The sequence below is a fragment of the Giraffa tippelskirchi genome, chromosome 4 (assembly GCF_054371585.1).
Source record: "Giraffa tippelskirchi isolate mGirTip1 chromosome 4, T2T-mGirTip1v1.2.pri, whole genome shotgun sequence".
NCBI classification, from domain to species: domain Eukaryota; kingdom Metazoa; phylum Chordata; class Mammalia; order Artiodactyla; family Giraffidae; genus Giraffa; species Giraffa tippelskirchi.
Window position 1 is genome coordinate 19,113,008 of NC_137278.1, and position 288,358 is coordinate 19,401,365.

Genomic DNA, 288,358 nt, shown 5'->3' on the forward strand with positions numbered 1-288,358 from the left:
CGAGGGGACTTCCCTCAGGGTCTAGTGGCGGGGCCTCCACACTCCCAATGTAGGGGGCTCAGGGTTTGATCCTTGGTCAGGGAACTATTAATAAATCCCACATGCCACAAAGAGAGATCCCACATTCTGCAACTGAGATCTGATGCAGCCAAATAAATAAAATAGAAATCATCTCACTTGAGCCTCACAACAACTATTGTCCACTCTGAAGATGGGGACTCTGAGGCATCCAAAAGGCCAAGCACTAGGTACCCAAGATAACAGCAGAGAGAGAACTGAACCCAGGCTTTCTTATTCCTCATTTCACTATACGGGATGGGTCCCACAGAGGGGTTGTTTTACAGCGAGATGAGCTGCTAGCTCCCTGATGGAGCCTGACCTTGGCCAGGCCATGGCCACACTGCTCTCCGACAAGCACAGGGGCTTGTCCCACCAAGACTCAGACCCGTGTGGAGACAAGCGTACAGAGAGACCGGCCCTTGGGCAGACCTGCTCGCATCATCCGAGGCACAGGGGCCAGCTCGGAGGCCAGGTTTGCTTCTTTGGCGGCAGCACCTCCGGCGCCTGGGTTCCCAACCTGGCCGTCAAAGTCAAATTTCAGCTCTAAGTAAAAATGTGTCTGTGTTATAAACCTTTGAAGATACCGGTTCTTAATGAAAATGCCGAGAGAAGCCAATTAGAGTGGCATGAACAGTAATCACTATAATAAGGGTAATTGAGTTGGATTTATTATAGCTGACGATGGGCTTTTTTTTTTAAGTAGAGAAAGAAAATAATTTACCAATATTAAAACATGATTCAAGTTTTCCTTCAACCCCTAAAAATTAGTTCAGTTTCTGGAACCTCATCTCAAATGTGAGGCTGGCAGAAAACAAGAAGATAAAGTCACCACTAGTGAACTTGACTTTCTTAGGTAGAGTTCTTCTTTTCAGAAGCAAAATCAAATGTATCCAGGAGAACTTAGCAGTACGAGAGAGTGAGAACAGAAATTGGGAAGTCAGACTCTGTCATTGTCTGTGTGATTTAGACAAGTTCCTCAGCTTCTCTGAACCTATATAATACTAACTCTGCAGGTTTCTTGGGAAAATTAAATTAAGCTAAATTACATTCAACTTAATTGAAGAAGGTATATAATATGCCTGGCGACATCAATAAATGTTAACAACATTCCCTAAGACCAGGGAACTATCTACGAAGAGGGCCCAGGGCTCCAAAAGTCTTGCCACTACTTTTTTTTTTAAAGCAAGATAGTAATGTCTCTCTCATGTAAAATTCTATAGGTAAGTAGTCCCAGTCTGGCAGGGTGATTTCACAACCTTCAGGGACCCAGGCCCCTTCTCTCTTGCTGTTCTGCCATCCTCAGCAAGAAGTTTTCACCTCAAAGTCCAACATGGCTGCCAAGCTCCAGCCATCATGCCCTGTTTCTAGTTAGCAAGAAGGAGTAAGGAGCACAGAGGGGCTCTCTGACTCTCTCTGAAGGACACTTCCAGGAAGCCACACACACTTTAGCTTACAAACCTTTGGACAGAATTTGTCACATGTCTCACTTGGCAGCAAAGGATTCTGTGGAGCGTCATCTTGATTGCAGCAACCGTGTGTCCAGATAAAATTAGGATCCTTATTCCTAAAAATAGTGAAGGACAGGGAAGCCTGATGTGCTGCAGCCCATGGGGTCAGAAAGAGTACCGAACGACAGCAACAATGCTAAGGAAGAAGGGGGACAAACAGTGGGGAAAATAGGCCATCTCTGACCTGTTGCCCCACATGACAGGCTGGCTGTGTGGGTTGATGGGATAATGCACACGTACCCCTAAATCAGTGTCTGCAGCCCTCCCTCATTACACAAGAGCCTCCAAATCTCTCATGTCTGACTTCCTTGGCCCCAGTCAGAGCCTGAGATCAGCCAGCTTTCAGAGGCAGCAGTTGTGGAATGCAGGGACCAAGTGGCATTTTTATGTAGGTATTTATTTGGCAGTGGGAATTTACCATGTGCCAGGAACCACAGGTATCATAACCTTTCCAAAAATTTAGGATTTTTTTTAAAAGTGAATGTTGCTTTTAGATAATGTTTATTGATGTGGGAAAATCCACAGAATAGTATATTCAGTTACCAAAAAAAAAAAAAAACAAAACCCAGCATAAAAAACAGTAGGCAATGTGATTTCAATATGAATATTTTTTCCTCTTTCTTTTTAATTTTTAAGTTATGAGAGTATGATAACACATTTACAAGAGACTTGGAAAATGCAGCATAAGTTTACATAGAATTTTACTATATATTACAATTATTTTTAAGTAGATAAATTAAGATTTTTAGTTGGAGTTTCAGTATCAAACTCTCAAAAATTAATAGAATGAATATACAGTAAAGCAGAAGGATATGACATACTTAAAAAGCACCATGAACCAATTCAGCATGATTAAGATTTATACAAATTTTACACAACAGCAGGATACAAATTCTATTCAAGTTCCCATAGACTATAAACTAGGAGACACGTATCCAGGGACACAAAACAAGGCGCAAAAATTTCATGGTCCAAAGGTATTGAAATCATAGAGTCTATTCTCTTATCACTGTGGAATTATGTCAGAAATCAATATCAGAAGTTATCTGAAAATAACCCAAATATTTTCAAGTGCAATGTGACATTTACCAAGAGATGATTTTTTTAAAAGTGAAAAACACTGAAAAACACACTGAAAAACAAAGAAACTAGAGGTAGACCCCACACCTCTACTGTGATTGCTCACATGTGCAATTATGAGTGATTTTTGTCTCCTTCATTCGGTTTCTCTATTTTCTAAGTTTCTCATGAGCACGGATAACACTCATAACCATAAAAAGCACCTGAATTATAAACTTAGAGTGGTGCTCAGAGAATGGTACCCAGGAGATGGCCCAACAGGGCAGGTAGAGGCAGAAAGAGGAGGGGGGAGACCTGTGCTTCTTTGCCCCGGGCTGACTTCTGGGTTTGGGACAAACCCCTGGGGACACAACTACACCTCCTGCCAGTTGGAAGATGAGCACAGCGGCTGCAGGTCACAGGAGGCCACAGCCGGAAGGACATCTCGCTGCCAGGTTCTCATAAGAGTCTAGCACTTTGGGCTGTGTTGCCCGTAAGCTAACTGAACCTCAGATCAGATGTTTAGTGAGTTCTGCGTTGCTGCAATTCCTCCATTTTTCGAGAGCTCCCACCGAGGGCTGTGCTCTGCTTTCTCCCTTGGGTGCAGGCCTTCTGATTTATTTTTTGCACAGAGGGCTTAGTGGTGGCTCAGATGGTAAAGAATCTGCCTGCAATGCTGCCTGCAATGCTGCCTGCAATGCAGGAGACCCAGGTTTGATCTGGGGCTCGGGAAGATTTCCTGGAGAAGGATATGGCAACCCACTCCAGTATTCTTGCCTGGAGAATTCCATGGACAGTGGAGCCTGGCTACAGTCTACGAGGTGGCAAAGAGTCAGACATGACTGAGCGACTAGCACTGCGGCTGCAGTGAAGGATGCAGGCTCCAAGGGCAGTCTGAAACCCCAGGGGTGGGAGGTAAAAGTGCCCAGAAAGGTCAGCGAGGCCGAGAAGATGGGCCAGGTTTAGGTCCCAGCTCTGGCCTCAGTGTGTCCACCTGTGCAGTGGGAGCACAGGGCTATGCTTCCCAAGTTCTTCCTGCTGGACCAGTGTGGACTCAGGCTGGCCCGTCCCTGGATTCAGAATGCCTGGACTCAGAAACAGATCCACTGGAGGGTTCACTCTGGGGTGACCCCTGGCCTAATCAGAGCCGTTTCCTACATTCTCGCCTCGCTCCTTCCCCTTCTGGGTCTCCTCCCACCATGTTCCCGGTGTGTGGGTGGGCCATGCTCTCCCCTAGGCCTCGGGGCACAGGGAAGCTGGAGAGAGCGTGTGGGGTGGTCTGGGGGGGAGTGGAGTTGGGGTGCATACAGGTCAGAGGACCTCGAGTGTGGCCGAGGTGGCCACCCAGTCTGGAAATGAGGAGAAAGAACTCCTGGGACAGGGCCACCTCTCACCTGCTCAGCAATGGAGGACACCTTTGCCCCCAGTGAAGAAAGATGTCCTTCTCTGGCGAGCATAGCTGGGGGACCACTCGCCCCAGGAACTGCTCCCGGCACTACTGCTGTGGCCTCTGATGCAGAGATTTTTTTTTTTTTTTAAAGGGACTGAAACGGGCAAAAGGCACTTTAGACAAACGAGCAGAAGGGCGTGAGCCCCGCTGTGGAGCTCCGAAAACAGCAGCTGCGGGGAGAGAAACCACATGACAGCTCTATGCTCTAGAGTTGGCTCCAAAGCATCTTTGACCTGCCAGTGCCTGGTCCTGTGAGATGATGTCGCGTCCTGAGGGATCCTGGCCAATGGATGGGAGGGCCTGGTGAGGACAGACCTGCTCATGCCATCTCCTCCCCACTCTGTCTGGTGCCGCCTCCCCTTCCCCTGCAGATTCCCCGATCCCACACATGGAATTCCCTTCTCTCCCCTTGGCCCAGATCGCTGGGGCCGCCACCGGCCTCTGCCTCCCCTCCCCACCCTCCCTCCCCTCCTACCCCTCGGGTATAATGGCTGCATTCTACCACCTGGGCCGGTGTCATCTCCTCATCATGCCAGGGCCGCCGGGAGCCAGCCTCTCTGACTTCCTGCCTCACTGCGGCGCTTTCCCTTTAATTTACTCACAGAGTTCCTGCCAGAATCATTTTCTCCTGTAATCACTCCGGCGGGCTGGCTCCCTCAGACCCGAGGCCCCCAGATCCGCCGGCCCTTTCTGGCTCTCTCCTCCCCTCCCTGAGGGACAGGTGAGTACCCAAGAGGGTCCAGCACCTCCGGGTGGTACCTGCGTGCACACACACACACACACACACACACACACCAGCCCCTCTGCAGGCCTTCTCCGGGTCTTGTGGTCCCAGATGCCCTCCCCTGCCCCAGGGGTTGCTCCCTCAGTGTTCCGAGGGCTGCTGGTTGGAACTGACTTCTCCTCACAGTTCTCTCTCCAGCTGCGTTTCCCCCAGGGCTTCCTCCACTTTCCAGAACAAAGCCCGCAATTTTGGACTCACTGTTGTGTGTTAAACTTTTTCTCAAGCAGGGCTTCCCAGATTGAGTATGCTTCAAACCCCACGAAACCTGGATCCTGCCCATCTCCTGTGTGTGCAGCTACCAAGGAGCAAGGCCTGGAGTAGATGGGTCTGTTGACCAATATTTCCACTGGAATTCATGGCCGTTCATCGGCTAAGACACCAAGGCTCGGAGAGGTTTGGAGAACCAGGCCAGCTCTAAACCCTATGTTTTCTCTCTCTTCCTCTCTCTCTGCAAATAGATGGCTTGGGTGAAAACAGGGCCGCCAATGTACAAATTGGCCCACAGACTGTTGTCCCCTTGGCCCCTTCTCCCTTACCTCCCCTATGATCCTCCTGCTGGCATCAGCTCCCCTTAGGAAGCTCTTAGATGCATCTTTATTTATTTGTTTTTCCTGATCTCCAAAGGAGTACTTGTATCATGGGGCTCTTTGTCGCCGTAACACTGATTCTTCTTGCTAGCTCAAACACAAAGGTATTTATCACAGGGCATTGGCTAGTACACCAGGTTTCTGGACGACCAGGGAACCAGGCTCGGATGGGTCTGGCCTCACTGTTGACAAAGACTGCCTGGTGTGCTGCTCAGCCTCCCTGCAGATGGGGTCCCCTGCCATCAGGGCTCTGCCCACGGAAGTCTACAGTGCCAAAGACTCTACTCTGGCAAGTGCTGGCATTAGCCGGTCAGGCCGAGCCATCCTTAAACCAGGCTCAGACATCCCCTCTCAGTCCACTGGTGTCCTGGGCTGAATAGTGTCCGCCCTCAAAAGGATACTTTGAAGTCCTAACCTTCAGAACCTCAGAATATGACTTGTCTAGAAATAAGCTAATTACCCACCTATTTAGTTTTGTTGTTGTCACTAAGTTGTGCCCAATTCTTATGCAAACCCATGGACTGTGCCCACCAGGCTCCTCTGTCCATGGGATTTCCCAGGCAAGAATACTGGAGTGGGTAGCCATTTCCTTCCCCAGGGAGCCTTCCTGACCCAGGGATCGAACCTGTGTCTCTTGCTTGGCAGGCAGATTCTTTACCACTGAGCCACCAGGGAAGCCCGTCTTTAGTTTAGGTGAGATTGTATTGGAAAAAGGTGGCCCCTCCTCCAGTAATGACTGGGGTCCTTAAAGAGGAGGGGGACACAGACACAGGAGGGGACCACAGAGGCAGATGTTGGAGTGATGCTGACAGATGTTGGAGGCAGAGGTTGCCACCTCCAAGCCAAGGAAGGATGAGGATTGCCGAGCACCACCAGCAGCTGGAGGAGACAAGGGAGGATTCTCCTCCGCAGTTTCAGATGGAGCACCTTGATTTCAGACTTCTGGCCTCCAGATCTGTGGGACAACGATGTCTGTTGTTTGGAGTCTCCTAGTGTGTGGTTTCTTTGTTACAGCCTCCCTGGGAAAGGAACACGACTGGCCACGGGGACTCCCCAGTGGGACATGGGATGGGCCTGGGGTGAGGCAGTAATGCTGCAGGAGCTGGTGCACTGGGAGGGTAGCCACCTGCCCATTCAACTTACCTGCGCCTCTGGGATCTTCTCAAGCCCGGTCACGTACAGCCACATCCCTGATGATTAATTACTGCTGGGCATGCCCAACCTATAGCTCGATGGCTCAGGCCATACTCAGTTCAAGATGCCTCGTGCTGGCTCATGGTTACTTGGCATCTCCAGTGGCTGACATTCAGCCTAGGACCTGTTTCTCAAACGGAGAACAGTTACTTGCTGATGACAGATGAGAGCATTGCTTGGCTCTGAAATACTGGGTATCTGTGCTGTTGTTCCTCCATCAGGGCTGGTCCAGGACCTTCATCACCTTCTGGTGTCACACGGACACTTGGGCATCCCTGACTCTGCTGGACCATCAGGGCCAAATGGCAGAATTCCCTGCCTGGAGGCCTGAATCATCCGGGAAGCCTTGTTTTACTCTGGCCGCAACACTGAAAGCCTGTGGTTAAGGCTATTCAGTAAGTTGGATGGAGTAGCCCTTGGAAATGGAATATATATTGTCTCCAAAATCCATAGGGATTCCCCATGCTTTGTGCCTCTTTCTCGGTGTGGAGTGGATGTGCCTACCAGTTCCAGAAACTTCGCTCAGATGGGAGGGGTTTGTCAAATCCTCTAGCACACACGTGTTTTCCTAAAGCGTCTAGATGACACCTGATCCTTCCTGCTCACCAGGTCCCATCAATGTAATGGTCCAGCCTGATGATTTCTGGAACAATTCAAAATCTAAAACTGAGCAGGACTCTGTGAAGCCTTCCCAGGGACAGGCTCCGCTTCGCTCCCCCCTCATCTCTGGCCTCTTATTTGTAAAAAAGCTTTAGCCTTCTAGGTCTTCCCCAAATTCCAAACAGCAAGGTTAATCAGAGAAATGAGAAAATGTAGAGACGAAGGAAAACAGTCAAGCAGGACAAAAGAACAATAGTTTAGCCATTAAGAAAAAGGCAAGGATCCTTAGCTCCTCCTCAAAGGTTGTAGATAATATCCTGAGCCATAGTCTTGAGCTGTTTTACAGATACGAACTCCCCTGGTGGCTCAGTGGTAAAGAATCCACCTGCCATTGCAGGAGACGGGGATTCAATCCTTGGGTTGGGGAGATGCTGTGGAGAAGGAAATGGCAACCCACTCCAGTATTCTTGCCTGGGGAGTCCCATGGACAGAGAAGCCTGGCGGGCTATAGTCCACAGAATTGAACAGAGTCAAACATGACTTAGTGACCAAACAACCACCCGCCCATCAAGTGGAGAAATTAGCTAGATGCTGACCATCAACACGTAGCTCCAGATGGGTTGGAACCAGAAGGTTAATGATTGAGGGTCCCTAAACATCACCCAGTTATCTCATCACCAACCAATCAAAGAATGTCCATGAGCTCTGGGACCCTCTCCCTTACCTGGACTCTGCAAACCCTTCCCCAGAAGTCATCAGGGAGCTCAGGTCTCTTGTGTGTGAGTTGCCCATTCTCCTCACTTGGCCCCACCCTGAGCACCTTACCATCAACACTGTACTTTCCTTCACAACCCCGTGTCAGCAGGTTGGTTTTACTGTGTGTTGGATGAGCAGACCCAAGTTTGGTTTGGTAACAGTCCCTGTGACCATATCATGCAAGGACTCAGAGAGCAGTCTCATGGCAAAAGAACACTGTAGACCTTGCAGGTAACAGACCACCTCTGGTGCCCTCTGCACATGTAAACAGAGAAAGGGCCTTTCCCATGTCAATAACTGCCCACAGATGCCATAGTTGGAGAAGTTTGCTTCATCAGAAACAGCACAGTGAGAACAAAAGCTGTAGTTTAAGTAATCTGATTAAACTTCAAAAATCCACTGTCATCCTTCAGGATCCTGAGATCTCTTGAGTTCAGTTCAGTTCAGTCACTCAGTCATGTGCAACTCTTTGAGACCCCATGGACTACAGCACACCAGGCCTCCCTGTCCATCACCAACTCCTGGAGTTTACCCAAACTCATGTCCATTGAGTCGGTGATGCCATCCAACCATCTCATCCTCTGTCGTCCCCTTCTCTTCCCACCTTCAAACTTTCCCAGCATCAGGGTCTTTTCCAATGAGTCAGTTCTTTGCATCAGGTGGCCAAAGTATTAAAGTCTCAGCTTCAGCATCAGTCCTTCCAATGAATATTCAAAACTGATTTTCTTTAGGATGGACTGTTTGGATCTCCTTGCAGTCCAAGTGTCTTCTCCAACACCATACACAGTTCAAAAGCATCAATTCTTCAGCACTCAGCTTTCTTTGTAGTCCAACTCTCACATCCATACATGACTACTGGAAAAACCATAGCTTTGACTAGATGGACCTCGGTGGACAAAGTAATGTCTCTGCTTTTTAATATGCTGTCTAGGTTGGTCATAGCTTTTCTTCCAAGGAGCAAGCGTCTTTTGATTTCATGGCTGCAGTGATTTTGGAGCCCAAGAAAATAAATTCTGTCACTGTTTCCATTGTTTCTCTATCTATTTGCCGTGGAGTGATGGGACCAGATGTCATGATCTTAGTTTTCTGAATATTGAATTTTAAGCCAACTTTTTCACTCTCTTCTTTCACTTTCATAAAGAGGCTCTTTAGTTCCTCTTCACTTTCTTCCATAAGGGTGGTGTCATCTGCATATCTGAGGTTATTGATATTTCTCCCAGCAATCTTGATTTCAGCTTGTGCTTCATCTAGTCCAGCATTTAGCTTGATGTACTCTGCATATAAATTAAATAAACAGGGTGACAATATACAACCTTGATGTACTCCTTTCCCGATTTGGAACCAGTCTGTTGTTCCATGTCCAGTTCTAACTGTTGCTTCTTGACCTGCAAACAGATTTCTCAGGAGGCAGGTCAGGTGGTCTGGATTCCCATCTCTTGAAGAATTTTTCAATTTGTTGTGATTGACACAGTCAAAGTCTTTGGCGTAATCAATAAAGCAGAAGTAGATGTTTTTCTGGAACTCTCTTGCTTTTGCTATGATCCAACAGATGTTGGCAATTTGATGAGGTCTCTACAGGGCCCAACTTAATAGAATTAATCTGCATCATTTGAGTCTTGGATGGTGAAAATGACTTCTCTGACTTGACCAGGGATGCAGTCTTGCTTTGATACTTTTTGTAAGAAGAGGGAGCTTCAGCGACACGCACTTAGCTGGTTCCTACTGTGACCATCCTCATCCTGGGAGGCAGGAAGCCAGGGGGGATTCCAACTGTCCATCCATGGGGTGAGATCCCAGATCCACAATTCCACTGATGGAATCAGTCAAAAACCTGCTTTGTTACTTGACCCCCAGAAGCCAGTACTCTGACTGGTGGGCCATAGTCACCAGACCCTACTAACTTGTCCTTAGTCCTGAAAGCTCAGAACTAGTGTTGGATAAACCCCTAGAGTCTTGGTTCCATTCGCTCCCTCCACAGTCCCCTGTTAATGGCCATGGCCTCTTGGGAGATATTTAGGCAGGTTTGCAGAACTACCTGCAGTGTTACCTCAAGGAGCTTCCTCTCTGTAATTTCAGGGCTTCTGTGGTATGGGAGGCTGGTGAAGCACTGTGAGTTTGCATTTTGATGACTCAACTCCGGTCTCCACCTGTCAGGCTCTATACGTCCTCGGTCACACAAACCAAGGAGGGCTTCAGGGGTTGCTCATCTATTTGGGTCCCAGGTGTCCCATGATGGCCAGAAGTCAGGTGTTGCTACTTGGTATCCCATAATTCCCTTTGAAATCAGAGAGCTCATCTCAGCAACAGCAAATCCTGTGGCTGCCCAGACAGCTGGGGGAAGGCATTCATGACATCTCTCTTCAGGACGCTGACACTGCCCAGACAGCAGGTAAAGGGAGGCTCCTCTATGTCCTCAGAGGGGACAGTGAGGGGTGGGGTTGGGGGCCTCACAAGGCAGATTGCCCACCGGGTATTCTCACATTAGTGCAAAGAATCTCCAAATGCTTATCTCAGGCCAACAATGGGTCCAGTTCCTAGTCAACAACCCAGCCAACAGCATTGTTCCCAGCGCCCAGGCTAGCCTAGGGACTCCAGAATTTTGCTCAGTGAAACCACGTTAATAAAAATCAGCCAGTCTAAAATTCTATTTCTTTCTTCCTAGTCTAATTTTCTCAAGTCCATTCTCATATATATCCCCCAAGTTTTTAACAAAACAAACTGACAGAGGTTTTTGGTAGAAGAGGATGATGCTCTATTTCCAGAAGACCATGCTCATCTTCCTATATCTTGCTGGGTAAATGGTCTAAAGGGATGGTGGGTGGGGTGAGAGAAGAAGGGTTTTTTCCAGCACAAGCCTTCTCTGACCTCTAAGGAACTTTTTTGTGCATGTGTAGTTGAGGATGGGGGTGAGGTGTCTCCTTGACCTGAAGAATGAGAAATACATGGTCTCTTTATATTTCATGTAAGCAGGATTCAGCTCCTCCTTGCTCCTGCTATGGGTGTATCCATCTATAGGGGACAGATTCCAGCTGCTCAGCCTGGGCCCCATCTATCTCCTGTCTCACCTTGACCTGACCCCAGCCACCCAGTCAGTGTTGAGGTCCTAGCTCTGGACCCCTCAGCCCTAAGGACAGCCCCAACACTCACACCCCTCTGGGGAGCCACTCAGGAGCGCAGTCTGGAGGGACGTGGCCTGGAGGACCAAAGGGTGGGGGGGCTTCCTATGGCCACTGGAGACTTGGCCCCTGGGCTGTTCCCCTCTTGAACATCTGTGCCTAAAGTTTCGGTTTGCAACATTCAGAGGGTGACACCAGTGACATCTTTCCTAGGGATCCAGGCATTGTCATCTATTGCTCCTTAGACTCACCTGATCTCTTTTTGGCATCCTATGTGATGTCTAACTTTCTGGTCCTGAAAAATGGAACTGACACCCCCTAGATACTGGGGGCATGATGAGACGGTGGGTATGAAACTGTCTTCCACAAGAAGGAATGGCAATGGGGTGATGAGGAGGCTACCAAACCCTTTCCCAACAATTCAGACAGAAGGCCAGAACTTGGACCAACCCAGCACTGGGGGCAAACACAAGATGCCTCTGTCATCTCTGACTCTGGATTTTGGTCCAAGACCAACCTCAGTTCAGCTCTTGGCTTTTAGCTCAGTCATTGTGTGGCTTCAGAAAGTCCTCCATCCCCTCTGAGCTTCCACCTCTTGTCAGTAGAACTGGGACAAGAATCTCTAGTTCAGAGGTTATTGCAAAGAGCAGACCAGACAGAGGGTCTACAGTGCCTGAAAAATTCAACTCAGAGGCCACTGCCTCTGGCTTAAGGCTGTATGAGCGCTGCCTGTAGTACCATCTGTCAGTTCTGAGGAGCTGCCTCTCCAGGAACCTTTGCTCTTTGCAGAAGGTAACTATCATCCAACCAGTCAATCCTACTGGAAATCAGTCCAGAATACTCACTGGAAGGACTGATGCTGAAGCTGAAGCTCCAATACTTTGGCTACCTGCTGCCAAGAGCTGACTTATTGGAAAAGACCCTGATGGTGGGAAAGATTGAGGGCAGGAGGAGAAGGGGATGACAACAGAGGATGAGATGGTTGGATGGCATCACCGACTCAATGGACATGAGTTTGAGTAAACTCTAGGAGTTGGTGATGGATAGGGAAGACTGGCGTGCTGCAGTCCACGGGGTCGCAAAGAGTTGGACACGACTGAGTGACTGAAAAACAACAACAACAACTTTCAAGTGGGAATATCCACACGGAGTCTGGTGAGGACACAGGGGTTTGCACCGGGGAGTGTCCAGATCTGGGGGCCTGCAGGGGTGAGAATGATTCTCTCGAGGGGCCGTACACTGCCCCTGGAAGGTGAAGGGTGAGAAAATGATTCCGGGCCATGCTCCGTCAGAGTGTGTGTCCAGGGGCAGCGTAACATGTCTGTGCGGGAGACAGAGCGTTGCCCATGAGACAGGGTGAGGGCCTCTCAGGCGGGACTCGTCCCCTTCTCCTGCTCCCAGGCTCCCTCCCCAGGGTGCATGCCAGTGAATGAGTGAGGGAAGGGCCCAGGGAACTTCACGGAGACCCCCCCCAGGGAACTTCATGGAGACCCCACGAGTAAACTGACTCTTGACAGTTTTCTCTGTGCCTAAAGGCCCTAATGGTTGGCAAGACACCAACCTGCTCCCAAGGAGAGTGGGACCAGGTCCTGGAAAGACACCAGGCACCATCACTGAGTCTGGGCCTCAAAGAAATGAAAACACACATCAGCACAAAATCCTGTACACGGAAGTTCATGGCAGCATCACACCTAACAATCAAAAAATGTGGCTTCCTTGTCCCTCATTGTTTAAAATGATGTTTCTCTTAGTATTGAAAGCACTTCCATCTGCAACGAACAAAATTCCCTCCAGGGTTTATTTCTACGATTGCCCACAGAATGCTCTGTAAGTTAGTGGCATGAGAATCCAGATAAGCAGATAAGAAAATTCTGAGACTGCTGCCTTATTTTAGAAGAGTTTTTATTCAAGGATTCAAAAGAGGCTATCTCCGAGTGGTGTCCTCAGCTGCTGCATGTACAGAGGTGCAGGAGCTTTAGAATTATTTCCAGGGGTCCTTGCTTAGAGGAAAGAGCAAACCAAGGCATGTGAGTGGGGCCCTGGGCATCCACCCATCGGGACTCTGGGTAAGGGAGGGAGCCCATCAATGCGGTCTCAGGAGGAGGTCATTGCCAGGATTCTGGACTGGAAGGAGTCAGAGAGCAAGGGAGAGTGGAGAACCCTGATGTGGCGTCAGGGACCTGGTCAGGCCCCTTGCCCTTGGGACCCCATCTCCTCACCTGTGCAGTGATGGGGCTGGGCCAACTCAGGGGGCCCGCCCTCTGATACGTAGTGATAGAAACCTTTCTTCCATTGCACTCATCCCTGGCAGGAAGCAAAGCAGGGGTGGGGGCCAGAGCCTCTTTCTGACCCTGTCCCAGGCTCCCAGATCTTTCAGGCAGCACTGCCTTGGGGCTCTCTCTCAGAGGGCCACAGGCTCTGGAGCCAGGAGGTCCTGAGAGCTTCAGGGGTTCCTGGGAGGCAGATTTAGCGCTCTGAGCTGTGCAGAACTGATGGGAAATATGTTTGGGGACTAAGAAGGAAAATCAGGATAGGAGATGGGGGAAGAGAAGGGTCTTGAAGGAAGGCCACAGTCCAGGTCCTCTGGGGGCCCAGCAAGGCTTCAGGGCTGCAAACAACCGTCCCCGTGTCTGCCCACCTGAGTGTGTTCTGACATCCACACCTCCTTCTCAACTGTCCTGGGCCCTGGTGGCTCTGCTGGTACATCTGGTCTCCTGGGAATGTGGCGAGAGCCCTGAACAGACCCAAGTGCCAGGGTGTCCTCCTGTCTGGGGCAACTGGGCAGCCTTCCTTTAGGCCATCTCTGCTTCTCTCCCTGGCAAGTGATGAAAGCTTAGGTTCTGCTCTTACAAAGAAGGTCAGAAAAAAGCTTGTTTGTGCCGAGGATGGGTGATGGGCTGAGCAGCAGCCTCAAGAGGAGAATGGGAGGTTTAGTGGACCCGACCTGTTCAGTGGACAGAGGTCACTTCTCTGCCTACAGGTTGCTACAGCAGGCAGGCTGCCCATCCCATCCAGCCAAAGGAGCCCGACCTCTGCCCTCCAAGCAGGACATCGACAAGCCAGAGGGCATCCTTGATGAGTGGCCAGGATGGGTGCCCTGTGATCCTGCTCTGGTTTAACGCTCTGTTCCTGCCATCTGGTAGCTCAGATGGTAAAGAATCTGCCTGCAATGCAAGAGACCCAGGTTCCATCCCTGAGTCAGGAAGATCACCCCTGGAGAAGCAAATGACAACCCACTCCAGTATTCTTGCCTGGAGAATTGCATGGACAGACCATGGGGTTGCAAAGCGTCTGACATGACTGAGCAGCTTGAGAGAGTCATTTCCTAGGCAGGTTGATAAGAAGTCTAGGGGTCCCCAAGGAGAGAGGGTTCTGGAATTCTCAAGGAGGAAGAAAGGACAAACTTTTTTTCTTTTCTCTCTGCATTCCTTAGGATTATATAACAATAATGTATCCTGCCTGAGGACAGTCTCTGGATTAAACTTTCTGGCTAATTCTGTTATCTTAAAATGTAAATTATGGGAGTAGATCTGTCTTTACAAGGATTATAATAATGTATCCTGCCTGAAGGACAGTCTCTGGATTAAACCTTCTGGCTAATCCTATTACCTTAGAGTATATAACTCCACTGCTAACACTAGCAAGGGGGTACTCTTTCTGCCCCCTTCTGATGCCTATGTCAGAAGCTTTCTCTACCCCTTTTATACTTTAATAAACTCTATTGCACAAAAGCTCTGAGCGATCAAGCCTCGTCTCTGGCCCCAGATTGAATTCCTCTCCTCCGGAGGCCAAGAATCCCGGCTGTCTTTTTGTGATTCAGCAAACAACCTTTCAAGTTAACACCTTCACTTTCACTTTCCTGCCATCCCGAAATTTGTAATAGTTTTTGAATAAGGGCTTTACCTCTTTTTTTTTTGGACTGGTGTGAGAGAGCAGGAAATATATATACTGGTCTCTGCCCTGGTCCCTGGCACAGAGCTCCTGAGACCTTTGAGATGGTGATAAGAGCTTCTGGAGAGTTTTTTGTTCCAGTATTTGCCCTTTGATCCCACTTTCCTGACATGACTTCTTAAATAGCTTGGAACGTCCTGGATGATAGCAGGTGTGTTTTGGTATAAGGAGATGACTCTTGGCTGGTCAACCCTCATCCAGAAATGAATGAACAAGCCATGATTAGATGCTTGAATTTTCAGCCCCGCCTCCCCAGCTCCTTCTCAAGAGAGGAAAGAGGCACTGGAGATGTTGTTAATGATCAATCATGCCTGCATGATAAAAACTTCCATAAACATCTCAAAAGTACAGAGTTCAGAGGGCTTTCGGGTTGAAGGGCTGGTGGGGGTGCAGGGGGGAGGGGTGGCTTCCCACCAACCCCCCGACACTCCTCGCCCTAAACAGCTCCTGTGTCTGGATGCTCCTCTGCGTCTTTGATCCCATCCCTTCATCATAAACCAGCAAACGGCAGGTGAACTAGTTCCTTGGGTTCTGCGAGCCATGCAGGTAAATTAATCAGAGGAGGGGGTCCGTCAGAAGCACTAACGATGCCCTGAACTCACAACTGGAGTCCAGGTGGGGAGGATGAGTCTGTCCTAAATTCTGAAATCTAACTGCAGATTTGGTAGCTGGGCCTGAGCATGGTGGCGAGGAGCAGCCTGGTCCAAGGTGAACCCACCCCCGCCCCCACCCCCAACCCAGGGGCAGGCCTGTCACCTCCCAGCACAGCTGTCAGAGGAAGGAAGGGACCAGCTTCTGCAGAGCAACCCTGGGGGATGGAGCTGGCAGTTGGAGCCAAGGGAGGGGGCTGCAGAGCTCCAAGCTGCAGGGGCTTCACCCCAGAAACGGGACACCTGGCGGACTGATACAGGGGATGTTGTGCACAGAACTGGGTCCTGGAATGGACACCTGGAACAGCCTTCTGGGACCTTGAACTCCAGTCAAAGGCCAGGAGCCACCCGGAGATCAAGAGACCGTCACCAGAACCCAGAGGCAGGGATGGCAGTGATGAGGAACCTCAGCACGTGCAGAGAGAGCCACCGGCCCTGGCCTGCTTCACAGGCAGGAGGCCTGGTCTTTCCCAGGCACCCTTCCTCACATAGGAAGCTGGCAAGCTCCCAGACCCGGCGTGGGCTGAGCAGAGCTGGGCTGCAGTGGCCAGGCCTCCCAACACACCCTCCAGTCTTGTCATCGGCAGCCAGGCTGCTGTTTCAGATTTGGCATTGCTCCTTCCTGGGACTTAGATATACAGGTGCCTCCCGTCTGATGGCTCCTCTGCTATTAAAAACGAGGCCAGCTTTCCCCTCACCTCCCCAGTCGAGCCCCAGCCGTGGCTCACCAAACAGTCCTCGTGTGCTGGCCACAGCCGCTTTCTGCTATTTGCTTAGCTCTGTTACGACCGATGGGCCAGCAAGAAAAGAAAGGGCTTTTCCTATCAGGACCTTCAAGATGTGAAAACCATCAGGCCTGGTGGTTTGGAAACTCCTTTCCTTGGAACCTAATATTCTTTTGGCATCTTGTCTTTGATCTTGTTTCTGGAAAACCTTTCTTTCTTGAACTGGTGAAGATGATTCTAGCATGTTTAGAGAAGGGAGGCTCTGCAGACTACCTGGAGTTGGGGGTCGGTGATTTCCAGAATGGGAGCAGACTCTTTCCTTCATTTCCAGGGGGTGAGGTGATGCTGACATAGGGGCAAGACATCCAGGTTTGCCCAGGACTGTCCTAGCATGATATGCAGATGACACCACCCTTATGGCAGAAAGTGAAGAAGAACTAAAAAGCCTCTTGACGAAAGTGAGAGAGGAGAGTGAAAAAGTTGACTTAAAGCTCAACATTCAGAAAACTAAGATCATGGCTTCTGGTCCCATCATTTCATGGGAAATAGAGGGGGAAACAGTGGAAACAGTGTCAGACTTTATGTTTTTGGGCTCCAAAATCACTGCAGATGGTGATTGCAGCCATGAAATTAAAAGACGCTTACTCCTTAGAAGGAAAGTTATGACCAACCTAGATAGCATATTAAAAAGCAGAGACATTACTTTGCCAACAAAGGTCCATCTAGTCAAGGCTATGGTTTTTCCAGTAGTCATGTATGGATGTGAGAGTTGGACTGTAAAGAAAGCTGAGCACTGAAGAATTGATGCTTTTGAAGTGTGGTGTTGGAGAAGACTCTTGAGAGTCCCTTGGACTGCAAGGAGATCCAACTGGTCCATCCTAAAGGAGATCAGCCCTGGGTGTTCATTGGAAGGACTGATGTTGAAGCTGAAACTCCAATACTTTGGCCACCTGATGCGAAGAGCTGACTCATTTGAAAAGACCCTGATGCTGGAAGGATTGGGGGCAGGAGGAGAAGGGGATGATAGAGGATGAGATGGCTGGATGGCATCGCCAACTCGATGGACATGAGTTTGAGTAAACTCCAGGAGTTGGTGATGGACAGGGAGGCCTGGCATGCTGCGATTCATGGGGTCGCAAAGAGTCGGACATGAGTGAGCGACTGAACTGAACTGAACTGTCCTAGCATGAACAGCCCCACAGTCACCCCAGGCCTCTGGCCTGGAGAGAGGATCTGGGGGCCCTCAGAAGAGGTGGCAGGGAAGAGGGTACCTTGAGGACAGGGCTCAGCATCCTTGCCCCTCTCCCTCCCACCCCACCCCTCCCCCATCACTGCAAGGCCATGCTGGGCAAAGCTGGCTTGGAGAAACTGGCCCCCAGAGCCAGTGATGGGTGAACAAAAACAGATTCTGCTTCCCCAGCCGCCACCCTCCACTGCCCCCCTCCCTTCTCTCTTCTCACTGATGCCCGCCCAGCAGCCTTTCCACCACCATCACTCAGAAACCTCCCTCCAGTATTTCCTGTATCCCATTCTTCCCACCAGGTCTTGTGTCTGCCCCGGGGGAAAGAATGCTGAAATCCTTGGGATTTCCCACGTGCCAGGGTGTCTTGTTATTCACGATGGGCCCCTTGGACCACTCTGATGGTTTATGCAGACCGATGGCTCAGGACAGGGGCTGGTCACAGGAAGACCAACCACCGTGTGACTCGGGGCTTGTGACTTGAGCCACAAGATACCAGATTCAAGTGGGGGCATGGTGGTGGGAGGGGGGTGCGGAGACTGAGTCGACCACACACCCATGGGTCAATGGTGCCTGAGGAGTGGAATCCCCCCGAAATGCTGGACTGTGAAGCTCGGGTGAGCATCGGAGTACTTTCCGACAATTGTCATAATCGGCTGCTGGAGGAATGCCATGACCTGAAGATAAAGGAAGCTCTAGGCTCAGAGCCCTTCTGACCTCACACCCACATGCCTCTTCCTCTGGGCAGCTCTAATTCATATCTTGCTGTCATAAAACTATAACCATAGAGTCTAGCAGTTTCCTGAGTTCACTCAGCTACTCTGGGGATTATCAGACCTGAAGGAGTCTATGGGAACCCCCGGGTTTATAGCCAGCTGGTCTGAGCTTGCAGTTGGTCTAAAATGAGGTCTGTCTCGTGGAGTTGGGGCACTTAACCTTGAGTGTGGCTGACCCCAGGGAGCACAAGCCTTCCTGAGGTTTGCTCTTTTCCACAGCACCCCTCCAGTTAGAGCACCCCTCTCACTGGCTCCCTGACTCCTGTCTCATCTTTGCTCTGTGTCATCTTTCAACCTACTTCCAGAAACTCAAATCTTGGGACTTTCCTCGTGGTCCAGTGGCTAAGACTCAGTGCTCCCAATGCAGAGGGTCCCAGTTCAATCCCTGGTCAGAGAACTAGGTCCCACATGCTGCAACTAAAGATCCTGCATGCCGAAAGTAAGACCTGGTGCAGCCAAATAAATCAATAAAACATTTTTAAAAGGAGAAGAGGCCTCAAATTAAAAACACATAAAAAAAAAAATGAAAACCTCAGTTCTTACCTGGCCCCTCCCTTCTTCTGCCCCTCATCGACCCCTGTTACCTTCTAGGTAAGGTCAAAACTCCTCAGCCTTGGCTCTTGCTGACTTCTCTTCTGCCCAGCTCAGTCCCAGGAAACTTCCCTCTGGTTTCACTGCATTCCTTGCAGTTTTCTGAATCTTAATTGCCATGACAGACACCATAACTTCAGCCAGAACCTCACCTCCTCCTGGAAGTTTATCTTCGACTCTTTTCTCATGACTCATAACTGATGTAGGTGCCCCCTTGTACGGGTTCCAGCACTCGTCATCAGCCAGTGGTACTTACACTGACAGCGGGACTGTCTGTCCTTGTGGACTGATGGCTGCACCATGCACTTCTCAAAGGTGAGGACAATGCCGTTCAGCCTCGTGGCTTCAGCCCATTCCCAGCATCTGGAACTCAGGAGCTCCTAGCACATGCCTGTGGGATGAATGGGTGAATGAGTCACTCAACCTTGAGAACCTCCACTGACTCGATCATCCGAAGAAAGTAAGATGTACAAATATTTATTGCTCTAGTTGACACTGGTCCCACACGGCCTGCATGTCAGAAGGTTGTCCTGCACAAAATGTACAGGGAGCTCTCACCCACGTTCTGTCCCATATTTTGTCCCTTTTTAGCATCATGCGACATTTGCAGATCCCTGGTACCCAGGGAATTCGTATGGATATCTGGATTACATTATCTGATATTCACTAAAGTAACTGTATTAAAATGCAGAAGTGGTTTTAAATATCCCAGAAAATAACCAAAAGAAAAAAAACCACCAAAACCAAAACCCCCTGAAAAACCTCAAAGTGGAAATAATCCTAATATACGGATCCAAGTGAATAGATACGGTATGAAAAAATAAAGATTTGGTCTCTGTCCCAAGTTCCTGGCATGGAACTCCAAAATCCTTGTCTGGTATGACACATATTTTGTATGTAAATGTGATGACTCTTAAAGGGCCCGCTAGATCATTTCAGGATGGAGGTTGGTCACCAGAAAGACTAAGCCATGATTAGGGAGTTGGAACTTTCAGCCCCAATCCCTGATACAAGCAGGGGAGAGGACTGGAGACTGAGTTCACCAATTGGCCTCCAATGGTCAATGGTTTAATCAATTGTGCCTATGTAGTGGGCAGAAAGTGAAGAAGAACTAAAGAGCCTCTTGATGAAAGTGAAAGAGGAGAGTGAAAAAGTTGGCTTAAAGCTCAATGTTCAGAAAACTAAGATCATGGCATCTGGTCCCATCACTTCATGGGAAATAGATGGGGAAACAGTGGAAACAGTGTCAGACTTTATTTTGGGGGGCTCCAAAATCACTGCTGATGGTGATTGCAGCCATGAAGTTAAAAGATGCTTACTCCTTGGAAGGAAGGTTATGGCCAACCTAGATAGCATATTTAAAAGCAGAGACATTACTTTGCCAACAAAAGTCTGTCTAGTCAAGGCTATGGTTTTTCCAGTAGTCATGTATGGATGTGAGAGTTGGACAGTGGAGAAAGCTGAGTGCCGCAGAATTGATGCTTTTGAACTGCGGTGTTGGAGAAGACTCTTGAGAGTCCCTTGGACTGCAAGGAGATCCAATCAATCCATCCTAAAGGAGATCAATCCTGGGTGTTCATTGGAAGGACTGATGTTGAAGCTGAAACTCCATTACTTTGGCTACCTCATGCGAAGAATTGACTCATTGGAAAAGACCCTAACGCTGGGTAGGATTGGGGGCAGGAGGAGAAGGGGACGACAGAGGATGAGATGGTTGGATGGCATCACCGACTTGATGGACATGGGTTTGGGTAGACCCTGGGAGTTTGTGATGGACAGAGAGGCCTGGCGTGCTACAATTCATGGGGTCACAGAGTCAGACACAACTGAGCAACTGAACTGAACAGTGGGACCCCCATTACAAACCCCTAACCAATGGAGTTTGGCAAACACATCCCTGTACCAGTGGGCGATGGACCCCCATTCCACAGGGAGGAGGCCCCTGTGTTCAGGCTATTCCAGACCTGGTCTATGCTGTCCATTTGTGCCCGTTACAATGAACTGTGAGAGTAAGTAAAGCATTTCCTGAGTGCTGAGTTTCATTATCAACCCCAGGGGCTGTGGAGTTGGGGAGGGGTTTGTGGGAAACACCTGAATTTATATAGACACTGCAGCCAATTCGTGGGCCACCTGAGGTCCCCATGTGTGACTGGCATCTGAAATGGGGCCCATCTAGGAATTCCCTGGTGGTCCAGTGGTTAGGACTCCACGCTTTCACTGCTGAGGGTGTAGGTTCAAGCCTTTGTTGGGGAACTAAGATCCTGGAAGCCGTTCGGCTTGGCCAAAAAAAAAAAGTACATCATGCCAAAATTGGACTGAACTGTTAGTCCCTCGTACCCTGTCTCTCCACTGGCACCAGAGAATTGGAGAATTAGTTATTGGTATGGAAAAAAGCAGCCTTCTGCCATCATTTGCCACAAATGATGGCAAAAAAACACTGCATAATAGGCACAGAGCTGACAGACATCCAGCAAAAACAGTGCAGACCTCGTGGTCTGTGACAGGAAGTCAGCCATTCTTTAAAAACCATCGAGACCATTTGAAATGTGGATTCATATTGATCGCTCTTGCTGACAAGAAGCCTCCTTCCAAGTTCACGGTTATTGTGGGACACTTCTGCAAGTAGCAGCCCATTTGAAAACTAAGCCCCCAGAGCCCAAGACACATCTCAAACGTTTCTCTACAAACTTCTCTTTACTCAACCCAGTTCTTTGCAAACTCTTGCAAATGTAATGAAAAAAGTCTAGAAGCTCCTTTTGAGTTTTATTTTAGTAGAAAAAGCCTAAGAGACATTGCTGTTTAGTTGCTCAGTCGTGTCCTACTCTTTGCTACCCCATGGACTGCAGCTTACCAGGCTCCTCGGTCCATGGGATTTCCCAGATAAGAATACTGGAGTGGGTAGCCATTTCCTCCTCCAGGGGATCTTCCTGTCCCAGGCATGGAACCTGCGTCTCTTGCATTGGCAGGTGGATTGTTTACCACTGAGCCACCAGGGAAGCCCCTAGGAGGAATTACCAGTGTGCAAAATGCTTAAATGGCTAAAATAATGGAATAAGAGATGGTAACAAACCAAAATACATTCCTTTGTCAACAAATACCATTGGAAAATGCCTAGAAAACATGAGTGGAAATTTGAACAGACAATCATTAGAACAAATTACTCAGTGGTAAGCTTGCTGTATACAATTGGATAAAACTATGAATATTGCTTATGTTTCTGGAAAAGGTCATGTTTCAAGAACGAGGTGCACAAACAGCTGCTATTTTCTCCTGAGCCTTCAAAGGAAAGACTACCCGGGAAGGTATTTTCACAACTCTAAATGACCTCTTCAAAACAATGTGCTATTGAAAAACTCTGTGAGCAACTGGAGCTGCATTTTACTCAGGATTAAAAAAAAAAAAATTCAGAATCAGGTTACAAAGATAGCAAAGCAGGGAACTCACTGCCTCTATCATTGATGAAGGAGAGAGTGGCACCAAAGAGCAAGGCAGCCAGAAGTGGTTAATTTTACAAAAAACAAGACTTTTAAACATAGTAGGAGATTTTCAATAATTTGCAATGAGATAAGAGTGAACAAAATCTTCCATTCCACAGACATCCAAAAGTGATCAGGTGACAGAGCGCTTAAAAAACCCACTGAACTGAGAACAAACAAAAAGCAAGTGTCCAAAACGTAGAGAGACTTTCTCTGATCACAGGACCGTCACTTAGCAGATACTTCAAGCCTAGACACGTGGGTGCACACAATGTGTCCCTTCAGAACAAAACGTGCTGTCCTGATAATTCTAAGAAAGGACTTGCTTTAGTTTGTGCAGTTGAGCATTTGAAAATTGAAAATGTTCCCATTGCTTTGTGATTTTTGAGAGATAACTGATGTTCAAGTTGTCAATAAAAAAACTCCCATATCTGCACACTCCAAAAAGTGGAGTTGGGAACAACAGCAAAGACACTTGGGAACATAATTCTCTGTTTTAAAACCATCCCTATAAAGAGCCCTGGTGGGTTTTGAATATATTTATTAAAAGTGTAACAAAAAGCCTCTGGTTAGTTTGCCACAACAACGGATACACAACAGGGAAGATGGAAAACTGTTCACTAGTTTTTAATGACAAAAAAAGGATCTTCGTGTAATTGGTGGATTTATTTACTTATTATTTGGCCTCACTGCACAGCCTGTGGGATCTTAGTTCCACGACCAGGGATTGAACCCATGTCCTTGGCAGTGAAATCGCAGAGTCCTGACCAATGGACCACCAAGGAAGTCCTTGTAACTGGTGGATTTAGAAGAGAAGCATGAATTTAGAAAAATGAAGCCCTTATTTGTTTGTTTGTACTATACTATTATTTATTTATTTCACTTAGCATAATGTCTTCGAGGTTCATCCTCATTGTACCAGGTGTCAGAACCGAAACTTTCAAACTTATCTCCCTCTAGACACCGCCACACCCTTGACTGTTACAGCCAGGCTAACCTATTGCTGCCCAAAATGCCTTTCACGTATCTGCCTCTGACCCACTGCTCATCCTATTTCTCCCTTCTGGAATGTTCTTCCCTTGTTCTCACCAACTTAAGCCCTGCTCATGCTTGGAGCTCAGCTCAAACCTTCCCTTCAGGAAGCATTCTTGGATTACACCCCAGAGGAGGCTTTCTCTCTCCTGGGGTCCCTCAGCACTTGTAATCTGCACCCAGAACACTGGGCTGTCCCCTCCGTGTGCACCCTGCTTCTCAGTCTCCAGGGCCAGCTCTTGAAGGAAGACTTGGCCTTGTGTGTCCCTGAAACCCCTGTGAGCTCCACCCGAGACCACCTGCACAGCGGGGGCCTGAAAAGAAAATGCAGAAATGCATAAACAGGGACTTCCCTGGTGGTCCAGTGGCTAAGACTTCACTCTCCCAATTCAGGAGGCCTGGGTTTGATCCCTGGTCAGGGAACTAAGATCCTACATGCCACAGTTAAGATCCAGAGCGGAAAAAAACAAAAAATGCATGCACCATGGTACATTTCCTAAGTACCCCTGCCTCTGTATGTCGATTAAGGAGACACTTTCTGTGTCTGTCACCCCAGTCAGCAGTCAGGACCTCCCAGGCCTGGAGCAGACACATCTCAGCCTTGAAGACCGGGAAGCCCCAGTTCACACTCCAGCTGGGCCCCTCCGTGGCTGTGACCTTGGTGGGTCAGCCTCGATTTCTTCATCTACAAAATGGGCAGACGCTGTAGGCTTTCTGGGGTCATTGTGTACAGCAGTTGGACACCACGTGTGAAGCGTGCCCCATGGTCTCCAGCGCTTAAAGGCGCGAAGTCCACAGTGGGTGGGGGGCTGGACACAGTCCGCAGTGACGGAGCGCCTCCCCTGCCCACACAACCCGGGGCTCTGGCCATGATGCTCACCCCAGAGCTCCACTGTCCTGGCTTTCTGTGACGGGAGCCCCTCAGTGGCTGCAGGAATGAACTGAGTGTGGAAAACAAGAAAGAGATTCTGTGGGGTCCTTCTCCGTGGACTCCATGTGACGGTCATAAGACCCTGGCCTCACCCCAACCCAAGCCACATGCCCACCACTGCTGACTGGCTCTTTTTGTCTCAGGAAGAAAAGAACTGGAAAAAAACTGAAGTGTGAGGCTGAGCTCCAGCTCAAGGGACTACAGGGAGGTGCTGGGCCCTGGAGCCCTCTGGTGCCCAGAGGCAGGGACGTCAACGTCCCTGCGGTCTGAGCCTGCGGCTTCCACTCTGACCTTTCGCCCCAAAGCCAAGTTCTTGTAGCAACTGGAATTCCCAAAGCTCTTCTCACCAGTGACCGTTTGTCTAGTTGACCCCACGGTTGGAAACAAGCCTCATTATCAGAGAAGCCTGCGAGAGATGGTCCTGGGGTTTTCTAATCGTTAAAGGATTCTTATTTATCTATTTATTTTTATTGAAGTATAGTTGATTTACAATGTTGTGTTAATTTCTACTGCACAACAAATTGACTCAGTTATGCATTTATATATTCTTTTTTATGTTCTTTCCCTTATGGTTTATCCCAGGTTATAGAATATAATTCCCTGTGCTAGTACTGTAGGACCTTGTTGTTTATCCATTCTATATATAATAGGTTTATTTATTTATTTTTATTGAAAAATAGTTGATTTATAAGGTTGTGTTAATTTCTGCTGTACAGCAAAGTGACTCAGCTATACACATATATACGCTTTTTTTTAAATATTCTTTTCCATCAGGGTTTATCACAGGATATTGAAAACAACAGTTTCTTTTTTAAAAATCTATCTAAAATGTTTCCTTCTCAATGGCAGAAGTAGGCAAACGGGCTTTGAAGAACTAGAAACAATAAGAATGTGTACAGAGGAAAGTATAAAATTCTTCCCCTCCGCCCACCCCAAGCCAGAAGGATTGCCTGTGTTAAAAAGAGCGGCTGCCTTTCCCTGCAAAGGCAGCTGGCCTTGCGGCCCTGACGCCCTGCCCTCTTTTAAGCCTACAGGAGACTTTTCCTCCCCTAGGCTGGTAGCGGCCTGGTCTGGCCCTCCAGCTCCAGCTCCTCCCCTGTGTTGGCAGCGTGTGCTCCTTCACCCGGTGGCCCCTGTCTCCCTGTCCCCAGGGCACCGCAGGCGCCGCACCAGGAGGCCTGCCCAGGCTCGGACAGCTGACCCCAGACCTTCCTTCCTGGAGGCCCTTCCTCTCCGGGATGCTGACCCGCACATGGCCTAGGCCAAAGGCTTCACTCAGCAGCCGCTGGAGGAAACTCGCCATCTGGAAAGGCTAGTGCTAAGAAGTGAGGTCATCCGGATCTGCCATCGGCAGAAACTGGGTCAAAAGTGAGCTTGACATCCCTCAAAAGGCCTGTCTGGAACTTAAAATAGGGAGCTTTCAGAATGAAAAAAAGAGAAGAGTTATGGGACACAGCAGGAAGTCACGGTATAGATTTTGTTACTTCCTAAGGAACAGGGTGTTAAAAGGTTGGATGAAATAAAGTTAAAACGCTGTTACATATTAAGAACAGATACCATTTACAATAGCATAAAAAATATATAATGTGATAAATATTGCTACAATACATAAATGTGCCAAAGTAGCATGTTGTACACCTTAAATTTGCAGTTATTTGTCAAATATATTAAATAATCTTTTTTAAAAATATGAAACCCTTAGGGATATTTCTGACAAAAGCTATAAAAAAAAAAATCCTAATATCTACAAAAAATCGTGAAAGAAACGAAAGATAATCTACATAAATGGAGAATTATATTATGGTAAAAAAAACAAAACACTTATTATGTGCTCGATGGATTGCCCAAGTGGCACAGGTGGTAAAGAACCCAAGCGCCAGTGCAGGAGACATAAGAGATACGGGTTCAGTCTCTGTCAGGAAGATCTCCTGGAGGAAGTCATGGCAACCCACTCCAGGTACTTCTTGATGTCATATTCCTTGTCTAGAACTTAGTGACATGGTTACACCTAGCTCCAGGAAGTCTGGGAAGGGTAGTCTTTATTCCAGAAGGGCATGTGCTAGCATTTGGGATTTCTGTTGGCCAACGGGAAGAGGCAGTCTTGGGGCTGTTGTTACTATGTTGTGATAGTAGAAGGAAGTGCGAAGTTCTGGGAGGACTGTGACCTTGCAGAGAAGCTGGGCTGTCAGGCCCCTTGACACCATGCCTAGTGCACACAGACCACGGTGTGCTCCAGTTAGTTATACAGATTCTGAGACTGTCAGGCTGAAAGGCCTGGAGGACACTTGTTCCCTGAGACCCTCAGGCTGAAAGGCCTGGAGGACACTTGTTCTCACTTCAGACCTCCTAGTGACATCGGTGACCCCTCACGTGGCTGCCCCTCTTCTGTTTGAGCAGACCTGTGACATGTCATCATCTCCTCCCAAGGCAGTTCTCACTTCTTTGACTTCAGTGGTCCTTCTGTAGCTTGAACTTAAGCAGGCCCACAATTTCTCAGTTCAGTTCAGTCGCTCAGTCATGTCTGACTCTCTGCTACCCCATGGACTGCAGCACACCAGGCCTCCCTGTCCATCACCAACTCCCAGAGTTTACTCAAGTTCATGTCCATTGAGTCGGTGATGCCATCCTACCATCTCATCCTCTGCCATCCCCTTCTCCTCCTGCCGTCAATCTTTCCCAGCATCAAGAGCTTTTCCAATTTCTACCCAGGAATAATTAGGTTAAATTAAGACCCGAATGGGAGTATGGGTGTCATGCCAGGTGGGGGACAAAGAGCCCACGAGAGGGGACTCCTCGGTGTGCACAGAGACCTCCAAGCACTCAGGGCATAGTGTGTGTCCGTGGGTGGTCAGGAAGGGACTCCCCTCCCACCCAGAAGTGAGAGGAGGCAAGGAGGGGACTGCCTCAGATGAGTGGGAGAGACAGGCTTGGGGTGGGCTTTACTCCAGGGTCGCTGGTCTGTGAGCATCTTTAGTAATGGGGGACACCTGAGTGCAAGCCCCAGGTGGCGGCTCCACTGAGGTGAGCCGGATGGGCGGGGTGTCCTCTGCCCAGCTTCCCAGATCCCCACATTGCTGCAGGCAGTGGGGAGCCCCCGAGCACCCCTGAAATGATGCTGCCCTTGTCCCGTCAGACCCAGCAGCCCTACAGGTCATCTGACAAAAGGCTCAGAGTCGGGAGACAGCCCAGCCCTACGGCCACTTCCTGGGAGGCCAGCCAGGCCTCAGGGGTCAGGCGGCTGCCTGCACAGGCCAGCTTTTTCCACATTGACCCCTGAGAGTTCCTCTGCACAACTGAGAGGAAATACTCTCAACGCCAGCTGTCCGGGATACACGTGTCTGCAGCCTTTTTCCAGGGAGGGAGCTACGGCTCACGGGAAGGAAGTCCAGCCCGCAGGAAGCAATACTATGGCATCTCTGATTTCTCAGTGGCTGAGTCCTCCAGTCTGTGAAAGGTACTTCACAGCGTATCTGTCCCCAAACATGGGCTTCGCAGTGGTCCCCAGGGGACCGTCGCCCTGCTCCGCCAGCAAACAAGATGCAACGGAGATCTGTGGGCTGGCCACACGTGTCTCCCCTCCTGCATACACACATCCTTGCTGCAGCCCTCTCTCACCCAGGGACCCTACCGTCTGACCAGAATTACAAGGCAAGCTCCGTCAGCCACACATGGTCTTTCTGTCTGCTCTCCCTGAGGACCACAGGAAACATCACGAATACCACCTGACCCTGCAGTGCATCCTGTTAAGGCCTGGGCCCGGGAGGGCGAGGGAGATGGGTCCAACCCCCTGCCCAGGCCCCCCCTAGCTGCACTTTTGCAAGCCAACTGACTCTGTGTCGGCTGTTTGGTTGCCTAGGGGCTACCGTAACAAAGCACCACAAACTGAGTGCCTTCAATGACAGAAATTCATCAGCTCATGACTCTGGGGCTGGAAGACCAAGATCAGTGTGTCAGCAAGTTCCTTTCGAGGCTGTGAGGGAGCATTGTTCCAGGCCTCCCAACCCCCTGCTGCTGGTGGCTTGCTGGCAATTTCTGGCATTCCTTGACTGGGAGAAGCAACACTGGGATTCTGCCTTCATCTTCTCACGGCCTCTCCTTGGGTCTGCATGTGTCCGAAGTTCACTCTCTGTAAGAACACAGTCATCTCGGATTAGGGTCCACCCTAAGGACCCCATTTTAACTTGATCATCTGGACGACCCCGTCTCCAAGTAAGGTCACACTCATGGGTCTTGCAGGTTAGAACTTAAACATGTGGATTTTGGGGGAGAGGGGGCACAATTTAACCCATAATAGTAGATAAACTGGGCTTCTCTGGTGACTCAGAGGGGAAAGAATCTGCCTGCCATGCAGGAGATGTAAGAGATGCCAGTTCGATCTCTGGGTCGAGGAGATCCCCTGGAGGAAGACATGGCAACCCACTCCAGTATTCTTGCCTGGAAAATCCCACAGACAGAGCAGCCTTGTGGGCTACAGTACATGGGGTTGCAAAGAGTTGGACACAACTGAGGGATTCAGCACACATAGCAGATAAGCTCTAGGCCCCCTAGTCACTTAGACTATCAGGCCCACCAGGGTGCAGGCTGCAATTTCAGTCCTGGGCTACAGGCAGTTATCCAGGAAGAACAAGAGGGAGACAAAAGTGAACTCCATGGCCAGGTGACAATGGGGAGCCCAAGGGACACAGAGAGTCAGGTAAGTAAGTGCAGGGGAGGTGCTGAAGTCCCTACATCCAACCTGGGCCTGGGTCCCTTCAGGGAAGTGAACCCCTCCGTCCTCAAGGTGAGAGGCTGGTGTGGGAGGCTGGTGGGCTGGAGCCTCCCTTCACTCGAGGGGCACTCGCAGGTCCCCCCAGCCCTGGCCACACAGCCAGCTACCCTGTCTTGAAGATGCAGGCTTCCTGGCCATGGGCCACCAGCATTCGGAGCTTTGTCCACTCAGTGAAAACTGGAGCACACCACTCTATCCAGGGTTCTAGAAATACAGATTTTCCACTGTGGCGAGTGGCTCCCCAGGGATGATGGCAGGAAAGTTGTTCAAACAGATGACATCAGTTGTGGTTCGAATTCCTTCAAGTTCTGTACCGAGGGGCTGAGCTCCACCGTAGCTGAGGAGATGGTGAATCATGATGTGATTATATAAGGGGCAGTTATTACAGCCAAGCAGAAGCTTTGGGAGACCGGGGTCCTCGCATCTCTGCCCAGTGGCTCAGGGCTTGCTCAGCCCCATCCTGGTGGCACAGGCAGGCTGAGCAGAGGGACAGAGCTGGCACTCACTCCTGGCAGCCACAGAGGCCCCAGCAGCCCCTTGAGCAGCACGAAGCACCTGGTTCCGGTCCAGGACCTGGATCCATCATGTCTGGCTTGCATCTTCCCTTGGACGTGCTGCTCACTGCTGCTTCACAGTTTCTGCAGAGTCTATAAGGTGTTCACTCCTGGAAAACCCCAAGTGGCGACAAGGAGTCTAATCTATAGAGCCTGACTGTGGGTGACAAACACTCATGAGATGAAGAATTGGGATGTCTGCACAGTTGGAGGAATCTGACAAATAGATGGGGTGTGGCTCAGATGGGAAGGTCTACCATGTCCCTCAAATATACCACACCTTGTGTAATAACATTGGCATGGGTTTTGCTCTCTTTTTCCATAACTGGTATTTAACATCCACACTTATTGTTTCCCTGAATGAAACTGGATCCACAGAGATCCATCAAGCACTGCAGACAAAATTCCTCCCAGAGAGGGGGGATGGGTGCTGGTGGGTGCAGGGAGGCACACGCAGTGCAGGAAGGGAAGGAGGCGATTTGGGTCTGCAGGGAGGCAGGGGGGCTGAGGGGGTTCATGAGACACACATGTGTGGTGGGCAGAGCAAAGCAGGAGCACAGTGTCCTGGGCCGGAGGGGCCACGGTGGCCCCCGCTCATCCCACCTCAGCAATCTGACAACAGCTCACGTCCTTCAGTCAAGCCAACAAAGTGAGGTCAACTTCAAGTCCGCGAGACTGAGGACATTGGCCCCAAGTTATCAGAGCTTCCAGATAACAGGAATTGGGCTTCTGCCCTCAGTTATTGGGAGAAAACGGTCCAGAACAACTAGGAGAGCCTCCACGCTTTCACTTCTGCAAAACGGTGGAATCTGACCCTGGGGTTTCCACAAGTGGAAAAGCACTGGCACCATGTCTGGAATATTCTAGGTGCCCTGCCAGCAACAGGTCTTGTTATCAAGTTTGCTATTTATGCTCCCAACCTCCCAAATGATCTGGTCAGTGGCACTGAATTATGATAGTTCAGTTCAGTTCAGTTGCACAGTCGTGTCTGACTCTTTGCAGCCCCATGGACTGCAGCACGCCAGGCTTCCCTGTCTATCACCAACTCCCGGAGTTTATTCAAACTCATGTCCATTGAGTCAGTGATGCCATCCAACCGTCTCATCCTCTGTCATCCCCTTCTCCTCCTGCCTTCCATCTTTCCCAGCATCAGGGTTTTTTCAAATGAGTCAACTCTTCACGTCACGTGGCCAAAGTATTGGAGTTTGAGCTTCAGCATCAGTCCTTCCAATGAACATTCAGGACTGATCTCCTTTAGGATGGACTGGTTGGATCTCCTTGCAGTCCAAGGGACTCTCAAGAGTCTTCTCCAACAGTTCAGTTCAGTTCAGTTGCTCAGTCGTATCCTACTCTTTGCAACCCCATAAACCACAGCACGCCAGGCCTCTCTGTCCATCACCAACTCCTGGAGTTTACCCAAACTCATGTCCATTGAGTCAGTGATGCCATCCAACCATCTCATCCTCTGTCGTCCCCTTCTCCTCCTGCCTTCCATCTTTCCCAGCATCAGGGTCTTTTCAGTGGGTCAGCTCTTCACATCAGGTGGCCAAAGTATTGGAGTTTCAGCTTCAACATCAGTCCTTCCAATGAATACCCAGGGCTGATCTCCTTTGGGATGGACTGGTTGGATCTCCTTGCAGTCCAAGGGACTCTCAAGACTCTTCTCCAACACCACAGTTCAAAAGCATCAATTCTTCGGTGCTCAGCTTTCTTTATAGTCCAACTCTCACATCCATACATGACTGCTGGAAAAACCATAGCCTTGACTAGATGGACCTTTGTTGGCAAAGTAATGTCTCTGCTTTTTAATATGCCATCTAGGTTGATAAGATATGCTGCATGCATATTATTGCATAATGACAGTGGTGCTTGGAATCTGAGGATCATTTTCAAGCCCGCAACAGCTAGAAAGACGACTGTGGAAGCAAGCAGACAGATCTGTGGCCATGTGGCTACAAGTTCCTTTACACACTGTGGTGCATGGACTCTCTAGTCACTGTTCACCCTGTGTTCTCCTCTTTTAGGAGAAGGAAACAGGCTCCCATTTGAGGGGACTCTCTCCACCCTGAGAACTGTGGTCCCCTTCACTTAGAAGACTCGGTCCTGTGGTATGAAACGCCACCGTAGCCTCAGCCCGTGCACAGGGGCATGGAGCAGAGGGCAGGATTCTGCCTGGAGCCAGCCTGAGGCCACAGTAGGAGAGGTGGGCTTCCTACTTACTGGGATGCCTCTGTTTTTTACAATCAAGTCTTTTGATTTAACTGGGGTAACAAGAAAGGGGCTCTGGTGGCTCAGACAGTAGAGAATCTGCCTCAAATGCAGAAAACCCAGGTTCAATCTGTGGGTCGGGAAGATCCCCTGGAGGAGGGCACGGCAACCCACTCCAGTATGCATGCTTGCCTGGGAAATCCCATGGACAGAGGAGCCTGTCAGACTAACAAGAAAAGCCCTGTGAGTAGAGTTCCCTTGGCTGGTGTGAAGGGTGTCGAGACCAGACTGCCCAAGGATGTATTGGTTTTACCGGACGTGCAGTTATCTTCAGCAGGACTGGGGTGGAGGGGGCTGTGGTCATGGTATTGCATGGGATCCACTCCAAGTGCAGAATCACAGACTCATCTGTGTGTGAAGAGTCTTCCAGATACTGCTATGCAGAGATAGGCGATTGGAGGCTGGAGCTGTAACCACACTGGATGGAGATCCCCCAGCTCTGGTCTCCAGTTGTCTCTCCTTTCTGCCCATTCCAAGTTTGGCACCGTGAGACACCTGGGTAACCCAGATCCTCTTTCCCAGAGCATGATGCCTAAGAATAACCCTTCCTAGTCAGCAGAGGTATGTGCACACCTTGAATTTCTTCTCCCAGGCATGTGTGTACAGACAGATACAAATCAAATAGAACAAGGGGTAGATATCCAGTATATTAGGGACTTCCCAGGTGGTGCTAGTGGTAAAGAATCCACTTGCAGTGCAGGAGATGTAAGAGATGCAGGTTCAATCCCTGGGTTGGGAAGATCTCCTGGAGGAGGGCATGGCAATTCACTCCAGTGTTCTTGCCTGGAGAATCCCATGGACAGAGGAGTGTGGGGTCAGAAAGAGTCAGAAATAACCGAAGCAACTTAGCATTCACACATGCATCAAGTATATATAAAGAACTGCTACAACTTAACAACAACAACAAAAAACCCCAAACAACCCAATTTAAAAATGGGCAAAAGACCACAATGAGAAGCCTACACAGCAACAAAGAGTAGCCCCTGCTTGTTGAAACTAGAGAAAACTCACAGAAATGAAGACCCAGCACAACCAAATAAATAAACATTTTTTTTTTTAAATGGACAAAGGACTTAAATAGATATTTCTCCAAAGAAGATATACAAATGGCCAGCAGGCACATGAAGAGATGGCCAACACTTTCAGTTATCAGGGGAATCCAGACTGAAACCGCAGGGAGATAACACTTCACATCTACTATGATGGCTGTTATAACAGAAATTAATACATTTTAAAAAATTAGAAAGAAAAACAGAAAATAGCAAGTATTGGCAAAGATCTTGAGAAATTGGAACCTTAGTGCATTGCTGCTAAGAATGAAAAAGTATATAGCCACTGAGGAAAATAGTTTGGAAGTTCCTCAAAAAGTTAAACATAGAATTACTCAGTAATCCCACTCCAAGGTATCTACCCAAAGGAATTGAAAGCAGGGACTCAAAAAGATACTTGTACACCAAGGTTCACAGCAGCATCATTCATAGCAACAAAAAGGTGGAAGCAAACCCGTGCCCATCAACAGATGAATGGATAAGCCAAATGCAGTATATACATACAATGGAATATTATTTAGCCACAGAAAGGAATAAAACTTGGATTCTTGCTACTACCATGAAGATGAATCTTAAAGACATATTGTGTGTGTGCCTGCTTAGTTGCTCAGTCGTGTCCGACTCTTTGCAACCCCATGGACTGTAGCCTACCAGGCTCCTCCATTCATGGGATTCTCCATGCAAGGATGCTGGAGTGGGTAGCCATTCCCTTCTCCAGAGGAACTTCCTGACCCAGGGGTTGAACCTGGGTCTCCTGTATTGCAGGCAGATTCTTTACCATCTCTGTGTGTTAATCACTCAGTTGTGTCTGACACTTGCGACTCCATGGACTGTAGCTCTCCAGCCTCCTCTGTCCATGGAATTTTCCAGGCAAGAATACTGGAGTGGGTTGCCATTCCCTTCTCTGGGAGATCTTCCCAACCCAGAGATTGAACCCGGGTCTCCTGCACTGCAGCAAGATTCTTTACCATCTAAGCCACAAGCAAAACACACAGTTATTGAAATAAGCCAGACATAAAAGAACAAGTATTGTATGATTCCACTTATATGAGATACCTACAATTGGGATTCATAGAGATGGAAAGTTACCAGGTCAGTGGGTACAGAGTTTCTGTCTGGGATGATGAAAAATTCTGGAGATGGCTGACAGTGATGCTTGAACAACCATGTGAATGCACGTAATGCCACGGAGCTGTTCTCTTATAAGCGGTTAACACAGCAGAGTAATTCTCCCCGTGAACAGCACAGGATGCTGTCGCTTGTACTAAGAATGGCATCTTCAAGTGAGCAGATTCTTCAGTGAGCAGATGCTGCAGTTAGCAGAGCGAGGCTCACTGGGCACCAGGGCCTGAGCCTGGCCCGGGAAAGAGGGGGTGCGGTGACAGAGTAGGAGGCTGGGCCATGGGCTCCCTCAGGTCCTGGCTCCGCTAGTGCAGTCCAGAAGCTCGGAGGACAGAGGGGAGACTCGAGGTGAGTCATCAGCAGGATGCACACAGATCCGGGGAGGGCCTCCAAACTTGGCAGCTGCCGAGGAAATGATTTTCAGCTTTTTTTTTTGGACTCTCATCTCACCTAGACACTCAGCTGGGACCCTGCTTCCTATTTCAAGATGTTTCCATGCAGTTGCGTTTGCAGAGACCTTCATAAACACACGTCCAGGGGAAGGAACCAGAAAGCAGGCTTTCTCCAGGCCTGCTGGTCAATTCCCTTGGCCCCAACGTGACTTGAGTGTTTTAACAGGAACACGGTGGCGGAGGCCAACCGAGGGGGTCAGGAAGCCGAGAAACTCTTTGCGCCGCTTTCTGGACTTGACCTCTGGCCATGAAATGACCATAAACAGGAACAGGAATCAGAAGACTTACTGAGCATATATTTACCAGCACCTGCAGGGCTTCCCCGCGAGGCTGGCAGAGGAGGAAGGAAGGCCAGCCTTCCCCCGCTGATGCCAGTTAATCGTCCCCGTTCTCATGTGGCATTTCCAGGTTTTCAGGGGAGGCTGAGGACCGGTGTCTGGATGGGGCCTCTGATTACTCTCTCACGGACCATCCGACTCGCTTCCCCCCGGCCTCGCCCTTCCCCACGTGGCTGGGAGGTGGTCCCTGAGTGAGAGCCCTTGGTGCTTCCAGCCTGCAGAACCGAAATTCTTGAGCTTCTTCCACCTCAAAAACCATTCACCACTTCGCCTGTTCTATGGCTTTGTTTTATTTTTGTTTGTTTGTTTTTAAATACACTTAATGTTTTCTAACAGTTTCAGTGTTTACCAAAAAATTGAGAATATGGTACAGGGTGTTCCTGTACCGGTTTCTGCTCTTGGAAGCATCTTAGATCCACGTGGCACATTTGTTAGAGTTCACACCCCAATGTGAGTACGTTATCTTTAAGTCCAGAGTTTACTCGGATTTCCTTGGTTTTATTTATCTATTTATTGGCCCTGAGGCACGAGGGATCTTAGATTCCCGACCAGAGATTGAACCCAACCCCCATGCAGTGAAGGCGAGGAGTCTTAACCACTGGAACACCCTGGAAGTCCCAGATTTCCTTGGTTTCAAAATGAAGTCCTTTCTCTGTTCCAGGACCCCAGCCAGGTCACCGCATTGCCTTTAGTGTCATATCTCCTTAGGTTCCTCTTGGCCTAAATTTCACCTGGATTTTTGTCTCCCTCTTTAGACTGAAAGCTCCTTACTGGCAAAAAGTGCCTCCCAATCCCTCACAGTGCCCCTAAACGTGCTTTGCCTTTCAAGAGGCCCAGAGACATGGAAGGTCTGGGCCTGGAGCCTTGGCTGTAGGTTGTGGCTGTTTCCTCCCAGCAAACGTCCAGACGATAAGATCAAGTGAGTAACAATAACAGTCGTTCCTGGAGAACCGGGGTTCTGGGGGAATTTCAGTTTCCTTGTTATATTTCTATAATATTTTGTTGTTGTTCAATCGCTAAGTCGTGTCCAACACTTTGAGACCCCATGGACTGCAGCACACCAGGCTTCCCTGTCCTTCACCATCTCTAGGAGTTTGCTCAAAAACTCATGTCCACTGAGTTGGTGATGCCATCCAGCCATCTCATCCTCTGTAGTCCCCTTCTCCTGCCTTCCATCTTTCCCAGCATCAGGATCTTTTCCAATGAGTCAACTCTTCAAATCAGGTGGCCAAAGTATTGGAGCTTCAGCTTGAACATCAGTTCTTCCAATGAATATTCAGGGTTGATTTCCTTTAGGATTGACTGGTTTGATCTCCTTGCAGTCCAAAGGACTCTCAAGAGTCTTCTCCAGCACCGCAGTTGAAAAGCATCAATTCTTTGACACAGCCTTCTTTCTAATGTTTAAAGCACTTTAAATAATCAGCACGCATTTCTCTTCTAATTAGAAAGAGTAAGGTAAAGTCAGGTTGCAAGTTGGGGCCTGACGGTTTAAGAACACAGCCTGGGCAGGTTCTCTCAGCACTGGAGGTGCCCAGATGTCACCTCCTTAACACACGAAGAGTCTGGTGCCCCCAGATATGGAGCAGCTGCCTGGGGTGACCAGCGGGTCCAAGATGAGCCCAGAGCACAGTGGGCTGGCTCCTTCCAGTCCTCACCCAACCAAGGCGCCAGGAAAGACAAAGACTTCATAACTTCCTGGTTATGAATGAAATCTGACACATGCCCACGACCCCCAGTTTCCTCCTGAAGCGTTCCAGGTCCTCAGATTCCACTTCTGAAAAGAAACCCTTGTTGTGCTGAGCAAGGCAAGGTGGTGATGGAGGAAGTTGTGCTCAAGATGGCCAAGTCACACTTGGGCTCAAGATGCTGCCGGGCCGCCCTAGCTCCAGAATTGAGACACCCCCCACCCCCACCCCACCATGCCCCCCATGAGCCCTTTCATCTTCTGGCACAGCTGCTGCCTGTCACTCATGTCTGTGCCTGGAGATTTCAGACTCTATTCCCCACTCTCCAGGGTGCCCTGACACTCCTCACCCTTACCCTGCCCAGCATTGCCTAGCCCTGTCCTGCTTTTCTTGGTTCACTTGTGTCCCCACGGAGGGAAGGACCTTGCGTTATCTGTCTCTTACATGTCCCCCGTCTCCCATCCACTGTCTGGGGCAATGCCAGGCACACACTGAGGGCTCGAACACATCTTGCCTATAGAGTTCGAAAAGTAAACTGATGGAACAAGTATTTTCAAGTATAATTGACAGAAGCTCTGAAGCCTCAAGCCCTGTTTAGAGACCACATCCTAATAAAGGAAGTGGGCAAAATAAGCCAGGTCTCCAGGGCCTGATTGCCCTCAGCTTTGGGGGCTTCTCCTCCAACCCATCACAGCCACGCCCACCTGGCTGCCACCCGCCATTAGCCCTGACCTGGTTACCATCTGCCCCGCCAGGGCCCTCAGGGAGAAGTGGGTGAACAACGAGGTTTTTCCACCAGACATTCTGCAGCCTAGAAATGATGGAAATATTTTTGAAAATTGCTGAGCTAGAAGTCAGATTTTTTGATAAATATTGTGTGTTGTTCTTTAAACTGCAAATATGCTTTTAAAAAGAAATTGGGATTCTGAAATCAAAGTGAGAAAGAACAGAGATGAATGTGTGCAGGAAAATTTTTGAAATCCACCCAAAGCTCAAGCTGTATTCTCATCAAGAAAACCACACAGAAAGGAACAGAAGGGATTTTCCTATTAGGGGTCTTGGTAACAACCCAAGCAAGGGAAGGGGGACCCCAGTGACCACCCGGCAGGGGGAGCAAGGAGATGCAGGAAGTGAGTTCTTGGGTCTTTATTCACAGCCTTCTCTGAGATGGTCCTTCAAAAATGGAGGCGGTGGCACTGGTGGCAAAGAACCCACCTATCAATGCTGAAGACGCCAGAGAGGTGGATTCAATCCTCAGATTGGGAAGATCCCCTAGAGGAGAAAATGGCAACCCACTCCAGTGTTCTTGCCTGGGAAATCCCATGGACAGAGCAGCCTGGCAGTCTACAGCCCATGCGGCCGCAATGAGTCGGACACGACTGAGCACACGTGGGACTCATGAGGAAGAGGGAGTGAGCATCTGGTGAAGATTTGGCTCCTGCTGATGAAACAGTGGTGGCACAAATGGGGTCAGGCAGTGGGGAGCGAAGCCTAGGACTCCATCAACTGTTTCCGTGGTAATGGAGCCTGTGACCCAAGCGTGGAACCCACTTCACTCACAGGGGGTCTAGGATCCCATTTGAGGCCGAGTCTCCACCGTAGTACCACCTTGTCACACAGTCAGGTGACTGTCCTGTGGGCAGAACCCACCGGAAGGTTGCTCCTGCCGTGTTGCTCCTACATGGTCACCTACCTGGTCCACACTGGGCCAACTGTGTTGGCCAGACTGGGCAGGGAAGTGGGGAGGGTGTTTGTTGTTGTTTAGTCACTAAGCTGTGTCTGACTGTTCACAACCCCATGGACTGTACCCTGCCAGGCTCCTCTGTCCACGGAATTCTCTAGGCAAGAATACTGGAGTAGGATGACATTTCCTTCTCCAGGGGATCTTCCCAACCCAGGGATTGAACCTGCATCTCCTGCATTGGCAGGTGGATTCTTTACCACTGAGCCACCAAGGAAACCCTGTGGATGTTTAAAATCCACCAGATCCTATCATTTTCTAGGCAGTGTCTAGTTCTTTGGGCTTCCCTTGTGGCTCAGTTGCTAAAGAATCCACCTGCAATGTGGGAGACCTGGGTTCTATCCCTGGGTTGGGAAGATCCCCTGGAGAAGGGAAAGGCTACCCAGTCCAGTATTCTGGTCTGGAGAATTCCATGGACTGTATAGTCCATGGGGTCACAACAGAAATCTGGTTCTTTATGCACTTTATCTCATTAAATGGACTTGGGAGGTAGAAACATGCATGTCCATTTGACAGAGAAAGAAATCCAGCACGTTTCTAGATGTGGTAACCCGCAAACCTGGCTGTTTCCTCTGAGCCGGTAGTACCCGGGGACCCAAAGGTGGGAGGCACCACTATGGGCAAAGTCCATGCCCAGGAAGGTGTTGCTATGGTTAACAGTGGCAGGAAGGAACTCTACCCACGTGTTTGATAAAGCTTGCAAATGTGCAGGCCAATGTGCTGGCCTTTTTGCACAGGTGTCCTAGGCCCCACATTCGTGGCCTTATCTGATGTCACCGCTGTCTCTAGAGGGTCCAAAAGGAGCCAGAACAGGGGGGAGACGTGCAGTGTGTTCTGTCCAGCTCCTTTTCCCTTTATCAGCACCAGTTAAGACAGGGCTGCTCGGGGTGGACACAGCCCATCTCCTGGGCTGCCAGGGCTGGGCGAGTTAATTGAAGGGTTTAGGGTGGAGACAATGGGTGGCCCTGTGAAGGGACATGCTAAGGTTTAGACTTCCCTGGTGGTCCAGTGGTTAGGACTCTGTGCTTCCAATGCTAAGTGTTTGGGTTCGATCCCTGGTCAGGGAACTAAGATACCACACCCCATGCTGCAGGGCCAAAAAAAAAAAATGAAAATTTTAAAAAGGATACTGCCAAACTTATAACACAACCAAAAAGAAGAAGAAAAGTCATAATAAAAGCTGAGGAAGAACAGAAAGTGAGGAGACATGAACAGAAGCCTCAGACGGTGTGGCCCCTGGGGACTTACCCTGAGGGTGAGCGGGTGGGTCTGAGCCCCTCGACCTGAGGCTTTTCATGTAGTTTCACGGAGGGTCTGTTACTCAGCTCTCCTTGAAGAAAGGAGAACATGCTGGTTTTCCTTCATGTGGGGCTACATTTGACTACATGAAAGGCAAAGACCCTACTTCCAGGCCAAACCCTCAGGGGAAATAATTATTTTCCAGCAGACGTTTCTTAAATGATTCTTCAAAGATCCATGCCCCGTCTCCCCCTGGCAGCAGGAATGGCCCCCCCACCCCTGCTGCCCTGGTGGCTGAAGAGAGAGGCCCACGGATCTGGAACCATCTACCATTACCAAGGGCCACCACGTCTGCCCAGCCTGCCAATCGAGAGCTCTAATTAGGGAGGAGGGCTGACTGTCAACTTGGCTGGGCCACGGGTACCAACCTTTGGTCAGGTGTGCACGTGAGGTTGTCTCTGGTTGAGATGCGCGTTCGAATGGGGTAGACCGGGCGAAGCAGATGGCCCTCCCCAGGGCGAGTGGGCCTTGTCCAGTCATCTGGAGCCTGAACGTAACCAGAAGACAGAACTAGAGGGAACTCCTCATGCCTGACCGTGAGCTCGGACATTGGTCTTTTTCTGGCCTTTGGACTCAGACCAAAAAACTGGCTCTTCTTGGGAAAGACCCAAGCCAGCTTGCTGGCTGCATGGCTTGGGACTTGTCAGCCTCCATCATCACATGGGCCAATTAATTGCTAATAGTAAATCTCTTTATGTAGATGTAAAATCTCCTATTGGTTCTGTTCTCTGGGGAGCCCTGACTAACAGAGTCAGCGTGGTTAATAGCTTGACCATGTCTCCAGTTTATGTAGCCCAACAAACACCCAGAGCCTGTGGAGCTCATTAACTCAGAATCATTAATTAAGTGCCTGCTGTGTGCACAGGAGAATAACCACACAGGTCTCACCACAGATGCAGAAGTTAACAGTCACAGGGGTGGCTGGCTGTCCACAGAAGACCACTAAGACAACTAAGGAGTAGGGAGCTTCTTAGTTACAACAGAAACCAGCGAAATAGAGTTCACTTATTATTGTGAGAGCTAAAGCCACGCCTCTTCTACGTGTGTTTTTCAAACAAACTTGTTGTCATGGTAACTCTCTTAAAACAAGATGCAACAAGGTTTAAAGAGCCTGAGAGCTAATTACAATAGTGCTTTATATTTAGTTACACCTTTCTTCTGAGGAGTTTAATGGACCTCATTCATTAAGCTCCATCCTCTGAAGTCTTTAGGGGACAGATATTATTAAACCATTTTACAGACGTAGACACCAAGGCACGGATGGGTTAAGTGACTTGGCCACTGACGGGGAGCTTAACCAGGAGCAAGCCTGGGCCAGACCCGCGTCTCCTCTTGTTTCCTTCTGTTTTCTCTACTCATCCATCTCCAATGCGGGTTTTGTAAGCCCTTCATCATGAAAGGCTTAGTTTCCCACAGCGTGGTTGGGAGACCCCAGATTCTGCCACCATCCCTGTGAAGGAAAAGCTGCCCGGCCCAGGAAACTCAAGGATGGCAGGGATGGGGAGTGGGGGGAGGAGAGGCAGGGCTGTCGGGGGTCTGCGGGCTGGAGGTGCTGCTGCCCAGACTCTCAGCCTGTGGAGCCAACATCCACGGGCATGGGTGGCTCACACACTTGGGCAGGGGTTCCCAGGGGCACTGAGGCCTCAGGGCACACCTGACACCAAGCAGCTCCTGCACCTCAATCACAAGAGGCTGACACTCAGTGCCAGCCACGCTGGCCAATAGGCTGTACTGTCAACATCCCAGAGAAACCCTGTGCTGGGACCTCTGCTCAGCAGCTCTTGGAGGGGGCCCAGATCAGAGCAGCAGCTATGATGTCAGAAACCAAGGGGTTCAACCCCATCTCAGAGCCGCTGAAAGACAATCTCTGATTTTCTTTCTTTCTTTTTTTTTTTTTTGACAATCTCTGATTTTCAAGCTCTCCCAGGGCTTCTCCAGCCTCTCTGCCTGGAATGTTCCTCCCCTCCTTCAAGCCTTTTTCAGATCTCACCTTCTCAACAGAGGCTATCCTGACGGAGCCTCGTCAGCCAAGTGACGGCCCCTTCCCACCTCCTGCCTCTCCCTGACCTGGCCCTCACGGCTCTCATCACCTTCACAAAGTCTGTGAGGTATCGTCTGTCCACCCCCATGAAAATGCAAGTTCTGCAAGAAGGTGATCCTTGCGCAGCGTCATCAATAAATACTGATAGGAACCATGATTTTTGACTCAGGCTATTGGATGAGCAAGAAGGGGGAGGAACACGGGGCCAGGGGTCCCCACCATGTTTTGGGCGTGTTGACTTGCGACCCCAGCAGGCACACGGATGAAGGGTGTGAGGCTGTTGGGAGGGGAAGTGGTCCTGAGAGAGAAGGAGGAAACCTGGGCGCGCCTACACCTGCACAGGTGGGTGAAGATGAGCCAAGGACCAGACAACGCCCAACATGCAAAGGAGCCGAGCAGCGGGGAGGAGAGGGTCTCAGATGCGGAAAACTGAGAGATGAGCCCCCGTGGCCTATAGGGCTTCAGTACAGGAGTGGGGCAGGGCGTCAGGGGAAGGGAGGCGGGGTGGGAGGGTCTGGGGGACCTTCAACTCGCCCTTCAGAAAGCCAGGCTGGGTAAGAGGAAAAGGGGGGGGGAGGTTTCCACTCCAATTTTAACTCACAATTGGAGCATCTGATACGGGAGGAAGGCCCTTGGTCAGCCGGGTGTGTCGGTAGAAGCTGGACTGTGAGTTCAAAGGGACAGGACGGGGGAAATCCAATCAGGCAGGTGTGAGGGCCTACTGAACGTGAAGGTCGGTCCAGTCAAATCCCAAGAGCCTAGGATTCGTGATGCTGCCCTGAGTCTGAAAGAAATCCAAGGCTACTAGGAAAATACAGTTGGCCTTCCTCCCACCCAACAGGAAAGTGTATGGCCCTCCAACTTTGAAGTGCCATCTGGGTTTCCATAATAGGCTCGGGTCTGGATTCCAACACCGTCAGAAAATAACAACTTCCTCCCCAATTAAGATGTGTGTATGGCGGGGCAGGGGGGCGGTTTGGGGGGCAGGGGGGGTGGTAGGCAGGAAGGCCTGGAGCCTATGGGTGATTTCCAGCCCCTGCAGGAGGTCTGAGCAGCAGGACACCCCACAAACACCCTGAGATGTGTCCCTCCCAAAATCTGGCTCCAGGACATTGTATCTTCAAGGGCAACAACAGAATGTTTTCTAACAAATTTCCATTCACCCAGGATATGCTCATGATGAAGGTTAAGAGTCTTAAGTAGGAGGCAGCACCCTAATTCCCAAAAGAATTCTTTCAAATCTGTTAGACTTTTATTGCACTAATTTTGGAAAATTTACATGGGGATAAAAAAATGAATTTCAACAATAAAAACTATTAGGAATGGGGACTTCCCTGGTGGTCCAGTGATCAGGAATTTGCCTTCCAATGCGGGAGATGCAGGTTTGATCCCTGGTTGGGGAACTAAGATCCCACATGCTAGAGAAAACTGCACGCTGCAACAGAGACCCAGTGCAGCCAAAAAAAAAAAAAAAAATCAAAACTTTTAAGACTGGAATTTTCCTTACATGTACAAAAAGGTGTGTAGTATTTGTGCTTCTGAGGTGTGGTAAAGAAGCTGCCTGCCAATGCAGGAGACACAAGAGATGTGGGTTTCGAGAAGATCCCCTGGAGGAGGGCATGGCAATCCACTGCAGTGTTCTTGCCTGGAGAATCTCATGGACAGAGGAGCCTGGGGCTACAGTCCATGGGGTCACAGAGTAGGACACGACTGTGGGGCTGAGCAGATTCTAAATCAAGCCAATGTACAGGCCTAGTTAAAAGGCAACTCCAAATACAAGGCAGCACCGTACTTTGCCAAGGAGAAGAAAAAAAAAAATTCTGCCCATTTGGACAGGGATGTTAAGGAAACAATCAAGGGTCAACTTATAGTATTTATACATATTTGCTATTGTTGAGTCACTAAATCATCTTAGACTCTTGCAACCCCATGGACTGTTGCCTGCCAGTCTCCTCTGTCCATGGGATTCTCCAGGCAAGAAAACTGTCCATTTCCTTCTCCAGGGTCAAATGTATTTCTTACAATGGGACACAGTGAAAAAAACATTTGAAAAACACTGAGGTAGAATTATGGAAACTCAGAGGGGTAATAAAATCAGAGGAAAAGCAAAAGCCCAGGATTCTTAACTCAAGTCGATGTCCTGTGTTTTATTACTCCGAACAAGTGATGAGTGTTCTCCAAAGGTGCTCATGGGGGTGGAGGGGTAGGAAGGAGAGAGAAGGAAACCGATGGACAGTTCCTGGGGATTAAGAGATTCAAGGAGAACAAAGGCTCTGAAATCAAGGGTGAGCTTGGTCGTAAGCACGGAAGTTCAGGGCACGGTCAGCAGGGGAAGAAACTCACCTCAGCCCAGTGAGAAAACAGAAGCAATTAGAACACCCACCTGTTTCCCTGCCGCCTGCTGATCTGAACTGCCTGCATCCTCTGCCCCATGTTGTCTAGGTGAGGTCCACGCCTCTGTGCACTCCAACCCATCCCTCTTTGGCTAGTGAGGTCATGCTAAAATATGTCTATAGATGCTTCCTAGGGTGGCCAAACCTAGCAGATAAAAATATAGGCCACCCATTATATCTGATTTTCAGGTTGTAACCTTTTTTTAAGGTTAAGGTAAATATGCCCCATGCAATATTTGGGACATATCTATACCAATGTTATGTTTGTCTGTAATTTAAATGTAACTGTATTTTATCTGGCAACCCTACTTAATACTCCCTCCACTCAAAAGATGGTACCTAATTTCTCTTTAACTGTGCATGGACTGTACTTAGTGACTCACCAGCGACGGATCAGAGAAAAGGTAAGTGATGACATGCGAGCCCTAAACCGAATCAAAAAAGCACTATGGCCTCGGTCTTGGTCTCTGTTGCTGTCTTGGATCCCTGGCTCTGGGTGAAGGGAGGACACCCGTGCAGCCCTATGGAGAGGCCCGTGTAGCACAGAGCTGAGGCCTTCTGCCCATTGCCACGTGTGTGAACTTGGAAAGGGGCTCCCCTGGCCCCAGTCAAGCCTTTAGCTATTGTGGAGACCGGGAGTCAGAACCATCTGGCAAAGCTGCTCCTGAGTTCCTGATCCGCTGATGCTGTTGGACAGCTGTTACTTTAAGCTACTATGTTTTGAGATAATCTGTTACACAGCAACAGGAACTGCTGTACCTACTAATGGATCTCACACCAATAACCATCCCCTGTCTGACACCAAGTCTCCCTTTAATGGATTACTCCCAGAGGTGTGTAGTCATGCTGGAATTTCTTTTTCAAAAACTCTTGATGTCACATTTTTTTATTCTTCTGTACACTGAAATTCCTACTAACAGTTCTATAGCCACTATTTCTGATTCCCTTTTTCCTCTTTTTTCCTGAGCTATTCAAATAGGCATTTCAGCTCTGAAAAAGCTTTTGTCAAGTAAGAATCACCCCTCTTATTTAATCCAACATCCAACCTACAGTCCTCATCTAACTTGACACAACTATTCATTTGATAAATATCTATCAAGTAGCTACTGTGTAACAGGCATTGTACTAGATGATTGATGTATAGCAGTAAGCAAAACAGACCAGAAAAGGGGAAAAAAAAACCACTCCTATCCTTCCTTATGGAGTTTACATTCTGGTGTGTATGTGGTTGGGGGGGGCGGTGGGGGGAATGGGACAAACAATAAGTTAGTAAAACATTATGCATATTTCTGGTAAAACAACATGATGTCTGGGATAAAACAGTTCACAATAAAAGGCCAATGGATGGGAGCAAAGAGGAAAATAGATGAGCTTGTGTCATTGTCATTAATCATTTTTTAAATTAAAAAAAAATTGTTTTTATTTACTTGTTTTTGGTTGCATTGGGTCTTTGTTGCTGTGAGCCAGCTTTCTCTATTTTTGGCAAGCAGGGGCTACTCTTTGTTGCGGTGGCTGGGTTTCTCATTGCGGTGACTTCTCTTGCTGCAGAGCCCGGGCTCTAGCTGCAGTACGGGGGCTCCGTAATTGTGGCGTGTGGGCTTAATTGCTCTGTGGCATGTGGAATCTTCCTGAGCCAGGGCTCAAACCCGTGTCTCTGTGTCCCCTACATTGGCAGGTGGATTCCTATCCACTGTACCACCAGGGAAGTCTACGTTGTTAATTATTGAAGCTGGACAGTGAATAGGTACACGGAAGCTCATTAAGCTCTCCTTGGCTTTGGTTTGGGTTTGAAATTTTCCATAAGGAGAAGGGGGCGACAGAGGATGAGATGGTTGGATGGCATCACTAACTCAGTGACATAAGTTTGAGCAAGCTCCAGGAGATAGTGAAGGACAGGGAAGCCTGGCGTGCTGCAGTCCACGGGGTCGCAGATTCCGACATGACTGAGCGACTGAACAACCCCAGGATGGTCCTGAAGGTAAAACCCAGGCCCCCAGCTTCAGGCTGGGCCTCTCCCACTGGCTTGTGAATGCCCTGCTGGCACCTTCCAGGTGGAAGCCCAGGAGAAGCACGGTCATGTTCTCAGACTTGCGAGGAAGTGATCAGAAATCATGTAGCATGAAACTCGTGAAATTTTAAAAACACAAGGTACTTCGAAGATAACGTGGGGTTTATAGCAGGTGCTCCAGGAACAGCCACCCTGAAGAGGAGGGGCTGTTTCAAGGGGTCCCTAGGGGAACAGTAGGGCCCTGAGGATGCGTTCTTCAGCTTTCTATCTACTCGGCAAGTTGTCTTAAACGTCCCTCTCAGGAATCCTGGACGGGCCCGCACTGTCCCCCAGGACCTGCTGAGGCTCCAGACTTAGACGAGCCCTCACTTCACAGGCGAGCAAGGCCCCTCGGCCAGAAGCAGCGTTGCTTCTGGAAACTCCCTACAAGGTGTACTGGCTCCCCAAACCACAGGGAGGAACCCAAAGAAAGAAGGAAAGAGGGGTGGGGAGGGAAGGCCAGGTATAGGTGCAGAAGAGCCTGACCCCAGGACACAGGTCTGGAAATAGGTCCCTCAACCCCGTGGAAACAAGCAAGCTGGCAGTGTCCTTCTTTACCTTCTTCTCAAACAGTGTGGGAGACACAAGAGTCACAGGAACCTGGAGCCCCGAGAACAGACCAGGGGACGGGCCGAGAAAGGAAAGGTGGGGGCCCTCCGGTACCACAAGTCGTGTTGGCTGCCCAGGTAACAGGAGGCTCTTTCTGGTGACGTGTCTGTGTGCATGCGCACACACGCGCGCACACACACACACACACACAGCCCAGGTAACAAGAGTCTCTTTCTGGGGATGTATCTGTGTACACACACACACACACACACACATACACACACGCTGCCCAGGTAACAAGAGTCTCTTTCTGGTGACGTGTCTTACACACACACGTATACCATACACTCGACCTCACCCCACCCCACCCCACCCCACCACACACAGACACACACACTCTGTCTCTCCTTTTTTTTTTTTCTGGAAACACCTTTCCCTCTCAGACCACAGAGGGCCCTCCAGGTAACAAGAGTCTCTTTCTGGTGATGTGTCTGTACACATACACACTTTCTCTCTCTCCTTTTTTTTTTTCCTGGAAAGATCCTCTCCCTTTCAGACCACAGAGGTCACAGCCTGACCTGTGCTGTTCCCAGTCTGCAGGGCAGCAGGGACACACGGTGTGGCGGGGCTGCAGGAAGACAGGAGGGGAGACCGAGGAGATGGAAGCAAGGTCCCAACAAGAGGGAGACAAGAAAGGAGGAGGCCGGCCTGAGTGAGGAGGCCTGGATCCCGGTGGCCTGAGGCGGTTACTCTCCAGCCTGGCTGTGTTGATTAACGTTGCTCTTGCTCGTGACATCTCAACTTAGATTTCTATCATTTACAACCCCAAGAGTCACTATCTCAGGGACTCTTCACACATTCGCATACAAAGAAACCAAAGTCATTTTTCAAATTAACTCAAGGAATGGGTCTCTCTCCAAGAAGCTGTTCAAATGAAAGCATTTATTTTTATAAACATTGTCTCCAGCCAGTATATTTCTAATTACATTTAAGACACTGGGAAAAAAAAAAATTGTATTTAATCCTGTGCCAAGTTAAAAGAATATCCAGTAGCTTCCACTTTCTGTTTCAGATGGCTATTGCCATTTAATTTACACTCTCTTGATATAAAAATATGTTTTAAAAAATCCCAGACCAACACATAAACACGCTTACCGGCACATTCTTTTTTTTTTTTTTTTTTATAAAATTTATTTATTTTAGTTGGGGGCTAATTACCCGGCACATTCTTAAAAACACAAACGTGACCAAAGCCCACAGTAGGGCGAGACGAGAGTGGCCTCTCGGGGCGGGGGGGGGGGTGTGTGTGTGTGTGTGTGCTGAGTGGAGTCATGAGCGGCAGTGGGCAGGACAGACAGTTCCAGAAGACCCCAGGCCCCGGTCTGCAGCCCAGGAGACCTTCTCAGCTGACGGGGCACATCTCACAGTATTAGAAGACAACCACCTCTCACACTGGATTAAAACCAGGGGGAAGGAACAATGTTCTCGGGGAGCCACAGGGCAAAGAAGTGCCCCGGGGCGCCACATGGCCAGCGGGCCCAGCCCCAAAGTCTGACCAGAGGCCTGGGGACCACAGCCCGGTCTGGACTTCTCTCTGCAGACGCGAGGGTTCCCTGGGACTTGAGGGCCGCCTGACCCTGGCCATGGCTAACACGCCCAAATGAACGACGATCCATTGGGGAGATGCACTGAGCGCCTCGGGGTCACGCGAGGGGCCAGCTCCGGACTCAGTGGAACGGCCGCCCCCGCCTGGGCCGGGACCTGAGATGACCCGCCGAGCGGCGCACGGCCTTCCTCTCCTGCCGGTGCAGTTTCTCAGCCTCCTGCTGCTGCTTCTGCTGTTCCGACTAAGAGAGAAGAGTAAATGAGGGGAGCGAAAGAGAAAGGACATGCCAACAGCCCTTTCTGGGGGGTCACTGGAATGCCAATGGCATGACCACCACCCTTAGCCCGGTTCTGGCAGGGACAGCAGGACCAGTGCCAACCACCATGGTCACTGTGAGACCCGAAGCCCTAAATCCCCTGGGCCGGAGAGCGGCCTGGACACGCCGGACTGAACCACACAACCTGAGGCTGGTTCCTCAGCCCACACGCCACACAGTCCCCCACGGGAGAGCCAGCCTGAAGAAGACGCGATGGCTTTCCAAATGCCCACTACTTCTCTTGAGGAACTGTCCTTCACTGACAAGCCAGAGCCATTCATCAGTTTACTCACATTGTCTTAAAGACAAAAACAGTCCTTCTGTGTCCCAAAACTGTGTAATAACCCACCCACGGTTAATCATGCAGTCCCCCGGAGCTGGTTCCAAAGAGAATCAAACTCCCTTGAAAGGCAGACAGCTACCACTAAACGCTGATAAAGGCTCGGCAGACATGTCAGTCAATCCCAAGTTCATGGCCGGAAGGGGCACATGGGTTCTGGGATGGCTGCTTTGAAGCACCGTTCTCAACACTCAGGTGAGAGAACCAGACCGCCTCCGAACAGTGTCACTAGTTTCACAGAAGAGAGCTACATCAGGGCAGAATCTGCGCTGAAGGGAAGAGAAGCTTCGGAGTTCTAAGAATACAGCTCTGTTCCACCGAGTCTGGTTTGGAGAATACAAACCTCTAACGGTGAAGCTCAAAAAAAACATCTTAGCTGGTGGAACTGACAGAAGGTCCAACTTTGACAGCAGTGGTGGGGCAACCACTTTCAAAGTTGCAAAACGCTGCCTTAGAGACACCTGCACGGCCTGCTGGCCTGTGAACCGCCAGCTCCAGGCACCTGGGGTGCTCATTCATATGTCCGCCTTGAAGAACAAGTCTGTGTTCACTTACTGCCGGGATTATCCCACTTCTGTAAACTGAAAGGTGACGGAATCATGAGAAAAGAACACGATTTGTAAGACTAAAAACTGATGACTCTTTCCTATCCGAGGAAACCCTTGGACTGAGATTCTGAGGAATCAAGCTCTTTTCCTGACTATGTGCCATTTCTTAGAGTGACCCTGCCCCGTGTGCTCCTCTGCAGGCCCCTCCCCGACCCCACCCAGCCCAGGGCGTGGTCCTTCTTGCCTGAAGCTGGCCCTGACCTCTCACTACCGGTGAGGAACCCCTGTTAGCCCCCTTCAGCCCGCCTCCTCCTGCAATGGGCCACAGCGACTTTTTAAAAATAGAAACGGTATGCCGGTCTTCTGTTAACTAGACCTTTTCAACCGCTTCCCACGGTTCTTAGGACCGGGGTAAAAATTTAACCTCGAACAGGCCCTGCTGGACAGCTCTACGTGCCTTTCTAGCTACGTGTGAGGCCACAGTTGGCGGCCCCGTGACGGCTGTGCTTCACACACGCAGGCTCACTCCCACCCCTCAGCGAGGCTGGAGGCTGGAGCCCTGCCCGCCCTTCGGGGCTTGGCCTGCCCCTCACCCAGCCGTCCCTCACTCCTCTGGCTAGGCCAGGCCCCTGACACTCCCAGCCCTGAGCCTCCTGGAAGCACATCCCACATTACGATGAGGTGACTGTACGTGATCACTCTCCATCCATGGGACTGCGGCACCCACGGCCACGTCTGTCTGTGTGTCCCTAGCACGTGGCAGAGAACAGGCTGAGGCTCCTTTGTGAATGGAGAACTCAGAAACCCGAGGGAAACTGTACCAGATCAGATAATGGTGTGTCAGCAAGCCCCCGAACACTGCTTATTTAATATTCTGTTTCTTCATATTAAGAAAAGTGAAGTTGTTCAGTCGTGTCCAACTCTTTGCAACCCTGTGGACTGTAGCCTACCAGGCTCCTCCATCCATGGGATTCTCCAGGCAAGAATACTGGAGTGGGTTGCCATTTCCTTCTCCAGGGGATCTTCCCAACCCAGGGATCAAACCCAGGTCTCCTACATTGCAGGCAGACACTTTACCTTCTGAGCCACCAGGGAAGCTCTCATATTAAGAAACATCCCTTTAAAAATGCCTCTGGTCCAAGTAACTTTGGGAAATGAGGTACTAAATAAAGATAAACAGGGCGTGCTGGGGCTTTTTAAGTCAGGAGCTGCTCTGTGTCTTTGATACGGACATCTGTTGTGGATTTCCCTTGGGGGCGTGGTGGCAAAGCCGGCTTCCAGGAGCCCCCCCTCCGTCTTCTGGAGCACACTCCACGAGGCCCTGCCTGTGGAGTCCCCACAAAGGCAGGTGTTTACACGTGAGCTCAGAGGTAACAATCCCTGCAGAAAAACTTCTGCCCAGAAACGTATGTGTGCTCAGTCGTGTCTGACTCTTTTGTGACTCCATGGGCGGCAGCCCGCCAGGCTTTTCTGTCCATGGGATTCTCCAGGCAAGAATACTGGAGTGGGTTGCCATTCCCTACTCCAGGGGATCTTCCTGACCCAGGAATCAAACCCGGGGCTCTTGCATCTCCTGCAGTGGTAGGCTTTACCAGTTTACCACTGCACCACATGGGAAGCCCTTGTCCCGAAAAAAACTCTCCTTATCCCCAATCTAGAGAAGAGCTGTATTTGCAAGATGATGCCACTGTGTGACCGATTCGTTACAAGTTAAGAGCCAACCAGCCCACTCTCCTCCCTGTTCCCGTCCTGACTCCTTCCCCACATCCATGGCAGTCCTATCTAGGGACGGGGGAGGCTAAATGTAAAGCCCACACCTGCACCAGTACCCGGCCGGCCTAGGGCCCCTGCGGGAATGAACTAAAGGGTATTTAAAAGTAGAATCTGGGACCTAATCCTAGTTTTGCCACCACACAATTTTAAATAATATTAAAGCATAGGTTTTTCTCCTTCAATTTGATTAACATTTTAGAAAGTACATATGAAAATATTTGGAAAACTCGAGATTTTACCTGAATATATCACACACCTAGTATAAAAGGATTTGTATTAAAGAAAACAAACCCAACAATAATTCCATAAAAATTCTTAAATAAAACTAAGATTTAATAGTTGAATTCTATTAGTCAAAGGATGAAACAAGCATAAGCCAAACACCAACTGATGCTTTCCCCAAACTAGTTTCAAAGCCTCTGCTAGACTCAACCAGGAGGCTGTTTTACGTATTTTCACTTAAATGTTTCGTTTTTGTGTTGCAGTTTAGTCACTACGTCGTGTCTGACTCTTTGCGACCCCATTAACTGTAGCCCACCAGGCTTGTCTGTCCAAGGAGTTTCCCAGGCAAGAATACTGGAGTGGGTTGCCAATTCCTCCTCCAGGGGATCTTCCAGGCCAAGGGATTGAACCCATGTCTCCTGCATTGCAGGCAGATTCTTTACTGCTGAGCCATCAGGGTAGCCCTCTTTTGTATTTTTGGGGGGGAAAAAAAATCAGAGCCATCTTATTTTCAGTTTACCACAAATCATAAACTGATACTGAACTCAGTACCTTCCAGCTGGGGAAACGTGGGGAAGGCATGTGCTCGGATCCTCCCAGCTCACCCCGTGCGGCAGAGGGAGCCCTGGGCTGGGCATCTGGGAGCCTGTGAGGTCTTCCCACAGGCGACCTTTGCCTGCTGCCCCTCAGCATTGTGAACTGCAGAGCAATTAGGAAACGTTCGAGGGTACACAGAGAATCTCTAACAAATTAGCCACAGCGAGTTAGTCTGAACACACAGCCAGTTTTGGCTTATTTAAATGAGAAATGTAAGATGCAAGTTTGCTGTAAATGGAGACAGATTTAACTGAAAAGCTTCTTACACATAGAATAAAAAAGTTCTAATGGGGAGAGTGGGAACAGGGAATTGGGAAAAGGTGATCAAAAGTACAAACTTCAGTCACAAGATAAAGGAGTATTAGGGGTGTGATGTACAGTGTGATGACTACAGTCAAAACTGCTGTATTACATACAGGAAAGCTGCTCAGAGGGTAAATCCTTAGAGTTCTCATCACAAAGAAAAAACAATATTTTTCTTTTTCTGCTCTCTCTTTTTTTTAATTGTATCTATATAAGATAATGAATGGTAACTAAGTAAAAAATGTCCTTATCATTTCGCAGATCTTCTGACGACATCAGAAAGAACTGTCAACAACCAGAGATGAATGAGCGGAGGTTGTGAACACGTTTCTCCAAAGGAAACGTATGAATGGCCAACAGGCATATGAAAAAAATGCTCTACCATTGTTAAAAAAACAAACAACCCTAATGTCCACCCTCAGATTAAGGGATAAGCAAATTGTGGTATGGGCTTCCCAGGTAGTTCAGTGGTAAAGAATCCGCTGGCCAATGAAGGTGACATGGATTTGACCCCTGGGTCTGGAAGATCCCCTGGAGAAGGAAATGGCAACCCGCTCCAGTATCCTTGCCCGGAGAATCCCATGGACAGAGGAACCTGGTGGACTATAGTCTATAATATTGCAAAAGAGCCGGACTCAACTTAGTAACTAAACAACAACAAACTGTGGCATCTCCACAGAATGAAATATTACTCAGTCATAAAGACGAATAAAGCTCTTATACATGCTAAAACGTGGATTAGCCTTTAAAAACATGCTAAGGTGAAAGAGGCTAGTCACAAAAGAAAACACGTTGTGTGATTCTATATATATACACAATGTCCAGAACAGGCAAACACATAGGCTGGGACATTCGAGGGTGGGGTTTCCTTTTGGAGTGACGAGGATGGTCCAGATTTAGATGGTGATAATGAGCACAGCATTTGGTGACTACTAAAAACCCTGAACTGTATATTTTTAAAAGGGTGGATTTTTAGATAGTTGTACTTTATCTCAATTTAAGAAAAGGATCAGAAGCGAAGTCTTTGTCATTCTTTCCCTCTTTGTGACAACACATATTAAGCGAGAGTGACTAAATGAGAAAAAAATTTTTTTGAAAAATAAAACCATGGCGCTTCTTCACTCATCAGTTCATAAGCAACTATTTAAAGCAGCTTATTCCTCCTTCATTGTATGCCAGGTGTCATCAAAGGGGGCTTAGAAATGACTGTTGTTAAGTCAGTTTAGAATGGGACCTACTGCAGATAGAGTAATTCGTCTCCTGAAACTATCCACGCTGGGCAAGCTGATTGCACTGTCATCAACGCATTAGAAATTATCAGTTCTTGATCATCTTCAAGTCCATGTGAGCCTCAACTATTCTTTCACAGCCATGGATGGTCAGGACTTTCGTTTTACAAGCTCCCACCTCAGGTGGCCCAGCGACCCCAAAACCATGCTGCGGCTCTTCACCAATAGTACCGAGCCTGGGGTCACTGGGGGCCTGCCTCCCTCGGGACACCAGACACACGCCTGGCTCTGCCAAGGCTCTGCCATGCAGTGTGCCTGCAACCCAGGAAGGGCTCCGGCTGCAGGGAAAAAAATGCCCGAACAGTACACGCTCCCTCAACAGGGGGAAGCTTGGAAGGCAGCTCTGAGGTCAAACACACACAACACTGCTGGAAGCCTCGTCTTCCTTCTGTGAATTGAAAAAGAACACGAGAAAGCAACTTACCTTCTTTAATGTAAATGTCAGTTGTTTGCTGCCAACCGTGGTGTCAGATACACTCAATGTTCCGTTTTTCGCTTCAAGTTTCAACCGGTCTTCAAGGGTTTTACTGCAGGAAATTTAAGAGAATGACACATTAATTAGGGTTGTGTTTGGATTTCCCATTAGAAACAAGCTTTAATTAGAATCGATCACACGAAGAATGACCTTTTACACATGTGGTAAAGACAGAAAATGGTATTTGTTTAACACAATCAATGGACAGAATTGCAGCCACTCAAACAGTCATTACTCAGACTCAGCAAATATGCAGTAGAAACAATGGCTGTCCCGAACACCCACTAATTAAGTGTTTTAAGTGGTGGTTCCACATATTTCAATGCTTGCTATTTATGTTACTAAATCACATTTCTGAAGCCAAAATGCAAAGGAGCCGTATTTCTGAAGCATGTAATTTACTGTAACGGTCAGTGGCACTTAAGCTGCTAAGGCATTTTATATTAAATCCAGGCACCAGTTAGGTATGTGAGCATCTATCTCAGCAACTCATTCACCTTCTACACAGCAGTGAACACAAACAAAGCCTTCTGGGTCAAGCTACAGCAGAGAAGTGCTATGAGAACTCTGACTTTTCCTTCACTAAGTCTTAGCTTGTTGACCACACTCATTACCCACAGTACAAGCAACTTGACACATGAGGTTGTCTGATGACACGGAGAAAACAAAAGCAATCACACTGGGGATAAGTTCTGACTTAGCCTGATTCAGGGCTACCTCTCCTTTCAACTTCTTACTTGACTTTACTTTCTGACACAATTTACCCCCAATTCAAATTTCATTTCTTGATCATGTTTCTGAAGTCTCTTTCTATAATCTTTGTCCTTGTTATGGTTTGCTGTGCCTGGCAACTCACTGCATCTGTAACAGTCAAGATGTTGTTTCTGAATTTGAATTTAGTACCAGTTATATCACACTTCATTACATGTTCTTGTAATAATGCTTTATTATAAAAGCAGATCAGTGTTAACTTGCTTTAGAGAGAAAAAACATAACTAAGCCTAAAGATAGATATTTTCAGTAAGTTTTAATGTCGGTTCTAGCCCCTCTGCATGTGTGCGTGCGCATTCATTCTCTGCGACCCCATGGACTGGAGCCTGCCAGCCTCCTCTGTCCATGGGATTCTCCAGGTTAAGAATACTGGAGTGCTATGATTCATGTTGACGTATGGCAGAAACCAACACAATACTGTAAAGCAATTATTCTTCAATTAAAAAGAAATTAATTTAAAAAGAAAAAAAAAATATTGGAGTAGGTTGCCATTTCCTCCTCCAGGGAATTTTCCTGACCCGGGGATCGAACCTGCATCTCCTTTGGCAGGCGAATTTGGGAAGCCCTTTAGAAAAGGTTAAAGCAATACCTTCACATCCCTGGGATGAAACTGGGAGAGGAGAGGAGAGGGAACCAAAAAGAATAAGGTAGTCTCTTCTATTCAAATAAAAAAGTAAAAACACTTCCCTTTTCAATACTCCTTGCACCAACTTAAAACTGAATGCACCCTTTTTAAATTTAAAAGCTTGGCTGAATTTTAAAGAGAGTGGTAGTGGTGGTGGTACATTGTATGAAAGGGTCGTCTTTTTCCTGAAATATGATCTTTGGGACTAATTACTGAGAACACAGCTCCACGAGACAAAGTGATGCTCCTTTGAAATTGTGAAAGCCAGCGTTTGATGTTCACAGCTTTGAAAGCTCTACCTCTAGTTTACGACTACTAGTTAGTACTAAATATACCTTCCTTATATAATTTGAGACATAAAGTGGTTAGCATAAAAGTGGCAACTCTTTTCCAAGCAATAATGCTATTAAGAAGCACTTTTAAAGTACTTTTCATCTTCAAAGTTCTTAACAGACTAACTAATTAATCCTTTCAACATCCCTGAGACAGAATATAGATGGCAAAAAGGGAGGTAAGATACTCTATGACTTGCCCCAGGCAAGGATTCGAGTCTAAAACCAGGATTCCAATTTAAGAATTTCTGGTTTCCAGGCGTGTGTCAGACCATATTTGATTTATAAAGTTTTGTTCAGGAAATGTGTCCATTAAGTATTCTAAATGACAAGCTTCCACATGACAATCTGAGTGAAATGAAGGTTTGGTTTCGCCTTTTCTTTTTTTTTTTTAAACCAGAATTCAAAAGTAAAGTGTAAACCGACTCCAGCATACGTGTGACTCATGTCAGCCTCAGCAAATGCCTTTGGTTGTTCATTTCATTTTTGTTCTTTCTTTTCAGGGCTATAAATGCTGAAATTTTAAAGGTAACAGGAATTCTGAATAACTATGGAGCCACTGAGACAAGGTGGTACACACAGAACACTAATTTGGGAAGAAAAAGACTTTTCAAGTAAATTGTGGGAAATTACTACTCTTCTCAGGATGACCTAGCTCCTCCATGACAGGGCAGAGCAGCTTTGGTCTCCTCTCCGGGTACCTGGCCGTGCGCTTGTAGAGACTTGTCCTGTCTCGGCTCCCTGGAGAGACCTGAGCTTTGTCCTGTCTCGACTCCCTGGAGAGACCTGAGCTTTGGAAGGAGCCGTGGCAGAGGATCAGACGCGGGGACCAAGGGCAGAGGCTTCGGCAGTAAAGCAGATCCCACTTTCCTCCCTTCAAAGTCGGCCTGCGGAACGTGGCTGCAAACCAGCAGTCCCCGAGCCTGCTACCCGAGTGTGAATTTGCTCAGAGACAATGGAAGACGCGGCCAGACACCTGCAAACTGTCCATTGTGAACAAAGAAGAAAACGCAGGAGCCTCGGTGCTTGTCCTTCTCACACTCGCCCAGGACGGTTGGCCCTCCTAGTCCTGCTCCCCTCCCTGTCTAGGCTTTAGGTTGGCTGGCCTCTGGCTACTTTGTAATTGATGGTCAAGTTAAGAATTCCAGGAGGAAAAAAAAAAAAGCTTTTTTCATGAGATGACTGCGGGGACTGCTAAGAAGACAGATACGACACGGGCTACAGAAGGTGGAAAGTGAGAGAAGTACTCAGCACAGGATGGAGAGGACATGAGGTCAAGAACCTACATGATCAGTAAGGCTGTATTAGAAGAAAGAAGAGTGGGCATAAACTCCAGGGGGAAATACCTAGGTATTTATTAGATGCTCCAGGATAGCTGAATGATTTCTTTAAGGTTCTAAAGCACACATGCGCTGATATTTCTTTAATTAAGAATAATGCTCCTTCTTGGGGTTTTTAAAATCATTTTGTAAGGAAAGGGATGGAGAGAGTGGAAGACATCCATAAAGGCACAGAGAAGAGGTAAACCGATGGAAAATAAAGGAATCACCCCTTCATAGTCTGCATTAAAGGGGATAGGAAGAGAGTGGAGAAATGAATCCACAGATAAATGGTGAATTTTAAGTACTTTGTTTTAAACGTGCAACTTTGTAACACATAAAGGTTACTGAAAACTCTTGAGTGCTTCTAGTTTGCACACATTGCTTCAAAGCCTCTACTGCAGCAGATGTAAGTTCAGGCAACCACAACATGCACGACGTGTAGCTCAACCTTCAGCTCAGTTAAAATCTGAGAAGGTTCCACTGTTGCTGCCAGTGTGGGGGGGACAGGCACACGCGGACTTTCTGGAGGACGACCTGGCCACACTGATCACACACACCTATTCTGACCCAGCAAACTCCATTGTCAGGTAATATGGTCTAAAGAAATTCTTGCACGTGGGTACACATTTATAACTGTGAAAATGGAAGAGAAAACCAAGAAACAACCTAAACACTCAAAATTAGGTATTATGGCCCATCTACCTTATGAAATACTTATGCAGCCATAAGGCAAACCTCCATGCACTTACAAAGAAAACATTTCAAAACTTGTTTTTCAATGAAAAGAACATGTGACTGGGCAATGAGATTAGTGCGATCCACAACTGTACACATGAGTGTGTGCATACCTGGGAGTGACCAGAAGGTCACTCAGGACCTCAGGGAGGGAGTGTCGGGGGAGAGAAGACTGTTACCTTTCATCCTACGTTTGTATTTCGGTGATAGCATGCTTGTGATAATAAAGTCATACATACAGCGATGATAACATGCTTGTGTATCAGTGGAGTACAGATTACTGGAGTAATAAAAGATTCTCTTTTAAAAAAAGAGGAAGTTTGAAATGAAACTTCTTTCAGAATTAGACTTTTAGTTCTTATCTACTATCAGTGAGAAGGAAATTAGCTGAGGAAACGCTGGCTACAGTTGTTTAATTCAAAGAGGATAAAGTTGCAGACATGATAAGCAGCTCACCACGAGGTACCAAAGTACCTGATAAAGATGAGTTCCTTGAAGGCAGAAAATCTCTTCCCAGAGAGTTGGACACAATTTAGTGACTGAACAACAACAACTACAATGACCACAGGGTAGGTGCTTCAAAGAATGTTTTCATGAATTGAGCTGAAAGGGCCTCCCGACATGTAGTATTTATCACCTAAGAAGAGGAGCTATCCTCTGCTACTGAAATCTGGAAAGCTATCCTAAGGACTCTTTCAGGAGAAGGCAATGGCACCCCACTCCAGGACTCTTGCCTGGAAAATCCCATGGACAGAGGAGGCTGGTAGGCTGCAGACCATGGGGTTGCTAAGAGTCGGAAACGACTGAGCGACTTCACTTTCCCTTTTCACTTTCATACATTGGAGAAGGAAATGGCAACCCACTCCAGTGTTCTTGCCTGGAGAATCCCAGGGACGGGGGAGCCTGGTGGGCTGCCGTCTATGGGGTCGCACAGAGTCGGACGCAATTGAAGTTATTTAGCAGCAAGGACTCTTTCTCCCAGGTTTACCTACAGACACCTTCAGCACGTACATCCGGTGCCCCAGACCGAGGCTACCCCAGTAACTGAAGGGGGTCACGTGCCCCGATTCCCAACAGAGGCCAGCGTGAACATCCTCTCTTTCTACCTAGAAACAGAGTCTTTCCCAACCATCCTGACTTCACTCCCTGGTTTCTGAAGATGGACCATCTCTAACTGGTGGCTCCTGGCCCCATTCACTCCTGACTGCTCACCCAGTACAGCCCTGCCAATTCAGTCATTTCTTCACTCCGCCCTTTCCACGGTTAATTCCTCTCTGCATACTAATAAGACACCTCTCAAGCCTAAAAACCCTTTCCTGTCAAGCTGTTGGCCTTGATTCCTTCTTTTTACTCCCAGTATCTTGAAGGAACCATCTGCGCTAATTGTTCACAGTGTTCTTTTTTCTCCCATTCCTTCCTGATCTTGACACTCTTCCCATGGCCACGCCTCCACGTTGGGGACCCCCCTCCACCCGACATCGGTACCACGCCCTTCTCTGTGACATCCTCTCCATGCTCGGCTCTTTCCAGTTTCCCCCACACCTTTTGGGCAACTCCTTAGTACTGTTTATTGCCCACCTTCTCCTTCACCAGCCCTCTAAATCAGACCTCTTAGCCCCAGGGTAGCAATATATTCCTGACACCTCTAAAACCGTATGTATTACTTGCATGCACTTGTATGCTTTTAGAGAAGTGCATGGTTTTCACCAGACTTAAGAAAAACATTTGTTGTTCCCAAGGGCTTTATTCTGAGCCCTCGTTTCCCTGTACACACTTCTGCAAAGTCTTGTTAGGCCAGGGTCTCAACCCCACAGGAAGGCTGGTATCTCTTAAACCAGTGTCTCTGGCCTGCCTCCTACATTCCCATTTGTCAGCTGAACATGACCAGGAGGACACGTGGGTCTTGGGGACTCAGTGTGCTCAACACCCAGCTCAATACGCTGAGCCTTAAATTTGTTTTTCATTCTATCCTTTATCTCAGTGGCAACACTGCTAGACATTTCAACATCGCCCCGACCCCCTTGATATTAAATTAGTAATCAAATGGTGTTGTAGTGTGAGTCTTATCCTTAGACACACTCAGGAATAATCTGGTTCCATGTCTGTCTGCTCCTCCACCCCGTGTCAGGCTTTCATCACTTGCTCCTGGGACTGCTTTTTTACAGTTGGCTAGCTGATCTCACGGGCCCAGTTTCTCCCTGCATTTTCTCTCTAAAACCACAGTATTTCACTAACAGTTTCTGGGAAATAGGGCCTTGTCACACCTATGCTTTTATTTTCTACAACAAACATGTACTGCTTTTACTGTGTTAAATATTTACATAATTGGGAGGAGGGACCGAGCAGATCTGATCATGATAATCTTAGCCCCAACCTCCCCTGGCTTGCCCGCGCCTCAGCCAGGGCCAGGGCCTCATGCGCCTGCCTCCCCGGCTCCCGGGCTGTGCTCCCTGCCGTGCACTTTGTGCTCTCGCACGACCACAGCTCTTCCCTCACCTCCAAACAGCAGTCCTGTTCATATGGCCCCTTTGGCCAAGAAAGCCAGCTTTCCCACCCTGCTCTGTGTTCAGCCTTTTTCTTTCAAAAGACCAGTTTCAATATGACCTCTAATTAAGACGTCAGTGAACCTCTAAAAATCCTTTCTTCCTCATACACGTTCTCAGGGCCTCCGACGGCTCACAGAGCCCCGGCGAGAACGGCGGTGCTTCCGGCCTGTGAGCCAGGCCCTTCCTTCCCACCCCTGGGGCCCAGGACGGCCCTCTGCTCACCAGAGGCACCAGAAGACTGTCTGACTGATGGATGGGTGGGTGGAGAGGCTGACAGGTGAATGAATAAACTCAGAAGGAAAGCACAGCGCACTGGAAGGCACATAAGAATGTGCTGACAGATGTATGTTATTTATCTGAAGCTCTTGTTACCAGGCTAAGTGACGGAGAGAACTCGCACTAGCACCTGAAATGGTTTTAAAGCTGAGCAAGTCCAAGTGAACTTTCAAACACAATCCACTTGACTCTGATGCTGCGTTTTGCTGATTGCCTTGCGGTAACACTCCAAGAATAAACATAAGGAGTCACTTTAGCTCTCTGAAGGATAATGGTGCAATGCTTCATTAAATAATATTAGAACATTACAAGTTCGGGATTTGCCAAAATAATCCAGTCAAGACTAGAATTCAACAAGCAGTGTGCGCCCAAACGCCAGCAAACTGCGGGCTAGTCCTACCAAAGGGTGGTTACTTTAAGCAACAGGACTTTTAAGCCTGTGTAAGGATTATCACTCATACAGCTCCTCTTCTCAAAACAACCGTCTAACTTACTGATGCTTAACTTAGTAAGAATGTGTAACTGCAGTGTATTAGCTTGGCTACCATTTATCGTTAAATACTAAATGTACATCCCTTTTGTTTTCTACATGAATATCCTACCAGAGCCCACGGGCAAAACAACAGTGTCAGACAGTTTGGTCACGTCTCCCACCCTCAAATCATAGCTTCCTGTTACCATGGTTACACTGAAAACAACTGCTCCCAGACTGTCCTGGTCAGTGGTTTTCAGGTAAATGAGTTCTTTTTCAGCAGATTTTGGAAGAGTAACTTCCAGGGCTACCTGACAAGGAGTCAATGCATAGAAGATCCACACCCTCACAAGGATTTATCAAGTGCCTACTTGGGTCCAGATACAGATTCAAGAGCTAGAGGTAAAGTAAACAATGCAAGACATTCAAAACAGCAGATAATGTAACAAAGAAATTCACGCCATAGAAACAGAGTACTGAAAACAAGCAGTCTTCCCTCTGCTTCTGACTAGGACTCCAGGTAAAAATCTAAGAATGACAGCTACATAAAAAATGGGGTTGCACACACTGCTGATGGAGACATAAAGTCAAGTAGTCTTTTTGGAAAGAAGTTTGGCAGTTTCTCAGAAGGTTACACATAACGTTACCATGTGACCAGCAGTCCCACTCCTAGGTGTGCAGCCAGGAGAAATGAAAGCATATGTCCATGCAAACACATATACAAATGTTCACAGCAGCATTGAAAAGTGGAAACACCACGCATACCCATCAACTGATATATGGATAAACAAAATGCGGTATTATCCATACCCTGGAATAAAACTGAATGGAATACTGACACATGCTACAACATGGATGAACATGAAAAACATCATTCCAAGTAAAAGCAGTGGGACAAAATGCCACATACATGATTACATTCACATGAAATGTCACAACAGACAAACCTATAGAGCTAGAGAACAGATCAGTGGTTGCCTGGGGGTGAGATGAGGTGGAGTATATGGGAGTGAATACTGACGGACGTGGTAAGGAACTCTGCTTGCGGGGCTGTGATGAAAATGCTCTAAAACTGACTCTGGTGGTGGCTGCCCAACTCTGTGACTGTACAAAAAACCAATGAACTATTTACTTTAAGTAAGTGACTGTTATGTAAATCATATTTAAAGAAACTGTTACCAAAAAAAAGTGAGGTTAGTAGGTAAAGAAAATCTCTTCATGAGATATTAAACCTATTACTAGATTGTTTGTCTACTGATGTATCTTCTGTTAGGCAGAGCCAGAATTTCTAGATGCTCCTGGATCTAAGTTGAAGGATTCCCTCAACATTTCGTGTCTGACATTTGCTAGAAACTGGAAAAATAAAGATGAACAGGAATCTCACCATTTCAGAAACAATTCAGTCTATCTATCAATGCCCTCCCCACCTTGCCCCTCTGCTTCTGTCTGAAAAAGCACAATTTTCAAACCAGGCTGGGGGTTAGAAAAGCACAGGGTACAGAACTGGTACAGCCCCCATCTGACGCCTCATCTGCCTTGCTTGGCTCCCCCAACCTTTTCCCCTTGGCCCCCCAGACCTTTAGGCTCTTCTTACAAGACTGTCTACTCTATCACATCCAGACCCTATATATCAACACTCAGCCGAGAAATTCTCAAAGCAGAGAATTTCACGTGACTCTCATGTGACTTAGAGCTTATAAACACTGGGGGCTTAAGTACCTAACTCCTTACTTAGACACCTGACAACTGAGACTGTTCAAATAATGCCATTTCTTTCTAAGGATGACTTTTATTTATTTATTTTTACTGTGGTAAAATATTTAACCACAAAACTTACCATTTTAATCATTCTTCAGTGAACATTTACACTGTTGTGCAACCATTATCACTATCCATTTCTAGAACGTTCTCATCATTCCAAATGGAAACCCCGTAGCTCATTAAGCGGTGTCTCCCCAGCCCCCAACCCTGGCAACCACCATTTCACTTTGTGTCCCTGTGTACTCACTTATTCCAGAATACCACTCTTTCTGATCTCTTTGTTTTCCTATATAAAGCTAAAAAAATTCCTGGCAAATTTTCCAAGTGACCTTTTAAATACTCAGATAAACTATGATGAGAGTAAATGTAACTGAAATATTTTAAAAATAACTTTTTGTCAAAGAAGCTGTTACCTCTTTAATTGCCACCATCATTTTTAAGAGTGCAGGTTTTGCAGAATCAAAGTGCTCTAATGTACTTATTTACCAATACTCCTGGGGCCACACCCTGCATCTTACTCTATGTAAACTATGCCTCAAAAAGTTGTTCAGAATCACCACAGTAAGGACCAGTGTATGTCCCTTCTGGCCTCGAGCTGCTACTGTCACATGAACTCCAAAGATCAATATGACCCCTTGAGGGCACAGGGACAGCCAGGAAGAGCAAGGCTGGACATCAAGCAAGCCAGCACCGGGGGCAGTATTACTCACTTCATCAGCTTCTGCTTTGTGGCCGAATCTTTGAAGCTTCTGAATTCCTCGCCAGCTTTGATCTCATAGAACTGCGGCTTGAGGACCGTCTGCTGATCCTCCCGGAGCTGTTCCTGCCTCTTCACTTTTTCCTCCTGTTGGAGAAGCCGGCGCTGTTTCCTGACCTCTGCGACCCAGTCTTTTTCATCATCTGAACTCTCAGAGCTTTCTGCATCACTTGGTTTTCCTTCCGGTTCTTCCTCCTCTTCCTGAAAATAAAAATAGTAAGAAGCAGCTCCTTTCCCTCTGCCAAAAATACTGACCCGTTATCTCCTTTTAAATAGCATTAACCTATCAGTCTGTGACATTGCGTGCATTGGAAAAAATGTCTTTAATAAAAGAAGGTATATTCCTAAGCTGAAGGTCAAACAAATTATGGCTTTATTCAATGACTCTTCTGACTTACACAGAAAACTAAATATTACACAAATTCTAAATGATAAACAGTACATTACTTTTCCATGAAGTTCCTGTTGCTCTAAGAGTCTCAGTTTCTTCTTCCTTTTTTCACTAATTTTGGAAACAAGTGGATTCAAAAGCCTAAATTCTTCACTCTCTTCATCTACTTGGAAGTCAGGGTTCTCAAACATAACTTTAAATCGATCATCGGTGAGAATATTAGGAAGGCTCTGTAAGAAAAAGTATGTCAAAATTTAAAGTTAATATTAGAATAAAATCTGCCCAGAAAGATGGCTTAAAAACATCTTACTCAACAATTTACTAAAAAGCTACATAAGGCATAATTTACTAAATTATTATGAAATTGTTAAAGAACCAGTTTCCAGGCCTTCCTTTTTGCTTATTTTTGACCCACAATCAAATCCTATTAAACCTATTTCACAGCAAACATGTATTACTTGGCTGCTGCACACAATGAGCTGAGTCTTTTGGGCTAACTTAATGAGTAATACGTTGGAAAGAATTTTCTTTAGTTAACATTTTTTGATGTTAACTAAAGAAAAAACATTTCTCAAGGAAATACGTGATTTTGAAACATCTTTTTAAGCATGGCTTTTTAAGCATGGCTACTATGCTGAATGAGAATTAGTGTCTGTCAACTTCAGATTCCAAAACTGGGAGAGGAAGCACGTACCAATAATAAGTTAAGAATTAACACGGGGGAGAAGCTGATGGTGTAAGTTTACTGACTCTGAGTTACTTGGAAACGTAACGGATACTTCCTTCCCTTATAGGATAGCCTCATCAATTTTCCCGTAGGCCATTGCATTGTTCTCAAAGGATACAGTGGACAACTGAGATTTCAACATAATAAAGCTTTATGATTGAAACCCATTTGGATAGCTCAGGACTGACACTGAATTCCTTTTTATTTGTATAACTTCTGAACAGAACATTTTCTAGAAATGTGCTATAAACTTAGTGAAGTGAAAGTCGCTCAGTCGTGTCCGACTCCTTGCGACGCCATGGACTGTACAGCCTGTGGAATTCTCCAGGCCAGAATACTGGAGGAGGTAGCCTTTCCCTTCTCCAGGGGATCTTCCCAACCCAAGGATCAAACCCAGGTCTCTCACACTGCAGGCAGATTCTTTACCAGCTGAGCCACAAGGGAAGCCCAAGAATACTGGAGTGGGTAGCCTATCCCTTCTTCAGCGGATCTTCCCGATCCAGGAATCGAACCAGGGTCTCCTGCATTGCAGGTGGATTCTTTACCAATTGAGCTACCATGGTAGCCCAACTATAAACTTAAACAGATGATAATTGTATACACTCAGTGCTTCCTACTGTCCTAATCTGCCATAGGCTTGGAAACAAGATAAACTAAACTACTTGACATGGTTTGTAAAGTAGACAGCCTAAGGAACAGGCTGGAAAAAATGAACCTGTCTGTGGTGGCCCCTGGCTCTACCTAACAGACTTTATCTTACTGCCTGCTTCTCTACTACTGAGAGTAAATATGGCTCTAAGTTGTTGAGTTCAGAATGCTGTTTTTGTATAACAGCTACACAAAAAATTGCCAACAAAGGTCCGTCTAGTCAAAGCTATGGTTTTTCTAGTAGTCACGTATGGACATGAGAGTTGGACTATAAAGAAAGCTGAACGATGAAGAATTGATGCTTTTGAACTGTGGTGTTGGAGAAGACTCTTGAGAGTCTCTTGGACTGCAAAGAGATCAAACCAGTCAATCCTAAAGGAAATTAGTCCTGAATATTCACTGATGCTGAAGCTGAAGCTCCAGTATTTTGTCCACCTGATGTGAAGAACTGACTCACTGGAAAAGACCCTGGTGCTGGGAAAGACTGAAAGCAGGAGGAAAAGGGGATAAGAGAGGATGAGATGGTTGGATGGCCTCACCGACACGATGAACATGAGTTTGGGTACATTTTGGAGTTATCTGTAAACACAGGGCAAGTGATACTGCCCAAGACCAGAAGAACAGCTATTTGCTAAGTATATATTTTCAGGTTTTATAGTTACATATTGTCATTTGTACATTTGTATAATGTATAATTTGTATACATTTGTATAATATATAAATGTCATATGTACATTTATAGTACATATTGTCAGGTTTTATATATTTAGATATAAAATGTAATGTATATTTATATAAAATGTATACTTAGATATAAAATGTATAACGTATATGTATGGGAAGTTGCTCAGTCATGTACGACTCTTTGTGATCCCACTGACTGTAGCCTACCAGGCACCTCCGTCAATGGAATTTTCCAGGCAACAGTACTAGAGTGGGTTGCCATTTCCTTCTCCTGGGGATCTTCCTGATCCAGAGATCAAACCCAGGTCTCCCACATTGCAGGCAGACAGATGCTTTATCATCTGAGCCACCAGGGAAGCCAATGTACATGTATATACATATGTAAATATACAAATCCCAAGGGAAATCTTTTCTTTTTCCATCTTACTGTATTATCACATTTAATAAATAACAGAGAAACATGTTAAAAAAAAGAGTAAGTTGGCTAGTATTCTCTTTTTTCCCTTAATTTAAAACAAATTGCATTGCCCAAAGACAAGTATGCCTTGGATGAACAAATATAAAGTAAAAACTCTTACAACCAAGCTGTAAAAATATTTCCCCCAGAGAGTTTTCCTAGTCTAATTGTTTGTTTTCACAGCTGCCTCAAAAAAAAAAGTAAGATGAGATGTAATTAGTGATGTCCTGTAGTAGGTTACACACATCTGGTTAGCAGTCTGCCCTATAAATACACGTGTATGTATGCCAAACACGTGCCACTGGAATCTGGGAAACATCATAAGGTACTGTCACACTGTAGCCCTGCCTCAGAGAAGGGTGTTCTGGGTAGATCTGAGTGGCGATGCTCATTATCCACACTGTGTCCCAACACAGCAACATACATGAGGAATACTCCACATTTAAAATGGATCAACACTTGCAATGCAATGGTACCTATGAAATTAAGGTGATGCCGACTTCTGAGTAAAGATGGTGGTTTGAACAGGAATATCTCCTTCCAATCTCTGCTAAAACACCACTAAAACAATAGAAGAGGGGCTTTAAAAGGACACGAATCCCTAAGGACGAGGAGGCCAGGAAAGGAGACGGGAGCAACGAGGCTGCAGAAGCAAGAGAGGAAGGTCTAGCACCCGGCGTCCACAAGCAGAGGCCCTTCTGGAGGGGGACGCGTCTGGCAAAGGCCACAGTGCGCTAAGGATGCACCTGGCACCAAGGGGAGGCAGGCAAGGGGGAGATGCCGCCTCACCCCACGCCCCCGCCCTCCTGCTGACAGCGCCCAGTCCTCGAAATGCTGGCAGCCAGGCCGTCACCCTCTGAGCAACAGAGTCTGACCAGAAGAGAGAGGCTGAAAGACACTGCAGTTACGTGCGTTCCCAAACAGACAGATTGGCCAGGTCAGCACACAGGACTGAGGTGCCCTGTCTCACCTCAGGGCCTCCACTCAGCTTTTTATATCTTCCACCCTTTTAAATCTGAACCAACGACTATGCATCACAGCAGGCAAAAACTACATACATTTTTTTACCCAAGACTGTTTCCCAGCACCTGAGTTCCTAGACTGAGGGGGCCCCCGAGGTGGCCAGCACTGCGGCTGGATCTCTGGTGGAAGATGGCCCCCAGCATAGCCCTGGGCCGGCCCGGAGACCTCCTTGAACTTTTTCTCCTTCTTGCCTTAGTCTCACATTGGAGGACAAAACCTTAAGGAACTTCCTGAGGAAAAGCTGCATGTAAGAGTGATTTGCTGTTGTTGCTATTGAGAACTGTGGGTGTGAGGATCTCTTTACTACACCTTATACTGACTGCTTGTCTGTCTGGGCTGGAAACAACATTCCTTAAGAAAACTGAAGGTCCTTATGATTCTGGGTCCATCAGGGGGGTGAGGTGGAGTGAACCACCAGGATGCTGGCTGTGAACCAGGATTTGAAGGGGACCATTCCAGAATGGAGCTGAGCAGAATGATGTAGAAGAGACTTCTTCAGGGAAGTCAAGTTTATATAACAATTGGTGATCTTCATGTAACTATGAAGAGACGAGATTTAGATAAGTGGCAAAGAACTGAGTGTTGACTACTGATAAGTACATGGAAAACTAACAAAAAGTCAATTACTAAGTCCAGGGACGACTAAGGTTGTGCAGGAAATAAGACTAAATAAGGCCATGTAGGAGATGTGGTGAAGAATCCACCTGCCGATCCCTGGGTAAGGAAGGTCCCCTGGAGAAGGAAATGGCAACCCATTCCAGTATTCTTGCCTGGAAAATTCCATGGACAGAAGAGCCTGGCAGGCTACAGTCCAGAGGGTTGCAAAGAGTCAAACACAAGAGAGCACTCAGGGAGAGGAGGAGGAGATGTAAAGAGTATCTGCATATTTGTAACAAAGTAAATGCTGAATAGTCATGTATGGATGTGAGAGTTGGACTATAAAGAAAGCTGAACGCTGAAGAATTGATGCTTTTGAACTGTGGTGTTGGAGAAGACTCTTCAGAGTCCCTTGGGCTGCAAAGAGATCCAACCAGTCCATCCTAAAGGAAATCAGTCCTGAATATTCACTGGAAGGACTGATGTTGAAGCTGAGACTCCAATACTTTGGCCACCTGATGTGAAGAACTGACTCATTTGAAAAGACCCTGATGCTGGGAAAGATTGAAGGCAGGAGAAGAAGGGGATGACAGAGGATGAGATGGTTGGATGGCCTCACTGATGCAATGAACATGAGTTTGGGTAAACTCCAGGAGTTGGTGATAGACAGGGAAGCCTGGCGTGCTGCAGTCCATGGGGTCGCAAAGAGTCAGACATGACTGAGCAACTGAACTGAACTGACTGAAATGCTGAATACTGACTTACCCAAAATTACAAGCGAGGAAAGGTATCAAAAGACAACGCCTCCATATTCCCAGACAACTGAGAGCTACGTTACTGAAGAATTCTTGTGAGGTGATCAAGTTTATTGCTTAAATAAATTTTTAAAGACAAAAAAAAGAAAAGAAAAGACAATGCCTGACATTTGAAAATCAAGAAGTAGCACCATAGGCCAACAGTAAGAGACAGAGTTTTAGACCAAAATAATGAACTAAAAAGGCAAGAGTGTCAGGGAAGCCGAAAATGGAAGAGAGGAAAGAAGAGGGTGAACAGAAGGATGGAAGGGCAGGCAACACCCCTAACAAACCTTGGAGAAATACTTAGTTTTCAAAACTCTGTGTACAGAACTGTAACAACAACAGAAGAAACCATACAATCTTTAATTGGTACTGAAAAGTTTTAAAACATAACATTTTGGATGTTTAAACTGATCTGATCCAACCCAGGGTCTATGCATAATTATGTCTTTCCCCTAGGGGAGATAAATAATTACTTAACATCTAAGCTGATGCTGGTATGGAAGAATCCTTAGGGCTGGTAGGACACTCCTCCCACGGTCTCTGAGCCACAGAACATACCTAGCCTACGGATATCATGCATGACAGTACCTGGCTGGGTTGCTGCAAAATTCGAGAGAAGTACCTTCATACAAGACTTTAAGGCAATGGTGGAAATTTGGCAGAAAAGGCTAACGGGCAAGAAACGGCACTTGTAAGAAAAGTGGCTTAGCTACAACGCATACCCTTATAGACCAAATGGATCATCATTTGCTTGCCTCTCCCAAACGCTTGTACCTACTGGGAGCTCAATATATATTAGCTGAAAGAATAAATGAATTGATTCTTAATTAGAATTAACACCACCACATCTCTTAAGTTTGGATAAGGTCCAGATAATTGCTTCCTGACACTATGTGGTGGGTCACTTGCCACTGCAGATCCAACATGAAGTGAATGGTAAACATCTTATTAGAATTTAATTATGTTATCAGTGGGAACAATATCTGGGAACATATTTCATTGTCTGCCTCCATGAAATTTCAGCTGCAGTCAAAGCAAACCATAACTGCACCGTACTGACTTTTAAATCAGAAGTTACCAGAGCTATTAAGGCTCTTGAGGGTTTGAAGGGCTGAGTTCAAAGACAAGACTAATGAAGTGCTGATGGATTTAACAATTCTTTCAAGTATTTTTACAATTATAATGAAGGACTTTTTTCTTAATTCAGGAACAGTTTTTAAGGTCTTTGGTTTGTTGTTTTTTTTTTTGCCTCACCTTGCAGGATCTTAATTCCTTGGGATGCAATCTAGGTGCCAGCAGTGAAAGCACCAAGTCCTAACCACTGGACCACCAGGGAAGTCCCAAGGTCATTTGAATTAGATAAAACTGTTAAACAACAAATCAGACAAGCTCTCTAACAACAGACTTTTTCTTGTTGCTGTTGTTTAGTCGCTAAGTGGTGTCTGACTCTTTGCGATCCCGTGGACTGTCGTCCGCTAAGCTATTCTGTCCATGTGATTTCCCAGGCAAGAATAGTGGAGTGGGTTGCTATTTCCTTCTCTGGGGGATCTTCCTATATTTAAGTATTTCTGGAAAGAAACTGAACTCTGATAATGAGGCCTGACTTGGGTCAGCAAGCCACTGAAAAGTAAATGACCAATACCCCTTTCTAGCAGTATTCTAGAGTTCACACCACTACAAACACCATGCTTCCAGCTTCCAACAGCTGAAGGGAAATTGATGGAAGAAGAGAGGGATTTCTCAGGTTCTTCCTCTTTGCACTTGCAGTATGAACAGCACGTCTTTGGATGCTTTTTTATAGGCTAACCCTATAAACTGTTTTAAAGGCACAGACAACCATGACTTTTCTATGGACTCTGCAGGTCACTCTGCATGTTTTCAGCTCTCAGGGTTGTTGCTACCATCCCGCACCCCTGGGCACGGCAAACGCCAACTATGTTCTCCATCTCCTCCAGCCATCCCTAACCTCAGCAAGAGTGAGAAGAAGTGGGGGCAGAAAGAAAGGGGGCTTCCCCAGCATCTTCATAATCATAAGACCTTTAAGAAAGGCTCCTGTACACTGTGTAAACCATGCTGCACAAAGTATCAAAATTAAACATTAATTTGTGTCATATTCTCTGTAACACTGAATGTCATACAGACTCAGATGCACAAACTGTAGACAGAAAAGAAGACCTCTGTAGCGTAAACCAGCTCCGCTCCCTTCCCACTGCAGCTTCAGGGCATGTAAATCCAAAGATCGTATCCGTGAAGCTTGGGGAATGACCTATATAAAGCTGACAGTTACCTCCCTAACCATCCTGGGGCTGGGCTAACAAGAAAATCACTGGGAGCGTGCCAAAGAGAACATCAAGGGAGCCGGAAGCACTTACATTTTGAACGCTTTAAGCTCTATGCATACATGTGATACACTGATGAAATTAGGAAGGTACATAGCCACAAACACAATCACAGCACCAAGAAGGCTCCCCCGTCCCCACCTCAGTCCTACTCTTCATCTTAGAGAAGAACAAGCTATGACCCAGTGAAGCTCAGGGTCACTCACGATGACATAAATGGTAAGCAAGGGGGACCAGACATGAGACCCTTCAGTGGCAGCCCCCTGACACTCTTGAAGAGAGTGGTACAAATATAAACACACGAAGAGCTCACTTGTCTCCATTCACTTAACTGGTTAAAAAACTAGAGAGAGAACAGAGAACGAATAAACACTAACAAAACTCTCCGGACAGCTTGACACAGCTGGCCCAGATACAAAGTTTGGCCATCTACTCAGGCAGGTCCTGCAGGCTCTTAGGAGAGATGGGATCTTTACAACTCATTCCAGAGAAGAGTCTGGCCCACTTATCTGCCTGCCTGATCTAAGCGGATGGGGAAACAGCACGGGGAGGAATGAGGAAGCTCTCACTTCTCTGGGAAAATGAGAAAAAATCCGCCTCCTGTCTCGACACCACCAGCTGACCCTTATTTAGTTTATGACCGACCTTTGTCCATTTTACATCAGGGATGGAAGGTAGAGAAGCAGTTACTCCTTAGAGTGCATGTGCCCAGTAATGCCAAGTCTAAACGAAAGCTGGTTACTTTTTCAGTTATAAATAAACGTAGTGACTACAAAGAAAAACAATAAACTAAATATTTAACAATAAAAGGGTTATTTAAAATACATCCACATGATAAAATATGCAGCTCTCAAAATATTTATAAAGATTGTTCAGTAAAATGGGAAGCCACATGTGTTATTTTACAGAGCCAAGATAAATATTTTATATATATATATATATATAGTAGTATCCTATTACAGTTTATAATTTTAAGAGAAATAAGGAAATTCACTAAACTATTAGTGATACCTTTCTCTGGATAGAAGTACATGAGTGACTTTATACTCTTACTGGTTTTACAAACTTTCCATACTGAGCATATACTATCTAATAAGCAGAGAGAACAAGGAAAACTAAATACATTTTTAAAGTAAAAGGATACAATTTACTATCAAGAAAACAAAGAAATAATTTATCAATATTTTCTTTGCCTCCTAAAATCTTACCTTAACTTTCTTTTTCCAGGTAGATTTTTGCTTCTCCTCCTCTTCCTCAATTAATTTAAGTGCCAGCTCTTTGTTAACTTTTGGCAATTTCTAGTGGAGGAGGAAAAAAAAAAAAAAGTTGTACTGCAATACCTACAATTGAGCTTTGAAGGTTAAAGCAAAGAGTAGGGACAAAGGGACTCCAGGTCCTAGACTGCCTTGGCCAATATACACACACATATTCACTGCTTTTAACTAATAATCTGGAAAAAGGAAAAGCTTGCTACTAGTCTCTGCACTGAAAGTATGTGCGTGTGTTTCACAAAATGTCCAGTTAGTAACGTTCATATCCCTTGGTGGTCGATCTTGATCAGGCCGGGAAGGCAGGAGGAGACGGGGTTTCCACTTCCCCTCTACTGGCTGCAGAGCTGGTGTCATGCGTCAATAGTTCTGTCTCCTGGCAGCAACAACGTGGCTCCAGCAGGGCAAGGGAGTCCAGTTTGCGGCTTCCCCACACTCCTGGGAACAGCCTCATCCTACCTCGAGGGCCCCACCGTCAGCTGTCAGCCCTCCTCCAAGGTCCGAGTCTCTAGGCCCACCTGTCTCCCACTGCCCAGTGCTGGCAAGTTAGCTGCTCCCTGTAGCCACTGCCTCCTTCATCAGTACCGCAGTGTTTTTGCCTCTTCACCTCTCTAATACCCAGGTAACAATTCTTTTACATTAAATTCTCTCTGATAATAGAACTAGTATGGCCTGATTCCTGTCTGGGCCCAGGCATAGTCTGATGACCGTTTCCCATGATCCAAGCAGCTAGCCTAAGAGAGTCCCACGTGTCACCAAGAAATGGGGATTAGCAAAGCCCTAGCACTCCAAGGTCTAAACACCTGTTTGAAAACAGCACCATATTTTCTTGGTGGGACTGACAGTATCAGCTCACCTGGTACTACTTGCCACCACACTGTTACCTTTACCATAAGGATGAAACTAGAACATCCACCCTCATGACAAATAAAACATGTCAAAAATATTAGTGAATGATGTAAACTAAGGATGGGAAAAGTAAGAAATGGATGGCAAGCTTCTCCGAATAATAAACAAAATAAAAATGAAGACCCTTCCTCTAGTAGATCCAATGCTGGCTGTAATATTTACCTTTAATTGCACTCTTTGTGCTCGCGTTTCCTCTATCTTCTGCCGGATCTTATCCTTCCTATATTCTTCATAAGCAAATGGATTTACCATCAATTTCACCTTTGTGAAGTAGAAGAAAATTAAAAACAAGAGAACTATATTTAGCAGCATGTCTCATATACAGCATGAATATTATGCCAAAGGATAGATCTTTTACAAATCTTAAGTATGTTTGATAAAAATATACATAAGTAGAGAAGAAATGGCCACAAAGTGATTGTCAGTCACCTTAAATAACTGTAGCTTTGTACTTACCTTGTGGTAGAGCCTTATATCCATGAAAAATCCATGCATATATGCCCGAAGAAAAGGTGATCCAATGAGATGTGTGAGCCCTGGGGGAAGTTAACCAGAAGAGGGCAGATCTTTATGAAATCCTGATTAAAATTCAGCAATTTTTCATGGACGACAATTTGATTATAATTTCACTTCTAAGTAAAAATTTAAGGATTAGAACCACTAATCTTCTTTAATAACTGCAACGAAAATTTTAATCTACTTCAGCAACATTATCTTACTTATTTTTAATGTAATATTGTACTAAGCATAAAAATGATGGAAAGGTATTCATGAGCTATAACGGACTAGTAAAGAAGGGCTCCCCATACTACTGGTTCTCAGGTTTTTTTCATTCCATGAAAGTGAAGTCACTCAGTCATGTCCCTCTTTGCAACCCCATGGACTGTAGCCTACCAGGCTCCTCCGTCCATGGGATTTTCCAGGCAAGAATACTGGAGTGGGTTGCCATTTCCTTCTCCAGGGGATCTTCCTGACCCAGGGATCAAACTCAGGTCTCCTGCATTGCAGGCAGACGCTTTACCCTCTGAGCCACCAGGGAAGCCCTTTATTCCATAAGCCAGTTTTAAATCTAAAAATAATACTGAGATTCAACACTAGGTTGTCAACTTTCATATTGCCAAGTAAGAACAGGGCTGGCGTAGGGGCGGGAGTGAGGTGGGGGAGGGGAATGGCCTGTAATTTCCAAAAATGAAAGAAAAACTGTTTCACAACAATAAAGTAGAAAGGGTATGTGTTCCCCCAATATACCAACACATATACCATATACACACATACTGCATTATGGATGAATGAAAAGTCCAATGCCAATGAGTGTCTAGCAGCCCTGCTTTAAAGAGTATCTTTCACCGGGATCCCAAGATTTAGTAGATTTCATTTACGATTAGTGGTGCTGGGGGTCACATAAGGATGCCCTACCTATGTCATAGAAATGATTAACTGCAAATATTTACACAGAGAAAGGTTACGAGAATATTCATCTTCAGAATAAGATCGCCTATGAAGTAATTCACGTGAACAGCAGCTTTAGTTGGTATAATACTAAGTGACTAAGCTTCCAAGGAAAGCATTACTCTGATTTCCAAATTTTAGAAAAAAATAACCGTCCAGGGCTACAAATAATGTCTAGGTAAAATCACATAGGTGTACAAAACCTAAACAGAACAACATCAAAAGGCAAACCTAAATTTAGGATAATTTCATAAGGTAATTATAAGTCTTGGTCAGAAAAGTACTTTCCTAGAATGTTAGGTCAATAAAACTCCATTGTTTGAATCTGCACAGTGGAAACTTAAAAGGGCAGTGAGGCAGGCTGAACCTTAATGAAATGTCCAAATGCACAACAATCTGCATTGAGGTACCTGCACATGTGTTTTTATAATTTTTTATTTCCTCTATTAAGTATATAGAACTTATATTTGTGGCCCAGAATTATTCCCATTCCAAGTTAGGTCATGAATAAAATCCAACAGGAAGTTTTTCATATTAAAACAATTCTAAGGAGAGATCTGGCATCAGGTTTTCTCCTTAGCTCCAGAGAACACTAGCCCCAACAGATCTTGGAGGAAGACGAGGTTCTGTCATTAAGTAAGTTTCCTCCCTCCTGGCGATTTACAGTGTATAATGACATTAAAGGCTCAAAGTCCACAGTAGAGAAACTGATTTAACTTGGTTAACCTGAACATTTCTCAAACTTATTTGCCACAAATCTCTTAAAATGACAGGTAACACTGGATTGTTTAAATACGGTACTGAGTAATTTTCAGGCATGATCTGATTCATTCTCTAAGCAACTCGATGGGTAGGTGCTATTATTATTATTTTATAGATGAGGAAACCAAGGCACAATGTAGTTAAGTAAACTGGTCAAGTCACAGAGCTATTACACTGTAGAGGTGGGATGTGAGCCCATGTCAGCCTCTCTAAAGCCTGTATTAGCCACTATGCTGCCCACCTAGCACTTCTTACAGAAGCAGGGGTCCATGAAACACATTTTGGGAAATGGCATGGTACAGGACCTGCTAAAGGCCATAGCTAGGAAATGACAGAACTTGCAAGTTTTCAAATGCTATAATCTTAAGAAACAAGGGAAGTCAGTTACATGGCCTTATTTTTACTTTAACATAAGCTACTTTTTCGATAAATGGTTTATACTGATGGTAAAATCTATTGAAAAATATAACCAATGGCTAATTTATATTAAAAGATAATAATCTACATGAAAATGACTTCTAGTATAATTTATTTTGTTGAATATTATATCTATTTCCATAGTCTTAAAAATAGGCAGTGTGGGGACTTCCCTGATGGTCCAGTGGCTAAGACTCCGTGCTCCCAACGCAGGGGACCCAGGTTTGAACCCTGGTTGGGGAACAAGATCCCACATGCTGCAACTAAGAGTTCACATGCCACAACTAAAGATCCTGTGTGCTGCAACTAAGACCTTGTGCACCCAAATCAGTAAATAAAAAAATAAGCATCTGAAGAAAAAAATTGGCAGCACGAATGTATTTTGACAAAATGTATTTAAACCTTTATAACTGCCTTCCTCACCCAAAATAAACATAGTCAAGAGACTGAAAAAGCACCAAAATATACTAAACACAGTAGTTTTTAAAAACCCACAAAGTAAAAATGTCTTTTTATTCTCCAGTGTAAGAATGTAGGTGAGTGTCACACAACCACACACACACTGGAGATATTTAAGAAGGCATTTCCATAGAAAGATCTATTTTACCTTATTTCATCCATAAGTCACTTTTCAAAAGGCTAAGCACAACTCTTTTCTTTTTAAAGCCATTAAAATTTAAGGAATTATTTTGGTGGCAGCTGGCAGAAAGTAATTTTGCCTGAATTAACTGTGCTAAAAGATACGGTTTAAATATAAAGTTTAAGATTCTCCTCTAATCTGTTACATAATTCTATTTCCTTTTAACGTTCAACTGCTATTGTATATCTCTCTGTTCTAAAGACAACTAAGCTGCCTAGGCTTGCAGAGAATGGATCCTGTTTTCCTATTCTCAACAATTTGCTATACAGCCTTTTCCCAAGAGAACAAGATTAACAAAACCTACTCTCATCCTGCAAACTAGTGCTAGTCAACTAAGACAAATATGTTCTTCAGGGTGTCAGTATGGCTGAGGTTAGTTAAGAGCACGGACTCTAGCTTTAATTTCTAACCCTCACATTTACCACCACTGAAGCCTTTGGGAAGTTACTTTAATCTTTCCATACTTCAGTTTCTTTACCTATAAAATGAAATCATAATAGCATCCACTCCACAGGTGTGAGGATTAAATAAAATGTATATAAAACATTCAGAATACTGCCTGGGCACATGTAAGCCCTATTTTAATGTTGGCCATTATTAAGAAGCATTGTTGGTTTGTATTCTTTAAACCCAAATAACAGTTAAGGTTCTACATATTTGAGGATTCAACCCATGGTTTCTAAGTTGTGGATTAGGTCTATTAACAAGCAAACCTACAAGGGAGACAAAAGTCATTTACGTGCAGTCTCTGAGATTTCTCACAATCTTATTATATTCAAATACTACTTGAAAGAAAGTCACTGCTTCCTGGACTGGTATTTTCCTATACACAGGTGGTAGGCTAAAAAAATTGTTCCTCACTTAACATACAAAAACACTTCAGTAGATTGAACTTCTCTGAATCTTCTAAGCAGACACTATATGTACTATGTTTAATACCTGATTTGTCAGAAAGAGAAGATTTGCAACATCAGATAAATGTGACTCCACCACTTTTGATGTTCAAAATTCAAAACAAGTACAAATAATTTTATAAACATTTCATCATAATTTTCTTTTACCTAGATTTTCAAGGTCTTTCTTGGTGACAAATTTGTAATCATCATAAACTGTGCTTTCTGGGTTCTCTTCTAATTCTTCTGTCAAGTTGTCCAAGAAGGAACACCACCTGGGAGCAGGACCCAAAACCTACCGGGGTGATGAAAGGTTAGCAAGTGTATACCCTCATCATATCAACTAAGAGTCAGTCATTTTACAACCAGTTTCCATAAATATACTTTTAAAATCCTTGACTCCATCAGAAGTACTGAGAAATAACTGCAAAATGCATCATCAAGTCTATAATGGAAGAGAATAAACAAAGTAAGAAGAAGCTTAGGCTTACAAGGGAAAAAAAATCTCAGTCTGGGATATAATGATATTAATGAATATTCTTACATGAGAACTATGAAAAATAAATAATAATTCAGGTACTAAGAATAACATCCATCTATATAGTTCCAACACCTCTCTCATTCAAAACATAAACAGAATTTACAAAGGCATACACTTGGCATAGCAGATTTTTTAAGTTTGTCATGCATGACAAACAAAAGTCTAAACAAAAGGAGAATCACCCTTTCTTAAGAGTTTTCAACTAATGACTTGATAATTACATTCTATCTTGTATGGTCCATTTCATTTAATTGATGAAAAAATTAAAATTCTATGTATAGAATTTTTCAGATTTAACCTAAAAGGGGTGGCCATGATCCACAATTAGTCCCAACGAAAGGCTGAGGAACAAAGGATTAAAGAGAATTCATAACCAAGTAATAAAATATGAATACTTCAATTTGTAACCCAATTACTTCCATAAAATAATGATTGTTTTTCACTTTTTTGCCCTTGATAGAAATCTTTCCCACCAGATGCCTCACCCACCGAGGTCAACATTTATCCCAAAGGAAATAACACTCAGCGGGAAAGCCAAGCTCATGGTAGAGGCTTTCAGAAGACAGAACTCTGGGCTCTTACAAAATGGATCTATCTGTCTGTGTATTCTGATAGTAATCAATTAAACAGAGGGAAAAAAAAACAAAACTCATAGTGGAAATTATTAAATCTAAAACGCTTTGGAGAAGGGAAGGCAGGAGGAAGAGAGTTACATCAAAGAAAAATGGCCCCTAATATCCTCTTCAACCATTAAATAAAAGAAAAAAGCAGATGTTAGATATAGCCATACTAATTTAGTTTTATTATTTTGCCTGACTAGAAAGAGAGTGATCCCACCACTCCTGCCAAAGGCTATGGGGCTCATGAACAAGAAAAACAACTCTTAATGACCATTAAAAAGTACCATTGAGAATTTCTTACTAGCATAATCTATATAATTCTTAAAAACAGAAGGAAAGGTCTTGATACACTAAGTGGTTTGACTAACCATAAAAGACAAATCTTCAAGAAATGCAAGGCATTAAAGAAAAAATCAATGTAAACCACTTTAAAGAAACTGTTCTGATATTAAGCAATTTTAGGACAGTCGCTTGAAGTCAACAAATACTGATATTAATTACTACTAGATATAAAACACTGTGCTAAACCAAACTCCTCAACCATGGTCTTATGCCCCAAGGAGTTAAAAACCTAACTGGAGCAGACGGCGTGTATGTGTGTGCACACGCATGCACATGCACACACACTCAGCTGCTTAAAGCAATGGACTGAGACTGCACTGAGTCCATGTGGAAGACAAGTGGGGGTCAGATGAAACAGGCTGGGTTGGGATAAGCACACCTGAAAGGACTTCCGGTTGGAATGAACATGTGAGCAAGCTAGGAAAACCACGGGGCACCTTCTGAGAGTGAGAGTCTAGGCACCGGAACTACAAAGGAATCTGCTTTCGATCAGTCACAAATCTGCAAAAGTGAAGCTCTACCACGTGCTGCTGTACGACCTAGGACGGCAGTCTTCTCTTTCAGAGAGGAACAAGGTGTATTCACTATTAGCACTTTTCCAGGATGTAAGATCCAAGGTAGGTTCTTACAGGAGGGTCCAAACTTCACCTGTTTTAAGTGCTTAATTTCTAGTACCTAGAACACTGCCTGCCAAGTAGCAGGTGTTAAGTGTTTCATAAATAAATCTATTCATCTATAAAACACATATGAATGCATTTAAGATTTCCAATAAAGGGTCTTGTCTGGCAAAAGTATTTTTTAAATTGTCTAGGACCTCACAATAGTTTCATGTTTAAACCTTTAAATCAGTCATAAACATGGGGTTCAAAGACAATGAAAAGATACTACTCAGTGTTTACTGACTATTCTTGGGGGAAGAGATGTAGGAGTATCAAAATATCAGACCAGATCTGAACTTACTTTCACATGGTTCTTTTTTATTATGTTTCACAACACTCGTTTTGATCGTTATCTGGATTCTAATGGAATTGTTTCAGATTGCCTCTCCAGGGACAAGTCTGGCTAGGTAAATAATCTCTGCCATCAAATTCACAACCATCAAATTTTACCGGAGGAAATATTTCCATCAAAAACAAGAAAGTCTAATGGGCTGATTTTATTAATCACGTTTCCCTACTTCCTACTCAGAGAAAAAAACATCAAAATGATGATAACAAAGTTGAAATTACTGATTTAGCTGGCATTAACTAGAGGTTTTATCCACATAAGAGCTTTCCACAAAGGTCTACCCCCAATAAGTTGCAAAAACAGTGGTCGCCTTAACCAACAAAGAGGGTTTAACCACATCATGCACAGCTCTGATGTATCTGTAATGACCACAATATTAACTCATGTGTAAAAATTCCTCACCATCCTTACTCATAAAATGCTAATCCTTCAACTAAGATTTAAAAATAAATTAACTTATTCTTAAAATTTAGGCTTCACAACTTGAAGAAAACATCTTTTTCTTTTTTACAACCGACATACTATTACTACTATCTCAAAAGTTTCTAGTTTTTTTGTAGTATCATTATATTGTTATATTCTCTACTGCAGTCAAAACTGATTACTCTTTGATGATCTACATTTGTATGCACTGTAAGAGTTTTGTTTCAGAAACTTGGTGAAGATTCTTCTATTTTAAACTTCAGTGATCTGTCAATGATCTTCCACTGTTTATTTATAAAGAATTTCCTAAAGTCACAGGTCAGTAAAAGTACAGAATTGGAAACTGACTCAACAAACTGCTATAAAGGATACTGAGGGGTCTCTCGGCAACTTTAATGACAACCAATTTAAACAGAAATACCTGTCCTCCAAAAGAGGAGAGAATCTTTATCGGTATGCTATGGGACGCCCTCGACTCAAATGCAGCCAAGTATCTGCTTGCTCCAATTCATCTGGGCAAAAGAACCAATATGAAGATACATGAAAATATATGCCACGTGCCCAAGATTATCTTATCTGCTTGCTCCAATTCATCTGGGCAAAAGAACCAATATGAAGGTACATGAAAATACATGCCACGTGCCCAAGATTATCTGTCTGTATGATTACAAGCTACCTGTAAGAGCCTAAGCATATATGCCTAGTTTAAAACCTCAGAATTCTCGTATATTCTGATAATGGGCAAAAATGATGAAGAATGGGGAGGAAAGACAATGAATCTTAACATTCTCAGAGAGTTGACAGAAAACAGTACCCCTTCCCTCATTCTTCTTTTGAAAAACCACTATGCCACACCTAAAGCTGGGTTAAGGCAGAACTAAGCATTGAGGATTACTGGATGGATGGTTTTAACAGATCGAGGGTGATTAAATTAACAATTATTGACATTATTAGAGACAAAGAACCAACTGTACTAACTCAATATAGATGACATAGTTTTTTCCATTTACTTATAACAATACTGAGAGTATTTCCTACCATTAATCTAAAAGTCACTGACAATATAGAACAGCAATTACACATGAAATTGTTATCTTGAGTTGTAAACTGATTATCTAAAAAACAATTTAAAAAACTTTAGTAACTAAGAAAACTCTTAATTACTCCATTTAGTAGAACAATATCAGCATACAATAAATAACTTCTTTCTTTTTTCACAGTAACTCTGAATCAAAATGGGAAACTAACTGTATGTAAAATACCCAAGTGGTCTAATCCATATATCAGTTAAAGTTTCCCCCTACTAGAATTTTAACCCATATCTAATATGGAGTCTGTTACTCTCACTATAAGCCCAATATTCTTTATGAGAAACTGCTGGGGCCAAAAAGCATCTGAAACTCAGAACCTTAGGCATTTTCAAAAGGTAACACAGTACGTATACTGCATTTATGTAAAGTCTTCAGTGGTGTCTGGGTTAGTGGTCTATAACTAAACACATTAAAAGCTCTCTGAGGCAAAATCCATACATCTTCATGCTAGTAATCTGGATAAACAGACTAGAAAGAGTCTTACCATTACATGTCAGATTTGAGTCCTAAATGAAGCATTTCTGATTTTGCCACCAATGAGTTATAATAAAACAAAACAAAACTAAAAAACAAGTAAGGGCTTTTTGGACTTCAGAATGGCAGATCAGAGATGATGGAGTATACTGTACTGTAAATATCATTAACCACTATTAATGATAATTTTTCTAAATGGAAAGCCTGTACCTTCAGAAGGGGAATGGGATTTTGTCAACTAAGACGACCAACCCTGCGTACATAAACTCAAAGGCAAACTTCCTTTTCAAACTTTCCCTCCATTATTAGCTGAATGACACCACTAGCACCAGCATGTATTTTCAAATTCTGACAGCTGGGGATTACTAATAACCGATCATAAATAAGCCTAAGACAAGAGAGACAGCTGGGTGAGCCAAGGGAGTGACCATGAATTTGAGCATGTAATTGCATTTGCAACATAATGAGCTGCCTAATTGCATATCCAAGTTTACATGCATTTGTGTGAGTAATTATGAGTCATTTAAAGGTACCTGACTTGTAGTGCTTTGTTCTCTCATTCCTAAAAATCAGATTTGCAAAAGAGCGATTTAATTTTAACATTTAAAAATATTTATTTTAAAAAGGAGAAAAATTATTATCTGTCATGGTTTCAATTTTTATTCCGTTTTTGAAAAGTAGACACTGAAATAAAATGATAATAAAATAAAATAATTGTTGTTTAGTTGCTAGGTCGTGCCCGACTACAAACCCAGGGACTGTAGCCTGCCAGGCTCTTCTGTCCATGGGATTTCCCAGGCAAGAACACTGGAGTGGGTTGCCATTTCCTTCCCCAGGGCATCTTCCCCACCCAAGGATTAAACCCTGCATTGGCAGGTCGATTTTTTACCCCTGGGCCACCAGGGAAGCTTGATCATAAAATAAGGCCGGTGAAAAGGAAAAAGTAAGATCACTTATGCCACCCTACCACCATCAGCCGACAAACACTTAAGTGGCACACTAACTATATATTATCTCCTCTCCCTCCCAAGCCTAGTTAAAATGACAGTAAATCAATATAAAAGATATTAACCTGCAAGGACAAAAAGAACAAAAGGAAAAAATACAGTGGTTAACAGATTTAACACAGTATAAATTACAGAGGTAATAACAAAGAGGAGACTAGATTCTTTCCTTAAGAGTCCTTGAGACTCAGCACTCCCAGGCTCCATGTATCTGGGAAGACAGGCCTGAACAGAGGGGAGATGACGGAGTTGATGAAGCCCCTTAGGAAACCAGAGGACTGTTCCCTGGAGAGAGTGAAGGAAAGCGGCTCCACGTGAATGGATACCCAGCAGTGGTGACTTGAGCTGTAGGGCTGGAATCGGCAAACTAACTGGCAGCCTACACATCCAAGTATGTGGCCCTCCACTCTGTTTCCAACTCCCAGAAGGCCAGGAGCCACACGCATGCTGCTGGGCTTCCATCCCTGCCAGCCTAAACCCCCAACACTCCTGGAGAGAAACTGGGGGATTCTCTGTAGAAAACTAAGATCCCCAAAGAGAGCCTTCCCGATGTCGCTATCTGGGAATTCTCCAATACAGGCACAGACCTCATTTTATTGCACTTTGCTGATACTGTGTTCTTTAGAAATTGAAGGTTTATGACAACCCTGTGTTGTCAGATGACGGTTAGCAAGCTGTTGATCCCTGGGATCAAGAAGATCCCCTGGAGAAGGAAACGGCAACCCACTCCAGTTTTCTTGCCTGGGAAATCACATGAACAGAGGAGCCTGGCAAGGCTACAGTCCATGGGGGTCACAAAGAGTCAGACACGACTTACCAACTAAGTATGAGCGTGTGTGCTCAGTTGCTTTCTTGGTATCCCATGGACTGTAGCCTCACAAGGCTCCTCTGTCCAAGGGATTTCCTGGGCAATAAAATTGGAGTGGGTTGCCATTTCCTTCTCAAGGGGATTCTTCCTGACCCTGAGATCAAACCCTATCTCTGGCATTGGCAGGTGGATTCTTTACCACTGAGCCACCAGGAAAGGCCCCCTCTTTTTTAGCAATAAAATATTATCAAATTAAGATATGTACATTTTTTAGGCGTAATGCTCTTGCACACAATATAGTATAGCATAAACATAACTTTTATATGCACTGAAAACTAAATTCATATATCCACTGAAGATCTACTGACTTTGAGCTTGGTGATATTCAGAACATGAAAGCTTAGTGAACACCAAATAGTCTGGCTAAATTGAGGAAAAGGGATTAACAGAATTACTCTCAAGTGAACCATGGCCAATTTGAGAGAGCAAAAATCTTATTCAAAACCATGTCATTCCTTCAAAACCAAATATCTTCAAGTTCTCTTTTAAGTATTCAAAGCCCTACTATATTTAACCTAAGTATTTCTAATTTGAGTTAGAATGAAAAGCTGTTCATTTTTGCTTTTTCCAAAAATTACAGTCATTAAATAGTATGAAATAGTCCTCAGCTTCCATCTTCCTTCAATTCTCAAGAAGAAAGGGGGAATCTTAACATGTTCCTGTCTTTTTCAAAGTCCACTGTTAAACGGGGCAAACATGTTCTCGTAGGGTCTCCTCTTCATTCTTTATGTGCTGCCCTCTTCATTCTATCCTGGAGAGCCTGACTGTGGCTCTGCTGCAAATACCATTGGATATTTATCACGTTATACTTGAAATTCCATGCAGTTTCCTCAAGTTCACATCCAGAGTCTACAGCTCCAAAGACTCCAAGCAATGTTAAAATCCTCTGCTTCCAGTCTTTTCCAGTCCCAATTTCCTAACTATGCTAAAAATGCTCAACCTTGACAGCTATGTCTGCACGTAAGAATACACACAACAGCCCCATGGGTGCTAAAGGCATTCAGCCAATTTAATCATTTGAGAATGTATTTATCTTTTTGATCACACACATGGTTAACACCCACTCTCCCAAGATCTTGTTTTGTCATTTTATTCCTGCCAGGAGTTACACAGATGGTTTTAGTGTGCTATCCTGGTTACCACATCAGCAGTTTCCTGGCTCTATCCTACTTCCTTGCAGGCAAAGGAATTTATTAAAAATTTTTCAGCATATTCTGATGCTTTCTAATTCTAAAGTCCATGTAAAATCTAAGGGTATCCTGATATTTAAAAGTATCCAGGGATAGAAATTTGGCAGATACATACGAAGAGTAAAATGTTTTAAAATTAAGGTTATACTCCTCAACATTGCTATTTTTTGGGGGGGGGCGGGGAGTCCAAAAAATATTTTGCCTCACCATTTAGCAGTTAATATTTATCTACAAGGTGCCATGTGGCACTAGGAAACCCTGAAGAATGCACTTTAAATTCAAGCAAAAGAAAATTTTCCATGTATTCCTAAAGAAAGCCAAAATGGAGCATTATACTGGCAGAGCAAAAGAAGAGGGTAAAAGAACCCAAGTTCAAATCATAATTGAATAAAATGTAACCAACCATAATGCACTTAAGTAATTTTCTACAACCCAGGTGGAAAGTCTATTTCAGATTTTAAATATGCGTGTTCCCCACTATGATGATAAATAGGATTCCTACACATGACAATACAATGGCCCTACTAGGATATACAGTATGTGTGTGTATGTACAAGGTTGTGGGAAGGATGTAGTATTATATTGTATTCATCTTTTTTTAGTGAAGTCTTAGGATAGATTTCAAAAACTTGACATAAATCTAATCATTTTCAAAAAGAGAAGGGCTTTACAAGGAAAAGCATACACATAATGAAATCTTCAAACTCATAATGAAAGGAAAGCTATGTTGTTTAGTGGGGGAATTGATGAAAGGGAAAAGATCACCCCCTGCAGCAGAACCAAAAACCGGGCTCCAAAAATCGGACTCCATGGCAACCAAGGCAAAAAGTGATGTATAATAAAGTAGAGGGACATCATTTACTTGATAAAACAAGCATACTGATATGTCTGGAAAGAGAAGCTCTCTTTTGGAACTAAACTTGAGAAGCATTTCATAGATCTCTCTCTAAGGAACTCTAACTGGACAGTATTTCTTTAAAATAGGTTTACAAAAGAAACTTCATATGACTGTTAAACATCAAAGAAACACTAAACTGTAATTTATGGAGGTCCAAATAACATGATCCAAGCAACGGCTTGATGACCTAACTTGACTCTGTGTTGTCCAATAGAGTAGCCACTAGCTACATGTGGCTACTTAGACTTAACTAAGATGGAATAAAATGTAAAATTCAGTTCCTTAGGCACACTGAGCACATTTCAAATGCTCAATAATCACACATGGCAAGTTGCTGCCATGTTGGACAGAGCAGATCTTGGAACATCTCCATCAGAGAAAGTTCTTCTGAACAGCACTGGTTTAGAGAACTCAAAGAAATGAGTGGTGAATACCCATTAATAGGAAACTAGGCAAATAAATTATGACATACCTATACCTATATGATATACCATAATGAAATATTGTGGAACCATTAAAAAGAATGGGTTTACTTTATATTTATCTGATCTGATCAGAATAATACTGATATACCATTACATGACAAAAATTTCTCTCAGAACAGTATGCGTCATGAGATCCCAATTCTGCAAAATCACATGCTAGTGTGTGGGCAGGGTTTGCGGGGTAGGCATGGAGGGAAAGAGAATGTACACCATCTTGTTAACAACAGTAGTGGGAGCGGCAGTTATGAAGGACTTCTTCGGTTTATACGTTTGATTTTTTTTTAATAGAGCATTTTTCCTAAAGTAAAACAACGTTCCAAAAGGGAGAGAGGCACACGTACAGATAGAGTTACCAACTGATCAACAAGCCACACAACATCAAACTGAAACATCGATTGTTTCAGATGATCTCTGTGAAGATGCAGGGGTCCAGCCTATAATTCAGGATCGAGGCCCTTAGTGAACTTAGTGTATCTGTGATATTGACTGAGAACAGACCTTTACGAAAGACAAAAGCTCTTTTTTCCTCTCCAGAAAATTCAAGAACTTAACTCACTCACAACTTTCCTTGTGAGAAATATCAACAACCTCAGAAATGCAGATGATACCACTCTAATGGCAGGAAGCAAAGTGGTACTAAAAAGGGCCCTCTTGATGAAGGTGAAAGGGGAGAGTGAAAAAGCTGGGTTAAAACTCAGTATTCAAAAAACTAAGATCATGGCATCTGGTCCCATCACTTCATGGCTAATAGATAGGGAAACAATGGAAACAGTGGCAATTTTTATTTTCTTGGACTCTAAAACCACCGTGGACAGTGACAGCAGCCATGAAATTAGAAGACACTTGCTCCTTGGAAGGAAAGCTATGACAAGCCTAGACAGTGTATTAAAAAGCAGAGATATCACTTTGCTGACAAAGATCTGTACAGTTAAAGCTATGGTTTTTCTAGTAGTCATGTACGGATGTTGTTGGACCAGAAAGAAGGCTGAGTGCCACAGAATTAATGCTTTCGAATTGTGGTACTGGAGAAGACTCTTGAGAGTCTCTTGAACTGCAAGAAGATCCAACCAGTCAATCCCAAAGCTATGGTTTTTCCAGTAGCCATGAACGGATGTGAGAGTTAGACCATAAAGAAGGCTGAGTGTCTAAGAATTGATGCTTTTGAACTGCGGTGCTGGAGAAGACTCTTGAGAGTCCCTTGGACTGCAAGGACATCAAACCAATCAATCCTCAAGGAAATCAATCCTGAATATTCATTGGAAAGACTGATGCTGATGCTGAAGCTCCAATACTTTGGCCACCTGATGCGAAGAATTAATTAATTGGAAAAGACCCTGATGCTGGGAAAGATTGAGGGTAGGAGAAGAAGGGGGCAACAGAGGATGAGATGGCTAGATGGCATCACCAACACGATGGACATGAATCTGAGCAAACTGCAGGCGACAGTGAAAGAGAGGGAAGCCTGGAGTGCTGCAGTTCATGAGGTCGCAAAAAGTCAGACATGACTTAGTGACTGAACAACAACCTAATGATCACCAAGCCCTAAGGATGTATTAACTCCTTATTGTCCCTTCTGTGTCTTCCTTCACCACCCATTGTCAATATCTCAGATGGAGCTCACAGAACTTTTCCTGATGAATTACAATCCTAACTCCTGCTTCCCTGGTGGCTCAGATGGTAAAGAATCTGCCTGCAATGCAGGAGACCTGGGTTCCATCCCTGGGTCGGGAAGATCCCCTGGACAGAAGAGCCTGGAGGGCTGCAGTCCATGGGGTTGAAAAGAGCTGGACACGAGTGAGCAACTAAGAGGTACAACCAATGCTTCAAAGTCACCTCTTCCTACAGGCAGAATAATCTTATTCCCATATCTGATTTCAACCCCTAAATAAAACCCATCAAAAGGACACCACTCCACTTTAAACCAAAACCAAAAACACTGTACAAAATGTTTAGATATAGGCCTTTTATCCAGTTTTACTTATCTCTTGCCCCTCCCTACCCCTGGAAAACCTAGGCTTCTTCCCAGCACACTGAACAGATCTGAGGCTCTAATTTCAATTGTGCAGAAAGCTCTTCCTTTCTTTCTACCTCTTCACTGGTTAATTCCTACACATCCTTAAAGATTCAGTACAGGGACTTCCCTGGTGGTCCAGTGGTTAAGAATCTGCTGTGCAATGCAGGGAAGTCATGGGATCTTGGCTCCCCAACCAAGGAATGAACCTGGGCCCTTGGCAGTGAAAGCATGGAGTCCTAACCACTGGACCACCAGGGAATTCCCTCCATTTAGTAATTGTGGCTACGTGATGCTAAGAGCCTACTCACTGGAAAAGACCCTGATGCTGGGAAAGACTGAAGCAGGAGAAGAGGGTGGCAGAGGATGAGATGATTGGAAGGCATCACTGATTCAATGCACATGAGTTTGAGCAAACCCCGGAAGATAGTGAAGGACAGGGAAGCCTGGCACGCTGGCAGCCCATGGGGTCGCAAAGACACGACTGAGTGACTGAACAGCAACAACAACAATTTTCAAAACTACCTTCTAGAGCAATTTAAACCACTAATAACACAAGTCAATCCCACAATCACCACCCGAAAGGGCACGAGGGAAAAGCAGATGACACTGAAGCAAGGAGATGGACAGACGGAGGCTCATTCTATCCATCTTTACTCTTACGCATATTTGAAACATTTCCATAATGAAATTTTTTAAATGAAGTGTCAAATACTCACTCCTTCAAATCAGCATGTATTCAGTGAGAGCCCACCAAGTACCAGACACGGTTCTAGTCGCCAGGGATACAGCAGAAAGTAAAACACACAAGAGTCATGCCCTGAGGGTGGTGACATCTGGGCACAAGCGCACTGGAAGACAAACTCTCCTGGAATTTGAGAGGACACCAAATCAAAGTAAAAGAAAGTTCAAGTCTTAGAATTTTCTTTCTGTTTTCTGTATTAGCCTGGTCTTTTAAAAGAACGTAGCCCAAATTTCTTACCTATTTGTATAACTTGTCTTCTATTTTTAAGGTTAAAAAAGAAAACAAACAAAAAAAAACAACTCCACAGTAGGTAATGGGCATATTAGTCAAAGAAAGTGCCAGAGGATTCAGACTATCAGGCAAACTCAGAAACTAAAAACCGACCCCTGGCTGTAAGCACTACCGTTACCACCACCGCCTGGGCGACCATATCAACAGGCCCCTGGAGTACCGGAGTGACTCCCATCTCTCTCCTGCCCAAAACAAGAATGGTAAAGAGATGAACCTGGTGAGCACCAAGATGGAAGGAATCACCAGAGCTAGAAAGACATGATCTTTGGTCAATATTTGACTCAAAACTGAAAACCAGCATCTGAAGCAGACAGGCATGCCAGATGTGCAACAGTTTTAGCAAAAACAAATATCATCTAAAAACATACTAACAGAACAAAGTTAATGTCATACGTGCGTCAAATATTTCCATATGGAAATTACGTTCATTTTTACCTCGCCGGAACTGAAATTAACTTTTGAAAATGTGACAGGATGTTCAGAAAATTACTTCCTGAGTGTTACACATTAATGCTTTCTGTGCGTCTGCTATTCTGGTGACCCAATAAAATGTGATGAGAAATGGAGAGGATTTCCTTTGTTGAGAAAAATGCCAAAGATACTGTTACTGCCTGAAAGTGTTTAGATTAAAATAGGAAGTCCACATTTCCCCCTTGTAAAGACACAAACAACTTGTTTGTATTAGAACAGAATACTTTATTAGCCACCTGACACTTGTGCCTTACTTCCCTTTTCACAATTTTGAACATATAACTGAAACTTTACAAATAAAACACAACACCTTATAAAGCAACTTCATGCATAAGAGAAAATTTAGTTACAAGAGATCAGCTGTGAGCTTGGGTAAGTTAGAAAAGAAGCTCACTCTGCTTTTCATCCCTCTCCTTTTCTGTTAATTAGAAAAAGTAATGAAAATACACGGAGCTTGGAATTAACTGCCAGAAAAAAGATCTTCACCACCCAGATAATCACAATGGTGTGATCACTCACCTAGAGCCAGACATCCTGGAATGTGAAGTCAAGTGGGCCTTAGAAAGCATCACTAGGAACAAAGCTAGTGGAGGTGATGGAATTCCAGTTGAGCTATTTCAAATCCTCAAAGATGATGCTGTGAAAGTGCTGCACTTGATATGCCAGAAAATTTGGAAAACTCAGCAGTGGCCACAGGACTGGAAAAGGTCAGTTTTCGTTCCAATCCCAAAGAAAGACAATGCCAAAGAATGCTCAAACTACCACACAATTGCACTCATCTCACATGCTAGTAAAGTAATGCTCAAAATTCTCCAAGCCAGGCTTCAGCAATACGTGAACCGTGAATTACCAGATGTTCAAGCTGGTTTTAGAAAAGGCAGAGGAACCAGAGATCAAATTGCCAACATTCGCTGGATCATCGAAAAAGCAAGAGAGTTCCAGAAAAACATCTATTTCTGCTTTATTGACTATGCCAAAGCCTTTGACTGTGTGGATCACAATAAACAGTGGAAAATTCTGAAAGAGATGGGAATACCAGACCATCTGACCTGTCTCTTGAGAAACCTGTATGCAGGTCAGGAAGCAACAGTTAGAACTGGACATGGAACAACAGACTGGTACCAAATAGGAAAAGGAGTATGTCAAGGCTGTATATTGTTACCCTGCTTATTTAACTTATATGCAGAGTACATCATGAGAAACGCTGGGCTGGAAGAAACACAAGCTGGAATCAAGATTGCCGGGAGAAATATCAATAACCTCAGATATGCAGATGACACCACCCTTATAGAAGAAAGTGAAGAAGAACTAAAGAGCCTCTTGATGAAAGTGAAAGAGGAGAGTGAAAAAGTTGGCTTAAAGCTCAACGTTCAGAAAACTAAGATCATGGCATCTGGTCCCATCACTTCATGGGAAATAGATAGGGAAACAGTGGAAACAGTGTCAGACTTTATTTTTTGGGGCTCCAAGATCACTGCTGATGGTGATTGCAGCCATGAAATTAAAAGACACTTACTCCTTGGAAGGAAGGTTATGGCCAACCTAGATACCATATTTATAAAAGCAGAGACATTACTTTGCCAACAAAAGTACGTCTAGTCAAGGCTACGGTTTTTCCAGTGGTCATGTATGGATGTGAGAGTTGGATGGTGAAGAAAGCTGAGCGCCGCAGAATTGATGCTTTTGACCTGTGGTGTTGGAGAAGACTCTTGAGAGTCCCTTGGACTGCAAGGAGATCCAATCAATCCATCCTAAAGGAGATCAATCCTGGGTGTTCATTGGAAGGACTGACGTTGAAGCTGAAACTCCAGTACTTTGGCCACCTCATGCGAAGGGTTGACTCATTGGAAAAGACCCTAATGCTGGGTAGGATTGGGGGCAGGAGGAGAAGGGGACGACAGAGGATGAGTTGGTTGGATGGCATCACCAACTCGATGGACATGGGTTTGGGTAGACTCCGGGAGTTGGTGATGGACAGAGAGGCCTGGTGTGATGCAATTCATGGTGTCGCAAAGAGTCGGACACGACTGAGCGACTGAACTGAACTGAACTGAACCTGCTGTTCTGCCTATAAGTGCCTCACATATATTTCTCCATAAAGTTAGGTCTATCACCTTCCATAAGATGCCTTATCCCCGTTCATCTTTCCTATGGGCTTTGCTTTATCTTTTAAACGCTTTTCTTAGAGAACAAAATTAAATATATGTCCCATCTACATCATTATGAATCAAGACATCTAAAAAATACCCATCTTGGAACTCAGAGTTGAACTCAATTTAAAATGCATCAGGTTTTTCATTCATATTTGTCTTCTCTTTCCTTTTCCACTGCCTCCTGTATTCTGATAGCTCTTCCCACACACTCAATGATGAAAATTTTCTTCCTTAGTCTAATATGCCATCATTTTCTTTACCTCCCATGGGGTGCCTTTCTTTTATGAACTTATTCTTTTCTTAAATCCTAGAAACATGCCTTCTCTAGATGGTGCCTGATAACACAATTCCTGAACTCTTTTTCTGAGCTTTCTCTAATCCTCTATCTGTGAAATATTTCTCAATGAACAAGCATATTAACAACCCCAAGATCACCCCTTCACTGTATCTCTTGTCGTTCCCCACACCCACTCACATGTGGAATCACTGCCAACATTGTTTAGTTTATTCCTTTGACTTAGAACTGAACAAAACCCCTGACTCCTTTTTCACAGATACCATTGCAAAGCCCTATCTCACTCATTCTGAACTTGCTAACTATATTTAAATTTTTTTTCTCTTTCTTCTACTCTGACCACTGTATTTAATACTTCTGAGCTGTAATTTCATTGGTTTAACCTCTTACATAGAGACCAGGTTCTAAAGTCAAGCAGCTAAGATTAACAAGATGGTGCAAAAGAATCCGCCTGCCAATGGAGAAGACGCAAGAGACTCAGCTTTGATCCCTGGATCAGGAAGATTCCCTGGAGGAGGAAACGGCAACCCACTCTAGAATTCTTGGCTGGCGGGCTACAGCCCACAGGGTCGCAAAGAGTTGGACATAACTAAGTAGAGCAGAGAACTGCAGCATTGAAAGTCAAACCTGAAAATCCTTCAGGCTGTCCTTCAGTAAGTCTAAAAGAGCACGTATGCCTCAAGTGTCGACCAGCATCAGATACAGTGGGCAACCTGCAGCCAGGGGCCTTGTCGTGCCGAAAACTCTTATCTTAAATTACCAGAATCATCCTCAGTATGGCAATGCTATGAGAGGTATTGGGAACAAATATCTTTTGAAGAAAACACTCAAGCAGTCCCTTTCAAATCACATGCCTCATCTCAACCACATAACAGTGATCTCCAAGAGTTTATAATAACATGGGAAACCAAGAAGTGAGAAAAATGATATTAGATCAATCAAAAACAATGCAAAAAATAGAGCAAAATGTTAAAATGTGTTTGCCTTTCCCTGATAGCTCAGTTGGCAAAGAACCCACCTGCGATGCTGGAGACCCCAGTTCTATTCCTGGGTCAGGAAGATCCGCTGGAGAAGGGATAGGCTACCCACAACAGTATTCTTGGCCTTCCCTTGTGGCTTAGCTGGTAAAGAATTCGCCTGCAATGTGGGAGACCTGGGTTCAATCCCTGGGTTGGGAAGATTCCCTGGAAAAGGGAAAGGTTACCCTGCCGGGAGCCAGCTCACGAGATCCCACCCATGACGGAGTCATGAGGAGAAGGACTGATCAAGCAGAGCTTCTCAGGCCTCAGGGATTCTCGGGAGGCTGCCTCAGCGCTCACCTTAAAGGTGATACCTGTCTTTCTGATGTTTGCTATAATAAACCTCTTCTTATTTTCTGACTTAGGCAAAAGGCCTTTCCTGATTCTCTTCTAAATAGATCAATCTGAAACCTCAATCAACAAGGCCCCTGAAAACGGTAGCACCCTAATAAAATTATCTAGGATATAGAGTATTCTAATCTAAATTCCTCTTGCTAGCATATTAGTTTGTTTAATAAATGTACCTGTGCCTTTGGAGCTAATGTGCATGGCTGCTCCTTAACAATAAACAACATTGAGAGCCTCCACACAGAAAGCCCCAATGGGCACAGAGCCCTTCATAAGAAAAAAGGCTTATTAGGAAATATAAGAGATATTGCTTTATGAAAGTGTCACTTAGTCTATATTTACTATGTTTTTGCTCTTAACGTATTTAGCCTATATAATGAAAGCATAATAGTTAGAGATTTATATAAATAGAAGTTTAGCTTTAATACAAATAATAAGACGATTGTTAATTCAGCTGGTGATTTTGCTAAGCACTGACCTTGGCGCTACATTGTTTTCAGCTTGCTGTGCCATGACTTTATGGGACCACATTCTTTTCCCTTAAGCTCAAGGCATAAGATAGAGTACACAAAACAGGTTTTACCTTGAATCTCTGAGTTTATGAATTCTTTCTTTGTCATAATCTGCTGTGCCTGTATTCTTTAAAAAAATGTAACCCTGGTACGTTCTGTGCCTAATACAAAAATACTTTTAGAAAAAGTGTCCTGGCTGATCAACCCTTATCAATAAAAGAGTCACCAGATGTTAGCAGGCCTCCAGGCCAGAAGATGATGTAAACATCTTTAAACTTTTTGTAACTAAAAACACAGTGTCCTGGTTCCGATAAGGGTCAAAAACTGCTGACCCACTGATTTGATTTGGCATGACTTTACACTTTACATTTGTTTCTATACACAACTAAAAATATAAAAGCTGCCTTGAAAACAATAAAGTCAGAAGACACTTGGAAACACCAAGACTCGCTGTGTCTTCTCATTTGTATCGCCGACGCCGTCCTTCCTGAGGGAACCCTGGACCAGCTGGAGCAGGACTCCGGCATTACCCACTCCAGTATTCAGGCCTGGAGAATTCCATGGACTGTATAGTCATGGGGTCGCAAAGAGCTGGACACAACTGAGCGACTTTCACTTTCACTTTGGTTGATGGAAGAGTGAGTTTCCTACTTGTCTTTATTGGCCATTTTCTATAGTGTGCTTTTGATGACAGAAGGTGGGAAATGGACTTCAGTTTTAAAACTCAGATTTTTAATTTAAGCAACCAGATTTCATCACTGCTTTCTGTTTCGATAACTAACAGCAAAACCAATGGCATTCAGTAGTGCTCTCTCAACCTCTAGTTTACATGACCTGTAACAGACTGAACAGTATCAAATCATATTTCTCACATCATTTTCTTCACTGACACCTGTGATTTTGTCACCTTTTCAGTATATCTTTATTTTGTTCAATATCACATTCTTCCTAGCTACATAAAAGCCCACATTCATATAATGCTAAATATAAATACTCTTTGTCACTGGACCCATCAAATTATACTCAATGCAAAAACGTACAACAGCAATAATCAGCTGAACGTCTGTCAGGCATCAAGCATCATGATAAATGACTAAGTGTCTACTGCACACAGCTGCCTCACAAAATCATTCTTCCTTTGTAGCTCAAGAAACCGAGGCTCAGTCAGGCTAAGTAACTTGTTTGAGGTCACCAAATTCGTAAGTGGCAATCCAGGCATTCAAACTCAGGTCAGATAAATTTTAAAATTCCTTCCATAACCAACTCGGAATGACGAAATGCCTTCACAATCCAGCTCCGGAACCAGCTTGTCTTTTGACTTTGAACAAATGACTCGATTTCTCAGCTATCAATTAAGGGGCTGGACTAGATGACCTCAAAGCTCCTGACCTGCTCTAGTGTTCTGTGCTTCAAAAGCTTCCCCTGTTCCTTTGCAGCCTGTGGAGAAACTCTTTATTGTGGAAAACATTTCAGCATTTATCTGTCCAGTTCATGCTCTGTCTTGTATGTCCTCTGATGCTAGCAAGTTCCCCAGATACATCTGGTACTGCCTCCCTAAACCAAGAAAATATGCTGCAACTGGCACTAGAAAATAGGAATTTCTAAATTTTTTAAAAAAGAAGAAAATAGGAATTTCTAACAAAACTACTTCTGTCACTATCTCCAACATCTCTCTGTTTAAAGGAGCATCTGAGAGGAAAACGTGATCCATCACTTTTAGGATTCCATGTGAACACTAACATATTCAGGGCCATTTCAGCATATACTAGTGGGTCAAAGAGATCTCACATCTGGGGAATCTCTGGTATCAGATTAGTAAACATAAGAGCCATCAGTCTCGGCTTTGAATCGAACTGGATCAATGGTCCAGATTAGAAGCCAAATCTTAGAGAGCAGCAGGCACAGCACTGCCAGCAACTCCAGCTAAAACACAGGAAGAAAAATGATGCATTTCCAATCATTAAAATGCATAAGCCCATCCTATCCTAGATGCAAAGTCAACATTCCCACACATTTCAAAAAAGGTACAACAAAAAGCTGAATGTCCTTATTTTCATATTCTCCTTCTATATTTTTCTAGGAAAGAGTTTATCTCACAACAGCACCAGTAATACATCTTTTGGACGAGGCATTTCTTTTAGAAATCTGTCAGCATTCACAAACATAATGATTGAAAGTGAAAGTGAAGTCGCTCAGTCGTGTCCGACTCTGCAACCCCACAGACTGTAGCCTACCAGGTTCCTCCATCCATGGGATTTTCCAGGCAAGAATATCAGAGTGGGTTGCCATTTCCTTCTCCAGGAGATCTTCCCGACCCAGGGGATTGAATCTGGGTCTACCACATTGTAGGCAGATGCTTTACCATCTGAGCCACCAGGGAAGTTCAGAAATGCATAAGGACTGCAAGACCCCAAGATTCTGTGATCATGCTGATTAGAACATACTGTCAGAGCAAAGGAACTGATCCTTATCCTGCTGTATAAAAATTATAGTCTAGCACTTATAAGTCATGTTCTTAACTTTTTAACTTTACTAATGGTAGCAGAAAAAGGCAGATGCTAAATTCAAATTTGGTATAAGAACAGCTAAAAATCACTGCAAACCAGCCACTGTCAAAACATACAACCATTATCTAAGATTCTTCAAATTACAGTTATCTGATTATCTCATATATGTTTTATTAATTTTTCAGCACATATTAATAATCGAATGCCTACAGTGTAAAAGGCACCACTTTAGGTGGTGGGAATGTAACTGGGAAAAAAAAGAAACAATATCTCCGTATCCATGTTTTTTATATCATAATAAAGAAAAATACACATTTATTACATATTTATTCATGTTTATTATTTATACAAATGTATAAATAAGTAAATAAATATAAGGAAGATTTTGTGCTTCAATGGAAAGTTATGTATAATCAAGAGTAGGGGGTGTACAAACTTTTTCTTAAAGATTTTAGAGCTTGCAGACCACAGGGTCTTTCTATCGTTAACAACTCAACTCTACCTTTTTAGTCAGAAAGCTGCTGTAGACAACACATAATAAATGAATGGGTGCACTGTTCCAATAAAACTTTATTTACAGGAAAAAAAAAGGCAGTGGGCATTTAGTTAGGTGTTTAATTTGCCCAACTCCTGGTCCAACAGCATGCCTTTCAAGATTACCTGATTCTGATTCCATGGGATACATTTTACAACTCTGTAAACTGTAAGTAACTGACAGTAATGCAAGATTAATTGCTAACAGTCATGCAAAAGAATTCTGTCCAGGACAGACAACTCTCTGTACCTTTGGAAAAGGAAATCTATTCATTTGTACATTTCCAACTCAGTATCACCTTATTCCACGTAAGTCTGTGCTATTTTAGACTTTACCTTTGATGACATTTGCCTGATTCCTTTAATAAGCTAAATGAAATTTTTAACATGTTTATTTGAGATCTATGTGAAAGTTGTAACTTCCCTTTTTTCTGAAAATTATTCTTAAACAGTTTTTGCCATCTCAACCCAAGACACACAATGGACTCACCTGAAAGTGTCAGGGAGACTTCAGCACCAAGAAGAACAGCCAAGCATAGCTTGTTCCCTTGGCACCAGATGAATCCAAAGGAGACCTGCATGGACTCTGTTTTTCTAACTTTAATTTTCCTCTCTACTAATTCTGTGTTTGGGGTTAATTTACAACCTGTAAGTTATTCCCTGCTGCTGGCAGCGATGACAAGGGATTTGGTCTTTTGCTCTACCCACTTGTCAATCTCTGTAAACGGATAAACAGTTTTCAGAGATCTGTTCTCTGATGGGTGAGAGAAAATGGAGACTCTGGTGTTTCAGCCTTTTCCATTTTGTAGGGCACTCTAAGTTAACGACAGGAGCTAAGACGTTATGCTGAGCAAAATGATAAGCCCTTGTAAGCTGTCAAGGAGAAGAGTGATAGACCTTGACTGGTTGCTTTTATATTTTATCATCACTATTCTTGGCCATGTTAGGCTGCATGTGGAATTCCCTGACCAGGTGTGGAGTCTGCACCCCCTGCAGTGAAGTGTGGAGTCTTCACCATCGAACCACCAGGGAAGTCTTATTTTTATATTTTAAATCAACCTGGCTGTTGAATGAAAAACAGAATGCAAGAGAGACAAAGTGAAAGAGGAAGGACCCGGTAAGAGGCCATTAAGGTAACCCAGATGAGTGGCAGAAGCAGAAGTACTGAAAAATGGCTGGATTTGAACCAATACTGGAAAAAGAGTTGATGTGAGGTTCGGATGGACCGGACAAGGACACGCGAAGAGGACGGGCGAGGAAACACGGTGGTGCCTGTGCTGTGGGCTGAGGAACTGAGTAAGCAACGAAGTGACAAGAGGGGCGGGTGGGGAGCTGGGACCGGGAATTCTGCTGTGGACACATAACTAGAGGGCACCAATGAGACCTCTAGTGGAGAGGTCCCCACCTCCATGGCCCAGCAGACCGGTGGATGTGTGACTCTGCAGCTCCGAGGGGAAGGAAAGGCTGGAGACAGAAGTTTGGAAGTCCGTAGCACACAGGTGTCCCTACGGAGCCTGGGGGACAGGTGAGCTCCCTGAGGGGAGAACAAAGAGACAAGGACTAAGCCCCAGCACCAAAGAGAGAGAGCCAAGGCTCAATCACCAGGCCACGTGAGCAGGAAAAGCCACGAAAGCAGACCGACTGGAAGGGCTAACTGGGCGACGGGGACAACCAGGAGAATGTGGCTTCCAGAAGCCGGCACAGCCTGGTCGAGCAGGGTGAAACACTGCCTAAGTGATCTGCAGATGAGATCTGTCTTATGGGAGAAAGCACGTCTGCCTGCACAATGGACTCTGCAGGGAAAGCAGAATCTTCTGTCGGTCAAAGTTCTCTCTGCCGTCTGCCTCGTTTCCAGGGACTGTGGGAGAGACCAGTCTTTCACCGCCTTGCCCCCAGAAGTGTGCTGCAATCATAAGACAAAATAAAAGACCAAGTCCGTAGCCCCAAACTTTCAAACGAGGAAGAGAGTATCTATATAAAAAGGAGAGACAAAATACTCTGTAAGGTACTGTCAAATCTAATGCTAAACTAAAATAATGTATTTGCCAAATGGACAGCTGATAAAAATATGTTACCATCTTAAGAGGTGAAGGTAAGGAGTAACTGCTAGGAAGCACTATGTAACTATGTTCTTGAGCCTTCTGGAAAATCATGCCAAAACATCCCAAGCGGTAATGCCTTCCCTGGTGGCTCAGTGGGTAAGGAATCCTCCTGCAATGCAGGAGACACAGGAGACGCGGGTTCAATCCCTGGGTCAGGAAGATCCATCCCCTGGAGAAGGAAATGGCGATCCACTCCACAGTTTTCTGGCCTGGAGAATTCCCATGATAGAGGAGTCTGGTGGGCTACAGTCCATGAGGTCACACAGAGTCGGACACGACTGAGCACTCCCATCCCAAGCAGCAATGCCTCTGGGAGGATGTGTGCTTGTGTGTTACAACTAAGTGAAACAAGTGTCCTTGAGATTTTATGCTTATTAATACAATCATCTCTCTTTGCAAAGAGTTCTATACATTTCACACATTATGCTGGTTAAGCTCCAGTGTTATTTCTTAAAAGAAACAGAAGCACTGGTGTGAATAAATGTAACTCTTTATGTGTTTAACTCTGCCCTACATGCAGGTACTCTGGTTCCAAGAGTACTTTCCAATTTAAAAAAATGTACATGTTTTAAAAAAAAATCATATATCCTCAATCAACTGACTTTATTCTTCTAATTCAAATAGCTTTATTCTCTTTTTCTCAAGTTTACGCATTCACGTGTGTGTGTATGTGCGCTAAGTCACTTCAGTTGGGTCCACCTCTTTTTGACCCCATGGACTGTAGCCCTCCAGGCATCTCTGTCCATGGGATTCTCCAGGCAAGAATACTGGAGTGGATTGCCATGCCTTCTTCCAGGGGATCTCCCCGACCCAGGGATCGAACCTGTTTCTCTTACGTCTCCTACACTGGCAGGTGAGTCCTTTACCACTAGCGCCACCTGGGAAGCCCTTACGCATCCATACACATTATCAAGCATGCCAGCCATCATGTGTCCATCATGTGTGGTCTTGGAGCTCATTGACCCATGGGGCCTTGGAGCCCAGAAGCATTTCCAACAGGAACAGTACTCGGTATCCTGGCAGGTTTGGGCTGGGTGCCACGGGACTCAGATTCCCTCTAGAGTCCATGTAGTTGCCAAAGGTGTTAATCAGGAAGAACTAACCTACGATTAAATTATATTTCAGAGGAACCCAAACTTGAAAAACTGTTTCTGGCATTAGTCCTGAAAGCTGCAGCTGAATTAGGCCCTAGAATTTAAAAAGCAAACAAACAAACAAAAAAACAGATCCTGGTCTCTCAGAGACAGAAAAAGAGAACACTGAGAAAATGGGGAAAGAGCGACTAGCTAGCTATTGGGATAAGTAAGTGGCAGAGACTATATAAATCAGGAAGTGCATTTACTCTAAAAAGATTTCAAGTACTCAAGAAAGATGGTACAGGGTAGAGAGGCAAAAATTAACAAGCTGAAAGAACATTAAGCTGTCTTCATTTTCAGCACAGCCTCAAAGCAGTGGGGCGGGGGGGTAGTTTTCATACCTGGTTTATAAGATGTTAATACAAATCGTCATCCAAACCACCTATATTTCGCATGCACTGCATATTCAACACATACTTCTCTGGTTCTATAGGCCTCAAATAAATCTCTATAAAAAATGTCAGCCTGGTGAGTTTGATAAAATCTTAGCGAAGATGGCAGGCTTTCAGACCCCTGGGCTCTTTCGCTCTGAAGGAGTGTCACGGAGAACAGGCTCCAAGTAAAGACAAGCGGCACCATAAACCCTCACGGTGTGCGAGGCAGCAGGGCAGAAAGACAGGTTAGGGAGGAACACTTAGGTACAAGCTGCCGCACAGTGCTCAGCTGAGCAAGAACAACTCTGTGCTGACCGTCTGCATGCACTCAGCAGCCTGGGAGCAGTCTCTGGGTGGTTTTTTGACTTCGCTTGGTTACATCTGAGCTACAGAGTTGAAACTAAAAAGATCTTCTAAGATAAGCTAACACTGATCAAAAAAGCTGCTTCTCACCACCTGGCCAGCAACGGGTCCCCTCTTGTGTGAAGCTCCCAGTGCTTGGAACAAAAAAAAACCCAGCCTGAGAAACAGATCCAGACAAGCAGAAGGGAACGGGGGTCTCCGCTGGTTCTAAGTCTATCATCCCCTTTCTCCTCCTGGATTCAAGCAGTCACCTCCGTGTCCACACATTCACCAGGGAGAAAGCGGCTGTCACCTGTGGTTCTTTCCTCTCCCTTCCTCCCCACATCCAGGCAATGACCAAGCCTATCTTACAACTGTTGTCAATTGTCCCAATTCTGCCCCCACTGCCACCATCTTTGCACAAGCTGGTGAAATGGTCTTCCTGCAAAAACAGAACTGCCCCACCCTGCTCAACACAGAGGGGCGCCCGGCCGGAGGCTCCTCATCAGCTGAGCGGACTCCCGATCCGGCCTCCACACTCTACCTCAGTGCTCGTTCTCCCTTCCCACTGGGGGATTCTACACACTTCTTACACAAGGAAGGGCTCTTCGACACGAGACATCAAGACCTTGTAGGCAGATGCTGAAGATCAAAACACAGAAAGCCCTCCTGAGAGGAAGACAGAGAGAGACCTCTCCCAGGAGAAGTTCAGGGAGGGGCAGGCTGATTTAGTCTGTCTCTCCTGACGTGCCCAGATGGGCTGATGCTGTGAGAAGACTCAGCGCTGGACTGAGGGAAGACTCTTCTTGTGACAGACACAAGTCTTCATCAGCGGACGCCTCTGGACATGCTGCCTGGCTATTCAAGGAGGATAACCCCCTGGAATCACTGCCTGCCAGATCAGACTTCTCTGAAACTACCCCAGAACCTCCGAAGCCCCAGTTTCTAAAGGGGAGGTCTGGTGAAGGTAACACAGGGACCATGTCTCTCCTACAGATCACCACAGCCTGTTCTTGCTGCTTCTGGGTTAGATCTGATCGAATCCATTCTCCTGGTGGCAGCCAGAAGTTAATAATCCTTCAGAAATGCAGGTATGATCCTATCACTCTTGCACCTGCACCAGCACACCCGGCCCACAGGGCCACCGTACCCTGGCTGCGGAGCACCCCTTCAGCCTGAGCTACCCCGTCCCTCAAGGGCAAATGCCCAGCCATGTGTGTTACCTTCTTCTGGATCTTGGAAGACAATGTTCCCTTTACTTCCAAGACGCTTCTCCCACTCTGCACCCCACCCTCTTCATCCAGAACACAGAACCAGCCTTTCAGTCGCTTCTCAGAAATCAATTCCTCTGGAAGGTTTCTCCAAGTATCTGCCATACTTCCCACTAGTTTCCAGTTCCATGTTCCTTACTTCAGTTAAGAGTGTTCATCATGCTGACCGGAAATTGTCTACTTTCTTGTTTTACTTCCTAATAATGAGCTCTTGAAAGAAAGGGGTAGTACCCTATCCACTATTACACTGTCAACCTACAGCACTGGGCCTGACACAGCTGATACAATCAATAAACACTTACTGATCTAATGAAGACAAAGACACATAAACTAACAGGAAAACGGAAGCAGTATCTCTGAGAGGCCGGGGAGAAAAGGAACAAATGACAATTTAGGAAAATGGAAAAGCTGCTGTTTGAATGACCTTCATATCACCATCAACCAAAAGAAACATCCCAAAGTGCTTTCAACAACATATCAGGTTCCTGAAGCCACAGAAAGTCAATATTAACAGAATATCTTTTTTGGCGGGGGGAGGGGGGGAACGACGACACAAACACACACATGGTTGAGCTATTTCAAAAGAACATCATAAATATGAAGAATTTTCATAACTGGAGGCTAACGCTGGTCACAGAGAGTTTACTCCCCCAAACATCTGATCTTCTACACCCCCCGTGCTCTTCTCCGCAAATCTCAGAAAAGGAGATGTGTGCTGACCAGAATCTAAGGCCAACTTAGTAGTACAGGCTTTTCTGTTTAAGTATAGGTAGGGAAGTGTCTGGCATATGTAATGGAAGAATGTTTTAAGGAAGGAGGAAAAAAAAGAGACAAGATAGTAAACTGCATGTCATCACGGATTGTGGCAATCTAAGATGGTTTCTGATACACAGAACCCATTTTTAAAAGACAATGCAATGACTGAAAGAGTCCTAGACTTTTATTTTAGAGGATTAGGTCTCTTGATCACTAATAGCTGGACGTTTAAGATTCTGAAACACTCTGAAACAAAAAACAAATGTAAATCTGAAGAATAAAGATGAATTTCTACTGACGATTTTTAATGGGATGTTAAGTAGTTTCCCATAAAAGAATGGTTAAGCATTCATTATTTTAGTGGCTCCAGGAAGCACAGTGATTTGACAAGTGAGCCACTGTGTCTAATTTACACAGCCACATGCAGGCCCAAAGTCTCTTGACACAGCCAGTTTAAAAATACAGTGTCTTTCCTTGTTCTATTTTTACTGTAACTCCTTTTTGTATCACTTACCGGAATGTAATAGATGCCCATCTTGGGGGTTTCATTGGCGGTGAGAAGCATTCCTAAAAATAAACACAATGAAAAAGGTAAACATAAGGGAAAAGAAAAATACTCTTTCTACTTGCTTTATATCTTGAAATGAGTGAAATGCTCAGAACATGGTGAACGGCAGAAGAGCCAGACCAGCAGCCAGGCACCCTCAGAGTCAGGCTGTGGGCTGTGGTCCCTGACCCGCCCGGACGGGGCATCTGAAGTATCAGAAAGACCAGCTTCCCCAACTGCAAAACGCTCAGGCTGTGTCAGCTAAGTGATCAAGCGGTTTCCACAGAGAAGGGCTGTCGTTTTTAAGGAGGTAAGTTTTAAGCTTCAGACACACCGATAAAAGGTAGATTCGATGCACTATTATGTATTACGAAAGTTCAGACAGGTATCTTTCTGTTAATCAGGAATCAAAGAATCAAAGTAAAGCATTTCCCACAAAATGTCATAGCAAAGTAGTTCCTCATGTTTGAATTAAACTTTACACCTTAATAGAAAACAAAATGGCTTAAGAGGAATGCTACATGTAGCTACACTAGAAAAGACCCAGATAGACTCTGACAACCTTTACCAAAATGATTCACCTAGAGAGTGGCTGATAATTTAGTCCAGGGATCAGCGTTCTCAGAAAGTGAGAATGGAGTGAGGGACAACCTGTGACATCCAGCGATGGCTCCCCTCTAACCCCAGGAGCAACAGTAACAAATCCACTACGCTTTGGCACAGAACCAGGGCGCTCAGCTGGCTTGGCCCTGGGCTCAGGTCTCTGGCACACGTGCAACCCACTCCTCCCCACCCACCCCGCCCCCTGCAGGGGCTCTCATGGCAGCTCTGACCCTCTTTGCCCTGTTTCAGAACGATGCACCAAAGCAGAACTGAAGTCAGTCCTTTGTAATTTACAGAACACTTCTGCGTACTTTATCTTGGTGAACACATGACAACTCTCTGACGTAAGGACTATCATCCCTATTTACAGATCAAAAAATAAAGCTTCTATGTACTGAGTGACAAGTGCTGAGCAGAACATTCAGAACATTACAAGCTAGAGAACTTAAGAGCAAAATTTCAGTCAAGAGCTCTTGTTTTTAAATACTTCTACATATCAACTTACATTACCTTCATTTTAAAAATCTATTTGTAAAGTACAACAGAAAAATCCACAGAAAGCACTTGTTTGGATTACCAGACCCCCAACCCAGGGATCAAACCCAGGTCTCCTGCACGGCAAGCAGCTTCTTGACTGTCTGAGACGCCACGGACGCTCACAATCCTAATTAAGTACACCAAACGTTAAGGATGGTGATGTAATTCTGTGATATAAAAAGTACTTTTGTGCTGCTCTTCTGTTAACACAAAAGCTTGCCAAAGGGATGCTCTTCAATGCTGTTAACAGAAACACGATGCTGAGGTAGAGGAGGTTCACTGATAGCCAGAGAGCAGGAACTCAAAGCTCTTCGGGCAAAGCCATGTCATACACATCAAGTCCCAAGGGGGAGTGAGTCCTGAGCTGGAACCAACCTTCCCCAGAACACACACACACACACACCCTTCACCACAACACACACACACACAACCTTCACCACAACACACACACAGCTGAGGAAGCAAGACACACACACACACTCAAGGAAGCAAAAATGTACGTCTAAATGAAAGTCAAGTAAAAATCAGACACGTTCTCATAGCTTGTGGCCTCCACAAACTCTTTCATGTGGAAACTTTTTCTGGCCCTGGAGACAACTGCTCACTGACGTTCACCACAGAAGAAACCACCTCTACTAACCTGCGCTTCCCAAGTCTAACAGCACCATCAGAACTTTTCTGAGAACTTTAGATAGGGTTAAACAAGAAGGTCTGGAGATTGAAGAGACATCTTACAACCAAAAAGAAGGCTCCCAACAAAGACATCCCCTAAACCCGGCCTCCCTGGCTCAACCCTGAACATTCAACAGTGAATGCTCTACAAGGAAACACACCACACCTACCAAACAGACCACAGAAAAGGCTCGGCTCTAATTACACAGAAGAATCCAGGCTGGATGCAGCAGACTATTTCCTACAACGAGCAGGACCTCACTTGACCATATATGGACAACAACACAAGCTGACCTACCGAGAAACTGAAGTCGGGAAGGTCAGGACCAAAACGAGTTATAAATGAGAAAACAACCTCACACACCCCAGGGAACACGAGGAGTTTCTAACAAGAGGGAAGAAGGAAAGTCAACCTAGTGATGGAGTTAGTTCAGCAGAAATTAAGATGATCACAGGTAAAAGGCGAGAAGAGGGTGAAGTACCAGGCCAGGCATTTTACCTCCACAGGTAAGAAAGTAGCCCGGGAAAGCTAGACCATTTGCTCAAGGTCACAACAGAGCTAGCTGATACTGGACTGACTCCAAAGCCCGTGTAACACGGGACTCTAAAACTCCAACAACTAAGATAAAGTGAAAAGACTTCTTGCACGATCAAATAAACCATTAAAACACACAGACATAAACACCATACAGTAACATGACAAATGTATTTAATAACAATGTCAAACTGAAAAGCAAAACACAATTACACATGGTGACAATTTAAAACACACGAACATGTGATTTATAAGACAAGAATTTCTGGGAATTCCCTGGGGGTCCAGTGTTTAACACTCCACTCTTCCAAGGCAGGGAGTGCAGGTTCGATCCCTGGGTGGGGAACTAAGACGCCACAGGCCGCTCAGTGTGGCTCCCCAAAAAGAATCCCTCTAATGGAAGGAGTAATGACACTTGTGAGGAGATTGTGGGATTATGGCTTTTCCTTTAAATTTTCTTACAAGGGGGCGACAGAGGATGAGATGGTTGGATGGCATCACCGACTCAATGGACATGAGTTTGAGTAAACTCCGGGAGACAGTGAAGGATGGGGAAGCGAGGCATGCTGCAGTCCACTGGGTCGCAAAGAGTCGGACACGACTGGGCAGCTGAACAACAGCAACAACAATAAAAATAGGAACCTTGGAAGAGAAGGCAGAGATCGCCAGCACTGAGGAGGAGGAGCACAAAGCTCCAGTGTGGACAGTGGAGCGCAGGACACGGTGTGCTGAGTGGGGCCACGGCGTGCTCCCCAGAGACATGCAGAGAACAAATCTCATCTGTCCAGGCTTTGGGGGTGAAGGACTCAGGGAAGGTCACAGCTCGAAATCAGAAACACTGCTCAAGACAGGACGACTCAAAGCGTGCTGCCCTGGCCAGTCTGAAAACTGCTATCAAGCTGGCTGATAAGTGTAGAAACTGAAGAATTTAGAAACCTGTACAGCGACTCGACCTTGCAGCGAGTTCCAAACGTGTGACCCTTTTTCTACTAATTCATCTTTATGACACTTGACAAAAGTATCCACCTGCAATGGATTGGAAATTTAAAAACAAAGCAAAAAACATAAAAGGCTGGTCCTTCACCAGATACATCTGAGAATCACTGTCCAGAAACGGAGGGCATCAGGTCATAGCTGGAGTGGCTCAGAGCAGACAAGCTGTGTGGAACTTCCCTGTGCTGGAGGGGAAAGGACAGGACACGCCTTCTCGTGCGGTCAACTCCTGCAGAAAGCGGGGAGCCTGTGTTACTACACATGGCGCCAAGGCTAGTGATGAGCCACATCTTATTTCTAGGCAGGCTAATGGGAGGCAACTGAGAGAATAAAAGGTGACTTCAGGTCTGATGATACAGACCGCCTCCAGCAGATCTAAAAGCAGGTGAGAAACAGTCTGGATCATTTGTACAATTCTGAAGCCTGAGTAGCCTTTCTGAGTGGACATCTCCTTTTCCTTCTCCCAGTGGTTCTGGATTCCACAGGTCGGGCTGGGGCTCAGCAAGCACTGCGGACCGGGGTCGTGGAGCCACAGCCTCAGTTTCCCGACCTGCAGGGCAGCCCCCGACGTGGAGACACTGCATGAGCAACTAGAAGCTGAGGGAGCCACAAAGGCAGAACCGTTTCTCAACGTTCTGAGCAGTCTGAGTATCAGAAACGCATGACAGAACAGCAAGCAATCATGATTCGGTTTTAATTATTCCAAAATGAGTAAGTGAGAAGATAAAGAATGCTTAAACTCATAGTGATGAAGCAAAAAAACCTAACCAACAATGCTAAAGGGACAGGAAGGTAAAGCGAGGGAAAGATAGCAAAACCTGTGAACCAACCACGCTCGGTCCAAACCCCAAGACAGCCACGGAGGGACTTGCCTTTCTGGGCTTGTCAGCTCGTGAAATAAATCATCTGGCTAGTACTTGTGTTTGATTAAGCTCTTACAAGCTATTAACAGTAAAGTCACTCTGTTGACCAAAACACCGTCTTAAAGGTTCTACCTGCCAGGAAAGCATCCTGTGTAACAGAGAGGACTGCTGGCCGTCTAGGCAGAGCCATCATCATGCTTCTCCTTGCTCACTCTGGGATGACCAACAGGATGGGACATGACATGGAGAGCCCGTCAGCCCTGAGCACCATCCTTGTCCCAAATATTTAACCCACAGTGCACTGGGCTGTTAGATTTCACTTCTATTTTAGAACAACAACAACAAAAATACAGAGGCCGGAGGAACAAGTAAAGGACACCGTGAAAAATCATCACAGGAATCCAGGATGCAGAACATCTTACGAGACTACAGACCTGATGGTAGAAAACTCAGTGCCATGGAGGAAGGGGAAGAAAGGATGGGAGAGAATTCCTGATTGAAAGAAGCGGAAGACACAACAACTAAATGTAATCCACAACCTTGGTGATAGACTAGTTTCAAATAAATGGGCTTAAAAAGGCATTTGGTGGACAAGCAGGGGAATGTGAAAATGAAAGTTTAGGAAAGGATTGCTTTCTTATGTGGGGTAACGGTATTTTTGGTACCAGAAGGTTTCTACTCTGGTGAGACTACAGTCATATTCCACGCCTGCAGTTGATTCCAAACACCTTGCACATTATCAGCATTCTATACTATCAAAGCCCTCCACGTCTGGACTAGCCCTGCCCGACAGAAATACCATGCAAGCCACATAAGTGACTAAAAATCTTCTGGTAGACACATTAAAAAAATTTTTTTAAACAGGTAAAATAAATTTGAATATATTTTTTATTAACCAGTAAGTCTAAAATGTTCTCACTTTAACACGTAATCAATAAAAAAATTAATGATCTACTTCACATTCTTTTTTTTTTTTTGGTACAACCTCTGAAGTCTGGTGTGTGTTTTATGTTTAGAGCACATATTTCAGATTAGTTACTCCACAAGATCTCAGTGGCCACAGGTGAGCACAAACCAGTCAGCACACAGGTCAACAACTTTCGTCACCATCTGCACCTTTCAAACCCCCATTCCTTCAATCCAACTAACCTCTTGTTCCAACTTCAGCTTCACCCAATTTTACTCACCTTAGTACTTAGCCCAAACCCCATTTTAGACCACTCAGCATCTCGAACTAGGACCCCAGCACCTTCATTAATTTCTGAATTCATCACAATTTGACTCACCCCTATTATAAGAAAATTCTCCCAATGATCACAGATGAAAACCTAATTACAACGGTCCAGGGTTTCTCATTTTTTTCAGGAGAGTACCCTGTAACTTAAGAAAGAGCACAGGCTCCACAATCGGGGGAGGCTCACTCCAACTGAGACTCTGCCACACAATGGCTGGGTGACCAACCCTGGGCACATATCTGTTTCCTCACCTCCAAAGATATAACAGGGAAGGAAAGAGGAGGGGAAGGGAAGGGGGAAAGGAAGGAAAGGAATGGTAAGGGAGTCACTAACTCTCCTGGGTTACGACAGGATTAAGGGACAACCACTACAACATCTAGACCTGCAGCACAGGGCCTTCCTGCCCCTTCCTGCCTCCACTTCTGCGATGCTCTGCTCACTGAGCAATGCTCCGGCAATCACTTCTCTCGACTTCAACAGCTGCTGGCTCCTTCACTGTCACTCTGTCAGCCTCTCCGCTGGCTCTTCCCTCTCGTCTCCCTTCCCACGGACTCAGGTCCTGCTGTCTGCCCGTCTCTCCGCTTTCCCCGTCAGTAATTGCCTCCACTGCCACTTCTTCTGCGATGACCTCTATTTACATGTCTTAAAATTTTATGTCTGCAGATCTGCCTTCCTCGGGCCACGCTGCCTACTGGGCCCTGAATGTGGCTCCCAAGATGAGGGTGTAGGTCAAGGCGGGGCTTCACAACCACTTGGGAAGCAGGTAAAAAATAACCCATCTCGGGGCTCTCCCCCAGATGCTCTGGGTCTGCACACCTGGTATGGGGCTGAGGAACCTGTACTTCTTAAAAAGCTCCCAGGTGAGACTGGTGGGCAGCCAGGTTGGAGACCCTCTGCCAGACACCGCCACTGCCTCACTGCCTCCTCAGACTCAGCCACTCAAAGAAGACAACGCCCTTTCTCTCTGAGTCTGCCCTCTCTCCTGTGCTGCTGATCTCAGCTCTACGTATCACTTCCCACTCATTTTAGCTCAAAACTGATCTACCTTCTGCCTGGTGGACAGAACTGCCTTCTGCGAGCGTAGTCTGCATAGGTCCTGACCATGGACAGCGCCCAGCCACTCAGCGTGGTCACTCCGGGGCCCCACCCCAGGCACCACCTGCTTCCCATCCCATTCCTCCCACTGACCCCGCACTATGGTACACGGGGCTCCTCCGGCCCACCACATCTCTCACCCAGCACCCACACTCGGTGCCAACAAGAACCTCCCCTCCGCCCTCCTCTCGCTGCTCTGCCTGGAGCCCCTTGCTCTCCTGCCGTCGCAGGGCCGGTCTGCACCTCGGTAACAGAACTTCTATTTTGCCTGGTATTCCTCCATCAGAATTATCTGTGTCCGTCCTCAGGACACAACCCTGAGGGAGAATGAGAAGTGTTGTCATTTTCTCTCCTTCCCCAGAATTTTTCAGATTTGCTTTGAAGGTGTTATTAAATCTCGAAATCTGCCTGGTACTTTACAGAAGAGCCTGCAACACAGAATATACTCGATGCGTGGCTTCACCAGCCTTGTGTGTCATCAGGCAACTCCGGCCTCCTCCAAATCCCTAACCTCAACTTCTACACACAATTACTAATCCCATAAAAGAGCTATAGCGCACACTAAAATAGCACCTCGCCTGCCACCGACCCACAGACTGCCACCAGCTTCTCCTAACAGCTAGACTGGCTGAGGACTGAGTCACTGAGCGTGTCACTTTCTGAAGCATCCACATCACTTCCTCCTCTTAATTTTTCAAGTAAATATAATATCTAAAAACTGTCCTAACTGAGCCAAACCCTGCCTTAAGAAATGAAATGAGCTTAAAACCCTGTAAAGCAAAGCCTAGATTCATCTCACAAAATGGCCCGCTGCTCCGTACTGCATACCTGAGTTGGGATAGAGGCAGACATCATTAAGGTCATGTTCTGGCTCCAAGGAAGTAAATATTTTTCCCTAAAAGAGTAAGCAAAAGTGAACTGTTAAAACAGTTAAAGGAAGACAACTTTTGGCAATGTGATATACAGTAAGCTGGAGACATAACTCCATATGCCCTGCTTGTGTGAGAAAATAAAGTCACCTAACAGAAATCACAGAATTTAAGGTTAAAAAAAAAAATCTTAGAGAATTTCTTTTATCAATTTATCAAACCCTCTCATTTTAGAGAGGAAGAAACCGAGGCTCAGTAGGGAGAGGTGACTTTCTTGGGAAAATAAATACAAACTTTTAAAGATAATGTCTATACAACAGGCAAGGGTAAAGTTTAAAATAAAACTGTATGTCAACTTAAAAAAACTGTCCATAATCTGGAAGACACACCCCAGTTAAACTTGTCCTCAAAAAAACAAAGAAGAGATGGTCAACATGGTAAAATGAGGCTGATATCTGCCATCCTGTGTTACAAGGATTTGAGGAGGATCAAATAAGATAATGAATATAAGACAACAAAATGCTATAAATACATAAGGTGCTAGTTATTACACAGTGAAGGGTAAAATATTTTATTTTAAATGTGGGGAAAAATATGCTGTATTTTTAAAAATTAACAGAAATTAAGTGAAAGAAAAAAGAAGATAATAGATAGGAGTGGGAAAGGGTGATGAGAAAGATAAACAAGGAGAGCGAGTCAAGCAAAAGCAAGTAATTTGGGTGTTGGTCAAGAGGGCGTATTCAGTCATTACAACAACGCCAAGGTAAAACTTACTGTAGCAACTACAACATGACTTCAAGAACTGATGTTGAAAATGTCTGCCAGCTCTTGCATGTATTAACCCATTATTAGAGGCTCCATGGTGGCGGGGGGAAGGGGGGGTATTAAAAAACTAATTTCGTGCTCCATGAAAAGCAGCAGCAAGGTTCTAATTCAAGACAGACAGTGAAACTCACACAGTTACCTCCCTTTTGTCTCAAGTTGCCAATGAAACGAAAAGTGGAAAGAGAGGAGGAAAAAGGAAGGGGAATCGGAAAGGAAGGGGGAATCGGAATAATAATAGCACAGAACAATTCACGTTGGGGAAAACTATGTGCATTGGAGGGCTGGGAAGGGGGCATTCCGACTGGTTAGTCATCACCTTTAGGTAGGATGGGAGCCAGGCCATGGAAAACTTACTCTACCAGTGTGTTAGGAACTTTCAAAAATGAAAAGTCTGCATTTGTAGAGGTAAAAAGAAATGTACGCTAGTTTGGATTATCAGAAAAGAGTAGAGAAAAATTTAGGCCTAAGACACCATGAATCTTCAAGAAAGCCCTCAAAACCCTCCCAACTCAAAGTGGGACAGTCAGCTCCTGGGTGATGGAGCATCAGGGGAATTCTTCCAAGGACTGATGAGAGCCAGAGGCCCTTTCTTTTCTCTGTAAGGAAGTCTCAGGAGGGCCCAAGAAGGTGACGGAGCTTGAGAGACAGGACACACCCCAGGGATAACTCAGTCTCCACAAAGATCCAGAGGAAAATACAGAGGGAGCAGAGTAAGGTCAGTACTTTGAGAGCTGACATGCTGTCCCAACAGCCAGGGATTCCCATCAGCAGCTGACCTGTGATGAGGCTGCTGGTGGGCCCTCTGCCCTGTGTAGGGGAGCCCCACAGGAAGGACTGACGCTTGCCCTCCGGCAACTAATGCTGAGGCTCTCAGCCCCCCACACTCTTTACCTCAAAAATGAATCTATTTACAGTAACACTTTAAAGATGCTAAGTTTGAAATCAATAAATGCAAAGACTCTTAAAAGCAATTGCTACATTGAATGAATTTTGTCCCAGTAGATGAACTAACCTTTTACTACTCTTTCAAAACACGAGCATCAACAACATAGGATTTTGTTACTTTTTAAACGACATTTAAAAGGGCACAGAATATCAAATATTCTTAAGAAAATATTGCTTTTAATAAAAACACTATATAAGAAATTGGGCTTTCCTGGTGGCTCAGATGGTGAAGAATCCACCTGCAAAGTGGGACACCTGGGTTTGATCCCTGGTTTGGGAAGATCCCCTGGAGAAGGGAACAGCTACCCACTCCAGTATTCTTGCCTGGAGAATTCCATGGACAGAGGAACCTGATGGGCTAAAGTCCATGGGGTCACAAACAGTCGGACACGACTGAGCGACTTTCACTTTTCATGTAAGAAATTACTGTAAAGGTATTATATCTAAAATCTAGTTGTTTGACATAAGGAAAGGGTATGAAATTGAGATGCATAATAACACTGATATGGGAAGATTAGTGCGTGTGTGCTCAGCTGTGTCCCACTCTCGCAACCCCATGGACTGTAGCCCACCAGGTTCCTCTGTCCATGGTACTTTCCAAGCAAGAATACTGGAGTGGGTTGCCATTTCCATCTCCAGGGGATCTTCCCGACCCAGAAATTGAACCCACATCTCCTGTGCTGGCAGGTGGATTCTTTAACACTGAGCCACCAGGGAAGCCTGGAAAGATTAGTAGTAGCTCATAAAAAGTTTCCTAAGGTTGTAAAAGAGCCTCAAAATCTAGGGGGTTTGTCATGGATCAAGTTTTTTTTAAAATAATGATTTATATCTACCTAACTGAACATGTAAAAATGCGTGTCAGTTCTAGCAAATGAGGAAAAGTTCTTAACAGGAAGAAAAGGACCTTGAGGACCTGGAAGTAACTAACTTCCAGTGAAGGGCCTGAATGGATACTTGGTATTTTTTCTCAAGAACCCACATAACTCAAACAAGGCAACTGGAAAGAAAAGGAACATAAGGAAAATAGGCAAGTAAGTCATTTTAACAACAAAAAATACTTACTGAGTTCTTATTCCACATTTTGATAATTCGAGAGTCAGCGGACAAAATCAAATCTAAGGAATCCTGGAAATGAACTGATTTAATGGGCAGCCCATATTGGTGATCTTTAACTAGCAATGGCTTATCAGATCGAAGATCATACAGCAAAATCTAAAAGAAAAAAAAAGGTATTTCTGTTTAAATAAAATATTTCATCTAAAAAAGAAACTTTTAAACATGAACACCCTCACTCAGAGTACAAAGATGCTAAAGTAAGTTTCAGCCAGCAAAAACACTCAAGAAAAATCTCCTCAATTACCCTTCCAGGGTATGGCTCTATGTATTCAACCCTAAGAGTAATTTTTAGGCACACTAAGATTGAGAACCACCTGGACATGTTAAGGAAGGAACCAAAAGGAAAACGTGCACAAGAATTTGTGTCATTTAATAATTTAATAAATATACACGCTGAGGGCCTCGTATGTACCAGGCACTGTCCCAGTGGCTGAAAGACACAAGAACAAGAATGATCATGAAGGCAGTGGTGGTGGATTGGAGACAGATGCTGGTGGCAAGGCTATGACCTTGGGGGGGGGGGGCAGGGTTCTCTTCTGAGCTCTATCCTGATAGGCGAGGGGCCTGGGGAAGCTGGATCTCAGACCCAGGAGACAAGAGGACACAGGCACTCTGCTGGAAGCAGGGCTCCCGCCTGTGCCGACGTCTGGACGGACTTAAGTGTGTGGGCTCTGCCTTGAAGGAAAGGGGGAAAGATGAAATTAAATATCTGAAGCTATTTCATTCACACTCCTCAGACTAGTCAGCATTCGCTGAGGCATGTCCCACTGACCACTCCCTGCACAGGATGTGGGAGACAGTGCTGGGTGGAAAAAAAAAAGGCTCCTTGGACAAATACCTTTTGGAAAGACTGACTCAGCACATTTCTTGTCTACAGGGATTCTCAGAGCCTTCACTATGTATTTAAATACGCTATAAACCTCAAAGATAGGAATCTGGAGAATTCCAAATTTTTGTTTTTCCATAGAACTCTGTTCCACACACTCGAGAAAACGCTGTTCTAAACCACAGTCAAGAGAACACCTGAGGCGTAGCCCCACAACAGCTTCAGCTTGAGAATCTCTCAGACCCACCACTGGGGCCAGAAGCAGAACTTCTCAAGGTCCTGACGGAACACGGCAATCTGAGTACCCTCTCCACACTGGCCAAAACAGTAATGCCTCAGTGTCTGGTCACACAGCGAACAGACGAGTGGGTGTTTCCCGTGATACACACGCCTCTGAAACAGTAACTTAAGAGCGAAGTTTCCAACTGAAACATATTTACCTGTCCTGTGGATGTTCCTACAGCCATGGTCAAGGCACCATTAAATTTCAAAGCAGAGATCGTTGGCAAACTGTTTATTCTGAAAGGCAAAATATTTGTGTTCCATGCATATATGGTCAAATCTCCTTCCAAGTAACAAATTATTACTCTTCACTTCTAATGGAGAGGATCACATTTCTAGTCTCCTATTTAAAAGGTAATTGTATCCAAACTTTCTAAGTCAAAATGAAAAATAACCTTTACTTATAAATGTAACCTACCTGAAAAAATTTGCAGGTTATCTTCTTTTAAAACTGTAAGAAACATTCTTAAAGTAACAACAAACAATAAAAGTTACTGAAAATATAAAACCAATTAAAAAGGACCAGTATGACAGTATCTTTCATTTTGATTAAGCCAGAATGAGGTATTTACAGAAATGACCCTTTTTTGGCTTAAAAGGAAACAGTTTTATATTCAGACATGGGTATACCCATTTTCATTTGTAAAGTCAATGATGTCAAGCTGAAAAAAAAAGATTAGTCCCCAGATGAGAGTCTAGAATCTCTAAAAGCAACAGAACAATGGATGTTTACAGACTATGCTTCTCATTTGGTAACCAAGAGTAACTCTGGGGTGGGAAGGGTCCTAGATAATGAGTCAGAAGCGGGCCATAGTCCTGATTTCAACAGTTGTTGTCTCCACGACCTTGGACCAGAACCTAGAGTCCAGGCCGCTGACTGCTGGCATCCTCAGGCCTCTTATGCCACCTAAAGCCTCAGCCTGCAACTACACTGAAGCATCAGGTCCTCTCGTTAGCATCAACTTCCGTCACTGACTCTTCAAACTGAACTCTGGAACCATTTCTTGGTGAGGTGATACTGTTTGTCCTCATTTATTCAAACCTGTTTGTTTCTTAATAAAATGTTGTCCTTTTCTTCAGATAGTTACTTATCAAGCTTAACCCTCAATATTTTACAATTTTTGTTATAAATGAGAACTGGTTTTCATTGTATCTTTCTACATGGACTTTGCTGATACACATCAAAGCCACTGATTTTGTACATTTATTTTGTAACTAATTTACTTAAATTTCATACTAGTTTTTATAGTTTTTCAGTTCATTCTACTGGGTTTCTCAGGCAGACAATCACATACATCACCTGTAAACAACAAAGCCTGTCCTCCCCTAGCCAATATTTAACTCATACTTCTTTTTCTGACTGTATTGGCTTCTCCTTCCGGAAGGTCATCTATGTCTAATAACAGAGGTGACAGCTTATAACACTTGTGTCAGAAAAAAATAAAGCTAAGCATAAAAAAGTAATAAATAAAACCACCCAAAACTAAATCGACAGGTAAAGCTACTTTCAGTACTACAACATATCCAGATTTCTTCCCGGTATACATATAAGTTCACTGTTTTTCTTATGAAAATGTAATAAAACTCTATAGGTAACTGTGTGGTTTGCCTGGATTCCACCACCAGATTCTACAGAATAGGAAATATAAATTCCTGTAGCGTACACGTTTTAACTCAGTTCCACGGTAACTAAATAAACAAGGAATTCCATCTGGCTTCCCCACTTAGGGAGCTTCCATAGGAAAGGATTTTTCCATAAAACAATCACAAAACCACAACCTCAGAGAAACATGTTTTAAGAGTTTCATCCTTCAGCCGCTGTTGCTGCTGCTGCTAAGTCGCTTCAGTCATGTCCAACTCTGTGTGACCCCACAGACGGCAGCCCACCAGGCTCCCCTGTCCCTGGGATTCTCCAGGCAAGAACACTGGAGTGGGTTGCCATTTCCTTCTCCAATGCACGAAAGTGAAAAGTGAAAGTAAAGTTGCTCAGTTGGGTCCGACTCTTTGCGACCCCATGGACTGCAGCCCACCAGGCTCCTCCGTCCATGGGATTTTCCAGGCAAGAGTACTGGAGTGGGGTGCCACTGCCTTCCCCGCATTCTTCAGCAACTGCTTTTAATTTAGTATTGACACTGTTGTTGCTGTTCTTCAGTCGCTAAGTCATGATCGACTCTTGGCAACCCCATGGACTGCAGCACGCCAGGCTCCTCTGTCCTCCACGATCTCCGAGAGTTTGCTCAAACTCGTGTCCATTGAGTCAGTGGTGCTATCTAACCATCTCGTGCTCTGCCACCCCCTTCTCCTTTGGCCTTCAATCTTTCCCAACATCCCAGCACTGACAACATCTGTTTAAATCAGAAGTTGGTGAGTATTTAAACTCACTTCCACTTACTCTGAAGGACTTCCCTGGTGGCTCAGAGGTTAAAGTGTCTGCCTCCAATGCGGGAAGACCTAGGTTCGATCCCTGGGTCTGGAAGATCCCCTGGAGAAGGAAATGGCAAACCACTCCAGTATTCTTGCCTGGAGAATCCCATGGACGGAGGAGCCTGGTAGGCTAAAGTCCACGGGGTCGCAAAGAGTTGGACACGACTGAGCGACTTCCCTTCCCTTCCCTTCCCACTTACTCTGAATCAGCCGTGACGCTACTCAACGCGCAGTCTAACACACCAACTCGGCCCCGTGTCCTCGGGTCCCAACACTCCACTCGGCCCTAAACAAACAGAACAATCATTGTAAATTACAGCTGCTACTAGAAAATTTTTAGAAAGATACCCCTCAAAAAGAAAATGAAAAGCCTTACTGATTATTGTGTGCAGATTAAGAATTTAACATTTTTAACTTTTTACTTGTACCTTTTCTAGTACTGTCAACCGTTTCATCATGAACTGCATTTCTTTTATAATTTAAAAAAGGAAAAGTAAAAAAGGATGGTTAAGGAAAAAAAGGTCCAAGATGCAAAGCATGATACCTGACTGGACCTTGATTTGGTTGGTGTGGTAGCAGGGAGAGGATTTATGAAAGACATTTTGGTATAACTGGCAAATTTTAAATGTAAATATTATTGTATCAATGATAAATATTTAAAAATGTACTACAATAACTGTCACAGAAGAAATCAAAATCCAACATATAGTATCAAAATTAATGTAGAAATGAATTTTAAAGTGGTTTGACTATGCGTATCAAATATCAAACCCCCAAAGGGTCACAAAGGGTTGAATATGACTGAGCGCATACACACACACACACACACACACACACACACACACACACAGAGTAATCAAGGAACCCAAGGAATTTCAGGAACCCAGCCTTTAGGCTGGGGGGTCTGCTCTCCCTTCAACAAGTCTCATGGTTGGTCTTAAAACAGTTGGTGAAAGAGAAGCCTGCTCTAATTCACAACTTCTCTTACACAGCATGTTTCCTGATGTCTAGCCTAGCTTGCTCTATAAGGACTCTATTCAAATAAACAAATTTCTCAAGGAAGTTATTTTAAAATTTCCCCTTGGTAATCTCAAGAAAAGTAATTACCAAGATAACGCGTCACTGGCCTAATTTTGGCGTACTAGTTTTTATAACACAGTCAACATAGTTTTATATATTTCCATTAAATCAACCTCAGGCGATCCATTTCAAATCTTAATCTTTTAACCTAAAAATAATTTTGAGTAAAGAAATCTACATTTCACCCATATGAATTGGTTTAATAAACTACAGTACCTCTACACAATGGAATCTTGTCCACCAGTTTTAAACAATTACCTTAGTTTTACAAGTAATTACAAGCACGAGTGTATAAACACGTACATTATATGGCATTACATTAAAAAAAAAAAAGGCAAATGAAGAACCACAGCATAATCTCAATTTTGTGAAAAACATGTTACTAACACATATGCATACCTGCATATACACAGAAAAACAAAAACAAAAGAAGAATATTGCAAGCCATTAAAGAGTCATCTCTGGTGTAGGACTTGGTGACTGGAAGGCACAGAAGGGCATTTTTTAACAATACATTTTTGACATATTTACCTTTTTTTAATGTATTTAACAATACTGTAATTAAAAAAAGCAAATCTAGAAAAACTCCTAAGTATGAAAGACACTGAATCAAAGGTGTTACGTAGTTTAAAATGAAAATGTGCATAATTGAGTGCTACTATACAGGACGTCCAAATCACACCCTACGTCCTCTTACAGTTTATAATGCTCTCATGTAGTTCTTCCATGTGATTTTCACCAGCACAGCACCTCCACACAGCTGGCAAAGTAAGTTTTATCATCTCCATTTCACTGATGAGAAAAATAAGCCTCAGGGAAAGGAATGCAGTCATAAAACTAACAAGCAGCAGAGAACTGGTGAAGAGCAAGAGTGGTCGCCACACGAGCTGGCGACTATCAACTTCACCCCCAGTGATGACGGCCCCCCACCCCCGAGGCCAAATCCAGCCCCGAGGGGCGCAGTCTGCAGCAAGAGCACAGCTGTGTCTCCCAGGAATGTGACCCACCATTCACATAAAAAGCAAATCAAGGGCTTGTCTCGCCATCAGCACCCTGCTCTTAGGAACCAAGTAACCCTGTCTTTACATGAAACTGTTAGCAAATGCAGGGAGAATGTTTTTCAAAATGAAGTCAATGTATGCTTACCTCTATCGTTCCTGTGGCAAATAAGCCATGCACTGAATTTATGTCACAAACATTATTCTCCCTAAAACAGTAAAGTGATAAGGGAGAGAGTTTTAGCATCTGCTTTAGGGGGAGGGACACTCAAAAAACTTCCTAAACAAACAGGAAACCCACTGCTGTGGAGAAGGTGGTAGCCAGCAGATTCTCGATCATCTGCGTATGAAAAGCACTGAGACAACACAAGGTCCAGTGCTTGTTACAAGGGCCCTGAAGTTTCAGACCCCAGGGTGACACTCTACCTGCCAGGGGATGAGACATGGAAGGGCTTGCTTCAAAACCACTCTCCTACCACCACAAGAACAAACTTCTCAATAATTTTCTCCCAAAGCAAAATATCACAGGCTATCACAACACCAATCCGGAGGCTTGACCAGCCCGTTGAGTCCACTGTTTCCAGGCTCGAATTTTCTTTCTTCTGCAAAATGGTGTTCACCAACCTCATATGGTCATTATGAGGATTAAATGAAAAAACTATAAAATGCTCAGCACAGTGTCTAGAGTTTATAAGACACTCAATAAATAAAAGCTGCTATTATAAACAGGAAATTCTGGAAGTTAAGAGCAGATAACTCTTTATTATTCAAGGATCCAATTATTCAAGGATCATGGTGTTACAATTTAAGAAAATAAAATTGGTATTTCAAACCAATATAAAAAAAAGATAACAAGACTTCATCAGTTTTTATCATTACCTGTTTGTCTAACCTTTAAAAATCCCTTTCAAAGCAATAAGGAAACTCTAGCAAGCTCTTTATATACCTAGATGAGACGTAATCCAGCTTCCACTCCATACTAGCTGTGTGACCTTAAACAAGCTACTTACCCTTTCTGAGTCTCAGCTGCACTATCTGTAAAATGGAGGTAATAATAGTACCTATACTGTAAAATTTTGCTATAAGCTTCAAATAAATGAATATATATAAAATCCTGAATAAAGCTTGGCACACAGTAAGCACTGTCACTACTCTGTTGCTGTTGCTACTACTAAGTATTAATATTATGACAGATTTATTCCTAAAATATTTCTCTATGAATAAAACAAAAGTAAAGACTGTAACACATGATAAAAAGAAAACATGAAAAAATCTTAAATGTCCACTAGCAAAAACATAAAAAATAAAAATTAAACTAATGGTACTCTGAGTTAATTCAAAATTTCCCTACAAGAGAAAATTAAATCATGAATGAAAATATAAAGAACACAGCAAGAAACAATAACTGAATTTCTGGGGTGAGTTAAAACCTTTTCGGGTAGATTAAAAAAAAATTTTTTTTTTTAAATTTTAAGACATCATCAGGTCTTTTAGCGATTTTTTTGTGTGTAAGAGAAAATTTAACGTCACTTTTTTGCCTAAGCTGCCCAGAGAGCTCTGATTAAATGCAACACAGGCTATGTGACAACAAATTGGGTGTCTGGCTCCATCTCCTGGCCAAAATAAATACAGTAGGATTCTTATAACAACACTCACACAGCATCCGTCTGTAGAGGATTCAGGTACCGTCCTTGTTCCAAGTTTAATCTATAAACTTCAGAGCTGCCAAACAATAAAAGAGTTAAAAATCCAGTAAACTAAGGGAACTTTCTTCAAGTAAGTATAATTTTTAGAAACTTGTATCTGTCATAAGGCATCACTTCCCTTTGTAAAACTGATACAAAAATGTACTCTAAACCTAAAAGATAATCACCTTATTTGTAAATTTGTTCATGCATTTAAGAGTTATTTCAACCATCCATGTGCCAAGGAAATATTATGACGTTGTTAAGTAGAATATTATTAACAAATAACAGGAGAATACAAGATCCAAAATGTATCTATAAGTGTATATAAGAACAAGACTACAATGAAATAACAGTAAAATACTAATAAGGGCTTCCTCTGGATGGCGTAATTATAGGATAGGTGGGTGACTTTTTTTTCTTTATTCTTTTTCATGTTTTCTCAATTTTCTAAAATGGATAATCATAAAGAAGGTAGCATTTAAGAATAAAATGCTTTAGAACGCACGCAATGGGGCTAAGATACTGACTTCCCACCACCGTCGCCCTTCTGGGTTACCATGTCTCTAGACTTGGAGCCCCATGCCAATGAAAGTCAAGGATGTGACCCTTAAATGAGCCAGTCACTTTGGAACTACACCCTCTGAGCAACCACAAGGCAGGGAAAATGTCTTATTCTTCTTTTTATCCCTCTCCTCCATTTTAAGAATAGAAATCGTTTGGGAAGCTGGAAAGGAGAAAACAAAGGGTGATTAGACCCAATACCTTGCGCCAACAAAGTACAAGTCACAGGATGGATAATGGTAAGAGAAATCTCGCCCAAACTTTGGTATTCTGGTTTTGTAGTAGAAACCTGATTGTGAATGAAATTCGATGTATCTATCATTATGCAGGAAGACAATCTGAAAATGAAAGGAGAAAATTAGTTTGCTTAGGTTTCTAGATAAAGTGTTTATTTCATCATCACTGAAACTGGCAAAGCAAGAAAAACTCTCATCTCATCCTTTTTCTTGCTCTCTGTAAATACACGTGTATAAACACAACTCACCATCACATGGCTAAGAAATATGTTAAGAATCAACCTCTCCATTAGTTACTTAATGCCTTCCTGCATGCTAGATAGGTTTTTTGGCAAACTTTACCTTGTAACTGAAAGACTTACAAGCAAATTTATCAGCATCTAGAGAAAATATATCATAAAATTCAATGTTCCAAAACATAGAATAAATAGCTGCCACAGGCTATGGAAACTGTACTCCATAGTTGCCAGAACTGAAGACAATATATAAAACACACCAGCTCTGAAATTTCAGTTTTCCTTCACAATGACACCTGACATCACTAAAAATTTTTCATTTTGAATTTAATAAGGCATTTCTACTGACAATCCTGTAACTGCTGAAAATGACCACAGAGCTGAAAGATGCATTAATGGCACCAAAAAAGAAAATGTAAACATATAAGCTGTGTCTTGAACTGCTTCAGTATATGCCACAATCACTTACTTGCAGGGTTAAGAATATTAAACAACCTGCTATTGTACTTCTCACATATGAATAAGAAACTGAAAGCAATCTGGCAAACAATACTACTTTAAATGCTATAATGAAAATCACACATCTAGAATATAAGATGGTCTAAAAAGATGACAGCTACCAATTCGTAAAAATATAGATAACGTCTCATTCATACAAGCTACGGAAAACTTATTTTGATCTTAGACTTGCCGAAGACTCTCCATCCCTGTTGTCACATTCACAAGATAAACTAAACAGATATTAATAGCAAACAACAGGTCTTATTTTACTGCATAGCTCCTTTAAATTTAACGATGGAAATACCATAAAAACACTTATCATAAAAATAAATTCCACTCATTCATTTCTTGAGCACAGGCAGTACAAACCAATGCTATAAAACATACCTTTGAATAGTCATCAGACAAAGTTTCAAAGGTGACAACTGAAAAATAAGTAGTAAGAAAAATATAATTATCAATGTTTTTAATAAAAATATAAAATTGATGCAAAGATTCTAATTCAACACAAATATTATACACAAATGCTGGGTTTTGCTTCTTTCTTTGCCATCTACATAACACAAGAACAAAGATGTCACACTATATTGCCCTCAAAACATCAAATGGAAAAAAAAAAAAAAACCAAGTGGAAAGTTAAACGTTTTATAGTTTCTTAATACAGATCAGCTACATTTTCTATAGAAGTGAAGCAAATTAGATAATAAATTCACAAAATATAATGATTCGTAAATTTTGCTACAGTTTTTCTGAGATGTTCAAAGTAAAATAACAAACATTAGAAGCTCAAAAATGTTTGCTTGAAAAAAGGTAACAGTAACTTTTTACTCATTCACAGTATACCTGCTAAACAAAACTAAAGCGTGGAAACAGTTACTATTAGCAGCACATGGAGTTGGTATTGCTTTTTTAAAATAAAAGAGTGAAACAAGTTAGGAAAATATAAATTCCACTAACTTCTTTTCCCTCACCTCAAACATGGGGCCATCTCCATGTTGGAGATGAACTTCCCCATCTCAACCTGCCCTTGGTACCAGGGAGAATTCTAAGAACAACCCCACTGACCTTCCCCCGGGTATAGTCTCCTGCTCTGGAGAGTGTGGGTGGATCCTGTCAACATGAGGAGACACCGCTCTTGTAAGTACATCACATTTTATGGCAGAGCTGAGATTTATAATTCTCCTGAGCCCTTTAAAAACAGTGAGTGTCTTCTCCAGCTGGAGGCAGAAGAGGCAGATTCAGAGCACAAGGAACTGCTGCTGGCTTGAAGGAGGCAGAGACCAGGTGAGGAGGCACGCAGGGGCCTCCAGAAGCCAAGTGTGGCCCCCCAGCTCACAGCCAGCAGCAAGCGGGACCTCAACCCAACAACCACAACAAACTGCGTTGTGCCAACCACCTATAAGCTTGAAAAAAGATCCTGCCCAGGGCCTGTGGAAAAGTCCCATCCCGCTGACACCGTGAGGTCAGTCCTGAGCACAGAACACAGGCGAGCCTGCACAGACTTCACCTACAGAGCTATGAGTAATGAATTTTTCAAAGCTGCCACATTTACTGTAACTAATACACAACCCATGCCCAGTTTAAAAAGGAGAAAAGTACCCAAATATAAAAATTATTTTCGTGAATTCAAATATAATCTCTTACCTTCTGAATCCAAACACCTTTCAAACTTCAAGGATAATTGATAGGTGTCATAACATCGAACTCGAGGTTTATATGTTCCTATAAAAAATTTGATGGGATGTAAAACCTAAAGGACGTACTTTTTATTACCAATATCCTGAAGATATGTTGATTATACCTTTTGTTTAGAGGTTAAATAGGATAATTATAAGCTTACCAAACAAAAAGAATTTAAAAGCAGCCCTCTCCAACATCTGAAGGGAAAAATGAGGAAAGGATATAAACAAGCAAAACACAGAAAATGAAATACAAATAACTAATAAACTTCACAAATATTCTAACAAAGTAGGTTTTTTAAAAACTAGTTTTTATCTATCACATGGCCAAGATGAGAAATTGGTTAATATCTGCATTTAGGTGGATATTCAAAAAAAAACCTACTCTCATACTTTGGTAACAAGCATGAAAGTGAAAGTTTGAAAGTGTTAGTTGCTCAGTCATGTCCAACTCTGCAATCCCATGGACTGTAGCCTGCCAGGCTCCTCTGTCCATGGAATTCTCTAGGCAAGAATACTAGAGTGGGTTGCCATTCCCTTTTCCAGGGGATCTTCCCAACTCAGGGATCGAACCTGGGTCTTCTGCACTGCAGGCATATTCTTTACTGTTTGAGCCACCAGGAAAGTGCAGTGACAAGTTTAAATTGTTACAAATTCTTTGAAGGACAATCTGGCAGTATTTGTAAAATATGTGATATTCTTACATCTTAAATCTTTATTTCAGTTGATACAAATTTATTCTACAGAAACATAAGTGTACCAAAGACATGCAGAATGTTCACTGAAGCATTATTTACTAATGGCCAAAAGATGAAAGCAAATTAAATGCTCACTGAGAGGGTTATGTAAATGATGGTAAATCATTATATGACTTATAAAGAGGATAACACAGACCTGTAACCACTGACATGGAAGCTGCCAAAACACATTACGAAGTGAAACACAGAGTGAGTGCAGCGAGAGAGGTGAGCCCTGCAGGGTGGTGCTCGTAATATTAATACGATCCGGCTTCTGTAAAACTCGACTGTGACAATGCTAGTCCTCTGCACAGAAAAATGATGGAGGAATAAGCACAGTGACATCTGGTATATTTTAATACAATCTTAGGGTCTTTCACATTTTCTCCTGTGTATTTCTGTTACATTTTTTATAAGATTATCATATTTGCAATCAGGAAAAGACTGATTTTTAAAACCAGTAAGAATGTTTCTATTTTATAAAATTTCTTAGCCATGCCCTATTGCATGTGGGAAATTAGTTCCCCAAGCTGGGCTCAAACTCATGCCCCATGCAGTGGAAGCACAGAGACTTAACCACTGGACCATCAGGGAAGTTCATAAACCAATGAGGATACTTCTAAAAGAAAGCGATGTAGTCGTCCTATATTTTCTGACATGGATCAAAGCCCAACATCTCACTTAAAAATAGTACATAGTATAGCATGGGCTTCCCAGGTGGCACTAGTGGTAAAGAACCCACCTTCCAATGTAGGAGGTGTGAGAGATGAGGGTTTGATCCCTGGGTTGGGAAGATCCCCTGGAGGAGGTAGGAAATGGCAACCCACTCCAGTATTTTCACCTGGGAAATCCCATGGACCGAGGAGCCTGGTGGGGGCTCCAGTCCACAAGGTCACAAAGAGTCAGACATGACTGAGTGACTGAGCACACACGTTATAGTACAGTATATCTACACATACATACTCTCTACAGAATATATATGTTATAAATAATCTATAATTGTAGTCTATATCCTGAACACAAAACTGGAGGCTAAAAAACATGGATAGTGTTAGTAATGAGACAACCACTGATACAGAACAAAAGAGAATAGCATGTAGATGTATAAAAGTTCTGTCAAAGAAGAAAGTGGTTGGAAAAGAGATATAGATGAATGTTAAGCCAAAAACAACAATAAAAATTAAGTGGACAATATCTAGACTATATGGAGCAAAATCACAACCAAAAACGGTTGAGTAACGTTGCTGTATTTTATGGCTTTTTCATACTGATGAATCATTGCTAACATGAGGTCTTAGTAGCATAAGAAATACTAGCACATGATAGAGAAAATCATTATGATAAAAATGACCTTTCCTGGAACTCTCACTCCTTGTCGGTGGGAGTATAAAATGATCTGACTACTCTGGAAAAATACCTAGCAGGTTCCCATCAAACTAAATACACACCTACCTATGATCCAGCAACATCCTCAAAACAGACTTGTACGAGATGGTTCATAATGCTTTATCAATAACAGCCAAAAAATGAAAATAGCCCAGATGTCCATCAACTGAAGAATAAACAAAGTGTGGCATATTCCTTGAAGGAAATATCACTTGGTAACAGCAACAAAAAAAGAACTATTCACACATATAATGACATGAATGAATCTGAAATACGAAGTCCTAGGTGAAATAAGACTTACACAGAAAGAATACATAGTACATGATTGCATTTATATAAAAGAGTCTATTTAAAACAGGCTAAATTTTTCTGTGGGGAAAAAGTAAATCACAGAGAGGTGGCTGGCTACACATGAGTGGGGGCAGAGACTGACTGTGAGGAGCATAATGGAAGGTTCTGGGTGAAAGGAAAGTTCTGGATCTTGCTGGGAGTTTGGGCTACATAGGTATATACATTTGTCCAAACTCTTCAAAATTATTTACTTATGCAAATTTTAAAAAAGCCATAAACAAATACTGAACTCTGGTTAATGACATACACACTGAGGTATTTATGGGCGAAAGATACTAATATCTGCAACTTACTCTGAAAAGCATCAAAACACAGGTTGGACTGATCGATGGCAGAGAGGTGGATAGACAGACAGGTGATAAAGCAAACACGGCAAACTACTGAAGCATCAAGGTGATAGGTAAATGGCTGTTCACTGTACAATTTTTCCAGTATTTCTGTATGTTTGAAATTTTTTAATAATAAAATATTACAATAATTTCCCCTTTTCCTCCAAAGCATTTCCTGGTATGAAACATATGTTAAATTATAACAAAAATGATGCTTACCAGTTGCTAAAATATACTGCCCATCTTTTGATACCTTAATAGTGGTACAAACAGTAGGCATTTCAAAATCCTGAATAAGTTCAATTCTCCTACGGACATCTGCAAAGAAAGAAAATAAATAATTGGTTTAATGGCCATGTGCTTATTCTGTGTCACAGGAAGACCGAGCATTCAGAGCAGTCCCTATAAACGACATCAACCCAGTGCCTCCCAGCCTTGGGAAGGCACCAACACAGCCCCACTACACAGCAAGATTTTCTCTTGACTCCTGCCTTATTTTTCTAAACCATTTTATTTGTACTTTTCAAAAAGCAAAGACTATCACCGTTAATGGGGGGGGGGGATGTCTGTAATAGTGCATCAAGCATCCAGTTTCAAGCCCCGGATTAAGGGGGACAGAATGAACATTAAACCACTACTGTTATTCAATCATGGATCATGGCTAAATAATAAGCTTAAACCTTCAAAATCTTAAAAAGTTTATGTAAGAAACTGGTACCAAGCTGCCTTTTGCGTCTCCTTGGCAGCACTGATCTGTAGCCAAGACGATCCAGACTAGAGAAGCAATCTCTCTGGGTTAAAACACTAAGACGGACTCTCAAAAATGGGTTCCCTAACACAAGGGGGTGTGGCTTCTGGCTGGCTGCTGTATGTGCCCTCTGCAAGAACCGTGTATGACTGTGCAGCCCCTCACTGCCTCGGTCACTAAAGCTGAACATAAGATTCAAAGACACAGCTTGGAAGACAGGGATAGTTTTGAGATGGGTTAGAAAGTAGTCAGTGAACTACTTTTTTCCTCTAAATAATCTGAGTCTGTTTGCTTACATACTTGAACATTGGAGTGGCAAAGAGAGAAACAGAAGAAATCAGAATCAGTAAGCATTGTGAAAGCAGCAATTGCTTTTTTCCTTTGATTTAAAGTTTTAATTTTCTAATTTTTTAAAAAATTAAATGATTTATCATTTTTGTTTGCACTGGGTCTTCCTTGCTGAACACAGGCTTTCTATAGTTGTGGCGAGAGAGGGCTACTCCCTAGGTGCAGCGTGTAGGCTTCTCGTTGCTGTGACTTCCTTTGTTGCGGAGCACGGGTTCTAGGTGCACGTGCTCAAGAGTTGTGGCGAAGGGGCTTAGTTGCTCCACTGCATGTGGGATGTTCCCAAACCAGGGATCGAACTCACGTCCTTTGCATTGCAAGGCAGATTCTTAACCACTAGACCACCACGGAGGTCCTTAATTTTCTAACTTTATAGATACTATATAAAGCCTACTTTTCCAAGATGCTTGCTTTGAGGTATTTATCTCACATTCAGAAACCCCTTCATTAGCTTAGGTGTTTGATTTGTAGAAAATAACTTTGACAAAATATATGGGAAGTTAATCATTTTTCATATATGACAAGTTGTAACAGAGAAAATTTAATGAAAGTCTGTCTGAAATGATTTAAGTTAAAAACTGATCTTACAAGCCTATCTTCCCTGCTGTCATAACTTAAAGAATCAAAATCTTCTACAATGATCTTTCAGGGTTGATGTTTATATGTTCTGTATATAAAATTACTTTGTTCAGAAAGAAAAGGTTCAACGTTTCTATATCTCAAAAACTGACCGATGGATTTAACAAACAGAAAAAGATTTTAATACGCTGGAAAATAAAGAGATTATGGAATCGTTAGGACTGCTAGTCCTTCTAGGATTGCTTCAGTGGGTACGCAAGACTGTAAAGCCCTGGCCAGTCCATTACCTGAGTCATTTTTCAGCATTATTTATGCAGCTGGGGAGCTTTACAGGTGAGTCTCCTCTAGACAAAGAGCCAGCTGGCTTACTGCTTGCTTTAAAGGCGGTGGACCCCCATGTTCGGTGTTCCTCAGCTGCAGCACAAACCTACGGCAAGCAGAGCACCCATCTGGGCCACCCTGAGTGCCCCCATGGGACTCTGGGCAGGGAAGTGACGGAAGAATGCTGGTGTTCACGCTGTTTGCTGTGCCATGTGACTCATGGGGTCCTTGTCTCTGACCCAGGAGTCTTATGACTTCTGCCATCATCCATGAAACAGTAAGAGGCTAACCAACTGCCGTGTGAGTAGGTGAAAATCAAAACCCATGCCCACAGGACTGTATTTACCACAACAAAAGTTTTCTTCAGAGGGAAAGGGCAAGAATGTTTATTTCCCACTGCACGAATTCCACTGTGTTTTTGTGAACCTTCACTTAAATATAACAATAAGTAAGTAAAAGCATTATAATAGGGATCACAAATGTGGCTGAAATGAAAAAAAAAAAACTATACTCACCGACATCTTTCTTCTGAAGTGCCCTCTTCTTCCTGTCAGAAAGCCACTTAAAGAAAGTGAAGAGACTTCATTTTAAAACACATTTACTTGAACTGTCTTTCTGCTTACAAAAAATAATACATGCTCATATTTGAAAACTGAAACCTTAAAGGAATATGTAACATAGGAAAGGAAAATACTCTGTAATCTAACCCTACTGTTACATCCTGGCATACGGATTTTTTCCTAGTATGTATTTTCCTATACTAGACAATAAATTTTAAGGACTACCATATTTTTACACAAGAGAAAACTAGTTAATCTAATTAACCTAAGAGAAAGCAGTAAGCCTCAAATAGTATGGGTTATAACTAACATATGGAACCACTTGAAGTGAAATTTTAAAAAGCAAAACATCAAATGTAGAAACTGCCTCAAATAAATATATTTTTTACAAAACAAAAAACTAGATAAATAGCTGAGACTTGATGATAAAGAAATGATTTTTTTTTTTTTTTTTTTAGAAATGATACTTTAAAAAATCATATTCACAGACACCATGTTTTGTTCTGTAATTACTGTACCTTATTTTAGCTAGCAATATAATTCCATTGCATGAACAGGTCCAATGATGAAGCACTAATAAAGTACAATTACCTTAAAGCAGTGGTTTTCAACCAGGGGCAATTTTGCCTCCAAAGGGCATCTCTGGCAATTCTTAAAGCATATTTGGTTGGCACAATGGAACGGGGTGGGCACTCCTGGCATCTAGTGGGTAGAGGTCAGGGATGCTGCCAAACCTCCTACAATGCCCAGGACAGCCTGAATGCTAAGCACTGTCCAGCCCAAAATGTCAATAATCAAGAGGTTAAGAAAACATAGGCTCAAGAAATCAAAGAAAACCAAGAGAAAGATTAACAGATACCATTTCTAAAAGCACAAACCCAACGTACAGCCCATGTTAGATACCGGACATTATAATCTTTAGGGCTCTTTGGTCACGCAGACCCACCCCTAAAGACCCTCACTGTGATGTGTGATACCTGAGGAAGGGTAGACACTGGAACACGTGTCACTCTTTGAAGGGCTTGAGTCCGAGCCAGAGTTCTCCTCCTGCCTTTGTCTTCAGGGCATTGATTTGTGGGTTTATACTAGTCTTCGTGATTATATTGTTCTGATTTCATTTGAGGCAATAATGTTTCAACTAAAGGTGATATTAAACTGTATTTCTGGGCACTCGATATGTTCTTTTACATCAAACTAACACAAGCAAAGGGCTTCCCTGGTGGCTCAGTGGTAAAAAATCCACCTGCCAATGCAGGAGACTTGGGTTCGATCCCTGGCTCAGGAAGATCCCCTGGAGAAGGCAATGGCAACCCATTCCAATATTCTTGCCTGGAAAATCCCATGGACAGAGGAGACTGGTAGGCTGCAGTCCATAGGGTTGCAAAGAGTTGGAAACAACTGAGCAACTAAACAACAACAAAAGACAAGCAAAACAGAGGTATATTACCAGGGCTTCTCCTTTAATAGGACATTCAATTTCCTCTTCTCAGGAAGTTATGCTCAAGAAGAGGGCAGTTCACTCAACAGCTGGTCTCATACATCATGAAAAGTGAAAGTGAAGGTCGCTCGGGTGTGTCCGACTCTTTGCGACCCCATGGACTATACAGTCCATAATACTGGAGTGGGTAGCCTTTCCCTTCTCCAGGGGATCTTCCTGACCCAGGGATTGAACCCAGGTCTCCCGCATTGCGGGCAGCTGAGCCATCAGGGAAGCCCAAGAATATTGAAGTAGGTAGCCTATCCCTTCTCTAGCAGATCTTCCTGTCCCAGCAATTGAACAGGGGTCTCCTGCATTGCAGGCAGACTCTTTACCAACTGAGCTATGAGGGAAGCCCAGTGCTACGATTCCCATACTATGAGGAATGCTCATCCATCATGACCATGGGGCAAAGAGGAGGGGATGAAGACTGCCTTCTAAATGGGAGCCTGGGACCTTAAAGGGCCAGAAATTCTGTACCACAGTGACGACAGGAAGGAAAGACAATTCATGCTGGAGTTTCTGTACAAACTGACAGCACTCCAGGACAGCACACTAGACAGAGTCTGTCTGGTACAGGAGTGAATCAGTCTAAGTTTTAAAAGTTCACCAAAGACCTGAAAGTTGTCACTGATTCCGGGCATTCTCTTCGCATTCCATAAAGTCACCGTTAATAGAGAATGGCACTTTACCAACGCCAAATAATTTAACCTGAAACCCAGCAAAAGAGCTCCAGAGATGCTGATGACCTAAATCTTCCACTAGACAGGCACTTTGCTGTCACTGGGGGTGTGGGGTGGGGGAACCCTAGTGGATCTTACATTTAAAATAGGTAAAGCAAAATAGGTAATTTGTTGGCAAGTCAGATTTACTTTAAAAGAAGATTCAGAGATTCCCATGGCAGGATACACATACCTGTTTACTCAACATTTCCATCTGATGTTTATTAGAACATCAAAACTTCAATATCAACAAATAAAATTTTGATCTCTTTTGCCCACTACTTTCCCCCTGACCCACAATGTGCTCAATTCTCCACTTCAACTATCAGCAACACAGTGCCCCCAGTCATTCAGATCCAAACCCTAAGAGTCCTCTCTGGATTCTTTCCTTCCCTTCACCTCAACTCCCTACCGCTATTCAACCCACTAGCAAGTGCCACTAGCCTATCTCCAAAATACCTCCTTTACCCCACCAAGTCTTAGTATCTCCTTTGCTACCATCCTAGCCCGAGCACCAGTCTCTCAGCTGGACCATCTAATTCATCCCCACTCACTCTCCCCAGCTGCAGTAATCTGCCACGCAGTAGCCAGTTTGAAACCCAACAGTAGCTTCCAATAGCATTAAGAATAAAACCCTAACTTTCTACCTGGGCCTACAAGGCCCAGCTCTTCAGTCTCACCTGCCCCCACTCTCCCATCCCACGGAGCATCCCACAGCCCCCACCGCAGTGCTTCTGTGTCTCCAATGTGCCAAGTGCATTCCACTGTGAGTCACTGACACCTGTTCTCTCAGCACAAAAAAAACTCTTCCTGTCCCCTTATTGTCACAAGACTCCATCCTTTCCATTATCCAAGCGTCTGCTCAAATGTTGCCTTTTGTAGAGAAGCCTGCCCTCAAGCCTTTAGTCCAAACCACTTTCTTTGAACACTTCATCCACAAGAGCTCTCTTATAAACACTCAGCACTCAAAGCACTTATCGGTATCTGAAGTTGTTCTATTTGCCTACTTATTACCCTTTTCTCCAACAGGAAACCATATCTGACTGGTTCATCACGTATCCCAACACTTAGCTCAGGGCTGCCTGCACGTACTCACATCCCAGGAAATGCATGGAGGCAAAGAACAAACTGAGAGGGACAGTGCTGTGTGACAGCTGGAGAAGGAGTTATTTAACCTGGATTCTGAGAAGAAACTGATCGCTGGCTCCAAACCTTTTAGGGTCGGACACAAGAAAAAGCTACATTTATTCTGATTCCCAAGGGCAGAACTCAGACTAACAGCAGCATGTAGGAAGGGCCATGTTTTAAAAACAACTGTCTAACAAGTAGTCTCAAGTAGAAAAGAGCTTCTGCCAAAAGTTACTTCTCACTGGTAGTGCTTCCACAGTGGCTTGACCATCACTCTTAAGAAATAACATCGAAGCGTCAGAGCCTAGGTGTGTGACCCCTGGACAAGTCACCTTTCCCCTCCCTGGAACTTTGCTATTTCTAACATGAAAAGATTGGAAGAGAATCGCTGACTTTCCAAGCCCCTTCCAGTTTTGACGTCCAAAGACTCAACGATATCAAGTTAACTTCAGCAAGGTTCAAAAATATCGTCCATGTCATAAATTCTGCAGCTGCAAAGCGTGCATTTTCCTTCGCTGCTGTTATTTCTAGAACTTGGCATATAAAAGAAATTAAAGGAACAGCTGAAAAAAGTGAAAGTGTTAGTCGCTTAGTCCTATCCAGCTCTTTTGCGACCCCAGGGACTGTAGCCCACCAGGTTCCTCAGTCCGTGAGATTTTCCAGACAACAACACTGGAGTGGGTTGCCTTTCCCTTCTCTAGGAGATCTTCCAGACCCAGGGATCAAACCTGGATCTCCCACACTGTAGGCATATTCTTTACCGTCTGAGCCACCAGGGAGGCTGATGAGAGGCATTTAAACGGGGGAGAAATATGTCAATCAACCTGTCCACGTTTTCCTCCTTGGTTGTAGCAGCGGCTATGAACATCCATACAAGTCCAAACGGACACTTCCTCTGTCTAGAGAACTTTCCCCCAAAAGAGTTCAAGAAAAACTCATCCATCCTAATTACCCGGAGGTCCAATTTCTGGCGCGGTGACAGCACGGTCGTGGTCTCCCAGCACCGACCAGCTTCCCCAGGTACCATCCCTCGCCTTGGGGCCTCCCCGGGCCTGGGGCCGGCCCGGGCCCAGCAGAAACTGCCAGGGACGGGGCGGAGAAGAGAGGGGCCTCCCGCGAGGAGGAGGACCCGACCTGACTCACCTCGGGAAGGGACTTGCCGCAGCTGAGACTGTAAATCTTCACCTCGTTGAGGCTGGAGACCTGCATGGCGGCGCCGAGGAGGCAACAATCCCCGTTCCTGTCCGGACCCTCTTCCAGCGGAGCAAGCGAGCATCAGAAACTTAAGAAAGCCTCCCGGAGCGCCTGAACAGCGTGAGGCGCCGTCGCCGGCGCTGGGTGATTACGTACTGTCGGGTGCCGGCGGAAGGAGAAAAAAAAAAAAAAAAAGGCCGATCCCGGAAGTGACGGAATTAGGGAAGAGGATCCGGTGAGGCTTTCGGAGAGATGGCAGCGCCCTGGGAGCCATGTGAAGATGGGGAGGGCCGAAACCGCTCTCCCTCCTCACGGCAAGTAGACGCCGGAAGCTCTTAGGGTCGCTGCCCGGGCGGAAGCGGCGAGGTACCCCGGAGGGCGTGGCTGGCCGGGCTGACTGGAAGCCTTTGACGGGGGTGGGGGGAGGAAGGAGGGAGGGAATCCCAGTCAATGAAGCCAGGTAGAGAAGGAGACGTGTAAGCAAATGCGGAGTGGAAGTAAAATTCCGTTCTCACCGGTGTTTCTGCAGTCTTCCCATAGAAATAAATGCTTCTGGAGATTGATGTATTAAAAAAAAATATTCTGGGGGACTGCCCCGACGATCCTGGGCTTCCTCTGCAGGTGGTACGGGTTCAATCCTTGCTCGGGGAACTAAGGTCCCGCGTGTTGCATGGAGTGGCCAAAGATGAAAATTAAATAATTAAATGAAGATTTTTTAATCTGGATTTTTTTTTTCAGAAGTATTTATCAACTGGTTGCAATCAATCTTCTTTGCTGCATGTGATTTCTCTAGCTGTGGGGGTTAGGTGGGTGTGGCGCTCTTTTGTGATGCTTGGGCTTCACTGCGATGCTTGATGTCATTGCGGTGTCTTCTCTTGTGAAGCTCTGGGCTTGCAGGCTCAGTGGTTGCGGCCAACGGGTGGGCTTAGCTGCTCAGCAGCCTGTGGGATCTTCCCAGACCCCTGATGGAACCCTGCATTGGCAGGCGGGTTCCTATCCATCGCAGGCACCGGGAAAGCCCCTTCATCTGGATTTGACATTCATCCATAGAAGAGCAAAATTTGCCACCCCAACATGTCTCTTTGGCATGTGCATTATTTCCAACTGAAAACAATCACAGCCCAAAAGACATGGGAAGAGACTTTTGACCTTCCCCTTCTCTGTCTTGCAGAATGTAGCCAGAGGACCTGTTCTAGGAAGGAAGCTGTCACCAGAGATAACTATAGTATGAACTAGGTGTGGTGGACAGGGAGGAACCTAGCAAAGTCTGTTAAAATTCTTCTTGGTGTCCCATTATCTCTGAGGTACCCTGCAAGCATTTATTTGTTTACCAAACATTTGCTTTTTAATCTCCATGTCAGTTGCCTTCCTCGCCTTTGAAGTCTCAAACCAGCCCCCAAAACAATTTTTTGTCTTTAGCATGTCTAGTTCTAATGATTGCTTCCTGACCTGCATACAGATTTCTCAAGAGACAGGTCAGATGGTCTGTTATTCCCATCTCTTTAAGAATTTTCCACAGTCTATTGTGATCCACACAGTCAAAGGCTTTGGCATAATCAATAAAGCAGAAATAGATGTTTTTCTGGAACTCTCTTGCTTTTTCGATGATCCAGCAGATGTTGGCAATTTGATCTCTGGTTCCTCTGCCTTTTAAAAACCAGCTTGAACATCTGGAAGTTCATGGTTCACGTATTGCTAAAGCCTGGCTTGGAGAATTTTGAGCATTACTTTACTAGCGTGTGAGATGAGTGCAATTGTGCAGTAGTTCGAGCATTCTTTGGCGTTGCTTTTCTTTGGGATTGGAATGAAAACTGACCTTTTCCAGTCCTGTGGCCACTACTGAGTTTTCCAAATTTGCTGGCATATCGAGTGTAGCACTTTCACAGCATCATCTTTGAGGATTTGAAATAGCTCAACTGGAATTCCATCACCTCCACAAGCTTTGTTCATAGTAATGCTTTCTAAGGCCCACTTGACTTCACATTCCAGGATGTCTGGCTCTAGGTGAGTGATCACACCATCGTGATTTTCTGGGTCGTGAAGATCTTTTTTGTACAGGTCTTCTGTATATTCTTGCCACCTCTTCTTAATATCTTCTGCTTCTGTTAGGTCCATACCATTTCTGTCCTTCATTGAGCCCATCTTTGCATGAAATGTTCCCTTGGTATCTCTAATTTTCTTGAAGAGGTCTCTAGTCTTTCCCGTTCTGTTGTTTTCCTCTATTTCTTTGCATTGATTGCTGAGGAAGGCTTGCTGATCTCTCCTTGCTATTCTTTGGAACTCTGCATTCAGATGGGAATATCTTTCCTTTTCTCCTTTGCTTTTCGCTTCTCTTCTTTTCACAGCTATTTGTAAGGCCTCCTCAGACAGCCATTTTGCTTTTTTGCATTTCTTTTCCATGGGGATGGTCTTGATCTCTGTCTCCTGTACAATGTCACAAACCTCAGTCCATAGTTCATCAGGCACTCTATCAGATCTAGTCCCTTAAATCTATTTGTCACTTCCACTGTATAATCATAAGGGATTTGATTTAGGTCATACCTGAATGGTCTAGTGGTTTTCCCTACTTTCTTCAATTTAAGTCTGAATTTGGCAATAAGGAGTTCATGATCTGAGCCACAGTCTGCTCCCAGTTTTGTTTTTGCTGACTGTATAAAGCTTCTCCATCTTTGGCTGCAAAGAATATGATCAATGTGATTTCGGTGTTGACCATCTGGTGATGCCATGTGTAGAGTCTTCTCTTGTGTTGTTGGAAGAGGGTGTTTGCTATGACCAGTGCGTTCTCTTGGCAAAACTCTATTAGCCTTTGCCCTACTTCATTCTGTACTCCAAGGCCAAACTTGCCAGTTACTCCAGGTGTTTCCTGACTTCCTACTTTTGCATTCCAGTCCCCTATAATGAAAAGGACATCTTTTTTGGGTGTTAGTTCTAAAAGGTCTTGTAGGTCTTCATAGAACCGTTCAACTTCAGCTTCTTCAATGTTACTGGTCAGGGCATAGACTTGGATTACCGTGATATTGAATGGTTTGCCTTGGAAACGAACAGAGATCATTCTGTCGTTTTTGAGATTGCATCCAGGTTGCCTTTCGGACTCTTTTGTTGACCATGATGGCTACTCCATTTCTTCTAAGGGATTCCTGCCCACAGTAGTAGATACAATGGTCATCTGAGTTAAATTCACCCATTCCAGTCCATCTTAGTTCGCTGATTCCTAGAATGTCAACCTTCACTCTTGCCATCTGCTGTTTGACCACTTCCAATTTGCCTTGATTCATGGACCTAACATTCCAGGTTCCTATGCAATATTGCTCTTTACAGCATCGGACTTTGCTTCTATCACCAGTCACATCCACAGCTGGGTATTGTTTTTGCTTTGGCTGCATCCCATCATTCTTTCTGGAGTTATTTCTCCACTGATCTCCAGTAGCATATTGGGCACCTACTGACCTGGGGAGTTCATCTTTCAGTGTCCTATCTTTTTGCCTTTTCATACTGCTCCTGGGGTTCTCAAGGTAAGAATACTGAAGTGGTTTGCCATGCCCTTCTCCAGTGGACCACATTCTGTCAGACCTCTCCACCATGACCTGTTGGTCTTGGGTGGCCCCACATGGCATGGCTTAGTTTCATTGAGGTAGACAAGGCTGTGGTCCATGTGATCAGATTGGCTAGTTTTCTGTGATTATAGTTTCAGTGTGTCTGCCCTCTGATGCCCTCTCGCAGCACCTACCGTCTTACTTGGGTTTCTCTTACCTTGGACGTGGGGTATCTCTTCACGGCTGCTCCAGCAAAGCACAGCCACTGCTCCTTACCTTGGACAAGGGGTATCTCCTCACAGCCACCCCTCCTGACCTTGAATGTGGAGTAGCTCCTCTCGGCCCTCCTGTGCCAGCGCAGCTGCCGCTCCTTGGACATGGGGTAGCTCCTCTCGGCCAGCTTCCCAAGTGGCTCAGTGGTAAAGAATCCACCTGCCAATGCAGGAGACTTGGGTTCAGTCCCTAGGTTAGGAAGATCCTCTGGAGTAGGAAATGGCAATCCACTCCAGTGTTCTTTTTGCCTTTTCATACTATTCATGCAGGAGGAGAAGGAGGTGACAGGGAATGGAATGGTTGAATGGCACCACTGACTCAGTGGACATGAGTTTGAGCAAACTCTGGGAGGCAGTGAAGGACAGGGAGATCTGGTGTGTTGCAGTCCATGGAGTCACAGAGAGTCAGACACAACTTAGCGACTGAACAACAACAAGCAGTATTCTTGCCTGGAAAATTCCATGGACAGAGGAGCCTGGTGTGTTACAGTCCATGGAGTCCCAAAGAATTGGACAGGACTTAGCAACTAAGCAGCAGCAGCAATGATGGTATTTAAGGTGAGGGTTTCGACCATTTTGGTGCATTGAGTAACTGAGTAGTTTCCCTGAGTCTCTCGCATATACTCATGTTAGTACACTTTTATTTGATTTTTCTCATATTAACCTGTCTGATGTCAATTTAATTCTTAAACCAGCCAGAGGAACCTAGAAGGGTAGAGAAAGATTTTTTTCCTTCCTGGTAATTCCACTAAATAAGGATATTTAAAAAAAAATGTACTAAGGAAAAAAAGGAAAAGTGATCAGAAATGAAGTGGATTTGAACCTGATATCTTATGAGATGGGTGTGTGGCGGTATTGACAGTCACAGCCCCTCACTTATGTATTGTTTCCAGAAGGTTCATAACCTTTCTCTGCTGGTCATCCAGTTACTTAGAGACCTACCTTTACTGTTGCCTTGATCTGAGGACTTAAGAATTCTTGGAGTAGAATATTTTTCTCATTCTCCTATGCTTTCACTGTACTGAATAAATGCCTTTTTTAGTAGATTTTTATTACCAAAATACACAAAATCCTACGAATAATAAATAATGAACATGGATGCCATGCTATGCTAGATGCCTATTCTTGGCAGTTCCCTTTTAAGTCATAATCTCTCAAGGCTTATTAAAATGTCATTTTTTAAAATAAAGCCCATAAAACTTCTTTGTTTAATTAAACTTGGGATGGGCTCCTTTTTAAAAATTAAAAAATTAATTTCTAAACAATTTTTAAAGGTTACTATGAAATACTGACTTTTACAATTATTTGTAGTTTACAGTTATTACAAAATATTGATTATATTCCCCATGTTATAAATACATCCTTGTGCCTATCTTACACCCAATGGTTTGTACCTCCCACTCCCCCACCCCTTTATTGTCCCCCATAACTGGCACCCCACTCCAGTACTCTAGCCTGGAAAATCCCATGGATGGAGGAGGCCTGGTAGGCTATATAGTCCATGGGGTCTCTAAGAGTCGGACACAACTGAGCGACTTCACTTTCACTTTTCCCTTTCATGCACTAGAGAAGGAAATGGCAACCCACTCCAGTATTCTTGCCTGGAGAATCCCAGGGATGGTGGAGCCTAGTGGGCTGCCATCTATGGGGTCGCACAGAGTTGGACACGACTGAAGTGACTTAGCAGCAGCAGCAGCAGCATAACTGATAACCACTAGTTTGTTCTCTCTCTCTGCTTCTTTGGTTACATTCTTTTGTTACAGCTAGTTTGCTGTAGTTTTTAGAATAACCATAATACATATATAAGCAATATCATACGTATTTATCTTTCTCTCACTGATTCATTTCACTTAGCATAATGCCCCCCAAGTTCTTCCATGTTGCTGCAAATAGCAAGATTTCATTCTTTTTATGACTGAATAATATTCCACTGTACGTGTTGATGGACATACACACACACACAGAATTTGTCTGTTGATGAATGCTTAGGTTTTTTCCATGGGGTGTAGACTCCGTTTGAACATGTTCTTCACCCTGTTGTTTTCTTTCTCCCTCATTTATCATATGATAGGAATTTTGTTTTACATATTTAGAAGTATAATAGTGTATTGAACTCATATATGTAAAACCCAGTTTCAACAATCCACACATGAACTATCATGTTTCAGCTACACCCTCACCACTTCCTCATCCTTGGATTATTTTGAAAGATTTGAAGTCAGACCATGACAATTACCTTTGTGGGTTGTAACGTACTTGTCTGACCACCCCTTCCGTCTAGACGTGATGACAAGTCTGGGGCTTAATTCATCTCTGGGTTTCCTGGGCCTACCCCAGTGCCTGGCATATAGCACACTCTCAGTAAAGATTTCTTGATTAAAAAATGTATCAATTAATCACTCCTCATCTTGACTCAAAGTCCTAGTTATTTGTTACCTACATTTTGGCCTTCGGAATATTGAAAACAGCACAGCTCTCTGACAGATGACGGTTGTTTCAAACATGCCCAGTTATACACCTTGTCGCTCCAACAAGAAATGTCATAACTTAGAGTCAGGAAACACACTTGAAGGAATGCAGCGTTTTCTGCCAGATAGAACAAGGTGTTCTCGGTCCTCCGTGCCAGGATGGTGCCCTACCCGCAGTCACTGGCCTGAGGGTTCAATCCAGTGTTTTGTAGGGTTGTTTTCCCATGAGGATGGAACTGCAAAGCAGGTGCTGCTTCTCAAGTGTTTCTAGTTTCATCTCTAACACAAATATTCAGTCCTTAGACTGGGATGAACTTGAATGCGATGCTTTATTCAATACCTATCCTTGGAGCTAAGAGCACAGACTTTAAAGCCAGGCTGCCTGGATCCAAATTCTGGCCCTACCACTGGCTACCTGGATAGAGACTGGAGAGAACAAGTTTTGTAATCTCTCTGCCTCTGTTTCCTCATTTGAACAATGAGGATAATTATAGAACCTACCTCAGAGGGCTTGGCATAAAGATAAAATGATTGCATGCCATAAATCATTGAGTCCAGGATATCTATTATTTTGAAATCAGGATGTGTCTTGTGTGTCAAGCATATTTAATTGACAGTAATTTTTCTTCTAATAGTACATGGGATAATGGTGCATCTTATAGTTAATGAGCTTTTAAATTCAGTAAAATACATACAGGGCACTCAGAACAGTTCCTGACATAATAAGCACTATGCACTAGTTGTTATTATTAATGCTGGGGAACCAAAACATTAAAAACAGTTTAAGGAAAAAAAAAAAATCAAGTTGTAGACTCTAAATAACCTTAAATGCTGTGTTATTAGTTGCCATTCCAGAAACCTTCAAGCAGCTGTCAAGATCCCTTTCCCAATTCCTTACTTCCACAGCCCGTTCATCTCCAAATCCTTTTGAGTCTACCTTTCAGATGTCGAATTCATTCTTCTGTGTTCCCACTGTGAGACGAGATCAAATCTCATCCTCTTCCACCTGGCCCAGCAAAATCCTTTTGTTCTGATCTTTGTGCCTCAAATCTGTCTCTTAAAAGAGACAAAGTCATGTTTCTAATAGGCAAACCCAATCACGTTAACACTCCAACTCAAAACTTTTTAATTCTCCCCAAACCTAGAAGAATACATCTGAACAACCTGGCTGCCCGCTTCTGACTTTCCCAGCCACCACACTTGGTGCTGGCCCCTCCCCAGCACCTCTCTTATCCGTACCCTCACTCCCTAGACTCTCCGAGCTGAAATACATACAGCTTGAAAAATATGAGGCCCCCTAATGGGGTTGACACACATACACTATTGATATGATGGATAAAATAGACAGCTAACTAGAGCCTACTGTATAGCACCAGGAACTTCACTCATTGCTCTCTGGTGACCTAAATGGGAAGGAAATCCAAAAAAGAGGGAATATATGTATACGTATGGCCGATTCGATGGCATCACTGACTCAATGGAGATGAGTTTGAGTAAACTCCGGGAGTTAGTGACGGACAGGAAGGCCTGGTGTGCTGCAGTCCATGGGGTCACAAAGAGTCAGACACGACTGAGCGACTGAACTGATAGCCGATTCACTTTGTCATACAGTAGAAATTAACACTGCAAAGCAGCTAAACTCCAATAAAAAGTGAAAAAAAAAAAGTAGAAAACTGCAAGACCCTCTCTCACGCCTCCTCCAAGTCTTTGCACCTGCTCTTCTGACTACTTCCACCCACCCCAACACGACCCCCCCCTGCCGTGTACCTCAGTAACTCCCACTCAATCTCCTTCATCTCCAGGAGGCTTTAAATAACATAGATTCTCATCATACATTATATGTAACCTCACTGCAGTGTTTCTTAAACTAGGGCTTCCAGATGCATTTGTAAAATATGCATTCGGGTGTTGTTGTTTTTTCTATTTCAACAATAACATTTTAAACAGTTGATATAAACATATCTGATTCTCTGGTTGGCATCTTCTGAAAAGTACTACTGCTCATACCATCACCAAGTTTGCGTTTAAGTTTACAGTTCACTGGTTCCACGTGCCACTGCTTTTGTTGTCTCAGTTCAGTGGTTGGAAGGAGAGGTGATAGTGTGAAAAAATACAGTAGGGGCAAGTCTGAGCCTACTGAAAACCCAATGATCTCATGGCCTGCTGTGTGAAATAAGGTTTTGCAATTGATCAAATCAGTAACAGTGCTGGGAAGAAGTAAATAGGGTATGGAAAGAGAATGTGAAAGCCCTCAGGCCGTAGCAGTGCTGCATATTCATTTAGCAAAGCAGCAATTGATTTTCGTTTAAAAAAAAATCAATCTTCATAGTAAATTAATTTGAGTTATATTGGTTTTAAATTTTTTTCAATTTTGCATAAAAATAACATATCAGTTTGTTTTGGTGTACAGTAATACAACAGCTAAAAGCCTAATAAACTTATAGCTGGGTTTACATTTGTGCATCCTTAAATAAAACACTAGGAAGAATTAAGTCCTAAATGCAATATGGCGGTGTCCTGGATTCAATCCTGGAACAGAAAGATGACATTAGTGGAAAAACTGGTAAAATGTGAATGAAATCTGTAGTTTAGTTAATAAGTACTGCACCAACGTTAATATCTTCAGTTGAGTTCAGTCTCACAGTAGTGTCTGACTCTTTGCGAACCCATGCACCACAGGACAGCAGGCCTCCCTGTCCGTCACCAACTACCGGAGTTTACCCAAACTCATGTCCATCGAGTCGAGGATGCCATCCAGCCATCTCATCCTCTGTCCCCTTCTCCTCCTGCCCTCAATCTTTCCCAGCATCAGGGTCTTTTCAAATGAGTCAGCTCTTCACATCAGGTGGCCAAAGTATTGGAGTTTCATCTTCAACATCAGTCCTTCCAGTGAACACTCAGAACTGATCTCCTTTAGGATGGACTGGTTGGACCTCCTTGCCATCCAAGGGACTCTCAAGAGTCTTCTCCAGCACCACGGTTCAAAAGCATCAATTCTTCAGCGCTCAACTTTCTTTATAGTCCAACTCTCACATCCATTCATGACCACTGGTAAAACCATAGCCTTGACTAGATGGACCTTTGTTGGCAAAGTAATGTCTCTGCTTTTTAATATGCTATCTAGGTTGGTCATAACATTCCTTCCAAGGAGTATGTGTCTTTTAATTTGATGGCTGCAGTCACAATCTGCAGTGATTTTGGAACCCCAAAAAATAAAGTCAGCCACTGTTTCCACTGTTTCCCCATCTGTTTCCCATGAAGTGATGGGACCAGATGCCATGATCTTAGTTTTCTGAATGTTGAGTTTTAAGACAGCTTTTTCACTCTCCTCTTTCACTTTCATCAAGAGGCTCTTTGGTTCTTCTTCACTTCTGCCATAAGAGTGGTGTCATCTGCATATCTGAGGTTATTGATATTTCTCCCAGAAATCTTGATTCCAGCTTGTGCTTCATCCAGTCCAGCATTTCTCATGATGTACTCTGCATATAAGTTAAATGAACAGGGTGACAATATACATCCTTGACGTGCTCCTTTCCCCATTTGGAACCAGTCTGTTGTTCCATGTCCAATTCTAACTGTTGCTTCCTGACCTGCATACAGGTTTCTCAAGAGGCAGATCAGGTGGTCTGGTATTCCCATCTCTTTCAGAATTTTCCAGTTTGTTGTGATCCACACAGTCAAAAGCTTTGGCATAGTCAATAAAGCAGAATTAGATGTTTTTCTGGAACTCTCTTGCTTTTTCGATGATCCAGCGAATGTTGGCAATTTGATCTCTGGTTCCTCTGCCTTTTCTAAAACCAGCTTGAACATCTGGAAGTTCACAGTTCATGTATTGCTAAAGCCTGGCTTGGAGAATTTTGAGCATTACTTTACTAGCATGTGAGATGAGTGCAATTGTGTGCTAGTTTGAACATTCTTTGACATTGCCTTTCTTTGGGATTGGAACGAAAACTGACCTTTTCCAGTCCTGTGGCCACTGCTGAGTTTTCCAAATTTGCTGGCATATTGAGTGCAGCACTTTCACAGCATCATCTTTGAGGATTTGAAATAGCTCTACTGGAATTCCATCACCTCCACAAGCTTTGTTCGTAGTGATGCTTTCTAAGGCCCACTTGACTTCACATTCCAGGATGTCTGGCTCTAGGTGAGTGATCACACCATCGTGATTTTCTGGGTCGTGAAAATCTTTTTTGTATAGTTTTTCTGTATATTCTTGCCACCTCTTCTTAATATCTTCTGCTTCTGTTAGGTCCATACCATTTCTGTCCTTCATTGAGCCCATCTTTGCATGAAATGTTCCCTTGGTATCTCTAATTTTCTTGAAGAGATCTCTAGTCTTTCCCATTCTATTATTTTCCTCTATTTCTTTGCACTGATCACTGAGGAAGGCTTTCTTATCTCTCCTTGCTATTCTTTGGAACTCTGCATTCAAATGGGAATATCTTTCCTTCTCTTCTTTGCTTTTCACTTCTCTTCTTTTCACAGCTATTTGTAAGGCCTCCTCAGATTACCATTTTGCTTTTTCGCATTTCTTTTTCTTGGTGATGGTCTTGATCTCTGCCTCCTGTACAATGTCATGAACCTCAGTCCATAATTCATCAGGCACTCTGTCTATCAGATCTAGTCCCTTAACTCTATTTGTCACTTCCACTGTATAATCATAAGGGATTTGATTTAGGTCATACCTGAATGATCTAGTGGTTTTCCCCACTTTCTTCAATTTAAGTCTGAATTTGGCAATAAGGAGTTCATGATCTGAGCCACAGTCAGCTCCCAGTCTTGTTTTTGCTAACTGTATAGTGGTTCTCCGTCTTTGGCTGCAAAGAAAATAATCAATCTGATTTCGGTGTTGACCATCTGGTGATGTCCGTGTGTAGAGTCTTCTCTTGTGTTGTTGGAAGAGGGTGTCTGCTATGACTAGTACGTTCTCTTGGCAAAACTCTATTAGCCTTTGCCCTACTTCATTCTGTACTCCAAGGCCAAACTTGCCAGTTACTCCAGGTGTTTCTTGACCTCCTACTTTTGCATTCCAGTCCCCTGTAATGAAAAGGACATCTTTTTTGGGTGTTAGTTCTAAAAGGTCTTGTAGGTCTTCATAGAACCGTTCAACTTCAGCTTCTTCAATGTTACTGGTCAGGGCATAGACTTGGATTACCATGATATTGAATGGTTTGCCTTGGAAATGAACAGAGATCATTCTGTCGTTTTTGAGATTGCATCCAAGTACTGCATTTTGGACTCTTTCGTTTACTATGATGGCTACTCCATTTCTTCTAAGGGATTCCTGCCCACAGTAGTAGATGAAATGGCCATCTGAGTTAAATTCATCTGAAATCGCTTCAGAATAAAAGTTTTTTGTTTGCTTGCCTGCTTGTCTTTTAAGAATCAGCCGATATTGAGAGTCCTCCTGCTAGGTCCATAGAGCTTCACCGTTTCTTCTGGAGCCTGCTTCCTTGTTTTCTCTCCATGAGCATTACAGAAGGCTTGTGTATAGATTTCCCAACTATCCACTACGACCAGAACTCTTTTTTAAAAAAATTATTTTTATTGATTTATTGATTTGTGGCTGGGCTGGGTCTTTGCTGCTGCGTGAGCTTTTCTCTAGTTGCATTGAGCAGGGGCAACTCTCTAGTTATGGTGTGCAGGCTGTTTTTTTTCAATGACTCCTCTTGTGGAGCACAGGCTCTAAGGTGCGAGGGCTTCAGTAGTTGCGACCCACGAGCTTAGTTGCTCCGAGGTGTGCGGGATCTTCCATGATCCGGGATAGAACCTGTGTCTCCCACATTGGCAGGTGGATTCTTTACCACTGGGCTACCAGGGAGGCCCAAGAATGAGAACTCTTGATGCCCCTCTCCCCTGGCCTCCATGCTCTCACTCCTGACTGGACATTTGGCCCTAAGAACAACCTTTTAGAAACACCACATCAGATGATTCCCTTCTCCTTCTTAGAACCCAATGCACTCACATTTAAATCCGAGCTCCTCCCTGATGAGGACGAGATCCTCCACCGCCTGTCTTCAGCCTCCCTCTTTCTCCCCGGTGACTTGGCCACATTATTTACTTGCTTTTCTGACCTCAGGGGTTTTGCACTTGCTGTTCTCTCTGTGCAGAATGCTCTGACCTTAGCATTTTGCCGCTTTGCACCATCTGGATCTCATTTGAAATGTCCCTCCCCACCCCCAGATGCCTTCTCTGACCCACAGCAGTCCCACCCCCACCTGGCTGCCTCCATCACATTCACGTGCTTTGTTGTCTTTCTTGCATTTATTACCTGGAATGACTTTGTTCTCAGACACTGATGAAAGTTTTTTTTATCCTCTGGTTCCTCCATGCTCGCTAGCATGGAAGCCCCTTGAGAACAGGGACCTTATCCATCTGACTGCTATACATATATGTAATTACATGCAACACTGAGAATAGAACAAATACAAATTTGTTGAATGAAAGAGGAAGATATTATTCTAAGTGATTCCCAAAGATAACGCTCTGTCCTTCAGGCTCTTGCTGATGGCATGGTCTTCTTCCCACCTGTCAGACCCCGATTCAGAATACTGAACTTCCTGGTGGCTGGCCACACCTTGCCCAGCCCAGGGTGCCAAGCCCACCTATTTCCCTGTTTCTCTAAATCATTGCTCAGGCTTCCCTGTAACCTGCACAGGAATTTTCTTTCTTTTTTTTTTTTTCAATTTATTTTTTTTTTTATTTTAATTGGAGGCTAATTACTTTACAATATTGTAGTGGTTTTTGCCGTACACTGACATGAATCAGCCATGGGTGTACATGCGTTCCCCATCCTGAACCCCTCTCCCACCTCCCTCCCCGTCATCCCAGTGCACCAGCCCTGAGTACCCCGTCTCATACATCAAACCTGGACTGGCGATCTGTTTCACATATGATAATATACATGTTTCAACGCTATTCTCTCAAATCATTCCACCCTCTCCTTGTCCCACAGAGACCAAAAGTCTGTTCTTTATATCTGTGTCTCTTTTGCTGTCTTGCATATAGAGTCATCGTTACCATCTTTCTAAATTCCATATATATGCGTTAGTATACTGTATTGGTGTTTTTCTTTCTGGCTTACTTCACTCTGTATAATAGGCTCCAGTTTCATCCACCTCATTAGAACTGATTCAAATGTATTCTTTTTAATGACTGAGTAATATTCCATTGTGTATATGTACCACAGCTTTCTTATCCATTTGTCTGCTGATGAACATCTAGGTTGCTTCCATATCCTAGCTATTATAAACAGCTGCACAGGAATTTTCCACACCTTAAAAATATCATCAACAACTGGATTGGTTTTCTATTGCTAATAGCAAATTACCACACAAATGTAGTGGCTTAAAGTGAAGTGAAAGTTGCTCAGTCATGTCCAACTTTTTGTGACTCCATGGACTGTAGCCTGCCAGGCTCCTTTGTCCATGGAATTCTCCAGGCCAGAAGACTGGAGTGGGTAGCCATTCCCTTCTCCAGGGGGTGTAGTGGCTTAAAACAGTATCAATATTGACCCACAGCTCTGTATGCCAGATGACTAGTATGGCATGTCTGGTTCTCTGGCAGAAACCATGGTGTCATCCAGTCTGGCTGGTCTGGAGGCTGTGGGGAGCAAGCCACTTCCCAGATCATTCTTGCTTTTGGCAGAATTTGGTGTTGTAGAACTGAGATCCCTTACTATTTCCTTGCTGGCTGTCAGCCAGGGGCCACTCCTAGCTCCCAGAAGCTGATCACAGGTTCTTCCTCTCTGACCACCCCCCACTTCCCCCACCACGGGCAACTAACAGAATAGATGCTGTAGTCTTTCAAGCCAGCCAGAGTGGGTCTCAGACTTCCCCTCTGCATCCAGCAGAGAAGGACTCATGTGAGTGGGTGAGCCCTATCTTAAGATCAATTGATTAGTAACCTTAATTACACCTGCAGAACCTTTTTGCCATGTGATGTAACATAATATCATATTTACAGAGGAGGGAATTATGCAAAGGTGAAGGACATTGGGTCATCTGGGAATTCTGCCTAACCACGTGCAGCTTGTATGGTCATCACCATCACCATCATTGTCATCACAATCAGCATAGACAGATTGTCTTTCTCACCCGGAGAAGAAGAGAATCCCTCCTGAGATACAGCAAGGATTTGAGAAACTAAATTAAGTACACGTGTACTCAGCTATTGGATTGAAATGCCTTTAGGACTTACCTATAAAATTTTTGTATTCTTTTAATGCTTTGCTCTTGATCATGTGTCCTGTAACCATATTCACTCATATACTCATTCAGCAAATATCTATTGAGGGACATCCCTGGTGGTCCAGTGGTTAAGAATCCACCCGCCAGTGCAAGGGACAAGAGTTTGATGCCTGGTCTGGGAAGATTCCACATGGTGCAGGGCCACTAAAGCCCACGGGCCACAACTACTGAGAACTGCGTGCTCTAGAGCCCGAGCTCCTCAGCAGGAGAGTAGCCAGCACTCGCCACAACTAGAGAAAACCCACGCGCAGCAGGGAAGACCCAGTGCAGCCGAAAAAAAATGTAGCTATTGAGTTACTACTATGTGTTCAGGCATTTGTCAGTATGTCTGCTTCACAACCTAGATGTCCATCAGCAGATGAATGGATAAGGAAGCTGTGGTACATATACACAATGGAATATTACTCAGCCATTAAAAAGAATACATTTGAATCAGTTCTAATGAGGTGGATGAAACTGGAGCCTATTATTCAGAATGAAGTAAGCCAGAAAGAAAAACACCAATACAGTATACTAACGCATATATATGGAATTTAGAAAGATGGTAACAATAACCCTATATGTGAGACAGCATAAGAGACACAGATGTATAGAACAGTCTTTTGGACTTTGTGGAAGAGGGCAAGGGTGGGATGAATTGGGAGAATGGCATTGAAACATGTATATTATCATATGAGAAACAAATTGCTAGTCCAGGTTCTATGCATGAGACAGGGTACTTGGGGCTGGTGCACTGGGATGACCCAGAGGGATGGGATGGGGAGGGAGGTGGGAAGGGGGTTCAGGATGGGGAACACATGTACACCCGTGGCGGATCCATGTCAATGTATGGCAAAACCACTACAATATTGTAAAGTAATTAGCCTCCAATTAAAATAAATAAATTAAAAAAAATGTCTGCTTCAGGTTGTTGGATTCTAGAAGGCAGATTTGAAGTGACATTATACCTATGAAAATGCTTTGCAAATGACATTATTATATGAAAATAAGATATTACCATGTACGTCTTTCTCTGTGGGCTGAATTGGCACACAGATTCCAGAGTCAATAGTATGAGATAACATTGAAGTTTTCTGGAATGCACACACAGTTTGCACATTAGTGCTGCCCTGCATTTTCACATGGCCTTGTGTTATGCTTTCTGTCCATTTTATATAGCTTGGGCAAGAAAGATAGAGGAATAGACTGTTAATATTTTTGCTATTAAAAAGATTTCCTTTTTAATTATGTTAAATTCACAAATGGACAATGGTGAATTATAGAATGTTTGATCATGAAAATCTGTTCCCTAGGTAAACACATAATAAATACTCCGTGTCTGTTGAATAAATAAATGAACAACTAAATTTAAAAAGTCAAAGTTACATACATGTTATTAAGAAAATAACTTTCATAAATGTTATTGATATAAATTTATTATTGTTTCTGCTAGTTTTTTAATTTTTTGTTTTCATTAGTATTACGTATATGGGCATTTAGCTATCTCAAACCAGAATGAGTTATTATCTACATTATGGACAAACTTAAGCTGAACTTTAGATTAAATGAGGCTGTGTTTTGTTTTATTGTCTGCTCTAGGTGGTGGTTGGAGAAGGAAATGGCAACCCACTCCATTATTCTTGCCTGGAGAATCCCAGGGATGGTGGAGCCTGGTGGGCTGCCGTCTATGGGGTCGCACAGAGTCGGACATGACTGAAGTGACTTAGCAGCTAGGTGGAGGTGGTAGGGGGTAATATGAGTTATCTTATTTCCACAGGCTAATATAATCCAACCCTGAAATCTCCCCTCTGATCTTTCCCTCTTTTTTTCCTCCCTTTATGTTCCTTTCATTAGCCATTTACTGGACCTATTTCCAGACCTCATGTGTATTAGAGATAAAAGACTGCATAGAGCACAGTCCATGCTGAAAAGGAGTCCAGAGCAGGAGAAATTAAGCCAGGGGAGGTAGCAGTAAGTCAGACTGGAAGACTTCTTACACTTGACCATGAAGATTTTTGCTAGGACCTGAGAACAAACCAAATCACAGCAAGCACCCCGTACCTTGTCCCAGACTGTGGGATGCTACCTCACTGCACATTTCCCCCTTCAATCACACGCTTACACTTTGTGTAAATAACACCAAATACCAAATGCACGGGCATGTATTTCCAGTCTATTTAAGGGAGCTTTTTGGGAAAGTTTAATGTATTTGTTGTTGTTTGGTCACTAGGTCGTGTCCGTCTCTTTTGTGCCCACAGGCTGCAGCCGGCCAGGCTCCTCTGTCCGTGGGAATTTTCAGGCAAGAATATTGGAGTCTGTCGCCATTTCCTTCTCCCGGGGATTTTCCCAACCCAGGATTGAACTCGCCTCTTACATTGGCAGGCGGACTCTTTACCACCTAGCCACCTGGAAAACCTGAGTTTAATGTGTAGAATCCTTTGAATAAGAACAGATGTTTACTGAGAATGAGCACAGGCTGATTATACTACCCCAAAACTGGTGACTTCTATGCTTGAAGGTTTATCACCATCCCCACCTTTGCAGTGAGATCACTGGCTGATGACGAAACCACAGGCAAATTCATTTCATCAGAGCTCGAAATACCCTGATCACAGCAGGCCTCATCGAACGTAATTATTTGTTGACTCAGTTGTCAGAATTAAGCAGCTAGACTATAACAGTAGTCAGTGTTCTCTGTTATAAGAACATGCAAAGTGATCAGGTTATCAGAAAGGAACAAAAGCCGCTGGTTTTGGAAAAAAGCAACTCACTTCACAGATGACCTGCCCAGGCTCTTCAGAGCTCCAGGGAGGGCTTCCTGCTCCATAGAAACAGAGACAGGGACAGGCATGGGGTATGCAAAGGCCTGGTACAGTCGTGAAGAGCCCTGTGCTCACAAGAGCCTCACTCACATCTGGTTTAAAACTCTGCTGTTGCATCTTGAAATTCTTAACAATTTTTGAGCAAGAGACCCTGCATTATGTGCCCAGGCATGTACCAGGCATTGATGGGTGCATCAACAAGGGGCCCCAACTCATTCGGGGGGTGGGGAGGCTTTCAGGAAAAGGAACGGGCAGCGGATATTGGGAAATGCAGCCGAGAAGGTACAAAACAGCCAGATAGTGAACTGATATATGTCAAGTTAAGGCAACTGGAAATTCACCCTGAGCTAATGGGTGTCAAGCCAGACGGTGGGGTCAGATTTACAAAAGCAGCCTCTCTCAGGCTGATATGTGAGTTATATTTGCTGGGTCCAGCTATTAAGCAGTGATTGCAATTATCTGAGTGAGTAATGAGGAAGGCCTGCACATGATACCACTAGGGACAAAGAGAAAACTCAGCAGACCTTCATGATTGTCGTTAGGGCTAAGGGAGAGGGCAAGGTTAAAGGTGCCTCCCAGTTTCAGGGTCAGGCGTGATGGTAGATAATACAAGAGCAGGTCTTGGTGGTGGGGAAGGGGGTGGAAGGTTAGGGAGATAAATAAATCAAATGAGGTGTTCATTCTCACCACACTAATCTATAGATTCAATGCAAAACATCAGCAGACTTTTTTTTTTTGGTAGAAATTAACAAGCTGATTCTAAAATGTGTAGCAGTACAAAAATTATTTTCAAAACACTTTTAAAAAACTGCAAAGTTAGAGACTATTTAAAGGCCTACTATAAAGTCACTGTAATCAAGATGGTGTGCTTCTGGAGGAAGACTCAACAAATATATCATGGAAAAGAAGAGAGAGTCCAGAATCAGACCCCAATTTATATTGTCATCTGATTTTCATTACCACTCAAAGTTTGTAGTTTATATTAGGGTTCATTCTTGGTATTCTGTGGGTTTGGACAAAAATGTATAATGACATGTATTCATCATTGTAATACCATTGGGTTGGCTCAAATTTTCATTTCAGTTTTCCCATTAGATGTTACAAAAATATTATATGATACAAAGTAGTTTCACTATCTTAAAAATCCTCTGTATTCTATCTCCTCATCCCTTCCTCTCCACTACACTTAAATTTTTAAAAGTTATGAAGAACAAATAGTTCCTATGGAAGTGGATGAAATATCTCTGGGAAAGTGTATAGATAAGGCTTCTTAATCTGGAATCCAAGAGTCTAGGTGGGCCCGCAAACCCCTTGATGATATCATATGAAAAGAATCCTATATATGTGTAATATACACATATTTTTTCTGGGAGGAGAGATCAATAGTAATCAAAGAGTTCTGTGAGCCCTCAAAAGCCATGAACGTCCAGTGTAGCTCAAGAGAGCAGTGGATAATGAATGGAGACAACAAAAATAAAGGGAGGTCAGAGAAAAGACACAGGAAGGAGCCTGAGTGACCACATAAGACGATGGACTCATGCAAGTCCCAACAAGGGGTGATTCCAGAGGAGAGTGTTAAACGATTTCTGGTGCTAGAGAAGACTCTTGAGAGCCCCTTGGACAGCAAGAAGATCAAACCAGTCAATCCTAAAGGAAATCAACCCTGAATATTCATTGGGAGGACTGAGGCTAAAGCTGAAGCTTCAATACTTTGGCCACCTGATGCAAAGAGCTGGCTCACCGGAAAAGATCCTGATGTTTGGAAAGATTGAAGGCAGGAGGAGAAGGGGGCGACAGAGGCTGAGATGGTTGAATGGCACCGCTGACTCAATGAATTTGAGCAAACTTTGGGAGATGGTGAAGGACAGGGGAGCCTGGCGTGCTGCAGTCCCTGGGGTCACAAAGAGTCAGATATGACTTGGCAACTGAACAACAGCAACCTAGATTGGGGAGCACTAATAAACATGACCACACCTGTTCCCTGGGCTGAGAAATGTGAGGAGGATTGTTTTTGAGGAAGTGGTGAGGACAGAGCCAGCTGGGGGCGGCTTGAGGAGGGAACAGCACCCACCTACACACGCTCAGCTGGGAGATTCCTCCCACCAGGTGCGGCTCTTCCTGTCTCCATCCCTCATGAATCTGGGCCACTCTAAACTTTCAAGGCCCTGTCACTTCTCCAGGGAGACCCCTATTTGAAGTGGGTTTTCCCAGCTACTCTCAGTCTCATTCCCCCTTTCTATCTTCTTTGTAAGAACTTTTTTAAAAAAATGTGAATTTCTTATTCTTATTTACCTGTTTACTTACATGTGACCTGCCTTCCACACTAGAATGGAAGGTGCCTGAGGCTGGGGCCTTGTGTCCCCTGTGGTTACCTTAGCCATGAGCACAGGCTTGTGCACACAGTAGGTCCTCCGCAGGCAAGGGAATGCGAGTGTGCCTGGCGATCTGGATGTGAACACAGTGCTGGACATTTAGAATGAAGGAGAGAGACCCAGGGGGCAGTGGAGTAGGGCTCAGGGACCAAGGAAGGAGGTTTGAAGATAGATGATGATTAAGGGAATTCCCTGGTGGTTCAGAGGTTAGGACTCAATACTTTCACCGTGGTGACCCGGGTTCAGTCCCCAGTCAGGGAACCAAGATCCTACAAGCTGCAAGGCACAGCCAACAATTAAAACAATAATACAGAAAGCAAGAAGGCTGAGTTTGCACACTGAGGGGAAGGATCGTAGAATGACGGTGTGCTAGATGATGAAAGACAGCTAGGAGATAACTGATAGAGGAAATGGGGAGGCTTTGGTGATGAGCCGGGGACGGGGTGCCAACCTCAAAGAGGGGGACCTGTCACATCCTCTAAACAAGAAGAACAAGGCAGCAACGGGATGAAGGACTACATAAGATGGTAAATCCATAGTCTGGCAGAATTAGAAGCAACATGACATCTGAGGGTATCACTTTCCTGGGGAGTAGCAGGTGAGGTCATCTTCAGAATGAAGGCTGCAAAGCCTTCAGGAGAAACTCCAGCCGAACAGCGAGGCAGACCCGGCTGAGTCACCACAATGGTCTTGGGTCAATTAACCATGTCCCCCAGGAGAGCAGGGAGGTCTATGAGAGCAGGACCGGATGCAACTTTCACCACTCAGTCCCTGGCACCTTGACCAGTCATGGCCTGCAGTCAGCGCTCAGTGCATATCTGTTGAAAGCACGGATGGGTGAGTGACAGAGAGAAGGGACAACCGGGCAAGGAGGCCACGTGCAGAACCGGGCAGCACAGGGGCACCTCTCAGGCACAGCTGGGCTGCCCGGGGGGTGGGGGGAGACTGAGCACCAAGGGTTTGGCTCAAATGAGGTGAGGTGGATTCACGGAAAGAGTAGGACACGAGAGCATCAGAGGTGCTGATGAGAAGGCAGTTTAGACTGTCTGCCTGGCATGAAAGGAAGCCACATTGGGAGGAAGTGACTGAGCAGGGGAAAGCAGAGGTGTGTACGTGTGTGTGTGTGTGTGTGTGTGTGTGTGGGCACGCTGAGGGCAGTGCAGTGGGAGCTGGGTATGAGAGTGGGATACTGGTATTTAAGCTTTCCGAGGTGGGGCAGTTTCAGGTGATGACAAGGTGCAGGGTGCGGCCACAAGAGTGGGCAGCTGAAAAGACAAATGGAAGGTCCTTGGAGTGGAGGAACTTGGAGGCCAGGGATGGACATTGTCCGTGGGGACACTCAAGCCACCTTACTCAGGCTGGAGAGAACCACCATACCAAAGTCAGATGCTTGGGTCCTCACAGAGGAGGGGGGGAGGGGCTAGATGATGACATTTCACTCATTCATCTTCATTCATTTATTCAAGAAATACTCACTGTCAATTTGCTTTGCCTTCACAGGCAACCAGGCAGACGGGTCTTTCTCTGACCTACTCCACCATCTCCAAGGACCACGCAGGCCTCTGCTTTCTCCATCCCTTCCTGGGAGGGGGAGAGGGCGGTGCTCTGCTGGAGCCTGGGCCGCAAGGGCTTCTCCTCGGACACAGAGAACTCTAGTCTGGCCGCACCGGTTTCCCCCCAAGATGTCCTCAAGGTGAGGGATCAGCACAAAGGAGGGCAGGTTGACACGCAGCCAGTGTGTTTGTCCTGGAAGATGTCTCCAAGTTGCCTCCAGGCTCTGGGATCAGGGGGAGGACCTGGAGCACCCTGGGCAGATCGGGAGTGAGAAGAGCAAGGCACAGAGAAACAGCGAGTGCTCAAGGTGGGATGAGATGGGCTGACCGAAGACATGAGGGTCCCCAAGGGCCTCCCAAACTCAGACGCGTGGCTCGGGGCCATCCCCCAACCCAGGCCCATGGCAATCTCCCAAGGGATTTCAGCACCCAGTCTCACTAACATCTGGAAAGTCCCACTTTGTCGCTTCATCAATCTGCTTGACTCTTCAGCAGGTTTCCAAAACACAGAGACTCGTGGAAAATTCATGCTGCTCCTCACGGTGGTTGCGTGTTGGGGACCCTCGTTCCTCTGTGACATTCTTATTCAAAACTCCCTAGGAGCGCAGTGTTCATTTTCCAGATGGATACCAACCCGGTGTCACAGTCACCAGATAAACCTACGGAGAGAGAAGATAGTCAAAGGGACCTTTACAACCTCCCTTTAAAAAATGCCAGGCAGGAGCCTCCTTTGTAGAGCCAGGGAACCGCCTACGCTGTCCTCCCCACATGCCTGGCCAAGGGACGTGGACTCTCCCTTCGGCTGGCTGCAGGCTCTCAGCAGAAGGCCAGGACAAGGAGGACAGGACCAGCCACTTCCTCCATCACTGTCACCCATGCTCCGGCCTGCTGGCCAGGCGCACGTCTCCAGGATCAGTTCGGGAAGAAGAGCCCACAGCGCTAGTCTTGGTGACTCAGATACAGGGTCTAGAGGAACTAGACCATCTCCAGAGCTGGCTGCAGACTGAAGGCCGGAGAGGGGATGAGGAACCTGGGCCGGGGCGTTCCCACTCCAGCCACGAACCCAGCAACTTGCTCCCCCAAATGTTGGCTGCACAGTGCTGAGATCAAAACAAAGTTCAAGCACTCCGGGAATCTGACATACCTGACCTCTGAGATTATTAAGCTCAGCGTGCTTCTCAGAACGTCAGGTTCAGCAATGTTTATCAGATGCTGATAAAGCCAAGGTTCATGGCTGTGAATATTTATTGATCAAACTATTAGCTATCTGATGATATGTTTGTTGTGTCACAGAATGTATTAAGGTGATTATGAGAATTCATTCATTACACAGACCTTTACTGGCAGCCGTCCTTGTAAAGGTGGACATGTGGACAAGAGTGAAGGCTGCTGATCCAGTCCAGCAATGAGGACAGACAGATGGACTGCAGGCTCTCGGGCCACAGCTCTGAAAACCCTGAGAGAAGAACGGGTGGGAATCCAAACAAGGATTTAGAAAGTTTTTACTGGCAGGTCATGCTTGAGTGGCCATGTTTGTTTTTGGTTACCTTTTTGGTAAGTGGTATTTGTGGTTACTTTCTATATTTTAACAGCTTTATTGACAAATAGTTCACATACCATACAATTCACGCATTAAATTACAATTCTGTTTTTATGCAGTTGTGCAATCATCGCCACACTCAATCTCACCTTTGCATCATCCCTCAGAGAAACCCTTAGCAGCCACTTTCCGTTTTTCTCTAACTCTTCCCCACCCCCTTGCTTTCCCCCAAACCCTAGACAACTACTCATCTGCTTTCTGCCTCAATGAATTGGCCTATTTTGGATATTTCACCTAAAGTGAATCATGACAATTTATGGTCTTCATTGACTGGCTTCAGTGTTGTCGAGGTTCATCCATATTGAAGCAAGTGTCAGCACCCCACTCCTTCCTGTTCATTTGTTTTTTTGCCTGGCTATTGGTTCCCTTACCTGGGACTGAACCCTGGCCACAACTGTGAAAGCCCAGAATCCTGACGCCTAGGCCACCAGGGAACTCCCCACCCCTGCTCATTTTCATTGCCAAATAATATTCCATTGTGTGGATATGCCACATTTTATTTACCTGTTCATCAGTTGATAGACATTTGAATTGTTTCGGGATATTATGACTAATGCTGTTGTTCACATTTGTGTCCAAGTTTTTGTGTGTAGTTTTAATTTCCTCACTATATACCTGGAAGTGAAGTTGCTGGGTCATCTGGTAACTGTGTTTAACATTTAAGAAACTGCCAAACTGTTTTCCAAGGTGGCTGAGCCATTTTTTATTGCCACCAACAGTGTATGAGGGTCCCAACTCATCTTATATCCTCATCAGCACTTGTTTTCCTTTTTTAAGTTATAGCTCTCTTGGTGAGTGTGAAGTGGCATCACATAGTGGGCTCAACTTGGGTTCATGGTCATAAACTTAAAGTAGAATTGTAAGGGGGGGAAAACTCCTCAATCCTATTTGGGTCTCCAGCTGGGCCTAAGAATTAAACTGTCACAGAACAAATTAACAGGAGAAAAGCATGCAATTTTTTAAAACCAGAGCAAGAAGCTTTTACATCTTTCAGACAAATGCACAATGAATTTGTGACAAATGGACAAGACAAAGGGGCTTATATGAGGGGTAGTAAATGGTGAAGAAGTAACCTTGGAAGATAAGGGTTAGTTTAACAAGGATGTTGGTGCAGATCTTAGTCCCCAGCTCCCCCCCACCTCCTCCACCCCACCCATCTCTAGTGATAAGAAAGTCTTTCTTTCCCCTGGATCAAGGAGGACACCTTTCAGCTTTATCTCCTGCTTTCAGGAAAAAGAACAAGATCAGTGTCCTTCTTGCCCTGATGTTTCTTAAGTGCCTTTCATTCAAAATAGTCAATATGCCAAAGTGGCCTGTTTGGGGGTGAGATATTCCAGTCTCTGCTCTATCTGCATGTCTTTTTCCCCATATGTCTCTGTGTCTTCTCTTATGATAAATCCAGTATGATGTCATCCCAATATCCTTAACTAATTATGTCTGCAAAGACCCTTTTCCTAAATAATGTCAGAGGAGTTGACAGCTACAGTCCATGGGGTCTCAAAGAGTTGGACATGACTGAGCAAGCACGAAACTTCTGCACCTGAGATTTGGGGTGGATGTGAATTTCTGTTGGGGAGAATACTATTCCATCTGCTACAGGAGATGAGAGAAAAGATGATAATGACCTAGAAGAATCAAAAGAAGACAAGTAGGCAGATTCAAGATATATTTTAATTTATTTATTTATTTAAAAAATTTTTATCTGAGTATAGTTGATTTACAGTGTTGCGTTATTTCAGGTGTACAGCAAAGTGAATCAGTTATATTAATACATATACCCACTCTTTTTTTTTTTTTTTAGATTCTTTTCCCATATAGGCCATTACAGAGGACTGAGGACTGAATAGAGTTCCCTGTGCTATAGAGTAGAACATGTAAGGTATGCTTTGGATTGGCTATTAGGAAGCTACTTTAATGAAGGACTGAAGAACAGAATGGAACACAAGCAAACATTCACTTCATGTTTTTTAAAGGTTGTAAGAAAGCTAGGAAAGTCCTTTTGGGTTGCAACAGATATTTACTTATTTCCATATCTAAACATTTGAATGTTCACTATATTCCAGGCCATTTTTGGGCTTCCCTCATGGCTCAAATGGTAAAGAACCTGCCTGCAATGCCTGAGACCCAGGTTCGATCCCTGGGTCGGGAAGATCCCCTGGAGAAGGGAATGGCAACCCACTCCAGTATTGCCTGGAGAATCCCATGGACAGAGGAGCCTGGCGGGCTACAGTCCATGGAGTTGCAAAGAGTCGGACGTGACTGAGTGACTAACACACACACACACAGGCCATTTTTATTTCCATTTTTGTTGTACTTCTGGTGGTGCAATGGTAAAGAATCCACCTGCCAATGCAGGAGATGAAAGAGACGTGGGTTCCATCCCTGGATTGGGAAGATCCCCTGGAGAAGAGAATGGCAACCCACTCCAGTATTCTTGCTTGGAAAATTCCATGAACAGAGGACCCTGGTGGGCTACAGTGCAGGGGGTTGCAAAGAGTAGGGCACGACTGAGTGACGAAGCACATACACAATGCAAACAACAACAGGACCTTGGTGTCCCCATTTTATAGGTGAGGAAACCTGACTACAGGAGCTTGTACTTGGAAAGGGCACAGCTGATCCATGATAGAACTGGAGACTTGAGGTCAGATCCTCTCAAGTCCAAGGCAGAGCTTGAAATGCTGGTGGGTTCTCTTTGCTGGATCCGGGAGACTCCTCCTCAAGCACTGGCCGCTCCTTCCTTCCTCCTAGGTTAACTGCATCAAAGACATGTTAGAAGTGACTGAATGCATGAGTGACAGACGGGTCACGTGTTTACAACTGGGCAGAATCAGTATCTTCCAAAAGAACCCAGGAGGGGGGAAAAGGAACTTGGAAATGAGAAACAAAAGGAGAAAAAGAGGCCGAGGAGAGAGAGGTGCTTTTTAAGGTGACTGATACTCAGAGTACACCTTGACTGATGGCCAATAGGGACCGGTCACTGAGCCCTATTGTTTAATCTTCAGAAAAAAAGTAATAAAACAGGAACGATTATTATCCCCACTTTACAGCCCCCTGCGCCCAAGTAACTGTGCAAGTTCACTTGGCTGATGAGTGGAAGAGCCAGGAATTGAACTCCGCATAGTGTGTTAGAAGCTGCTTCTCTGGACTGGAGGAGTCGTTTAGATTCTGTGTAACACTCAGGAGAATGAAGTTCAAATCCCAGGCCTACCATTGACTGTGCTCTCAGTCCACTCACTTAATCTCCCTGGGCTTGTTTCCTCATTTGTGAAATGAGGATCATGGCACTTCTTGAATGTTTATATCATTTTTATGCATGTGCCACATCCTGCTCTGTGTTTTGTATTCATAGCTTCATGAGTAGGGACAGCTCGAAATTCTGTTTACCATGCTTGTTTTGCTCTACCACAGGTCTGAAAATTGATTTATTTTTGCAAAATCCACGGAGGCTGGAAGATACTGGGGGGGGGGGGGAACTGTGTTGAATGAAATGAACACTTATCTCTGTGTGCTTGAGTAAAGGAATCATGAGAATTCCTCGGCTTTATTTTCTTCAAGAAAAAAAATGAACACCGTCAGGACACTGTCTTTAAAATCACAAGAGTATTGGTTGGATGATAAAATGTAGATCAAAGTACTCTGAGTCCCTGGAGAAAGATGTTGGGCAATAACAAGGGATTATTATAATATGCCAAACGTAATGTGTAAACCCCTAGAGACCTTCTAAGAAAGCAGAGGGAGTGAGAGGTGAAGGGAACGTTTACTGAGCACAGCTGGTTCTCAGGCTCCGACTTTGGTGCTTCGAACACTATTTTCTCTCATCCTCAGAGCAGGCCTGAAAGGTGAGTATAATTGCCCTCCTTTTTAAAGATAGGAACCCTGTATGTAGCTCAGCGAGGTTAAGCAGCTTATCAGATTATCTGATTCCAAAGCCTAATCTCTTCCCACAACACCATGCTGATGCTCCAGGGACAATTTGGCTTGCATTTTTCTCCTCTAGAGACCTGTCCCTTCAGAAAAACTTCCCTGGGTCCTTCTCAGCAAAGTCTAAAACAACCCACCCAAGCTGATTGCAGGTGGAATCATGCATCTTTGAAAAGGGTTGTCTCCATGAAGTAAGGAAGAGGGCACCATGTGGGAGAGGCCAGTGGACAACAGACCAAAAAGTCCAGCCTTGTCCTTCTGGTTCCCAGACCTGATGGGACTGTTCCCTTCTGCACGACTTAGCTGGCTCAGTGCACAGCCAGTGACAGCTGCGGAAATATTTCTGGAATATTCAGCCAAAGCCAAATTCATAATACGCTAGAGATGATTCAAGGCTGATGGCATTTCCTCCCCAGCCTTTTTTTTTCCCGGGAAGAGATAGCACTCTTTAACCTGGGTTGTAACCTGGGTTCTTCTGGAACTGTGTCTATAAACCATTTTTTATTTTCGTAACCTGGGGGTATTTTATAAATGGTGGTCAAGGCACTTCAACTTAGTGCAGCTTTCAGAGACTTTGGGAGTGGGGGTGGAATGCTTCAGGCTAATATATGGAAGGAAACCACTTTTGTTCTATTGATGTATGGGAATGCTGTTTTGTATTCTCCTAATATTCTAAAGGGGGCTTCCGTTGTCGCTCAGCTAGTAAAGAATCTGCCTGCAACACGGGAGACCTGGGTTTGATCCCTGGGTTGGGAAGATCCCCTGGAGAAGGGAAAGGCTACCCACTCCAGTATACTGGCCTGGAGAATTCCATGAACTGTATAGTGCATGGGGTTGAAAAGAGTCGGACACGACTGAGTGACTTTCACTTCACAATATCCTAAAGGATCAGGCTCTACAACTTTTGGTTGATGTCTCTCTCTTTCTGTTAAAGAGTGATCTCACTTTATAGGGAAACAGGAGAATAACACGTCAATTCAAAATGGATAAGTACATATACTGTCTTAAAAACTGCAAATCAAAAAGCCCTGGGGCAAGACAGTTGTTTCTGTTTCTCCCAGTCTCTATCTCTCTTTTTTTTTCCTTTAAGATGTAAGTTGTTCAGCAAGATCTCTTTATTTGCCTTTTAAATCAAATGTATCTGACTCAAGTTCTGGTGTGGTAAATTAGTGATAACATAGACTGATAAATTTATTTTTATCTCTAAAAAGCAATCCATAGCAGTATGCCAAACTTTTTGTATAACATATAATCTCAGTCATGTCCTAAAGCCATTTGTATATATGAATATACATTAAAAAAAATAACAAAGGCAATTTGAATGTTAACAGTGGTTATTTTTAAATTGTGGAAATACAGCCTTTGAGCTCTAAAGCCTGTACTCTGCAACAAGACAAGCCATGGCAATGAGAAGCCCAAGCACCACAACCAAGGATAGCCCCCGCTCTCTGTAACTAGAGAAAACCTCTGCAGCAACGAAGACCCAGCACAGGCAACAATAACAAAATAATTAAGTGTTTTTTAAAAAAGAAGATGCGAAAGGCCAGAAGGATTGCAGATTCTATGTAAGATGAGCAAGACTACAGTCCTTATTCTTTTCTTAATCAGATGTCCTGGAGTTAATCTGTGTCAGACTTTTATTTCACCAAAAAAGAGGAAATCAGATTTATAAAAAGAAATGGATTCATAAGCAAAGTTGGGGACACTTCTAAACATGTTGCCCAATCTCTGAGAAGCCAGGTCTCTGAACAAGGAAGGATGGGCAAACCTGGACTGAGATGGAAAGCACAGGTTCTCACAGTGAGGACCCAGGCCTACAGGCTTTCTGGAAGCAGTCAGAAGGACATGGGATTTGGATCAGAGGCCTGAGTTCCACTCACAGCATTGCCACTTATCAGTCCTGTGACACCAACAATTCCAGCAACATCTGTGGGCATTGATGCTGTTGTTCATAAAAGAGGTCTGCTCCCAACTCTGTGTGTTAGTTGCTCAGTCATGTCCAACTCTTTGCAACCCCATGGACTGAAGGCCACCAGGCTCCTCTGTCCATGGGATTCTCCAGGCAAGAATACTGGAGTGGATTGCCATTCCCTTCTCCAGGGGGTTTTTCTGACCCAGTGAGCAAACTTGAGTCTTTTGCATTGCTGCTGCTGCTAAGTCGCTTCAGTCGTGTCCGACTCTGTGCGACCCCATAGATGGCAGCCCACCAGGCTCCGCCGTCCCTGGGATTCTCCAGGCAAGAATACTGGAGTGGGTTGCCATTTCCTTCTCCAATGCATGAAAGTGAAAAGTGAAAGTGAAGTTGCTCAGTCGTGTCCGACTCTTCGAGACCTCATAGACTGCAGCCTCCCAGGCTCCTCAGTCCATGGGATTTTCCAGGCAAGAGTACTGGAGTGGGTTGCCATTGCCTTCTCCTTTTGCATTGCAGGCAGATTCTTTACTGTCTGGGCCACCAGGGAAGCCTGACTCTAGGGATCTGTCTTCCCTGGCTGGAAAGAATGGCATTCCAGATAAAGTCCAAAATATGAGACCCCACATCAATGTCCAACCAGACCACTCCTTCCCTGGAATTGCCACTTAGCCTTCCTGTACACACTGAGTTTCCTCATCCTTGGTTTCAGGTGTCCTCCCTCAGGAGGGAATGTCGAAAGGAGTGACTAATGCGCCCGCGTGTCCCAATCACGATGATGCAGTGGACAGCTGCAGGGAGTTCCGACCTGCCGTTCTCAGCTCCACAATAGGATTGCAGGGCCATCCTGCTGTGACCTGAAAAGTCACCTTTCCATCCTGCATCTGGGGCTCTTACACCTTAGGCTTCTTTCCAGAGGTCTGAAAGCATTCCCCGTAGCAGGTGGCCAGTCTGGCTAGCTTCATGCGGCAAGGGGGAGCCCACACTCAGGGACACAACTGAAACTACTTCAACATCCTCTCCCCCCTGAAAAATAATTTAGAGATTTTAATCTTTCCCAGAAACCACTGAAAATACCATCCACGAAGAAGGATGCACTAAAGTTTCCTCCTAGCCTCCAGAGAAAATAAATTCTTAGAGGTGTTTGTTGTTGTTTTTTTTTTCTTTAAACACTCACACGTTGATTTCTGGGGGGTTCCCTCTCTTGTTTTCAAACAGCACGGATTATGAGCCCAAGTCGCGGTGCTACGCGGTAGTTTTATTGATAAATTCCTCCTATAGTCAATGCTATTACAAAGGCGGTCAAGTCCGGTGGGCGCGCCCTGAGGTGGAGAGTTTCCTTGGCAACCTAGGGCAAGCTCACGCCCACGTCCAGAGGAAGACTGTTCCGCTGCCCAGGTAAGTGTTCCAAAACATATATGAACTTGTCGTGGCGCTTTTCACAGGTCAGTTCTGTCTCTTGGTGATCCCCCTTGAGACCCGGTCCCCGGTTGCTGTCCAGGGATGGGGTAGAGGGTGGAGGGACGCGAGGAGGGCAGGTGTCCGGGTCCCCAGCGCCTCGCTTGTTTCTCTCGGTCGTCCGCTTTGCTCCGTCGCGGGGTTGGGACCCCTGTCTGATGCTCTCCAGAATCCCGCCGGTCCCCAGCCCAAGCCGATCGGGGTTCGGGGATCTGGCAAAGACGCGAAGGAAACAGATCCGCCGCCCCTTCGCGCGGCACGGTGGCCCCAGCTGACCTGCGCCCCCGGCCCCGGCGGCGGCGGGAGGCGGGCTGCCCGGTATGCAAATACCCGGCGGGGCGGGAGCCGCCTCTGGCTCGGATAAAAGCTCAGGGCTGGGAGACGCGCAGAAGCCGCTGCCTCCCGGGAGCCGGCCGTGCGCTTCGGCCCCGCGCCCGCCCGCTGCCTACCCGCGCGGCCCTCGGGCTCCCGGTAAGGACGCGCGGCGGCTGGAGGACCTGAGGCGGCGAAGGGAGAGGGTGCGCATCGCGACCCGGGGGACCAGAGCGAGCTGCCCGCGTCCCCTTGGTCCCCGCTCCTCCTCTGCCCACGCGCGCCCTCCACGAGCTTTCTCCGTGGGAACCCGGGAGCCGGTGCCTCTGCTGCGCCCTCCCAGGGGCCGGGGCAGGTGGCATCTCCTCGGGGCCAGTTTGTCCCCAGGCTATCAGCGATCAACAGCGAAAGGAACTGCGTTCGGTGTGCGCGAGGTTAGGAGGGGTGAAGAGTGTCTTGGAGTGGAGGGAGACGGGGGTCAACCAGAAGAGCTTGCACGATGGGTCTCGGGCTATTATCCTGGGGTTTTTCGTGGCCATCCGGGTAACTGCTTTGGGAGGCGATGGAAGGGAAGAACAAGCTGAGGGGAGAAAGGTGTGGGTGTGTACACGTTTGAATGAACAGAACGAATCAAATTTAGACGCTGGACAGAAACTTCCAACCAGACTCAGCATGTTACCCACCTCTGCAGAATAGACACCTAGTCTTGTGGAAAAATGACTTTAATAGTCCCCTCTCTTTCCCCCGCCCCCCAACGTTAGTTTTACAAAAACAGAGGTTTTTCTGAAGTCTTTTTTTTTTTTTTTTTCATATTTATTTGGCTGCACTGGGTCTTAGATGCAGCATGTGGGATCTAGTTCACCAAGCTCTTGCCCCCTGCACCCCTGCATTGGGAGCCAGAATCTTAGCCACTGGACCACCATAGAAGTCCCTTGAAGTCGTTTTAAACTGGCATCAATCTCAAGGTTGGTCAGTTAAGATCTGGGTTTGCCCAGGCTGCCCTTTGTAGAAGTGCCTCCTGTCTGGTTCCTGCAGCCCGGCACACACACCCCACCCCCCAATCCTGCATCCAGGAGGTGCCCAAACCCAGGCTACTGTCCCCCGCTTTGTGATATCCGGTGTGGGTTTTTCTCTGAAATAGGAGAGATAGAAACTGCAGTCCTCTTCCTCCTCCCCTCAAAACTGGTCAGAATCACCCGAGGGAAGGAGGATTTTTGGGAGTCTTTGTGAAGACCCTGAGGGCTTTGCAGGTGGAGATAAGCCTGGGGCACACGGCTGTCCTTGGAGCTATAGAATCTGAACTGGAAGGTCAGAGAATGGGAAGTGGGGGAAAGCGGAGAGGATTAATTTTGAGGGAAGGGAGTGGTGAAGAGGTAGAGATATTTGACACTTGTTTCCTCCTGTTTCTGTTTGTGTGGGTTGCTGTGGTTCTGGTTAGTAGCTGGATCAAAGAAGACTGGAAACATGTCGGAGTTTTGGTTAATTTCTGCCCCCGGAGATAAGGAAAATTTACAAGCCCTGGAGAGGATGAACACAGTAACCTCCAAGTCCCACCTGTCTTATAACACCAAATTCACAATTCCTGACTTCAAGGTACAATTTCCTGGGGAGGAGGAAGGAGGTCATGGGCTGGGGTGGGTGTCTTCTGGAAAGCCAAGGAGAAAAATGTGTCAAAGGCACCAACGCTGAGGTTCAGCCTGGGTGTGAGGCTGGACAGGGGGGTCCGGATGGGACTGGCCTGGGTGGGGGCTTCACGAATAGTCCCAAATTAACTGTGGTAACTGTGGACACAGAGCCACGGACACAATCAGCAGGGGACAAGGGTGTGGCTAGCAATGTCTTCAAAAGGTGGAAAGGGTGTCTTACACACTTGGGTCCTCAGGAGTTGTTCTCAGATCCTTTCTGTCTTCAACATCTAAGAAAACCAACATGGTTTAAATGTGCAGGCTTGGAGATGTTCATCTTTGATTGCATTCTTGGGCTGGGAGCAGGATGGGCAATCCAGCATCCCTCTGGTTCTGGTGGGGAGAGAAGGAAGGAGGTTCAGTGATAACTGCGTAGATGGCGGAAAGAGATTTTAAAATGAAACAGACATGACAGAGGAGCAAGATATGTGAAATCTTTAAAAAAAAATAAATTTGGTAATCCTTTAAAAATTTATTTATTTGGCTATGCTGTGGGATCTTTAGCAAACTCTTCAGTTCAGTTCGGTTCAGTCGCTCAGGCGTGTCCGACTCTTTGTAAACCCCATGGACTGCAGCACGCCATTCCTCCCTGTCCATCACCAACTCCCGGAGTTTACTCAAACTCAAGTCCGTTGAGTCAGTGATGACATCCAACCATCTCATCCTCTACTGTCCCCTTCTCCTCCCGCCTTCAATCTTTCCCAGCATCAGGGTCTTTTTCAAATGAGCAAACTCTTAGTTGTGGCAAATGGGATCTTAGTTCCGTGACCAAGGACTGAACCCAGGCTTTGGGAGCATGGAGTCTTAGCCACTGGACTACCAGGGAAGTCCCTGGGTAGTCTTCTTAACTTCAAAAAGAGTAGACTGTTTGCCATGCTTCCTCCAGGATAAGAAGCGTAAGGCAGTGTTTCTGCCCTACAAATATCTCTTGGGGTCTGGAGTGCATGTGTGCCAACAGTCAGTCCTGTCTGACTCTTTGCAATCCCATGAACTGTGGCCTTCCAGGCAAGAATACTGGAGTGGGTTGCCATGTCCTCCTCCAGGGTATCCTCCCAACCCAGGGATCGCACCTGCATCTCTTATGTCTCCTGCATTGGCAGGCGGGTTCTTTACCACTAGCGCCACCTGGGAAGCCCCAGGTTCTGGAGGGATGTTGCTAAGCGCTCAGAGGCAGCTCTTCTAGTGAATTGCTATATAACCCTCTTTTAAACCGCAGTTTGCCTCTCTGGCAAAAGAGCTGCATCATTGTTGATGAGGCTACTGCATTTGCTAGAGTTTATGGACCAGTACACTGGAGGCCTGAACATCGCACCTTTAAGTGCATCATCATCACTCCCACATTATAGATCAGGACAGGCTGAGGAAGGAGACCGGGGCTGTGGAACTGGTAAGCAGCAACACTGGCCTCTGAGCCCATTTCTTGCTGATTTTTCCAGCCCGCCATTGTTTGTCCACGGTTACATATGTGAAGCTTAGTAAATGAAGCATCCACTCATTGCTTACTACGTGTGAGGCATTGTATTAGTCCAAGGGTACAAAGATTTTAAAAAGACATGACTTCTGCCTAAAGTTGCTTAAAATCAAGTCCTTTGAAAAGGAATAACACTTCTAAGAATATCCAGATTTCATGGTTTCCTAATTACTTCTCGATGTCTGATGGGTGGTTGATGATGTGAGAATGAACTTTTTCCTTCTAATTCTGTGTGTAGACCTTTAAATACGATTTTGGACATGGTAGCAATTCCCACATGAAGAAACAGGTTGTCATAAGTAACCTATTCTGAAAAGAAAAGGACTTTCCTAAATGAGAGCGAGAGGAAAAGCTGGGCTTGCCCCAGAAAGGTCATTGTTAATAACAGCAGAGGGCCAGACAGAAGGCTTCGCAATACTAACTTGGAGGAGAAAGGCTTTCAGAAGTGGTAACTTCCTCGATTGGCTTTTTGTCACATCTTTTCCTCGGCTCTGAGGATGAATCCCCGAAGAGCAGACTGTCCTTCTCTTTTTCTGTCGTTTCCTTTTAAATTTTATCCCACTTGGTTATGTGGGATCTTAGTTCCTCAACCAGGGTTCAAACCTGCACCCCCAGCATTGGAAGGGTGGAGTCTTAAGCACTGGACTGCTAGGGGAGTCCCCCAGACTGCCATTCTTAGAGGAAAGTGAGCTGAGAGCCCACCAGGATACATAGTCACTCCTTCCTGTGGCTGAAATGACCGTTTATCCTCTTGGCCAAAAAATAAAATAATAGTAATGACAATAATATTCCCAAATCCACTGGTTTCCCTCGAGAGCCCTTCTCGGTTTCTAGTCTGACCGTTGACCAAGGAAAACTGAGTCAAGATGGAAGTTAGAGAATTCCCTGCCCTGGAGTTGAAAGGGCACTCCCCCACCCCCCTGCTACAAAGTCTGAGCCCCTAACTTCTCTCCCATCTTTCTAGGTGGGGACCTTGGATTCCCTTGTCGGCCTCTCTGATGAGCTGGCGAAGCTTGATATCTTTGCTGAAAGGTAAAATATTTCTTATTTACTACATACAAGTGAGAATGTGCCAGTGTTGTCAGAAGACACAGTCCTTTTGCTTTGGCTGGCCCTAAACGTCACAGGAGAGCTAGGTGGGTCTTCGTGAGGGTGCAGGAGACCTTGAGATTTGCTTGCTCAGGCAGCATGTTTTTTTAGGGGGCTGCCTTACAGAGGCAACAATAATTCTTATTCCATAGAATAAGGTGCTAAAACACTTAGAAATATATGATGTAGCTTACCCCCGCCAAAAGCTTTTCAGTTTTTTTTTTTGTTTGGTTTTGTTTTTGTAGGGACATAAGCACATCATTAAAAATTCAAATGACAAAGAAAGGCTGTCCAGTGAAATCTGCTTTCTTCTCACCTGTTTTTCAGTTTCTTGCCCCCTAGTTTTCCCTCTTTTAAGGCAACGTTATTATAATTTTTAGGAAAGCCTTCCAGAGACAGTCTGTACCTGTACCAATAAATATGAGCATATTCTTAAAAATAATTTTATACAAATGATAGCATATATCCTGCCTCTTGTTCCCCCCCCCGAATCCTGTTTCTTAGAGATAGTTTCATGTCAGCCCATAATTATAAAAACTGGCTGTATTACCTTGACTAAATGTAACCTAATTTATTTGAATTTTCCTACTGATACACATTGAAGTTTTCTAGTGTTTTGCTATTACAAACAATGCTGTAATGACTGTCCTTTTTTGTACTTCTTTGTGCCCATGTAGGAGTGGGATAATTATTTTAGAGCCTTAAAATCATTTATTTCAAAAAATTATTACAAATCTGGTACATAATCATTGGGAAACATTTATAGATCATTATTGTCGTTAATTCACTAAGTGACATCCAACTCTTTTCGACCTCGTGGGCTGTAGCCCACCAGGCTTCTCTGTCCATGGGATTCACACATTTTACATGCTTTTCCCTTCATATGTTATACTTTGGATCTCACCATTAACTAGTCCACTGTAATGTTACACCATATGGATTTGCCATAATTTATCTTTCAGGTAGATTTTAAATAATAATACTACCTTGTCTTGGTGTAGATGAAACTCTGTGGTTTAACAACTGTTTGCACTTGGTTCTAAGAAAAATACAGATGAAATAGGTGACGAAAGAGTCTTCAGGGGCCAGGGCATATACCTACCACTCTGCATGTCCAGGGGAGACCAGGTTTTGGCTGCTTGATCCTCTGTAGAGGGTTTCCTTTATTTATTTATTTATTTATTTTTGCTTGTGCTGGGTCTTCATTGCTGCGTGGGCTTTTCTCTACTTGCAGCTAGTGGGGTCTGTTCTCTAGTTGCAGTGCAAGGCCTTCTTATTGCGGTGGCTTCTCTTGTTTTGGAGCACAGGCTTCTTCAGTAGTTGCAGCAGGTAGGCTCGGTACTTGTGGCACAGGGGCTTAGTTGCTCCCAGGCATGTAGGATCTTCCTGACCCAGGGGTCGAACCCATGCCTCCAGCATTGGCAGGTGGATTCTTTACCACTGACTGAGCCACCCACGGTTGCCTATTTTCAGGGACTGTGGACATGTGCTTTTATTACCTTCTCAGGGGAATGGTGATTTGGATGCTATGGCCTTTTCTGATTCATTTTAATGGAAATTGTGGAACTAGGATTTCTAGTGATCATACTAGAGGTTTCTGATCTGCAGCTTGGTGCCATGGGCTAGAAATTACATTTTCTGTGTTCTACTTGCTGTTCAGCCACCCATCACCTAAGAATAAAAAGAAACCCTTTGTTAGTAACATCTTGCTCTGCGTGGGATGTTGGACTAACCACATAAAGGCAATCCTAATCATCAGGCAGTTGGTAGCTCACAGTCCTTGAGAAAGAAAACCTTCACCTTCCTCATCTGTAAAATAGGATAGTAGTGATCATCTCTGTGCTTTCAGGGAAGAGTAAAGGGGAGTCAAATCATGTTGAATCAAGAATGATCAAATCCCAGGACGTGTTCCAAGAATCACTGACATCCAAGAAACAAGTGGGTTGGTCCCTTAACATCAGCTCCTTTTGAAGGCTGCTCCACCCCATGGGGAGGTGGGTCTAACAGATACTGAGGAGCCTAGCCCACTATCCTGTGCTGGCGATGCCTTTTCTTGGCAGCCCTGACAAACAGCAGGAGGCTATGCAGTGAGGTGCAGCAGCATTGGCCTAAGAAGAGTAAATTGTTAAAAAAAAAAAAAAAGAAAAGAAAAGTGTGAATTGTTCCTAGGCCTGCTATAGAAATGACAGGTAGTCAACATTTTAATTTTTCTAGACCTTTCTTTGTTACCAGTTTTCTTCCTTAAAAAGATGTATGTCCTTAACCTCTTCCTTATTCATCAGAGCCCCTTCTACCTCTCATAAAATTCTGTGACCTTGAATTATTATCACTTCCACTTTCCTTTTTTGTTTGTTTTTTGGTTTGGTTTTTTTCAGTAAGCATTAGAGTTTTGTCCTGTGCCTACTGGTTACACAAATTACTTGTGTTTAAGAAAATAATGAGCAAGCCAGATTAAGGCTGTAATTGTGAAACAGCACCTGAATGAATTAAAGAGGTTTTTTTTTTTTTTAATATATAAACAGAGTGAGGTATGGTAGAATGCAAATCACTGTGCCTTGTTGTATTTTTTTTCTTGTGGGTGCATATTCCCAAGAGCCTTCCTATTAGGAGAAGAAAAGTGGTGTGGACTGAACACCCTGAAATTCTTATTTCTAGCATTCATCTAGTCTAGAGGTCAGATAACTTTTGTTTGGGGGTTAATGCTGGAGCTTGGGGTAAAATAATGGGAAACACTGGTGAAATACAGAGATCAGCTTCAGCTAGAAGGACGCAAGTGTTATTAGATAAATAAAGGCTACCTGGAAATGTAACCCAGGCAGCATGAACCCGTCAGCACTGCTTCTGGTTAGGAGAGCAGAGAAGGATCAGGAGTTTTCAAGGTGTATTGTTTCCACATCCTTTTATTATTTATTTACCTGGGGCACTAGAGTGTTTTTCCGTGTAGCTGGAAGGCAGTTTGCTTACTGGAGCCTTCCTTTTATTTTTGATTGATTGCCCCCACACCATCTTTGGTAATTTACCCTGTGTTTACATTTTGATTCATGAACATTTGAGAAACCAAATGATTTTCCCTTGAAAAGAGCCCCCCCCACCCCTTTTTTTCCTTTTATGTTTGAATTCTTCTCAGTATCTTACCTGTTTTGTGGTGCTGGTTAAAATATTACATTTCACTGGCACTGGTGCTGTCAGAGGCGCCTCGTGAGTTTCTTCGGTGCTTGGTGACTGTCACCTGCCCCTGAGTGTTACCTGGCCTGCGGAGTCGCTGGTGGATTTTCTTTAACTACGTGGTTCTGTGAAGCTGGCTGTGGGCTGGCTGATGAAAGATTCCATATCCGAGCGTGGATGTCTGTTTAGTGATGCGGGTCTTAGAGAGTCAGCTCTTCGAAGGGCATTCTAGAGAGAAACAAAATATATTACCCAAGCTTCTCTTCTCTGCCCCTGCAAGAATATCAGGTCAAGATTATCTGCACTGACGCAGCTTAGATTCACTGGACAAATATCAGCTGAATACCTGTTTATGCTTTCTGGAGTCCTCAGGGCTTGGTCATTCTGCTGCATGTGAGCCAACTTCCTGCTCCCTGGAATGACTAGCCTTCCCCACATCCTACTCTCCCTGTTACTGCCTCTTTCCCTCCTTCAGCTCCCTTAGACTCTTCTTCCAACCTCAGCCCCTACCTTCAGATTCTACTAGTATTGGGCCAGCCAAAAATTTCATTTGGGTTTTTCCGTAAGATGGTACAGAAAAACCCGAATGAGCTTTTTGGCCAACCCAGTGCCACTGAGCACACCTGTCCCCTCCTTCATAACACCCTCCATGGTGCCCTTGTGTATTTTCTTGTGGCATCATTGGAAGACTGTCTTCCCAGCTAGACTGTAAGCTTTTGAAAACCAGCTGAATGAATGAACAGATGAAAGAATCCTGGATCTAATCTAATTCTTTCATGTTCCGGATGAGGAAACATGCCCAGACAGAAGCTTCTGGAAAGAAATGGGTGGGCTGGGGGAGTAGAGGGGAATAGAGCTTTGATCCAAATTCAACAATTCACCCATTAATGGTCAGTCTGTTGATCCATGCCTTGTTGTTGTTTAGTCACTAAGTCGTGTCCAACTCTTTGTGACCCCATGGACTGTAGCCCGCCAGGCTGCTCTGACCATGGAATTTTTCAGGCAAGAATACTGGACTGGGTTGCCATTTCCTTCTCCAGGGGATCTTCCCAATTCAGGATCAAACCTGTGTCTTCTGCACTGGCAGGCAGATGCTTTACCACTGAGCCACCAGGGAAGTCCATAAAATATATTTTAAAAATTAATTTAGTTTCTTTTATTTTTTAAAATGTGGCTACTAGAAATTTTATATTATACATCTGGTTCAGTTCTGTTTCTATTGCACAGCACTGGCCTAGAGTTGTAGACATGCTAAGTCGCTTCAGTTGTGTCCAGCTGTTTGCAACCCGATGGACTGTAGGCCACCAGGCTCCTCAGTCCATGGGATTCTCCAGGCAAGAATACTGGAGTGGGTTGCCATGCCCTCCTTCAGGAAATCTTCCCAACCCAGGGATTGAACCCCCATCTCTTAGGTCTCCTGCATTGATAGCCAGCTTCTTTACCACCAGCGCCACCTGGGAAGCCCAGAGGCAGTGCTTCTCAAACAGACTTGTGAGTCCCCTGGGGATCTTGACAAAATGCAGAGTCCGACTCAGCATGTCTGGGCCGAGCCTGGGACTCAGCATTTTTCCCCAGCTTCCCAGTGATACTGGTGCTGCTGGAGACCACCCTTGGTGCAGCACGGTCAAACAGGGGCTCTCAGAGTGTCGTGTGGGTCAGAATCATATGGAAGATTTGTTAAAACATGGATTTCTAGGCTCCCCTTCCAGAATTTCTGATTCAGTAGCTGTGATGCAGGACCTCAGAACCTGCATTTCTGCAAGTTCTCAGGTGATGCTGATGCTGCTGGTCTTGGCACTGAGACTGAGAACTGCTGCTTTAAATGGTGACAGGATGATCCGTTTCTGGAAAGTTTAAAATACATCACTCTGAGGTATTGGGGCTTGCTGCACTTTGAGGAGTAGTTCTGTTCCCCCAAATTTCCAGGGTTCTCAAGTTTCCTCTTTGGGAGAAGTGTATCAATTTTGGTAAATTTCATTTTCCTCAAAAATAATCCACATTGTTGACTTTTCCAAGTTATTTGTGTAGAATCAGCTATTTTTGTGTTTTGTGATTGTCTCTGCTAATTTTTCTCTCTCTCTCTCTTTTTTTTTTTTTTTGGTGTTTTCTTTGATAAGGCTATCCAACAGTTTACCTATCTCACTCTTTAAGAGAAGCAGCTTTTTTCCCTCAATTTTTAAAAATCAATCTTACACTCTTACAATTTCTAATTTTCACATTTCTGCATTTATCTTCATTCCTTCCTCTTGCTTTGTTTGGGTTTGTTTTCTTGCTCCTTTGTGCAAACATAATTGGGTTATGTGCGGCATTCATTTGTTCTTTTTGTTTCATTCTGTGATGTTTAAGGCAATGGATTGTTCTTGGCATATTACATAACTGTTGGCATGTGGAATTTTCATTATCAATTTTTTTCTATGTGTTCTGCAAGTTTTTTAACCTTTATAAAATTTCTAGACTGTTGAGTTTTTTTGTTGTAAAAGAGAGATGTGCTATTTCTATCTTTGGAAATTTGAAGTTTTCTTTGCTGCTTTTTCTACGTGTTATACGGGTGCCTATATGGATGCCTTTATGGATGTAGTCTCTAGTTTTCCTTGTATAGAGTTGATATATATCTGTTGGTGCAACAGTATCAGTGATTTCCATATCCACTGTGTCCATGTTTCTAATCTTGATGCACTTTGCTACTCTTATTGCTGAATCACAAAAGTCTGTGAAGGTTATGACTCCCTGTGATGTTCTCTGGTGCTTCTGTTATATTGCTCTGGTCTTGAGTCCCTGGAGAAGTGTCTGGGGATGCTGCTGGTTGTCACTTCCCTGTTTTGCTAGGCACCGTGCTTTGATTGCCTGTTGTATGCCAGGCACTGTGTTAGGTGCCTTCCATTTCCCTGGTGGCTCAGTGGTAAAGGATCTGCCTGCCAATGCAGGAGATGCAGGTTCCCTCGCTGGGTTGAGAAGATGCCTTGAAGAAGGAAATGACAACCCACTCCAGTGTTCCTGCCTGGAGAATCCCACGGACAGAGAAGCCTGGTGGCCAACAGTCCATGGGGTCACGAGAGTCGGACATGACTTAGCAACTAAACCGCCACCACCATTTCTCTGTTTCCTCATGAGATCCTCACCATGTTCTAGATGAGAACCCTGATGTTCTCAGAGTTAAGCCACCTAGCTGATGAGCATCAGGCCTTCCCCTGGTCAGCCGGCTTCTCTCTCTACCGGGCAGATGGCGGTTAACTTCTTCCCTTCCTGCCCCAGCTCTGTCCCCTCCTTCAAGCCCTGCTGGGATAGTCGCTGCTTTGACAGCCCCCCAGCCAGCTCCCAGCCGCTCTGACCAAACCAGAAGTCACCTGCAGGGAAGGAAGGTTGTTGATTTCTGTGCAGGAGGCAAGTGCCAGCCTCAAGCAACACTGTGAAACTCACAGGGTGACTCTCTGCAGGGGAAATTTACCATCAGGCCCTTTCATTTTAGACCTGGGCCAGCTCCTGGGAGCCATGACGCCACTGTTCTCCAGACCTCAGCCCGGCCCTGTTCACATCACACTCTTCACGAGACTTGTTTTCAGGGGCTTCAGGGGCAGCTTTAAATGGTTCTTTTTTGGGCACTGGCTTCATGTCGATCTCTATGGACAGCTTATATGTATCCTGTCTCCTCTTCTGTGGTCTCTCCCACCTCAGTCAAAGGCTCCTGGGGTCCAGACACCTGTGTTCAAGCAAACAGTCTGGGCATCTCCTTTCTGACCATCCCCTTGAGACCCCAGCGAGGACTGAGCCCCATGGCCTATGCCTCCCAAACCTGTCCTGTATCCATCCACTCCTCTGCCTTCCTCCAGTTCACCTTCAACCCCTTCTGTATTTTTGCAACAACCCCTTGATGTGTCTCCTCCTCGCTTCTCATCACTGCTCACACAGCAGCCCCAGTTATCTTTTTTAAAAAACAATATCATGTGACTTTTTTTTTTTTTTGCTGGAAGACCCCTCGTGGTTTTCCAGTGCCCACAGTAGAAAACACACACACTTGACTCTGGCTCCCAGACCCCTAACTATCAGGTCCTAAGTGTCCCCTTCAAGGCTCACTGGCCCAGTCACCTCCCATGATGCTGGCTCCATCTGGGTCTTGCACAACCCGTTCCCCCAACCTACAAGGCCCCCACCTGCCACCCCACATTGAAGGGGGGGCCCCCTGTTCTCATCCCATCTCAGATAGAATGTCACCTCCTACAGAGGCCGAGTCCCTCTAGGTCCTTTATTTTAATTCTCTGTCTTCCACGTGTGCATGCATGCAGTCGCTTCAGTCGTGTCTGACTCTGTGCGATCCCATGGACTGTAGCCCACTAGGCTCCTCTGTCTGTGGGATTCTGCAGGCAAGAATACTGGAGCGGATTGCTGTTTCCTTCTCCAGGAGATCTTCCTGACCTGGGGATCGAACGGGCATCTCTTACATCTCCTGCATTGGCAAACAGGTTCTTTGCCACTAGCGCCACCTGGGAAGCACCACTATTTAATACTCTCCTTGTTAGTGTGTCTAATGGAGTATCTGCCCTAAGGAAACAGGGGCGGTATTTCTGTGTGCATCTCCTAGAGCGGAGCCGGTGCTGAATCAATACTTACTGGGTACACGTCTATCTCACGGTAGTGGGCCATCCCTTCTAGCACCTGTTCTATCCCCTGGGGAACCTAAAAAATTTATGGGTCCTGGGGCACTGCCTCCAGGGATGCTGATTGGGTTCCTCTGGAGTAGGACCTAGGAATCTGCATTTTAAGGAGGTGCTCAGTGTGATCCTGAGTCAGGTGGGCTTCTGACTTTGAGGACCTGTGTTATCAATAGCATTTATACGGCTATTACCCCATTGGATCCTAACGTGCTTCTAGGAAGTATTAAGGCCAGGGATTCTAAATTTATGTTTAAAAGATAAAATATCTTTTAATATAAATATGAATATTTATATTTAAAACAACCTTTATAACAAGGTTGTTTTTGTTTTCTGAACAGGTAATACATTCACATGTATCAAAGGCAAAACAATATAAAAGGTTTTACATGAGAAGTCTCCCTTACACCCTGCCCATCCAACCCCTCCCCAGCCTCTGCTTAGGAAGCCACTTGTATGAATTGCTTGGATACATTTCTAATGCTTCTTTACGCAAGTAGAGGCAAATTCAAGCATATATTTTTATTTCTTCCCTTTTCAAATACAATGGAGAAGGAAATGGCAACCCACTCCAGTATTCTTGCCTAGAGAATCCCATGGACAGAGGAGCCTGGTGGGCCTCTGGGGTCCATGGGGTTGCACAGAGTCAGACATGACTGAGTGACTAACACACTTTCAAATACAAAGTCATAATGCACATGTTTAGCATCTTGGTTCTTTTTCACTTAACAGTGTATCCTGGTTCTCCATCAGTGTATAGAGAGCCTTCTTGGTTTTAAGCTACCATGCATTCCATGTGGAGGAGGTTTATTAGTCAGCCCTAGAGGAGATCCAATCAATCCATCCTAAAGGAGATCAATCCTGGGTGTTCATTGGAAGGACTGATGTTGAAGCTGAAACTCCAATACTTTGGCCACCTCATGCGAAGAGTTGACTCATTGGAAAAGACTCTGATGCTGGGTAGGATTGGGGGCAGGAGGAGAAGGGGACAACAGAGGATGAGATGGTTGGATGGCATCACTGACTCGATGGACATGGGTTTGGGTAGACTCCGGGAGATGGTGATGGACAGAGAGGCCTGACGTGCTGCAATTCATGGGGTCGCAGAGTCGGACATGACTGAGTGACTGAACTGAACTGAACTGAGAGGTGGACACTTGGTTTATTCACTTTTATGGAGAAGGGGGCCTGTTACCAACAGTGCTGCAGGGTATAATCTTGCTCCTACATCATTCCTTTGTACATACAATTATGCCTGTGTATCTCTAGGATGAATTCTCGGAAGTAAATTGCTGGGTCCTGTGTCAGGTGCCTCCGTAATTTTAATGGATGCTATCAGATTTTTCTGACCATTTGAATTTCCACTAGCAGTGGAATTAAAAGAGTTCCCCATTTTCCTACAATTTTTCTAATCAAGTGTGCTGTCAAATTATGGGATCTTAATGAACCTGGTAGGTAAGAAATACTGCCTCAATGTACTGTGGGCTTTTTTTTTTTTAAGTGGCTTTATTTAGACATCAGTTCAGTTTAGTTCAGTCGCTCAGTCGTGTCTGACTCTTTGCGACCCCATGAATCGCAGCACGCCAGGCCTCCCTGTCCATCACCAACTCCCGGAGTTTACCCAAACCCCTGTCCATCGAGTCGGTGATGCCATCCAACCATCTCATCCTCTGTCGTCCCCTTCTCCTCCTGCCGCCAATCCTTCCCAGCATTAGGGTCTTTTCCAATGAGTCAACTCTTCGCATGAATGATTGCAATAAATGGCAAGTTTTTAAGCTGTACAGTTTGAATGATGTGTTTTGACGTATATACACCAGTGAAGCCATCACCACCGTCAAGGTAATGAACATATCTGTTACCCTTAGAAGTTCTTTGCATCATCTCCTTTAACACTAATCTGCTTTCTATCACTGTAAGAATGCACGCATATTTTAGAACTTGTGGAATAATATGGTGAGTATTCTTTTTTTGGTTTGGTTTTTCTATTCTGCCTCATTATTTGAGATTTTTCTATGCTGTGGTATGTATATTAATCTTTCTTTTTTTGTTGTTTTTTTACTGTTGAATAATATTCCATTTTATAGGTAAACCATAGTTTATTTATTCATCCATTGGAAGATTTCCAGTTTTGGACTGTTTAAGTTGTGAATACCCATGTATTATGTACTATTTTGTATTGACAAATTTTCATTTCTTTTGGTAAATACCAACACCTTGAGGCAGCTAGGATCCTGGTACCCAAACTGTGACCCTTAAACCTTTGCATCGTTTCCTGACCCTGGGGGATGGGCATGGCTTGGAGGAGGGCCAGATCAGATCATGGAGTCCCAGGGCGTGGCCCCCTTGCCATAGACTAATCTTGAAATAACAGCTGCATTGAATACTATTTTGTAGAAATAAGGAATACTGATTTTTTTTTTTTTTTTTTAGTAATACTGATTTTTATTCTAATTTTTTTTTACCATGCCAGGGCTTGCAGAATCTTAGTTCCCCAACCAGCGATTGAACCCGTTCCCCCTTATGTGGAAGTATGGAGGGAGTCCTCATCACTGGACCACCAGGGAATTCTCAAGAATACTGATTTTTTTTTTTTTTAAAGAAATGCTCATTCTTTGCAAAGATCACATTCTGGGAGATGAGGTGAAGGAGTAAAGAGGCCATCTGGATCCTAGGTAGCACATGAGTGAAGCAGGAAAGACAGGGAGCCCTGTGGCTCTGAGGAGCGCGGGACTGATGTCCTGCTTTGCATCCTCAGGCACTTGTCCAGCTGGGCGGCCAGGATCTGCTGGTCATCTATGTGTTTTCTCGGAGCCCCTGTATTTTGCAGCAGCTGATGATAGCGGGAGCAATAAACTTTCAGAGATCTCTTTGCTTAGTGGCGACCAGAGCACTTTTGCATTATGATCATTTATATGGAGGAGGGAGGTTCCTGGTGTCAACCCCATGAGGGCAGCAGCTGTGGTCTGTTTGTTCACTACTGTTTCAGTGCCTGGTGCATAGCGGATGCAGTATGTTTTTTTGCTGAGTGCAGGAAGCAACCAGTTTTGGGTGGGTGTGTTCGCCAATGCTGACTGTACTTGTTAGGGGTGCCTTGCCTTGAGGAGGCGGAACTTGGGCTGTTAGAAAGGGTGAGTAGCATCCAAGTGGCTCCAGAAGGCTGGCCCAGGAAGGGCAAGGGAGGGGAGGCGGATGGAGAAAAGGGAGGCCAGACAGGGAGGAGTGTTCCTTGTAAACTCTGCTAAGGAGTTTGAATGTCAATATTTGAACTTCTTGAGAAACCACTGATAGAGTTTAAGCAATACAATGGCATGCAAAGATGTGTATTTTTAGAGATCCCCCTGGCTGCCGTGGGAGGGATGGACAGTTGGAGGCTGGGCTGGGAGAGGCGAGGAAAGCCCAGAGTGGGGTGCTGGAGGAAATCTGGACAAAGACCTGCCTAGGATAGCGACCCAGGGCTGGGCCTGGGCTGATTTCTGGTAGCTAAAATATAGTGGTGATGGGAAAGAAGAGGGTGGAGCCAAGAATCTCTGGGGAAGGTGACAATATTCAGCATAAGGAGCCAAACCAGTCCTTGACATTCTCCAGTCTGGGTCTCTACCCTGGAAGCCAAGAAGAAGGCTGAGACTTTTTTTTTTAAATTGAGGTATAATTCACACACTGTTACATTCACTCCCTTAATGTATAAAATTCATTCATCTCTAGTGTGTTTACAAGGTAGTCCAGCCATTGCATGCATGCTTAGTCTCTTCAGTCGTGTCCCACTCTGCAACCCCATGGACTGTAGCCCACCAGGCTCCTCTGTCCATGGGAATTCTCCAGACAAGCATACCAGAGTGGGTTGCCATGCCCTCCTCCAGGGGACCTTCCCGACCCAGGGATTGAGCCATGTGTCTCCTGCATTGCAGGTGTATTCTTTACCCACTGAGTCACCTGAGAAGCCCAGTCCAGCCATTGCCACCATCACATTCCAGAATGTTGTCTCAAAGGAAACCCAGGACTGCAGTCCCCTCCCAGGGAGGATCAAGCTGTCCTAGAGGCCTTGTTTCTGTCCTGATCAGTTCCCAAGGAGCTGTGCAATCTTAGGCAAGTCCCCACTTTGCCTTGGTCCCTAAAGGCCCTTCCAGCTGTGACTCCATGCAGTGATTCTGGATGAGCAGATTATGTTATGGTCATACTTCCATGACTCTAATATTAAGGATTTTTAATGGGAGAGGAGGGCTTGTTTCATTTTATTTTTTATGGTAATCAAGCACAGATGATTCTACTATAATTACCACCCTAATTAGCATCTTGACATAAATCTCTGTCTTCATTTTTGGTTACCTCCTAAAGTTGCACTTCCAAAAGTAGAATTACTGGTTCAGGGAAAGGAGACATATTTAAAGTTGTTTGTATATGTTGCTAAATTGTTTTCCAGAGAGGTCGCAAGAACAGGCCATTTCATCAGACCCTTGTCAACTTAGTGCCTTTAGAAAACTTTGTTCATTTCCCTGGCAAAATGAAAATGATGTGAGATTGTTTGAATATGGATTTCTTGGATCACCAGCTTGAGTAGGCACACTTACAGGTGGTTCTGAATCCTCTGTGCTCCCATTTGTGATCTGCCAGTTCTGGCTGTCACCCTGGCGTCTTCTGGGAGGGCTGTGGGTTGCACCATTCTGGGGACACTCTTCACTTGTGAGTCCTGGGATCCCTGCAGTTGGGCACGGAGACCAGGCTGTTTGGTGGGTGACTTTTTAAAATAGTTTGTATTTATTTGTTTTTGGCTGTGCTGGGTCTTCGTTGCTGTGTGGGCCTTTCTCTAGTTGCTGAGAGTGGGGGCTATTTGTTGCAGTGTGGGCTTCTCATTGCAGTGGCTTCTCTTGTTGTGGAGCACAGGCTCTGGAGTGCTTGGGCTCAGCAGTTGTGACTCCCAGGCTCTAGAACACAGGTTCAGTAGTTGTGGCACTCTGGCTTAGCTGCTCCACAACATGTGGGATCTTCCCAGACCAGAGATCGAACTGGAGTCTCCTTCGTCTCTTGCTTTGGCCGGCAGATTCTTTAGCACTGAGCCACTAGCGAAGCCCTTGGTGGGTTGACTTGTGGCAAACTCTCCAGAACTTAGACATCATCAGCTAAGTATCAGCTAAGTATTAGCAGAACTGCCCAGTTACTCCTATAAGACCTCAGAGCATTTTAGCACCAATTCAGAACAAGGAGCCTTCCCCCTCCATGTTCCACTAGAGGGCAAATTTTCTCAGAGGGTAGGTTGGCTTTTTGAAGAGGACCAAGAATTTCTTGATGGCTCAGATGGTAAAGAATCTGCCTGTAATGCAGGAGACCCAGGTTCGATCCTTGGGTCAGGGAGATCTTCTGGAGAAGGGAATGGCTACCCATTCCAGTATTCTTGCCTGGAGAATTCCATGGACAGAGGAGCCTGGTGGGCTACAGTCCATGGAGTCACAAAGAGTCGAACACGACTGAGTGACTAACACACACACACACACACACACACACACACACACACAAAGATTGTCTATGCTTTGACGTGGGAGAATCAAGGTGCCCAAAGCTAGAGCCGATTCTGGTTTGAGTGATGGGGGAGGGGATGGGTGACTCTGCTGAGTGGAATTGCTCTAAAGATGGGAATATCCATCCATTATTGAAACTCCGAGTTTCTGTGAAGCAAGGACAGGATCCATGGTAAGCCATAAATGGGGCCAGAGTCCCCAGAGCAGGGACCTCCCAGAGGCCTCACGGGGGATCTTTTGTTTATAAAAAGAAAGTCACTGAATTGCTCTGCTCACATTTTCCTGATGACTTTGCTGCGGGGCATGTCCCTTGACTGAGGAGGAAGCAGAGAGACAAAGGAGGGGGGTGAGGTGCCCGGGGAAGGGGGGAGCCCTGAGTCAGCAGCGGGGCAGACTCCTCACCTGAGTGGGAGCTTCTAGGCCTCCCTCCCCAGGGCTTCAGTCTAGCTGCAGGCAGTAGCTCTGTGTGTGAGGAGGTTTGGGATGTGGGTCCTCCACAGAGGGTCCCGACAGCCCCTGGCATGGTGCCAGCAGCTGGTGTGGAGGAGGGAGACTTGCTTTAGAGGCAGGGTGCAGGGTTGGTACGGCCACCAGTGAAGGGACAAGGGTGGGGGGGCTGGAAGCAGGCAGGGGGCGGGGCAGTTGTTAGCCTCCCTGAGCCTATTTCCTCTGCTCCTGGGGCCTTCCCTTCCTTCGTCCTGTGGAGGCAGGTGAATCTGCCATGTGTCTTTTGAGTGGGCTTTAGTTTGGGACTTCAACCCATGCGGCTGGGACGCAAACCCAGCCAGAACCCACGGTACCTGGTTTCAGGACCTAATCAAGCTCAGATCCTTGATGTCTCATTGCAGAAAGAATTCAGTGAGAGACAAAGTGATAGGTACAAAGTGGATTTAATTCAGATTCAGAGAGAAGCACACTCCACAGACAGAATGTGGGCCATCGCAGAGGGCGCGTCAGTTCAGTCGCTCAGTCGTGTCTATCTCTTTGCTACCCCACGGACTGCAGCCCGCCAGGCCTCCCTGTCCATCACCAACTCCCGGAGCTTGCTCAAACTCATGTCCATTGAGTCGATAATGCCATCCAACCATCTCATCCTCTGTCGTCCCCCTCTCCTCCCGCCTTCAATCTTTCCCAGCATCAGGGTCTTTTCCAGTGAGTCGGTTCTTCGAATCAGGTGGCCAAAGTATTGGAGTTTCAGCTTCAACATCAGTCCCTCCAGTGAATATTCAGGACTGGTTCCCTTTAGCATGGACTGGTTGGATCTCCAAGGGACTCTCAAGAGTCTTCTCCAACACCACAGTTCAAAAGCATCAATTCTTTGGTGCTCAGCTTTCTTTATAGTCCAACTCTCACATCCATACATGATTACTGGGAAAACCTTGATTGAGGATCAAGGTCTAATTAAAGTTGACTTATCTGCCATCTTGGACCCATTTGGTTCTAATCGGTTTATGTTGTGTCCTTGGGCTAGGTCATTCTTTCAGAAAGTTGTGCCCTGTCCCCTTCCCTCCTGTTACATGAGGACCCAGAACAGCTCGCTAGATGGAGCTCCTGTTTTCCTCTGCTTCAGAGGCTATGGAAATGCCCTCTACCCTCCCTGTCACCCGTTGGCCCTCTCCTCCCGGGCATGGGTCACTTCTGAAAACTAGACCAACCCTAGCCTGCACTGCTCAGATTATCCAGAAAGCCCTGGAGTTAGGGGGGTACCCTCTCTTTCATGTCCCTGTAGACCTGTGCTCCTTACCTCAGAACCTGATAGCTGCGCTCTCCCTACAAGGGAAGGTATAGGAGACCCGGTCCCTCCTTCAGAGCAGGGCCGAGGCAGGTAGGTGCAGATGGCCCAGCTGAGTGCCTGGATGGAAGCGTGGCCTGCAGGGATGCTCTGCTCTGCACGGTCTGTACTGGAGATGCCATTTAGGAAGCATCCTCTGGGCTTGAGCCCCGGGGGAGGTGGGCTCGGGTGCATGGGGTCAGCGGTCTCCTCTACTTCTGTGTGGGGCCAGCCTTCTCCCACCCACAGCCCCACGCCTGGAAGAGCCCTGGGACCCTGCATGCCGGTCAGTCAGATGAGTTCCGGGTTGCAGGAGGGTTAGTCGGTGGACACAGAAATCTCAGAACACCTGCCTGGTGGTGCTCCCAGCTCTTGAGCCACCATCCACCTGAAGGGGCAGCAGGAACTCTGGGTGTCCTTGGAGCCTAGAAATCAGCGGTGCTAGGGGTGCCCCAGAGTGTTTGCAGAAAGGGAGGAAAGGACGTGTCCGTCACACACCTGGCCACAGGCAACTCCGTCTCTCCCAACTCTTATCCCTGCTGTTCCAGGTGTCCGGATTCTGCCTGCTCAGCTCCTGAAGACCCCCTCCCTTCTCTGTTCCCTCCCTGCCCTGCCTCACACCTGGAGGGAGAGGGGCTTGCAACAACACAACGTGGGGAGGTTGCAACAGGGGTGCCCACCTCTTTGTCTGCACCTCTGCGATCAGAAGCAGCAATCAGAGCACAGATTCTTCACTATTTGGAAGACAGTGTCCTTTGCCCACCCTGGCTCCCCCAAACTGTGTGCCAGTTGCTCCAGGAACACACAGCTGCCCGCCTGTGGCTGGGGGTTCCGAGGGCTTGCTGCCACTGTGCTAAGAGCTGGAAGTGACCAAGATTAACTGCAGTTTTATGGTTCAAGCTTCCCCCTGGAAGTTGCTGGCCTTCAGTAGATTCCAGAGTTTCGAAATGGCTATATCAGACAGACTCAGCTAGTGTCCCTGTTGTCTTGGTGGGGAGACAGTTTCCTGGTGCTTGCGACACCTCTGTATGCCTAGAATTCTCTCCTATTCATACCATGTTAATCATTTTTTAAATAGTTCAGTGTCATTAAGTACATTCACATTGTTGTACAACCATCATCACCACTTCAGAAGTCTTCTTACAAAACTGAAACTCTGCTAATCCATTATACACTAATTCCTTATTCTCTCCTCCTCCAACTCCTGGAAACCATCATTTTACTTACTGCTTCTATGAATTTGATGCTAGGTACCTCATATACGTGAAATCATACAGTGTTTATCTTTTTATTTCACTTAGCATAATGACTTCACGGTTCAGCCTTGCTGTACCATGTGGCAGACTTTCCTTCCTTTTAAAGCCTGCATAATATTCCACTATTGGGCTTCCCTGGTGGCTCAGCAGTAAAGAATTCACCTGCTGTGCAGGAGATGCAGGTTCTATCCCTGGGTCGGGAAGATCTCCTGGATTAGGAAATGACTACCCACTCCAGTATCCTTGCCTGGGAGATCCCATGGACAGAGGAGCCTGGTGGGCTACAGTCCATGGGGTTGCAAAGAGTTGGACATGACTTAGTGACTAAACCACAACGGCAATATTCCATTATATGAGTAATACTACATTTTATTTATATATGCATCCATTGATGAGCACTTGGACTGCTTTTTTTGGCAGTTGTAAATAATGCTGCTATGTTTGTTTATTTTTACTTATTTATTTTTTCTACTTACAAAAGTAATATACATCTTCATCACTTCAAGCATGACATTACAGAAATACATTTAAAGGGAAAGTCCCTGTTCTCATACACCTGAAAAAGAAAAGAAAGAAAGAAAGTTTAGTCGCTCAGTCATGTCCGACTGTTTGCAACCCCATGGATTGTAGCCTGCCAGGCTCCTTCGTCCATGGGATTTTCCAGGCAAGAGTACTGGAGTGGGTTGCCATTTCCTTCTCCAGAGGATCTTCCCCACCTCGGGATTGAACCTGGCTTTCCCACATTGTAGGCAGACACTTTACCATCTGAGCCACCTGAAGGGAACCAGTATTAACAGTTTCGTATTAACAGAATTGTGTCAGGATTCTCATTTAAGTATATACTGACATAATTTTTAAAAGTGGAATTAGGTACTGTACTTGCTTAAATATTGTTTAATGTTTTATTCTGAACTAATTTGCAAGATCCAGAAAAATTGCAAGACTATTCAAAGAATTTCCCTTTACCACATTTACTTTATCTTCTCTCGCTTGCTTTTTCTGAAGTCTCCTGGCAGATGTAATGTCCCTTTACTTCTAAATACTTTAATGTATATTTTCTAAAATCAAGGACTGCCACTAACATTGTCCCTTAGTACAATGATCAAAATCAGGAATACAATATTATTATAATTTACTGATTTAGTTGGATATCACCAATTAGCCAATAGTATCCTTAATAACAAAAGAAAATCTCGTATTTTTCTTAGATAATGGTAAACATTAAGTTGTCTCCCTGTTTTTCACAATTAATTGTCATGTCTTGTTTGCCTTGTTTAAACTGGAATGGTTATTCAGACTCTGACTTTTAAGTTGAGTTTCTTTGACAAGTATAAGTCAGTTATTTTGTCAAATGCTTCTTAATTTGAGCTCGTCTGATGTTTTTTCATGATGAGATACAGATTATGCAGTTTTTGCAGGAATACTCCGGAAGTGAAGGTGTGTTCTTCTCAGTACATCATATCAAGAGACACGTGCTGTTAATCTTCCCGTTACTGGTGACTTGAACAGATAGTATCTGTTGTAAATTTTCTTTCTTTTTTTTTGAAGGTTGAAGTTTAATTTAAAATGCTATGTTCATTTCAGGTGTACAGAAAAGTGATTTGGTTTACTTTCCATTATATGTTATTACAAGGTATTTAATATAGTTCCCTGTGCTATATATTAGGTCCTTGCCGTTTATCTATTTTATATATAGAGGGGTGTATATCTTAATCCCAAACTCCTAATTTATCCCTCCCCAACTCCCTCCTCCCTTTTGGTAAGCATAGGTTTGCTTTCTGTGTCTGTGGGTTGCTTTCTGTTTTATAAAGAAGTTCATTTGTATCACTTTTTTAAAAAGGTTCCACATATAAGTGATATTATATCATAGTTGTCTTTCTCTGTCTTCACTTAATATGATAATCTCTAGGTCCATCCATGTTGCTGCAAATGGCATTATTTCATTCTTTTTTATGGCTGAGTAATATTCCATTATATATATGGACCACATCTTTATCTATTCATCTTTTGATGGACATTTAGGTTGCTTCCATGTCTTGGCTATTGTAAACAGTGCAAACATTGGGGTTCGTGTCTGTGTTGAGTTAGAGTTATCTCCAGATATATGCCCAGAAGTGGGATTGCAGGATCATATGGTAACTATAATTTTGGTTTTTTATTTTATTTTTTTGCCTGTACTGGGGTCTTCATTGCTGTGTGCAGCTTTCTCTAGTCGCAAGTGGGGCGACTCTCTAATTGCAGTGCACAAGCTTCTCATTGCGGTGGCTTCTCCTGTTGTAGAACATGGACTCTAGAGTGTATGGACTTCAGTAGTGTGGTTCACAGTCTATTTATTTACTTGGCTGCGATGAGTCTTAGCTGCAGCATGTAGGATCTTTAGTTGTGACATGAAAACTCTAACAGAATTTAGTTCCCTGACCAGGGATCGAACCAGGGCCCACCACATTGGAAGCAGGGAGTCCTCGTCACTGGACCACCAGGGAAGTCCCTTGTAGACTTTATAATGATGGCCATGCTGACTGGTGTGAGATGATACCTCATTGTAGTTTTGATTTGCATTTTTCTAATAATTAGTGATATTGGGCATCTTTTCATGCTCACATGCTTCTCATGTGCCTGTTGGCAATCAAAACAATTTTTTAATCAGGTAAAATGTACATAGAGTGAAACGTGCACGTCTTAAATTAATTGGTTGATGAATTTTGTTGGGTACGTCAGTGTAACCAACACCCTAATCAAGTTATATACCGTTTGCAGTTTGTTTTTTTAATTAAAATATGATTCATACATCTTCCCTTATGGGTTAGTATAAGTTTTTGCCCAGTATTTTAGAGGAAGGAGCCAGAGTTTAGCTTTAGTTTAGTTTAGCCAGACTACCATTGAAGAGCATGGCTTTAGAGTCATGTAGATTTAGGATCAATTTCTGCTCTGACATTTATAGCTCAGTATATGGTGACTTTTAGCTCTCTAAGTATTAATTTTTTCATCTTTAAAATGGGGATGTTACCTAGCTCAAAACAGTGTCTCAAGAATTGAGTCCCTGAAACACCTAAGAGCCCTTATAAATCATTTTTTTTTTAAATGAAGAAGCCAGTAGAAAAACCAACAAAAGATATGAACACTCTATTAACAGAAGAAAATAGTCATTTGTAGAGTCAATAAACATATCAAAAGCTGTCCAGCCTCACAGATGATCAAACAGATGCAAGTCAGAGCAACAGTGAGATAGAATTTTTCAGCTGTCAGATTGGCAGGGATTGAAATGGTACATAATCTGTCATGTTGGCAAGGGTTTAAGAGGTAGGCACCTGACAGTACATTAGCTCTGTGTACTTGAAGGATAATTTGACCTTATCTGTTAACATTGTTAAGTGCTCACACCCTTTATCCCAGTAGTTATTCTTTTGCCATTTATTCTACATATGTTAGTTGCTAAGTCATGTTTGACTCTTTGCAACCCCATGGACTGCAGCACACCAGGCTTCCTTGTCCATCACTATCTCCTGGAATTTGCCCAAACTCATGTCCATTGTGTAGATGAGGCCATCCAACCATCTCATTCTCTGTCGTCCCCTTCTCCTCCTGCCCTCCATCTTTCCCAGCATCAGGGTCTTTTCCAGTGAGTCGACTCTTCATATCAGGTGGCCAAAGGATTGGAGCTTTAGCTTGCACATCATTCCTTCCAATGAATCTTCAGGACTGATTTCCTTTAGGATTGACTGGTTGGATCTCTTTGCTGTCCAAGGGACTCTAAAGAGTCTTCTCCAGCACCACAGTGCAAAAGCATCAATATGTCGGTGCTCAGCCTTCTTTATAGTCCAGCTCTCACATCCATACATGACCACTGGAAAAACCATAGCTTTGTCTATACAGACCTTTGTCAGCAGAGAGATGTCTCTGCTTATGTGCCTGTACAAATAGGCAAAGTATGTGTTTTGTTGCAAAATCCATCAAAGCATAAGCAACCCAAATGTTCAACAGAGCAAATTAGTTATGACTCATGTTTGCAATGAAATGCCATGCAGTTAATGAAAGGAATGAGGAAACTCTAGCATGACATGTAAAGTTTTCACAATAAACTGTATAATGAAAAAAAATAAATTTAAAACAGCATCTAGACTCTCAGATTCCTTTCCATGAGAAAAGTGTTCTGATTTAGCAATACTGCGATTCACTGATGCCTGTGGTTAATGATCACAGCTACGTCAGGGACATTTTTGTTAGGTGCAACAAGCAATTTTTCCAGCAGTTAAGCTTTGTTGGACCATGCTATTCTGAGATGTTCCATGGTGGTGTACACGCCTGGGGGCAGGTGTGCCACCATACTTGTTATGGTTAAACACTTCATAGAGGCTAGAACTGGAAACAGCAAATAGTCATTAACAGAATGGCAAGTGGGTTCTGCTTTTAGGTCTACTCAGGAGGCCCGTATGTTATTTAGGTGCTCGGACATTCATTTATTCATTCAACAAACATTTCCTGAACAGCTTCTATGCATCAAACATTGCTCTTTGGGCTGGAGTTACAACCCTCATGTAAGGACATTACTCAAAGTATGACCGAGGATATGATAACAAAAGACAGCAACCTGCATGTGTCACTATAAAAATGATAAAGAGGAACCCTTGACAGCATCAGAAAGAAGTTCTCTGAGAGCAGGGGCTGTATCGTTCACAGCCTCTGCATTCACAGCACTCTAGTCCATGCTTGGCACACAGCTGGTTAACATCTGGAATTTGCTAAATGAATGATTGAATGAACAAATGAATTGATAGAATCAGGGTTCTAACAAATAACAGAAGAGGGACTACCTTAGTGGTACAGTGGATAAGAATCCACCTGCTAATATAAGGGACACAGGTTCGATCCCTGGTCTGAGGAGAGTCCCCGTGCCACAGAGCAACTAAGCCCGTACACCAGGACTCCTGAACCTGTGTGCCTAGAGCCCGGGCTCCACAACAAGAGGATCGACCGCAGTGAGAAGCCTGCACTGTGCCACGAGGAGTAGCTCCCTCTTGCCGCAACTAGAGAAAACCCGCACGCAGCCACCAAGACCCACTGCAACCAAAAATAAATACATTTTAAGAAAATAATAGAAGACACACTCCAATTAGGATAATTTGAGGAAAGACTATTCATGAAGGGGCATGTGTGTGTGTGAGGACTGTTGGAGAAGCACAGAAACCCAGGTAGAAGGACGGATGTTGTCACACCTGTAGGCTGTAGGAGGCGAGAGGAATTGGGTTACTGGAACTGGGAGGGAACCGGATTCACGTCCTTCCCCCCGCTCCACCTCCATCTCCTATTGAATCTCCTGGGGAGCCAGAGGGCAGGGAGCCTGAATGTCTCCATCAGGCTGCACACATGAAGGTATTTATTACACACTCCCGGGGGCCTGGTTCTTTACATGCACTGCTCCAAACTGTGAGAGGAGGGGTGTCATCGCCATGTTGCCGAGGAAACAGGATGAGATTAGCTCGGTCCCTTGCCCCAGCTATCATTAGGAAGAGTCAGAACTACTATCCTAAGAAATGCCAACATCTGTGGAGATTTTAAACCCAGGTGGCCCAGAGCTGTGGGGCCCACAGACAGACTGGATAGTTGGAAGGCAAATTATTAATACTACAGTCTCCCCATCTGGAAAAGGGGATGATACCCGTCTTCAAGAATTCTTGTGATGATTCAATAACAGTTGTATAGAAATTGGCACGTGGTCAACAAAAGGAAAATGTTGACCTGCAAAGCGTGTGAAACATGGTTTTGGGTGGGAGAGTGTGGTTGTTCATTTTTGGTTAATTGCTTTATACTTGTATTCATCAGCTTTTTGGCCCCAAACAGATAAGAGTTAGATATGAAAGCAAGTTGCTTTCCCCTCTACTCTGTTCTTTTTTTCGCTCCCTCCCCGCTCTTTCTTCCTTCAACCTGGGACCTTTCGGTGTCCTCTGCACCAGTTTTGTATGTTGGGCCCTAGGCCCCTGGGCCATCCTCTGAGTGGCCACATGGCCAGTGCCTGCCACAGCCGGGGAGTCTGTCCTCCACTTGGAATTCAGGGACCTCTTCCTCCTCCCTGCCAATAGCCGCTCCCTCCTGGGAGCCAAGAGAACCAGGAGAGAGGGCCCGAGGCAAAGATGTGGATCATCGGAGACTTTGATGCCATTGGCCTGATTCCTCCTGCAATTCCAACTGATGGGCTTCCAGGAGCAGACACTCTTTTGCCATTTATTCTATTAATATTTATAACAATTCCTCAAAATGGATATCATCCCATTTTACAAAGAAGGGAACTATGGCTCATAGATATTAAATAAATTTGGGCAAAAATCATACATGTGGCAGAGCCACAGAAAATGTGAATGCCTCTGAATCTCCTACTTTCTTATCCTTTCTTAAACTTTCTGGAGCCTTCAGTATGTTTTCTGAAGACTTAAAGAGCTTTATTTTCTAATTATAAAAGCAATTTGTTGTTGTTGTTTCGTCAGTAAGTCGTGTTTGACTCTTTTCTGACCCTGTGGATTACAGCCCACCATACTCCTTTGTCCACAGATTTTTCCAGGCAAGAATACTGGAGTGGGTTGCCATTTTCTTCTCAAGGGGATCTTCCCGACCCAAGGATCTAACCTACCTCTCCTGCATTGGCCGGCAGGTTCTTTACTACTGAGCCACCAGGGAAGCCCTATAAAAGCAATACTGGATTATAATAGCAAATATGTAAAGTAGGAAGGACATTTTCACATAGCTACAGCCATACTGTCTGTATAAGTTTGCGGGGTGTTTTTCATGTAATGTTATAATACATGCCTTGTTCCACAGTCTTAGAAATTCTTTGTAAACCTTATTTTCAGTGGCTGCTAATAATCCCTCAGCTGGGTATACATACTATCATTTACTTAAACAATCATCTATTGTCAGACTGTCCAGTGGTTTCCAGTTCCTTGCTGTCAGCAACATTGCTGCAAAGAGCATCTTTTTATTCAGAAAGCTTTTTCCGTTTGTCCTGTTTCCTTAAGATGGTTTCTCAGAAGTGGAAATACTGGTTCAATTACCAGTTCGTGTTTTATGTCTCTTCGTGCATATTGCCAAGTTGTTTCCCAAAGGGTGGCCCCAGCAGAGTGGGAGAGCATTCTGTGGGTAGTTTTCTACTCTTAACTGGCTTTGTATTCCTTCCCAAAAGTCTCATAAGGAGAATGGCCCAGAGCGTGGTGGAAGTGATGGAAGACGCCAAGGGAAAGGTCCAGGAGAACCTTCTGGCCAACGGAGGTAGGTCCCTGAAGCGCGCTTATGTTGGTCCTTTCCCAGCTTAATCTAGTCCATTCGTGGTCCCAGCTGTGGCCACACAGGAGGGCTGAAATGACACGGCACCACAGAGGCTCCAAAATGACACACCGGGCAGAGGCTGTCCACGCCACTTAGAGCACAGTGGCACCGCTTGGAAGACTCCAAACTCCCTTATAATCCTTCTGTCTCATTTCTAAAGTACCTGGTGTTTCTTACCTGTAGCTGAACTCCTCAGTGAAATTTGAGATGAAAATGGGTTCAATGGGGTTTAGGGATTAGTTGGCCCACCCACCTTCTCTGTCAGCCTCCCTTCTATCCCCACACCGTATCGGATTTAATCCTATCCCCAAAGGAGGCTAGAATGCCTCAAACTGAATTCTTTAGCTGTGCCCAGTAATTATATGAGGGTTAGACCAAAAACACTTTGTGTAGCGGGTTTGCATTTGGAATTTCTGTCTCCTATGCTGATAGGATAAGCCTGTAGATTCCAAGGATGTTCTGGTCCATGTGTTAGGGTACAGACAATTTGAGTGCCCTTAAAATGTGCAAAACAAAAACTCTGAGGCTTTGGGAACCTTAGAATTAGGTGTTTCAATATCTGTAGAGATAATTAAACCCATGGCTCTAGCATCAGTATACTGAAAATGAAAGCATATATTCTATATTTAATATATGACATTTATTACATGTAAGTCCATGCTTTTTCCCCCCTGGAAACTTTTTTTTTTTGGTCGCCACGTGGTGTGCAGGATCTTAAATCCCCAATCAGGAACTGAACCCGTGCCCCCTGCCATGGAAAGGCAGAGTTCCATCCACTGGACCGTTAAGGAATTCCCATCTGGGAACCTTGTAAACTGTTAGATTTGCTCGACTAAATTGATAAAGGGGAATGTTTATATTCCCAAATCGGAACTTAGTTTTGTATGTTACTGCAGTCTAATGACTCCATCCTCTTACATTGCAGGTTTGAAGGAAAAAATGAAGTGTTTAAAGAGTAGGTTGTGTGTCGTTTGCTGTATGTGTGTTCAGTGTGATGCCCGCATGCCCCTGGGAAGGTGGGAATCTCAGTCTGGTTGTAGGGATAGGGTGACCAGGTGACGACGGATTTCTCAAGTGACAGCCTCGTGGCTTGGTCACAGTGTCCATATAACACAGACAGCAACTGTTTCTTCCCTTCCCCCTCTTCTTCGCGTCTCCCCTGCCTCCCCCAGCAGCACCGCATGCCTCCTGGAGTTCAGTATCGACTTTGGCATCTTTTTGCTTGTGGTTTGCGTCTTGCCTTGATGGCCGTCCCCAGCGTCGTCCTGCCTGCGAGGGCTGGCTGTGGGGTGGACCCTGACATCTTAAATGCCAGGCTTAGCTTTGTGTGGCCTTGATGGGGGTCTCTTATACACTCTTCAAGCCTCTCCTGGGAGAGCCTCTGTGCTCAAACAGGCCATTTCTGGTTTCCCCATTAGAAGGTGTCGTTTGCATTGGGTTTTCTCCAGCTTGCTCAGACTGGTGGAGTTAAAGCCAGCAAATCCCATTAGGCAGGACAAATACAAATCTTGGCAGACCAGAAGTCACCAAAATGCCTTCCCAAATGCAATCTGTTAATTACACTGAGATTTCTTGCCTGTGTGCTAATCAAAAAAATTGTTTTGTTGAGTTGATGAGCTGATCTTATTTCCCAGCAGGTAACATATAGGGCCCTAGACGGAAATGCTGACTTAGGACTACTTTTCTATCTAAAAAACCTGGTCTTGAAGATTGGAGGATTTGAGCTCACTTGACAATAATGATCAAAATGCTTACATTGTATTCAAAATTCATGTCAGTTAAAATTAGGTGTTATTATTACATTATATCCATCCCCAGTCTCCTCTGAGGAGGAGAGAATTCAGCTCTATTTGTTTCCCTGTGTTTCATTATCTCTAGGCCTCCTGAGAGTCGGGTCCCCACTAATTTCCAAACCTAGAGCTTCCAAAGCTGGTCTGGTACCCAGCCCTGTGCAAACAAAAGTCAAGGACCCTAGGGCAGCGTTCATGGCTCGCTCTTGAACATTCATCATGCATGGCAGCGTAGTAAAGTCTCTGAAAACTACTGCAGTCAAGAAACCTTTGAGACATTTTGGCTCAAGCTTTCCTGATAGTCTGCCTGCCATGCAAGAGACCCGGAGTGAAGCCCTGGGTCAGAAAGATCAGCTGGAAAAGGGAATGGCAACCCACTCCAGTATTCTTGCCTGGAGAAACCCATGGACAGAGGAGCCTGGTGGGCTACAGTCCATGGAGTCGCAAAGAATCAGACACAACTGAGCCACTAACACTTTCAACTTTCTTGATATTATTTGGATGGACGGGGAACTATTTTTCTTCTAAAGTGCACCCGGGGAGCTAGTGATAGAATTAACAGCAGGAACTCAGGGTTTCCCCAGCAGGTGGGATTTTAATTTGATCTCTCTGAGGTTACCCCCCAGGTCTTCTGGGCTGTGTTTCCTGGAGGGCCAAGAGCCCCGGCCTTGGAGCGGTCAGGCTTGGCCCTTTGCGACCTTGGCAGGTCACCTCCCTGGGTCTTAGTTTTCTCGCCTCTATGGACTTAATCCCTTTACAGTTCTCTATTTTGCCTGGGCACCTTTTGTTTCTGTCTGTTCTTTGCTTCTTACTGCACTTGAAGCAGGAAGGACACAGGCGTGTGTGATTGCAGCAGAGCTGAGCAAACATTCCCTGGTCTGGCCGGGATCCTGGAAGGTTCAGGGTTGGAACCACCTGATGGTCCATCTGGCTGGCTGTCTCCGTTAGTGTGGTCACTGGTCCTTTGTTCCACTGCTGCTGGGAATGCTTTGTTTGGGTTCTTGGATGACATCATTGTTGCTCAAGGGCAGCCATCTGAATGTTTTGAGTGTTTTGATTCGAAGTGAGCCTGCCTGGGTCATGGTCTGACCTCACAGGCCTTCCATCCAAGCACACACTTCTTCCTGGAGACCAGGCTTCCGAGATTTCAGCCAGGGGACGGGAGGGGAGGGGTGCCTGTTGTTACAAGCAGGCAGAGAGAGGGCTGTGGTTTGGGAGCACCCAGAGGGTCCCAGGGCTGCTGCTTCCTAAGGCCGAGGACCGTCTTCGGACCACATTCTCACCAAAGGTGATGGGCGAAGGGCAAGGTCCTCGTCTACGTGATCCGGGCGAGGCTCAGTGTCTGGAGCTGGTGCTCCCTACCGGGGAGAGGGGATGTCGGAGGAAGAAGTCACAGTCACAACCTGGAGGTCTCTGGAGGCTTCTGCGGGGAGCTCGTCACCGTCTCCTTATCTCACCTCCTCCTTCATCAGACACTCATGCTCGGCCATTGAGCGCCAGGCGCTGTGCTGGGTTCTGGGCATCCGGAGATGATCGCCCTCAAGGAGCTCACCGCGCGGGGATCAGACACGCAGCACCTCATGTGCTATCATGGAAACCAAGGGCTTGGAAGCCTTCACGAGGAGAGGGGCTGAGTCGTAGAGGAATTATAGGCATTCTAGTGGAAAGGAGGATGCATTCTTCTCTTTGGTCTGAATGCTGGAAAGCCCGGGGTTAGTAAAAAAAAATGCATGGAAACAAGAACTTGTCTGAAAGGTACCTCTTCTAAGCAATCTGGCTAGTGTTAGGACAGTAATCAGGGTTATTAGGAAGATTCTCGTATGAAGCTCTTGCCCATTTCTGGACACTGTCACAGAGCTCTGGGGACACAGAGATAGTCAACTGCCCTCAAGGAGCCTGAAAGAGCAGGGGAATCAACCATGGTTGTGTAGCATCATTAATGTGAAGGAGTTGGCCAGCATCCACAGACTCTGGCCGGCAAGGGAAGGGAGGATTGGGCAGGCTTTGAGGACGTGGTCTCCATCCTGATGTTTAGGACAAGGGCAGCTATGAGAGGGAGAGTGAGGGGCTGGGGGTGGCTTGGCTTGGGTGGTGTGGTGTGCCCACGGGGTCTGGAGGGGGCAGTGGTGGGGATTGTCAGAGCACACATCTGCCTGGCATCGGCCTAGGGGGATGTTCCCTGGTTTGTTGCGGGGGGGAGGTGTTGGTGGTGCTCACCAGGCAGCCAGCAACCAGCATGGGAGCTGTGTGACTGTCATGCCTGTCTAGTGCCTGGCCCACGGTAGGGTCCAGTAGCAGCATCAAGGGTGACCACTGACACAGGACAAGTCCTTTGTGACCTTCGGTTCTGTCACTGACTATGCCCCTGCCATTATCTAGACCTTAATTCAGCTCCTCGCAGGCTTGGATCCTCCCTGAAAAGTAATTTCCCTGCCCTAGTGTGGCAGTCCCCCAATCTATTTTAATACCAAATTGGTACCAAAATCCCATATGAGTCAGCTGAGGCTACCATATCAAAATACCCAGACTGGAGCTTAAACAGCAGACATTTATCTCTGGAGGCTGGAAATTCAGGGTCAGGGTGATGGCAGGTTTGGTTCCTGGTGGGAACCTAGCTCCTTCGCTGTGTTCACACGTCCCTTCCTTGGTGAGAGAACACACACAGGATGGGGTGGGGGTGGGGGCGGCTCGCTGGTGTTTCCTTCTAAGAGCGCTTAGTTCATTGGGTCAGGACCCCGCCTTTGGTGCCTCCAGGGTAGTCTCCTCAATCTCAACACCATTGGAATCTGAAAGTGAAAGTGAAAGTCGCTCAGTTGTGTCCGACTCTTTGCGACCCCATGGACTATACAGTCCCTGGAATTCTCCAGGCCACAATACTGGAGTGGGTAGCCCTTCCCTTCTCCAGAGGATCTTCCCCACCCAGGTATCGAACCCAGGTCTCCTGCATTGCAGGCGGATTCTTTACCAGCTGAGCCACGAGGGAAGCCCTTGGAATCTGAAGGACCTCTGTGAGTCCCGAGACCAGATGTATCAGCGTGTGGTTCTCAGGAAGGTGTCAACCCATGACAGCTTCCCTGTGTCCCCCCCTGCCCCCCGCCGCCTCCACCACTGCCTCATCTGCCCAAGGGCGGGGCAGAGAAGGAGCACCCCCCACCCCCAGCTCCACGTTACTCGTCTCTTTTTCTGATGGAGGTTACATGACTTACTCTGTGCCAGAGTTTCCTTATCTCTAAACTGGATATAATGATAAGACCCAATAGGGTTGAAAAGTAAATTAACTGAAATATTGGGTTGGCCAAAAAGTTCGTTCAAGCTTTTCAGTATCCTCTTATGGAAAAACTCGAATGAGCTTCTGGCCAATTCAATATTTCATGCATCCAGGCCAAGGTGAAGCACCAACCAGGGTCAGCTGGCTGTGAAGGTCTCCACCAGCATCGTCATCCTTATGTTGAGTGAGTGAGTGAAGTCGCTCAGTCGTGTCCGCCTCTTTGTGACCCCAGGGACTATAGCCTAACAGGCTCCTCTGTCCGTGGGATTTTCAAGGCAAGAGTACTGGAGTGGGTTGCCATTTCCTTCTCCAGGGGATCTTCCTGACCCAGGGATCGAATCCAGGTCTTCTGCATTGTAGGCAGACGTTTTTACCATCTGAGCCACCAGGGAAGTCATCCTTATGTTAAGACCCGTCTAACAGCTCTGCCCGCAGACCTCTTCCCTCCCCCAAGCCCCACTTCATTTCCATCTGCTCTGTGGGGACTTGTCGACACCAAGTGTCCAACTCAAGCTCATCTCGAGCTGAGCCCGTCTCCTCTCACCTCTGCTCTAGCCCAGGCTGCCACCTCCTGGCTTCCTGGCTGAGTGAATGTCCCCTTCTTCCACGCAACCACCCAACCTGTAAACCCAAGTGATCCCCCAGGCTCTGTTTTGCCCTGGAGTCACTGTCCCTGCGTCCTATTAAGCTGACCTCCTGCCTCCACTCGCAGGGCTTGGGCTCCCAGGCTTTTCCTTCTCTCTTGCAACCTGAGACGACTGCTCAGGACACGGGTGTGCTCGCCTGGCCACGTGGCCCCTGGAGGCATGTGTCCAGACCTGCTTTGCAGAGCTTTCAGCTGTTGGGGTCGGAGGGACATGTGTTGGAGTTGGAGGGACGCATGTCCAACTCCTGGCATGCACGAGGGGCTCAGTAAATGGGCTCGGAGTCTGGATCGCTGCAGGAGAAGGTGCAGACGTGAACTGACCCCACTCTGTCCACACCCCCAGCCCATCAGCTTGACCCAGGGATTCCCCGTGCCCAGAATGTGATGTTGGCCAGTCCACCTGGTCAACACCCAGCCCCCTCCTTCACTGGCCACGTGGCAAACTCTCTGGCCCCCTTAGGACCGCATGAATATGGGGTCTCCTCAAAGCCCTCCAAGCCCCCCACCCTCCCAGGGCAGGAGGCAGGTGCTGGCCCTCCCCTCCTCCCGCAGTCCTGCCCTCCTGACGTCACACATCTCACTGGGGTATCAGGTTAGACCAGCGTCTCCAGGAGACTGAGGGTGAGCAGGCTGTGGCCTGCTGACCCCAGCACGGTAGCAAGCTGGCCTTCAGTCATGGTGACTGAATGTTGAGGAACGGTGACCAGTCCCTTTTCATCTGCGTGAGAGTAGACTGGGAAAGCCTCGCATCCGCATAACCTGAGGTGAGAATCCAGGCCCTTCTTGCTGGCTTTGAGGAATTCAGGAGCCCCCTTAGCACGTCATACACTGAAGGGGTGACCAACTGGGGTGTAACCTGCAGCTGGCCCCCAGGTAGCACCTTAGAGGAATGCAGGCCCTCACCTGAGGAGAGTGGGCCCTCAAGAGACTTCCCCCTCTGTGCCCCCACTTCTCAGGTAAGGAGACTGAGGTGCAAACAGGTTGGTTACTAACATGTCTCAGTGCCCCACCACCCCCAGCACTGACCTCCAAGCCCCGTCCTCTGCCCTCGACTCGTTAGAGACAATCGCAAACACCCTGGGCATGCAAGGTTTAGTTTGCTTTTGAAGAAAGGGAGGGAAAAAAGGAAATTTGTTGAAAAGACACTGATTTGTTCTGACTATAGACTTTACATATATATGAAGAAAGCTGAGCGCCGAAGAATTGATGCTTTTGAACTGTGGTGTTGGAGAAGACTCCTGAGAGTCCCTTGGACTGCAAGGAGATCCAACCAGTCCATCCTAAAGAAGATCAGTCCTGGGTGTTGATTGGAAGTTCTGATGTTGAAGCTGAAACTCCAATACTTTGGCCACCTCATGCGAAGAGTTGACTCATTGGAAAAGACCTTGATACTGGGAAGGATTGGGGGCAGGAGGAGAAGGGGACAACAGAGGATGAGATGGCTGGATGGCATCATTGACTCAATAGACATGAGTTTGGGTAGACTCCGGGAGTTGGTGATGGACAGGGAGGCCTGGTGTGCTGCGATTCATAGGGTCCCAAAGAGTCTGAACTGAACTGATAGACTTTATACCAAGGAGATACCCTGACAAAAGCACATCTGTGCCAAGTAGTGAAAACCACATACGTGAACACTAGTATTTTGCTAATGTTGAAAACGCCTTCGTTAAAACAGACGTGTGTGGCACTGGCCTGTCTAGTGCTGGGCGTGGGAGGCAGGAAGATTACTCGTCTGCTGGGCAGCTGGCACCTGTGGCAGGCTGTGTGGTTTGTGGGAGGTGGCTTGGGGCTCTCTGGCATGTGTTTGGGGTACTTCGAGCCAATAACTCAGCAGGGGGCATGGCCGACCCTACTGGAAAAGGCGGGGAATTCTCCCAGTGTCTGAGTTTCTCCTGACTCAGGGTCCACCTCCTGGGAAGGCAGGGCCTTTCACACAGGGCTCTGGGGCAGCCGTCTGGGTTTGAGTTTGGGCACAGGAGCCCACCCTTACAGCATCCCGGGGACTGTAGTGGGCTTTTCTGAGGGGCTTAGGGGCTGCCTGCGGGCCTGGCCTGTGGCTGGCCTGGCCTCTGCTCTCCCAGAGAGGAGGGAACCCCGGGTCTGTCCTTCAGTTTCTCTAATTCCTTGGTTTAAGTGGGGACACTGGCCCAGGCATGGCACCTGGGTCTCAGGAGAGACGGGAAGCCCACTGTCTGCTGAGGTGTGTCTGTCTCTTGCAGTTGACCTAACGTCCTTTGTGACCCACTTCGAATGGGACATGGCCAAGTATCCCGCGAAGCAGCCGCTGGTGAGCGTGGTGGACACTCTGGCAAAGGTACGAGGAGGGTCTCCTCTCCAGGGGGGTCACACTTATTCGACCCTGACCGCCTGGGGACAATGGGGTGAATCTACATGGCTTTTGGACCCTGGGGAAGCAGGGAAGCACTTCCCAGGAGGCCAGAGGCAGGAGGTGGGGTGGGGCTCAGGGCACTCTGGAAACAGGTTGATGACCACCTACCCCCCATACCTCTTCCAAAGTTACTTGCTCAGTCACGTCTGACTCTTTGCGACCTCATGGACTGTTGCCCGCCAGGCTTCTCTGTCCATGGAATTCTCCAGGCAAGAATACTGGGGTGGGTTGCCATTCCTTTCTCCAGGGGATCTTCCCAACCCAGGGACTGAACCTGGATCTCCTGCATTGCAGGCAGATTCTTTACCATCTCAACCACCAGGGAAGCCATATATACCTCTTCCAAAGTGAAAAGTGAAAGTCGCTCAGTCGTGTCCGACTCTTTGTGACCCCATGGACTATATAGTCCATGGAATTCTCCAGGCCAGAATACCTCTTCCAAATGTACCACTCGACAGGGTGGCTTCATCTTACAGGACACTCCCCTCCAGGGGCACTCTGAGCCCCTCTGTGTTCTGACCCCAGACCATGGAGTCAATTCACTGTGCGCCCCTTTGAAAGATGCTGATGGAGAAGTCAGCCCCTCCCCCAGGGTGGTTGTTGACTTAACAAAAACTATCAGCTTCGGTGGAGTTGGGCTTAGGAGCCCTAACTCCTGCAAGGCATTGCCCACGTGCCACCCCTGATGACACTGGGGAGCTGGTAAGCCCTGGCCCCACGATTCAGCCCTCTTGCTGAGCCATGGCCTCCAACTTCTGCTCCATGAATGAAAGTATCAAGGCAGAGCCCTCCGGGGACATCAAGGGTGTCTCCTGGCGTGTTGACTCCTGTTGCCTCCCTGAGGGTGGGCACTGATGAACACTCTGAGATTTAGCCTGATGGTTTATGACCACTGTCCCCACCTCCCTCCATGACACACGGAGCCCCTCATATGTCTCCTGAGGGCCACCAGGTGTGGCTGGGCGGGTCGAGTGGAGGAGATGGGTCTCGGGATCCACCCCTCTGCCGGTCTCCTGCTGGCAGGCTGGTGCCCGGCCTGTGTCTCTGGGAACGAGGGCGGGGCCCACAGTCTCGGGAATCTGGGTGTGGCTCACTGGGCACCCCTTACATCACAGAAGCCCCAGCCCCTCCTGGGACAGTTAGGCAGTGATTCTAAAAGGCTCTTCGAGGAGGGGCTCTGAGAGCACCCGTGCCAGGTGTGGCAACCTGGGGGACATTGCGCATCTCCACCCCCAAGCTGGAAGCACACAGTGGTGTTTGGGGCTGGCTGCTCCCTGCCCTGCCGCTGCTGAGGCCAGGCCGAGCCAGGCAGCATGGCCAGGGCTGCGCTCGGCGTCCACTGGGGATGACGCTCGCTGGCGTGGCTGTCCTGGGGACACAGGCAGTGATGGGGGCTCCCAGAGCACATAGGGGCGTCAGCTGATTGGGGAGCTGTTGTAGAGGACAGAACCTGGCCTCTCTCTCTCCCCTGGGGGGCCCAGAGAGTGACTGTGGCAGAAAAGCAGGGTGGGGAAGCGAGCCCTGGTTTAAAAGCACTCACTGTATGCCTAGAACTTTTACTTCTCACACACCCTAGTGGGCAGGTATCATTTTCCCTGATTTAAAGTGGGAGGTTGGCTGAGAGGTGGCATGGCATCCCCTGGGCCCTGCAGGGGCTGAAGTAGTGCCCTGGGAGGGGGATGAAGGTCTCAGGGGTGTGCCTGGCATCGCTTCCCAAGGCAGCCCTGAGATGGCTCCACTGATGGGGTCAGCTCCTTGAGGCAGGCCGGGCAGAGGGTCTGGGTATTGGCTTCCTCACCCTGTGTCTGCCCCAGGAGCACTGGAGTGATGCCCTCGGCACTGATTCAGGCCTGTTCCCCCAATGGGAAATGAAAATCAGTTAACTAGAGATACCCTGGTCAGAGAAACTCCCTTCTAAAGTGACCAGTGTCTTCTGGGTGTCTAAGCCGGTCTCCCCCCACCCCGGGAGGTGCCCCATGCTGACGCAGGCAGGGCTGAGCCCCCAACCCTCCCAACAGCTGGAAACTGAGCCCACCTGCCTCCATTAATAAAAAGGAGCAAGGATGGGGACCCAGCCCATGCCTGCGTCCATCTCTGTGGGCTGGGTCACAGTGAAGTTTTTAAAGGGCCTCTAGATCTCACCGGCCGACAGTAAACAGCAAAGTTTCTTTCTTCGCTGTGTGCGTGTCCACAGTGGTTAGTGGGGGCTTGCTTCTTGTCCACTCAGTCAGGGCACTGGCCCCCGGTACCTCCACCACCTGAAGCCTCCCTATGCAGGGAGGTACATGGGGTCTCAAGGCTCTGCCTGGCACACATGCCTTCGGTGGTGGGGAGTGCATGTCATCCAGAGGCCAGAAGGAGCAAGCCTGGGAGTGTTTGGTCCTGGACACATTCTCGAAGCACTGCCAAGTGCCGGCCACTCTGTCCAGAATTACAGAGTTGACCCAGATGCAGGCCCACCCTCAAGGGGCTCAGTCTGCTGGAGAAAGGACTTGCCTTCCTGGGTAACCTGCTCCTTGGCACTGAGCTCAGAGAGGTTCAGCTGACACCAGATCATACAGCCAGAGCAGGTGGACACCTGAGGCCAGGCACCCGGGGAACTGGGTCTTGGCCTCAGTGGTCTCATTTCCCTGCCCATCAAGGAGGGGAACTCGGATGTGCTCCTGAAACTTCCAGAACAAGGGACATCTCCCTATGGTCAGACTGGTGACCTCTCTCCAAACTGAAAAGAGCCTTCTTCCCTGTGCAGAACATGAAGGGGCTACCTGGGGCACAGCTGAGCCTGGAAACCTGGGCTCTAGTCAGGGCTCAGCCACAGTGGGTACTTAGAGGGGCCAGGATGAGGGTCAGACAGAACTGACCCCCAACAGAGCCTGAGGGACACAAGCTTTTTATCCTTATCCATCAGAGGGCAGGAAGAATGAAAACCATAATCACAGAAAACTAACCAAACTGATCACGTAGATCACAGCTTTGTCTAACTCAATGAAACTATGAACCATGCCGTGTAGGGCCACCCAAGATGGATGGGTCATGGTGGAGAATTCTGACAAAACATGGTCCACTGGAGAAGGGAATGGCAAACCACTTAACTATTCTTGCCTTGAGAACCCCATGAACAGTATGAAAAGGCAAAAAGATAGGACACTGAAAGATGAACTCCCCGGGTCGATAGGTGCCGAATATGCTACTGGAGAAGAGTGGAGAAATAACTCCAGAAAAAATGAAGGGACGGAGCCAAAGCAAAAACAACACCCCGTTGTGGATGTGACTGGTGATGTAAGTAAGGTCCAATGCTATAAAGAACAATATTGCATAGGAACCTGGAATGTTAGGTCCATGAATCAAGGTATTTGGAAGTGGTCAAACAGGAGATGGCAAGAGTGAACATTGACATTTTAGGAATCAGTGAACTAAAATGGACTGGAATGGGTGAATTTAACTCAGATGACCATCATATCTACTACTGTGGGCAAGATCCCTCAGAAGAAATGAAGTAGCCCTCATAGTCAACAAGAGTCCAAAATGCAGTACTTGGGTACAATCTCAAAAATGATAGAATGATATCTGTTCGTTTCCAAGGCAAACCATTCAATATCACAGTAATCCAAGTCTATTCCCCAACCACCAATGCTGAAGAAGCTGAAATTGAATGGTTCTGTGAAGGCATATAAAACCTTTTAGAACTAATACCAAAAAAAGATGTCCTTTTCATTATAGGGGACTGGAATGCAAAAGTATGAAATCAAGAGATATCTGGAGTAACTGGCAAGTTTGGCCTTGGAGTACAAAATGAAGCAGGGCAAAGGCTAACAGAATTTTGCCAAGGGAACTCACTGGTCATAGCAAACACCCTCTTCCAACAACACAAGAGACAACTCTAAACATGTATATCACCAGATGGTCAATACCAAAATCAGATTGATTATATTCTTTGCAGCCAAAGATGGAGAAGCTCTATACAGTCAGCAAAAACAAGACTGGGAGCTGACTGTGGTTCAGATCACAAACTCCTTATTGCCAAATTCAGACTTAAATTGAAGAAAGTAGGGAAAACCACTAGACCATTCAGGTATGACCTAAATCAAATCCCTTATGATTATACAGTGGAAGTGACAAATAGATTTAAGGGACTAGATCTGATAGACAGATCAAGTTGCCAACATCTGTTAGATCATTGAAAAAGCAAGAGAGTTCCCGAAAAACATATACCTCTGCTTCATTGACTACACTGAAGCCTTTGACTGTGTGGATCACCACAAACTGTGAAAAATTCTTTAAGAGATGGGAATACCAGACCACCTTACCTGCCTCCTGAGAAACCTGTCAAGAAGTAACAGTTGGAACTGGACATGGAACAACGGACTGGTTCCATATTGGGAAAGGAGTACATCAAGGCTGTATGTTGTCACCCTGCTTGTTTAACTTACATGCAGTGTGTGTGTGTGTGTGTGTGTATGTGTGTGTGTGTGTTAGTCAATCAGTTGTGTCCAACTCTGTGCGATCCCATGGACCCCAGAGGCCCACCAGGCTCCTCTGTCCATGGGATTCTCCAGGCAAGAATACTGAAGTGGGTTGCCATTTCCTTCTCCATTGTATCTGAAAAGGGAAGAAATAAAAATATATGCTGGATGTATGTGTATGATGTACTCCTTTCCCAGTTTGGGAAAGGAGCACATCAAGGCTGTATATTGTCGCCCTGCTTATTTAATTTATATGCAGAGTACATCATGCAAAATGCCAGGCTGGTTGAAGCACAAGCTGGAATCAAGATTGCCGGGAGAAATATCAATCAACTCAGATATGCAGATGACACCGCCCTTATGGCAGAAAGCAAAGAAGAAGTAAAGAGCCTCTTGATGAAATTGAGAGGAGAGTGGAAAAGCTGTCTTAAAACTCAACATTCAGAAAACTAAGATCATGGCATCCAGTCCCATCACTTCATGGCAAATAGATGGGGAAGTAATGGAAACAGTGACAGACTTTATTTTCTTGGGCTCCAAAATCGCTGCAGATATTGACTGCAGCCATGAAATTAAAAGATGCTTACTCCTTGGAAGAAAAGCTATGACCAACCTAGACAGCATACTAAAAAGCAGAGACATTACTTTGCCAACAAAGATCTGTCTCATCAAGGCTATGGTTTTTCTAGTAGTCATATGAGAGTTGGATGTGAGAGTTGGACCTTAAAGAAAGCTGAGCGCTGAAGAATTGATGCTTTTGAACTGTGGTGTTGGAGAAGACTCTTGAGAGTCCCTTGGACTGCAAGGAGATCCAACCAGTCCATCCTAAAGGAAATCAGTCCTAAATATTCATTGGAAGGACTGTTGTTGAAGCTGAAACTCCAGTATTTTGGCCACCTGATGCAAAGAACTGACTCATTTGAAAAGACCCTGATGCTGGGAAAGATTGAAGGTGGGAGGAGAAGGGGACAACAGAGGATGAGATGGTTGGATGGCATCACCAACTTGATGGACATGAGTTTGAGTAAACTGTAGGAGTTGGTGATGGACAGGGAAGCCTGGCTTGCTGCAGTCCATGGGATTGCAGAGAGTCGGACACGACTGAGCAACTGAACTGAGAGCCTGAGGGCATGTGGAGTAGGGGCTAGGGGGGTGTGAGAGTACGAGATGGGCTCGAGTGATCCTAGAAAAGCCATTTATATCTCAAGCCTCCAGTCTGCATCGTGGGCCTTCTTTGTAGTCTGCGAGAGCAGAAGGGAGAAAAATGTAAGCCATTCCAGCAAATGAGCAGGGTGCAGTGTTTTTCCTTAACTGCACCAGGAGCAATTTGTGGCGATTTTGAGAAGTTCAACCAACTTTTTAAACTCTCTTTTGCTTTTCCAAGTAGCAACTGGCACAGATCGAGACAGATCTGAAGTCCCGAACAGCCGCCTACAACACTCTGAAGACAAACCTAGAGAATCTGGAGAAGAAATCCATGTGAGTATTCGGGCTCCAAGCTCCTGGCGGCCTCAGGGCCTGGCTGAGTTGGGGTCCAGGCTGGGCTTATACATGCGCGTTTGAGATCACTGGCCGAGCCAAGGTCCGTGTCTGTGTCTGAGCGGGAAGGCCAGAGGCACTCCAGCATGTTCCCGAGCTATGTGCTGGGTGGGGAGGTCAGCAGTAGCAGTGGTTGATCCTTTGAGCATATACACTGAGTGAAGGAGATGAGCGTGAAGTGGGTCGGTGTCTACCTCCCTCTTCTGTTAATTCTTTCAAGCAATAGTTTTTTTTTTTTTTTGGCCATACCTTGCTGCTTGTGGGATCTTAGTTCTCTTACCAGGGACTGAACCCAGGCCACTACAGTAAAAGTGCAGAGTCCTAACCACTGGAACCACCAGGGAATTCCTGGCTCAATTATTATTAAGTACCTACTACACTCAGGCCTTGTGTCTGTGTGTGCCCTCAGTGGCTCAGTTGTGTCTGACTCTTTGGGACCCCATGGACTGTAGCCCACCAGGCTCCTCTGTCCATGGGATTTCCCAGGCAAGAATACTGGAGTGGATTGCCATTTGGTATTCCAGGAGATCTTCCTGACTTAGGGATCGAACCCATGTCTCTTGCATGTCCTGCATTGGCAGGCGGATTCTTTTCCACTGGGAAAGCCCACTCAGGCCTAACATTATGCCCTGAAGGTACAAAGCAGAATTAAGTATCATTTCTGCAGTTGGAGAACTCACAATTATTCATTCAACAAACATTTACGGAAAGTGTGCTTTGCACAAGGGGTACAGGTATAAACCAGACAGATAAGGTCTAATAGCACAAGGAGTCCAGGACAGGAAGGCACGTGCAGGGTGCCTTCAGAGAGAGCCCCTAAAGGCCTTTTCAGTGATGGCTGGTTGGCAGGGGGAGGAGAGAGGTGTAGGCTCTGGGGCGGGGTAGGCTAGAGAGCCTCTGCAGGACGAATCTTCAGCCTTGACTGAGGGCTTGAGAACTCGTTCCTTGGGAAGCATCTGCACTTAGGTATTAGTTAACATCACAGCCTATGCACTGATGCAACATAGTGACAGAGTTTATTTTCTTGGACTCCAAAATCACTGTGGATGATGACTGTAGCCATGAAATTAAAGGACGCTTTCTCCTAGGAAGAAAAGCTATGACCAACCTAGACATCACATTAAAAAGCAGAGACATCACTTTGCCAACAAAGGTCCCTATAGTCAAAGCTATGGTTTTTCGAGTAGTCATGTATGGATGTGAGAGATGGACCTAAAGAAGGCTGAGGGCTGAAGAATTGATGCTTTCGAATTGTGGTGCTGGAGAAGACTCTTGAGAGTCCCTTGGACGGCAAGGAGATCCAGTCCATCCTAAAGGAAATCAGTCCTGAATATTCATAGAAAGGACTGAAGCTGAAGCTCCAATCCTTTGGCCACCTGATTCAAAGAGCCAACTCACTGGAAAAGACCTTGTTGTTGGAAAGATTGGAGGCAGGAGGAGAAGGGGACGACAGAGGATGAGATGGTTGGATGGCACCACCAACTCGATGGACATGAGTTTGAGCAAACTCTGAGAGATAGCGAAGGACAGGGAAGCCTGGAGTGCTTCAGTTCATGGGGTCACAAACAGTCGGACACGACTGAGCAACTGACCAACTATGCACTGATACTACAGAGCATCTCAGGAACTATAATTTTGGCCCAATTGCTGGTACAACACCCTTGGTCCCTGTTCTAGAAAATACCATGACCTCAGTGAGACTAGGCTCCACTGGACACACATGCAAAGCTGTTTCAGGTGAATGTCTCCTGGCTGCTGGACTGACAAGGCGTGTAATGTGAAACGGAGCCCTCACCAGGGCTGTATTTGCCCAGCACAGCCCAGGTGGCATCTTGAGCCAGCCATTGTGTTGCCACTTGTGTAACTTAAGCTGCCTGCCACCAGCGATCCCCTCCCAACAGCCAGTGGCTTGTGCCGGGGCAGCGCAGGCAGCCAAAGTGTTGAGTTCAGCTCGGGTGACTGGTGATAGCACCTGGGGTCCTGCCAGCTACTGCAGTTCTGGCTGCCTAGACACACTTGGCCCAGGGTCCCCGCCCCTCCCTGGGGAGTGTCCCAAGTGTCCCAAGCCTTCCTGTCCCCCGCTGCCCTTGGGTGTTATGGGTGTGCCCAGGGGTGCCTCCATGTGCCTTTCTGCTGACTCCACCTCTTTGTCCCCTGTGAATCCAGGGGAAACCTCTTCACTCGGACCCTGAGCGACATTGTGAGCAAAGAAGACTTCGTGCTGGATTCTGAGTACCTGATCACACTGCTGGTCATTGTCCCCAAGTAAGCGGGCCAGGGGGAGAGAGGGGGTGGGGGTTTCGGGCTGGGTTGGCGATCACAAAGGAAATCATCCTGCTCAGTGGAGAGGAAGGGAGAGCCCGCCATGGCCAGATCCCGGGGCCCTAAATGGCAGCTGTGGGGTTGCTTTCAGGAGCAGGTGACAGGGCTTGTGGCGGTCATAGTGACAGGAGCGGCCATTTCTCAGACATCCATCCACTGTTGTCAGATGCCATATGCAGGAGGCATCTCACACAAGCCTGGAGGCTGTTATTATTCCCTTGTCCTCAGACTAGAGAGCTCAGCTGGCCTGCCCAAGGTCACACAGGCCTGGGATTAGAGCTCCCAGCGGGAGTCTCCACTGAGTCCTTCCCATGGGCCCCTCCCTGCTGCCTGGGGCCTCCTGGGGAGGTGAGCATTCCAATGCCCCTGGCAGGGCCTCGGGGGATGTTTGGGGTGCTGTCTAGCCCCCAGCCCTGCTCCCCCCAGTCCCTCAGGGAAAAGGGCACACAGTTTCCTAGATACTCAGGACACCTCACAACCTTTTCTACAAAAATCATTGAACAGTTCTGTACTCTTGCAGACCGAGTTACGTACAATGGCAAAAAACCTACGAATCCCTCTCAGACATGGTGGTCCCACGGTCAACCAAGTAAGTGAGGTCTCAGGTCCTGTGTTTGGGGGGTCATGTATGGGCACTCTGAGACACCCAGCCACCAAACATATCCCAGAGGTGCAAGGGCCCTCAGCCCTCCACACATGTACATTCACGGCCACACACTCAGCCACAGGCCTGACTCCCTCCATCTTTCAGAAGTCTGCTCCCTTGCCGCCTCCTCCAGGAAGCCCTCCCTGACTACCTTCTGGCCCTCAGCCCTTGCAAGGCCTGTGCAGCACTCTGTTCCGCATGCTCATCTTGGCCTGGATTCTTCACCACCTGAGGTGAAGGGCCTGGCCTTCAAGCAAGGGCCTGGCCATGATCACCACAGAGCACAAGCAGGGAAGGAAGAGTCTCGGCATGTGGCCTGCTGGGGTCAGAGCAGGAGCAGCCAGTGAGGGCTGGAAAAGTGACTTAGAAGGGATGGAGGAATATATTCAACCCATGAGTGCCACCCAGTGGGGAAAACCAACGATTTAGCGCTGCAGGCAGGAGCAAGCATAGATCTCACTGTACGATGTGACGTGGAGAGAAAGTTGTAGAAGGGGACACACAGCACGAAGGCATTTATTATTTAAGATCACCAAATGGACAGAACCAGACGGTATGTGACTTGAGGGATGCAGGTGCATGGATCACGGGATATTTGAGGATGAGAAATGCTAAACAGCACAGCAATGACCTGGGAGTGGGCAGCAGGATGTGGTTGGGAGGGCACGTGGGTCTTCAATTGTATGAAAATTGTTCTATATCTTAAGCTTGATGGGGGAGGGGGGACACATGGATATTTGTCATTCTCTATACCTTTCCCTGTGTCTGAAATAGCTTGTCATTTTGAAATGATTAGACAGTGAGTCTTGTGGCTCAGATGGTAAAGAATCCAACTGCAGTGCAGGAGACCCGAGTTTGATCCCTGCATTGGGAAGATCCCCTGGAGAAGGGAATGGCAACCCACTCCAGTATTGTTGCCTGGAGAATCCCATGGCCAGAGGAGCCTAGCAGGCTGCAGTTCGTGGGGTCACAAAGAGTCGGATAAGACTGAGCGACTAACACACACACACACACACACACACACACACACTTGGGGGTGCATGGAGCTCAGTGTGGGGGTAGCCCTGCCCACTCCCATCCCAGGCCGGAGGCGTCTGGCCTGGCACCTGCTGCAGGGCTGGCTCTGCCTGGGTCACAGGCTCTCAAGCGATAGCAATCAGGAGCTAAACTGAAGGGTGCAGGGGACAGGACAGTCACAGCCTGAGGTCACGAGGGGAGGCTGGAGGAGTGAGCCGGGGGCAGCGTACCCGCAGGAGGTGGAGGAGGGGGTGCAGGCTGGCAGAGGAGCTGCCCTCAAAGCTGGCCTGCTTGGCCGGAATGTTCACTTTTCTCCAGGGCTGGCTGTCCGTGGCCACGTGCAGGGAGAGGCTGCTACCAGAGGCGGCTTGGCTTCTCAGATGAGAACCCCCAGGCCCTTTGCTGTCAGGGGGTACCTGCGAGTCTGCTGAGATGACTGTGGAAAGGTTCCTGGAACCTGGGTCAGCCCCGATGGGTGGCTTGGAGAAGCAGGAAAGGTGACCCGAGACCCAGCCCGGGCCCATGGGTGCCCCTGGTCAGGTCATGTGGTTAGCAGGATGCCAAGGCCCTTAGAGCATGGGTCCCAGGGACCGCAGCACTCCTACATCAGGGTGTGCCAGGGAGGCCATGTCTAATTAGAACAGTGTGACACTAGACGTGAAACGCCCATTGTAGGATGGTTTTTGCCAATGGGAACTCTTCCCCGCTTCATTGCATTGTGGCATTCAAGAGCTGGGTGCTTGCTATGCATGCCAGGTGATTGAGATCCGTGATCAGCTGGCTCTTGGCTGGTTCATGTCCGGACCACCAGCCCAGATCTGTGCGAGTCTACAGCGTTTTCTTCCAGGGCCTGTGTTCAGATCACCCGCAGGCCCCTGCAGCCCTAGCCTGGAGGGTGAGTGAAAGGAGCCGGAGTTAGGCTGCTGACAACACACTGCCTGGAGTTAGGACACGGGAAGGGTCGTCCTTTGTCTGGTGCCCTCGCTCCTTCCAGGGCCACTGCACCTGGACTACCGGGCTCCCCCTGGCAGCGACCTACCACCCCCAGGGAGACGATGGACTCTTTTCGGCCCAGCTCAGGGGCCTGGTGGTGCATCCAGTGAACAAGACCTTCTCTCCAACAGGTTGATCGCTGAGGACAAGGAGGGCGGCCTCTTCACTGTGACTCTGTTTCGAAAAGTGATCGATGATTTCAAAACCAAAGCCAGAGAGAATAAGTAAGGGCCGGCCTTGGTGGGTTTTCCCCGAGTTTGGTTCGTCTGCCCTTGGAGGGGGTGATTTCTGGCCCAACTGGAAGCTTCTTAGCCACAGCCACTCGTTTGCTTGTTTTAAGGTTCACTGTACGAGAATTTTACTATGATGAAAAAGAAATTAAAAGGGAAAGGGAAGAGATGACCCGATTGCTGTCGGATAAGAAGCAACAATATGTGAGTATACAATACCAGCCGGGAGGGTTCTCATGAAGGTTCTGGGTGGCCCCCACCCCACCACAACCCCACCCTAACTCCCACCCCCGCACCACAGGCTTGGAGCAGAAGGGCCCCGCTCAGCCCCCACCCCCCCAGTGCCCTTCATCCCCCTCCCCCCGGTGCATACCCCCAGGGATGTGTCCTCCTGGGGCTGCTGGAGTAGGTCTGGGGGACAGTGACAAGCACGATAATCTGGAGGTGGCATGAGAGCCCTGCAGCAGGAGATCTCACCGAGCCAGCCCCTGAGGATGAGAAAGTGAGGCTCTGAGAGGCGAGCGAGCACGGGCCCTGGGAGAGGAACTCGCCAGCCCCCGGAGGTCGGGCGAGGCCGTTGGGGCTTCAGGCAGCAGCACTTGTGCCAAGAGCGGCCACCACCTTGGAGAGTGCAGCCAGCAGTCACCTGAAGCCCTGGCCCGCGTGACCTCCAGGAACCCCGTCACCAGCACCTGTATTTACCTCCCCCAGGCTTTTAGCAAAGAGTGGGTGCTTCTCCCAGAAACTTCCAACTGCTGCCACTCAGAACCTTCTCCTGTGTGAGGGCAGCTGAGCTCAAGGGGGTAGAAAAACAGGTTTTCATTGTTGACGTGTGAGCGTTGCGGCCGTGACTCTGTAAAATGGGTGCATTCGGGACACGGCCTCCCCCAGCTCGGAGTGAGCCTGAATCCCGTGGGATGTTTTCAGGTCCCTGTCCCCCACCCCAGCCCCACCAGGGAGGGTTCTCAGAGTTTAGCCTCTAGTGTTGAGAGGAGGGAAGAGGAGGAGGTCCAGTGTGTAAACGTGAGGCTGTGTATGTGTTTGGGTGACACGTGAGTGCCTCCCACAGGCCGTGTGTTTGCCCAGGGACTCCTCTGGCCTCAGGCTGGGCTTTCTGCGTGTCCCGCCTGACCTCTGTGGTCAGTGACCTTTGTGGAAGGACTGTAGACACACGCCCTCCAAGTGAGAACCAGGCTCAGAGTCCCCCAAAATGGGGCCCCCCGAGCCCCACTGGATCGACCCATCCATCTTTGAGGAGGAAAAGGAAACCGATGACATAGAAGTACCTGTGGGGGTTTTCAGCCCCTCTCTCCTGGGGGCGGGCCTGGCTACCCACTCCAGTATTCTTGCCTGGAGAATCCCATGGACTGAGGAGCCTGGCGGGCTACCGTCCGTAGGGTCGCACAGAGTCGGACATGACTGGAGCGACTTAGCACACACGCCCCTCGAGGAGAAAGGCACGAGCACACACAACAAGGGAACACACACTTTTTAGATCTATAATCTGTCGGGCTCCGGCCGAGGCTCCAGGGCTTGGCGCCCCTTCCTGAGGCTAAGGACTGAGCTGGAGCCCTAAGCCCCTTCTCTCAGACCCCACTCACCGGCAGAAAGGATGATCACCAGCAGGAGCTGAGGTCCAAAGGGTGTCCTCCTTTACCCCAGCTCACCTGAAACCAAAATAACCCAAGGATGTTTGAGCCCTCTCTTTAGCTGAGGCCTTTCCCCACTTGCTTCAGTGCTGGCCCCAGCCCCCCAAGGGGTCTCTGGAGGGGGCTTAATGGTGGCACCTTTCACTGGTGTCCGGGGCCTTTGGCACCCATCTCCAAGCTGGCACAGACCCGCCTGGGGATCATGGTGATACACCCAAACCTGACACCTGCACCTCCATCTCAGGTTGCTCACTGGCACTTTTTCACGTGGTGTAGACTTCTGCATCCCTGGCTGCCCTGGGGAGCCCTGCCCAGTCTCCCTGGAGGGGGAACCAGAGCCCCAAAGGAGATGCACTGAAACATTTAGTTTCTTGTAAGGCTCTTGCGGTGTGCCCGCAAGCAGGGTTAGCTGGGGTCAGCCCTACCCCAGCTTAAGAATCTCTTCCCGCCTTTAGCCTTCTTTGAGGTGGGACCAGCGTCCTGCATCCCTGTCGTTAACTTGTTAACCGGAGGGGCCAGGCTGGGTCCCGGGTTTCAGCCCCCTTTGAGAGTACAGGCCGGGATTTTCCTGGGATTTGCCCCTGTTTGTGCAGAAAGATGTTAACATAAAGGGTGCTTGACCCATTTCCTGCCTGCAACATGCCTAAGTGCACTCCGATTGCCAAGGAGGCGATCGTGGGCCGGCCTTGGGGAAGACACCCTGACGGAGCCCACACAGCCCGGCAGGTAGAGCTGGTCGGTGCCAACGTGGGAAAGCTCCTGGCCAGGCCAAGGGAGGGGCTGTGGACTCTGCCCCTGGAATACAGAATCCCGGGTCTTCAATGCCCTCTGCCACCCCCCCCACCCCACCCCCAGGGGGCCAAGGGCATCATCACGCCCTCCAGTTCAACCAGCACGCAAGTCCCCAGTGGGTGGGCTGGCATTCCTGAGTCGCCAAACACGTGCTTTTCAAGCCGTGAGAATGATTTCTGTTTTGTGATGCCTGTTTGCTGAAAGATTAATAAATCATTTCTGTGCCCTTAGCAAACTTCCTGTGTTGCTCTTAAAAAGGGATCATCCACCTTCCCGGACCACAAGGTTAAGGTAACCCCGCTAGGGAATCCCGATAGGCCCGCTGCGGGGCAGAGCGACAGAGAGAGAGAGAGTGAGGGCGAGGGTGAGGTAAGCAACCCCCCCGGGAGCCCTGGGGTTCCCTGGCTCGCACGTCCTCGCCCGCCCGCGCAGGCACCTTTGGGAGAAAACAAATCCTCGCCTTTCCTGTTACTTACTGTGGCTTTCGAGGTCTTAAATTCAAGGACCCCCAGAATCACGCTTCCTCCTGATCTGCAGGGCCTCTTGGAGCTGCCCTCCCCTCCCCCAGCAGTGATGGGTGCTTGCTGGCCAGGGTGCCTTGGTTCTGGCTGGAGGTGGCTGGAGCTGGTGATGGGGCACATCCTGGCTGGGGGCGGGGGGGTGGTGGTGGTTAGGCATCTCAGCTGTCTTCCCTGGGTGCCCCGGCTGGACCCACTCCTGATCTCTGTGGACATCTGCAGAGAACAGCCATGCCAGCATTAGTGATAGCTGCTGTGGTTGAGGGGCTGTGGCCACGTGAAGTGGGGCCGTGAGGAGACCCCTGGAAGTGGTGGCTGGTGGATAATGCCAGGACCTGGGGTGGAGCCTTCCAAAAGGGGGACTCCTTGGCAGCGCAGTGTCAGATGGAGAAGCCTGCTAGCTGCCTGCGGAGAGCCCTGGGTCAGGGGCTACCCAGCCCCCTGCAGCTTGGTCAGCGGTGGCCCCGTGTGTGTGCTGGGTGGGCTGGCCCACCAAGCCACCCCGGCACCAGGCGCCCCCTGGAGAACACGTACCCGGGCCTGGCCCTGGGTCTTGTCCGACCGACCTGCTGCTTCTGCGAGCTGCTGGGCATTTCTTCTCGGCTCGGGGCTTGCTCTGTCAAAACCCACGTCCCTCTGCTGGCCGGGCGTCGGGTGGAGTGGCTGGGAGAGGTCAACGCTCTCCTGTCCTCTGCAGGGCCCACTGCTGCGATGGCTCAAGGTCAACTTCAGCGAAGCCTTTATTGCCTGGATCCACATCAAGGCGCTGAGAGTGTTTGTGGAGTCTGTGCTCAGGTGTGTGGACGTGATGCTCTGGAGCCACCTGGCCTCTGCCACCCTCCTTCCAACCAGGACCCCCCCCACCCCCACCTTGCCAGCCTCTGGGACATGCCCTGGCCCTCCTACCCTCTTCTGCAATTCTTGGGTCTTGGCAACAGGCTTAGGGATTCCTGACTCGAACAAACCTTCCCTCAGCCCTGAGGCCCCTGCTGTCTGGTGCTCTGTGTCTTTCCTGCCAGGCTGGTGTCTTGCTCCCCCCACCCACTCTCTGCAGCCCTCCAGGGCCCAGTGGCTCCTGCAAGAAACACCAGCACCGTCTGCATCCTTGACTTTTGAGGCCTAGCCCTCAGTGCAGCACAAAATATAAAACCCAAACGAACCAACAACAACAAAACTTACTTTACCTTTTTTTAACAAACACAATTGTGGAAAACTTGGCAACTACAGGTAAGCACAAAGAACGAAGAAAAATCACCTATAAGTTTAACACCAAGAGGAAACACTGCTAACTTCCTGGTGTTTCTAGCATCCTTCAGGCTTTTTGAGTTTGTTTTTTTAAATTTGCAGATATGCATGATTTTTATAAAATGTTTATAAAAATGGAGTCAAGCAGGAAATATTCACTGAAGCCCACTTGAACATCTCCTGTGTCCTGAACTATTGGGAGGGGGACAGGTCTTGGCAGCACCGCATGTAGCTGACTGCACCCCCATTCTCAAAGCTTGGCCTGCTCTGGCCTGCAGGTCCAGTGGCCCCTTGGCCCCTCTGGGGTGGTCTTGCTGGGTCCCTTCCCTGCCTACACCGAAGGTGTCTTCAGGACCCCATCCCACACCTGCCTGGTGGAGTGCCCTGCTCTCTCTTCCTTGCTATTCATTTCCCCAGAGGCTTCCCCTGGACTTCTGGCTCATCTTCCCTCCCAGTCCTTTCCTCCTGATCCTCATATCTGCCAATGGCCTCAGGTTCCTCCCCAAACTTAGACGCCCCCTTAGGCACCTCCCTCCCTCCACATCACGGCACCCCTGACAAGCCTCCATCCTGCCTTGACCCTTGCTCGCTCTCTCTGCGTGTCTCTCTTTCACCGTCTCCTTCCCACTTGTTGCCAAAGGCTCTTCCTTGGTCCTCTGCCTCCAGCTCATCCTTCATGTGGCTACCAATGTGGTTTTGTCCAAACACAAGCTAGGTCTGACATGGCTCCTCGTCCTCTCTCAGACATCTCAGACCTCTGTCATGGCAAGCATTGTGACAACGGGCTGAAGGGCAGACTCAAGATAACCCAGAGTGTTCCAGACATCAATAGGCCCCAGTCTGTCCCTGCTCACCTTGAAAATCATTGGTCCTCAGGCTCAGTATAGCAAAGCCTGCCATCCTTACTGGAGGCCCATTTTGCTCAAGAGCGAGGTCCAGATGGTCCACAGAGGTCCCAAATATCGTGTTTAAGCTCAATAAAACGGAGTATATGCAAAAACAATTCTATTCAAAACTATCAATGTATGATATTTTAAAAACTTATACTTTTATTTCTCCTGAATAGTTGTAATACATCACCACTGTTAAAAAAAAAAAAATTCAAGTTCAGAAATAGGTACTGTGGAAAGTAAGTTCCTGTCAGTTCCACCACCCATGGATTATCCCGGTTAATGGTTTTAAGACTCTTCTTTCCCAAGTCGGGTCATTTATACTTGATGTTCTACAACTTGTTTTTTTCATCTGCCTATAGTCCCATCACTATGCACAGAGATGCTCGATCTTTTTTCATGATATTTTCATATTGCATCATATGGAGCGAGCATAAGCTAAGAAAACAGATGTTAAACAACTTGATTAGAACAGATGGCTACAGTTCACCTGTTACCTTGTTCCTCCGACCCCGCATCGGCCTTTGCCCTCAACTGGCCCTTGTTGCTGTGTCTTTCCTCAGAGTTGGTTCTGTCCTTTTTCCCTACCCTGGGAGCTGGAGGGGAGCGCCGGGGTGACTTGCCTCTCTGCCTGTCACCCAGCCCGGAGTCGGACAGAGAGGAGGCGCTCTACATTTGTGGGCTAAATCTCATCAAAGAGAAGTGGACCAGCCCTCAGTGGAGGAAGTGCTGGTTCATTATCAGGCGCTTAAATCACCCAAGATGAAAATGGAAACGGGCCCTGGGTGAGTGGTGGGACCGTGATGAGACTGGAGAAGCTGGCAAGGTAGCTGGGTAATTAATTAGCCTGGATCTTGGGAGAGGACTTGGTGGAGAATGGATGTTAGGGAATTACCAGTGACGGTTGATGTGTTTGGATGAGCTCACCTATGGAGGGTCATTTAGAGGGTACACCAAAGGGGAGCCCAGCCTCTAAGGAGTCGGGGCAGAGAAGCCCATGGGGATGTCAGAGGCCAGAGGAGGGAGAGATGGGTGAGTCAGGAAGCAGACGGTTAAGGCTTGACGTGTTTCTGGAATGGGACCACTGGGCGTGAGCAACTAGTGACTGAAGCATGCTCGGGTGACGTAGGACCCTGGACGCTCCCATAGGTGGGATGAGAGCTGGGAGGCAATTTTTAAAAAGGGCATGATGGTGGCATGTGAGCAGGCAGGGGTGGTGACTGCGACCTTCTTAGTACAGAGGGCGCAGGTGGAGGGCCCACGCCAGGGGACCTCGAGGGGATGGAGGCTCCTGTACAGAGTGGTCCAGAAGTGGGCGGCTGGAGGTGGAGTGGGAGAGCTGACCCCCTGTTCCTGGAAGGCCTGTTCTGAGCAGAATGGAGGAGGTGTTCGAATTGACCAGGAGGGACAGCTAGCAGGGAGAGGACTGGAAGGGTCTGGGAAGAATGTGGAAGCCCTGAATCCAAGAGGGGAGTGGGATGAGGAAGGGGTCCAGAGCGTGGAGTCTGGGTGAGGGGCAAGCGGCATTCCTGTAGCCAGTGTCTAGCTTGGGGTGTCTGTTGTTCACCAGACACAGGGGTAGCTCAGTGAACAAGGAGCTCACGGGCTGGTCAGGGGAGCAGAGCTCAGCAGATGGCCTCTTGGTTCATGGGAAGGATAAACAGCCTCCCAGAGCAACCTGGCGGTGAACATGGTGGGGTGACTGGTTGGAGGGTGGCAGACTGATGGTCTGGCTGCTGCGTCTGTGAGCTGGAGTGCTGTCTCCAGACACACATGTGCCCTGGGCTTTGGATCAGTGACCATCGCCCTTTGAGAAGTCTAAAGTCTGGTGCTTGGACTTCCCTGCGGTGGGCAGGGACAGCTGTGCTGCTGAGGTCGTGGGTGTGCGGTGGGGTCTCCATCCAGGGCACTGGGAGTGGGGTGGGACATTCCAGGAGGGAAGGCAGGGTGAGAGCCACTGCTCATTCAAGCGACAGGGGCTCTCCAGGAAGCACTACGACCTTCTGCTCATTGTCCTCTGGGTAGTCGGAGCTTTGATGATAAGAGACGTGAGCAAAGAAGGAATGAGGGTGTCTGCCGGGCCATCTTCTCACCCACCATCTAGCCCAGGGGCTCCTGCCATTCCCCGCCAGCATCAGTGGCCCCTGCGGCTTTCCTCGCCTCTCGGCTCTGGTGGGGACCCGCTCGCTCAGTGTCCTAAGGCCGTGGGACCAGATAGGTCTTCTGCTTGTTTACAGTGAGGCAATTATAAATGGCCCTTTCATCTTACTTTTTTGTAGACCCACTAGGAGACCTCAGGACTTGAGTGAACACTTTGCACCATTAACAGCCAGAAATAAGGACCGGGAAAGTCAGGAGCTAATTTATGGGCCTTGATTGTGAAATAAAAACGAAGTAATACTAATAGGTTAGTCAGTAAAAGGGCATCGCAAGGCCAGCTTTCACATGCCTGACTTGGGCATAAAGCATGGGTGATTAAGTATTGAATATCCGAGCATTTGCTCACTGGTAGTATATATATATATATATATATATATACACATATATATATATATATTTTAAAACACTGACCCATTACAAAATACACGTTTACTTATATAGTACTCAGTGTAAGCATTTTATTTTTGGTTGCACTGGGTCTTCGTTGCTGTGCGCGGGCTTGCTGTAATGGTGGAGAGCAGGGGCTACTCTCTAGTTGCAGAGCACGGGCTCTAGACCCACTGGCTTCAGTAGTTGTGGCGCACAGCCTTGGCTGCTCTGTGGCACGTGGGATGTTCCTGGACCAGGGATGGAACCCGTGTACCCTGCATTGACAGGCGGAGTCTTAACCACTGGATCACCAGGGAAGTCCCAGTGTAAATACTTTGTTGAGATAACACAATAGGAAAAGCTGCCAGCAAGTGGTTTTTACATGTACTCCAGCATCCAAAGTCCATTTAAAATCCTTTCTGTCCACCCAAAACTCGGGGAAAAGGAAGGAACAATCTTGATAAACCAGATCTGTGTGTGCTGGTCTTTCAGTGGAGAAAAGTAAAGCCGCTAAGCTGCATTTTAGACAAAGGCTTTGGAGTCAGAATATTTAAGTCAGATAGCCTTTCAATTTGAACCCTCACCACCTGACAATCACACATATCCAAGGGACCCCTTGGTTCTTTAGTCAAAGACTGTCACCATCAGCTGTTAAGCATGTTCTAGAGATTTTTCTGTGCAGAAAGATCTAATAATTAGCCTCACTCCTGACCCTTGACATTCTGCTCAACTGAGTTTTCTTCTCCTAAGCTGTGTTGGCTGATTTTTCACTCGTACTAGAATTTACTGTCAGGTTCATTTTACCCATACTGGCAGTACTGTTACACACTTGGTCTGCCTCAACAGGTATGGACTGCCAGTGAACTTCCAGGCGGTTCTCCTCCAGCCTCATAAGAAGTCATGCACCAAACGTTTACGAGAGGTTCTGAACTCCGTCTTCAGGCATCTGGATGAAGTTGCAGCTGCAAGTATATTGGATGTAGGTATATCATCCAGAGAAAGCTGCCTTTTACAATAAGGTCAGCCCCTCCACATGGAGCTACTCCCCCAAAACGGTACCTGCCGGATTATTAGAAAAATCTCCACTTCACATGTGAAAGGTTAACAAGAGATTGTGTGCGTGAGTTAGGGGTGGACTGTGGCAGGCAGAAACTGTGGTCAATGCCTAGAGAGCTTTCCTCACACAGAAACATAAAACGAGACGAGCGTATGCACTAACGTGCCATCTTTTGCAGGCATCCGTGGAGATCCCTGGACTCCAACTCAGCAACCAAGACTACTTTCCTTACGTCTACTTCCACATCGACCTTAGTCTTCTTGACTAGAAAGATGAGCTGGTGCAGCTAAACTTAAGTATTCATGAGAACTACTACAGACGCTTCTTTCCTCTAGCCAGAGAACAATTTAAGTATCCTACATAATTTAGATTTTTAGAGAAATTGCTCACGAAGATTTAGTGACAGTCGTATTTATTTTTTGTAAGTTACAATAAAGAAATTCTCAGTCCTTTGAATTGTCTTATATTCTAACATAATTCTAAAGTTCAGTTTTCTGAATGTCTTACATGAATGGGGACTTCCTATCAATTGGTAACCTGCTGCTGTATTTCATGTCTTAACGGGACATGCTGTGAGGGTTTAATAATAACGTATCAAAAACCTTGGGCTAAGTGTATAACCAGCTCTTTTCCGTAGCAGTTGCTGGTGATGGCCCAAAGACAAAAGATTGGGCATGGAGGGCAGTTCCCACTTGACGATCCACACTGTTTTTCACCCTTCTATATAAACTAGCTTTACATTTCACATTTACAGCTGGAACCCGGCCTTGTGGGCTCAGGTAAGACCTGTGTGGCAGCAGGCATCCAGATGGTGTCACACGAGCTGCAGGTTATAGGGAGGACAGACGTCAAGGTTGTTCCTTCACAACATTAATGTACAGGCTGAAGACCGCACTCTGAATTTACCATGTGGACACTGATTTCATACATTTATTGGCATTGTCCAAAATATTGTTTTATTCTTTAATGGAAAAAAGCTATTAATATTCAAATGAAAAGGATCACATTAAAAAACTTGTATGTAAGAAACAGCCTCCAAGAACATCCAAGCAGCAAGTCAGAGGGAGGGAAAAACGCTTCAACAGCCCATCCGTTTTCTTCAAAATATTAATTGACAGGATACAACTCATTTCACTGGCTACGACAATTCATAGAATTTTTCATTGTTTTCTTGAGACGCAAAAGTTCACTGTTGCAGTGTTTTCAAATGACCAGTCAAGGGTTACTTCTCGGTTAAAAAGGCCACTGGTAGGTTCCTCAGACTGGAAAGGACGTTCCTTCACTGCAGGAAAATCCGCTCCCAAGAAAAGAAAGCTGAAGTCTTTGCGGAGCCTCTCACAACTCATCTTTCTCCAGGTCGTCCAGCTCCACGTCACTCAGGTCAATGTCGTCTTCCACGGGAAGCTGTGGGACAGAAAACCACTGTCAGGCCCTGCAGGGTCTACGCAAAACCACAGGCAGGGCGACCCTGAAGTCTGACGTCTCACTTCACAGAGCAGTATTCATCTAGCGGTGCTCTGAGCATGACTGCTTCTGCTCACCCAGCTCCTGCTTTTAACCCTGCCTATCAATACAGAGAGAAAACTAACAGTGATTTAACTTGTCCTTTGAGGAGGATGGGCAGAAATGTACTGGAATATATTTAATTTCAAAGCCTGAATTTTGCTCTTCTCTCAAAGTTACTGAATTCCAGGTTAAATGTTCACTTGAGGGCTAGTAGGAAAGCAACCTCAGTGAATTTCTCTGGCTGTCTTGGTCACGAACATTCAGTGCTGCACCTGACAACAGGGAGGATGGGATGAAGGGCCTACAGGCCCAAGAAACCGACACTTCAGGGCTAGGCTCACGTCAAGGTTCAGGTCTGAGGGAGCGGTCTTGGGTCACAAGCAGCAAAGAAGGGTCAGGAAACTCAGAGGCAGGACCAAAGCCCCAAGTCCTGCTCATGGCTCAGCTGCCCTCAGGACTCACCTCGCCGTCCTTGCCATCCCAGGGCTCCCTGGTGCTGATGGTGGGGAAAGCCCCACCACCTACAGGTGCTGTAGATCCACGCCCAAAAGACAGCTCCCTGAGGGGAAGACGAGAAGACGTGTGTTAACAATGGACGGTTGGTGCCACTGAAGAAACAACTCTTTGCTCCTGAGAAGTACTTCATGAACTATCTTTTCCATCAGGGACAACAATGTCACTGTAGAGCAATATAATGGAATTCCCGAAGAAGGCTTTGGCAGCAGATAAAGCCAGTTACTACCAGTAATTTGAAAAACAGTGCAAACGTATCTTGCCAAAATACAAGTTAAGGAAGTAAAAACGATCAAAGTTGATCTAGAACATGGGCTAGACCAACAATAATACTTGATTAACAAAATTCCACACTGACTTTAGAGCCCAGAAAGGTTTCTCAATGCGGCCACTCTCCATGTTCTGGGCCAGGGAGTCACTGTCCCACCATTCCCTGCACTGTGGTATGGGCAGAACAGAGGGCTTCAGCAGTCAGTCAGACCCATGTCTCATGCAGGCTGGTACACCAGGATGGCTCAATGCCAAGTGCACAGGATGTCAAAGGGGCCCGAGAGGAGAAAAGTGGTATTATCACTTGCTAAGTAGAAGACTTCCATTGCACAGGAAGATGATTCCAAAGCTCTTAATTTATGAACATTTATTCCCCGAAATGTGAAATAGAAAATTACTTATTGCGTACTCTAGAATAATCTAGTTTGGAACCATTACCACAAAAGAACCAAGTAAACAGTTTGACAAAACAAAAACAAGGAAGGAGGAAGTTACCTGAGAAACTCATTGATGCCTTGCTCACTGAACGATCCCTTTAGGAGAGCAAATTTCATCTTGCGTGCATTAATAGCTGCCATAGCAGGGTATCCAAACCCCCCGATCCCCAGTGCATTCTCTAGTTCAGACTGGGCTCCAGCTTCTGTCCACAGCCACCTAGAAAAGTGGATTGATTTTTAGGGTAAAGATCCCTTTTGAATTAATTAGAACCTGATTAGTAGACATTAATTAAAGAACAAAACATTACACATCAAATCATTTACGGAATGAGATGGGTGTAGAAAAAAAAATCAAAAACTTAAAGATGAGTTTTTTAAATAACATGTTCCAGATGTGCTCCTAAGTAACCTCGGTTCCTCTCCTGTTTCCTACACCCTAACCCTAAATGGACTGGTCTACCTACAGGACCATTTCTCCTCCCAGTCCCCAAAATACTGTCCAATAAACCTGATGAATTTTCTCTGTTACCTGAAATCCTATCAGTATCATTTGGGGTTATTAATGTTCTTTGGGCATGTAACAACTTTTTTTTAAAAAAGTTAAGCATATGTCATAATTCACACATGTAAAAAATCCTCAACCAGACTTCCTGGGTAGCACAGTAGATAAGAATCTGCCTGCCAATGCAGGGGACACAGGTTCAATCCCTGGTACAGGAAGATCCCACATGCCGCGGAACAACTAAGCCCGTTGCCACAACTACTGAGCCTACATGCTGCAACGACTAAAGCCCATGACCCCAGGGCTCGTGCTCCCCAACAAGAAAAGCCACTGCAATGAGAAGGCTGCACACCATCAGCTCCCTCTACTCATACAAGGAACCTGGGCACACAGCCTCCTGCATGCACATGAGAAGCACCTGCTAAAGTAACCGGCAGTGCAAGGCCTCTGTGTGAGACCTGTACCCAGGTGGTACCTGGGACAGCAGCGGAGATGGAGTACATAGAGCTTTGTTCTAAACATTTACCAATGTCCGGCCCTCACTCAGAAGAGGGTAAAGGAACATGCCTCTATTTCTGTCTTTATCTAGCCTTCAAGGCTGCGCCAGAATTCAACTCTGTTACTAATTGTTTCTGCTTACTAGCCGAGGTCTCCAACCACCATTAGAACATGATTCCTATAAGAAAAAGTGTACCATGGTACAAATAAGATACTTGCATTGATATGTTTCTTCCTAGGTGGTAATTATTTTTATATATTAAAAAAACACTGGAAGATGAGCCCCTCAGGTCAGTAGGTGTCCAATATGCTACCAGGGATGAGTGGAGAAATAGCTCCAGAAGGAATGAAGAGGCTGGGCCAAAGTGGAAACAACACTCAGCTGTGGAGGTGTCTGGTGGTGAAAGTAAAGTCTGATGCTATAAAGAACAATATTGCATAGGCACCTGGAGTGTTAGGTCCATGAATCAAGATAAACTGCGGTCAAGCAGGAGATGGCAAGAGTGAACATCGACCATCTTAGGAATCAGTGAACTAAAACAGACTGGAATGGGCGAATTTAATTCAGATGACCATTATATCTACTACTATGGGCAAGGATCCCTTAGAAGAAATGGGAATAGCCCTCATAGTCAACAGAGAGTTCAAAATGCAGTACTTGGAGGCAATCTCAAAAACAACAGAATGATGTCGGTTCATTTCCAAGGCAAATCATTCAACATCACAGTAATCCAAGTCTATGCCCTAAACACTAATGCCAAATAAGCTGAAGGGGACCAGTTCTACAAATACCTACAAAACCTTCTAGAACTAACACCCAAAAAAGATGTCCTTTTCATCCCAGGGGATTGGAATGCAAAAGTAGGAAGTCAAGAGATACCTGGAGTAACAGGCAAGTTTGGCCTTTAAGTACAAACTGAAGCAGGGCAAAGGCTAACAGAGTTTTGTCAGGAGAACACACTTGTCATGGCAAACACCCCATTCCAACAACACAAGAGACAACTCTACACATGGACATCACCAGATAGTCAATACTGAAATTAGGCTAATCAACTTCTTTGCAGCCGAAGATGGAGAAGCTCTATACAGTCAACAAAAACAAGACCAGAGGGGACTGGCTCAGATTATGAGCTCCTTATTACAAAATTCAGACTTAAATTGAAGAAAGTAGGGAAAACCACCAGGCCATTCGGCTATGATCTGAATCAAATCATTTATGGTTATACAGTGGAGGTGATGAACAGATTCAAGAGATTAGATCTGGTAGACAGAGTACCTGAAGAATTATGGATGGAGGTACTGTTTAATACTGTACAGAAGGCGATGACCAAAACTATCCCTAAGAAAAAGAAATGCAAGAAGGCAAGTGATTGTCTTAGGAGGCTATACAAATAGCTGAGAAAAGAAGCAAAGCGAAAGACAAGGAAGAAAGGGAAACATAACTCAACTGAATGCAGAGTTCCAGAAAATAGCAAGAGGGAGATAAAAAGCCTTCTTAAGTGAACACTGCAAAGAAACAGAGAAAAACAATAGAATGGGAAAGACTACAGATCTCTTGAAGAAAACTGGAGATACCAAGGGAACATTTCATACAAGGATGGGCACAATAAACGACAGAAACAGCAAGGACCTAACAGAATGAAGACAATGTGGCAAGAATACACAGAAGAACTATACAAAACCTTAATGACCTGGATAACCACAAGGGCGTGGTCACTCACCTAGAGCCAGACATCCTGGAGTGTGAAGTCAAGTGGGCCTTAGGAAGCATCACTATGCACAAAGTTAGTGGAGATGATGGAATTACAGCTGAGCTATTTCAAATCCTAAAAGATGATGCTTTGAAAGTGATGCACTTAATATGCCAGCCAATTTGGAAAACTCAGCAGTGGCCACAGGACTAGAAAAGGTCAGTTTTCATTCCAATCCCCAAAATAGGAAATGACAAAGAATGTTCAAATCATCATACAACTGTGCTTATTTCACATGCCAGCAACGTCATGTTCAAAATCCTTCAAAGGCAGACTTTGGCAGTACATGAACCAAGAACTTCCACATGTACAAGCTGGATTTAGAAAAGGCAGAGGAACCAGAGATCAAATTGCCAACATTTGTTGGATCATAGAAAAAGCAAGGGACTTCCGGAAAAACATCTACTTCTGCTTCATTGACTACACTAAAGCCTTTGACTGTGTGGATCACAACAAATTGTGGAAAATTCTTAAAGAGATGGGAATACCAGATCACCTTACCTGCCTCCTGAGAAGCTTGTATGCAGGTAAGAAGCAACAGTGAGGACCACACATGGAACAAAGGACTGGTTCAAAATTAGGAAAGGAGTACGTCAAGGCTATATATTGTCACCCTGCTTCTTTAACTTAAATACAAAATATATCATGTGAAATGCCAGCTAGATGAATCCCAAGATGGAATCAAGATTGCACGGAGAATTATCAACAACATTAGACAGGCAGATCTAAGATACCACTCTTAATGGCAGAAAGTGAAGAGGAACCAAAGAGCCTCTTGATGAGAGTGAAAGAGAAGAGTGAAAATGCTACCTTGAAACTCAATATTCAAAAAACTAAGATCATGGCATCTGGACCTATCACTTCAAAGTGGAAACAGTGACAGACTTTATCTTCTTGGACTCCAAAATCACTGTGAAATGTGACTTCAGCCATGAAATTAAAGGACACTTACTCCTTGGAAGGAAAACTATGATAAACTTAGACAGCATATTAAAAAAAAGTGATACCACTTCGCTGACAAAGGTCCATACTATCAAAGCTATGTTTTTTTCCAGTAGTCATGTAGATGTGAGAGTTGGACCAAAAGAAGGCTGAGTGCCGAAGACTAATGCTTTTGAACTGTGGTGCTGGAGAAGACTCTTGAGAGTTCCTTGGAAAGCAAGATCAAACCAGTCAATCCTAAAGGAAATCAACCCTGAATACTCACTGGAAAGACTGATGCTGAAGCAGAAGCTCCAATACTCTGGCCACCTAATGTGAAGAGCTGACTCATTGAAAAGAACCTGATGCTGGGAAAGACTGAAGGCAGGAGGAGAAGGGGATGACAGAGGATGAGATGGTTGGATGGCATCCCTGACTCGATGGCCGTGAGTCTGAGCAAACTCTGGGAGATGGCAAAGGGAAGCCTGGCGTACTGCAGTCCATGGGATCAGAGTTGGATCAACTTAGCAACTGACAACAACAAAAAAACACACCAAAGTGAGCAGAGGAGCACAGACTACAGGAAACACTGAGGGAACCACTTTCAAGCAGCACTACACTCTCCTTCCCAAATGATCCTGAGACAGTTCGATAACTCACCCCCACATTTTCTTCTTGTATTTGTCCGCCAACTTCAGAAGAACTTCCAAGTAAGAATTTCTGCCTGCAGCTCCTGATTTAAACAGACAAAGATTTTACAGGTAAAAAGAAAGGAGTTGGTAAAGTAATTCCATCTATTAAGTGTTCTCAGAGCAGGCAGCACAGAACTAATGGAGAGCAAGCCCCCACTGGCCATACCTGTGTCCAGAATGTGGGGCAGCACGGCCACGACGCAGAGCTGATGCTCCTCACATGTCTTCTTGGCAATGTCCTCGTTGATGATCTGCAGGGCCCAGAACACAAGGGGTTTTAGAAGGCCATGTGACACAGAACCCACAGGTCCGCTTGAACAGAGACTGGGCATCGTCATGCTTATTGAAGAGCAAAGTAATTCAAGAGCTAGATAAGGCTCTTTCCAAATAATACTTCCTGTGTGCGCTACAGAAACAGGAATGAGAATTCTGTTTTTATCTCTTAGCCGTCTATCCGCGGTGGGGGTGAGCCATTTGTATGTACACATGGTCTCAGAAATCAGGATGACTGGGCACAGCCTTGCTCTGATGTCTAGTCGTTTAGACAGGTAGGAAAGACATTAACATGTATTATATATTCTCATGGATTTGAGGCTTTCTTTGCCTCTTCCCCATATGTAAAATGGAGATAAAAACAGTATCCACCTCTAAGTGTTCATATGAGAATTAAATGAGAAAAATCTACATAAAGGAACAGTGCTCATCACATGGCCAGGTGCTCAATAAATGTTAGCTATTATTTTGAGAATGATAAATGAAAGACTAGATTCAATTTTAATGAAGCTAAGGTACCTTTTGCTTGCAGTGCAATTATTTCCATACTGAAAGTTATGAAAAGCTGCAATTTATAAGACAAGTTTTCCCCATCTGAAAGTACAAAAACATTCTAAAGAGAACAATTTAAAAAAGAGAAAGAGCTAACCGGCAAGGACAGAAAATGTCTTTACTGCTTCAATGTCGTCTTTCATCACACTGGAAAAGCTCTCCTTACTACAGGTGATGAAGAGGTTTACCTCAAGCAGCTCAGGAGGTGGGGCGTTATCAGAAAACAGATCAAGGGCCCGGGAAACAATGTCGGATCTCGTGCGTCCCCCGTCGTAATCCACAGGAGACTCGCCTTTCTGAAATATCTTGATTGTAGGGAATCCCCTAATCTATTAAAAATTAAAATTTTGTTGTTGTTTGTTGCTAAGTCGTGTCTGATTCTTTGCGACTCCCACCGGGCTCCTCTGTGGGATTTCCCAGGCAAAAATACTGGAATAGGTTGTCATTTCTTCCTCCAGGAAATCTTCCCAACCCAGGGATCAAACTCACATCTCCTGCATTGGCAGGTGAATTCTTTACCACTGAGCTACCAGGGAAGCCCCCAAAATAAAATATCAGAGTAGAAATCAAATTAATATTTAATAATAAATAAGATGATCTTTATGGCTAAAACTACTTTATAGGTAATTTAACATAACAAAAACACTCCCTAGCCTGCATCAGTGTCTAAGGGGCAGCACACAGAGGTCAGTCAGGAGGTATTAACAGTCTCACTGCCAGGCTTTGCCAAATCTTATTCAAATGCTGGACATATATCAATACAGTAATATATATGCTCGAGAACAAAGGGACCAACTTTAGAAGCTGTATGAGTAACCTGCGAAAGCCTGGGCTCACATTAAGCCCATGGGCAGTGCAATGCTGAAAACAAAACCAAGAAACCTCAACAGTCTTGAGTCCCAGGTTTACTAGTTAAGATAGTGAGTGATTTCATTTCTTCATTACAAAATGGCTAAGCTCCCCTTCCACCTCCTAGGGAGGCCAGGAGTACACAATGGAGTGACAGTTGAAAGCAGCGTGTTTCACAGAGAAACCAGCCTCCCAAGCACACTCACCCCGTATCGGCTGGCGAGAACCTGGTTCACGGTGGCGTCCACAGCTGCGAGTTTCACTTTGCCTTTTGTTTGCTCTTTTACTTCTGTAGCGGCTGCGGCCCATTCTGGCTCTAGGCTACAGAAAACACCCTGAACTTTAAAAGGGTATGCCACCTCTACGCACACATACTTTAACTGCTGTGCACATTTCCATCCAGTCCAGTGAAATTACACTTGGAAAACACTCCATGTGCAGCTTTATGAAAGCTATGACGCCCCACCCTCCCACATTCACTTCCCCATCCTTCATCCATCATGCCCCTCCCAACCCTGGATGCCAGCTCCCTGTTCATCTCTGAAAACATGACAGAGGAAACAATCGGCACAAATGCTGAGGTTTAACATTCACTTAGAGCTGGAACTTTGGGGGAGAAGATCTTGGGGATCACCTATGACCTGATTCAGCTCTTCAGAAGTGAGCCAGGTGAACAGACTAAAAGCACTGTGACTTAAAAAAGTACCTGGTACAAAGCACTTACTTTTTGCAGTGTCCACACCAAGGAGCATAAAACGCAACCATCCAAACATCTTCACTGTCAAGGACGTTCTTGTCAAAGTTGTCGTCCGTCAGCTCAATCACGTCCTTCTTACTTGAACTGTCACCTCTGCCCTGTCATTTGTGACATTAAACCTTAGGTTACAACTTGGCCAAAAAGAACACTATCACCATTCTAAATATACATATAGCAATAATCAATTCTACATCTTAACAAAGTTTTGAATTCTTCTTTCAAGTGAAAACTATTTTACTCAGATAGGGAACATTCCTTAGTATTATTATTCTTTTTACTTGGCAAACAGTATTTACTTTCAAAGATTTACCAGTACACTCAGTATCACATGTAATGTGAACCTGAACTCTACTTTTGCTACCTTCATTAAGAGAAACCCCAGCATGGCTCACAGAACCACCTTAGTAACACTGTTCTCATTCAGAACCACGCTGGTTCATCCTGGATACCTACAGTTCAGATCAAGTCCCTACTACTTGAGAAAGCTAAAAACCCTTAACCCTTTTATCTTTTCAAGGCATTTTCTTTAATACTAAACCTACAAAGCAGTCAGAATTGATATAATGCTTTCTGTTGCCTGAGCCAAAAGCCATCAGTGTTGGAAAGACAACCTGTGCTCATTAAATGTCTTAAGTTTGAGATAAAAGGCAAAAGCATGAAATCTCTGGTAAGCTAAGTCTGTATAAAGAAGCTACTCTTACTGGTCTCCTAGGAGTGAAGGGCCGTTTTATTATGTGTACAGGCAGACCTTGGAGATACTGTTGGTTTGGTTCCAGATCACTGCAGTAAAGCAAGCATTGCAATAAAGCAACTCATATGAATTTCTTGGGTTTCCTGGTGCACCTAAAAGTTATGTTCACACTAGACTGTAGCCTATAATTTTCATACCATAGTCTATTCAGTGTGCAATAGCATTATGTCTAAAAGACAATAAATATCTTAATTCAAAAATGTTAGTGCTAAAAAATGCTAACCCTCATTCCAAGTCTCTAGCGAGTCATAATTTCTTTGTAATAGCAACATCAAAGATCACAGATCATAGATCACCATAATTATAACAAAAAACTTTTGAAATACTGCAAGAATTACCAAAATGTGACAGGGTGAGCAAACGCTATTGAAAAAATGGCACTGACAGACTTGCTTGATGCAGGGTTGCCACAAATCTTCCCATGGACTAGTGCATGGGCTCACAAAGAGGTGGACACGACTGAGCGACTTTCACTTTCATGCCGAGTATACAATCAGGCTTCAAAATCATGACACAGGTTAAAAACTGACATTACACAGAGCCTTACTTGTTTTCCGGAGCTGTAGCCACTGCCCCGGCCGCCAAGGCGGTCTTTCACGAGCTGGCGCAGAGCATTGAGGGCAGCATCCACGATGGCTTCGCCAGTTCTGCCACCTGCAGGGAGACAGGGCCGTCAGGTGAACACAGCGGGCGGGCTGGGTGTTTACACCTGACGCTAGTAAAGATGGGAACAGACAGGTCTGTCAGCTCCATCTGGTGTTCAAACAGACCTAACAACTCGAGTGTCTTTAAGACAGCACCAGTTTCTTCTAGAATGTATTTCCTGCTTAAACTTTACACTGGGAAAACTAATTCCTCTTCTTCAGTTTTAGGTTATTAGTGTGAACAAGGACATTCTGTTCACCCATAAATACCATCTACTATTGAGGACAGTTCACCGCAATGTCTACTGAAATGTGTAACATGTACATAAATGAAAAAGGTTATCTAGTTAAGAGAGCAGGATAAATTTGTAAACACAAAGTACCAAATGAGGGGAATGGAAAATACTATTTAAATGAGATTAATGGACAGAAAAGACTGGATAAAGGAGGATACGAGCCATCCGAAGCTAAGAAACTGGAAAGCAACCCACTTCCTTCTACCTTGTTTAAAACACAGTTATTCTGGGCTTTGAGGTTCTAGCTGAACTTGCTCTTAATTTCAAGCCCTGTATTTAAAACAGTGACAACAGCCTTGGGAAGTTTACCAAAAGCTATGTGCTCAAGAACAAGTCAGGAGACTCCTGATTTACTCAGAAGAAAATGGATAATACATGCCTTGAGATTATCAGAGTTCAAAGGCAAAAGTAACAAAATCTCGTCAGAAAGTTTTTTCTTTCTTCTTTGTTAGAGTTTTCTAATCAAACTGCCCAGGAAGAGATAAAAACTTCTGAGAACACTTCAGACCTGACATTAGAAAGAAAATACAGCGCAGCAGTACTCAGAATGTGTTCAGATCACTGTCTACTACATCCTGGCTGAGATGCAGTGACCAAGCGTGTCACCTCCTAAGACAGGCAGACAGGCAGACCTCAACATAAAAACAGCCTTCTGCTCCTTATGTACTGCAGACACCCCACTTTCTGAGTCAGTGCCCCTCCCAACAATCTCTACCTGGAAGTACACCAAATCAAGAAATATACTAGGGAAAAAGACAGAGAGGGTTTTCTCATTCTAGACCAAAGGTGAGCAAATTCTTCCTGCAGAAGATCAGTCATTATTTTTGGCTTTGCAGGCCACACTGCTTGTTGTAGCCACTTGACTCTGCTGTCTTACTATGGAAGTAGCCATAGACAACACCAGTGAAAAAGTGTGGCAGTGTTTTGAAAACTTATTTACAAAAACAAGAAGCTGACCAAATGCTAACCCCTGCTCTAAACATTCAATTTTCACAAATTAGCAAAATTAAAAAATATTCCAAAGCAGAAAAGCAGGTGTTTACTAAGAAAAATAAAACTTTGTTTTATGGAACTTTAGAGCTATCTTCAATATGATACCTATTTGTGACATCTTAAATAACAGGCAACTCTATAAAAGAACAGCTGACTAAAGTAATATTTAGTCTTGAGAGTCTGGAGCCAGAGTCCTCTCCAGCTGCTTCAGTAACTCACAGCAGATACAACTCCCTCATCTATAAAAAGGAGAACATGCAGGACTTCCTCATTATCAACAGTTTAAAAGACTAAATAACAGCTTTAATAATTCAAATACTATATATGTTTACAAGACATAAAGATTCATGGGCAAAACACTCCACGGTAATATCAACAGTTCAAACTGACTTTCCAGTTACAGGACTTTCTTTTCCCACTCTTACGCTCGAACTCCTTAACAGTGAAGGGGTGAGCAATCGGAGCAAGAAAACACTTGCAGATCTTTAAAAATACTATATAATTATAGAAACTTATTAAATAGTAAGTAACGAGTAAAATATCTTGTTGTTGTTTAGTTGCTAAGTTGTGTTCAACTCTTTGCAACCCCATGGACTGTCGTCCATGAAGTTCCTCTGTCTATGGGATTCCCCAGGCAAGAATACTGGGGTGGGTTGTCATTTCCTTCTCCAGGTAAAATACTGAGTAACTAGTATTTTTTTTTTTTTTTTTTAAACTAACGAGAAAGAGGAAAGCACAAAACATCACTACTCAATCACTGCTAAGGCCGTGTGGTCTAAGCTAGCATAAACAATAATAAAAAAAACCCTTTCATCTGTTTGACACGTGTTTAATCTCTGAGCAACTCAGAAGATGTAGGAATCACAGATCAGGAAATTCAGGCACAAGGCAGGTGGGAAACTTGCAGGCAGCAGGGCCAACAGGTTGCAGAATCCCAGGTTCTCTATCTGGTCCTACCCACTCACATGAGAATTCCAACCAAGGGCATGAAGTCATTAGGAAAAGTTCTTACCCTGATAATCTTCTGGTTTGTTTTTGTTGGATCCAAAAATCTTAATAGTAGGAAATCCCTGAACACCATACTGACCCCCCAGGGACTGATGTTTGTCTGCGTCAACTGCACCAACTTTGACAACATCCTGTGGAAACACAGAAGGAATATCTGTTTTTCTTTCAACCAGAGCAGAATCCACAAGAACCCATCATCTGATGATGCAAACTCAGAGACAAGATAATAAAGGGCAGGGTTCCATTTGCCAACAGAATTGATGACAGCTGTAGCCTGGGAAATCAATCCTAAATGGAGGGCTGGACAACAGGCAAGTCAGCCTGTGTGGAAACTCAGCAGCTCCCAGAAATAGCCCAACTAGGCACAATTATGCTACTTCACTGGGAAACAGAATTAATGCAAATAGACAAGACAAAAATTAGAATGTACAGTATCCCCTTGTTCCATACATAATCTTGGAAGCAGAACAAGAGTCCTGGGCTTCAACATGCAAACTGACCTCCTATTGTACATTAAGCCCATTTGCTTAAACTTATTTCAACATACACAGGTGAATGTGAACATCCCAGAAACTCACTTTCAAGGCAGTTGCTGCTTTCTTCCATTCTGGTGTTAACCTCTGGCAGTGGCCACACCTTGCAGGGGATGAAAACACAAGGAAACAGTCAGTCTTTGATTCCAATTCGAGAAACACTCCCCAATGGTCTCCTGAGTGCCATGGACTGGGGGTGGGGGCTTGCAGGGAGAATAGCACTAAAAACAGACATGATCGGTGACCAGAAGGAGCTCACTGTTGTGATTTCACTATGATCCTTTTTTTTTTTTTAATCATAATAGAAAATCTTCCAAATTACTGCTGAGTTAAATTGTATTTAAACAGCTTAAACAAATAGTATCATTTGTAACTCCATCCCTGAGGGGGAACATCAGTGTTTTCTTTGCCTAGTGCGCCTCAAGTGTGGTCTGAGTTCTATGCTAAGCAAAATGCAGGTTCTGAGGCCCCCAAAGAATCAGAGTTCCTAGAGAAGGGGTTCAGGAACCTGTCTTTAATAAATCCCACTAGTGATTCTTCAATCTGTTAAGGTTTGATAGCCCCGATTAGTCCAGAATTTTCATTTTATAGACGAGACGACTGTTTTAGAGCCTGGATCTGTGCAGCCTGCGTCTATAGCTCCCACGCCAGCTTGTGGAGTTAAAATTCACATGGAATCTCAAGTCAGTAAGGCTAAGGAGTGAAAAGCCCTGACACCACAAGGTGGTGATAAAAGAACAAGGGGAGTGAGACAGAGACACACAACACAAGGAAAAATATTCTTCATCTTTTAGGTACTAGTACTTGGAAAAAATTACTGTGAAATGTAACAGACAGACAAGTGCTTTAAAAAAAATTATATATACAGAAATCTATTACGTGTGTGTCAGTCATCCAGGTTATAGGCAGCTGTATTATTTTCATCATTGTATAATACCCATTATACGAAGACAGCATAGCTAGTTTAACTACAGGTGACTTTTTCCTTTTTTAAACAAAGTCAATTTTCTTCTAATTAGGTCTCTAAGCACCTAATGAGCCAATGCCATGTGCCAGCACCATGACGCACATTCTTCACACAGGATTTCATTTCATTAGCACAGCCACCCTGCAGGCAGGCTTTGTGGTCATTTTCATTCTACAGATGATGAAACAGAGCCTGAGAAGGTAAGAAACCCTTCCCATGTCACCCAGTGACGGAGCTGCCTAACAGGTCTTCCTTGCTCCAGATCCCACGCTCTTAGTCAGTATGTAGCATCACCTTCCATGGGGGCCTAAGCATAACCCAATAGTTTAGAAGTCAAGATCTTTCAGCAAAGTGCCCTGAAATGCTGATTCTACCCACTACCTACACAGTATGTTTTGGAAATCTAGGAGTCAAAATTTTACAGGACTTTGTGCCTCTTTAATTTTAATTTATTCTAATGAAGGAAGGACTTAAATCAGAGATTGTCAGAGTACATACGCCCTGTAATTTCAATGTTAAGCAACGTAAAGACAGATCAAAATGCCACAAATATAAATATAGCAGCACACCTGATAACTCAGGGGTTTTTCACTGGGGTCCACGGATCCCCAAAGGGCTAGTAGACAAAAACTTAAGGGCTCTGTAAGCTTTGATGGGGGGAAAATCCTCTATTTTCATTAACCTGTAATTAAAATTTAGGATTTCTTTCAATTATAAACAGTAATAACACACCATAGTGGGTTAGCACTCATGACTCTGTCACAAACAGTAATCACAGCCATTTTCTCACCACTATAGCTGGTGCAAGTATCTTTCAACATCACTCACGTTCATCACATTTCAGAATTATGGTAGCCAGCTGCGAAAATCTGCTGCTGGACCTTGGTACTTATAGCCCCTGTAAATGAGGACTACAAAACCATATCAAGATTTACTTTGATAGTTTAATAATCTTATTCCAATATTTCAGGTTTCCTTTGTGATCCCATAGCTTTTATTCTATGCATGTAAAACCTTTATTCAAAGGAGGAACTCCTAGTCTTCACCAAGCTGCCAAAGTTCAAACACACTGAGAGGTTAAAAGCACACTCTCTAATGAGACATTCTCTCATCCAGGACACTATGAAGCAAAACTTTGCCAGTTAACAATAATAATTAGCTACTTGATCCAGAATCTTCTCAAGTATGCTGACTGGTTTTGTTTTGAAATGAGGCGTATTTTCATATACTGCAGCTCCATCAAAACAAGGTAAATTACTAATGCCATAAATGACAAAAAATATCAAACTTGTAAAAGCTGCATACAATGGCATTCAACAATATTAAGCCTGTACAACTGCCATTTGTACCTTTACTAAAATGAATGAATGAACCTATTCAGAATTCTTATTTGGATAACAAAGAAAAAACAAAAGGAATTAAAAAAAAAGGTATTAAGATGAACAGTATTTTCATAATGTAGTAACATAAACTTTTAAAGTAAAGGATTTTACCATGATTCGCTACACTGAACTGGTACTGAGTTTCTAAAACTGCTTTCTTTTTCCAAAGAAAAAACTGAAAAGCAATAAAGGAAAACCTTTCATCAGGCATTCCCCAAAAAGTGCCTGCTCAAGGACAGTCTGTAAGAGTTCCATTCACTACCCGCCCTGCCTCTCAGAGGACCACTCTGGACCTCAAGTCAGCACACAGCTCACATGCAGATACAGCTGGTGGTGCTCCATTTCCTCTCAGACACTTGTCACCTGCAGTGTGTAGCAGTGACAGTCTCATGCCTATTCCGCACCGATTCCATTGATCTGTTTCTTCACGTCTATTTGTTGGGGCTTTGGTTTTGTTTTCATTACGTATTTTAACTACATAAACGATCAGTGCAATACTGTGTATTTTGACTGTGTAGATGACCCTTGAATAATCAGAGTTACAGGTGCTGCTGACCCGCTGCAGTCGAAAATCCACGTAACTTAATAGCCTGCCCCCTGAATCCACGGATTCAACCACAGCGAATTGTGTAACACTGGAGTAAAAATTTGTTGGGGAAAAAAAAAAGCCCACATTTAAGTGACTTGCGCAGTTGTAACCTGTGCTGCTCAAGGGTCAACTGTATGAAACCGTGCGCTACTCATTTCAAAGGTAACTACATCTTCACTGCAGAAGCTTTCTTTTTTTCCCCCCAGAAGCAGATGCAAAGCAAGAGAAGAATTTTATCTTCAGCCCACTTACCTCGTCCTAAAGGCCAGGTAATTGTGTCTTCCTAAAATTCCTTCTTTCTTGCAACTATTAGCTACTTCCAGCATTTTTTCGTAACTGACTCAAACTCTGCACCCTTTAACAGTCAATCAATACTTTCCCTCTTACGTCTTTTACTTTTTACCATTATGAGATTTCTTTTCATTAGCATTACCTGGATATGTCCTCTACCTCTTTTAAACAATCAGTAAATTAGGTAAACAAGATGGCTAAATAAAATCACATTTTTATTATACATAGTATAGTATTTTTCCTAATTTTATAAAGTACCATAAATAACCGACAACTATTTTATAATTACTTACCATGGAGCATAGAATTCTACAAGCCACAAACTGTCACTCTGAATAACTTCTCGGTTGAAGTTTGAGGGGGTTAATTCAATTACATCATCACTAGACGAATAAAGACCATTAACTGTTATAAAGAGGGTACAGCTCATCAGACCTGGAATGACAAGAAACATACCATCAACAGCAGGGTTCACGCTCTGACTGGAAAAGTCCTTTTCAACTGACCAAGGCTGTTCACACAGAGGACAGCCTGGGTCAGCTCTCTCCTAGCCCCCTCCTTCCTCCACTCCCCCACTTTCAGCCTGGCTACTGTTGGAGCCCCTGGGATTTTACTCTCTCTGGGGCAGTGCTGAATAAGAAGGGCACAGACGGCCCACACCCTCATCTCTTGAGCTGTGTCGGGAACAGATTTAAATACTATTCTTAGTGCTTTCCCTATGCTAACACCTTCATTCTGTACAACCACACTCTATGAGGCAGGACTGTTACTGCCATCTTTTGGGCAAGGGTGCTGAAAAATTGGGCTGTTCCATTCAACTCTGAATCCCTGGATAACCCACCCACTATTTCTTGTGTTATTCAGATGCATTATTAGCATGCTATCTTTATTAAAGCTTTTTGATGGGAAAAATAATTATTTGACTCTTCGACTAGACTGTGACTCTCTTAAGGACAATTGTTTTTTTAAGTATCTTTCTTGCTACTAATACTATCCATGGCACATCATCAGGCACTCACAGGGCTGCTGGATGAGCTCTGAATGTTCACGTGAACAATTGACAAAGGGAGGGCAGACAGTCTATTGCATTATTAACAGTTTAGCCATCTTGTGGACGAAATATATTTCTTTGGCTACTCATATGCCACCTTAGTCACAATTTCATATGCTTACTTTGTAGACAGGATTTAGATTTCATGTGGAACTTTTTAAGTAACCCAATGGTAAACTTCTTCAAGAAGGAGTGTATACTGATGTCAATTGTTCTATTGCTCAGTCCTCCACCTTTACACCTACCAAGGGATTCTGAATTTTCAAATCACTTTCAAATACATTGGATCCACTTGATTTTTCACAGCACTACTAACTAGAACATGGGAATCATCCTGATTTTGGAAACAAGGGCAGACAGAGATCAAATGGCCCATCTATGGTCACACCTAAAACTGGTGGAGCAGCTCTGACTCCTATTTCCAAGCTCTATCCATTAAACCATGTTGTTTTTTCAGTACTCAAGATAAAAAGGTTCAATACACCATGGGCATGAATAACAGTTACACTGAGAACACTGCATCTGAATTACAAATATGACTAGCACTGTAGGAACTTCATCATGAACTTTACCATATTGCAGGAACTTCACCGTGAACTCTACGAACAGTGCTGTGATGCCACTAAAGGTTATAATGCAATGGGTATGATCAGATTTGCTTTCTATAGAGTCTTCTGGCTGCAATGTGAACAGGGGTTGGAGAATTATCAGGAGAGTGGTTTCACATAAACCGAGGGCAAGATGAAATGAACAACAGTAACAAAGGCTACTGGGAGGTCAAGTAGCCAAGACTGAAAACTGCCTACTGGATATATAATGACAGAGAGGTCCCCGGGGCCCTGGGCGGTTGTCGTAGAGAAGCGAAAGTAACTAGCAGTCAGGCTGCACAAGGTTGGAGAGAGAAGGAGGGAACAAACTGGTGAAAATAATACAGATAGGTTTCTTATAAAGAGCAGGAGACACCAAGTCAATGTGGGATAAAAGGAAGGTTTCTTTTCAAGGATGGGAGTGATTTGAGCATGAAGAGAAGAAATATGTGGAGCAGCAGAGGCTACTACAGGGAATAATGGAACAAAATGCCAGAATTACGAGGCGGGGAGTAAACCCAGAGTCAGAGAGGGGTATCTTGCAACAGGATGAACTCCTCTTCCATTTCAAGAGGTGGGGAAGGGTGAGTTGTGGACAGAGGTCAAGCCAATCAAAGAGAGGCTCCCTTTATAACTGCAGGTCAACACAGCAGCCACTAGCCACAAGGGCTACCACAAAGGGAGGCGTGCTGGAGGTGTAAAAAGCACAGTGAATCGCAAAGACTTGATAGGAGAAAAGAGCAAATTATCTCGTTAGTATTTCTGATATTGATTTCCTCTTGAGATATTTTAGATATTCTGGATAAATAAATATATATTAAAATTAATCTCACCTACTTCTTTTTGTCTTTTAAATGTGGCTACCAGAAAATTTTAAGTTACCACATAAATTTAGCATTCTATTTCTATTGGGTGGTGCTGCTTAATAATCTTTTCTTTGCTGCAGAAAAGATCACAGAGCTGGACACAATCACTAAAGCAAGTAAATCAAGAACCTAAGTAGAGACCATCCGAATTCTCAGTAAGCTTGAGAATAAAACTGGTCTTGGAAAATCTTCTATGGATTTTTAAAATATATTTATCTTCTTTAAAGAAAAATATCTGAATGAATTGTTATTTATTCAAGATATTGAGCTCCTTGCAAAATTTTCAAAAATAAGAAAAGCAAAAAAAAAAACCTATCAACAGTCCTGCTAGAATGAATTATTAATATTTTGGTAGATATTGTAACTGACACCTCTCTACATCATACAGAGGTTTAAAATTTTATATAAATCTCATCTTATTATTTTGTAACCTTTTCCACTCAAAATAAGTTACATTTTCTATGTAAGTAGCCCCCATGTAACCATTTTTAATGGCTATATCATGTTCCTAATCCACTACTGACATAATTTGATGGTTTCCATATATTTTTTCTATTAAGAGGCCAATGCTAAAAATTCTATTTATTCTCAAATAAATTTGATTATTTCCTTAAGAAAAAATCTTACAAGGGGGATGGGGGATGGCTACCATTTTGATATATGTATCTGTTCAACTAGCCTCCAAAAATTGACATCTCAACTAAGAATAACACTTATATGACACTACGTACCGTTAACTCATTTACTCTACATGGTATGTATCATCATGCCCATTTTTAGCCCAGGAAATGGAAACACAGAAAAGGTAACTTGCCTAAGGCCACATAACTAAAGACTAACTTATGTACCAATCCCCAAATTTTAACCAAAGGACTGGACCCTGCAGGAATAAATGCCAGAAGGGGCGTTCTACAGACTGTGCAGGGGAATCAGGTTCCTTCTCTTCTCCTGTCAATCGGGAAGAGCAATGAGGAAGGCACTCTCCTCTTCATGCTGTTCCAAGCAGGTTGGAGTCATTACAGGATATTTTAATGACTGTTTCACTCATTAAACAGTGATTTTTGTTTAATTGTTCACCTCAGGAATGTGGTACGAAGATGGGCATGCCTAACGACACTCAGTATAACATAAACTTCAGCTTTTTTCCCTCCTAGTAATGGTGCTGAACTTTTGTAACTTTCTATAAAGTGGCCTGGATCTCACTCCCCCACTATAATGGCTATCAATGGAAATGTCTTGATAAAGGTTCAAGAACTAAATTCTTTAAGAGGCAGTAAGACCTAGTAGGGTTGGAAGGAAATCAAACATGCTACTCCAAAAGCATTAAAAGGTGTACAAAATACAACAGCAATAACAGCAGTCAGTAACTAACCCCTACAAAAACCCTCAGCCCACTTAAAATGATAAGAGTAGGTCAATGTTGATCGATAATGATATGTTTCACATGGTCATTCCACTCATTGATAACGAGCACCAATGGGAAATAGGAACATCCAAGTGTCTAGAAGCTTTGTGAGCAGATGGTTTTGCCATCTGTGGCCTCCCATTATTCCCCAACAGCAGTTAAGGATGCTATAAATCTACATCAGTAACCTCTCTGTACCTCACCTGCTAGTAAGAGTACATGGTCCCAAAAAAGTCATCTAGAAACCGAGAGGGCGCCCCAAAAGTCTGACTACCTTAAAATAATGAGTCATCTGAAAGAATCATAGACGCTTTCAGAGCCCTGCCTGAATTCACTTGCAGGCAACTAAACAGAAACTAAGTTCTTCGCTCCTCTATTCTCTCTACAGTAATATGGCAAATATTTTCTATCTTGCTTTTTCTCTTTAGGTATACATATATATATAAACTCCTTAATACCGAGAACAACGCTAGGGAGTACAAGCCCAGAGTGGTTAAGCAACTAGCTCCCAGTCACCCAGCGAGTAGATTTGGGGGACCGAGGCTGGGACCCAAACCTTGCTCTCTGGACCAGTGTGCTCAGGTACCCACTGTTACAGCGCCTTGACTGGGACCAAGAGGGCCCAGGGAAGGAAGGGGATCCTCCATCTCACTACTGAAGTCGCTAAGACATTTACCTTAGTCTGGGTTCGATTTAGTTCTGAAAAGTTCAATCACATCTAAAGCGCTCTTGCATCGTGAAACCCTTTAAGAAGGTACTGCTGCCTTTGAAGGAAACTCTTCTGATCGATTTCAAGACTAGGTTTTGATATTTCAGGTTTCTCACAAGTGGGAATTCCATAAAACAGGTGGCGAGGGCAAGCTGCAGTGTGAGGAGCCCGTGACTCCCCGCGAACACTCGAGGCCCAGAACAAGGTCCCCCTTCCAGGTGCCCCCACTCCCCAATACCCAGCCACGGTCAGGGACGACGAGCCACAGTCGGTCTCAAGCGGCTCGATCGCAACTCCCGGCTTTCGTTCACACCCCACCCGCCCCTTCACACAAGAGCCCGGCGTCCGGCACTCGGCCCCCGGCTCGGGGCTGCCCCCAGCGCCCCGGGTTCGAGCCCAGCCTTGGGGTTCCCGCGCGCACAAGCTCCACACCTCCTCTCCCCCCCGCCCAGGTGGGATGCGGTCGACTCCAGCCAAGGGCTCCCTCACCTTCCCGCGCGCCCCACACTTCTGCCGGAGGGCCAGCGCGGGGTTGGAGGGGTTGGGGGTGGGGAAGCTTCGGTCAAGGACAGTCTCAGCTCGCAGAGCTCCCCCACCGCCCCCGGGGCTGCCTCTGCGGCATCCTCCGCGAGGGCCCGGCCCGCGACCCTCCTCGCCAGTGCGGGGCGCGGGCAAGGCCAGGCGCCCGCTTGCTCCCCGGGCCGCGGGTCTCTCAGGCTGTTCCCCTCACCTCACCCCCCGGCCTCCCGGACGAGGAGGCCCAAGCCTACCAAGCACCAGGCGAGCCATGCTGAGCGCCCGCGCCGCCTCACACTCCAGCAGCCGCCTCACCGCCCAGCCGCGCCGCGCCCCCGCCGCCCCTCGTACCGCCCTCGGCTCGCGAGGTAAGCGCGGGGCGGGGAGGCAGGGGCGGGCTGGCAGGGGCGGGCCGGAAGACGCTGGCCAAGCCGTGGCCGCGGCTTATTGGCCCCAGCAGACTTCTCTTATTTGCATAGCCAATGAGAGGCGGCCGGGTAGAGGTTACCGGTTTGGGTTTTTGCGGGGGCGGGGCGATGGGCGGAAGGAGGGACTAGCTGGGGGGGGCGGGCCAGCCTGTCCGCCCCGCCCCCCACCCTTGTCTCTCACGTACCCACAGCCCTGCTTTTCCGTACTTGTTCTTTCTGGGAGTAAAGTACTTAGTGTTGTATGTTTCGGATCCTTAGGGTTCTGTCTTTTCCCCACTCGCTTCTAACCAGTCCCTTTCCTTCCTTCGTCCCTTGCTTCCCTCCACCCCGCTAATCCTCCACCCGTCACCCTCTTTGTCCCCAGGTTGGAAAAGTTTCTTTGGGCCCTCAGCGCATCTACGACCTTATTAAATGACATATTAATTTTTTTCCCTCGTTGTGCCTGAACAAGTATTCAGTTATAAAAAAAACACTTGGTAAGCACACGCTGTATAGAACAGAATTCAACAAGTATTCATTTTGTTGAATTACTTTAAAAGTTCCCACGACCAGGGCACAAGCCTGCCAAGTTTTTCAGAGACAGGCCCTTCCGTCCTCTGTGGAAACCCTGTGGGGGTGAAGCCTCACGACTCCTCATTTGAAGGGTTTACTTCCTCCTCCCGGGAGGGACCCTAGCAGTGAGTTTACATGGTCATGGGTTTTGTAACATTTGCAAAAGTGAACTATTTTAAGCATTACAGGTTAAGATCTCTGCATCTTTCCACTCTGATTTCCTCTCTTACGTTTAGAACAGACTAGAGCATTTTGGTTTTGTATTACTAGTGTATTATCAGCATGGTTTATTTATTTCTCTGTAATGCTTAGTGCATGAAACAGCTCTGATGTTGGCCAAAGCATTTATGGGATCTGGGAGTAGTGGAGGCTGGTAGGGCTTCCTGGGGGAAGTGGCACTGGAGCTGAGTCTGGAAGAAGGAGAAAGTCTGTCAAGGCACAGAGAGCAAAGGGAGTAATGAGGGCACAGCGGGGTGAACTGACACCATGAAGAGGAAGCTGGCAGCAAAAGCCAGGTGAAGGGCTGATGCTAGGGGCTGTTTGACATGGTGAGACTTTAAGATCATATGTAGACTGAGCCATGCAGATTCCTGAATTTTGATTCTGTAAGATCTCTTTGGGTTTATTGATGCTTTTGTAAAATCTAGGATTTGGTGTGTTGGGGTAAATTTTAGGGAAAACTCTGAAATCCCAGTGGCTTCTACCATAATGGTTTGTTTCTTACTCTCATTGGGGAGCAGCTTTTCCTGTGGTGATTCAGGGACTCTGGGTCCTCACACCCTGCAAAGACACCATCCTCTAAAACATGTGCTTTCAACATGGGAAATACTGCCCCAGGGGGCAAAACTGGATATTGGCACAGAATAATGAGAAAATCTTAGATGTTACCAGGGCCACAGTACTGAAACAGAAATTTCATAGGAAAGAAGAAATTAGGAGAAGAGACATCTAAAAGTTCTCCTTAGGAGTTATTGTTCAGTCACTAAGTCGTGTGCAACTCTTTGTGACCCCATGGACTGCAGCACGCCAGAGGGGGTGATGATGAAAAACCAAGTAGAGAAACAGTGCTCTAGAACAGGGCTGTCCAACAGAAATATAATGTCAACCATGACCACACATGAAATTTAAAAAATTTTAGGAGCCATGTAGAAAAGGTAAAAAGAGATTAATTTTAATAATACAGTTTAATCCTAAATATTCCAAATTTTATCATTTTAACATGCAATCATGAAAAAATGATTGATGAGCTACTGACATTTTTTTAATACTAAATATTTGAAATCCAATGTATATTTTATGCTTGTGTGTGCGTGCTCAGTCATTTCAGGTGTGTCCGACTCTTTGCGACTCCATGGACTGTAGTCCACCAAGCTCCTTTGTCCATGAGATTCTCCAGGCAAGAATATTGGAGTGGGTTACCATGTCCTCCTCCAGAGGATCTTCCCCACTCAGGGACTGAACTGGCAAATCTTGCGTCTCCTGCACTGCAGGTAGATTCTTTACCCACTGAGCCATCTGGGAAGCCCATATCTTATGCTTACAGCACATCTAAAGTTAGGGTGTCTGGATGATGTGTCAATCCCATGTCAGGAGATGAGTCCTCATGGTGTAGAGCTCAGGAATTAAAAAGGAGAACTATCCTCTCTACCCCAAAACTCCCAGTGTGCAATGTTGGGACAGGACAGGAGAATCATAATAAATGGTCCCTTTCAGAAAAGAAAGTGGTAGGAGATAAACAGAGGTCCCTGGTTTAGGGCCATTCTGAAATCCTGATGGGTGGACACTGGAAGAAGGCTTTGGTTACAGGTGCAAACAAAGGAAAAGTTCACTGTTCACTCACTCATTCACTCAACAGATATTTACTGAATATCCCCTTACTTCCAGCACATTGGTAGTTCCCGGAGGTACTAACATAATGAAGAGCTGTTCCTTGCCTGAAGGAGCTCACGGTCCAAAGTGGAAGACAGGTCAATAAAAAGTTACAGTGAAGGTACATACAGAGGGTTCTCTGGGGTCATGAAATGAGTCATCAATCTGCTCTGCTTGAAGGAGTCTGATGTGGAAGAGGGTTCCTGGCATGGCAAGGAGATGTTCCAGGCGAGGGCAGATTCATGACCAAAAGCACAGAAGTGGTGTAGTACGTGGTGCATAGAGAAACCTGACCAGCCCTCCATAGCAGGTCGACTGGGACCAGTCTCAACAGTGACACTTTTATCAAAACTATGGGTTTTAAGAACAAAAGATTAAAGCATTTTACATAACTAAATTTCTTGAATTCTAGAACTTTGGGCTGATATTCTGTAGGGCTCTTTAGGTGCTCAGCAGTTAAGGATGGAGCTTTCCAGCATTGGGTGGCTGAGATTGGAGGCAGTTTCAAAAACTCTTGCTGACCTTGACTGGAAGCCAAGCTGATCAAATACCAGCTCTGGGCCATTGTTCCCAGAAAAGACAAAAAGGGCAGCTATTATATCTTCCGAAGTACAGCAGGTTCCTTTTTTGTTCTGTCCTCAAAGGCTTGATCTCCAACCAGAAAAGAATAAAACAGATGATTTAAGTAGCAAGAGAGGACTGTCCAGAAATCCTCATTTTTTTTTTAGTAGAACTATGAGCCGAGTTAGTGACTCAAATTCCCATCATGCTTCATATAGTTAATAATAACTATAATAACAAATAAAAGATGATAACTTTGTATGTGTTGCTTCAGAATTTTTTTGAGTGGGGGTGGGGATATTGATGAACAAACTGGACACTTCTTTTTCATTTCATTTTCTATGATTTCCAGCCCCTGATGCTCAGCTACCATGATTGCAGCTTGTCTGCCCTTTTCCATCAACCCCAAGTTTCTGCAGCAATCTTTCTACCCTGGAAGGAAAAGAGAGGAAGGCTGTGGGGCTAGGTGAGAATATGTACCTCTCAAGCGGGTTACATTTGCTCAGAAGTGAGTGATATGCAAGCCCCGAGGAAGAAACTGGAATATCATCTCACCTCTCCTTGTTTGACACTTGTGTGTGTGTTAGTCACTCGGTCATGTCCAACTCTTTGAGACCCAGTGGACTGTAGCCCACCAGGCTCTTCTGTCCATGGGATTCTCCAGGCAAGAATACTGGAGTGGGTTGTCATGCCCTTCTCCAGGGGCCTCTGACATTGTTGTTGTTGTTCAGGTGCTCAGTTGCGTCTGACTCTTTGTGACCCTGGTTGTTGTTCAGTTGCTCAGTTGTGTCTGACTCTTTGTGACCCTATGGACTGCAGCATGCCAGGCTTCCCTCCTTCACCATCTCCCAGAGTTTGCTCAGACTCACGTCCATTGAGTCGGTAATGCCATCCAATCATCTCATTCTTTTCCGTCCCCTTCACCTCCTGCCTTCAATCGTTCCCAGCATCAGGGTCTTTTCTAATGTGTTGGCTCTTCACATCAGGTGGGCAAAGGATTGGAGCTTCAGCTTCAGTGTCAGTCCTTCCAATGAATATTCAGGACTGATTTCCTTTAGGACTGACTGGTTAGATCACCTTGCAGTCCAAGGGACTCTCAAGAGTCTTCTCCAACACCACAGTTAGAAAGCATCAATTTTTCGGTGCTCAGCCATCTTTATGGGCCAACTCTCACATATGTACATAACTACTGGAAAAACCATAGCTTTGACTAGACAGACCTTTGTTGGCAAAGTAGAGTCTCTGTTTTTTAATATGCTGTCTAGGTTTGTCATAGTTTTCCTTCCAAGGAGCAAGTGTTGTTCCATGTCTGGTTCTAACTGTTGCTTCTTGACCTGCGTATAGATTTCTCGGGCGCAGGTAAGGTAGTCTGGTATTCCCATTGCTTTAAGAATTTTCCGCAGTTTGTTGTGATCCACACAGTCAAAGGCTTTAGCATAGTCAATGAAGCAGAAGATGTTCTTCTGGAATTCTCTGCTTTTTCTATAATCCAACAGATGCTGGCAATTTGATCTCTGCCTCAATCACACACAGGCTCTTAAATCTTCTGTTTGTAAGTCCTCACGTTTGTAGAACCAAAGCTGGACCCAAGAGTTTAACTAGTGGGGACTGAATTAGTTTTCTAGGGCCATCCTAACAAAGTACCATAGGCTGAGTGCTTTAAATAATAGGAATTGATTTTCTCACAGTTCTGGAGGCTAGAAGTTCAAGATCAAGGTGCGGCAGGATTGGTTTCTCCTGAGGACTCTCTCCTTGGCTTGTAGACGGCCACCTCCTCTCCGTGTCCTCCAGTGGCCTTTCCTCTGTGTGTCTCTCCCTCTCATTAGGGCACCAGTCCTACTGTGGCTTAGGACCTCACCCTTATGACTTAATTTAATCTTAATTACCTTCTTAAAGGCTCTGTCTCCAAATACAGTCCCATTGGAGCACAGGGCTTCCACCTATTCATTTGAGGGGACACAGTTCAGTTGGTAACAGTGATGGGTCATTTTCCCATAGGGAAGGATATCCCGGGGAGGGTAAGTAAAACATGTGGCAGAAAATTTATATAAGTCCACACAGATTCTCACCCAGCTTCTGCAATTCCAACTTCCAGTAAGGAGCCCTGGCTCAGAGCCTTCTGCTCTGGTCACAAGCTCACTGAGGAGAGGGGCTCGCCTAGTCCTCTCTCATCCTCATGTGGCCCAGCTGCTGGCTGACCGCATGTCATGCCCAGCATCTTCCTCAAATGTAGGCACCATTTTCATTTCACTACTAGGATAATTCACATTCCTTGGTAATCACAAGAAAACAACAGATAAGTCCAAATGAGGATGGTGTTATCAACATCAAGTGGGTCAGAAGGACTGTATTTTTTTGAAACACCAATGCTGTAAAAGGCAAAGAAAAATCATGGGAATATTCCAGATTAAAAGAGGTTTAAGACACGTGCATGCTTAATCATGTCCAACTCTTTGGGACTCTTTGGACTGTGGCCTACCAGGCTCCTCTGTCCATGGAATTTCCCAGGCCAGAGTACTGGAGTGAGCTATCATTCAGGGAGCGTACGTCCTGTGTCAGATGCTGTGTGCCTGCTTTACTTGGACTGTCTCCTTCTGGACTGGCAGCCATCCTGGGATGAAGTCGCAGCTGTGTCCCTGTGTTCCGTGGAGCAGACTGAAGTTGGGACATGGAGTACCGCGCCTCAGGGCCCACAGATGATGAGAGAGCAGGAGATCCCGCCAAGCTGGTCTGCTTCCAGGCCACGCACTCCACTCCATGCTGTCCTGGGGCTCTGGACTCTCTCAGAAGTGTCTCATTGCTCGGGCCTGGCCCCCATGGCCCTCCAAGCCTTTCTCTCTGGAGACCCCAGCCTCATCCCAGTTGTCCACTCTACTTACAGCCCCCAGAATTCTCATGCAGTCTTGATGTTGTATATGCTTCAGGAACAGAGAGCACGTGGGTCATGGAGGGCCATCTTTCTTAAAAGGGCCGGACTCAGCACAACTGCTGCCCAGACACATCAGGCCAAGAGAGGCTGGTGCCAGCCTGCACCTGGAAGGTGACATATGCCATCATCCTCTCTCTGTGGAAGCTGTGATGGCCGCAGGTGCTCCCAGGTGGGGCAAAGAAGGGCAGGCCCTTTGTTGGCCCATTAATGTCTCTTTTTTAAAAAAAAATCCCCCCACCCTCATTTATGAAATCTAGTCTACAGTCAGGTGTTTAATTAAGTTGTGCTATGTCTTGAACAGGCTTCTCCTATTGTTCAGCTGGTAAAGAATCCACCTGCAATGCAGAAGACACAAGTCACAGGAGATGCTAGTTCAATCCCTGGGTTGGGAGGAGAATGGCAACCCACTCCAGTATTCTTGCCTGGGAAATTCCATGGACAGAGGAGCCTGGTAGGCCACAGTCCAAAGAGTCCCAAAGAGTTGGACACGATTAAGCAAGCACGTGTCTTAAAACTCTTTTAATCTGGAATATTCCCATGATTTTTCTTTGCCTTTTACAGCATTGGTGTTTCAAAAAAAATACAGTCCCTCTGAGCCACTTGATGTTGATAAAACCATCCCCATTTGGACTTATCTGTTGTTTTTTTGTGATTAGATTCAAGCTGCATTCCTGGCAGGATGACTGTGTCAGTGACTGATTTTTCTCTGTGAAATCTTCTTCTTGTCCCATTCATTTCGCTCCCCAAGATCACAAGGAGTGAGATTTTACATCACATTGGATATCATTGATTTGGGGAGGATATTGAGTTTTAATTTCAGTCTTTCAAATTCAATATTGAATTTCAACCTTTTATTTATAGGAGCAGCGGTGGATGTGACCAACAAGGGAAAGCTGTCACGTGATCTGTTCCAGGACACTTCTGGGCATGTGTTTCTGGGCATCACAGGCTTTCAGGAAATGTGCTCATTCGATTTGGTTAGTGGCAGATCAAAGATGAGAACTCGAGCTCCCTGAGTCTCAGCTTCATCCTTTTTCCCTTGTAACTTGCTGCCTATTCTTAGACTTCGTTGCCTTTTCAGGCCTTCATGCCAGAAGTTCCCTGTTGATATTCCTGAGGGTAAAACTCACACATGCAAACACACACGTCTGGCAACTCCAGGCTGCTGAGCCTCACTGCACCTTTCCCTCTCAGGAAACCCATTGTGTTTCTCTTGGATGATAGTGATGCTGTTGGTAGGCTAACCTTGTTACTCTCTACAGCAAATAGTGAACAGTTTGCGGACGTGAGTACTTTATTATTAGCAACAAGTTGCTTTCCGCACCCTTAGCATTGATGGTAACACTGTCATGACATAGTGGATAGAGTCATGGCTGTAAACCTTCATCTGGGTCCATCTGGGCCCAAGGGTCTCCAGATACTAATTCTGACATCCTAGTTGTCCTTCTGGATTGGAGCAAAGAACTCTCCTCAAGTACCAGTGTGGGGCTCCCCTGGTGATCCAGGGGTTAAGAATCCACCTTGCAATGCAAGGGACACTGGTTTGATCCCTGGTCTGGGACCATCCCACATGCCACAGGGCAACTAAGCCCATGCATCAAACTACTGAAGCCTGAGTGCCTTAGAGCCCATGCTCAGCAACAATAGTAGTGCTAGTAGCTCAGTAGTACCTGACTCTTTGTGACCCTACGTACTGTAGCCTGCCAGGCTCCTCTGTCCATGGGATTCTCTAGGTAAGAATATTGGAGTGGATTGCCATTCCCTTCTTCAGAGAATCTTCCCGACCCAGGGATCAAACCCAAGTCTCCTGCATTGCAGGCAGATTCTTTGCCATTTGAGCAACAGGGAAGACTGCAACAAGAGAAGCCACACCAATGAGAAGCCCACACACCACAATAGAGAATAGACTCCACTCTCAGCAACTAGAGAAAACCTGTGCACAGCAACAAAGACCCACCACAGCTAAAATAAATCTTAAAAAAAAAAAAAAGTGCCAGTGCGGTGACTCTTGCTTTAGAGTTACTCTTGGTAAACGCTGCTATTGAGCACCAAAACCTGTATCATTCTCCCTTCATCATAATAGAATTGTAGCCGGGTACATGGCTGCCCAGGGCTTCCCTGGTGGCTCATATGGTAAAGAATCTGCCTGCAATGCAGGAGACCCGGGTTTGATCCCTGAGTCCAGAAGATCCTTTGGAGAAGAATGGCAACCCACTCTAGTATTCTTGCCTGGAGAATTCCATGGACAGAGGAACCTGATGGGCTACAGTCCACGGGATCGCAGAGTCCGACACGACTGAACAACTAACGCTAACGTGGCTACCCAGCCTCCCTGCCCTGCCCAGCTGCCTTGTACTTGACCAAGTTCTTGCCAGTGGAGTGAGAGGGCAGGTGATGCCTCAGGGACTTAGCCTGGGACTGCCTTCTCTCTTCTTACCTGCTACTTAGATGTGGGGCACCCCCACTTCACCATGCAGACCACCTCAGTACCCTTGGGAGTGTGGGACAGTGATTGGAAGGAATCTGAGTCCGGAATGACCGTGGGGCTCAGTGCCACCCAGAGGCTACTGTGAAAGTGACAAAGCAAAGTCGCTCAGTCCTGTCTGACCCTTTTGCAACCCCATGGACTGTAGCCCACCAGGCTTCTCCTTCCATGGGATTTTCCAGGCAAGAGTACTGGAGTGGGTCGTCATTTCCTTCTCCAGGGGATCTTCCCAACCCAAGGATCGAACCCAGGTCTCCCACATTGCAAGCAAACGCTTTACCCTCTGAGCCACCAGGGGCAAAAAAAGATCCTATAGCTCTAAGCCGTTGCTTTTTGAAATTGAGTTGTCACAACAGCTTAGCTTTGCTTTGACTAACACTGGGCTTAACACTGTCATGGTGGAGATTTTGGCTGATGTAGGAATGAGAGGACCGGGGCAGACTGCTCCAGGGGGCACGAAGGTCTCCCTAGGGATGCTCCTCTGAGCTTCTCATTCATTCTGAGGCTCAGAACACAGCAGAGCAGGGTCTTGATCTCAGTTAGGATAAGCGAGGAGAAGATTTTTTAGAAATTGTAGTAAAATATACACAATATAAATTTACCGTTTTATCCATTTTTAGGTATATGATTCAATGGCATTAATAATTCAATGGCATTCACATTGTTGTGCCATCACCACCATCATGTCCAGAACATCTTCCATCTTCCCAAATTGAAACTCTATACGCATTAAATAATAAACCCCATTCTGCTCTCCCCTGGCCCCTGGCACACGCCCTTCTACTTTCTGTCTTATGAATCTGATTAGTCTAGGTACCTCAAATAAGTGGAATCGTAAAAACATTTGATCTTTTGTGTCTGGCTTATTTCACTTAACATAATGTTGTCCATCCTTTATAGCCTTGCTGAAATCTGCCAACTTTCCCCCGTTTTCTCTCAGTTAGAAGTATCAGTGCCCACCCCTCTTCTGCCCCCAACTCACCTCATCTTGCTCCCTTCACGTCTCTATCATCACCTCGTGAGAAGTAAGAAGTGGAGGACAAGGTTTAGTCAATCAACTGTCACTTGTCATGGAACCGGACAGGGTACCCGCTGCAAGGCAAGCCCCCAATAAATGAGTGTTGAATAAATGAGTGATAACTGGGAAGCCAAAGGGGCAGTGAGAAGAGAAAGAGGGGTCAGTGAAGGCCAGGTCCCAATGCCCCCGGGGGGAGGCCTCTGGCTGTGCACTTGGGTGTCACCTTCTGCTCAACATATCTGAACTAACCTTAAGAAAACATCCAGAAAGCGGAAGCCTGGCTCAAGGAGTCAGCGAGCATATTCCCTCTGCAGCACTGTGGGTGTTTCTGTGGCTTTGAAGATCCTAGCCAAGGGTGATAATGAACAGTTTTAGTGTGGTTCAGCAAACAGAGGTGACTGGGCACAGGCCCCTTATCTGAGTGTCTTTGCTAAGGAGGCCTTTCATAGACCAGCAGATAGCTCCACCCTCAACGCCTGTAACACATCAAACAGGAGGCTCAGATATGGACCCAGTGGCATTTGGTTCGTGATCTGGCCTGGCTTCTGGGCAAAGCTGAAACCAAAAAATAGGGCAGCTACTTCAGAGGGTGAGCCTTAGTTATAGATTTTACTGTTCTAGCAAGACCCTGGAGAGCTTCCTGAGGACAGAGACAAGGCTTCCCTTTCTGAATCTCCTCCCTGACCAGTCTCCCACTGGAACTTGAGTATCGGCCGTGAACCGTTTTTATGCCTTGTGTTCCCTTGGGGCTTGTCTGGGGCTGATGTAAGAACACTCCAGGGTCTCAGGCTAGCCTGTGCTAATCTGGGCTGGAACTAGCAGGTGCTGTCCCCTCTCCCCACTCCTGGCTTATATCACTGAGGCTCTGTCTCTCGCCTTCTCATGTGCATAGGACATAGGAGGCTCCCTGCGCACCTAGACGATGCTTGGGAGGAAAGGGGGCTGGCAGAAAGCCACGGTTATAGTTGATTGCTGCCAGGGAGGTTGATGTTGAGCCTGACCCAGACTTGCTCTGTTTTTCCCCCGGTCTGATTCCTGTGAGGATCTCTGAGAACTAGAGGGCCCAAGCCTGCTCCTAGGAAACCCCTTCTTCCGGGAGGAGCACAAAGGCAAAATGACCTTCCGCCCTGGCTCTGTGGGGCCGGGCAGTGGTCCCCCCAGCACAGGTGGCTTCCAGGGGAAATTCACAGGGAGAATTCCCTGCACGCTGTTGAGCCCGGGTCCCAAGATCAGTGAAGTGGGACTCCCTCCTCCGTGCTTGTGAACAGGACAACTCTGTTCAGATTCACAGGTTGGTGTGGCCTGGGGACATTTTATTGTATTACCTCCCAACAACCAGGCTCCTCCGCAAGAATTCAGGTCATCGGAGGTAGAAACTGAGGGTTCACCTTGGACGCCTTCTTCCCCTCTCCTGGGCCTGGGTTCCCAGGCCATTTCCATTACTGCGCTGACCTCAGCAGGTCTCAGAATTCCCTGCAGCTAACTATACAGGTGCCTTCTGGGCCCCCTGGTACCCAGGGCACTGTCCTGCAGAGACCTACCCTGGGCAGCCCCTAGGACAGCTGGAATGTCCACGTTTCATATCCCCGCTCCCTTTCCTGGTTGAGCAGTTTGCCAGAGTCCTGCTTCTTAAAGTTCTTGTCCCCGCACCTCCCTTGCCTGATACTACTCGTAACTCTGCCAAGAGCTGTAACGCCAAGGATGTTGACTTTCTGCTCTCCAAAGAAAAGGTCTTGTGATTGCCAAGCTCTGCCCTCATTAGCAGGCACAGGGGATGGTAAACTTTTTTTTTTCCTCTTTCACAGAAAGCGTTAATCGCTCAGTCGTGTCTGACTCTGTGACCCCATGGACTGTAGCCTGATAAGTTCTTCTGTCCATGGAATTCTCCAGGCAAGAATACTGGAGTGGTTTGCCATTTGCTCCTCCAGGGGGATCTTCCCCACCCAGGGATCGAACCCAGGTCTCTTACATTGCGGGTGGATAGATTCTCTACCATCTGAGCCACCAGGGAAGCACAGAATCAGTCACCAAATCCTGCCAAATTTGGAAACTAAGCAGCACTTCTCCTCTCCATCCACACAGATCCAGGCTCAGCCCAGGTTCCCAGGCCTGAACTATTACATGTGCCTCCTTGCTTCCCCTTCTTCTGGTTCTCTTCCATTCCATCCTTCCCCAGAGCTTTCCAGAGCTTTTCAGAGACTTCCAGAGGTTGAGAGAGGCCCAGGACCCTTCCTTATTTCATTTTTGGAGCCACTAAACCCAGAGATATGTTAAAGCAGGGTTATAAGATTATGATAAAATTTAACATGTTTACTTTTAACAGAATTAAGCTTTAAATTTTTAAAATGTAATGCTATCTGGTTGGGTTAGTCACAATATTGTTGTAGAATTTTTTAAAAAATTAATACTATGTAGTACATCCCAAGTGGTGTGCTGCTGCTGCTGCTAAGTCGCTTCAGTCGTGTCCTACTCTGTGCGACCCCATAGACGGCAGCCCACTGGGCTCCCCTGTCCCTGGGATTCTCCAGGCAAGAATACTGGAGTGGGCTGCCATTTCTTTCTCCAGTGCATGAAAGGGAAAAGTGAAAGTGAAGTCGCTCAGTCGTGTCCGACTCTTAGCGACCCCATGGACTGTAGCCTACCAGGCTCCTCCGTCCATGGGATTTTCCAGGCAAGAGTACTGGAGTGGGACCTGGTATTAATAATAGGATACAAGTCGAAAATAGTTTCACGAACTTCTCATTTTTTTCTACCCTACCGGTAAATCCTTGTGGCTAAATATTGAATCTCATTTGCAGACAACCTCGAAAGTCTAACTGTGGATTTGTTTGAGAATTAGAGGCCGGGTGAAATGGTGGCACACATCAAATGTCATTGGCAGGGTGGCTACACTGTCGAGTTCAAATGCCTTCATGGCCGCAGGCTTACCTGCGCGCCTGGGTATAGTTAGAAAGACCACCAGGTGGCGCTAGGCCCCCGTGCTGGAGAGCACAGTTCCTCCTTCGCAGGCCCAGAAAAGACCCTGATGCTGGGAAAGATTGAAGGCAGGAGGAGAGGGGGAAACACAGGACGAGATGGTTGGATGGCATCACTGACTCAACGCATATGAGTCTGAGCAAGCTCCGGGAGGTGGTGATGGACAGGGAAGCCTGGCGTGCTGCAGTCCATGGGGTCGCAAAGAGTCGGACACGACAGAGTTACTGAACAACAGGCCCAGAGAGCCTATTCCAAGGGGACTGCAGGTTATTCCAGATTGTTTTCGGGAAGGAGTATCCATGAGCTCACTCTGAAATCCCAAATCCAGCCCATGGAGGCAAAGAAATGTTGTGAAAGATATCTAAGTTCAGTTAAATGGAGAAAAAGAGTCCAAGTTAATATGCAGGATGTAGCCTGAGCTGAAGTGACAGACTTCACCGCACAGACAATAGCTCGAGTCCACTCCCCAGGGTGCCCTCTGTCGGCTAACTGTTCGAGAGGCAAATGGACCGGCTGGTGCGGCCTCCTCCGGACACGAGCCGCTCAGAGCAGCTCTGCAGGAGGATATTCATTCCCCCCCCGCACCCGCCGTGAACCTCTCAGCGTCTTCTCCTGGTCACTGAGGACTCTGTCCTATGTCGGCGCCAACCAGCCTCTGCCCATCCCTGAGCCGTGGTCCTTCCCACTTGCTAACTCCGAGGGCCCTTGGGGAAGCGCTGGGATCGCCGCTCTGCTTCAGGCCCCTGCTGCAACAATCCCACCAACAACCTCTTTCTTTCTGGATTCCTTTCACTTCCGGTTCACTTGGGTTAATTTCAGCTTCACACTTGGAGCCAGAGATGAATTTACCACAATAGGAAGAGTATAGTGAGCTGGACAGAGAAGCTTTGAGTTGATCGGCCCTGAGACCATTCTTCCTCACCCCCCACAAGCCTTCCCTTGACCCTTGTGGCTGGGGCCACAGCCCTGCCCAATCCTAGGGGCCTTGTTTATATTGTAGTCTATGTAAAGGGCCCACAAGCTGCAATCAAGATTCCCCAGAGAAATATCAACAACCTCAGATATGCAGATGACACCACCCTTATGGCAGAAGGCAAAGAGGAACTAAAGAGCCTCTTGATGACGTGAAAGAAGAGAGTGAAAAAGCTGGCTTAAAATTTAACATTTAAAAAACTAAGATCATGGCGTCCAGTCCCATCACTTCATGGCCAATAGATGAGGAAAAAATGGAAGCAGTGACAGATTTTATTTTTTCAGACAGCAGAATCATTGCAGACGGCGACTGCAGCCACAAAAGCTGTTTGCTCCTTGGAAGAAAAGCTATGACCAACCTAGACAGCATATTAAAAAGAAGAAACATTACTTGGCCGGCAAAGTTCTGTCTAGTCAATACTATGGTTTTTCCAGTAGTCATGCCCTGATGTGAGAGTTGGATCGTAAAGGCGACTAAGCACCGAAAAATTGATGTTTTCAAACTGTGGTGTTGGAGAAGACACTTGAGAGTTCCTTGATGGACAGCAAGAAGATCAAACCAGCCAATCCTAAAGGAAATCAACCCTGAATATTCATTGAAAGGACTGATGCTGAAGCTCCAATTCTTTGGCCACCTGATGTGAAGAGCCAACTTGGAAAAGACCCTGATGCTGGGAAAGATTGAGGGGAGGAGGGGAATGGGGTGACAGAGGATGAGATGGTTGGATGGCATCACCGACTCAATGGACATGAGTTTGAGCAAATTCCAGGAGATGGGGAAGGACAGGGAAGCCTGGATTGCCGCAGTCCCTGGAGTCGCAAAGAGTCGAACACAACTGAGCAACTGAACAACAACAACATCAATGTCAAGGGCACCCTCTCGACCTGTGGAAACCCCTGGCCTGGCTTTTCTGCCAGGACTCTCCCGCCTCTGCAGAGTCACTCGGTGTGGTGAGAATACACTGAAACCACCTATGCTGCCCAGGGAGAAGGTGACACTTCCTTCCTGGCTGAAAGCCTCTTCTGTCAGCGTGGCTACAACCTCTCACCTTCCAGCTGCAAATACGATGTTTTGTGTGACAGTTCTGTACACAGGGCGGAGATGAATCCCTGCCAGCCCTCCCTATAGCCCCATAGATCATTGACGGGATGCGTCATCAGTGGTGATCCAGGTGTAGTAAGCAGCCTTCGGATCACACCCAAGGCTGCAGCCCACCCCGCCCAGTCCGGTGGGCAGGCCAGCTTCGCTGGAGGGGTGGACGTCAGACCCAGTCTGGTCCAGGCTGGATCCTGCCTGAGGGGTTTCGGGGTCTCCTTCCTTCTGCCACTCACTATCTCCTCCCTCCTTTCCCCTGCTCCACACAGCTGCCACCACTTCGTCCTTCTTTGGGATTCCTGGGAGCGAGATGTCCAGGAAGCAGGTTCTCAGGGCTTCTTTGCTGTTATTTCCTCCCAGTTTGCACAGGCCCCACCACACTGGGGGTTTGCAATCAGTGCTACAGTTGGGTAGTAAAGTCACAGAAAAGGACAGTGGCCCCAGGACTCAACGAGCCTTTGGAAGATTCACCTCCTGACTTCTGTCAAGTAAGCGGTGACTGCAGTCTGCTGGGGACTTTCCTGTGTCCCTTCTCAGATGTTTCCCGAATGCCCGTGTCCTTGGCACAGACCCATCTTTCTCCCAGTGACAAGAGTTTGGAGCTGCTTCAGGGTAGGGCAGGGACTCAGGACCACAAGCATCCCCTGGGCAGAGTGCCCACACACAGCCGGCTCTCCATGATTAGAAGTAGATAGAGAAATCGAGGCTGGAAAGGTTAAACCACGTCCTCAGGGTAGTGAAATTTGCTTAGTTGTGTCCAACTCTTTGGACCCCATGGACTGTAGCCCACCAGGCTCCTCTGTCCGTGGAATTCTCCAGGCAAGAGTACTGGAGTGGGCTGCCATTTCCTTCTCCAGGGGATCTTCCCAACCCAGAGATCGAACTTGGGTCTCCTGCATTGCAGACAGATTCTTTACCATCTGAGCCACCAGAGAATCTTCAGGACTAGAAACTACAAAGTGTCTGGGAGTGGAACTCTGGGTACCAGGATCCCGGAGCAGGGTGGAGAATGGTTATCAGAAGTCTTGGGCACTTGTTGTAGAGAATTCTCCTTTCTCCCAGCCCTCATCAGTGCTTCTCTGTATTTCACTTATCTTTTGATGATGCTATATAGACACGAAATTCTAAAATTAATTCCTTTTCCCTCTCCCAACCTCCAAGCTTCTGAAGAAGATTTAAGCCTGGTATTATGAATGTTATCAATACTGTTATGAAAGCCCAAGAGCTTGTACAGTAAGCACAAGGCAGGTCTGAAGAAAAATCTGCAATGCATTTTTATCTTTCTTTCTGGCGGCGGCAGGTTCGAGATCTCAAAATGAGGCAGCAATTCCATTTCTATTCGGGCTCCACTTCTGAGCAGAAATTAAGAAGGTAGAAATCTCGAGCTGGATCAAGGGGAAGCTGTTTCTATGTGGGCCGTGGATGCTGCCTGCAGCAGCGTGCTTTGAGAGGAAAAGACTCTCAGTGGAAACAGAACATTCTGGAACCTTCTAGATTTGTGTTCTTCCTGCTCAAAGTCTCTGCTCCCTCCTGGGGGACCTGGGCACGGCTCCCCGTCCCTGGCAGGTAACAACCTGGGATACTGCCCTGGGCACCCACTGGCCCCTCCACCCCTCCAGACGGGCTCTGAGGGGTGGGGTCTTGTTGAGCCTGAACCACCCCAGTGCTCAGGGACCATGTGTTGATGGGATGAAGGGCTGGGGCTCTGTGGCCTCAGGGAGCCTGCTGGGTCCTTCTGTTATAAATACAGAGAGGTGGGCACTTTCTTTCCCTTGGACACTGAGCACCCAGGGCCACAGTGGCCACTCGGAAAACATTTGTTGAGTGAATGAATTTTAGAGCGTGTGTTTATGAAATTGGGCTTCCCTGGTGGCTCAGCTGGTAAAGAATCTGCCTGCAGTGCGGGAGACCTGGGTTTGATCCCTGGGTTGGGAAGATCCCCTGGAGAAGGGAAAGGCTACCCACTCCAGTATTCTGGCCTGGGGAATTCCTTGGACTGTATAGTCCATGGGGTCGCAAAGAGTCAGATACGACTAAGCAACTTTATTTTATTTTATTTTTATGAAATTAGCTATACTTCTGTGTTTACTGGGGCTTCCCTGGTGGCTCAGACAGTAAAGAATCTGCCTGCAAAGTGGGAGACCCAGGTTTTATCCCTGGGTTGGGAAGATCCCCTGGAGAAGGAAATGGCAACCCTCTCAAGTATTCTTGCCTGGAGAATGCCGTGGACAGAGGAGCCTGGTGGGCTACAGTCAGTCCGGTCCCAAAGACTCAGACACAACTTAGGGACTAACACTTTCACTGTCACTTTTGTGTTTACTGAGCACGTGTTCTGGGCCAGTGGCCACCTCACACTGTACCTGGATTATGTCCTGCAGGCCTCCCAACCAGTCTGTGAACCAAACATCATCTTGCCTTTAGACGTGAGATGGCAGCAGAGGTTCAGGGTCACAGGGCGGGCAGGCGAGGGCGGCACACCCAAGTCTGTCAGTCTCCAGGGCCCGGGTTCCTGACCTTCCAGGACCGCAGGAAATCCACACAATTCCAAGTTCCCACCATCGCTGTCTGCGTTTCATCCCTGCGGCTGTTTCTTGTAGCCCCGTGCCCTGTCTCTCTGGATGCCCGAGGCTCAGGCCGGATGCTGGCGGCGGGAGGGGAGCCTGAAGCTGGTATCATCCAGCAGGTGGCACTGCGGACGCACCGGAGTCTGCACCGGGGGCCTCGGAGGCCGGGAGGCCGGTGGGGAGACCGAGGTAGGACTCCTAGTGCATTTGAATCCCTTTCTGTGTGACGTGAAATCGAGCCAATGTTTTCCTGAACCAAACATTCTTCTTTGGACTATACAAAATTTGACTTGGACCCATGAGGACATGGGCTTCCCTGTAGCTCATATGGTAAAGAATCTGCCTGCAGTGCAGGAGACCGGGGTTCCATCCCTGGGTCGGGAAGATCCCCTGGAGAAGGGAATGGCAACCCACTCCAGTATTCTTGCCTGGGAAACCCCACGGACAGAGAAGCCTGGGAGGCTACAGTTCGTGGGATCACAAAGAGTCAGACACGACTGAGCGACTAACACTTCACTTCCCGAGGACATTGGTGCAGAACACTGGCCTGGGTTCCCCCTGAGTGTTGCCTTTCTTGGGAACTGCAGCCTCAGCCCCCAAGTCCAGTAAGGGCTTCAGCCACGCCTGCAAACTGTAAAGTGCGGTTCCAGCCGGAGATGATCCTGTGAACCCAGGCGAGGGAAGTGTGTTACTTGATCCTTGGCCTGTTCCCCTGATTGGAGTTCTGCATGAGGTGAAGGTGGCCGTTTGTCCGTATGGGCCGTGACAACAGTAGCTGAAACAAACTCCGGCTTCCCAAATAACCTGGTCTGGGTCTCACAATGAGCCAGGGCGACATCAGGAAGCTGCATCTGAAATCTGGCCTTTGGACAGACGACGTTCCAGCTTATCAGCAATACTTGTTCAGAGGCCGGCCCCGCAATCCCGCACATTTGGGACCTGAGAACAGGAACTCACAAGCAGGTATTACAGGTTGGATTGTGTCCCCCGCCCCCAATTCATACACTGACGTCCTAATCCCCAGCGCCTTAGAATGTGACTTTGTTAAGCAACAGAGTCGTCGTAGATGTAATTATCTAAGATGAGGTTGTACAAGAGGAGGTGAGCCCCTAATTCAGTGTGACTGGTGTGCTTATCAAGGGGGACCCTCAGAAGGCACCAACCTTGCTGACACTTTGACCTGGGACTTCTAGCTCCAGAAGTGTGAGACCATCACTCTGTGATGTTTAAGCCCCTCAGTCTGTGGTACTTTCTTACAGGGACCTCAGGAACTAGCACCCTGGGAGAGTCACCTGCTGGGATGTGTCCACCCTGGACGTGAGGAGATGCCCATCTCTGTTGGCCTCATTTTGCCCGCAGGGCTGGAGGAGAAAGACCTGTCTGTTTCAGAAACTTCCATTCTGACTGAGGCACCCGGATGGGAACTTAGCCTAGACAAGGAGGGACTCCCCAGATTCTTGACCCCAATCCTTCTTGTGTGGGAGGATGAAGAAATTGTCTTCTTTTTCTGTAGAAGGAACTTGTGTATGTGTGCTAAGTCGCTTCAGTCGTGTCTGACTCTTTGCGACCCTATGGACTGTAGTCCCCCAGGCTTCCCTGTCCATGGGATTCTCCAGGCAGGAATACTGAAGTGGGTTGCCATGCCCTCCTCCAGGGCATCTTCCCTACCCAGGGATCAAACTCGTGTCTTCTGCATTGCAGGTGGATTCTTTACTGCTGAGCCACCAAGGAAGCCCCAAAAGGAACTTTAGCCCCCTAAAACCCAAACTCTCATCTTAGAGGTAAAGGATGTTTAGGGTAAGCCCTGAAGCCACCCCCTCCTCCTCCCCTTACCCCTCACCTACACCTCAGCATCAGCTGGGGCCAAGCCCGGGTCCCCCCTCTGCTGGGTGTTTATGTCAGCAAAATCAACCACACTGAATTCAGGGACCACTCTGAACAGGACCAGTGGCTCTGCCCTGGGGAATGGAGACCCTGGCCCGAGGGTCAGCTTTCTGTCCCACAAACCCGAATCCCTGCAGAGGAACTGGGGCAGGCACTGTGGGGCCTCTACTGTCACCAGTGTTTGGTCATCCTAAATCCCAGGGACCCAAATTAGAGCCTGAAAAGAAGGCACACTTGCCAGCTCAGCTGAAGACACACCTCCATCTCCTGCCTTCAGGGAGGTAGAGCTGCATCTTTTTTGGTACCCAAATGCTGAGCTCTTCCCCAGCACCAAGAACTCATTGAACCATTACATTCACTGATACATCTCTTTGCTAAACTAAAATTACTTTGATCACTAATGCAATGGAAGCGGGGAGCCAGCCCTCTTTTTCTGAGGGTATATCCCAGGGAGCAGAGCTAAGTAGAGGCTCCTGAAGTTTAATCACAGATGGTCACACTGCTTTAAGGCTCTCTTTGTCCTGTAACTGCAGCTGTGGACACTGTCTCCACAGATCAGGCCAGCAGCATCCTTGTCTAGACTAGAACTGGGGCTTTGGGGTTCCAAGGTTTTAAACAAAAATTTTTTTAGGCTTTTTAAAAAATGAAAATAGAGTTCATACGACGTACCATCCACCTTTTAAAAGTGTCCAAGTCAGTTGTTTTTCTTACATTCACAAGGTTCTATAACCAGCACCACTCTCTAACTCCAGAATGTTTACTTAATACTGTGCCTTTTTTTATTCCCATATAGTTCTGTGGGGATTAGAAAAGGAAGAAAGAAATGGCTTACTCCATATAACAAGGAAGCCCTCAGTGTAGCAGGCGGGGCCCGGCAAACCCACCCAAGACTCACCCACCAGGCCACACCCCTCCACCCCCATACTAGCAAGCTGTGAGCACAGAGAAAGGATAATATCTCTCTGAGGCTCCATTTCCCCATCTTTAAACATGATTAATGGTTAATAATGATATGTCTTTCTTACAACAAGGAAATCCTGCCTCTCTTAAGCAGTAGATCCCGGACTCTACCTGAGTTTGGGGCTGAGGAGAACCTTTTGGAGGGAGCCTGGTTTAGGACCTGGCTCTGTCCTTTGCCTCCTTTCTGCCACCCTTCTCCCATTTTCATGAGCTCTGCCACCAGCATGCTGCCCTCTACCCCTGTGGTGGGTATAACCCCCTTCCCCTGGGCGGGGGGACATTCTCATAAAGACTTAACTAAATATCCAAGGAGAGAGACAGGAAAAGGAGAACAGAGCATATATTCTGTATTTATGCTCTGCTTTGCTGCCCAAAGTGTTTGAGGCAGTGTGTAAGGATAATTCAATATGACAAGATCAAAAAAAAAAGAAAAAGAAAAGTGGGTTATCAGAGAGAAATAAAAATGGGGGGAGGAAAAAATAAGATGAAGCCATGGGGAGGTTGGGACAGAAAGCCCACATGATTTAAGGAACGCTTTCAAATATAGATTCATTTAATCCTCATGGTCAGGTTCTATTATTATCCCATCTTACAGGCGAGGAAACCCAGGCCCGGGGAGGTTATGTAACTTGCCCAAGGACTCCCAGCTACTGCGGAGTGGACAGGGGATTTGAAGCCTAGGAGGCCCAGGTGGGCAAGTTCCTGCAGTGCCTGCTGCTTCCTGAGTCCCTGCACACACAGGTGTGTGCAAAGCCCCTCCCCGAGCTGGAGCAGGACAAACAAGGAGTATCTTTCAATTCAGTTCAGTTCAGTCGCTCAGTCGTGTCCGACTCTTTGTGATCCCATGGATTGCAGCACACCAGGCCTCCCTGTCCATCACCAACTCCCAGAGTTTACTCAAACTCACGTCCATTGAGTCGGTGATGCCATCCAACCATCTCATCCTCTGTCATCCCCTTCTGCTGCCCTCAATCTTCCCCAGCATCAGGGTCTTTTCAAATGAGTCAGTTCTTCAAATCAGGTAGCCAAAGTTTTGGAGCTTCAGCTTCAGCATCAGTCCTTCCAGTGACTATTCAGGACTGATCTCCTTTAGGATGGACTGGTTGGATCTCCTTGCAGTCCAAGGACTCTTAAGAGTCTTCTCCAGCACCGTAGTTCAAAAGTATCAATTCTTCGGCACTCAGCTTTCTTTATAGTCCAACTCTCACATCTGTGCATGACAACTGGAAAAATCTTTGACATCTTTGAAAATGTCTCAGAAATCATGTGTGTTGTTTTATTTTATATTTCTCTATCTGTGCAATGGGATGTGTAAAATTAGACTTCTGTCTGAGTTTCCACTGAGGCCCTGAAGGATACTGAATGAAGGACAAGAGGTCCAGGATGATCTCTGCAGGGAGCCCAGACCTGCTCTGCCAGCATGGGTGTCATCACCTCCAGGGCGCTGGAGGGGCAGAGACTGTACAGGGGCTTCTCTGGAGAGGTTAAGCCAACTACGTGGATAGGCTGGCACGGATCTCAGGAATGGAGGGGCCCAGGGCTGTCGTCTGAGTCCCTCTAGAAAATTCTCTAGGTGAGAGGCGTGTTAGCTAAGACGGTAGTTAGTGTTGAGAGCTGCGCCTCTTTCACTCACAGGTTCACTCCACAGATGTTTATGGAGGTCCCCAGGTGCGAATGTGAGTTCTGGGTGCCAGGGAGGCAGCTGAGAACAAGACAGAGTGCCCTGATGACTTTACATTCCAGGAACAGGGTTGTGGAGGAGCAAAGGGCTAAGGGGTTTCTGATCCGACAGCTGGGTGGTCACTGAGCTGTGGCCGAGATCCGTCCCCTTCGCAGGCCCTAAAGATGATGAACTGAGAGCAGCACTGATGGAGGCCCACTCCATGCCAGGTACTTTGCATATCGGACCGCTCATCCTTGTGCTTGAGGAAGGTAGGGATTAGTAGACCCATTTCGCAGAGGAAAAATAGAGGCTCAGAAAGGTCACGGGAAGGTGAGCACTGAGGTCCACATGGAAGCTTTTTTGGCCGGAGCTGGCCACTCCTCTCCCTGCACTAGGACGTGCTTCTCTTGAGCTCCCAGAGTGGAGAAGGCAGGAATGGACTCCCCTTGGGATCCATCTCTGCTGGGATCTGACACACAGGCCAAGGCTCCCACAAGAAAGCTCCCTGGGGAAACCTCACACACAAGTCTGATCTAGATGGACTCCCCCCCACACCACCCCCCTCTCCACCCCAGGAAGCAGGCTCTGAGCAATTTGCTTTAATCATTTGTAGATTTTTACCTTGTCAACGGTTCCTGGGAGTTTAAGCAAATGCTAATTCCATCAAGATTGTTCTCTTAATGATTATATTAGTTTGTATTAGAAAACAGCTTAATTGGCAGCAAACATATCCCAGCTGGAACCCTGCACGATTGTAGGTGATCTCTTGACAGGGTGCATTCCCCTCTAAGCAGGGTCTACTGACCCAAACCAGATGGAGAATATGGACTATTTCCAGGAGGCGACCTCTGACTGACCAGGGGGAAGGGTGTGGCCCAAGGACACAGAGGTGACGAGCTGGGAAACAAAGCCGGAAGCACAACCCATTGTCCCTCTTCTGTGTCATCTTTTGCAGCTGCTCAGAAACCAGCCTCACGCTCAGAGAAACTTCCAGTTTCTGGTCCTGCTCTGGACAGGCCTGTGTGGAGGTCTGGCTTGGCAGGATGGCGCTTATCCATGCCGGAAGTCACATAGGGTCACTGAAGTTCACTAAAGCAGAATATGATCTCAGTCAGCTTCAAGACTGACCATACGGCATTTTCCAGCACAAAAAGGAAGGAGAACAAAGATGCTGAATTTTAAGAAGAAAACTCACCAGATACAAGGCTTCTTTCAGGTTGTTGTTATTTATTAAAATCTTATTTTTTAAAAAAAAATTCTGGGAGAGTAATAGCAATATCCTTCAAACTCTGATTCTAATAAACTCTAAAATCTCAATAGCCCACATGTACACCCGTGGTGGATTCATGTCAATGTATGGCAAAACTAATACAATATCGTAAAGTAAAAAATAGATAAATAAATAAATTTTAAAAAAATAAATAAAGCTTAAAAAAAAATCTCAATTGTCATCAGATGGTTATTGAGCACCTACTATGTATCATTGAAAAAAGGGCCTGATGCTAGGGAAGACTGGAGGCAAAGGGAGAAGAAAGAGACAGAGGATGAGATGGTTAGACAGCATCATTGAGTCAATGGGCATGAATGTGAGTGAACTCCAGGAGATGGTGAAGGACAGGGAAGCCTGACTGCAAAGATGGGCACAATAAAGGACAGAAATGGTATGGTCCTAATAGAAGCAGAAGATATTAAGAATAAGTGGCAAGAATACACAGAAGAACTATACAAAAAAGATCTTCATGACCCAGATAACCACGATGGTGTGATCAGTCACCTAGAGCCAGGCATCCTGGAATGCGAAGGCAAGTGGGCCTTAGGAAGCATCACTACGAACAAAGCTAGTGGAGGTGATGGAATTCCAGTTGAGCTACTTCAAATGCTAAAAGATGATGCCGTGAAAGTGCTACAGTCAATATGCTAGCAAATCTGGAAAACTCAGCAGCGGCCACAGGACTGGAAATTCCAATCCCAAAGAAAGGCAATGCCAAAGAATGTTCAAACTACTGTACAACTGCACTCATCTCACACACTAGCAAAGTAATGCTAAAATTCTCCAAGCCAGGCTTCAATAGCATGTGAACTGTGAACTTCCAGATATTCAAGCTAGATTTAGAAAAGGCAGAGGAACCAGAGATCAAATTGCCAACATCTGTTGGATCACTGAAAAAGCAAGAGAGTTCCAGAAAAACATCTATTTCTGCTTTATTGACTATGCCAAAGCCTTTGACTGTGTGGATCACCACAAACTGTGGAAAATTCTTCAAGAGATGGGAATGCCAGACCACCTGACATGCCTCCTGAGAAATCTGTATGCAGGGCAAGAAGCAACAATTAAAACTGGACATGGAACAACAGACTGGCTCCAAATGGGGAAAGGAGTACGTCAAGGCTGTATATTGTCACCCTGCTCATTTAACTTATATGCAGAGTATATCATGCGAAATGCCAGCCTGGATGAAGCACAAGCTGAAATCAAGATTGCTGGGAGAAATATCAATAACCTCAGATACACAGATGACACCACCCTTATGGCAGAAAGCAAAGAAGAACTAAAGAGCCTCTTGATGAAAGGGAAAGAGGAGAATGAAAAAGTTGGCTTAAAACTCAACATTCAGAAAACCAAGATCATGGCATCTGGTCCCATCTCTTCATGGCAAATAGATGGAGAAACAATGGAAACAGTGACAGACTTTAATTTTGGGGGTTCCAAAATCACTGCAGATGGTGACTTCAGCCATGAAATTAAGACACTTACTCCTTGGAAGAAAAGCTATGACCAACCTAGATAGCATATTAAAAAGCAGAGACATTACTTTACCAACAAAGTTCTGTCTAGTCAAAGATATGGTTTTTCAAGTAGTCATGTATGGATGTGAGAGTTGGACTGTAAAGAAAGCTGAGCGCTGAAGAATTGATGCTTTTGAACTGTGGTGTTGGAGAAGACTCTTGAGAGTCCCTTGGACTGCAAGGAGATCCAACCAGTCCATCCTAAAGGAAATCAGCCCCTGAATATTCATTGGAAGGACTGATGCTGAAGCTCCAATACTTTGGCCAGCTGATGCAAAGAACCGACTCATTTGAAAAGACCCTGATGCTGGGAAAGACTGGGGGCAGGAGGAGAAGGGGACGACAGAGGATGAGATGGTTGGATGGCATCACCTACTCAATGGACATGAGTTTGAGTAAGCTCTGGGAGTTGGTGATGGACAGGGAGGCTTGGCATGCTGCAGTCCACGGGGTCGCAAAGAGTCGGACACGACTGAGTGACTGAACTTAACTGAACTGGGAAGCCTAGTGTGCTGCAGTTCATGGGGTCGCAGTCAGACACGAGTTAGTGACTGAGCAACCGCAACACAGGAGAGTGCCCTCTGCTGACAGTGATGCAGCCGTGAGCCAAGGGAAGCAAAGGACCACTGACAACACCAGAAGCGGAGACAGGCGTGGAGTGGCTGCCCCCTCAGAGACTCCAGGAGGAATGAGCCCTTGCATTTGGACATCTGGTCTCCAGAACTGTGGGGTATACATTTCTGTTGTTTAAAGCCACCAGCTGGTTATGGCAATCCTAGGACACTAATACAGGTGGTTAACCACTAGTTAAGCTGAAGCTCCAATACTTTGACCACCCGATGCAAAGAACCAACTCATTGGAAAAGACCCTGATGCTGGGAAAGATTGAAGGTGGGAGGAGAAGGGGATGACAGAGGATGAGATGGTTGGACGGTATCACCGACGTGATGGACATGAGTGTGAGTAAGCTCAGGGAGTTGGTGATGGACAGGGAGAGGCCTGGCGTGCTGCAGTCCATGGGATTGCAAAGAGTCAGACACGACTGAGCAACTGAACCGAACTGAACCACTAGTAGGGCACAAGCTCCCTCTAATACACACACAGCATTAGCAGGTGCAGAGAGCGGCTGCCCCACACCCCCACCCCGGGGCTGATGGCAGTAAACAAGGAAGGGACTACAGACCTGGAGTCCCCGAGATGGGACTCAGACCTTTAGGCGAGGGCGTGGCCCCTGCAGAAACACAAGTCTGCCAGCCTAGGGGCCAGAGTGGTCTCCAGGGCCAGGCTGTTGGGCTGTGAGAGCAGGCTGGAGTTAGTCCCCAGAAGGGAAAGCGGCGTGCTGGGTAGTGGTGAGGTTTACTGGAGACATCAGTGCCACCAGGACTCCTGCACAACAGTCCTGTCAGTGGCTGTGCCTGGGGAGGGAAAAACCGCACCTGGGAGCAGGGTGAGAAGCCCTTTCCTCTGTGTGGCTTTGCTGTGTCCCTCCAGCGTCCTCTAGGGGCAGAGCTTCAGCTCGTACCTGCGGGCACAGGCAATGGTTCCCAGGGTCCAGCTCTGGCATCCCAGAGGCAGGCAGACAGGGTGGATTTGGAGCTGAGAGTTAATGAAATGATGACTGGTACAGTTAGGAGCCAGAAAGATGGGGGAAAGAAAGTGTGCCTCCCGCACAGTTCTTCAAAGTTCTGTGATGTTGCAAGACTGCATTTAATAAGTATTGTGGTAGGGATGTAATCTGTGCCCCCACCCCCACCTCCACTGTCATCCGTCTTCTTAATCCACAGAGTTATCATTACCCCTGCTGCACAGGGAAGTAAGCAGAGTGTCAGAGAGGTTGAAGTCATCCCTGCGGATAAGAGGGATTCATCTGCCTCCTGCCTTCCTTCCACTGTATCCTGCTGTCTGTCTCATGAAATCCGGAGTCCCTGCTGGATTGGGCTTCCAGAGCTCTATGCTGCCCTCACTTTGTCCTTCTTTGACTGCTTGGCCCTCTGCTGACCACTCGGGTCCTGGCCATGGAAAGCCTGCCTTCTGTACTCCCAGGCCCCAGGTATGCACTGGCCTCAGATGTCCCTTCCAGCCACGAGTAGTAGAACCCAGCCTTCATCGAGTCTGGGAACGCCCGTGACCCTGTGCATACGGGCTGCGTAAGAGCCAAGCTCATCTCTAAGAGGGTACAACCCCGTTTTCAATGAACTCAATCACCACTTAAAAATCTTTCTGCCTTCTAAAGACGGCGGGTTTTCTCTTTGGAAGAGAGAACCTCTGATGTCCCTGAGCACTTATTCCTGCCCAGAACCTTCTCCTTTGGCTCCTGGATAAGCAGGCTGGGGGGAATGTCTGGCACAAGTAGAGACAAGCTTGCCTAACAAGGGGACAGGACCCAGCCGTGTGCCACCTAGGGGTCAGCTGTGCTGTCTTCCAGGCAGGAAGATGAATTCCCAGAGGGGATCAGAGTTCCAGGGGGAAAGCCTGTGAGCATGGGAGGCCAGATCCAGGAACTTCTCTCTGAACCCTGAGTCAGGGGGCCTGGATCTCTTTAAGTGAGCTTTGAGAGTCCCTCCAGATCCCGTATCAGTTCATGTGTTACCAACATGTATTGACCCTACTAAGTGCCAGGCACTGTAGTAAGGCCTTTCATGAATTCTTTCTGCTTTTTTTTTTTTGGCTGTACCATGCTGCCTATGGGATCTTAGTTCCCCTAACAAGGGAGCTGGGCTTGAATTTGGTGCATTGCTTTTTCCTTTGATTTTAAATAGGACGCAGCTCTAGCCGTCAAGAATAGGAGAGAAAGCAGGAACATAAAAGCTTTGTGGTGCTGAGGCTCTGGGCTCTGAGCGGCTTTCAGAGCGGTGCAGTGATGGGAGGGACTATCTGGGGCCGAGTGGTTGGCTGTCCCTGGGGCTGGGGGTGTCGGAGGCTTCTCCAGCGGAGGGTGCAGCGTGAGCAAAGGGGGCTAAAAATAGCCTGTATGTGGGTGGGTGGGTGGGGAGCCATAGGTAGTTCAGTATTTTCTGGAGCTTGAAAAGCCATCAGAGGTCAGGTTGGGTGGGGCTGGGAAGATGGGCCAGATAAGGAAGGCATGCAGTTCCGGTTATGGACGGAAGCTAGACGACATTTTTAGTGCTACCGGTGGAGTCAGGGTATAATTTTTCATCCATCCAGGACACTTTTGAGAGTGAAAGGGAAGGGAAGTCGCTCAGTCGTGTCCGACTCTTTGTGACCCTGTGGACTGTAGCCTACCAGGCTCCTCCGTCCATGGGATTCTCCAGGCAAAATACTGGAGTGGTTTGCCATTTCCTTCTCCAGGGGATCTTCCCGACCCAGGGATCGAACCCAGGTCTCCCGCATTGGAGGCAGACGCTTTAACCTCTGAGACACCAGGGAAGTCCTTTGAGAGTGAACAGGCACTAAAAATCCCTTACAGGTGTGAACTGCTCTAGACAAGAGTGAACTGTGGCTGTCCCAGACACGGTGTCGTAGAGAGCCCTGCAGAGTTTGAAGTGGGAGTGTGACGTGATCAGATTTGCACTTTGCAAAGGTTGCTGGCTGTAGCATGCAAGATGGGTTGAGCGTATTTTTATTTGGAAGGGTAAAAACATGGTCAGCTTGAAGAATTTTTGACGGTGCAAAAAGCTTATGGGGACAACTCTCCCCTGGCCTTTATCCCTGAGTTCTCATCTCAAAAGCAATCACTGGCCTTTTTCGGTATTTATTCCAGACAGAATCTGAATATGTACCTGACTATATTTCCCCTTTTAGCTCTGCGGTAGCACATGAGGCACCACTGTTCTACTCCTTGCATTTTATTTCTATGCCTTGTGAGTTGTCCTGCATTAGGATGTATAGCACTGCTGGGGTCTTTCTGTCAGCGGTAACGTGTTCCATGGGCCTGGCATGTTATATTGCAGACTTCTCCTATGAATGTAAAGGCGCTGCAGTTGTTTCCAATGTCATGCTATTACAAACAAGACTGCAGTTAATATACTCATACACAGGAAATGTGCACGGAGAATGAATTCCCTGAAGTGGGATTGCAAAGTCAAAGGCCATTTGCATTTATGCTTTTGATAATATTTTGCCAAATTGTCCTCCATCAGAGGGGAATCATTCTACACACAAAGTCTTATGCATGAGGAGACTGATCACAGCAGGAATGCACTGAGTCTCAGATGACTGGGCGAGGTGGGTTATCCAGCTGAAGCAAGGACAGTGACGAGGTGAATTTTGCAGCAGTCCCGGAGAGAGATGTGAGGGTCTGATAGAAGGCAGTCACGGTGGCGTGATGAGGAAGCAAAGATTTGGAGAAATACATGAAGTCAGCCTGGCAAGGTGACAGGTGACAGAGCTATGTTTTTGTTTTTTTTTTGACTGCATTGGGTCTTCACTGCTGCACTAGGGCTTTCTCTAGTTGCAGCAAGCAGGGGCTACTCTTTGTCGCAGTGTGAGGGCTTCTCACTGAAGTGGCTCCTCTTGCAGTGGGGCACAGGTTCTAGGCACACGGGCTTCAGTACTTGCGGCCCTCAGGCTCTAGAGCTCAGGCTTAGTAATTGTGGCACATGGGCTTTAGTTGCTCTGCAGCCTGTGGGATCTTCCCAGACCAGGGATCAAACCGGTGTGCCTTGCATTGTAAGGTGGCTTCTTAACCACTGGACCACCGGGAAAGCCCCAGAGAAGTGGGGTTTTATGTGTGTGTGTGTGTGGAGGGGGGGATGACTTTCACTTCTCTATCTTGGGAGGCTGAGGGAGAAAGGTGAGCTTGTTTACTGGGGTGGTGGACGCCGTCTCTTGAGAAGGTGAGGGAGGTGAAGGTCAAGAAATCAGAAGGAAGGTGGACACGTGGGCCTGAGGCTAGGGAAGGAGCCCTGGGTGAAGCCCCAGTAGATATGGGAGGGGAGGCCTGTGCTCCATGGGGCAGCCTGGACCAGGGCCCCTGGGGAGGCATCAGGCATCAGAAGGAAGAGGCTAGGTGAGGGCCTGGGCTGCAAACTGCCGGAGGACCTCCATCTCGAGCACCGGACAGGCACCCGTGAGACGTGCCACCTGGGTCTCCTCTCCTCACCCCATCCCGGCCCTGGCGGAGGAGCCTGGGGACCAGCCATCTTTAAGAGGCAGGCTGTGGCACGGGGCAGGGGGAAAGGAGCAGAGAGGCGCAAGGAATTTTCCGGAAGCCACAGAGACCAACGCCCAAGTCTGTGGGCGACAGGTCTGACAAGGGAAGAACTAGAAAGTGCCCATTAGAGAGAACGATTAGGAGGTCACGGGCGCCCTTAGCAGAGCCGTTTCAATAAAAGGACAGAGGCTGGGAGTCTATGGAACAATAATAGAAAGTTAGGGTGTTTACTCATTGGTTGTAACCTAGCAACAGCGTGTTCTTAAATGGGGTAAATGTTCTAGAAAGTGAGACCGAATTACCCAAGAACACGGTGTTCTAGAGTGTCTGCCTGGGTTTGGCAGCCAATTTCCTACTTACTTAGAGGTGCTCAGGAGATGGGTAAAAATTAACCCAACTTTCCTCTAAATTTCCAGGTAGCAGATGACAGGCATTTATTATGCTAACAGAGCTTAAGTGCTGTTAAGTTCAGGGTCCGCTCCCTGACTGCAAAGTGAACCTGAGAGGGGGCAGGATAAGAGTGGGGGTCCCAGCAAGGAGATGAGCTGTGAGCTGTCCTCAGCCACCTCCTTGGGAGTCAAACATCACAAAGTGCCTTTAAGGCCTCACTGCGGGCTCACAAGCTCCCCTGAAACACCGGTGCTGCCCTCCTTCCCTCCCCCCGTGGATCCACCTGCATCAGTGGAGAGCACCTGGGGACACATTTTTTCCCCAGGAAAAGCCACCTCCTGACCAACCGGCTTGATTTTACCATTTTGACCGCAGACAATTTTTTTTTTCTTATAAAGTTAGAAATAGTTATTTTGAACTCTTAAAAGTACAAAGTGCAAAGGATAGTAAGTAACTCTTGCATTCCTGACACCCCAAAGGAACAGATATTTAACTTCAGACATTTTTGTTTGCTTGTTTTCTTTTTTTTTTTTAATTTTACTCTTTTAAAAAATATTTATTTATTTATTTGGCTGTGTTGGGTCCTAGTTGTGTCCTGCAGGATCTTTCATTGTGGTTCACAGACTCTCTAGTTGTGGCCCACGGCTTCAAAAGTTGCAGCACACAGGGTTAGTTGCTCCAAGGCATGTGGGATCTTAGTTTCCTGACTGGGGATCGAACCCACATCCGCTGCATTGCAAGGCAGATTCGTAACCACCAGACCGCCAGGGAAGTCCCTCATTTGCTTGTTTTATTGAAATAAAACACTGCAGGTAAAATTGGAAGCCCCTTGTTTCCCTTCCCGGTGCTGTCCCTTTCAGCTCGCCTGAGAGGTGACCGTTGTCACAGATTTAGACGCATCGGTGCCACAACTTCATAATTTATCCTGCATGCTTCCCTGAGCAACAGGCAGCATCACAGAATGTGTTTAGAAATCCTACGATTCTACTGTTGACAATGTTTTGAACTTGCTTTTCTGCTCAACCTTCTGTACTTTTGAGATCTGTAAATGCAGATGCACATGGGCTTGGTTATATTTTATTTTACCTGATAGAGTAAAATATGTTAACTGATTGGGTGTCTCTATATCTGCTCTTAGGAATCTTTGCCCTGATTTCGTCCCTGAAGGGGACAGGAAGGGAAACAGACTATATACCAGGATATGTCACTGAATATGTACCCGTTAACTCTCCTTCAGGCATTATCTTTCTACTTTTTCACTACCCTAAGTTTTTTTTAAAGATTTTTGTTTCTAAAACAGTTTTAGGTTCAAAACAAAATTGAGAGGAAGGCCCACAGATCTCTTTTATACCCCCTGCTCCTACACATGCACATCTTCCTGCATTATCACAACCCACAGCAGAAGGTACATGTGTTACAAATGATGAGCATATATTAGCATACATCATCACCCACAGTCCATAGTTGTACAGTTTATTCTTGCTGTTATGGGTTCTATGAATTTCAACAATGTATAATGACATGTATCCAACATGTTAGCATCACACAGTGTAGATTTTACTACCCTAAAAATCCTCTGTGCTCCTCCTATTCATCCTTCCCTCCCCCCTAACCCCTGGCAACCACTTATCTTTTTCGATCTCCATAGTTTTGCCTTTTTCAGGATGTCTTATATGTAGTTGGAATCATACAATACATGGCCTTTTCAGAGTGGCTTCTTTCACTTAGTAACACGCGTTTAACTTTCTGCCGGGTCTATTTATGGCTTGATAGCTTATATCTTTTTTGTGCTGAACAGTATTCCACTGCCTGGGTGTAACCCAGCTTGACCGTTCACCCCTTGAAGGGTATCGGTTGCTTTCAACTTTTGGCGATTATGAGTAAAGCTGCTATAAACATCCGTGTGCAGGTTTTAGTGCGGAAATGTTTCCAACTCATTTGGGTAAATACCAAGGATCATGATGGCTGGATTATATGATAAGAATATATTTAGTTTGTAAGACATTGCCAAACTGTCATCCAATGCTCTGATTTTTAAACATATCCACTTTTCCTCTGGTTTATATTGTGGAAAGTTATCTCAGATTGTTTTTGGAAGGAGGCAAGGAAAAACTGTAGAAGAAAATGGCAACCCACTCCAGTAATCTTGCCTGGAAAATCCCATGGATGGAGGAGTTTGGCAGGTACAGTCTATGGGGTCACAAAGAGTTGGACACGACTTCACTTTCACTTTTACTTTCACTTTCAAGGAATAAACACAAGCAGGCAAGTACCTAAACACAGGACTAGTTCCTGTCTGGGCTTGACAGGTGGGGACTCAGTCAGACTGTTGAGAGGCAGGAACTAAAGAGAAGGTGAGGGTGCATCACAGGTGGACGAAAACTGGCTCTCATAAGCGGTCTCCTAGAGGGTGTCTACCTGTTCCCTGAGGATACAGAGAAGCAAGCATGCTCTGAGTTACCCACTGTAGACAGGAGTGTTTCATCCATCGTCCGTCAGGTGCTTTGTGCCCCAAAATCCTAGCCTCCACTTATACCATCAGCAGAATCAGGCGGCAGCCTGCTGGCCAGGAGGGTGCCTTGCCTTACATGTTCCTGGTAAGGACGCCTTGGGTTTGTCCAAATTTTGGATAGCATCACTTGAACCCAAAGCCTCAGTGGCACTGGCTGACTCCTTCAGTTGAAGGGAATTCTGCCCCCTAGGACTATCGCAGCCCTTCTGTCTCTGCCGCTTTCCAAGCCCTGCAAGTCAGCCCCCTGGAACAAGTCAAAGGGCTCCCGAATAGTGGCCCCAAAGCATCCGCTGGTTCCAGGCCACCCGAATGTCCTCTCTCCTGGCAGCTTGCTCTCACAACATCCCACTCTTTCTTGAGTCCCATCTCTGCCTTTGTCCAAAGCCTTACTCTCAAATGACTATCTGAGGACGTGGTCATGTTCTGCCCCCCAGGCTGCTATCCAGACATCCTTTTGCACTGCTTGCTGCCACCCTAACTGTTCACTTGTCCCCTCACCAGAGGGCATTCTCTTGGGCATCTCGCTGCTAGTTGACCAGCATCTCAAGGCAGAGGCCATAGCTGTCTCATTAGAAGGTGATGCGTTAATCTAGAAAAATGGTACCGATGAACTGATGTGCAGGAACTGAGACACAGATGTAGAGAATGGACTTGTGGACACAGCAAGGGGAAGAAGAGGGTGAGATGAATTAAGAGAGTAGCATAGATGTACATATATTACAATGTGTAAAACAGAGAGCTAGTGGGAATTTGCTATATGGCACAAGAAGCACAGCCCGCTGCTCTGTGATGACCTAGGGGGTGGGGTGGGGGGATGGGAGGGAGGTTCAGGAGGGAGGCAATACCTGGACACTTAGGGCTGGTTCACCTTGAACGGCAGAAACCAACACAGCACTGTAAAACAGTTATCCTCCAATGAAAAACAAAACATTTTAAAAAAATACAAAAAGAAAAAAAGAGAAAGTGATGCATTGAAATTAAGGCAGAATATAAATATTCAGCCTGCTTTAATAGAAAACAAAACCAAAAAAATGATCTTTTCTGTACTAGAAGGGTGGTATGTAATTATCCCATGCCTTATAACATAATCAGGAAGTTAAGCTTTCTCTGTCTTGGAAGGAAGAGGAGCCAATATTTCAGTTTCTGTGGTCTTAAAAGACAGTGGAAAAGCAAGATTTTCTTAAAGGGGGTGGGCGGCAGCGGTGGTGTGGTAAGGCTGGTTTGGAGGAGTGAAGGAGGTTGAGAGAGGCCTGGTGGTCAGAGCTGGTGGCCAGAAGTATTGGAGATGGACCCTCAGAGATGGACCCTCAGAGCCTGGATGCTGGCCTCAGAAAGTTGCCCAGGGATGGAGAGGCAGATGGACTGGAGATGGACCCTCAGAGATGGACCCTCAGAGATGGACCCTCGGGGCCTGGATGCTGGTCTCAGGAAGTTGCCCAGGGATGGAGAGGCAGTGAGTGGGCCCAGTGCAGGCCCGGGTGAGGGGCCTTGTGTCTGGCCAGGTGCCTCTGCTGCCCACAGACCCTCTACCTGGTCTTCAAGCCTTGTCCCCCAGAGCTGCTCTAGGGGTATGAAGCCAGGCTGGATCCATCTGATTACCTAGTTGGGCCCTCCCAAAGCCTGAGGCATCCTGCCTCGGCCAGGGCACGTGCATACATGCTAAACTGAGCAAGCCCAGGTGCCCTGATCTAGGGCACCGCCATGCCCTCCCACCACCCAAGACATGTCCAAGCCCAGTGCTCTGCTGCTGGGCCTAGCTCATCCTCATGTGGGCAAACGGAGGCCTCAGCGGGCTCACCCCCTTGCTCAACTGGGGTCATGCCACCAATAGATGGACCTGGGATGTGAGCTAAGTTTTCTGATTCCCAGGGAAGTGTAAGGACCAGAGGTCAAGGGCAACTTCCTGGTCATTTCTTAGGATGCTCTGGGCCTTTCCCTTAGCATCATTCTCATCCATGCTCTGGATGAAGCCTAATCTGGAGAACCAATACAAGAGATCTGCAATTCTGCTTTAAGCAAGGAACTAAAAGCTACTTTTATTAAGTTCTGTGAAGATGTTTGAAATTGTAAGATTAATTAAAATACCGGGGGTCATTGTGAGTGAGCCAGCTGTCGTTTTAGGTACGTTATATATAGCCCTTACTGATTTAATCCTCAAAATTGCTTTATGAGACAGTTGTGGAGAGAGGACCCGAATGTTGTGGGTTCTTTCCTTAAAGAGCGATGCCTCCGGACACATGGCTGTGGCTCAGAATGCCAGGAAACGGTGTTCTTTTTGCCCAGCGGTGACTATTTCCAAGTAGAGTCTTTCTCAGAAGCTGGAGACAATTGGCATGTTCTGCACGCAGTCAGGGAGCCTTTCTGACTCCGCTGGGAGAATTTCCTCCCGCTGTATTAGTCTCTTGTTTGGGACTTTAGGGGAACAGAGTAGACATAACCATGGAAACTAACAGGCAATTAACTCCAGCCCCACTTTCTGATCTGGGTTAGAATTGCCCTGCTGGAAGCTCTATTTGCACTTTCCTATCAGAGCCTGAGCGAGGCGGAAGTCGTTGCACAGGGTCTGTGCCCAGGCCCTGGCCAGTCAGCAAGTGCAGTGGGAGAAACAACTGCTCTGGTCAGGAGCCCTGGGCACCAGTCCCAGCCCCACTGTCTGACCTGTGTGATCTTGGGAAAGTCACTCTCCACCAGTCCATCTGAGCTCCAAAGTGGAAGTGGGATGACAATTTATGGCTGCCCTGGATTCTCATGAGAATCATGAGTTAAAGTTTGTGCAGCATATTTTGTAAGTAACGTGTAAGTGTCAGGAGTTATTGCCCTTACTTTTTTAAAAAAGATTCTTTTTTGATACGGACCATTTTTAAAGCCTTTATTGAGTTTGTTATAATATTGCTTTGGTTTTATGTCTTGGTTTTTTGACCGAGAGGCTTGTGGGATCTTAGCTTCCTGACCAGAGATTGAACCTGCATCCCCTGCCATTGCAAGGCAGATTCTTAAGCACTGGACCACCTGGGAAGTCTCACCATTATAATCATTTTAGATGTATGGCTCAGGAGCATTGCATGCATGCTAAGTCACTTTAGTCATGTACGACTCTTTGTGACTGTCCCCATGGACTGTAGCCTGCCAGGCTCCTCTGTCCATGGGTTCTCCAGGCAAGAATACTAGAGTGGGTTGCCATTTCCTTCTCCAGGGGATCTTCTGGACCCAGGGATCGATCCCTGGTCTCTTACAGCTCCTGCATTGGCAAGCATGTTCTTTACCACTAGCATCACTTGGGAAGCCCTAAGGAGCATTGAAAGAAAGTGAAAGTGACAGTCGTTCAGTCGTATTTGTTAGTTCCATATTCCTAATTTTCCCTCCTTTCCTTCCTTGTTAAGTCTGAATAAGTTTCCATGGTATGTATATACCACGTTTTGTTTGTCCATTCATCTGTCAATGGACACTGTGATTGCTTCTGCCTTTTGGCTGCCGTGAACAACGTTGCTGTGAATGTGTACGTACAAATATCAGTCCAAGTCCTGGATTTCAATTCTTTGGGGTTTAATCTCATTTGCTGAATCAGTTGGTGATTCTATGATTAACTTTTTGAGGACTCGCTATACCACTTTCCACAGCAGCTGCCCCATTTTACATTTCCATCAGCAAGGGTTCAATTTATCCACAACCTCCTCAGCTTTTGTTATTTTCTGGCTTTCCCCCCTTCATCACGGCCATCGTAATGAGTGTGAAGCAGTCTCTCCTTGTGGTTTAATTCACATCTCCTTGATGACTAGCAGTGTTGAGCCTCTTCTCACGTGCTCATCGGCCGTCTGTGTATCTTCTATAGAGAAGTGTCTTTGCCCAAGTTCTTTGCCCTTCAGTTCAGTTCAGTTCAGTTCAGTCACTCAGTCATGTCCGACTCTTTGTGACTCCATGAACCACAGCACGCCAGGCTTCCCTGTCCATCACCAACTCCCAGAGTCCACCCAAACTCATGTCCATCGAGTCGGTGATGCCATCCAACCATCTCATCCTCTGTCGTCCCCTTCTCCTCCTGCCCTCAATCTTTCCCAGCATCAGGGTCTTTTCCAATGACTCAGCTCTTCGCATCAGCTGGCCAAAGGATTGCAGTTTCAGCTTCAGCATCAGTCCTTCCAATGAACACCCAGGACTGATCTCCTTTAGGATGGACTGGGTGGATCTCCTTGCAGTCCAAGGGACTCTCAAGAGTCTTCTCCAACACCACAGTTCAAAAGCATCAATTCTTCGGCGCTCAACTTTCTTTATAGTCCAACTCTCACATCCATACATGACCACTGGAAAAACCATAGCCTTGGCCAGATGGACCTTTGTTGGCAAAGTAATGTCTCTGCTTTTTAATATGCTGTCTAGGTTGGTCATAATCTTTGCCCTTCCTCTTTAAAAGATGCTTTCTTATTCTTACAGGTGCTTTTTACCAGTCCTTCCTTTATCTTAAGTCTGTTTATTATTATGTGCTTTAACTTTTTTATCCTCCTCTTTCAATCATTTTCCTTTGGGGGCACATGATGCTTATTTGACTTTTTTTTATTTCAGGATGGTTGTCCTCCTCAGGGCTTCCCTAATAGTTCAGTTGGTAAAGGATCCGCTTGCAATGCTGAGACCTGGGCTCGATCCTTGGGCTGGGAAGATCCCCTGGAGAAGGGAATGGCTACCCACTCCAGTATTCTTGCCTGGAGAATTCCATGGACTGTATAGTCCTTCTTAGGAGTCTGGCTCCTGTGGCCTGTGGGTTCAGGACCCCACAGCAATGTCAAGGCCAAGCCTGCGTCAATCGCACAGCCTAAGGGCAGAGGAGGGTTAGAACTGGAGGGATCAGGGTTTGCCACCCCAAAGTTGCCATGTTGACATAAGAATTATTTTGAGCTGAAAGCATTTGAGTTTCTGAAATTCCTTATTTGCCTGAAAGAACTTGGTTGTCATAAATCCCTTCCTGAGAGCAACTGGAATTTTTTTTCTTAGAGACTACACCTAGCCAGACGTTGTCGAAAACCATCATACATCCATCTAGTCCCCTGCAGACCCATTTATCTTTCCGAAAAGTCATTTCCTTCTCCCAACATGTCCTTTTGCCCCATCCCTTTCCCCAGCTAAGTTAGATATATAGACCCCAAAATTCTAACCCCACTTTGAACTACTCACTTCCGGTACTCCCATGTGTATGCGTGATATTAACACACAAGGTAATACCCTCCCGTTGGTTTTCCTCTTTGTCAGTCTGCCCGGTTCAAAGGCCTGGCTGGAGCACCTAGGAGGAGAGAGGGAGACGGAATTCTCCCTCTCCTACAGAGCCTGGGGTATCGGGGTCCAGGTCCCATGAGCTTCTCTCCCTGATGCCCTGGTCAGGGTTGTATCTCTGACCCTCAGCAGCTTTGGGAAAAGCCCGTCTCTCCAGATTCCTGAGTTGCGAGTGCTTGGGGGTGATACCTGAGGCTGGGGATCTTTCCTGTCCTGATTTTCTCCTGTCTTCACCCCAACAAAGGTCATGCAGGGTTCTGCTGCTTTCTCAGAGACCAGGAGCAGGGCCTGGCCTGATGAGCCCTCAGTGATTATTCCAAGGATCACCGAACGGCGGCCAGAGCAGAAGGTAAAAGTGCCCCAACTATTGTACCAAGTGCAACCAAATACCTCTCATTGCCAGCTCTGGGGATTTCCAGCACCTCAGTGCCAGCCCCTCTCCCACCAGTAAGAACAGAAAATCTTCCCCCCTACCAGGCCTGGACCACACCTACTGCCTACCCTAGTATGACTCTGTGCTACTTCTCTGTCTTCATTAACTTTATTTTTTATCTTTTAATATTTATTTGGCTGCACTAGGTCTTAGTTTTGGCACGTGGGATCTTTTAGGTACAGCATGCAAACTCTTAGTTGCAGCCTGTGGGATCTAGTTCCCTGACCAGGGATCCAACCCGGGGGCCCCCTGCATTGGGAGTGTGGAGTCTTTGCCACTGGACCACCAGGGAAGTCCCTGTCTTCATTAACTTTATTTTTCCAGGGGTCTCCAGCCCACAAAATTGCATGATTGTTCTTATAGAAATTTCCAGAAAGACTATCAACTTTTCAATGGAACACATTAGGAGCCAGCTTGTGCCCTAAAATCCTTTGAATTCTTTGCCCCAGAATCCTCATTGCGTTGTTTCCACCACCTCTGGACTGTTGAGTCATGGCCCCTGCCTTATCCTAGTCAAGTTTTCCCCATTTGGAAGACTCGCTTTAAATCAGCTTCCAATGTTCTGTAAGATTTGATAATGTCCTCTGGCCTCTTGAGACACTGTGGACCATTGGAAGGTGATGTTCCCTTTGCTGCAGTGGTCAGAAAAATCGTGGTCATCTTCTCAGCGTGTTTTGTGTGGAGGACGTTGGAGAGGCAGCTTTGACATTGGGCATCACTTAAGTTGATCTTTGATTTTCTAAATATTTTGATCTCACTGTTCTTGTTGTTTGTTCCTCTGATCTTTCTCTAGCTCTGTAGTTTCTCCCAGTTAACTTTAGGGGAGGGAGTGCCAGGCAGTGACAGTTTGCCATCCTGACATGACTTTCCTTCCTGCATCAAATCGCTTGTGTCAAAGGGAATTCATGTTGTTACTGGTAGATTTGCCCAGGACAGCGGGCCAGTGTCTGACGTTGGACCCTGACAGTTTCTGGGCTTTTTAAAATCAAAACCCCCACTTCTGTTTTGTGTTTTTCCCATGGCTGACCCCGAAATCTAACTGACCCTGATTCAAATTTCAGTTTCAGTCTGGAGGGAAATTTGTGAATCACAAGACTAAAACATGATGGTGATCCAATAATGGGTTAATAATACCAGCATATGGATGTGAGATTTGGACTATAAAGAAAGCTGAGTGCCAAAGAATTGATGCTTTTGAATTGTGGTGTTGGAGAAGACTTTTGAGAGTCCCTTGGATTGCAAAGAAATCCAACCAGTCCATCCTAAAGGAGATCAGTCCTGAGTGTTCATTGGAAGGACTGATGTTGAAGCTGAAACTCCAATACTTTGGCCACCTGATGCGAAGAGCTGACTCATTTGAAAAGACCCTGATGCTGGGAAAGATTGAAGGCAGGAGGAGAAGGGGATGACAGAGGATGAGATGGTTGGATGGCATCACCGGCTCGATGGACATGAGTTTGGGTAAACTCTGGGAGTTGGAGATGGACAGGGAGGCCTTGTGTGCTGCAGTCCACAGGGTTGCAAAGAGTCGGACACGACTAAGTGGCTGAACTGAACTAATGCCAGCTTAATTATTCCTGCTCTTTGTGACTATTTTAAAAATATAAAGTCTGTAGGCAGTGAATAATTATATACCGGTAGATGTTTCAGAGGTTTAAAAGTGTCTTATTTTCCAATTTTAGGTATCTGGTTAGTATAATGGGCATTTTTATTCCTATGCAGTCAGAAAGTCAAGTATTTACAAAAATTAAATATGGTATTGAAGTCATGGCTGTTTCAGCTTATAGTTACTGACTATGATAACACTGGGGCTCCCCTCATAGCTCAGTTGGTAAAGAATCTGCCTGCCATGCAGGAGACTGGGGTTCAATTCCTGGATCAGGAAGATCCCCTGGAGAAAGAAACGGCAACCCACTCCAGTATTCTTGCCTGGAAAATCCCATGGACAGAGGAGCCTGGCAGGCTACAGGTTGTGGGGTCACAAGAGTCAGACATAACTTAGTGACTAAACCACCACCACACTACAGCACGGGCAATTCCGCTCCTGCTCAGGCTCAGTCTTAGCTCACTTGAGCCTGACACTGGAGAAAAGACAAGGTCACACTCAGTGTTTGAAGCCAGGCACACTCACGTTCACATCCTGGCTGTGTCCCTCACTAGGTTTGATACAAATCAAGGGCGTGACCTTCCTGATCATGGGTTTCCTCGAATGTGATGAAATTATTTGTATCTCATAGGGTTTTCAACAGGAACTTTGCTATTATTGTTTGGCTATTGCTGCTTTGGGAGACGAGATGATTCACAGGAGAGTGGGGACGGATATCAGCACTTCCATTTATATTTATTTTTCATCCTGTTCGAACATTCTATTTTCGGTATACTTGCTACAGTGTGCATAATGTGGTGTGTGCATGCTAAGTCACTTCAGTCATGCCTATTCTTTGTGACTCTATGGACTGTAGTTCCCTAGGCTCCTCTGTCCATGGGGATTCTCTGGGCAAGAATACTGGAGTGGGTTACCATGCCCTCCTCCAGGGGATCTTCCCTACCCAGGGAATCTTTCTGACCCAGGGATCAAACCAGGCTCTTTTATGTCTCCTGCATTGGCAGGCGGGTTCTTTACCACTTGTGCCAGTAGGGAAGCTCTGCATAACATGGTAGTTTAGTCTTCTTCAGTTCAGTTTAATTCAGTCACTCAGTCGTGTCTGACTCTTTGTGACACCATGAACCGCAGTACGCCAGGCCTCCCTGTCCATCACCAACTCACAGAGTTTACCCAAACTCATGTCCATTGAGTCGGTGATGCCATCCAACCATCTCATCCTCTGTCATCCCCTTCTCCTCCTGCCTTCAATCTTTCCCAGCATCAGGGTCTTTTCAAATGAGTCAGCTCTTCGCATCAGGTGGCCAAAGTATTGGAGTTTCAGCTTCAACATCAGTCCTTCCAGTGAATACCCAGGACTGATTTCCTTTAGGATGGCCTGATTGGATCTCCTTGCAGTCCAAGGGACTCTCAAGAGTCTTCTCCAACACCACAATTCAAAAGCATCAATTCTTCGGTGCTCAGCTTTCTTTACAGACCAACTCTCACATCCATATATGACTACTGGAAAAACCATAGCCTTGACTAGATGGACCTTTGTTGACAAAGTAATGTCTCTGTTTTTTAATATGCTGTCTAGGTTGGTCATAACTTTCCTTCCAGGGAGTAAGCATCTTTTAATTTCACGGCTGCAATCACCATCTGTAGTGATTTTGGAGCCCCCCCCCAAATAAAGTCAGCCACTCTTTCCATTGTTTCCCCATCTATTTGCCATGTACTTACCAGTTTATAAAAGATAAATGTGCATTTATTGAGAATGCATACTCTAAATATTTTACTGATGGACCACACATTAAAAAAATGGGGTGATCACTGCTCTGGACTGTCTGATCTCTCTGGTCATCCTGTTTTGAGTTGCAAATTAGTACTCAGAAATCCTTTCTTATCGTCCCAATCAGCCCTTCAAGAGCGTGGGTGTCAGCAGTTGGGCGATCAGGAGGTCGAGTGAGCTTCTGGGTCTGAGGAGGTGAGAGCTGGTCCACTTTCCCACACAAATGCACAGCCTTACTGACCAGCCTGACACCCTCAGTGAGATTTCCAGTGTTATTTCAGGTGTTTGGTTCTAGTTCTGGCTGCACCCAGACCTGACTTAACCACTTCTTGATCCTTTAAGCAGATAAAAAATTCAGTTTAAATGTAGAAAGTTTGAAAAATACATTTATAAAATTTGATGTAACATATATATTAAGATATAGAAAGCTACGTCTAACAAATAGATGGTATTATATTCTTTTAGCCTTTTTAAAAAAGCTTTATACTATGCAAAATTTCTAAAATGTACACAAGTAGAAAGAATAGCTTAACAAGCTCTCATGTGCATATCACCAGCTTCAACGACTTATCTACTCATGGCCAATCCTGTTTCACCCATCCTCACCCACCCCCCTATTTTGGATTATTAAAAATAATTTTTTTAATCTTTTGGCCACATCTCTGGAATAGATGGGAAAACAATGGAAATAGTGACAGACTTTATTTTGGGGGGCTCCAAAATCACTGCAGATGGTGACTGCAGCCATGAAATTAAAAGATGCTTGCTCCTTGGAAAAAAAGTTACAACCAACCTACACAGCATATTAAAAAGCAGAGACATTACTTTGCCAACAAAGGTCGGTCTAGTCAAAGATATGGTTTATCCAGTAGTCATGTATGGATGTGAGAGTTGGTCTACAAAGAAAGCTGAGCACCAAAGAATTGATGCTTTTGAACTGTGGTGTTGGAGAAGACTCTTGAGAGTCCCTTGGACTGCAAGGAGATCCAACCAGGCCATCCTAAAGGAAATCAGTCCTAAATATTCATTGGAAGGACTGATGTTGAAGCTGATGGCCACCTGATGTGAAGAACTGATTCCCTGGTGGCTCAGATGGTAAAGCGTCTGCCTGCAATGCAGGAGACCCTGGTTCAATCTCTGGGTTGGGGAGATCCCCTGGAGAAGGAAATGGCAACCCACTCCAGTACTCTTGCCTGGACAATTCCATGGATGGAGAAGCCTGGTGAGCTACAGTTTGTGGGGTCGCAAAGAATCAGACACGACTGAGTGACTTTACTTTCTTTCTCTTCTTTTGAAGCTGGGAAAGATTGAAGGCAGGAGGAGAAGGGGACGACAGAGGGTGAGATGGTTGGATGGCATCACTGACTCTATGGACATGAGTTTGAGTAAGCTCCAGGAGTTGGTGATGGACAGGGAACCCTGGTGTGCTGCAGTTCATGGGGTCACAAAGAGTCCGACATGACTGAGTGACTGAACTGAACTGAACTGGCCATGAGGGATGTTTCCCCGATCAGGGATTGAACCATGTCCCCTACACTGAAAGTTGGAGTCTAAACCTCTGGACTGCTGGGAAGTCCCTATTTTGGATTATTTTTGAAGCAAGTCCCAGACAGCTTACAATTTTATGCATAAGTACTTCAGTATGTATTGTTAAAACACATACTGACATTCTAAAAATGAAATCATAATACCACTATCATACCTAAAAAGAAATGGTAACAGTGAATCTTTATTTTGTGGTCAGAGTTCAAATTTCTCTAGTGCTCAGATACATAGTTTGTTCAAATCATATATTGTGGTTTGTTGACATGTCTCTTGGATCTCTTGGTATCTATAGATACTTCTCCATAGTTTGTTATTTTCCGTTGCAATATATTTGATAAGGAAACTGGGTTGTTTGTTGTGGATTTTGCCTATTGCATGCCCACAATGTTGTTTAACTGGTTCTGCTATACTTGTTCTCCTGTAAATTGACAATTGGGTCTAAAGACTTGATCAATTTTAGATTGAAATTTTTTAGGCAAGGCTACTTCATAGGGTACTCTTGTGCTTTTCAGTTAAGAGGCGCATAATAACTAGTTCTTTATTTTGGAGAGATGTTAGCAGCTATTGACAATCATTACCTGTACCCGTTAATCCAACAGGCACTGTGAAATGGTGATGATCTAATTCTGTAATTCCCTCAGAGGATGAGATGGTTGGATGGCATCACTGATTCCATAGACATGAGTTTGAGCAAACTCCAGGAGATAGTGAAGGCCAAGGAAGCCTGGTGTGCTGCAGTCCATGGGGTGGCAAAGAGTCGGACATGACTGAGTGACTGAACAACAAATTCCCTCAACTATCAGCTACAATATAGAAATAAAAATAACCTTGTCCTCATCAATTCATGGGTCACCCAGACATACAGTTTGTGTAGGAAAAGTCAAAGGACAATCAAATGCACTTCAATATCCTGTCTATGAAAAAGAATGTTAAAAATAGCACTTGGAGTCTAAATAATAATAAGTGCATATAAATAAATTCCAAAGTATGTAGTACCAAGATTGAGGAAAATGATACAATTTTTACTATGAAGCACTAAAAAAAATGGAACCATATATCATGTTTTTTGATACAAAATAGTCAAAATCATGCAGATATTATTATTTTCTGAACTACACATTCAGTTCTATGCTACTCAAAGCCCCAGACGTTTTGTGTGTTTGTGCATGTGTGTGTGTGTGATCCCAAAACATACACAGATGAACAACTGGCCAAGTAAAACCAAAATACTCCAGAAAAACAAAATGGGAAGTAGCCTCACGAGATAACAGTACTCAGTACAAAGTTGTAGTAATGAAGACAATGTGACAGGCACATAGAAATAAACCAGTGGAGCAAAATGTAGACTGGGAAATGGACCAGGAGTCATGTCTGACTCTTGTGACCCCACAACCTGTAGCCTGCCAGGCTCCTCTGTCCATGGGATTCTCCAGGCAAGAATACTGGAGTGGGTTGCCGTTTCTTTCTCCAGGGGATCTTCCTGATCCAGGAATTGAACCCCAGTCTCCTGCATGGCAGGCAGATTCTTTACCAACTGAGCTATGAGGGGAGCCCCAGTGTTATCATAGTCAGTAACTATAAGCTGAAACAGCCATGACTTCAATACCATATTTAATTTTTGTAAATACTTGACTTTCTGACT

General features: G+C 45.8%; 3 protein-coding genes and 3 long non-coding RNA genes across 29 annotated transcripts; 2 read left to right on the forward strand and 4 right to left on the reverse strand.

Moving 5' to 3' along the window:
* Positions 1-19,380: 19,380 nt before the first annotated feature.
* Positions 19,381-135,029, reverse strand: NOL10 (nucleolar protein 10). 5 transcript variants are annotated; one of them, XM_081596507.1, is made up of 22 exons: positions 134,846-135,029; positions 130,331-130,376; positions 128,042-128,140; positions 125,181-125,217; positions 124,985-125,062; positions 123,728-123,765; positions 122,569-122,705; positions 121,775-121,840; positions 120,267-120,327; positions 118,241-118,326; positions 115,775-115,853; positions 114,455-114,604; positions 111,582-111,648; positions 104,188-104,240; positions 78,031-78,157; positions 74,158-74,237; positions 73,864-73,962; positions 72,733-72,822; positions 64,306-64,479; positions 63,812-64,059; positions 54,211-54,313; positions 47,715-48,639 (listed from the first exon to the last, which is right to left on the reverse strand). In XM_081596507.1, exons 4-22 carry the CDS (start codon positions 125,215-125,217, stop codon positions 48,520-48,522), a joined length of 1,893 nt encoding a protein of 630 aa, XP_081452633.1. In that variant the 5' UTR covers positions 128,042-128,140; positions 130,331-130,376; positions 134,846-135,029; the 3' UTR covers positions 47,715-48,519. The 5 variants fall into 5 exon arrangements, with proteins under 5 accessions (XP_081452631.1, XP_081452633.1, XP_081452629.1 ...); XM_081596505.1 differs by lacking the exons at positions 47,715-48,639; positions 125,181-125,217 and adding an exon at positions 19,381-19,438; XM_081596503.1 differs by lacking the exon at positions 125,181-125,217.
* A 24,778-nt stretch (positions 135,030-159,807) lies between these two features.
* On the forward strand, positions 159,808-161,278 carry LOC145547297 (uncharacterized). The gene is made up of 2 exons (XR_014083702.1): positions 159,808-160,211; positions 160,795-161,278. It is a non-coding gene; the product is annotated as an uncharacterized LOC145547297 (long non-coding RNA).
* Positions 161,279-165,388: 4,110 nt separating this feature from the next.
* Positions 165,389-221,693, forward strand: ATP6V1C2 (ATPase H+ transporting V1 subunit C2). 20 transcript variants are annotated; one of them, XM_081596517.1, is made up of 15 exons: positions 165,413-165,781; positions 166,789-166,940; positions 169,468-169,535; positions 193,112-193,197; positions 194,180-194,209; positions 201,178-201,272; positions 207,198-207,289; positions 209,516-209,614; positions 210,192-210,260; positions 212,459-212,551; positions 212,668-212,761; positions 215,230-215,367; positions 216,214-216,311; positions 221,027-221,159; positions 221,416-221,693. In XM_081596517.1, exons 2-15 carry the CDS (start codon positions 166,812-166,814, stop codon positions 221,503-221,505), a joined length of 1,314 nt encoding a protein of 437 aa, XP_081452643.1. In that variant the 5' UTR covers positions 165,413-165,781; positions 166,789-166,811; the 3' UTR covers positions 221,506-221,693. The 20 variants fall into 20 exon arrangements, with proteins under 20 accessions (XP_081452649.1, XP_081452644.1, XP_081452648.1 ...); XM_081596516.1 differs by having other exon boundaries at positions 165,424-165,781; positions 166,786-166,940; XM_081596515.1 differs by having other exon boundaries at positions 165,430-165,506; positions 166,786-166,940.
* LOC145547296 (uncharacterized) lies at positions 195,520-197,327 on the reverse strand. Its single transcript, XR_014083701.1, has 2 exons — positions 197,262-197,327; positions 195,520-196,742 (listed from the first exon to the last, which is right to left on the reverse strand). It is a non-coding gene; the product is annotated as an uncharacterized LOC145547296 (long non-coding RNA).
* LOC145547295 (uncharacterized) lies at positions 197,579-202,392 on the reverse strand. Its single transcript, XR_014083700.1, has 3 exons — positions 201,685-202,392; positions 199,006-199,249; positions 197,579-197,830 (listed from the first exon to the last, which is right to left on the reverse strand). It is a non-coding gene; the product is annotated as an uncharacterized LOC145547295 (long non-coding RNA).
* Positions 221,694-222,166: 473 nt separating the features above from the next.
* PDIA6 (protein disulfide isomerase family A member 6) lies at positions 222,167-243,711 on the reverse strand. Its single transcript, XM_081596531.1, has 13 exons — positions 243,601-243,711; positions 238,506-238,647; positions 235,029-235,086; positions 234,455-234,581; positions 232,057-232,163; positions 230,726-230,856; positions 230,208-230,322; positions 229,341-229,481; positions 228,494-228,578; positions 228,296-228,368; positions 224,022-224,180; positions 223,206-223,302; positions 222,167-222,641 (listed from the first exon to the last, which is right to left on the reverse strand). Exons 1-13 carry the CDS (start codon positions 243,617-243,619, stop codon positions 222,573-222,575), a joined length of 1,323 nt encoding a protein of 440 aa, XP_081452657.1. The 5' UTR covers positions 243,620-243,711; the 3' UTR covers positions 222,167-222,572.
* Positions 243,712-288,358: the final 44,647 nt, after the last annotated feature.

Coding starts and splice junctions, on each gene's coding strand:
- NOL10 (XM_081596503.1), bottom strand. CDS start 134,911: ATGCAGGTCTCCAGCCTCAACGAGGTGAAGATTTACAGTCTCAGCTGC. Junction 120,328..121,774: donor CCTCTACAGACGGATGCTGT/GTGAGTGTTGTT, acceptor TTACTGTTTTAG/GGAGAATAATGTTTGTGACA. Junction 54,314..63,811: donor ACAAAGCAGAAGCTGATGAA/GTGAGTAATACT, acceptor AATTTCCTGCAG/TAAAACCCTTGAAGACCGGT.
- PDIA6 (XM_081596531.1), bottom strand. Junction 232,164..234,454: donor CAAACCAGAAGATTATCAGG/GTAAGAACTTTT, acceptor GTCTCCCTGCAG/GTGGCAGAACTGGCGAAGCC. Junction 223,303..224,021: donor GGCATCAATGAGTTTCTCAG/GTAACTTCCTCC, acceptor TCTTCCCCTCAG/GGAGCTGTCTTTTGGGCGTG.
- ATP6V1C2 (XM_081596509.1), top strand. CDS start 166,812: ATGTCGGAGTTTTGGTTAATTTCTGCCCCCGGAGATAAGGAAAATTTA. Junction 212,762..215,229: donor CGGATAAGAAGCAACAATAT/GTGAGTATACAA, acceptor CTGTGCCCTTAG/CAAACTTCCTGTGTTGCTCT. Junction 215,368..216,213: donor AGAGTGAGGGCGAGGGTGAG/GTAAGCAACCCC, acceptor TGTCCTCTGCAG/GGCCCACTGCTGCGATGGCT.